Here is a 288,358-nt window from a genome sequence, read left to right as displayed (position 1 = left end):
AGGATGTTTCTATTTTTGTGCAAAGCTAACTAAACCGTGTGTTACATTAATGTAATAATAAAATAATGTTAATAGATGGGAACACAAACTTTATGTTAGTCTGAATTTTAATTCTAATGAATGAACTCAGCTTGAATCTGTTGAATGGACATTGTATAGGGTGACTTTGCCTCTAAAGAGGAGAATGTAGCAGCGAAGAGGTTAAAGCACATTCAGCAGGTGGAGGAACCTAGAAATCAGTTGTAGTGGCTCATTGTGAGGAAAGGAATTTCTATGGAGAGCTCCAGTAGAGTTTCTTAATGTACAGGCTGTGATCAGCTGATCTGGGCTACTGCTCTGAGGTTTACTGCTCTTTGTGGATTTACACACCTCAATTTAACAGATGTTTTATGAGTGGTCCTGGCAGATTTCCAGTACAGTATTTATACTCTTTATATTAGACAGTATAAAGTTGGTATGAAGGTGGAATTCAGTGAATGAATCTCAGCATCATCAGGTTAACTTCAAATTCAATTCCGCTATACTGGATATAACCTAACTCTGAGCATGAAACACAGCCACTGTGCACCAGTCACACACTGTTCTTTACTTTAAATCCATCACAGTACAGCAAACTAACCTGTTTATATCTTCACTAACCTGCAGAGGATCTTCATGCAACTTTTAAATAACAGTTAGTCTACCTCTGTTTCCTTTACAGCACATTTCACAATATGAAAAAACATAACGTCACATGTACTGACCCAATATTTGATTTAAAAACATGAGCTTTACATTTCCAGTATATCAAATCCCACTGAGCATCCTTACCTTTACATCTAACCTCTGTTCTTCCTCTCCTGTCCTGTCCTTCTTATCTTTCTCCATCTCTGAGTGAGCTCTTTCTTTTCTCTCCTTGTGAAATACAGCAGCTGGACCTTTAGCCAGCAACACACTGTGCTGTCAGTGTGTTGCTGGCCAAATACACAAACTGCTTGTGTGCAGTTTGTGTATTTGGTGATGTTTGTTAAGCCGATAGAAACGTTGCTTTTGAAATTATCTGCCACAACATGTTATTGTCTTTATGCTCTCTTGTGTTCCATAGCACTAGCTAGATGCTGAAGTACCGTAACGGCAACTTACGGGCACCTGCAGTCATTTTGGTGTTGTGCCAAAAAAAAAAAAAAAAAATGAAAACACACCCACTTTTTGCCACAAAGGTTTTTTTTTCATCTTTCATGTCTTTTTATACCACATCTCCTGGTGATTAATACAAAAACAGGACCGCCTTCATGTGTTACTGTTCAGGCTCAGACTGGTTTGATGTTTGAAGGCTCACACTGATGTGAAATAAGAACTCCCCTCAAATGTGTTAAATCAACGTTAAAGTAATGAGGATGTTTTAAAATACAAAGAGATAATCAGATCAAATCAGCCTCCTGACATTTCTCGTAGTTGTTATTTTGCCTCAGTGCTGACCCTTGTGCTTCCTCGTTTCCATTTATCTTTGGCTAGCTCAAGAGCAACACCTACCAGTCCCTATTCTGCTCGTAATGCCCTGGCCATCGTGCTCTCCTCCTATGGAAACCCCAGCTTTACCCTCCCCTTCCGGACAATCTACCTCCAGGGAGCAAGTAAGCAAATCACTAGCATGCCATTGTTAAACTCCCTGTATCTCCCTTGAAGGATTGGACTAACTTCTCTCTCTTCCTTCCTTGTTGAATGATGTCCCTGAAACCAGCTAACTGCTCTCCTCCCCTCTGGCTATCCCTTCCACAGTTCTCCTGTTAAATTAATAAAATCCACCACTTTCTCTGTCGTGTCTGCTTCAGAGTCCTAACCCGTGCCTCAGCCTTGTGTTGTGACAACCTAAGCATATTGTTTAACGTTTGGATCTGATGGATGTGTTGGGGACAACTCAGGATTGATTATCATTCCCAAGGAAACTCCGACACACCTGGAGTAGGTAGGGAATCAATTCACCAATCTTCGGATTGGCAGCCGACCAGAGCTGCCTCCTCAGTCATAGCTGGCTGTATGAATCCTGCCTGACGGGGTGAATGTTGATCATAGTAAAAAGTGCCTTAATCGCTCAACAAGAGTGGAAAACCACTGTATAAGTATTCTGTTATTTGTGGTTCAAAAATGTATGCATCCTGTGATGTTTATTGATTTCTCAGTTAATGTATTTAATCGATTTAATCGGATGTGGAGAAGAATGGTTAACTTCACTTGGACTTCAGCTCCTAATATCACAAAAGGGACCCTGTACAGGCAAGAATGAGTCTATGTTCTTCTCAGAAACATGTAACAGCAGCTTTATATTCAATTGCTTCAGTGTTTTTTATCCTAAGAAGTATTAAATTGGTTCAATTTATTCAAAGCCTTACCTGGTTAATCATTCAATACATGACCCCAAAACACATCCCAGTATACCTGGTATCTTTTAGTAAACTTTTGCAGGTGCAAACGCTAGGCTGCACAAAATACGCTTGCAATGATGTGTCATTTAGAGAGATTTTGAGGATTTAAGAAAACACCGGCTGCACCGCACATCCATCTTTTCTTACTTCACCTCTTGCTCTCGCTCTCGCTCTCTCTCCCAGGCAGAGGTGGATTAGCACAGTTCTGCTCCGTTTACCTCTGCCTGTCAACGCTGTGTGTGTGTGTGTGTGTGTCCTGTGCATTCAGCCATGAGAAGCTACCGCTAAGACCCTGCATCATAGGTTCTGTGTAGGTGACAGCTAAACAGTCCCACCCAGAACACACACACACTTAAAAATGACGCTTTTAAACGGTTAAGCCAAGTAAATGCTGTGGGGGTATCAAGTGCTATCAGTGGCAGTGCACTCAGAATATGAAAACTTGATGCCACTTTTAAGTTTCTGTTTCCACTTTCAGAAGCTGAGGGGAAAAGATGAGATGGAGGGAGAGAAAAACTGGCAGGTGAGGAGGAGGGAGGGAGGGAGGGAGAGAGTTTGTTGTCTTGTTGTGTGGTCCCGTGTGTCTGTGAGGGAGCTGCACCTCCACGCCTCAGTGCCATCCTCCTTCCTCCTCCCCGGCTCCCAGAGCCTGCTCTGGCCTGTTAGCAGGAAGTGTCCTCCCAGCTGACACATGCACACACACACACACACACACACAACTTTAAAATGTTGGCAAAATGCCCCCCACCCCGACAATACCCCCCAAAAATGCAAACATTTCACTCAGCGTGTGAATTAAAAGGAATCCCAGTGTGTCTGAATTCAATCTTGGAAGAGGGCCTAAATGAGCAACGCATGACATTTAAGCTACTGTGAGGACTTAACAAATTGAGTAATGTGAGTTTCGGCAGGTGGTGCTCTTTTGTCTCACGAGCCCGATCCTGCCAGCCTTCATTTTCCAAATTAGTGGCGAAGCAAGGATATGTAGGTGTTTGTTTGAGCCATATGTCGAACACAGAAAACATCATATGGGAAGTCTGTTGACTACAAGATGAAATCAGCTTCTGTACAGATGTGAGGGCGAAGATCGTCTTTAGCAGCAACAAAAGCTCCTCAGAGGTCACAAAGTAAGAACGAAGAGAAGGTGAGCCACGTCATCAACTTCTTTTCAGGCATGAAGTTTATATGAGACCTGCATTTACAATATGTATGCTGACTTTTTCAAGCAAAGTGAGAATTTGTTCCCAAGTTAAATTTTTTGGGTCTCATCTGACTCTTAACAACAAAAACTTTATAGCGGGTTATATAAAGATTTACTAAACTAAAGATTATACAGTGATATAGATTCAGCAGCCACTTTATTAGGTACACCAGCAAAAAGAAGAGATGAAAACTATCATCTCTTCAAATATTCAACTATTGTCAAATCAAATATTTAGTCAGCCAATCACAAGGCAACAAGTGAATGCATTTGGGGATGTAGTTGTGGTCAAGACGACCTGCTAAATTTCAAAGCTGGGGAAGATTATTTAAGTGACTGAGAATGGCAAAATGCCTTGTTGAGGTCAGAGGACAAAGGAGAATGGCGTGACAGCTTCCAGGAAAGCAACAGTAACTCTGAAAAAGAACTCGTTATAACCAAGGTATGCAGAAGAGCATCTGTGAATGTGGAACATGTCAAACCCTGAAGCAGAAGGCCACACCAGTTGCCACTCCAGTGAGCAGGGAACAGGAAACTGAGACTACAGTTCACACTGACTCACTAAAACTGGACTACAGAACATTGGAAAAACATTAGATGATCTCATGAGTCTTGATTTTTGCTGCAACAAATCGGATGGTAGGGTCACAAATTGACGTGAACAACTTGGACCGCTTGGTACAGACTAGGCATCATTTACACTCCACAGCCTGTGTGAGCAGGCCTGTACTCTAGGTGACCATGTGTCCCTCTTCTGAAGCTCAGATATCTCAAACTGGTTTCTCGAACATGACATTGAGTTCGCTGAACTCAAACGGCCTCCACCGTCACCAGCTCTCAATCTGCTAGAGCACCTTTGGGATATGGTGAAAAATGGAACCAAGACACCAACTGTTCAGAGCAAATATGTGATGTCAACACCTTGTTGAATCTGTGCCACAAATAATTAAGGGGTTTACAACCCAATATTTGCATGATAAAGTTGCTTTGAGTGTATTTCTTTATTTTTACTGGTTTTTTTTAATCCACAGAATGAGAAGGACGTTTTAACAGCACATATAATTCCTAGAAATCACTCTTATCTTCTGAGAATGAAAGAAAAGCTTGTTGAAAGTAGTGTTTTCATTACATCCACATCTTTGGTGATGATCACTGACTATGCCTCAAACTATAGATGACACTGACACAAAGAAAAATCTTCTGCAAAGTGTTTAGTGCACATACCTTTAAAAAATCCTATTAACTGGCTGCAATAAGTTCAAGCTGTGTCACTAAAAAGACAGAGCACATACTGTAGCAGTGACTTAGTTATTTATTCATTTTACTGTAACTTTTCCCCAGTGAATTCAGAGTGGCGGTGTGTCTATGTACCTGAAAAAGAGGGAGAGAGAGGCAGAAAGAGAGAGAGAGGGAGAGCGAAGAGAGAGAGAGAGAAGTAATTAGAATCCAGTGATTAATGTTCTAATGAGTTTATTCTCCAAGGGGATTAACATGAAGGCTAATAGCAGCTGTGCTAAAATCATCCCAAAAAACCCAAAACACAGGAGACAAAAAGACAGGCGCAGGATTTACTCGTCCACGGGAAGAAAAACATTAGTTTATTCATGCTGTGGTTGTTGATGTTTTCAGAGTTTACTCTGCTGGCTTCCCGTCACTTCAGGCAACCTTGGAACGACCTCAGCACAGCCATCGAAACCTACCATCAACTGTGTGTCAAAAGAATCAAACCAACCTATGTGTAAGACCCAGAATCTGTGATCAAAGTAAAAGGCGTTCACTTTCCTCTAACTGACAGTTTGACAGACTTATATGGAAAACACAAAAACAAATAGTTCTAACCCCAGATAGCCTGTTTGAAACTATTAAACTCTTCATTGTGATCATGCTAGGCTCAATCTCGAGTTTCTTTTTCCTTTTTTATAAATCTAATTTTACCAAGAAGTTGACTCAACTTTTTGAAGAAAAAACAGGGAAAGAGAAGTTGAGAGAGAGGTGAGAGGTTAGTGAAACAGATTCAGAACCAAGAAGAAGAGAAAATATATATATCCTTGTAACCAGTTGGTTTTTGGTGTGATAGGGAGAGTGACATTCGGGTTGGCTTAGCCCTTTTCTGAAGGAAAAGGAGAGATTAAGACAATCCGCAGCGAGCCACCTTCCCTACGCCAAGGTGCTTAGGGACCCAGGGAGCAAAGAGGATTGTGGGAGAGAGAGTGGGCTTCTGGGATGGCGTCGTAGGGATCTTAGAAGGCATTAGCGGTAACATACTCTACCTGAGACAGACACAGAGGGGACCACAGCACCAGCACCAGACCCTTTTGTTGACTGGCTTAGTGGTCCTGTCTGTCACAAACACACACGTACATACACACACACACACACACCTACACACACACACACACACACACACACACACACTCACAGGTGTGTGTTTCAAATGCAATAATTATGCTAATAAATACATCCCACGAACATACAACAACATATATTTATCCCTTTACAAATAAAAAAAAAAAGACAAATGAAGAAAAAACCACACTTACACATACTCAGTTTAAAATTTTTCAATGATTTGTGTCAACAGACACCATGATTTGCTTCAAATAAGACAAAAGACATTTAAAAAGAGGCTAATAATGGTGAAAGACCAATACAGCCCACATGACAACACTTTGCTTCCATTGATTTTCGTTTCCATAGTTTTACAATTTAAATAAAGGATTTTCAATTATCATTTACATTTGACAACATATGCACCTGTAAGCAGAAGCTAATCTGAACAGACACTGAATAACAATATCATTATGCACAGTTGTAAAAAATTAATATTACTAGTTATTTTTAATTGTTATTAATGAAAAATGTTGTAGACTGGATTACGCTGGACAGACGTTAAAACCATCCATGCCACGGTCATAATAGCATCACATCATAAATCTCTAATGTGACTATACTAGAAAGACTTCATCCACACAAGAACTGTAACAACTTGACCTAGATCTGTGGAACAACTTACCAACCAAATACTTCTGGAACTGGTCTGATAGATCGACAGGTGGAGATGTAGTACTTAAATGATCTTTGATGAGTTATGCAGTACTGTAGGAGTGATTGCATGTGGCTGCTGTATTCGTAAGTCAGTCAGACAAATCACAGTTTATTCATATATAAAAAGCAACACGCTGATCGAGCAAACACTACTTTGCTGAATGTGAAATTAGCCCCCAAAATGAGCACGGGTCAACCTTAAACGTCTTTGGAGGAGCATATGCACTGTACAAATATGTTATGCAACTGCCTTGTTGAGTACATACAGCTGACATATTGCAGTGTACTTTCAAACACCAGATAAACTGGTCTTAAAAAATCAATAAGCTGAAGAAAAGAGAGAATGACTGAAAAGCAAAAGAAGGTGTTGCAGAGTCCAGACCTCAACAAGACTGAAATGGAGAGGTGGCAACTTACTAGAGTTGTGCATAAGCAAAAGCCAAAAACAGTAAAAGAGCTTTAGCAGCTTTGAAGTTAAGAGAGGGTTAAAATTCCTCCACAATGACAACTGATAACTGATGATTGATAAATGATTACTGATAAAGTCATACAGTGAACAGTTGCTTCAAGTTATAAGGTGGTTCCACAAGCTCTTGGGTTGTACTTCGCCTTTCACAGGACTGCAAAGAGTCCAGATGCAGATGCCAAATGTGGTAGCTACAGAAAAGTTGCAAATGAATGGTCAAAATATTGAGATAAGATTTCTAAAAAACTTAATGCAGTTGATTCCATTTTTAAATCAATTAAATTTTATATATTCATACAGGCAAATCACAACAACAGTTACCTCAAGGTGCTTTATATTGTAAGGACCCTACTATAACACAGAGAAAGCAGAGAAAACCCCAGTTATCAAATGATCCCCTTGAGTGAATGCTTTGGCGACAGGGGGAAGGAAAAACTGACTTTCAACAGAAAAATCAGGCTCAGGGAGGGGCAGCCATCTGCTGCGAGTGGCTGTGGGTGATAGGAGGAAGACAGAAGTAAGACACACTGTGGAAGAGAGCATCACCACCAATCTGAATAGTGGAGCGCTTGGGGACTGGTAATTCTAAACTGAACATAGGTGTGACTGCGAGTGTCAACGGTTTTCTGTCTGTTTTAGCCCCACAAAAGATTGGCAACCTGTCTAAGGTCTCGCCCTATGGCATCCAGAATAGGCCTCTCCACCCCACCTCATGCAACTTTACACTGAATAAGTGGAAAACATGATTGGATGGATGGGTTTTATTAAGCTGGTCAAAGTAATAGCTGAAAGCTGAAACTAAAACACAAGGCCCTACATATACTGATACTATCGTATACTGATAGACTGGATACAAAATGACTCCTCTGTTATATAATTAAGTATTAAACAGGACTGTTTCAGTTAGTTGAATTAACATATTTAGATATAACAGGTGGTGTTGATGAAGGGGTACTTGAGTTAATCGTACAAGCCTGTGGGAGTAAATCAGATAAACAAGGTTGGGAACTACTAGCATAAAGAATGCAGTATTCATATTTGAAAATGAACTTCTGAATGAGCATAGACTACAATGCAGATGGGTCTCACTGTTAAACATCAGAGCAGCAAACTAGTGTAGATTTGTGCTTAAATCCAACAACTTATAGTACATCTGTGCACTCTGGTATTTTGTGTCGCAGGCAGAAAATATCACATTACCTTCTTACACTGTGTAATCGTGTTGGATTTACTCACAAATCTGATGCAAACGGTTGACTCAGTATTTTGATTTTAATTTTTTTTTTTTTTTTTGCAGCATGCTTGAATTTTTTTGCATCACTGCCACGTTGTACGAGCGCAGCCTAATCTAATCTGGGTTCTGCTGGCTTCTACGTTTTTCTGAGACATTGAAGAATTAAAGAGGAGATTAAGGTGCGTGGTTTAATCTATAAGGATGTGTTGATTTGTAAGGTGGAAACAGGGATAAGTATGACTTGTGAGCTTATGTACGTGTGTAAGAGTTTCGAGTGTGTGTGTGTGTGTGTGTGTGTGTGTGTGTGTGTGTGGATTTGAAGTTTACGTAAGTCTAAGTTTGACGTTGAAAAGTAAACTGTTTCTTTTGAGCCAAGTTTTGTTAACGACTGAGATTCAGACACAAATGCACACATCTACACAAACGCGTGCATATTAAGATGTACCCAGATGCTCCCTTGTATCGTGCCATTTATTCACACTGTGATCACTCTTGTCTGTTAAGATCAGCTGTCATTCCCTTTGTTAAGGAGGTGATTTATGTGGTAACTGTAAGGCCTGTTTGGCCTCTGTGCATATGCGTGTGTACACGCATGTGTTTGGGTGTGTGCGTAGCCTCGGGGTAGAGCAGCACGACAGCTGTTAGAGCAGTCAAATCGATCAATTTTATCCGGCTTTCCTACCAACGTGACTGAATAGTGGAGGGCTCTGTAAGTGTCTCTTGATGTTGTAGACATGAAATCAAGAAGATCCCTGGCTGGAGTGAAAACAGATATATAACACAATTTTATATACCTGAAAAAGGCAGACCTCCACCTCACCATATTTCTGAAAGTTGTCTGTAACCATTAAAACTTTTCTTGCTACATTTGCAGTCCAAAGTGCTGACTCCATTTTATGATAAATTTTGGGTACTCTGTGTATTTTCCATTTTTATTTTGTAAATTTACACCTCAGTCATAGCGATGGACATGGTGGCAAACGCCTCACAGCCACCTGTCACTATGAAAGAAATCAGTATTCCCTGACTAGTTGTGAGAGGTTGCTGTACAATAGACTGCTAAGCCCCAATCACATAAACCTAAAGATCTAGTGACCCGATGGTAACCACCGGTCACTAGAGAAAAACACATGTTAGTGAGTAGTTGCGGGACTTGCAGCAGTAGGTGAAACTGATGGCAAAGACATTGCACTGAAAACCTCCTTATGATTGCTTTGTTGGTGTTAAGCTAGCACGTGTTTGCAGGGATGTGGTGTCTTCCATTCAAACTATGGTTGGCCGCTACAATCGGATAGGGATCAAAGAAATCTTAAGCGGGTTTATGATACAGCACCCTCTTTGTGACTGATTTTGCCCAGCAACAGTCAGCAACATCCAGTAACCAATTTCAACCAATTAGGGGATACACATTTACTTAGGTTGTCAACCAGTCTCAAGGCCTGTGTGTCTGTGGGCTTTACAAGACAAAAAATCAAGTAAAAACTGACCATTACTGACTGACTGAAGATGTAGTTAAACTAGTAACATATTCACTCCACCTTTGTCTTAATATCCAGCCTAGCCAGAACTGGCAGATGCACGCAGACCGGAGCTGGCTCGCATTCGATTTTCTGATTTGTCACACACAGCTGAGTGTTGCAACACGCAGTGTTACACATCATTGGGCTAGCCTGTCAAACTCCACCAAACATTTTGGTTTCTTTAATTTTCATCTCTTCTTAACTAATTTCTGTCCAGGTTTACACTCCTTCCTTCCTCTCATACTAAATCTGTCTCCAGCTTTCATTCTCTTTGTCCAGCGGTTCGTCTGTTCCCCTCGCTGTTGCCTCTTCCAGCTCTAGCTTCCTCCATCACTCTCTCCACGGGTGTCACCTTATCAGTAGTGTCTTGGTCAATGCCTTTGTTGTGGCATCCAAATCCACCATTACATTAACTTCCTAAAAAAAAAAAGCAGACACTTTAAACTGGAGCTTCTACAGCATCCAATACGCCTCCCTTGCCAACACTTGTGCCAGTGCTCAGTGGCATTCTCTTTATATAGCAAGGTGGGACATTTTTCATAGGTGGGGTTCAGACTTGCTCTAATTGCATTTAAGTACACTGTAGTCATGCCCAGATAGTGTAGGACAATTCATGACAAGGGGTTGGCAGTGAACATTTAAAAGCAGTGATGTACTGACCATGGAGCATTCAGGGATAAATCCTGGCTAGCAGCTGCTCTGTCTGTCTCTTTACCATAGTTGCTTTACTGCAGGACTACAATAGAATTGTTTCTCCAGTCCTTATACAGTTGCACAGGAATCTGACACACTTAGTTTAATGTGATATTGTTCTCCAGCACCACAAGTGGTTAAATGCACCAAGGGGGACACCTTGTAACTGAGGCAGAATATAAAATGAAACGGCAACTCTAACAGGTGGGCATGAAAGGGGGTCCCCACAGGGCGAAATGGAGAGTAAGAGAGAAAGAGAGAGAGAGATGGCAGTATGATGGATTGATAGAGGGCACGGTTGATGCCAGCCTCTCTTTGACCAGGAGAGGCAGCTGAAACAGACTGTCTCCTCCCCTTCATTTGTGTGTCTGTGTGTGTGTGTGTGTGTTGTTACACTGCTTTGGCAGGGGTGGCACAACCATCTGCCCGGTCCGGGTGTTGCATGTGTGTGTGTCTGGGGGTGAGACAAGCTGAGATAAACGGGTGATTGAGTGTTTGAGGCTCCCTGGTGTAAGTGAATGGACAATTGGCACTCGCAGCAGCAGCAGCACACACACACACACACACACACACACACACACACACACACACACACACACACACACACACACACACACTAACAGGTTCAGCTGTATGTGTCGGACATTAAGCTATGGTTGACCTTCTTGCAGACAGACTGATTATCAGGTTTGTTCACCACTCGTTCAACCTGAAATTTATGTATTCCTAGTGTATATGAACATTTTACAAGTAACTTGGAAGGTTTGAAAAAGTATCTTAGATGTTTCCCTACAGATATACTGTATATGTGTTTGTGTGTCTGCACAGTGTGGGGGACTCTCCATCTCTGTCTCTTTAAAGGCCTTGTGTGGTGAATAAATATTCCCTCTATGAAGGAGACAGAGCTGCTGTAACATCTGTTGTTGCTGCACCAAAACTGTGTTTCAGCAACTGACACACAGCCAGAAATGGTAATTCAGAGACTGTACATTTGTACTGTTTGGGTATGTGTGCCTGTGTATTTCTCTATTGCTCAATTATACAAGAAGTTAAAAAAAAAACACGGAGAAGTGGTTTGGTATAATTCAGACCGAGGAGATCTTGACTTTGGCTTTTCCTAATTTGTCTGGTTAAAGGATGATGTTAGAAAAAGAACCAGACTTCCACCAAAACTCTTTCATGGACTGAGGGGAAATAATCTGATGAATTTGTAAGTTTGTTTGTGTCCAAAGAAATCAAGAGTCTCTAATTTTAATGGCAGTTTCATTTTAATGGAGGGAGACAGAATATCAACCAAAAATTCAAAGTAAAAAATTAATTTGTGAGATGAAACAATTATTACTTATGTCTGCAATGATAGGCTTGTTCCATTTACTATTGTTTTGCTGCCTGTTTCACAAAAATGATGCTGCTCATGAGCTACATTCTATTTCATTTCACTTTTATTCATATAGCACCAAATCACAAAACTAGTCACCTCAAGGCACTTCATATTTTAAGGTAAAGACCCTATAATGACACATAAAAGCCCAACAATCAAACAACTCCTTATGAGCAAGCACTTGGTGACAGTGGGAAGGAAAAACACTCTTCTAACAGGACAAAACCTCCAGCAGAGCCAGGCTTAATGAACAATATCTTTTGAAATCTCTAGCTATAATGAATGAAAGTACAACTAGCATGATATTACAGGAATTATCATTCAGTTACCTGTAATCCACCTTAAAAGTTTTCTTTGAAGATCAGCATACTGCATTTTTCGCAAGAATGATTATGTGTCTTAATATTTGCATACAAAAGAACTTCCAAACACCAGATAAATAAAGTGTCTCCACTGTCATAAAGCAATTTTGATGTTTGAATTTGTACTGTAAGTTCACAACTCACTTAACAGACACACTGAGATAGCAGAGCACGAACAGCGAGTGGTTGTTCTGTCATTTCATCTCCCTTTCTCTCCTTGCCTTAATTTACCCCCCACCCCCCACCCCCTCCCTGATTGAGACAGAGTGAGAGAGAGAAACCACTGAGCAGTGAGAGGAACAGTATCTGGTGTAATCACACTTGTCTGTCTGCAGGCTATTGACTCCCTGGCTAACACAGAGACCCACTGTGCGTGTGTGTGTGTGTGTGTGTGTGTGTGTGTGTGTGTGTGTGTGTGTGTGTGTGTGTGTCTGTAGGCGTGCATGCATCTACTGTAATAAAATGAGCTACTTTCATTTCATTCTGAATATTCACATCACTGGTCTGTGTTGCTGCTGCACCCTCGCTAAAACTCTATTTTTCAAAAGGCTTTGCAGTTAACACACTGGCGACCACATAGCTGTAATTTGATTCCTAATTTCGGTTTACTTTAAACTGCTTTCTGCATTTCATACTTTGCATTTTCTTTGATGTTTCCATCACACAAATGTCCTTAATTTCTTCAGTTTCTCCACTTTTTTTATTAAAAAATTCCTACTGAAGTAAAAAAGTACTTAAACACATGATTCACCTGCGTGGCCAAATTCTCCACATTCTCATCTTTGTCTCCTCTGCTCTAGACTCATTTCGCTTAACCATCTATCTGTCCCCCTCCCTCCTCCTCCTCCCCTTTTCTCTTCTTTGTCCAACCTCTCTCACTTATCTCCAACCTCACTCCTTCCTTCTCTCTCCCCTCTTCCTACCTGCCAGCTGCTGCTCAGGGCCTCCTGGCTCATACAGTCTTCCCTCACACAAAGGAAAGGATGGAAAACAAGTGCAACAGCTACGATCTCTCTCTTTCTGCCACTCTCTCTCTATCTGTGTCTCGTCCCTGAGGGAGTCTTCATGGTCTCTGATGTCTCAGTCTTGTCCAACGGTCACTCACACTTAAACTATGGTGCCTCTCTAACACAAGACCAAACACAGAGCCAGCACCAGCTACAGCTTCAGTCTTGTGACGATCACTGGCTGGCCAGAGCCAGGCCCACTTCAGATAAATCATCCTCATTTGTTATATTACAGCATTGCACCAGTCATTGTTGTGTCTTCAAATTGAAACATTTGTGTAAGTGAACAAGCAAAGAATTTTGTACTTGATGTAACCTTTCCCATTATTTCAAACCTGATGACTAGAAAGTCGTTTGACTCGCCGACGCACAAAAATACAGATTTTTATGTCATAGCCTTTGTGTTGATTGTTGGTTTCTGATGTCCTAAGTTCTGTCCTGCTCTTGCGTTCCTTAGTGTGTCCCTTTCTCCTCTGACTGCTCTTGTTATTATGTCCACCAGTAAATTCACTGGTATCTTACTTTTCCTCTCCCTAGTTTGTAGGGTTTTTGACAGGTTGTTGTGTCTCCTCCCTTCAGCTCTTGCTTTGACCCTTGAGCTCCCCGCTGGTGTTCTCTTTGGACGTTCTCAGTTTTACATTTTTGGTTTCTGGACTTGCTTCCTCTTATCTGAAGAGCCCATTGCTCACGGCAAGTGAGTTTTCAAAATAAAAGTGTTTAATCTTAGTAATTTTTCTGTCTCCTATGGAGACTGCAACATGACTTTAAAGTGTAACAGAAATATTGGTCCATGTGTCTAAGTATGATGAATAAAAATAAGAATAGTGTTAAAGACTGCAGAGGAAAACACTGCTTTCCAAAAAAGTCAGTGCAGCCGTTTTTTCCAAGTTTGCGAAAGATGAACCAGATATTTCACAACATTTTTGTGCACTGATAAGACAAACGACTTGTCTTCCACCTCAACAATCGTAACGGCCATTTGTTCTCACCACCTGAAACAATGTAAGCATTCCTGAAATGACAAATAGGTGTTGTACTCATTTTAAAGAGTGATAAGTTCAACTTTGCGAAGCATGTGGGGTGGCGATAGCACAATCACAGCCAAACCTAGACCAGACTGGACTTTATCTCTGTCTGTGATCATTTTTAAGTTAAGCTATTGTTTACTCTTCTTTACTTTCATTTTAAATTTCTTGTTTGATTACATAAAACAACCAAAAACTACTATAGCTTGAAACACCAAGCTCCTAACCAATCTCAAGCTGACAGCAGCAGTGTCAGTTCGCCTGACCTACACATGCAACCACTGAACGGCTTTCTGCAAGTCTTTGAAACTTACTATTTTAAGTTTTCTGTATTTATTTTCCAAAAAGATGACTAACTTGTTGTTGCAGACCATTTCTATAGTTTGTTTACCAAATGTTAGACACAGTTTGTCGTCTACGTCTTTCTCCTGCCTCTGCACCAGTCTGCATCCTCTGGGGCTGCGATATCGCACTCCGTCTGATTCACACGGCTTATCAGCAATTATCTCCTGTTTTCGAAGGCACAGAGAACCTGAGGACTTTAATAATTCATCACAGCCTTCATCTCGATGTAATCAGATTAATGTAATCCCATTACATGTAATCCATTCCTCTCTTTGTCTGATAAGCTGTATGTATGAACTATGAGGGAGTTTTTGGAAAAATTATAGAAACCAGTGGATCGGTTTGACATTTATCTGTCTTTATGAATGTGCTTGTGTCTGAGTATTTTGTTAACCTTCTACTTCATTCCCAGTTTATTTAACACTATCTATCTATCTATCTATCTATCTATCTATCTATCTATCTATCTATCTATCTATCTATCTATCTATCTATCTATCTATCTATCTATCTATTTCCTCTTATTAACCTCTTGCCCTCGTGCAAATGAATAATACAAGAGGAACTAATTTTGAATTTGACACCAAGGATTACTGGCCTTTAGCTTTACAAAATACCTCCTCCATCAATTATTAAGGGAGCAAATCCAATATGGGAGGCCAGGCTGCACTATCTGGCTGATACAGAGACAGCATGAAAGACAGCTGATGTGAAAACAGACTGATTTACAGAGGCAGACAAGCAGCGAGTTGAAAACAACATAGTCAGGGTACGTTTGGACGATTGTAAATCTTCATGCTTCATTCATAAAAAGTGGAGAGGAATTGTTTGCTTTCGCTAACAAAGACAGTGGAGAGGAATACATATGAAGACAGAATTATTAGCCTATAAAACTCTCCTTCTTTTCTCAAATATTTCCCAAGTACTGTTAAACCGAGCGAGGGATTTTTTAACACAGCTTTTCAGAACATCCTGCTTTTATTTTGGATACTTACATTATTTTCATTTGCACAGAGAAACAAAGTTATTTCATAAAAAATAAAAACTATCAGGGTCAAAATTATGATATCATTACTAATAGTCATATGTAAAGTCGTTTTGCTGAATAACAGCCTGTTACTATTTGTCGTCTCACACGTCACGTCCTTAGCACATCTCTCAAGCTCCTCCAGATTTGATGGGCGTTTGGCATGGACCTTGGTCTTTATGTAACCTGACAGATGCTCAGTGGGATTCACGTCACAGCTTTGTTAAGGCCAGTCTGTCACTTTCACTTTGGTCTTCTGGAGGTAGTTCTTCACCAGGAGCATGTTTTGGGTCACTGTCGTGTTGGAAGACAAAGACCCAGTTTTGCTGCTCACTGCTTTTCTTTCAGAAATCTTCACATATCCTTCACGATTCCCTCAAACTTGATGAGATTCTCAGTTTCTCAAGCACTAAAGCATCCCCACAGAATAATACTCCCACCACCATGTTCTTTGGGTTGTACAGGTCTCCGTTCTTTCTCCAAACATTAGCAGTATCTGGTTTGAAGGTGTCTGTTTTGCAGAAGTGGTCTTTAGAAACAACTCTCACTAATTTTCTTGACAGAGTCTTTGAAATCTTTCACTTCCTACCTCTGCCAGGCTTGTTCTGTGCCCAGTGGCTCTCTTTGAATATCTCGATGATGCTTCTCACTCTTGACACTTGGAAATGTTGTTATAACTTTGTATATCCATCTCCTGCTTTGTGAGCATTAATATTTTTTTCCTTAAGTCTAAACTGATTTCTATTGTTTTTAGCATCCTTTCTCAAATGACAAATGAAACCCTTGCTGAAGTTTTTATACCGTGTCTAAATTGGATATTAACCCTGAAGGGGTGGGGGACAGACAGACAGACAGATGATGGATGCAATCTTATGATTTTTATATTGTTTTATTATGTTGGTTTTTTGTGTGTTTTTTTCAAAGCTTGTTCGTAGCCACAGCTGAGGGGTTGAAGAGCTGAATACATCTTGTGAACCTTTCTTACACATTAGTGTATAGAGAGTGGACGGGAAAGCATGGAGAGAGTCAGGGAGCATATAGTCTGGAGCAACCTTTAACCCAGGCATATCATTCACCTGCTCCACCAGGTGAGCTGTAACAGTGCCCAATATGGGATTTGTTTTCTTTCTTTCTTTTTAAAATCCAGAGAGTTTATGCTGCAGTTAATAAGAATTTGAGATGAAAATGAGAATTTGTCAGGTCTCTCTGAGTGGAGGCTCACTTGAAGACCTCCACATAGTGGGTTAAAGCAGTCTCAGCTAACCTGTTATAAGGTGTGTTTGCAGTAATTATAAAAAAAACAAATAATAGTGGATATGATATGTAAAATCGGATGAGGCATCAAATACCCCCACATTTAGGGGGATTTCCTGTCAAGAAGCTAATGACTTCCAAACACAGAGCGCAAACGCATCCTACTACTTGAATAGATGACCTTTGCTTGCAGTGGAGTAGTTATTTATTTATTTATTGACTCATTTACATTTCACCTTTTCTCCTTTCTAAATACTTGAAAGTTGAATGTCAAACATGACTGGAAAGGGGTGGGTTGTTTAACCTGCTCTCTGCATGAAGTATTTTCCCAACCCTAACCCCCCCCCACACCCCCACACCCCCACTAAAACAACTTGTTGTGAAACACTTTGAAGCAGAGCATAGGACAAGCTAAATGTGATCTGCATGGGACTGGTGCGTGAGTATGATGTGGTGCGAGGATTACTGGCGCTAATACCAGGTGTTAGAGAGCAATCACCCTACCCATACACACAAACACACACACACGTCACAGCCCGTCTCCAAGCACCTCAGCTCTCCATCAGCACACAGATAAGACAAACACTGCACCCACGCACAAAATGTGTGACTCACCACGCGCGCGCATGCACGCACACACATTCAGGTATGCACGAACACGCACACCTGTGGACTCGCACAAACATATTCAGATAGAAAAGCGTGCAGACATCATCGTAAGCGTGCACACACAAGCACACACAAGCGCGCACGCATACGCACATATCGCAGTGCATTTACAGAGCTGGCTGGCTGCCTAAGCTGCTAATTACAGCTGTGTGTGTGAACTCTCACTCTCAGTGACTGAACAACCCAATATTAAATGAGACCGAGAGAGAGAGAGGGGGGAGGGAGAGGGGGGGGAGAGAGAACCTCAGGGTAGTTCCTCCATAATCCATATTTAATGGCTTATTATGGTACAGCTTGTGGTTGTGTTCTGCTTGTGTTTTCATTACGCCGATTAAAGGGATATTTACAGAAATCTTCTGTTCTGTAAATAGTTTTGTATGTACGTTATGATCGTCCTCTCACTGCACAGCCTTTGACCTTCAGGCCCTTTTTTCTGCGATATAGAGTCAGGAAGAGAATTGTACCGCTAAAAGCACTTAAGCCACAAAGTAGACTGAAACTAGCAGCTAAGATGAAACGCTCCATTCAGAGGATTACAGAGACCGTACAAATAATTGAACTTTACCTCATAATCTCCGTCAGAGATTGCTGAGATGTTAAAATCACTTACAGAGTCAAAAACCAGAGTAGGGTCACAAGTTCAATTCAATGTAATACAATTCCTGAAATTTTACTTAAATAGCACCAAATCACAACAACAGTCGGTTCAGTTTTGTAAGGTAAAGACCCTACAATTATACAGAAAACCCCAATAATCAGATGATTACTCAATCAGCAAGAATTTGGTGACAGTGGGAAGGAAAAACTCCCCTTAAACAGGAAGAAACCTCCATAAGAACCAGGTTCAGGGAGGGGGAGCTGTGATTGGCTGGAGGTGAGGGGAGGAAGACAGGACTAAGACATGCTGTGGAAGAGAGCCGGAGATTAATAACAACTGACTAAATGCAGAGAGGTGTGTAAACACATGGAGCGTGAAGAAGAAGGTGCATCATGGGAAGTCCCCAGCAGCATAGGCCTATTGGAACATGTAGGTCTAGGCTCCTAAATCCAAACTGGGAGCTGGTTCCACAGAGGAGATACCCGAGGAACCACAAGTAAACCAGCAGTCTGACATCAAAGTGCTCTTTTCAGGTGGTCTTTAAGAGAAGATGGACAACTAATTCATTTATGTATCATTACTCCTCCTTATCTGTATTTATAAATGGCATACTATGTTTATGCATGGTGTAATTATGTTTAGACATCACTGCTAGTAATAATCATAATAATAATCTTAGTCATAATAGTATATCTGTGTTTATAAATGGCATACTAAGTGATGGTGAGTAATATTATATAAATGATGGATTAAGCACTTGTTAATACCTTACTAATACCATAATAGTGTGACATTATTATAAAGTGCAAAAGGATTTTAAATTTGATAGATGGATTTAACAGCGAGCCAGTGAAGAGAAGTCAGTGTAAAAGAGATACGCTCTATCTTTCTAGTCCCTGTCGGCACTCACACTGCAGCATTTTGAATCAACCTCATGGTTTTTCAAGTTTTTAGGACAATCTGATGATAATGAATAGTCCTGGTGACATTTTTTTCTGGTTTTTCATACAGAAACACCTCAACGGACTTACATACAGTCTCGCCAACAAATCTCTTTGAACTGAATAACTGAATACCTCCCAAATCGCAGCTGATTTGTACAAAAACAGTTCTGTTTGCTCTGTTGTCTTATACCAAATACAAAGTTTTAATGTATTTTTCCATTCTTTTATTGAGGATGACGTGGAGAAAACACAAATATTTCTAAACATTAACCAAATGTCCTTCACTATTTACCCTTTCTCCACCCAACCTCTGCGACTTTTATTTTGAGTACAATATTCTGATACTTTTGTGAGATGAGCAATAAAAATTATACGTTGATGTTGAAAGCATAGAGAGAAAGAATGAAAAGTGACTGAAGTAATTAAATGTAGAGCAGAAGAGAGGTTTATCCCTGAGGTCAGAACACAGTAGCTGTTTGTGCCTATTCTGACATCAAACTGCCTGACAGACACGCTGTGACCCCTATGACACGTGCACGGTTTGGTTTAGATGACTTCAGTTTTATCTGGCCTGATCTGTGATTAGTTCAGCCCTTCAGAAAGGTCTTGAATGGACATTTTCCATGTTAGAGGGAAAACTGAAAACCAGTGGGAACGATTGCCTTTCTCCTACATAACTATCAGACCACCCAGCAGCATTTATGACAAAGACTAATGAAAAAAAAGATTACAAGTTGAGTCACATTAAACAGTAAGCATCAAATGGTGACTAATCTGAGAAATGTTAGCTAGTCTTTGTAAATACCACAGCAAGGGGAGTATTAGGCAACATACTTGCTATCCAAGCTACTCCTTGCAGAGCAACACTAAATACATTTCATTAAGCCACCAGACCAGATCACATTAATGATGTATTACTCTTGAATGCACTGAAAAATCACCCAATAACATTTGACGTTGCACTTCATGTCCCATGTGCTAAGTATTCCACAAGTTCTGACCATTAAATACTGCATAGAGATATTGATGAAATGTTATACCCACTGACGGTGAGGGTAGCATCGTGGTTTAGGCCTGCGTATCCAGGCTACAGTTGCTTGTTACGTGTTCCAAAGTAACTTGTTTCTGTGTCACATACACTCTTAAAAAGCTTCACAACAGACAGATGAGGGTGGGTCATTAAGCGTGACATCAAGAGTGACTTCAGTTCCTGTTGAGAAAAACAGTAGAGAGACAACTTTAGAGTGGTGACAAGAATGTGACAGCCAGGTCAGAAACACCTATCCCCACAACAACAACTCTTTCCAAGTGCGTGCAAAGCTGGCAGCGAAGCAGACCCAAAATGACGTTAAAGCTCAGTGTATGCTGACCCCACCCAACGCAGTGATGAGCAGTCAGCCTTGCAGCATTTCTACCTGCACATGTTTGTACAGTACAATTGCTGCAGTCACAGCATTTTTCTGTGGGTTGCTCATTCGGCTGATTTTAACTTAGTTGCTGGATTTGCATTAAAACTAAAGAGTCCTTTACACACCGGACATGCAAACATTGTGTGAATATTTCTTGTGTTAAAAATATTTCTCTGACTCATCCATTCTTAATGCAGTTCTTTGCAGCCAACCATGTAATAATTCTGGGCAATCAGATCGCTGCATTTGTCAACAAGTGCACTCGTAGCTCAAAGAAAGAACTGGTGCTGAATATGCGTGGAAATAATAAAATAATTATTAAACAACTCAAACTGCCATTCTGAAATATGCACAAAGTGGCTGTGACAAAGCTTCAATTTGGAATACTTAATTTAAAGGTGTAAAGGCCTTAAGACTGTACTCTGTAATTTATCGTGTTACACTGAGAGTCCATCTCAGGCCGTAACAGAAATATAAGGAGTATAAGATAATAAAGAAGAAAAAGAATCAGTCAAGTATTCTGGAGTGATAACTCAAAATCCTGATCTTAATCCAATAAAAAGCCACAAGCTGGGATTTCATGTGAGGAAAACCGCCAGCATCCCAGAATTAAAGCCACTCTGTACAAAGCATTGAATTCCTCCGTGGCCATGTGCAGGACTGATCACAAGTGTTTATTTGCAGTTACTGCTGCACAAGGGCGTCACACCAAATACTTTAAACAAAGGTTCACGTGCTTTTGCAATTCACAGGTTTGTAATATTGGCTAGATAAATAAATCAAATGTCTCATGTTTAATTGGGTTCTCTTTAACTACTTTGGCCCTGGCTTCACACACTTTGTCCACTATGAGTGAAAACTTGCAGTTGTTCACTCTTTCCAGTATTTCCTAATTACTTTGTCAACACTCAAACTATCTGCATGCATGCCTTGGTGTGTTAATGTGTGTGGGCTTTTTGTGTGTTTGTGTGTGTGTGCGTGTGCATGTGTTGCTGTGCCCTGGTTAGCCAACTAACCCTCCAGGTTGCTTCACACCTGTGGAATTTTCCAACTTTTCTTCCACCATGCCTAATGTTGTCTGTTTTCAATACATTTTTTTATCATTTCTAAGAGAAGCATATTTGATTTTCGAAGCCCTCATGCTGTCTAAAGGCTGTGCAATGTTATTCACTGCAGTAAGGAATGAATAAAAGCGGAAAATAATTGTCTGCTCGTGGCCAGAGATTGTTTCAATAATTTCATCACAGTTCATGACAATACTATTTTTAAAAAATGCAGTTTGAAAATAAGGAATTTTTTTCCTACAACCCACCAATGCTAACAAGCTCAGCTCTGCAGAGATTTGTTAACATCTTTTATCTTATTGTTTAGTTTTAATTCCTACAACTTACTCTAAATTGTCAAAGCTTCTATAATTTAGAGAATTAAAGTATCCTGCTTGAATATGGAGGCAAAGTTTGCATATTTGGGGTAATTAACAGCTAAGGTTCCATATAACTCTTAAGCAGGAAGCAGAAACAGGACTTTAGATAGTTAGAAATATTTCTAAAGATTATAATGTCTCTATTAGCCAAAGTTTGCAAACATGTTCACCGCATTCTTCAATAGCATCTTTTTTGTCCTGTCGCCCTCCCCTTACTGTCATCTGAACGCGGCAGATGGCTGCCTCTCCCTGAGCCTGGTTCTGCTGGAGGTTTCTTCCTGTTAAAAGGGAGTTTTTCCTTCCCATTATTGCCAAGTTTTTGCTCAAAGAGGGGTCACCTGATTTTGGGGGTTTTAAAGCACATTGAGGCAACTGTTGTTTTCATTTGGAGCTATATAAATAGAAATGAAATGAAACTGAATTAAATATAAGCTTCATTAGTATTTACTTCTTTCACTGGATAAGTCAGCCATACGGAAGAATATTCAGTACTGAATACTAACCTGGACTGTATGGAAGAGGCAGAAAATGAGAGAAACAATAGTAGCTATGGTTGGTTTTCAGAACTTGGTCATCAGACCTGCAAATCTGTTTAACTACAGTTGGACCTAGGCAGACTCTTCATACTTATACAGGAATAGAGGAAGTTCAGGTAACTTTTATAAGTTTTGTGTGCTGTAGCAGAAAAAAGAAACGACCACAAACTTTATTTATTTAGATTTGATAAACTGTAAACTGGAATCTTGCATAGCATACTCTATATTGACAAAAGTATTCACTCGTCTGCCTTCACACACATATGAACTTGAATAACATCTCATTCTTAATCCACAGGGTTTAATATGATGTTGACCCACCCTTTGCAGCTATAACAGCTTCAGCTCTTCTGGGAAGGCTTTCCACAAGGTGTAGGAGTGTGTTTGTGGAAATTCTTGACCATTTTTCTGGAGGCACATTTGTTTGGTCAGACACTGATGTTGGACGTGAATGCCTGACTCTCAGTCTCCAATCTAATTAATCCCAAAGGTGTTTTAGTGTGTAGTCATGTTGCAACAGGAAGGAGACCTCACCAAACTGTTCCAACAAAGTTGGGAGTCCAAAATTTATGTCCAAAATTGGTATGCTGAAGCTTTAAGAATTCTTGTCAGTGGAATTAAGGGGCCGATCCCAACTCCTGGGAAACAACCCCACACGATAATGCCTCCTGGCCACGGAATTGACTGAACACCTGAATTCACTGATCTGGATGGATGAGTGAATATTTCTGGCAAAATAGTGTATACCATCTAATTTATTTTAAAGGGATTTCTTGAGTACTTGTTGGCTTGATACATGGCATGTTGCTGAAATTTTGTTTTTTCTGGGAAATGTCCTGAAAACCAAAAAGAAAACTTTTTGCTAATAAAAGGCTGCATGACAATATTGTACTAAGCAATTAAGTGGAGGCTAAAATGGTAAATGGTGTAAATTCTGCATTTGTATAGTGCTTTACTTAGTCCCTCAGGACCCCAAAGCGCTTTACACTACATTCAGTCATTCACCCATTGGTGATGGTAAGCTACATTGCAGCCACAGCCGCACTGGGCCCTCTGACCACCACCAGTAGGCAAACATCTTGCCCAAGAAAATTTGGCATGCAGCCTGGAGCAGCCTGGAATCGAAGCACCGACCTTCTGGTTAGTGGCTGACCAGCTCTGCCACCTGAGCTACAGCCACCCCTGATTGGTATTGATTGGTCTGCAGTACTATGGTGAATTTACAGTCATGCACTATGTTGGATTGGTACAGAGCAGATATGATGCTCATGGTCAGTGTTAGGTTACATCAGGGGTAGCAGACTGCAAATTAAACTGATGATGCTGATTAGATTCACTACACTATTTAGAGTTAGCAGTTAGTTATGTCTTGTTGAATTCAGTTAGCTAAATCCACAAAGAGCAGCAGCAGCACAGGTCAGCTGCTCACAGCCTCTTCACAAAGAAAATCTCCAGGAATTCACAACTTATTATTCTTAGAATTATTCATTCTTTTCCCCAAGGTACACCACTTTCATTTTAACCCATGACTCTACTCATTTTCTGTTTCAATGTAGAGGCAAAACTTCTTTACTCAAGTATCTGTACTTCTACTTAAATCATGTATGAACTTTTGCCAACACTGCTTTTCCTTTTATCTAGTTTACACTTAATGCTTTGGTTTAATCACTTAACATCCCCATGTTGCCAGCGACCTGTATAGGTTTCAGGGTTTTGGGTTTAGGTACATATCAACCTTTTACATGGACTTTTCACCTGTATGGTCAACCCTAATGGCAGTCTTACTCTAAATCCACGTTTGTTTGTTTTTAAACCAACTTTTATTTGAAGAGTAACATCTTTTAGTGTCTGAAATCTTTTTTGGTAAGTGGCTACCTTAACCTAACCCAAACCCCTAAGTGTTTCACAGGTCACCTGGTGGAGGTTGGAAATTGCATCTGGATTTTTAAATTGTGCATTATGAATGCACAAAGTCCATACCTATAGTAAAAGTAGAAAAAGGAAAATAAGAACTACACAGTGTGAGTGTGTTTATGTACGGTGCAAACGCGGATGAGCCGTTCCTTCCCCTGATGCGCCAGCCTATGTGTGTTTGCAAGCATGCATGTCCCTCCATTATGCTTACTGTGTCTGTTTTGGAGTATCCTGTCTGCATTTACGCATGTGTGTGAGACCAGAATAAGTCAGGGTGAGGTGCTGACAGATAAGGAAGGTAAAATCTGAAGGGTTTTCCAGATGACTGCATTCACTGATGGCTCACACTGATATAATAGTATAATGACCAGACTAAGCAGGTCAGACAACAGGCAACATTGTACACATTTATGAAGAATGCTACAGAACGCCCCCACGTCGGGCTTGGGTGTTAAATAATCCAGACTAAAATCTGCGGAAATATGTGGCACAGCTTAAAGCTGCAGCTTTAATTTTTACATTCTGGCATTTTAGGCACCTATCAGATGAAAACCATGATAATAGCGTTTCCCTCGCTATTCTGGGTCAGCACTAGCAGGTGAGTCCATAACTCTCAGTTCATGCTGCTCCGTGTTTTGCTGTGCCTCGATTTCGTAGTCTTATAACACTGGCAATGTTTATGAAACTACTTAAATCTTTGTTAGCTTTTCACCATTTTTAAAAGAAAAAGAAAAAAAAATGCCTGCAAACAAAATCTCAGCTAAAGCTGTTTTACTTGTATTGTGTTTTCAGGCATATGAGTCACGAGTACATTGAGGAATCTCTGAAACCACAGAGCAACATCAGTGTGAGACACTGCATCTAGGATACACAGCTGCTCCGATATGAAACTGCTCCTTACTTTACTTTATCAAAGTTTTCGAATTTTTTTAATCTGCACATGTTGGATTCACTGCGACCGCTGCACAGATTGACAGCTTCAGCAGAAAGCAGTTCATTCTCTAGTTCAAATCCAGTGTCACAGGAATTTTCCAACTTCAGAAAAGTGTAAACTGGCAATTAAGGATTGAACCTTTTGTGTCAAGTCTGGGCCAGCTGCTGTGAGTGTGCATAAGTGTGTGTCTGTGCATGAGGAAGTGCTGGGGATGAGGCTCTGTCAGCAGGCAGGATTAGACCCAGAGCAGCTTCAACAAGAAGAACCTTTTCAGTCCTTCTCTTCAAAGAACCTCAACTGAGGCGTGTACGCTCACACAGCCAACCTTCCTGCACTGTTTGACACTCTGTACGAGCAAATCAGTGTTCACACTGGGCACAGCACACCTGTTGGCGTGTGTGTGTGTGTGTGTGTGTGTGTCTGTGTGTGTGTAAGCCCTCCTCCAGCAGCAGGGTTTTAGAGAGTACTTTTAGAGATCAGAGGTTTCTCAGGGCGATAATACTGCAAACTCCACTCCTTCCCTCCCAACCAAACCAAACCAAATACACCTGAAAACACTTGCACAGGTGTGTGTGTGTGTGTGTGCGTGTGTGTGTGTGTGTGTGTATGTGGCAGGGGGAGGGTGGGGGGGCAGGTAAGGAGGAGGGGAAAGGGGTGTGGAGGGGAGGGGAAAGTGAACACAATCATTTGCTCTTATATGAAAACAAACACACGCAACCTCGTTCTCATATCTCATATTCTCTCTCTCTTTCTCTCTCTCTCTCTCTCTCTCTCTCTCTCTCTCTCACACACACACACACACACACACACATAATACAAGCACACACATTGATCCAGGGCTGGCAGGCAAAGGATTACAGCTCTGTGGTGCAGCTTAGCTTCGATGTGAAATGTTAGGAGGCCTTGGACTGAACTTCAAGACTAATTCAATAATTACAGCTGTTATGAGCAAGAAGACCAGGCAGGCTTTCTGCCAGCCTCCTGACCTGTCTGTTTGAGGAACATGTCTAACAGCTGGTCTGTCTCTCTTTTCCTTTCTGATCTACACTTTGAACTGCATGTCTGTCTCTCCCTGTACCTCTCCTACATACTTATTAACGTTTGCACTTTACAAAATGTTACCTTCTTATTCATATACAACCCCACTTCCAAAAAAGTTGGGAAGCTGTGCAACATAGAAATAAATGCAATGACTTGAAAATCTCATGAACACAGAAAACATATCAAATGCTTTAACTGAGTAAATGCACCATTTTCAATAAAAATATGAGCTCATTTTAAATTTGATGACAGCACCATACCTTAAAAAAGGCTAAAAAAGTAAATGTTACTAAAAAGAAACATTTTACAGCTAATTAGCTTAATTGGCAACAGGTCAGTAACATGAGTGCCTATAAAAACAGCATCATCATTCTCATCCTGTCTCAGAATAATGCATAATAACCATAATGCATAAAACTGAGGTTGAATATCTCATACTAATAGTAATACCATATTCTACAATTCTGGAGAAATCTCTATGCACGAGGGACGAGGCTGAAAATCAGTACTGGATACTTGTGATCTTTTGCCAATCATTTCAAACATGCACGGTTCTGTCACGGAAATCACTGAACCAGTCAGACCCACCTACTTTTCTCAGGCGCTGTAACCATCTGACTTCCTTTCCACCTGTAAACCTGCCCTTTTTTGACCTTTCGATCAACCAGTCTGTCCAGACTGTCTGCCTGTCTAGGGAAATGCCTGTCTGCTTTTTTTTTTTTTTTTTTAACCCTATCTGCCTTTTCAGTCTATCTATTTTCCTCAGAATATTGTCATACCAGCTTACAAATTAATAAATGCTGGCTATGCACAGAGCTAAAGTGGCTAGTGAGCTAGTGGAAGAGTGTTACCTGCCAGTCTTATGAAAGCGCAGTTAGCAGTACTGCATGCTTGCCATGGCCAACTCTCTTTCCCATGCATGTGTGTGCTTGTGTAAGCATATATATATGTGTGTGCTCTGGCTGTTATCAGGTCGCACAGGGTTTAGTGCTTGGCTGCGAGAAACCCGCTTGCGCTGTAGTTGCTGTGGCAACATAATATGTAGAACATGCTGACGGTTTTTGAGCTCCACCCCCACCACAGGCCTCACCTGGTCCAATACTTTGACAAAGTTTGAACGCAATCTGGAGCTGACCACGCTCAAATAGCATTTATTTATAGGTCTAATGATCTCATCCAGTTTACCACATACAATACACTCCCACAAGATGATGACAATCAAGGGAAGCCTTCTGAAAATGACTAATGGCTTGCCTAACCTTAAGTGAAAGGTCACCCACTGTGTCATCAGTCTCACGTTTGTTAACTAAAGCATGAAACTCTTTTGTAATCCCAAATTGCAGGCATTTTTGTCACTGCTGTAGGTCTGCTGCCACAAATGAAACAGCAAAATGTCAAGAAACACTACGTTTCACTCAGTAATGATATAAATGATTATAGTGTAACATTACATGAGGTTTCACACAGTACATAAAAGGAAAGGATATGAATGTAAACAAGTAATCAATACAGTGGTTTCAGGTGTGCAACAGCATTTATAATGACATGCCTTGCAGACCTTTCAGCAAAGACTGTTAACAGAGAGGTTTCCAAACCAAAGTTAACTCTGATGCTAATATTCTGTCAGGTTCTCAGAGGTGGGCCGTAGTATTCAAAGGACAGTTAGTTTCTTTCTAAAGTCTTAGGACGTAAAGCTGTAAAAATATATATTCTTGGTTTTCTGAAGGATCCAGTCAATCACATAAAGCATTATGACCGCCTGCCTAATGTTATGTTAGTCTCCCTTTTGCTGCCAAACCAGCTCTGACCCATAGATGTATGGACTCCACTAGACTTCTAAAGGAGTGCTGTGGTATCTGATTGGTATGCCTTGTTTTTCTTGTGTGTTTTCATTAATTCTAAAATTTGATGTGACCTTGCTATAATCTGCCTTGATTGCACTTTATATGTTTGGTGTATTGATGTTCATTAACATGTGTTAAATAAATAACATTCATATTTTATATAAATAAAGCAAACGTTTTAAATTGGATAGTTAATTTACACACCTGGAACTTCTAATAACTAACAGTAAAGCAAAGGTGTGTGACAGTTTGGATTAGACAAAATTATAATTTCTTTTGTAAGCTTTTCCATAGTACAACAAGCCAAATTTAGTATAAAAGTTTATTTTTTTAAATATGTAGTCTAATTAATGTCAGTGTCCATAATTATAGACTAAAGTGTGTTTGTTGCAGGGATAATAAACACAAAAGACTTTATAGTGCAGTACAAAAAAATCACACACACACAAGTCTCTGACACTATGTGATTGGGTCCCAGTTTGTCTGCATGAAAAATGCTTCAAGGACAAACAAAATACACTGGCAGCGGTCTGGGAAAAAAAGAGGAAGTGCCACAGTGATGGAAGAAAGTGTGAGTGTAAACCACACAAACTATCTTCAGCTATAGAGATCAGCTAGTCCACATCAATTTCTGCAACACTGCCTGTGCACAGTGTTCTACTGTGCTCCAAAACAATTGCTAGCAGAACCCGAACTGAGGTCATGGAAAACCTGGTACATAAACAACAGCAAAAGTATAATTCAGCTGACACTGTTTGTGTTATTACAGCAGCTTTGTGGTCTGTGCATGTGTGTTTATGTAAGTGAGTTCCTGCAAGTGTGGCTTTGTGTGTGTACATCCATCGCCTGGGTCTGTGTTCAGGGCAGTGCGTGTGGATGCTATGTATATGCATATATATATGGATGTGCGTGTATGTGTGTGTGTGGGTGTGCAGTTTGTGTGTGTATGAAATCAGATGAGCTCATTGTAGCACTATGAATGGTAATCATACAGCCTCCTCTCAGCAGCCGTGTGTAACCTACTGAAACCCAAACAAGAGATGAAGTGTGATAGTACACACGGACCTCACACACACATACACACACACACAGTAGCTATCATAGGAGATGCAGAGCTATTGTGGAACTTGAACCCTCATGTCTCACTGCCAGGTGAGCTCATGTTTTGGCCCAAATAAGAGAGAGAGGGAGGAAAAGAGAGAGAGAGGGAGGGAGAGAGAGAGAGAGAGACAGAGAGAGAGAGGAGCAGGTTGAGGGGATGAAACAAGGACAGTAATAAATACAGGAGCAGTGATACTGTAATCTTATATCAGTTCCTGCACTTTTCTGTCTTCACAAGACTCAGTTACCATGTGTGCCACTGCACAAATAGTAAATACAAGGATAGGTGCACAGACCACCAATGAAAATAAGTCATTTCCACTGGTGTATACAACACCTATTGAAGGTAACCAATGCAGGAACCAATGCAGGGATTGCTGCACCACTCTTCTCTGTATCTAAGCAGACTTTCCCATTGGTTTGTTTTTAGCTTGTCAGGCCGAAGGACAGATGAGCTCAAGCCTTGGCCAGGCATCCATTCTCTGTCTGCCTGTCCTGTTCCTTGAGTTGGAGCAATGCCTCTCCCACAGTATTGTTTAGATTTGAAACTGGCACACAATGATCACCGACAGGGCCATTACCCAAACTGTGCTCAAGGTTGGGGTCAAGGTCACATGGATGTTTTACGGGCACTTTTTGTACGTTCACTTCTTTTCATTCTTTTTATGGACATGTAGCCATAATAAACTTAAAGACTTACACACTTCTCCTGGCAGATTATTGCTTTGAAGTTACCACATTACTCACGGATAATCCAAAACCTCCCAGAATGTATTATTGTTATATTATCACATGACATGAAAACAGCCATTGCTGGAATATTTCTTCTTTGGCAGGGATGGCGTTAAAGACTTTCCACTTTACTTTGGTGGTGAACAAGTTATTCCTGGGTGCGACTGTTTGCACCCATTTTTCTTATCTGTGGTTCTTAATTCTCATTGGTAAAATCTTATTTTGCTGTTGCAGCAGATAGTAAATTCCTTCAGGATTGGTCATTTGTATGATGGTGTAAATCAAATAGACTTGCATATTAATGAGTACTAAATAACCTGTATGTACAGTTACTAATAGGACCATAGAGAACAGAGACTGAGACGAACTGATGGATGCCAGTTAGCTCACTGGTTGAGCAGGCAATCATGTGCGCATAGCTGATATCCAGTAGTTGGGGTTCAAGTTTTACCCGTGGCCATTTGCTGTGTGTCTTTCCCCACTTTTCTGTCTAACCTTTACTGCTCCACTATCCAATAAAAATGAAAATGCCCCCCAAAAATTCTTAAAAATCTGTGACAAAATGATTTCAGCTCAGCACAGAAGTAGAATAAATGTTCCAAATTTTGTATTCAGAGTCTGAACTAAGAACATATGTCCTACCACAACTGCTTTTACCTACATTTAATTTAATACCTGGTCATATTTAATTTGAATACGATGCAAACCAACATATATGACTGAAAATAAGAAAAATCATTACAGGTTCTGTTTAAATTGGATATACCTGCTGATGTTAGACTTCTGACTTCTACTGCGAATACTTCCTGGTTCACAACAAGGACCAACCTTTCATTTCTTAACATGCCTGTTTGTTTGTAGTTCTAATTAGGAACCAGAATTAAACTGGTTCTGCATACGTGAGTACGCTTTGTGCGTAAGTATTGTTCAGCCTTATTACCGGATGTAATTTTAAAACCTCAAGGAGGAGCTGCACAGTGGCTACGCACTCATTCAAAGTCTGAGAAGGCGCTCCTCATAATCACAGAGGTGGTAAAACCCCACAGGTGTTCTTATTTGTGTTGCTTGGTTAGACCACTTCTTAGGCCCATGTGTTCCGCGTCGCCATCACTCTCCTGTTACTCCTATTACTCCTGTTAAAGCAGGAAATCTTACACCTTAATCATTTGTACTGGCACAGTCGGTCGGCTAAAACACGGCTTAGCACTGAAAACTTAAACCCGAGCAAAGGACTAATGAGGCAGACTTACTGAGGACACCTGTGTGGCTGCACAGGGATATGTGAAGGCAAGGAAAAGCAGGTTGCTTTAGAGACTATTTAGATGTAAAAGTGACCTTTAATAATAATTAATTTTTTATTTTTATAAACGTCTGCCTGACAACTACACACACACACACACACATACACACACTAAAACACAGACACACACACTCAGTAGCATGCACCATGACCCCTTTGAGACCCTCAAACCCCTAACATTCCCAGTTAACCCTTGCTCTCTAACCTTGTGCTGTAAACAGGTGGAAGCTGGGGATGTAGCTTCAGGAGGAGGAGCTATGTAGTCATTCTAAATGTGGTCATGTGGAAAAATGCCACAGTTCATCTTTGTGCTTTGATCATTACATGTGCATACTGACAGCTCGAGAATGCATTCCTGTTTAGCTTCCAGGTGTAATTGCTGTTAATTTGTGAAAAGCAGAGGTTTGAATTCACTGTTGAACCCATGTAAAGAAGAGGAAAAGCAATAAGGGGACTGGATGTAAAAGAACTGCATTTGCTGCAGCTACTCTGTCTAATTTAAATCTTTACTTTCTGAGCAAAATAGCCCAAACTGCACAGAAGCCTGCAGCATAAGCCTCACTGTGAGTGTAGCTAAGCATGCAAGGGACTCAGACTGTTGAAGTAAATAGGGTAAAAACAGGTTTTTAGCTCGTCACTGACAAATAAGTGGTTTTAAGTGGTCAGAGTGTTATTCATACTTGGACAATATTGTAATTTGTGGCTACACCGCTCCTTTAAGGGACGAGAGAGGAACTGGGGTGAGAGAAATGACCGAGGGAAGACTGGAGTTAAAAAAAAAAAGAAAGAAAAAAAGAAGCGATGGAGGGCAGTCACCTGCGGTGTGGGAATGGACCAGTGCTCTCCACAGGGGTTGGTGGTCTCCTGCCCCCCACTCCCTACCCTACCTCACACCCACCCAACCCCACTCCACTTACCTCATTGCCCCCTCCACCCCTCATCCTACTTTTTGGATGCAGCTGCAGGATGGGAGGAAGACAAGGAGAGGTGGATGGGTGCAAAGTGAAGGAAAACAGGAACTTAAAAATTGTAACAAACACAAATTATGTAATATTGGAAGGGTGTGTTTGGTCATCTTATTTAGACAGGTACAATGTTTCAAGTGCGAAGAACACAACTTCTATATGATCCTCATGTTTTGTGGCTAAATATGTTTTCTGTCACTGACAATTTGCTCCAAATGTGTTGGAAGAAATCTGGGTGACAACACACAAAACCACACATGATGCCCTCATTCCCCTGGGCAGCTGCTTCCAGATGACCCCCAGCAGCTAGCTGTCACTGGACATCTGCATCACACATAGACACACATGCATGCATTTGTGGGCCTGTGCATGTACGTACAAGTGCGGTGGGCTTTTTTCTGCTTGGTTAGGATTCTGTGACAAGTATTTGAAGCATCTCTGAGCAACGCACACACTCACAACCATTCACACTAACCACAGGGGATGGACAGACAGATGTACAGTATGTCTGTGTGTGTCTGTGTAGATGATGTTAATGATGAGAGAAAGAGTTGTGTTGCTGCAGTGCCGCCGAAATCACGGCCCATGACCCTCCACTAACAAACACGTGCACAGAAAAAACGCACTACAAAGCACATCACAGTTTACTTTAAGAGATATTGTATAAAATTATATATAAAGTTCAGTATTAAATTATAATTAATTATATCAAATGATGTAAAAGATATAAATGATAGAAAATAAATTAAGAGCTGGATGTTCTAGTGTTCTTCATAAGACCACCAACCACCAAATTCTTTAAAAGGAAGGAAATATTGCAAAAAGGCAAAAGTGTGTGTGTGTGTGTAAATTTCCAGAGTTAAGTTTACTTAGTATAGAGCTGTCATGAGCACATAAGTCACACATAGTGAAGAGAATGTGACTTGTGAAACTAGTCAAAGATTCTCAGCACTCAGCAAACAGATCATTCATCCTACACCACTTTTATTTGTCCATCGTAGCTTGCATTTTACTCTTTCAGGAGAATTGCCGGGAAAAATGTGGCTTTACATTTGAATACATAATGCTGAAAAGAATTTGATGGCATCTCTTATCCTTGACGTGCATGCCAGGACTGGTGCAACATGTGTTTTGTGTGTCATCTGCAACTGAAACTTGCTGATGAATTTGATCATGAGACAACTTCTGGCTGGAAAACACAAATGTCCCTCAATTCCTCCCTTAGTTATTCGTACACAAGCTGCATGTCTGACAAAGTTTCCTAGCAATCTACTTTAATCTGTGGAAACAACGTGCTGAGGTGTATGTGCGTGTATGTGTGTGTGTGTGTGTAGTACAAGGTAGGATAGGGTCCCCAACCACCGTGATTGGGGTCAAAGGTCATCTGGGAACCAGGGAGCTGTCATGCTCCATTAGACTGTGCTCTGGGACAGAACTAAAACCAGATTGAGGCACACTGAAAAGTTTTTTTATGCTACTTAACAGCTTTTTCTTTTTTTTGCACTCATCTGGATGCTTACAGGTTATCAGTGAGCACACACACTTACAAGCACATGCATACACTGTATTCAGAGGGTTGGTTAAGTTACAGATGAGAGACAGAATAGGCCACATTTGTGCTCACAACCAAAAACATGCAGCCATTCAGACACTTTCACACCGTTGTACTCAACCACTCAAAAGTTTGAGGTCGCTTAGAAGTGGCCTTGTTTTTGAAAGAAAAGCACATTCGCTTTCATCTAACCACATCCACCACAGGAAATTTTTGCAAATGATCCTCGTTTTGGACAGCCATCAGTCTTGTGTTCTAGTGGCACATTAGTGTTGCCTAATGCAGGTTTATCACGCTCCATGAATGACTGAATAATTGAAACAGTTTTTTAAAAAGAAGGGGGCTTCCAATACTAAAAAAATTATTCCACAAAAAACCACTAAAAATACTCGTGGCCACCAGTGCTACCCCTCGGCCTACTAATAGATGCATCTATGGTGTAAATTTGCAAATCCTACGTCACCTCATTCTTGAGTTATCACATTCACAAAGTTAGGTGGTCAGATGAGCACAAAAACAAAGTCATATGCAACATCTTCACCGAAATCTGTCACATATTTGTTTGCACTGCAGGACTAGGCCACACTGAAGATGAAAGCATATTCTACACATTGAGAATTTCTCACTTCTCACGCCGTCTTCAGCCTTACCTAGCATGTGGAAAATGACGACAGAAGAATGTTGATTTTTTTTTTCTTAAAAAGGCTGAACTGCATTTGTCCTTTCTATGCTAAAGCAACTTTCCAGTTTCTACATACTAGACTCTTTCCCTGACAGAAGGTGATCTCACCTGTCCGCAGCCTATTCATCACTGCAACGGACTGGTTGACTTAATGTCTGCGAGCTCAACAGAGAGATGCACGTGATGATGGAAAACATGGCTGGCCTGGCAAGCAGGTGTGTGTGTGTGTTTGTGTGAGTGTGTTTGTGTGTGTGTGTGTGTGTGTGTAAGCAGAAACATAGAGAAGTAGCCTTTTATCTTTCATCCTGTCTGGCCAACCCAAGATATGATCAACTGGTTGAGTCACTGTATGTACTACAACTAGTAAAAAAGTGGTAGGTTTTTCACTTAAGGGCTCATTTAAGTGCTCATGATGCCCCAAAACTGCTTCTTGGAGTTTACCTGGGCATACTAATGAGCTCCTCCTCCTAGACTTTGGAAATTAGGGCCTAAATTTAGGGTCTTATTTGATATATACTGCATTCTGATTAATTATTTTGCTGTTTCTATAAGATTGGTAGAAGCTGGTTTCGACCTGTGTTTATTTAGAACACTGGCTAACCCGATAGCATAAAGACTGAAAAACAGTGGAAAAACAGTAAGCTTAGCTCAGCCCAACAGTAACAAACTCTTTCAACCAGCATCCCAAAAGATGGCTTGATCGAACAACGCATATCTCGTTTGCCATATGGGGCTATCTGTGTTATGTGACTCTTTCTTGGCTCTTTGCAGTCAACAGACAAACAGTCTGCTGCTCACACTGGCTCGCAATTGGTCGACGTAGACCCCAAGCACTCGAGACTCTGCTCAGAATCCCAAAAGACTTTGATACAATCAGAGCAGCTTATATTTGTCACCTAAAAGCCTTGAATTTTAATTTCTGCTAATTTAATGAATCTCTGTGAATAACTGCAGCCAAAACAGGTCTCATTCCTGAATTCTAATCTTCTGAACTAACACTTTCAACATTACCCTGTTGAGCAACTTTTGCTTTCCGATAAGGAGGCACAAAGGTAACCCTGCAAGAGGGTTTTCCAGCAGCCCCATGTGAACTGGGTGGTGATGGAGCAAGCTGCCTCTGAGCAAGCAACTCATGTTTAGTCGCAGTCTAGTGGAAAAAAACTTGCCTAACCTGTCCCATACTCCTTCTGATATGGCAGTGTATATGTGTGTGTGTGTGTGGGCTACTTACCTCACTTCGTGCTCCAGGAAAAACATCCGAACATTCATCAAAACAGCAAAACACAGATGAAGATAAGACCGTTCTGTTTTGGAGCATGTGTTCCCCTCAAACGGGAATGTGAGATGTGTGTGTGTGTGTGTGAGAGAGGCAAAGACACAAGACAGGACATAAAGACAAAAAGCAGGCTACAACTAGTTTTAAAGCAATACGCTGCCACCAAGTCAAATATCTGTCTTTGACTGGAGCGCTCCTGAAGGCCAGATAAGAAAAGCATCACCAGTGTTGTGTGTGTGGGTTTCAAGCTGCAGCTTTCAAGCCATCTCATTTTTCCCTGAAGTCTGATAACACATTAAAGGCTGAGCCGCGTAGGTGGGCAAAATGCCCTGGCAACAAAACAACAAAAATAAGGCAACAAGTCTTTAAAACAAAATTCTTTTTTTTAATCAACTGATAGTATCATTTTTTCGTTCTAACGAGTCGATACTGTTTGCTTAATTTCTAGCAGCTGAAATCGCTTTATTGACTTTAGGCTAAAGATGACAATGATGACAGGAAATATGTGACCTCCATGGGTCAAAGTCACATGATTTTATACTCATATAAAAAATGAAAAATGGAAAAATTACATCTCACTAAATTCAAGGTCACAACGTGTCGCTCGTCATACTAAATGAATGATGTGTTGTGTGTTTTGCTCTGAGTGAAAACACATTTGAAATGAGGAAGCTGTTGTTCCGTACAAAGGTGAAGGGAATTTAATGCTTTTGTTATAATACACCAAATGATCAAAGAAGTACATTTATGTTTTCTCAGTTCAAACTCACCAGGGAATAGTGAGACGAGGCTGTCATTCCCAGTGTGACACATGTGGATGCCTGTAACAGATCCTTGCCTCATCTTCAGGTTGAGCTAAGGGTCCTGTTACTGTTGTAAAGAAGCTCATTTAAACCTAACTAAACAGTCTTTTGTTCTTAAACCAAGCAATAAGTGAAAGTGAAACTAATCTGCAGGTGAATACAAAGCTCCCTACTTGGATTTCAACTACAGTCTTGAATTGAATTTTATTTAGATAGCGCTTAATCACAACAGCAGTAACCTCAAGGTGCTTCACATGTAAGGTCACGACCCTACAAAAATAGAAAACCCAACAATCAGACAACTCCCTATGAGGAAACACTTGGTGACAGCGGGGAGGAAAAACTCCCTTTTTAACTGCCACGATCAGTTGGAGGTGAGGATAGGAAGTCATTACAAAATACACCTAGTCTTCTGGCAAAGAAGTTCACTGACTTGCTAACTACCCACTTCCTCCACTGCCAACCCTTAAACCATGCATTTTGACGTTCTTTGAACAACGGCTGTCGCTTGGACACTTAGGACAACTTGTGTGGATCACAATGGCAAACATGGCAATATTAACAGTATGAAGGAATCTGCCGGGCTGTTTACGCCCTGAATCTTTCACTCTAAATTTTGCCATGTGCTTCACAAAGGCAAACCTAAATCATTATTAACAAAAAATAGCCAATTACCAAACTGTGCACACCTTTGTTCCTAAACACTTTGATTTCAAGCCAACTGAGCTTAAAACTAGCGGGCACCCATGTGATTAACACTCCTTAACACTATCTCATTGGTCCCCAACCCCCGGTCCATGGCCCTGGTACCGGGACGCGAGAGTTGTAAGGCTCGGGTGTGAAATTCAAGGTTTTCAGGGTTTTTATCGGTTTTTATCGTTATTTCTTAATCGTTTTTATTGTTAACTTGGTTTCCCTGGGTCTTTTCCCGTGTGTTACGACTAAATCCTCTTTTTTTTGGTACTGGTTTTATTTTGTTGTATTTATCTGCGACACCTTAAAGGCCGGTCCGTGACAATATTGTTGGACATAAACCGGTCGGTGGCGCAAAAAAGGTTGGCGACCGCTTCTCTATCTGACAGGAAACCTCGAACAGACCTCATTGCTGCAATTATTTCACAGTAATCTGTTCGCAAAATAACCCATTCATGAACCCACATGACCCCTGTTATATGCCAGGCTTGTTACAAATATGTACCTTTCTGACTTACTGGAACCCACCTCAAGCGTGCAGCAAATTGAATAAAACTCCGAATTAATGTGGACCCAAACGCCAAAATATTCCCAGGCAGGTCACAGCCTTAGCACTAATTTAAGCGTGGCTCAACAATCACAAGCAAATCTAAACAAATCTTTCACATGTTGGAAAAATGTTCCCAGCTAAGGAATAGCACTTGAAGTGCAAGTAGGATTTTATATATCCCCATGAAGCCGTCTGTTCTTTTCTTTTAAGAAAGCTGAACTTATAAGTGAGTGTTAAAATGTTTGATGAGGGACGTGCCCGAGACTTAAAGTGTTTAAGTCTTTCATCTCTCCCTTCCAGAGACATTTTAACATGTTACACATTAAGAGTACCGATGTTGTCAGAGGCGACAGACCAACGCGCACGTGGCAGAGGCGTGTAATTGTGCCGTCGTTCGACTCGGCGATTTGTTTTCCAAGCTGGGAGATGATTGCGGCTGATAAGACAAACCTCTAAATATAAAGTTTAGGAATCATTAAAACCATGTAAATATTTCCCTCCAATCCCTTTACGCTAATCCTCACCATGGCCAATGAAACCATTCATTAGAAAATCATCAGCTTTGCAACATTCCAGGATTTTTGACTTTAGGCACGCATGTTTGCATTTGCATGTAAGCACAGAGAGAGAGAGCCTGAGCCTGTGAGTGTGTGTGCGAGTTTGCTTGCATTGGCTGGTTTGCTTATTTATGCAAATCACTGTGCCAGTTTTATTTAGGTATAACTGACAACATTAAGTCTAATCCTAAATAGAAATTACCAGTCATTGTTCCTGCTCCTTTCAACAGATTGGTAATCTATGAACAAGAATTTGACCTGGCAGAGTTTCGGTTGCCACTTTTATTCTTCTGGCCTAGATTCAAGGTCAAAAAACTATTACATTTTCAAACACCTGCAACTATATTATTTCAATATCTGAAATAACTGAAAACATAAATACTTCCGGTACTGCAGTGTCTTTACAAAGCACATATTTACCTTTCAAACAAGCTATGTGGGTCGTAGGTTTAGATTTATTGGAGAGGCAATGCCATCCAGTGCCATGTTTTGTCCAACCATGTCAGGATCTGTGTTGTGGAGGCGAGGAAAGGATGACCCAAACGCTGGACTCACTGGTAGGTTGGTGAAGGTTGATGTTTATTGTCAGCGGAGTGAACAAACAGACCAGAAGTAGGATAGGGCTGGCTGGCTGGACGACTGACTGAATGAAGGAATGAATGGACTGACTGACTGAAAGGCTAGCTGACTGAACGCAGGCGGAAACGACAACATAACATTAACATCACAGGAACATCAATGACACGACACTGGACTGGTTGAACTGAGGAACATAAATACACAGGCTGAATGATGAGTGATTAGAAACCGGTGAGTACACAGCTGAACATAATCTGGCTAATGACACGAGACGAGCTGACACAGGAAAAGCAGGAAGTGAGAACATGGAAGTGGCAAAATAAACTGAACATGAACAAAACTGAAAGCACTGGGTCAACGACCCAGGAACCCTGACAGTACCCCCCCTTCAAAGGCCGGCACCCGACGGCCAAAAGAAAGAAAAACCAGAACAGGGTGGGCGGAGGGGCCCAGGACGGAGGGACGGAGTCCACAACAAAAACAGGTCAGGTGGGCGGCCACACGGCCAGTGGCTGAGCCCGGACAGTTCAGGTGGGCGGCCACGCGGCCAGTGGCTGAGCCCGGACAGTTCAGGTGGGCGGCCGCGAGGAAGGCGGCGACGGCCACTGAGAAGGTGATCCGGCGGGCGGCCGCGAGGAAGGCGGCGACGGCCACTGAGAAGGTGATCCGGCGGGCGGCCGCGAGGAAGGCGGCGACGGCCACTGAGAAGGTGATCCGGCGGGCGGCCGCGAGGAAGGCGGCGACGGCCACTGAGGAGGTGATCCGGTGGGCGGCCGCGAGGAAGGCGGCGGCGGCCACTGAGGAGGTGATCCGGTGGGCGGCCGCGAGGAAGGCGGCGGCGGCCACTGAGGAGGTGATCCGGTGGGCGGCCGCGAGGAAGGCGGCGGCGGCCACTGAGGAGGAGGTCCGGTGGGCGGCCGCGAGGAAGACGGCGGCGGCCACTGAGGAGGTCCGGTGGTCGACCACGCTGGCGATGTCGTCCAGCTGTTGGCCTGGAAAGTGGCCAGTGATTCCGAGGTGCAGGCTCGGGCGGCGGCGTGGCAGCCGCAGAACCAGGCGAAGCTGAGTCTGGACCAGGCGGAGCGGAAGCCGAGGCCAAGGCTGTGCCAGGCGACTGCATGGGAGCCGGCAGTGATGGAGCAGATGAAGCTGAGGCCGAGGCCGGGCCAGGCGAGGGTGAAGCTGAGGCCGAGGCCGGGCCAGGCGAGGGTGAAGCTGAGGCCGAGGCCGGGCCAGGCGAGGGTGAAGCTGAGGCCGAGGCCGGGCCAGGCGAGGGTGAAGCTGAGGCCTCTGGCTGGAGACAGGCTGGGCCAGGAGGCGCGGAGGCCTCTGGCTGGAGACAGGCAGGGCCAGGAGGCGCGGAAACCCCTGGCTGAGGAGCGGCCGGGCCAGCGGGTGCGGAAACCCCTGGCTGAGGTGCGGCCGGGCCAGCGGGTGCGGAAACCCCTGGCTGAGGTGCGGCCGGGCCAGCGGGTGCGGAAACCCCTGGCTGAGGTGCGGCCGGGCCAGCGGGTGCGGAAACCCCTGGCTGAGGTGCGGCCGGGCCAGCGGGTGCGGAAACCCCTGGCTGAGGTGCGGCCGGGCCAGCGGGTGCGGAAACCCCTGGCTGAGGTGCGGGAGAGCTCACAGCTGGCTCTGGATGCTGTGGCTGCTGGTCTGGGGACTGAACAGGAGAGTGGACTACAGACGGTGAGAGAACGGATGACTGAATAACAGGATGCTGGATGACAGACTGTACTGACTGGACAGGCTGGAGGACAGGTGACTGGGTGACAGCATGCAACCGGGGAGCAGGGCACTGAGCTACGGGGGGCGACTGGACTGACTGGACAGGAGGCGACTGGAGAACGGGGGACTGGAGGACAGGAGGAGACTGAACTACAGGAGAGGACTGGACTACCGACTGGGCTGGAGAGGACTGGACTACCGACTGGGCTGGAGAGGACTGGACTACAGACTGGGCTGGAGAGGACTGGACTACAGACTGGGCTGGAGAGGACTGGACTACAGACTGGGCTGGAGGCGGTTGGACAGACTGAGCTACAGGGGCTGACTGGACAGGGGCTGACTGGACAGGGGCTGACTGGAGTGGAGCAGGCTGTACTACTGACTGGAGTGGAGCAGGCTGTACTACTGACTGGAGTGGAGCAGGCTGTACTACTGACTGGAGTGGAGCAGGCTGTACTACTGACTGGAGTGGAGCAGGCGACTGAGCTACAGGAGACTGGACGAGAGCAGGTGACTGGGCTACAGGTGACTGGACGAGAGCAGGTGACTGGGCTACAGGTGACTGGACGAGAGCAGGTGACTGGGCTACAGGTGACTGGACGAGAGCAGGTGACTGAACTACAGGGGAGTGAACTGGCTGGACCGGGAGATGAACAGCAGGAGAGTGAACTGGCAGGGCTGGAGGCTGAACAGCAGGTGAGTGGACTGACTGGGCTAGAAGCTGAACAGCAGGTGAGTGGACTGACTGGGCTGGAAGCTGAACAGCCGGTGAGTGAACTGACTGGAGTGGGGATGCTAAGGGATGAATAGAGGTGGGTGAGGCTGACGACGGAGCTGTGGTTGGTGTGGCTGGTGGCTGAGCTATAGACTGTGCTAGTGAGGGAGATAAAGCTATAGCCTGGGCTAGTAACGCTGGTGCCTGAGCAGGAGAAACCTCAGCTAGCTTAACCAGTGATAATGCGAGGGCGTGAAAGGCTGGATCAGGAGGTGGATGAGGAGGTGAAGTAGCAGACGGAGAGGCTAGCTCTTCCGAGACTCTAGGGAGGTCAGGCTGGGTTCTAGCTGCCTTCAGCCTAGGCGCTGGGACAGGCACGGGAGGTGGCTGGACACCAGTCACCCCCACCCGAGAAACAGGAGCGGGTGCGGAGGTAGACTGGGTCGCAGCTGCCCTCCTCCTGGGAGCTGGCACAGGTGTGGGTGTAGGCTGGCTGATAGGAGTGGAAATACTGACGGGGTGAGTGATATTGACATGTCTATCGGGATTAAGTCTGGTCCTTCCGCCACCACTATTTACAGTCTTTAACTGAGCTGTCTTTGGGGAAGCAGAGCAGAAAAAGTCTTCCCAGTCCACATCATCGTCTAAAAGGGAAGTTCCCCATGGATCGGAGATGAGTCTATTATTTACTTTATGTGACGGATCAAATGAGGAAAGTGGCAAACAGTCACTGGGACTCACCGCCGGGAGTTGCTGGGAATAGTCCGTTTTATGACGGCGTGAACGCCGCTTTCTCTGGGAAGAGGAAGCGGGTGGGGTAAACAGATGAGCCCCTGGCGCGGTAGCCTCTGTTGAGCCGAGGTGGGAGGCGTAGCAGCTGTGCCGTGGCGAAGTGGAAGCTCCGGTGAATGAGGCGGATGGCGTGTGAGCGAGGAGCGGACCCGCGAGAGAGGGAACGGCCGCAGCGCGGCGTGAAACGTCCGCTCTCCGCGGCGAATGCTCCGGTGTAGGTGAGGCAGCAGGTGGGGGAACGCGGCGTCTCCGAGGCCCGCCCAGAGCCAGGCGAGTTCCCTCGAAGAGGTGCTCTTGCTCCGCGAAGAGCCGCTGTTTCCCCTTGAGCTTCTCCGTCCAGATGGAGAGCGCTGCCTCCTGCCGCTCAAAAAGGACCGAGTCCGCTGGGTCAAAAGCGGGTCGTGTCATTCTGTCAGGATCTGTGTTGTGGAGGCGAGGAAAGGATGACCCAAACGCTGGACTCACTGGTAGGTTGGTGAAGGTTGATGTTTATTGTCAGCGGAGTGAACAAACAGACCAGAAGTAGGATAGGGCTGGCTGGCTGGACGACTGACTGAATGAAGGAATGAATGGACTGACTGACTGAAAGGCTAGCTGACTGAACGCAGGCGGAAACGACAACATAACATTAACATCACAGGAACATCAATGACACGACACTGGACTGGTTGAACTGAGGAACATAAATACACAGGCTGAATGATGAGTGATTAGAAACCGGTGAGTACACAGCTGAACATAATCTGGCTAATGACACGAGACGAGCTGACACAGGAAAAGCAGGAAGTGAGAACATGGAAGTGGCAAAATAAACTGAACATGAACAAAACTGAAAGCACTGGGTCAACGACCCAGGAACCCTGACAAACCACCAATGCAGGACCCTTACATCCTTAATTTACTAACATAATGTCATGAAAATCTGCATACTTGAGAATCTCGAATTCATCAAATATTTGATATTTTTTGCTAAAAGAAAAAAATGCATCTAAATTTCCACCTGCCAGACATTCTTTGTCATGCCATGGACTCATCTGTAGAGACACTACACATATACAGAGTTATTAGTTATTCATGCTGACTGTGGTGCCTGGGTCCATATACACAGCCATTACCAAGTATAATCACCACCTTCATAGTTCCAGGGTGTTTTATTTTGAAATTGTCCAGATTCCTGTGACATACTTCTGTTCTCTATTAGCATACCAACTGGAATTATGATGACCTTTAACAGCACAATTAAGAAAAATATAAATTACAATGTATGCAGGATATTGAGTGTTTCAAGTGAACCTATAGTGGTTGTTTTTATAATTAACGAGAATGAGAAACTTTCAAAAGTGCGACACAAACTAGACGTCATTTGGCTTGAAAGTAAAAGCAGCACCTTTGCTGCTGGCCACAGTACTGACACACATCTTTTATTTTGAAGGCTAATGTTCTATGTTTCAGGTTTACAACACTTTTATAAGCTTTATAAACTCAGCTAGTAGTTAACAAGTCGGCTCTAGCTGCAAATTAACAAACTACAGGCAACCATAGAGATTTGCTAGCAGCCAAAGCAATCACAATGAGGTTCATGGTACAACACCCTCTTTTCAACCTATTTCACCTTTTGGGCACTGGTTGCAAAGCCAGCAACCTTTGGGAACCACTCACCAGGTAATTGCTAGCCAGTCGCTATACTAGGCTGTAATGTAGGCCTTCTGATTTCTTTCTTCTGATTTGTTGCCACTTATGAAACAAAAGGTTACAGCAATACTTGTACATACACTGGCCTCTTTATTTAACACTTTGACTGTGTTTGATGTTTGCACTGACTAAAATCCACTTAAGCTACATTCACACGTACACGGGTATTTTTGAAAATGGAGATTTTCCGTTTTCTTTTGTTTTTAAAATCCTGTCCACATGTGCAGTTTTGAAAAAATATCTCCGTCCATCTCCGTCCTCGCTAAAAACGAAATGTTGGCCAATCAGAAGTCTAGAAGCCTGGGAGGGAAAGACTAAACAGGGATTTGTGCCCTCACAAAACCCTGAGTACTTGCGAAAAGTTTTTCTGGAAAGGCGACTAATTTTGTGTTACTTTTCATCAAATGTTAATAAGTAAAGACAGTACTTTAGTTGGTGTAGACTCACAACTTTGGAATGAACAAAATGCATACAGCATACATAAATTTATTTTTTTTAAAAAAGGTAAATTTATTCAAAATCGATGTCAGGATTTGGGTTGTGAGAGCGTTTGTGTTGAACGTAGAAGCCACGTCCGAAGTTCACTCTGACGCCTTTGTCTTTCTAAATGGAGGGACAGTAACTATGTGTGTATATGTAAGCGTGGAAAAACTGCAGATAGTCAGATTAACAGCAACATTAGTTTGTCTATATGTGCCATTGTAGAAATTTATCTCATGTAAACAATAACGTGGCACAAAACGTGACGTCAAAAACGGCGCACACCTTTGACGTTGCGTGAGTAAATCTCCGTTTTACTCGTCCACACCTGAACGCAAAAACTGAGTTTTCGAAAATCTCCACCTTGCCAGGAGTTTTCAGTGACCCAAAACGGCGTTTACATGTGGACGAAAGGCCCAAACGCAATACCCGTGTACGTGTGGACGTAGCCTTAGTGTTCGTCTTAGTATTCGATTATGTTGTGATCACATGCTGAGTTCAATTTACTAGTTAAAGCTTATGTGATGCACCTGTATATGAGGCCACTTACATGTGAGAGGAACAAATCTGTATTATCAAAAATGGAAAGCTGATCGACTTAGACGATCAGCTTTCGTCTAAGTCGAAAGCTGACTTAGAATCAGAGCTGTCTCTGATTCAAAATCAGAGACAGCTCGACCTCAGTTTTGTGCATTTGATGATGACAAAAAGCAACACACACAAGCTACCTGCCATGAAGATGGAGGAGAGGGTCTCCATTTCAGGCCAAGCGGTGGGTATCGGTGAACCTTCCCCCAGGTGTGTGCGAGTGAATGAGCAGGAGAGAGAGCGGAGGCACCCTCCTTGGCATGGAAAGATTATCTTGACAAATCGGATAAACATCTCGTGTGTGACAGGATGCTGATGGAGGGTCCGCCTGCCCACACACACACAAACACATGGTGTGACACACAGTCACACACACCTGGGGTAGTTGGTTTGTTTAGCCACAGACCGTGTGTGTATTTGCGTGTATGTGTGTGTGAACCCAGCCTAAAGGCAGGTAACAACAGGTCTCCCTCCTCAAACAGAGCATGCAGGTTCTCAGGTGTGTCTGCCTGCTCTGCTTCAACTGCTCGGCCGCTTCGCTCTGTTCAAGTCTGTCTGTGTGTGTGTGTGTGTGTGGGGGGGGGGGGGGTGCGCATACGCAAGAGAGAGTTTAAAGTGATCTCATTGGTGTTTTCATCTTACATAATTTAGATGCACTTTTCTCATGCCATATCAATAGTCAGTTGTTTGCTGTAATAACTTATTAAAGCCGTCCAAAAACTGAATGTTTTCTCCGTCGACTTCGAATGATGATGATAAGATAGTATAATATTCCTCTTTTATAGTCTCTTTAGATGTACTCATTAATTTGATGGCTAAATGATTTGATGATAGCGTTACAGCAATTTTAGACATAAAGCTACGAGGGGGAAAAAGCCTGGTAATTACATCGAAATAATCTTGTTGTGGGATTGAAGATGCCCATTTTCCTGATAGTATTTTTGTTTTGTTTTCTCTCTCTTTTTAAAATGTAATCTGTAGGTGAAGGGAAAGACAGAGGTGCAGCGTATGATGATAAAGTATGGAGTCTGTACGGGTATTTATTGTTTATTGTAACATTTATAAGAACTTCACCTGATTTGTTGTTTTCTTGGAGCCTCTGGGAGATGCAACCACACATAAGACAAAAAAATAAGATAAACCCAGTGAATAAATGAAGAGTTCGAAGCAGTGACATATTTCCATCTTTACCAAATCACTATCCACTATGAATAGGCAGCTGCATTATACTCCTACTGATTTGAGTTGACTTCTGAGGGGTCATCTGTGGACTGTTGCCCCTCTTTTACCCACATCTATGCAAATCTGATGGACTTATCTCTGTAACATTTTTACAGCAACATGGGCCGCAGGTTCTAACTTGTGACTCATGCAGTGAATGACGGAAGGTTTTTGATTCACCTTTTCACGCAGACATAGGAGCGCTGCTGCTCCTCTGTATGGGCGCATCATAGCAGCTGCGCCATCAGTTGCAAAGTCAACAAAGTGAGAGCGTAGCATTTCTTTGCAAGATACCCTGCACATCAAAGCCTTCTAGCAGAATTTCACAGATAGCAGCCTTACTGCATGACTGCAATTCAACAAGTTGAAATAAAAGTGTGAAGATCTTACCTTCATAGGGTATTCTGATGTAAAAGATCAGGCATGTTTTTGATGATCTGCAGTAATATTTTTAGCATTTGGCGGTCCTTATGGTGGACAATCTGCTGATCTAAATCCTTTTCATTTTCCTTTCACTGAGTTAAAAGTTTGAAGGAGAGGACAAGATTGGGTATGTAGACAAGTGTGTGTGAGGGAGGGGAATCCCTATAGTGATGCTTACTAATATAGCTGCCTAAGTTGGCTTCATGTTTTCAGGTTTAATTTGGTTTAATAATCAAATCATATGCCAATCAAGGGCTTGTAACTTGTAGACATGAAATGTGCAGGCATCACATTTGGTAGCCGAACTTCATTTAATTTAATGGACGCATTCACAGTTTGAGCCTTGTTTTTGATCACCTGTTTTACATGCTGCCCTTCAATATAACTAATTGATTATTTATTACATTGGAAAGGGTAATAAGTAGATAATTTGTACATAGCCTATATGTTCGAGTCATGTCATGGAGAGTTGATATAGCCACTTGCACCTTCTTATTTTGAGGGGTCCATGTCTTTTTTAATCCAGGATTGGTGATTAATGTACCTATCTTTCTGTTCTCCTGTTTCCTCTCCGCTCTACAGGGGGTTTAGCGCTCTCACATTTGGAGGATTCTCAAGGCCACGTTAGTTAAACCAACAGCAAGCCTCACCCTAAAAACAGAGACATGACTGTGACGCAAAGAGGAACATTTCTGTGTGTTTCGAAGAACGTGTGTGGGTGGCACAGACAGGTCACTGGGTTTGCTGTTATTGCTTAATTCTTTTATATTCACACTTTCCAATTTTGGCATACACCAAAGTCTCTTAACCAAAGACACATGAAAGGGACGTAAAATAAGCAGATCTCCCCATCGTGGCTAATGGCAGAATATTAAATGTCACAAAGAACAGCTTGTCTACCAAAACCAGCTGGGCGGTCATTGTAAATGAGGTACGCTGTGAAGTAATAATCTACAACATTCTATAATCTGCATCATTTTCTTAAAACATATTTCCTTGTCATGAAATCTTTTAAACGCCTATTTTGGAATTACCAACTTAAACAAGTTTTACTGCCTTGTGACACAGCAGTATTTGGCAGCAGGAGAAATCACAATCAAGTATAAAGGGACTTATTAGCAATTATACATCCTTCAGCAAAAAAAAATATTGGTCAACAGAACAAATGGAACTTACATCACCAGTAATTAAAACCAGGTGTTTCGTGTGACAACCACTGGCAGCTTGGAGATTCTCTTCCGCTCATTCTTCAAAGAAATACTTCTCATACTTTTTCCATTTGGTGGAAGCTGCTTTTTAGGTGTAGAATAATGACAAACATTACATTTCCATAGGAAGTAATGCACTAATTAGGCCAAGTCCAATTGCGTGAAGCTAGCATTGGCTTTTTCATGCTTTTTCATACTTGGTCCTATGGGCCCACTATAGCCACAGTTGCCGCCCACACAAATGGCACAGCATGCCAAAAGTGATGTCACATCCACTGGAACGTGCCACACTTTAGTGTTGTTTTGGTTGTTGGTGCACCTCTCAAACCTGTTGTAACCTTGCATGGGTGGTGCAGCCGGCAGGACGGGTTGAAGGCGTAACTAGTGCAACTGTGTTAGTTTTTACCACCATGTCAATAATATATCAGCCCAGAAGCTCTAAGATTTCCAGATTATATAGTAGGAAATGCTTCAGTAGCTTGAAAAGATTAGACTTTCCAGTGAAAGCACTGGGGAAAAAAAGATTCCTTTCCTTCCAATTTCGACTTCCTACACCCAATCAGTGCTAATGTGGAGGTTTGCTGGACGTTTATTGCACCTGAAATGGTTACATGGCTGTGGTGATGTCACATACGCTGAGCATTAGAGGCCCTCTACCCAGAGCCTACAGATCGCTTGCCAACATTGTCACCTGGAGGCACACAACTGGTCTGCTCCTGCTTATGTGATCGCTGATCGTTCAGAAGAGTGAAGGTATACCATACAAAGAGCTGAAGAAAGAGCCAAACTAAGCATCACTGCCTGAGCGTTTTATGCTGTTTTTGATTATCATTGATATTTCTCATGCTTCTCCCATTTGTTGTGAACTCTGTTACTTGCTTCATTGTTTGACGTTTCAAGAGATCGCCATTTGACCTATGCATGTTGAGCAACGTGCTGTTGGTTTTTTTTTTTTTTTTGAGGATTGAACACAAGCACATTTGCATAGGCCATCTGCGAAGTAGAGGAGATATATAGGCAAATGCCTACGCAAACACACAAACTTGGCACCACACAATAAGCTTAACTTGTTAAGCACAAAATAAATAACAACTGGTACGCTGCATTCTATTTGCCTCAAAGGTCAGACAAGGAAACAAGGAACAACAGAATTTGTTTTGCTTTTGATGCTCATGCATCACAAGCATATATTATATATTTTGTTGCAGCTGCAGCACGTTCATGGCTAGAGCCTGTTCAGCGCTCTGCTTTTACAATGTAAATGGAAACCACTACCTTTCACACCATTCAAGTCGTTGCGGGCAGCGACCTGACTTGTAGCTGCGTATCTCAGGAGGTTAAGTAAGGTTAAAAGGAATTTCTGGTTATGACATAAGTTACGACATAGATTTCCCGCTGAAGAATAGTTAATGCGTTATTACTAATCTTTCATTATTTTACTAATGTTTATGTTCACTGTGCCCATCTGGGATTGTTAAGTTGGGGTTGGTAGGGTTGCTTCAACTTTCCAAGTTGGAAGTTTAACTTGAGAAGTTTAACTTACAACTGCAACTGGAACACACTATGAAGCATCTCTTAACAGGAAAGATGCACCTTTCCAGCATTTTGGTGAATAACTTCTGGACCACAGTGTTTTTGCAATGTCTATAATTTGACTTTAAGGATGACGTGCATAAAGTTCACAGTTAGCAAACATACTGGAAGATGTGATTGCATGGATTCGATTACAATTAGCTGTGAGTCTGACAAGAAATTCCAGAAGACAAATCTTCCCATGTTCAGCTACACTGCAGATTGAGTTCTGCCTCCATTATTAGCAGTCATCAACAACTGATGAACCACTGTCGCTGCTTATGAGCAGAATAGAAGAAATGTATGCCATGTTTCTCAAACGTCCAGGAGTAAAATGATATTTTTTAGAATATGCATTGCTCTGTGGCATATTTAGATGAAGTGGATTTGTTTGTTTCACACTGGGTTGTGTGTTAATGTCAGTGGAGGTTACAGAGTGGTGGTGATAGTCACTAACAGACCACAGAAAGGTCTTCGCTGAAATACAGTGCTCACTATTCGGGTTTTGTCAAACAGTTGTGACTGTGAACTCTCAACACACACATTTACAATACTACACACACACACATACACACACGGAATAGTGGATACTTGGTGACACTTACTTACACACAGTCTAAATAATACCACTGTTTTCTAAACCTATTCAGCACAATGCTGCCAGTCTGTGCTATATTAAAAGTACTCAAAGCAAACAACCTACTCTGTCTAGTCTGTCTGTACCAGTGTTTTCTACAGTCACTGGTCTGTACGCAAGTCATACAGGCCACTAATCAACCAACAAAGAGCTGTTAGAAAACACGAGAGGAAAAAAGCGTGAGAGTGACTAGAAGAGATAAATCCCAAAGAAAATGCTACATTGAAAGGGCGAAGGGAGACTGAAGATAAATGAGTAGATAAGAGTGGGGAACTGAAGAGAGCAGAGTCATGACGAGGCAGAATAAATGTCACTGGAAGCGAAACCCAACTTCTGAATATCTGCACTGTAGGAAGCACAACTTTGGAGCTCTAATTGATTAAGCATATGATGCCAAATCATTTTAACACCTGACCAAAATGCATTATTGTGTTGTTCTCTGACGCTGAGGCATCTATAGCAGCAACAGAGACAGTATACTTACATTTGAATTTCTGGTTTAGGCTTGGCTTTTTAATTTCAAGTGGACTAGTTTAAGCTGCGACGTGACTATCAAATGGTAACTGTAGCTCAGAACGGAAAATTGACTAGCACCAATGTGAAAATGAGAGACAATGGCGTGCAGACTTTAAGTGATGTTAAGTGTAATAACTGTTTGCAGTGTGAAGCTGGTGTGCTCAGAGTACAAGTGATCTAAAGTTTAATTAATCTTGACTCAAGCAACCAACGCTATGACCAACTGGAGCAAATTATGTCATGATAGACATATCACAGCTAGCAAGCTAACCTCAAATGTTTGCTTTTGTTTGCCTTTAAAACTGAACAGGTTTATGTGTAACTTGATTTTATAGCTTTCAAATAACACAAATAAATGAATACATGTTTATATCTGTGTTAGATGTATCTGTCATTCTCTTGTTGTGGTTGTTTATAAACAACCAAGTTTCGGTATTCTGAATATACATTGTATAATGAAGATATTAGCAATAAAAAGATGTCTGTACATGTCTGTGTCATACATAAGCAAAAACTAGCAAAACTACCCATAGGGCAGTTTATATGCAATCTTTAAACATGTATTAGCTTTAGCCAGCTACCAACTTGTGTAGTGTGTCTCTGAAGAGTATGTCTTTGTTTTGCTGATAGTTCATGTACAAAGCCATGGCGTAAGGAATTATAGCAGACGAACGGAAACATTTTTAGCTTGTGCAAGTGAGCCAGTGTCCACTTTTATTCTTTCTTTTAACACTGCAAGATATGGCCTCGCATTTGAGGTGACCATCTAATTCTGTAAGTTTAGTCCAGCAGGACTATGGTACTTGATATGTTTTTCCCCTGTGGCACTGCAGGACTAATTTACATCTTACACACAGGAAATGATCTTAATCCCCTGAGCTTCCCTTAATCTGCGAACTCTTTTTGTTCTTCATGCTCCAAATGATTGGGCAACACACATATCCTCATACACAGTCCTGAGCTGCTCAGTGGTCAATGGCAGAGGAGATCTTGTTCAAGGTGATTAAGTGTTCTCTTCAAGGCAACAAAGGATATAATCCAGAACAGTGAGTGAAGAGGTCGTCCTCTAACAATATAACTACAGAAAATCATGCTTAGTTTTAGGCGGCATCCCCACGCTCTTAAAGATAACTGTCACCTGATGAGTCCGTGCAGGGTTCATTTTTCAGATGTGTGCCGTTTCTCCTTGGTATTGACATGAAGGATGCGGTTAGGGGCAGAAAAAACACTTAGCTCTGAGTGCTGCCAAGGTACACAGCGTCCTCCTGTGAAATGCCATTTCTAAGTGGTTGATGCAGTTTCTGTTGCCAAGGCAACACAGCACCCACCAAAATGATATTTTCAACTTTTGGCATTAACTATCATTTGTTTTGACAAAATAAAGCGTAAATACACACGCAAATATTTGCAGTGAAGCAGTTTGAGTTTTTTCACAAGGAGCGTCCCCAGGTGAGACATGACAACGCAAACACGCCTTCCTGCTACGGATAGCCATGAAATAGCAGCAGTCATCTCAGGTATGTTGCCTATTACACCATTTTCACACCTCAGCTAATATTTATAATGGACAGATGTGCTTTTAAATTACAATAAATTTCTCTCAGCTGGCACAAATTCAAGACAAATGTGTAAAAATACCTCTTTTTTGTATGTAATACCACTCAAGCATTTGGCTGTGCTCCCAGTGTGGGCAGTCCTGGGTTGGATGCTCAAAAGGTGGCACTCTGCCATATAATCATTTTGTTGCCTTCCCTCGTTTTTTTTCCTCATCTCTACTGCTTTGTTATGATTTTACCAAGAGAGAAGTCCAAAATGATTGCATTTCTTGGCCTAACCGTTTTGAATTTGGTGGTTTGATCCAAAATCTTTAACCTATTCCGCTTATTACACTTACTGCACACCTTCCTCTTGATAAATTCATTGCACAGCTTTCCGTTTAAAGAGATTTAAATGACAAATGAACAGATTTTCTAAAAAAGCAGGATATACTGCTCTTTAGAAAAGGTGGTTCTCTACTGCCCAAAAGGTATTGCATGTTTTTTGCTGGAAAGTGTTAGTGATTGTTACAGCTTTCAGCGCTATCTGCCTCTAAAGTCTGATGTTTTTAGCCATTTCTGGGTCTTCTTAGATTCTCAAATAAACACGGCCATAAAAGTTTAACATCCAGGCATCCATGAAAAAAAAAAATCAAGTTTAATGGCATTAGCAGGAAGCTAGCTTTGTTCGAAGGATAATATACCATGTTCTCATTGAGGGATTTCTGGAAAACTGGTTTTGTCATCATTTTAGATATAAATGAAGACAGAAAGCTAAACAGGAACAATCTTTGTTGTGTTATTGAAGTTGAGCTAGCTGATATATAGTGGGGTTGTCACCAGGTGCCTAGCTACAGAGCTATGGCTAGGATAATATAAACACATTAGCAAAGTGAAGATGGAGAATGAGCGTTCTCTTTATTCCCCTCAATAAAAGTCAGTGTGAAGGTGAAGACAAATCAATCGCATAGCAGGGAAAAGATGCTGAAAATGGACCAAACTTCAGTCAAGAGAAGGCCTGAGATGATCCAGCCACAGCATGAGTTAGTCATTAATATGCTGTTGTATGGTTTGGGTGACTGGCTATGAAAAAATCCTAAGTCCTAAGCTTCATGTCTACACTGAAACCTCAGCGTGATCCTTTTCTGAAGTGTTCAGATACTTGGTGTCTGGCAAACTGTGAGCCCATGGGCTGTTGTTACATCGTAAAACTGAGCTTAAAAATTTGCTGGATATGAAGAGTGCCAATAAAAACAAAGAAGGACCACTTATTATTTTTAGGGGTTTATTTATATTTAAAAATGTTATAATTGGGCTGGTTCTGAAAACACAACAAGGCAGAATGGGCCAAAAGAGGTATTTAACATTGGGATGGGTATTTGGATGGGACAATGGAAGGAGAAGTACAGAAAGACAGACATGTGATGGGGAGAAAAAAGTCTTGTCTGTCGTGTCTCTCACACTGAGACTGTATTGTGTTTTGTGTTTGTGGCAGTCATTGCCATCAACTCCAGTCACTGCCTGCACTTCATTAGAGCTCTGTTCAGTCGTTCATTCAGCAAGAAGTAAAGAGGCGCACAGTGTAAATGTCATGACACGATGTGGAATCACATTAGTTTACGCCTATTATGAGAACATGAGAGAAGAAGCTTCACGGGGTTAAGAGATGAAGCAATGAGTGTAGTGGAAGAAAGGAGTGAAATAAGGTGAGGAGAGAGGGGACAGCATGACACCAAATACACGAGCAATATTTCAAGTACACAATATTTTTTTGTGCTCATTTCTTGTCATTTCTTTTTTTAATGAGTTGAATATTTATTTCTCACATGTAATCCTACTCTTTAGTTTCTCGTTTAGCTTATTTGTACCCAGAAGTGTGACATAACACTGAAAATCAACAAACAATAAATATACAGCACCTCTGCATAACAAACCAATCCACAAGAACCTAAACGCTGCAGTGATCATTACAAAGCATGTTGCACAGCTCAGCTCATTTAGGTAATAAACTCAATCTTAAATTGTATTGGAGATTATGTATCGGAATTTCAGGAGCAGGACCAAGCCTCCAAACACTCTCCTTCCGGCTCTCATCTACATAGGTTCTCCCAGTTCTGCAAGCTGTCGCTCTTGTTTACATGAGCCTCCCTACTTCCCCTTTTCAATTCCTTAACTTCTTCACTTCTATTCAGTACATGGGGATTTGCCAGGCCCGGGAGCTGCTGCCAGTCCCCTTCGAGGGCTTCCCCAAACCGCTGTTCAATTCATGTCCAAGCATTCACCTTTACCTACTAAAAGGCTGTCAAACATAAAATGAGGACGTGGGCCCAGCTAGTGAACTGAATTCAGTTGTTAAATTTTAAGGAAGGGCGCATAATTTGATGGGCTATACTTCTGATTAATTTTAATCAGATGCTACACAGACTCTCATTCTACTTTCTCTGGTATTTAAAAGTAGAATGGGAGGCGGAGCTTTCAGGGAAAAACCTTTCTGCCAGGGTTTTTTCTGGTTAAAAGGGAATTTTTCTTCCCCACTGTTGCCAAGTGCTTGCTCACAAGGGGTCATTGGATTGTTGGTGTTTTCTTTGTATTATTGCAGTCTAGTCTTACAATATAAAGCACCTTCAGGTGACTATTGTTGTGATTTGGTGCTATATAAATAAAAGTGAATTGAACTGAATTAAATTGAACTGAATATTGTATACAGTCTAAGGCAACATATAAGAAAGCATGTCTTTGTGTTATGCTGCTGGAGACACTGTCCTCATTTTTGTTTCCCCAATGGAGAGAGCTGCAAATTAATACATTCTTCTATATGATCAGTGTTATAATGAAGCATCTCTACTATAAGGTAGTGGTAGTGGTCTTTTCTGGGTACCAGTACCCCCATCAATACATGGGGTTCAAGGTTTGAAGAGGATGAAAATTGTGTCACTCATTATGTGACTCATATTGCTCTGGCAATCACAGTTACCAGATCTCATCCCAAATTAATCATCATGTTAAACAAGTCTCACCACCACCAAACCACCGAATGAGGAAATATCTTGTGGAATGGCGCTCCATACTCAGGTAGAGGTCTGAAGATGTGAAGAGAAGATGGATTGAAGCTGTTTTGGTGATACCCTGGCGTATCTGTTAATTTGTCATCTGTCTATCATTTCAAATGAAAGACATATTATCTATAATACATTAGTGTTTGTTTTTCTTCTTCTTCTTCTTCTTTTTTTTCACATCATTGTAACCTGTCTATGTCCCTGCCTGCCTTCTTCCTCCAAACAGATAATTACCTGAGGTCTCCTTCAAAGGGTGAAATCAATTTTATAATCTTGTGCCAGACAGACAGAGAGGTGAAGCACTGGTAAGACGGATGTCTTCTTACTGAATATATCTGAACTCCAATAGTGTTAAACCAGTTTGCTCTGTTTCGTTCTACTGTGTGTGTATGTGTGTGTGTGTGTGTGTGTGTGTGTGTGTGTGTGTGTGTGTGTGTGTGTGTGTGTGTGTGTGAGAGAGAGAGGTGGAGGGGGATGAGATGAAGAGTATATTCCAGAGAGCTTAAGGGCATTTCACAATGTTAAAGAGGTAGGATTTCAATTACAGAATATGTGTGTATGTGTGTGTGTTCACATGACATATCTCTGAGCCAGCTAGCTCTGAGCCAACCCACTGTAATACAACTCTTTGACACCATAATTGACAGGATAAAATACCTTATGTTTGTTTTTCTTCTTAGTGTGATCTGACAGGCCCTAGACATTAGCGTGCTTACAGTAAATGCATGTCAACTACTCTGCATTATACTTTCTCTGTCACTAGATTGGGAAGTTGATGATTCACAGACAACTTCCTTGAAACAAAAAATGGCAACACTTCATTATGAAAGTCTCTAAAAACATATCATATTTCTATTCCTCTGATATGCAGAGGTTGGAATTTATAATGGTGCAAAACCTTTGCTGAAAAACGTATTTCACTTAAAGCACACAAAATGTTTGACATGGGACGCTGCAGTTCGCATCTTGTTTCCTAGCAACGTACAACACAAGTTCTTTTCTTTTGTAAACACACACAGTCATGACTGTGTTTTCAGACCAAACCCAAATTAACTGTCAGTTGAATCGCTTTTGAAAGAATCGTATTTCACAATTTTCATATCATCACGCAATTACACCTCAAATGAGAGAGCTATGTACACTGCTCAAAAAAATTAAAGGGACACTTTGAAAATTTGTCAGCTCTCAGCAGGAAAAAAATAATGCTGGATATCCATACTCTGACGGACTGTGTAATGTGCACATTAACACATTAACAAAACAATCCTTGCAGCAACTCATATTGGTACTCAGCAGTTTGATTGTCCCCCACATGCTTGTATTCATGCCTGACAACATCCGGCATGCTCTTAATGAGACAAAGGAGGGTGTCATAGGAGATCTCTCTTGCCAGATCTCAATCAGGACATCACTGAAGTCCTGGACAGTCTGAGGTGCATGATGTTCCAGAGGTGTGTGTGGGGACGATCGGTGCCCACACACCAGTAACTCTCAGTGCTGTGGCAGTGGTATTACCAGCAGGACCTAGTGCATTAGGTGGCTGTGGCTACAATGTAGCTTGCCATCACCAGTGTGTGTGTGAATGGGTGGATGACTGGATGTGTAAAGCGCTTTGGGGTCCTTAGGGACTAGTAATGTGCTATACAAATACATTTACCATTAGCTTTGGATCTGGCAATGGGTTCAAAGATTTCATCCTGATACCTAATGGCAATCAGGGTGCCGTTGCGTAGCCTGTAGAGCGCTGTGCGTCCCCCTGTGGAGATGCCTTACAGGCAGCATAACATTCTCCATGGCATCAACACACCCTTTTATGTCTGTCACATTATCAGGGTGAACCTGCTTTCATGTGTGAAAAGCACAGTGCACCAGAGGTGGACCTGCCCAGTCTGGTATTCTATGGTGCCCTGGAGGACATTGGGTCTTCAGACTACCCTCATGAAGTCTTTGTTTGTTTATAGCTCTCTCACACCAGCCTCTTGCAGGAGGTCATGTTGTAGCTCTGGCAGTTCACATCCTGTTGCTCCTTGCGCTAAGGAGTAGATACTTGTACCGCTATTGAGTAAAGGACCTTCTACGGCCCTGTCCAGCTCTCCCAGAGTAACTTGTGTCCTGGAATCTCCTCCATGCTCTTGTGACAGTGCTGAGAGACACATTAAACCTTGTGGCAATGGCCTGCATTAATGTGTCTTCCTGGAACAGGAACTACCTGTTCCAGGACTACCTGTTCAACCTCCAAGTATCGCCTTATGCTACCAGTAGTGAAGCCGACCCGAGCCAAATGCAAAACCAGTGAAAAAAAACACTCCTGTTTTTGGAGTTGTCTCGTTGTTGGCCCTCTTGTGCACCTGTTCATCAACAGCAAAGCAGCTGAAACTGACTAACAACCCCCTTTGCTACTTAGTTGATCAGATCAATATTGCAGAAGTTTAATTGACTTGATGCTCTACTTTGATTAGAAATGTTTATTTAATTTTTTTAGCAGTGTGGTTTCCTTTCTGATTAGGTTAGCTTTGTGCCACAAAAAGAGTTCTTTCACAATAAAAACACAAGAAATAGAAGAATAACATATTTACAACATAATAGGGTATAACATACAATACTAAGTTATTTAGCAACAATTTGGATGAAAAATGTCTTCACTTGCTGTTTGAATGAGTCAGTGGAATCTGTACAGTGGAAAGACAGCGAAAGAGAAATCCTCAATCTTGGTGGCACTGTCTGAAAAGCCCGATCCCCGACTGCGGTATCCTTAATATGATCATCTCAGGCACAGCAGCTTCACCCACCTGTGGTTCAAACTTTCTGTTTATAAGGAGCAGACGAGAAATCGTGTAAACCTTGACTTTAGTTGAGTCCAAAATTAAAAGTATGCTGGTGGAAATTAACTTTAGAGACTACACTTGAAACTGCAGAAAGTCACTCAAAGCCAGGAGCTTACTTACATATATGCAGGGGTGGAGGGAAGACAGGACAAAAGGTGACATATCAGTTGAAATTAAGTCACTCATTTTGTGTTTTGATTCAATCGGTGGTAATATGATTGGTTGACTGACTGACTGATTGATTGATTGAATCATCCCGTCATTGATTTTTTTATCTCGGATCCGCCACATGTAGTCGTACTGAACCAAATTCATTCGAAGGTCACCCATCAGGACAAATGGCTGCTGAAGAATTTAGCTTGGGGAAATTGTTTCAGAAGCACTAACCTTCAGCATCTTTGTTCACAAGTCCAAAAAACTCACAGAGTCACATTCCACAGCTGTGGCATCTGCTCCTGACAGTTTACCAGACACCTTGTGCAGCATCAAAGAAAAACATAAGGGCAACAAAGTTGTTGTGTTGTATGTGGGATGCAGGTAAAATTTTTCACTTCAAGTTTTGATTGTAAAGGAGAAATGTTTTCTATGTTATGTTAGGTTATCTAATCTGTTCCACATACAGCAAGTGGCTCAAGGGAAAGAATGACAGGTCAAAGAAAAGGTAGAAAAACGTAAAGACCGCTAAATGAAGACATTGCTTTTCGAGTTCTGCCTTTTTCGCCACAGCAGGCTCTGCATGTTTTAATCGGCAGTTTCATGCCAAATGCCCTCCTGATGCAATCCCCACCCCAACCCCCTCAATCTGCTAAATGGGAACGTAAATTTGGAGGGGTGCAGTTCCAGGCCTCTGTATTAATAGCTAGCTGTACTGGATAAGATGTTTCTCATCTTCAGACCTGATACAATGCTGCTGTTAAGACCTTTCAAAACATTTTTTAAAAAGATGTAGAAATAATTGCTCTATAAAGTTTTACTCAACAGATATGTCTGCATTGCCGTTTATATTGTGAGACTTTATGGATTTGTAGTCTGAGGCCTCAAATTCTTTGTTTAGATTTTTTTTCAGAATATACCAAAAATGAAGTGATCAAGCGTTGGAATGTAGCCTCTCTGTCTGGATTTCACACTTGATTTTTGAACGTTTAAATGTAACGCAAGGCCATCATGGCTGAAACTGCCACTTTTTTCTTTGTGTCTCAAGTAAAATACTTTTAAAGTGTCATTCTGGACCTATGACGATATTGGAGAGACAAGAGAGAGCGGTTACACTCACAAAGAAATACCACCATCCATGTATTTCTTGATAAACAAGCCTTTTGGACAGATATGTGACTAAGAAATGGAGACAGTGTTCACAAGTTATGTGAAGTTACTAAGTTAGTTAGTGTTGCTGCTGCAATTGCACCTGACTGTTGCAGAGCAAGTCAGAGATGTTGAATTTCACTGTCATGTACTGCTGTAAATGCTCTATTTTCATGACATTATCAGGCTTCAGCAATCATGTCACTCTTCAGTAACAAGAGAGAAGAGCGCAGGAGTTGCAGGGAGCTGAAATCAAGGATGAAAGCAAATACGGGCTCATCGACTTTTTTTTTATCAAATGAGAATGACAAAAAACATAAATATATACTCATTGAAATGGAAAAAGTGAGAAAGTGTTTTACGGGACAAACTTGGAGAACTCTTGGGAAAGCTCAAAATATGTAACTACAGTCGCATTAAAGGCTGAAGATCGAAAAAACACAACAACACTAAAAACAAACAATGCTGCATGTGGATGATAAAGCGCACCCTTCATTCATTGTTCAGCATCACTGAGCATAGAGTTAATCACAGAGTTGGTGGTTCAATCCTAGACAGCTTCTTTCTCCATGCCAAAGTATTCTTGGGTGTGTTCATTGGAATGTGAATGACAGATAGAAAGCACTTAGATGTAGAAAAAAAAAGTGCTTGTATGAATGGGCGAATGAGGCATGGTGTAAAGTACATTGAGTACTCAAGTAAAAAAACACTATGTAACAACCAGTCCTTTTCCTGTCCATTTAGACAGTATTCGTCCAATAGGAGAGCCTGATGCAGGCTAAAGTTGAATGAGAAAATGACTTAGATATAAACAAATATCATTTATAATTTTTATTTAAGGTTTTATCAAAGTCACCCACCCAAAGCAGGTGAAAGCCACAGTAAGCTAGTTTCTACTGGTGCATTTGTAGGTTTTTTCCATCAGGAACAATGATTTTTGCTTGTGTTTGAGCTTGATCTTTACCTCTGACAAAACTCACATGCACACACACACACACACACACACACACACACACACACACACACACACACACTCACACACACACAGGGGATGGTTCCTGAATGGGGCCGGAGGTCAGCAGCCGTTTGCACGTGACAAGTCAGAGTTAATTCCAGCATCACAAAGGATGCTCTGGACACCAGCAAACACACTCTCCAACAAACACTCACACACACCAGATTATCCCATCAGGCCAGCGACAAAGGTCAAAAGCAAATGTTCAACTTTTGGTCCTTTAGCTCTTCTATTGTTAACACTTAGACGCTTACTTTATGCAAAATCATGTACTTTGCTGTAGTAACCTCAATTTCTTTCACCAGGATGAAGATTTTGCCAACTGAAGTGCAGGAAAACTGAGCGCAAGTTTTCAGCTTATGGCAGGGTTAATTCATTTCCCCTCCTCCTCCCTCAGCTGCTCTCAACAGTTGGGCCAGCACCTTTTTGCTCACGAGCATCAGTGCATAAATATGGGAATAAGGGGGTTAATGAATACCAGTAAACACCAAGGTTATTGTAGTTAACTAAAACTAAATTTAGATGTGAAAAACAAAAAAAGCCAAACATTTCAGTTACAACTTAAATAAGAATAAAAGCTAGATTTAAAAAAAAAAAACATGTAACTAATTGAAACAATTTTGGGAACTTGCAAAAATAATTCAAATAAAGTAAAAATACAGTTTTTTGGTTTGATAAAAGTTTAATTAAAATAGCTAGACAAGTTTATTGACACTTTAGATGACTGCGAGTCAACTGCAGTTTATTGTAATACCTGTACTAATTTTCCTGAATCTTTTTCTCCATACAATAATAATTAATTAAGACCTATTATTGTAGAGTTTGTACCTTACAAGAAAACCGCCTTGAGGTGACTGTTGTTGTGATTTAGAGCTATATAAATAAAATTGAACTGAATTAAAACCAAGACTGAAACTAAACTGAATTAAAAGCAAAAACAGTGCAATTAAAAATGAAAACTCATCAGAAATGATTGTTTCTAGTCCCCTAATGAAGGTATTGCCCATAAAATGTTTAACAGAGATATTTTTAATGAACTTTTATTTTGCTTAATATGAATAATTTGCATTAGAAATTCAAAACTGAATTGAAATTAGAATTTTGATTGATAGTTGGAGTAAGAGTTTCTATTTGTCTTAATTTGCTCCTTTATTCTGAGAAGGCTGCAAGTATAAATCATAGCATGCTCCACACACAAAACAGTGGAAATGTCGTTGTTACACTGACGTTGTTACACTGACATTGTTACACTGATGTAGTTACACTGATGTAGTTACACTGACGTTGTTACATTGACGTTGTTCATGTCCACGAGTGCAGTGTAAGGCTAAAATTGGGTCTTTTATGACCAAAATCAACTCGACTTCGGCTGTTATTTATCGAATAGCTACTTTCATACAATCAGTCTGCTTTGCTCTCACTTCACTGGTCATCGGGTTTCCATGTCCTCCAACTATATAAACATTAAAACAGAAGTTTACAGTAGTCTCTGAGACCAACTGGATCATTGGCTGCTTTTCCTCAATGTGTATTTACATATTTCTGATATTTTGCTACTTCCTTTTGATTCTTGTGCACCAGTGAACTTTATAAATATTACTGCCTCGTCATGTAAGAAAACACATTGTTAATCAAAGGGTTTAATGAAACTAAAGCCATTGTCACTATGTTTGTATGGTTGTGTGTGTGTGTGTGTGTGTGTGTGTGTGTGTGTGTGTGTGTGTCCCAGTGCTCTTCAGGTCACTGTGTTTACTGATTAGTCTGCCATCCATCACTATCAACTCCTCTCCGCCCCGTAAACAGAGGCATCAGTGATGGATCGTCCTGATTTGTATCAATGGGCAAAACCTTATCAATAAGGTTAAACACACTAATGTGGGTCTAAAGTGAGAACAAATACGTGTGTGTGTGTGCGTGTGTGCGTGTGTGTGGACCAGGCAGGATGATAGGTGGGGGTAGGAGTCGTTTGTTCTGATGTAACAGAGTCAGTTTCATCACCCGAGGCATCGAGGATGAGGAGGAAAGAGAGAATGCACAGAAGGGAAAGGAAGTGACACGATGAGTCTAAAATGACTGTCTCTCTGTATCACACACACACACACACACACACACACACACTGGGTGTCAGCTTCCATCAGCAGCATGTATGACTGTGACTTATAACCACAGCTATGCGATCATTTACACTCAGTGCAGCAGATAGCCAGAAGCTACTGTCCCTCAGTACTAGTGTGTAGTGATTCAGTGTCTGAATTCACAACACTTGCTTGGATGTATTAGTGTGTATGTTTTTACATGCCATATACATATACATATAAATGAAACACTAATACATTATTGGTCTTTCACAATGTTTTTTTTTTATTTTATCTTTTAAACAGTGGAGCACAAGAACAAGAAGGTACAATAAAAAAGAAGAGTTTGTGATTAAACCCACATGTAAACCACGTCAAAATCAGCTGCTCGGGTCTTATGATGAGGTAACTTATGACTGACACGATCACACTGAACACATACTTATTTTTTTTTCTTGTCATGTTTCAGTTAAACTCAAAATGTAAAGGTCACTGAATCTGGAGTTGCTTAGAGAGCAGATTATCCTAGCACTCTTTAATTGATGCAAGTGTGAAGCTCAGATGGAAAACAATAATTTGCCATCATTACAAAATATTAAGCAAGACTAATTTTGTGCGGTTGTGGTTAAAAAGAAAGACAAATGATGTGAAACAAAATGGCACCAGCTAGCTTAAAAAAGCCTGTAGATTTATTTTTAAAAATCTAATTCTGTGTCTAATATTTAATTCCACAATAATGAACAGACTGAAATGTTGCAGTTTTCTAATGTACACTTTTGATGGATATGGCACAAGCTCAAATACGAAAACAGATAGGATACAAATGCTGAGAGTCCGGAGACGTACAGTTTAATAAATGTCATCGAATGTAATGTAAATATGAAAATGAAAAAAAGAAAAAGGGGAATGCAGAACAGGAAATCTAGCGAGGCCACCTCGAGAAACCACACTGTGCCATCTGCATTATTTCCAAATTATTTGTCATCTAATTTTTTTCCCCTCAGCACCTTCAGAGGGCTGTCCAGCTGAAGCCTTCTTTTCAGCTCAGGTCATTTCAGTTCAGCCTGATTCACTTTAATTCAGTTTTCTACACTTGGGAATGACTCACACTCCTGACAGAAGACTCCCATTTACTCTCTGCCTGTATGTGTGTGTCCGTGTGTGTTTGTGTGGGTTTTTTTGGGAAACGTCAGCATCTTCTCCATCTCTCGTACTCGCCTGATGTTATACCGTCAGCATCACCTACAAGGAGACAGAGAAACAGGATTGTTGTCAGCAACAAATCGGACTCAGGTCTGTGTAAAAATAATGCCTTGTTCTTCCTCGCTCGCTCTCTCGTCTAGCATCATCAGTGTGATGTAACATGAAGACCTCACAGCTCTGGAAAGTCTGCTTTTGAGGAATTATGGAGATACGCTCGTGTTTTTTTTTCTGTTAAACAATAAACATGACGTGTATTTGTAAAAAATAATAATAAAATTTTTCTCATACTTAATGAATTCAAAAACCATTAGACACTGGTGGAGGTGCAGCAGAGGGGTGAGGCGTCTTAGTCGAGTCAAGCCAGTGTTCTCGCTCTCACACACACAGACACACACGCACAAACACACACAAAATTCAATCATGTTTCTGCTGCTGCCTGGGGGATCTCACTGTGGAAACCTCACTATAGTGGAAAATCACCTTTTCCATGTTATTTTACACAGCAGCACCTACGCCACACACTCGCAGACACACACCTACACAGTCTGTCTGCATTTACACGAGGAATCCAAAAGATCTGATTTTTTTTAACTCTTTGTGGCGCTGATCTCACACCGTCATGCCTGTCTCAGCCAGAAGTCAGCGAGGAATGAGATTTTTATTCAGCCATGAAGAAAAAAACGTGCTTCAGAGAGTTAATGTCATCCTGTGACAATACAGGGTTTGTTGCTGTAAGCGTGCTTAGCTAAGGTTGCATCAACCTGATACGTGACCTTATCATGAGTGGCCATATTGAATCACAGAATCCTGAATATACTTATATACAGACACTTTTCTCTATAAAGTTGTTTGGCAATGAATAAGGAATAAAGAGCAGGGGGCAGTTAATTTTGTAGACTATCCACAATATCAAAAAATCAGTCTTTTATTAACTACTGTGGCCAAATAATCAATGCTTTATTTTACATATAAATATATATTTATTATTAGTAGTAGTGCTGGTATATACACCTGTAGTGCTGATGCTGATACTGACACAGGAACATTATTTAGCTCAGAGAATAGAACAACAAGAACAACAGTGCAGTAACCAAAATTCCATCTAAGGCCTGAGTTACACAGGTGTAGGGACCAGTCAGAGACACATGTGAAAAAACCTCTCAGCTGGCGAGAGGTTGTTGGCTGGCTCTGGGTGAAACTGGCCACAAAGACTTCTTGTGATTGATTTGGTTGCTAGCAGATTGCCACAGTTGCCCGTGGTTTACATGGAAGATGCCAGCTTGTCTGCAAACACTTGCCAACTCCTCCTTAAGGGGCAGTAATACTAAAAAATGCAACAGAATTTGGAAACAGAGAGCCTTCATAGTAAAAGTTGTGCCTTATTGCTGTAACCAGCACGTTTTTACTTTTTTGCATTTCAAGTTTGTGGCACACTCGTCGTAGTGTTGCGAGTAGTTGACGAATGCCTGTATACCTAGTAATTTCCTATACTGATTTTTCTCTCCATAACATTCTAACAGTAATTTAGTAAGTAAGTATTTTAAAGTTTTTATGTTTTTGAGTGGCATGATTCCTTCCTAGCAATTTGTGTGCACCCTCATGTCATGGATATCGGTTAGCGATCAAACTGAGGGCCAAGAGCAAGAGCGTTGTGCTTGTTGCATGGATTCTAGATGGTCTGTCAAAGCTTGTCATGTTGACTGCTCATGGCGTGCCAAAATATCCTCGGGCCACTGGGAAATATCCCTGTGCTCCTGTTGGACAGCCTGACAATGAATTGGCATCATATGAGGGTCTATGATACAGTATTTATATATAATATTTATATATAATTAAACTTCACCTGAGCAACATTTGTTCATAAGCCATTGACACACACATACACACACAGTTTGTGCTACAAGGAACCCTCTCATCAACCAACCACATTACAAGCAGATGGTGAATATTATATGTGAGGTAGAAACATAATAACACCTTACATGAAAGAACTTTACTACAGAGTTGCTTCTGACTTAAAGGATAAGTCCTGTCATGTTCTGTTCTGCCGTTGCTTTCAACAAATCCCATGTGTCAGTGTAATCCAGTAATTATTACGTGTTAGCTATAGCTTTTTTAGATGTCATAGTGGTCCATTATTGTCCATTAACGGTTAAACAAATATCACCGGATCTCAAAATTTCATAACAAAATTAAAGTGCCACAGACAAAGTAGAGCAACTGTTGAGAGTAGTAAATATTGTTTGCTGTGGTCACTTTACGAGAGGAACAGAAATTATGGGTGTATCAGTAGGCATATTTGTCCTGAAGCCTGAAGAACGCAATGTTAAGTTTGGTATGAAATGTCCTCAGAGCAGTACGCCCTGGGAACTAAACTGCCACGGATCTATTTATGGTCACATACTCGCACTCCCCAAATGCTCCACCCTGAAATTTTGGCAGTTCACCAGTAGCTGTCCATCAGGTACAGTGTGCTAGTAAAGTTAGCTTAAGGTTTTTACTATCATTTAAAGCTAACTCCCCATTTTCATGTAGCACCTAAGCTAAATAAGCTAATGATGATGTCATTTTAGAGTCCATTGCCATTAGAAACTGAAGGGCTGCCCTGAACAAAACTGGGGTTTGTCAAGTTGTTTTAGAAACTTTTTTAAAAGAAGAGTTAGCTAAAAAAGAAATCTTTGTAGCATTAATGTTGCTAGCCTAATGCTAAATTCGAATTAATTAGCAGTAAACCTTTCAGAAGTTCTGTCAGCTTGCAAAATACTTGTCATATTGTCATAGTCGTAGTCTGTTGTTAAATATTTTACTGTTGCTGAGGAAATAAATTCACAATGAGTAGTCTGCAGACAATGAAGTCTATTGTCTGTAACAAGATATACAAAAAAGACAAATAAGTGATCTGCACTTCTTAAAAGAAAGTTTTCTATTTTGTTAAACAGCTCAGGCTTTTCTTATTGTCAACATAAAAAAAATTGTCTGTATTAACTGTTACAATAAGAGCAATTACACATTTTGCGATTTTTTTAAACAATGGGGAAAGGGCCATTTTCGCTTTAGTTTTTCCCTGCTTTGCTGAAAATATACTGAAACCTGAATCCAGCACGAAGTTTTTGTATATGTTACAGCACCATATTGGTCATATTGGGAAATTTACATAAAAATATAAATAAATATTTGGTAAATATTTGTTTTTGAGTACCCATCCACTTTTAGAACTAAAGTTTAAAGTAAACTGGTTACTGAATCTGAATTATGGCACTTTTGAATGTAATTAACTTCTATCTGTTCTTTCCCAATGTTTATGTTGTTTTTCGTGGTTTCTTCTTTTCACTCTTTTTTAATCACCTTATGCCAGATGGCTGCCCCTCCCTGAACCTGGCTCAGGGAAGAAGTTCCAGTTCAAAGGAACTTCTTCCTCCTCACTGTTGCCAAGTGCTTGCTCACAAAAGACCGTCTGAATGTTCTTGCTCTAAAATTGTGTTTGTAATATGAAGTAGTCTGTTGTAAACGACTGCTTTTGAAACACAAAAACTGTATAAAGTATCTGGGCACTGCTACTGTTTACCCGAACATACCGTATGGAGGTCTTCGCTGGACAAATGTCATATGAAACTGGAAAACACTCGACTGAGAAGATGTGAACAAGCTTTGTGTGTGTGTGTGTGTGTCTGTCTGTGTGGATTTGCAGTGCTCTGCCAATGCTACAGACATTTCAGAGCCCTGTGGCGTAATTCAGTGTGTCAGATACAAGAGGAAATAATGTGGTGAGCATCTCGTCGAATCGCTCCGGCTTAAACGGCCTCTCTCCAGAGTGTGTTTAGGAAATTAAAGGCCGGGGATTTTTTTCATAATTGTCTAGTTTATCATTTTATTACAGCTAGCTTTCCTCTGATGGGCTCCCTTTATGATTTATCAAATACAATTACTGCATGACTTATTTTAGGAACCTCTCCATTGCTGAGGACCATTAATGTGTGCACGTGTGTGTGTGTGTTTCAGCTCTGGTGTATTTAAATAGCATTAAGTAATTGGAAAAACAGGACGAGAAGCTGGAAAATCTAAATTGTCTTTGTGGATTTATACCCCCCATTCACACACACACACACACACACACACTCACTCACACTCTCCTTTTCCTTTGCTCTCTGTTGCTTCTGAGTAAATATCCAAAAAGCTTCTATTTTAAACGTAAAATAAGAGAAAATTGTGTTTTAACTGATAGAAGCTAATCTGAAATAGTTTCATTCTTGTGCTGTGACAATATTTCACAATATTTCTCAAGGAATGAGGAAAATGGGGATATAGAGAAATAGAGAAAGGAAAGAAACAGTCACAGAGAGAAAGAGGTTAATTCCATACCTTCGCCTTCCAGCTAATGAAGTGTAGGTGGCGTCCCGGTCACTTCAGCTAATTGAACAGTGGAGATTACAGCAGCCGCTGCTCCCCTCTGTGAAAAGAGGGCCGTGTTCATTAGTCGTTGCCATATAATATTCATTCTCTGTAGAAATATGTAGATAGTAATCTATGTAAAGAGCTGCTGGTATGATTATAAAGCTCTCAGCATGTTCTCTGGTAGCAATAACTCAAACAACCATGATTTAAAATACTGCATGTGTCTATGTTTAACTCTATTGCTTCGCAATGAATTTATGGGACATTATCAATTAGACGTATACTCAGAAGAATCTATTAATATTTATGTAGGGCAATGTATTAATTTTGATATTTAACAAACCAGTAAAAACAGTAAACCTAAAGTATATCAGTATCTGAGTGTATTTTGAATTATTTGAATGGCTTTAGAGAGCAATAACTCCTGTGCTGCTAGTAATAATGGGCACAGTTGATAGTATTGGTAACACTGTGACAGACTTCACTGAGGCATGTCAGTGCAACTCTAGGCTGCCCTAAGTAAAACAAAGTCTATGGACGTAGAGTCATTGAATTGAAATTCCCCAGCTGGAATTTGTGTCAATTTAAGAGCAAGACGAGATGGCAAAGCTGAGCTAGGCTCAGTTTAATTCAGCTTTATTTATATAGAGACAAATCACAGCAGCAGTCACCTCAAGGCGCTTTGTATTGTAGGGTAAAAAGTCTACAATAATAAAGGAGACCCCAATAATCAGACAGGTAAGGTAGCAAGAAACTCAGGAGCAGCACTGAGTTTGAGATAACAGGTAGCACTATGCGGCGTCCTGTTGTTTTCAAATTGATGGTGTATAAACTGGAGTTGTGGGCATCAGAGAGTTGTCCTGATTTTAAAACAGGCAACCTTGAGTCACCAAAACTTGAAACCAATTGTCAATGGACTTGTCTCACATTATAATCTTGGCCTTTTCTTTGATGCACTTCTCCAAAAGCCTTTCCACCACATTTGTAATAATTAAATGTTTATTTGTCATTACCAGCATTCTTCTTCTTTCAGTCATTCTGGAATAGAAATTACAGCCATTGTCATCCAACCTATTCTGTGCATGAGAAAATTGAAGCTGATAATTACAAGGTATGTCTTTGTACCCATGTACAAAGATTAAGGGAATTTGTGTACAAAGCAATGTTACATAATTAAAAGCTGCAGCAATGACACTCGTGTAACCGTGAGGTTGATTAATGTCTCTGGCTTGTTGTGTTATGTTCATGAATTTCATTTTCGTCTTCACGCCATGTAACGCTCATGTGACAGGTTGTTAGGCTTTGAGTTTGTGGTGCGGTCCTGTGATAAACGAGCAACATGCTATAAGCTTTTCTTACATGTACAGTAAGTTGTGTGACTAAAACGACCGTGTCGGTCATTTGTTTCTACTGTCTGAAAAGGCCCACGTGAGTAAGCCTTCCTAAAATGACATACAGTGCTGTTTCCACTCCAAAGGACCCAGAGAGTCCACATCAGGAGGCAGGTGGGGTTGTGGTTTCACAAACACACCTGGCTCCAGTCTCGCAGCTTTCTACCATTTTTGAGTTTCACTTTTACTCCCTTGGGTGGTGGTTAACACCAACACCTCAGAGCAAGGAGGTCCTGGGTTTGAATCCACCAGCAGCTGGGGCCTTACTGTGTGGAGCTCGCATGTTCTCCCCACGTCTGTGTGGCTTCTCTCTAAAAAATATGGTTTCCTCGCATTGACATATATGGTGTGAGGTTAACTGGTGATTCTAAACTGGATATAGGTGTGAATATGAGTGTGAATGGGGTCCTGGCTCTAGACATTAGCCCAACGACAGACTGGTGATCTGTCCAGGGTGTACCCTGCCTATCACCCTATGGCAGCTGCGATAGGCTCCAGCACCCCCAAAACACCCTGATGAGGGCAAACAGAAGAAAATGAATGGACTTTTACTCCCCAGTAACTTTTACTGTCATTCAGCATTTGGTTAGGTTTAGGTAGCAGCACTTCTTGGTTAATGTAAGGAAAAGACTTTGGTTTGAAGTAAACATACAATAAAATACATAAATAAATAAAATACAGTGGTACAATTTACCATTTACAGAAACCTCCATTAAAAAAATTTACAAGGACATTTTCCATGTTTTTATGCATATTTTTTGCAATGTAGGATTTAATAACATCAAGCATAAATGACAGAGTGAGCCTTTTTCTGAGGGGAAGTCTCCATTAATAATGGTGGAAAGTGTAATGAAAATTGCTACTAAAGCAGAATTACTGTTACATAACTGAAATGTTACTCAACTAAAAACACACTACAATCAAATAGAAAAAGTACTTAACATAAAAGCATAAAATAACCTTCTCAAAACATACTAGGGATGTTTAATGTCTCGTAGTGGACAGGTGTCCTGTGGGTGTAACAGTTTAGAAAATGTATGGATGAATGTTTAAATAAAGTTAACTGAAGTATATCACAAAAGGGTTTGTGAGTTAGTTACGGAGGCAGTTGTGAATAAATGAATGAAAAAATAATAATCAAGAACGTCCAGTGAGAGCAGAGTTTATTACACTCACAGCCATTACTGTGAATTTATGACAAACACACCAATTACTTATCTTAACTAGTTTATGGAGTTATACAGACTGCAGGTGTGCGCGGTGCAGCCTCTGTGTGCGTGTATTGACAGACAAAGAGAAAGAGGAGGCAGTGGGTACGACCTGCAGAGGTGGGAGTGGGCCCGCGTAGGAGTGAAAGTAGGCAGACAAAAGATTTTAGAGTTAAGCAGGAAAGTTTGGATTGTCTAACGTGACAGTTTTCGTCTAACTTTCTTCTGGGAAGGACAGAAGCAGGAATGTGTTGCAAGTTAGTAAAAGGAGAGAAAGAAGCACTAGCACGACCCACCTCACAGTCACAGTGAGTAATAAGATTACTCAAATATATGTTAGCGTGCAGTCTTAAAGGAATTATATTTAGCATCTACTAACACACAACTTTTGAACTTGTCTTGGTGTTTTTTTTATCTGATAGCTTTAAAACTCAAATTGTTGCCCCCATTTAGCATTTAAAGCAGTAAAATAGATTTTTTAGTGTAAATCACGCTTTTGTAAGTTGTGTAAATTGCAACTTGGGAAAAGAGCACAAGTACTGGCCAGAAACGATTTAATTGGAGTGGAGAAAATATTGAGGAATGCGGATTATTTCTTCCTGTGAACTGCACTAATCAGCCTTCCCCACCCGTGCGTTAATATTTGCTAACTCACTATCGCACGATTCATGTTTTTTAAGTCACCTGATGCCGAAGTCACTAAACAGAACTCAGCAGAAATTCGTCATGTCTTTATCAGGACAAAAACAAAACTCCTCTCTGCTTCTGTCACTTTTCTAACCCCACTGAACCCCCTCCTCCCTGCCTCCTGTTGCCTATCCAGCACAGTGGGACCATGTCTCTCTCTCTTCTCCCCTCTCTCTCTACCTCTCTCGCCCCCTCCCTCGGGGCAGAAGTAAACCACGCCTTGAGGCCCTGCTCCCATTGTGTTTTCTCTGCTACTTCTGTTTGGGGCCTTTGTGTGCCGCTAATCAGCCGTGGGGCCATGCTCAGCCTCGAGTGTGTGTCTGCGAGTGTGCGTGCGTGTGTGTGTGCGTGTCCCTTGCCCTCATTACGTAGCCACACTGGGAGGCCAGCATGGGAAGTTTCTGCTGCCCTCCATCACCCCCTCCACCACCACCACCTCACTCCCCTCTAGCTGTCCATCACTCACTTCCTCCCCCTATCCTCATCTCACCAACCCTTGGACCGGCCACAATTTTAAAATAAAACTGCACCTGCTTCAGCGGCTACATCAGAAAGTGATGCAGCAGTGGAGCAGAAAAACAACAGCGCTTTGTTCTAAAGTCCTCACGGTCACAGATATTTGCTGCGATGATTAGCGTCATTATTTTCGGAGCTGGAATGAAGCGATTTTGCGACAGGAATGGATTCTCTGTGCAAATCACAAAGTCTTTTCAACTGAATTTAGCGACAACAAAAGCGGGACTCCTCCACCCTAACACAAGGCTGAAAAAGTAAAAGTTTTAAGTGAAACTTCTCACTGCTTTTCAGGTCTTTTTTTTCTTCTTTTTTCAAACACGAGCACTTATTCCTACTACCAACAATGATCTGTTTTGAGTGCCCTGACAATACAGTAGGCATTATTTTATTTTATCTGCTGATGAAGTTAAAAAATTTCTAAGGTGGATCTTGTAAGACAATCTTTTTTTCCAAACCAGGCTATAGTTGTTATGCTTTAACAGTTTAACTATCACGACTTGTTTAATAGCTGGTGAACATTCTGTGAACAAATATTGCCGTAATGTCACTGTCATCTGGGGGCACAGTCATCTATACTGTCATAGTCCTGGCTGTATCATTTCAGCAGGATATTAAGTAGCGTATTGTAATAGTAAAGAAAAAAAACCTGGGGGTTGGAATAGTGTGCAGACCGATAATTAGTCATTTTATTTGTGAATGATTTAAGACGTCCTCTTCAGAGTTTGAGCTTTTCTTCACAACATCAACAACGAGACCTTTTGTCTCACGTTCACGTGTTTAGCATGAGTCACCTGATGCTGACTCCTCTATTTAAAAAAAGACAAAACTGGATTGCAAATTGTTCTTTGTGACAATCAGTTTGTTTGTTTCTCTTTTTTTTGGTCTTTCTTTTCATAATTTATGTCTTTGTGTGTTTCACTTGCCTCGAGACAAATTTTCTCTTTTGGACATCGAGTTAAGTTAAGAGGAAAATGTTGCCCTCGCTGACAAGTAGCCTACTGGGTTCAGTATCAGTGCAAAGTCCAAGAAAACAATCTCAGTTTACACAGCCCTGTTTGTTTGGCGGGTTGTCTTTACAGAGATTAATGAAAGTTCAGTGCAGTAACGCAAAGTAAAGAAAAACTGAAGAGTTATTTTTTTAGATTATCTTTCACTTTCAGTGTTACTTAAACACATCAGTAAGCTGGACTGAGTGAACTGTCCGCTGCCCTTTAGTGCTCCTCCCCTGTCACCTGCTGGATGCCTCTCTACCCTTATGTTCCCATCCCGCTGCTTCACCTCCTTCCTGTCTACTTTCTCCCTCCTTCAAGTCTTCACTGTTCATGAAATGTCACCTGTTCACATGAAGTGTGTCTCTCTGTCTTGATGCCTGATGAAGCTTAAGCCGCTGCACCTCTTTGCCTTGAGGACAAGCATAGCCTGTTCATTGCTCATGTACACACACACACACACACACACACACACACACACACACACACACAGACTCTGTCTCTGTTCAGTCAAGAGCTACACGGCTGTCTTAAATTTCATTGTGGGGCAGAGAATATCCTCTCTATATATGTCACTCTCTCTTCCTTTAGCTCATTTCTTGCTTCACCTGACTTATCACACACCCCTGGGCCGTCCTCAGTCCTCCTCTGCTGTCCGACAGTTTAGCTCTAGGTCATCAGCTTCGTCTACTTACTGACCTAAATTCATGTTACGCCACATAATTAGGCTGTGTGCTTGTTTCCGTTCCCACTTTCAAAGACAGGTCTAAAGAGCTTGAGAAACGTCGTGAGAGGAGAGACTTCTGTCCTGTGTCCACTGGCACTCAACAAGTTCTCCAACTAAATGGAGCATAGGAGCGTACTGGCAGCAGGAAACAGGCAACAATAAACTGTTAGAATTTCTGTTAGGTTAGAGGAAAAACCCTTGCTTAAATCATCGTTAGATGTCCAAGAGTTTGAGTGTTACAGTGTTTCCTTCTCACTGTTGCCAAGTGAACAAAATCCAGTTCCTGGGTATGTGGCCGTCTGATTTTTATGGTTTTCACTCTATTATTGTATGGTCTATAAATTTTCCATGAAATAAAAAGTATGTTTATACCAAACATACTTTCATTAGTGATTAATTATTGGAATTAAAATAAAACTTTCATTTTCTATATTCCAGTTGCATTTAACTCAGAACTATTGGTTGACGTCTATGAGGCTGATGAAACCCTCCGTCCACCTTAACTTCCTCTGCAGTGGTTCTGAAACGACAGTAGACTTCCTTTGCAGCCGAAGAGCCTTTGAGAGAAGCACTGAATACTCATCTAATCCAAGTGAAGCAAATCAAACAATTTTCAAGTATAGACACAAAAGTACACGTCTTTGACATACCGCCTGGAGCTGAACAGCAGTATATTACTAGGTTTGGACACAACCCACATTTTGTGAACACAGATTAATATATAAATTTAGTAACATTTCCCACAAGAGTCCAATAAAAACTGCCTCAGTCGGGGGACAAAACTGACATTTTCACCTCGTGCCATAATTTTTTCAGAAAACTAATCTCAGAGCTAAAGGTGCTTACTGTTACCTCAATGACATTGCACATGTTTCAACAGAGAATCAACAGTATGAAAGTCTTGTTCTCACCTGGAAAAATTTCGATTTGTTTCCTTGCTGGCTCAAAGCAGCAATCTCAGCTCAAGAGGACACACAGAGGAAATGTTGTGAGACCCCCAACACCACGGGTGGCTCTGCTGGAACAGCGGACCAACAACTTAGCTGTAAAGAAAAACACGGGCAATGTTTAGTACAGGAAAATAAGTGCTCTTCCATAAACACCGTAGAAGCCAAAACATTGAGATTAACAAAAATTGCAGAGCAGCAATAATTTACATTCCTCAAAACAAAAAGCAAGTTCAGGCTAATCTTGTTTTTTTTTTTTTTTAACATGACGAAATGTCATGTAAACCCAGCAAAGAGTAAAGGGAAACCAGAATCATAAAATAACAACACGCCTCATAAACTACCGCACTACCGCTATAAAGGTTTAACTAAAGCCTTAAAATAGCAATTACATCAACTGAGTTTCGTTTACAGAAAAAAATCAGGGACACAGCCAGCAGTGTGTGTGTGTATACATATATATATATATATATATGTGTGTGTGTGTGTGTGTGGGTGAGAGAGTAATGAGTAAGAGCAAGAAATAGATTGTAATTAGTTGTGACTCAAGGTTTCCCTGACCATAATCCTCTAAACGATCTACACTCATACAGGTGTTCACTAAATCCAATTACCAACAGAAGAGGCAGCTGAGAGGAGAGGGCTAAATTAATGTTAGCATTAAATAATACTGAAACTTTTTTGGGGGGTTGCCAAATAATAAAGTTGTATGTTGCACCTTGCATCTCCTTGAAAATGCATTTTCCAGTCACTCGGGGAGATGGATATGCAAATGAAAATATTAGCAGTGCATCTACACTTAAGTCAGATTTGAGTTTGTAGTTTTGCTTTTTCATAACTGACTTTGTGTTTATAGATTTCTGTCTTTTAAATAAGGTCAATAGCACTACCAACATGGAGCTTATGCATAACAATAGCTGATAATATAGTGGACTCATATGACTGCCCCTATGTTTACAGAGCCCAACAAAGACGAGGCATTATATTTCAAAAGCTGCCTATTTATGCCAGGAGAGCTCATGCTCTTAAAAATGGTAATTGAGCTTTGGTTCAGCGCATGCATAATTACCTCTTTAAGACTGTCTCTGCTATGTCTTTTGTATTCCCGTGTATCGGTTTTAATATGTAAGTCCAGATATTGTGTACAGTAGATCCAGTATGTGTCACTGTGGTATTGTGCAGACCTCATCCTCTGATCCCCTGTATGGTTAAGCAGACCACAGAGCTCTGAGCAGGCTTTTGCAGCTTATTCAAATCAGAGCACTACTCCATCAAAGCTTCTGTTAGTTTAGCTTAATTGTAACTGAAATGAGATGAGATTAGAAACAAAGGCAGTTGTTCTGTTACACAGTAAGCGTGGGCAAGACTCTTCTAAACAGCACAAACTAGTCAGCATAAAACTGTTAATGATTTTATGTCGAAAATTGCTTTCACACTATTTGTACAATCAATTTCTTACCAAACTAAGACATGACCTGACCTTTTGTCCAGATTGAAAAAATAATAAAGAGTTATTCTTTAAATAAACATGCAAATTATTAAACTTCTTCAACTGAACATCCCCTAATAATAATAGTAGCTATTATAATGAACATATACCTGCCATGCTCATCCTAAACTATGGAGGACCTGCAGTGTGGAAAAAAGTTAAAGTGACATGCTGTTCATCAAATAAATGCACCAAAATAATGTAAATAATGCAAATGAATTCAATTTATTTCATTTATATTAAATCAAATTACAACATTACACCTCATAGTGCTTTACTTTGTAAGGTAAAGGTCTGACAATAATAGAGAGAAAACCCCAATATTTAAAATGACCGTCTATGAACAAGCACTTGGTGACAGTTGGCAGGAAAAACTCCCTTTTTACAGGAATAAACCGCTGGGTGTGAAGACAGTCAAGAGTAATAATAATAAATGATTTAATGCAGAGTGGTGTATGAACATATAGAGAGTGAATAGAGGTGAGTGAAGAAGAAACAAACAGTGCATCATGGGAAGGGAAAATTAAAACAGAATTCATTGTATGTCAGATTTATAAATTACCTGCATTATTTTACCAATATTCTGGATATGTTTGTTGACATATTTATTTAGTAACGTATGCGGCATTGCTTGCTGGGCTTTTAACCTTGTTAAAGTACCATTAAATTTTTGGCATCTTTATTTCGGCACTGTCAGAATGTGAGAAAACCCCCAAATGAAATTGTAAACTCAAATAAAAACTTGGGAGTTCTGATCTTAATTACTTTTCTACTGCATTGTAATATTGTTGTGACTAACTGCCTGTCTATGGTAGTGAGCCTGTTTGTGCTCTTTGCCTGTAACTGGCGCTACAGGGAATGCTTGCCATGCTACATGTGATCAACGTGTAGTCAGAGAAGATGATTTTGGCTTCTTGTATTTTTTTTTTCTCAAATAAATATCCAGAAAATAAACTGTATCTTGTTTAAATGCTAGCACATCACTGGTATACTTCAAGGACACTTACATAACATGCAAGTGAAGAAGAGCTTTGCGAGTGAAGATGAAGGTGGTTTACTGAAGTGAGCAGAAAGGGGAAAGAAGAAGAAGATTCTTGCTCCATTCCCTCCAAACTTGTAATGGAGGTTTGATTAGCAAGCATGTAATGTACTTTACCCTGAGGCTAAAGGCGGGGGGGGGTGTTAGAGGAGGCAGTGAAAAAAAAATGGAGGGAGCGTTATGGCAGGAAGAAGGTGGAGCGCATATAAGCTGCCCTCTCAGCAGGTCTCCTCATCCAACCTCTTCCCGCCACCCTGTCCACCTCCTCCACTCCTTAAGACCAGGACACAAGTTTCCCCCCTACTTCAAAACCTTATGTCTAATGCCACCTCCCCATCCACCGCCACCTTCACCCCCTCCCATGCTGTGTAAGCGGTGGAGGTGGGTGGAGTAGGATGGGGTTGGAGGTCAGAAGCAGGAAGAGCTTTTTTTTTTTTAACAAGCTGCACATGCAGGAAGTTGTTTGTGCACAGACACAATGCAAGTTTATTTGAATCCAGCAGGGAACAGTGAGCAGTGTTGTCACTCAGCTGGTTTTAAGGTCAAAGGTTAAAGAAAATGTTGAGGTAGCACCCACCAGTGTGTTGCCTTCACTGGCAAAAAGAAAAATGAAACTAAAAGTCAGGGGAAAAAAAGCGTTTCTTTACACGCAGCGGCAGAAATATTCATATCTGTATGCACAACTCTTCAGCACATGCCCCTGGGAGTCAGGTTAACTTCAATCTTTATCAACTTAAACTAAAAGATTCACTTTATAAATGATGGTGTAGTTTTAATAGTAACAATTCAAGACACTGATACTTTTAAAGTGACCCAGAAATTGTTTCTGTTACTATGAATGAGCTGCCAGCCTTCAATAGTCATTTTCTCCTTTACATAACTGATTATCTGCTAAAGTCACTTCCTAAATGTCAGGAAAGTTCCACCCAATCATGGAAATTATGAAAATAAAACTTCTTTTTAAAAAAATTAAAAAAAGATCTAACAATCCAATCCAAACAATACAATCTGTCCCTTTCTCTCCATCCTTCTGTCCCATCCACCGCACCGGATCAGCGTTTCTCTCCACCCCTCCTCTGCCTCGCTGTGCTGTCAGCTCAGGGTGTGAGCAGAACAACGTTAATGTGTGGAGACACCTGACAAGCCTGCTGGCCTTTAGGGCTCAGCCTAATCACTCTAGACCCGAACCCATCGGGAATTAAACCTGCAAAACCAAACAGTCACTGTGGGAGCTGGCTGGGAGCTGCCTGGCATCTGCTGGGGCCACTCCATCGGCTGCTGAGGGGAAAGGAACGTTGCAAATGGCGCGTCAGTGAGAACTGTGCTGTTTTAATGGACTAAAATCCACGACCTGGGTAGATTTATTGCCAAACCTGTCGTGCCATTAAGTAGCCAGGAGACCAAAGTAAAAAAACAACAACAACAAAAAAACAATAATAATACAGATGTTTCAAAGTTTTACTAAACTAAACTACCTCCTTTAATTCCTGTGAGTTATTCTATTCAGGGCTTTGATTTTTCACTGTAAATCCGACAAGACGGAGGTGTCAGGGTTGAATGCACACACACACATGCAGGAACACTTTCACGACCATTATATTAAAAAACGTCTAGAAAATTTAATACTGCACGACCACGGAGAGACCGACAAACGCTGATGTATGACAACATAAAGGAGGTTAAGACAGCGAGAGGCCAAGAGTCAGTCTGAAAATGTCACCGTAATGTGCTTGAAGTAACATTAAAGCTCTTCTCCACCATTCACGGTACAGTGCTGTGTTAACTTTAAAATTAATGGGGATTTTCCAGTGTTTAAAGTACAGTAGCTTGTTAACTCCAGTATCTGTTAAGCCACACTGGGCCCCTTCTCCACTCTCTCTCTCTCCAGATGCCCTCATTAATTTTAGATTGGCTCTAAATGAGTCTCCTTCATCGCAGCCAAGGTTTTGTAAATTAGATTCATTTATATTTAAATTGTGAAACAGGCGTGGTTAATGAGAGAGTCGTTATTTTGGGGGGTTATTTCAGATTGGGCCGATAGCCGGGGCAGCTCAGTGCTGTGCTGGACTAAACCCATCAGAGTAGAGGCACACGTGATGTTGGGCTTAGCGTTTTCTCTAACATAAAAAAAAATTAAGCATGTTTAAATTAGATATATATTTTGAGGCACGTTGTTAATGAAAACGGTAGAAAAAACAAGCATCTTGGCATCACCGTTTATTCTTTAAGTTTAGAACATCTCTTGGATCTAAGCTTTTTAAATGTTTTCTGTATGAAAATGTGAACAAAATTAGGGAGGAAAAACAACCGGCGTGTGTTTGTGTCCTTTGTTAACACCTAATTTAACACTCTTAAAACTAATGTGTCACTCTCAACACATCTGTGTGGTTTTCAGCGCCGCATGTGCCAAAAACAAGCCGGTGAACGTGTTGACTTAACAGGTGCCTCTATCAACACATGATGCCCTGGCAAAGCAGCGGGACGCCTCTCAACCTAAACTGCTAAAGCTGGAGTGTTGAAAGTGTCACATCTAAAGGGAGGGGGGGGAAAAGAACACGAGGTGAGACGACAGAGATGTCCCCCACCCTAAACCCATCCCTCTCATAAAAACCCCAAATCACACAGTGCTTTACAGCTGTACGTCTCCTTGCAAGGCTTCTTACAGCTCTCGGCGTCCTATAGCAACCCCCAGCTTCTCCCTGCTAGGAATTTGACTGTTAGGAATCTAAGTGCCAGGCGTTTAAAACCTGAGGAATGCTATTGTTCTGGTCACAGCTGCACTAGCACTGGCCTGGCTACTGCTGCCACTGTGTGCGTGGGGAGGGAAGAGGGGGTTGGTGGGGGTGATGGAGGAGGAGGAGGAGGAGGAAGAGGGCGGGAGTCGAAGGTGTGAAAAAGGCAACTTTACGTGTTTCCAGTGCTCTGCGGTCTCATGACAAAGCAGCATGTAGTTGACAGTAAGTTGACACATTCCTCCAGCCCGGACGTTTGCAGGCCTCCTCTCTGACTAACTGCCCTACTGCTCTTCTAATCTTCTTACAGCGTAAGATGCTTCACTGTATGTAGGCTATATCTGTAGCTTTAAAAAATATATATATATATCAGATAAATGTGCACAGTACACATGCTTGGAACTGATAAACACACAGTGGTATGAATGCAGCGATGAAGTGAAAGATTAAAACTGATAATAGTATAGTTGGTCTTAGGTAAGCCCATACAGGAAATGTATAGTAGTTGAGGACAGGGCTTTTTAAAGCTTCTTTTAAAAACAAAACACATTGTCTTTTATACAGCTTGGCTCCAAGATGGGTTTTGCTCTCACAAAGCTAATTTCCCACTTTGTGACATCTGACATGTTGATTCTTTATACTGCCGCTGTTTAATTTGGATAAATGCAATAGTAGAGGTCTGGCAGCTCTGAGTAACAGGCATGTGTTGTTTCACTAGTAGAACTGTTCAGTTTCTCTGCTTAACCGTATTTCTTTATGGCTAGTCAAAATTAGCAAGCTAACCAAGCTAGTGCTACCATTAGCTAGCCTTTCCCCAGATCTCCCCGCACCCCCAAAAGCTGGAGGCTTTCAAAAGGTACTCCACAAATCATTAAGGGCCAGGCTTTAGTGTTAAACACAAAGTACCATTGGTACTGACAAAGAAACTGCAGTGACAAGACTGTGTGTAAGAGTTGGGAACTCAGAGATGTTGCATATATATTTCTGGAAGTTCCTGGAAGTACTTCTGGAAGTAATTTACTAACACTGACACGCAGTTTACTGCTAACTGTGCCAATATTTAATGCTAGGAAAACACCATGTCTTATTTTTTATGCTTGATTTGAAAAAGAACTAACTGCATCTTTGTTTAGAAAACAGTAAAACCTTTGTAAATCACTCGTAAAACTAACCACTCCTGTAAGAGTTATTTAGGACACTATTTTAATGCCATTTAATAAATCTGGACACACAAAAAAAGAATGTGCTGTTGCTCTGAGTACCGATACATGTGTATATTCTCAGATTATTTGAGTAGCTTTTAGCCACTCCTCGCGCAGATGGAGTAGCTCACTTTTTATAGAGATATTGGCATACCACATTATAACGTTTGCTACTAAAATTATGTGCTGCCTGAAACAAGTAAAAGCTATTTGAGGGATCTTGGGTTCATTTTCTTTTCACTTCAAATGAGCAGTTGGGTGGGGAGGTGGGGGCTTTCTGCCCACTATATTGAATGCAATTTTTATCATGAACACTATTTTCATGTGACTGATTTTAGGTTGCTAATAAATAAAAATCAGTGCCCGGCAATGTACTCTCAAGCGTGTTTGTGTGCAACTTTTACTATATAAATCTGTCAACAGCAGTGAGGATGCAAAGCTTCTCTCTCGCTCACACTCACTCTCTCCTTCTCTAGTAATTACCATCCAGCTGCTTGCAGGAACAATGCTTGGCTCTCTTCCAGACGGCTGACTTCATACACTCTGTGCCACGCTCAATTTGGAGCGCAGCGGAAGCTGGGCATGACTGGCACCCTCCAAGGCATTGCTGTCTTTTTCTATGGGACTCTGTGTGTGTTTGTGTGCATGAGTGCGTGTACGTGTTTGAGAGTGTGTATTTAGGTGTGTTCCCTAAACTTACCATTTGTCATTTTGCCATCCCGTTTCCCATTGTCCCGCTCTCTCACTCGCGTCTTCACTCTCTCGTTACATCACTAGAAGAAGGGGGGGGGGGGGAGAATGGAGTGTTGTTTTTAAGGGAAATCAGCGTGTATTCTGCCTTGTTTACAGTATTCAATTGGAGATCTGTTTAGGAGCAGACCCAGAAGGAAGATTGCCACGTACAGATGCTCAGATATATTTAATGGGTGATCAGCAGAGTACAGAAGCATGATAAAATCATTCATTCTGTGTGTTTAGCAGAGCAGATGTGGGTGAATTCATAGAAGGGAGATTTATAAAAACACTCTGGCTTGGTGAAAAGCTGCTGAGACTATAAGGTCAGAGTTCACAGTGAATCCTTGTACACCCACAATAGTTCCCAGTGTTTCCTGATGCAAGGCTGTGTTACCAGGCAACGAGTAGTGTTCGGGGGCTAGTAACTTGCTGACTTTTTTTTTTTTCCCCTCTGTGCACTTCAATAAAGTTTAGATTCAGAAAGTTAAAGGTGACTTTGGTTAAAACGACTGCAAACTTTGCCTAAAACTAACGTCACAGCAGATCCACTGCCAGCTGTCTGAATATGAGGAACTCCCTCATTATGCGGGTCAGAGGAAACTATTGTTATCACTCCACTACAACACACACTCACAGACAGACAGCGTGAGGAGGAGGCGGGATGAGGGCACAGCTCAGACAGAAATCGCTCAACACATATCTTTATATGGCTCCCTGCAGTCGCTCTATACAACTGTACACACGCACACACAAGCACACCCGTGCAAACAAAAAGCACGTACATAAACACGTACATAGTGCTCCCCTTTCAGCCCCTGTGTTGGCTGAATAGGGGGCAGTACGAGCGGGCTCTTCCTCGCAGCATAATGAAGAACTGTTTGGGTCCAGTACGCCGAGTTACGCCGATTTCACTGCCCAAAATAAGCCTCAAACATGCGCACACACGAACACGCACACATACTACCAGGCCCAGTCTGGCTCTTACTGTTTGGGACAGAGGGGCATTTAGAGAGGCGAGATAAACAGCAACAGTTGCTAATTGTTGCGTAACAGCTCGACAAGGACAGAGCAACACGAAAACAGAAAGTCTTACAGTTTCATTTTGATTCGGGATTCAAGGCTGTCTCTTGACATGGTGTGTATGACCACGTTTTTAAGGCGATACATTTGCGAATATACATGGAGATTTTCTGCTTTTTTTTCTCATGAAGAAGACAGAAGCCTTTTAATCCAGGCATCGATCATATGGAATTAAAATGTGATTGAGATGTTTAGTTTTACAACAATATTGAGCCACCACCTAAACAGATATCATTGAACAATTAAAATAACAATAATAATAATAAATCAAAACTCTACTAAGACGGGATATGTGATGCACAGACCAAAAAACTAATTAAAAAAATTTCCAAGTGCATAAAAATGTGCTGTGGATAAATGGTAATCTGTGTGTAATCCCCTCTTTAAGTGCTCTCACTAAGTGCTCTCATGCACTCGTATGACTGGACAGGTAGAGCAATGGAAAATGAAAGAGGACAGGCTGGAAAACCGTAAGATTTACTTTGCTGCTAGCTAAACAAAATAGCTTTAGCTTGAATTTAAGCTGTCAATAATTTATAGCTGTTTGCAGCATCTCTTAGTCTTTCATCAGTCACACATTTTGCTGTCTAAACTTGTTATTGCATCATTATTAACACCTGCATCGGTACAGTGACAGAACATTAATGTAAATGACACCACAAAAACAGTAATGTCATTCCCCATTTGCAAGGCATATGACTGAGGCTGGCACAGCGTGGCACAGGGCCAGGCCAAAGCAAACAGAGGTGTGTTTCTGATTTGACTGCTCGCTCACTGCCGTTACAGAGTTAATACAGACGCTCACATAATGCAGTGTGGCTACCGCCAATCAGCGGTGGTATTTTTGGAAAGTGAAATAAAGAATTCTTGGACCCCTCGATATTCCTTCCCACTGTCGCCAAGTGCTTGCTCATTGCGGGTCGTTTGATTGTTGTTGTTATATAGATAAAACTGAATTGAATTTTATCACAAAGATGGTGTAAGTTGTAATTTCCTAAAAAGTCAAAAGTGGAACTTCCTTCAAGGGAGTTACAGGAGCACGCTATAAAAGAAGGTGTGCAGTTGGTTTTAGTTTAATCACGTTTAAATTGGTGAAAATTAGCATTAAAAATTATGACTACCAGTATTTGCAGTGTATTTCTACCATCATAGGCCCCGTCCCTGTAAGATTACTTCTACTAATATACACTGAGTGGACAGTTTGTCACGTATGCAGGTATGTATGCATCTACTGACCTGTGAGCACAAATGCATACGTGTTCAATTCTGGGTATCTGTGTTTGGACGCACGTGCGTCTAAGTGTGTGTGTGTAATGGCAGTGGGCCCCCAGGGCTGGGCCCCCCACAGTTTCCAGCGGGATTGTGGGTAGTTGGGAGAGGGTTTGGATTCTGGCTTTGTCTGTCTCTGTGTGCTGACATCACTGTGCTGATGGCACCAAATCCCTGTTCTACTGCACGCAGCACTTTCTATACAAAACACAAATACAAACACACATTCTCACACATGCAGACACATGGTACAAGTAATGCCAACTTAGCCAAAAAAAAAGAAAAAAATGCGCTCTCTCTTTTTGACACACATTCAGGCATCCATGATGCACAAGGCTCACAGGGATGCAGTTATGCCATCATACTGTGAGCTTTTTAGCAGATATTTGACGCTGTCGTCGACCTGTAGATTTTTATAAAGCAATGACAGCTTGTTTTTGAACTAATGATCACCAAACTGATATTCAGTCACCGGTTAAAGAAAATTTTCAATAATTCCTTAAAGTTTTCCACACTGACTTTTTCAGATCCATCCAAGACAACATTAAAACATGCACGCACAAGTATATTATGATATTCATGGTATTTACATGTTTTCCTACATACTGAGTATTTCACTGTCTCCTTTCAGCTGCAGTATTTCCATCTATGTCAGCCATTAGGCTGCTGTGCCACACACGAGTCTATTTACTTCTAAGCTCAACTATCTGACTGCGTCTTTACATAGCCTGGTTAAATATTAACTGAGAGCCTTTCTCTTCCCTCTAGTGATGTCTTTGGTATGTATGCAGCTCGCAGGAGGGCGGGAGGCGTCGGGTAATGAGGGTGACAGCACTTCCCCCTCAGCCTAGAGGAAATTGGTACTCCATTTTTTTTTTTTAATTTATTGCTAAATTGTTTATTGGTTGGTTTTATTTGTTCCATAAAGAGAAACGAGGTCAGCGTTAACGTGCCAGAAAAAAGTGTTTACCAGGGGAAAAAAAGTTTTCAAGGTGATAAATGAGGATACCAAACAGGATGCCTTAAGATTGAGAGTCTGAAGCTGCTGCAGCATGAGTTCTTCTCAAATGGGAAGAAATGTTACATTTTAATGCATTCAATGTGTTGATATGAACATATTTAAGAAAAAAAAGAGAACTGGAGCTATGATTCCTAACCATCCCATAGTGAAATTTTTTTCCATTTCATTCTTGGATAGGGATACAGTGACTTGCTCAAGGGACACTTCAGGGTAGCAGCTGCCTGCTGACGCAGTTTCACCCTACATCCTCTGTTTGAATAGCAGTCTCTAAAAACCACTCATCCTGCTTGATGCCCTCGTATGGTTTTGTACTTTGCAGGTCATACAAGGGCTTAATATCTACACACAGAAATACCACGAGAAAAAAAAGGACAGCAAACAGGCATGAACATCAAGCACACACACACAACACACACACACACACACACACACACACACACACACAGGAACCCACTGCTCCTAAGGACCCCAGAAAGCGGTTGGGATGGACCCAGCACTCAGAGCCACTCAAAGCCAATCAAAGCTGATGATAGCACAGACGTTTATATCCATCAATCCACTGCCTCACTCTCTCTCTCTCTCTCTCACACACACACACAGACACGCAAACATTTTTGAAAACTGCCTTCTTCAAGTGATCTCCATCCACATATCACTCAGGAGGTAAAGGGTTATCGAGGTAACGGAGAAAATGTGAGCACAATGATGCCGATGGTGCATTTGTACTACAGGAGAAGTGAAAGACTAACTCATAAAAGATTTATCAAACATTCATTTGGCAGGGTGAGCTTTCTGCGGAGACGCTGGCATGCAGGTGAAACACAATGTCCTGAAGTGTTTCGGTGAATCCTGAATATATCAGAGGAAGGCTCTGCGCTCTGTCCTCTGATGAACAGTGGGTGAAATGTATTTGTAAAAGAAACTCAAAGTGAGTAGATAGGTTGAAACCTGGGTTGCCGTTCTCTACATGTGATGCACGGGGAATCTGATTAGCACTGAAGTCTTAGTTTTACTGAGTTTTACTGTGCTGCTGTTCATATGGCACTGTGGAAAAGAAAAAGTGAAGAGGACTCAAACTATCAAGGCAACATGATTCAGTTCCTTTTAGTGTTGTTGACTTTACTTCGATTTTAGACAACACTTCTGGCAACCTGAATGTCCTCGCTCACCTAATTACTCTCTTGAGGTTAATAATAAAATTCTTGCTCAGTGGCATGTATTTCTATGTTCCCTCAGCCTGGGTTTGTGTTTCCTTCAGGAAAACTGGTGATCTTTAATTTGTTGGGTAAATGTGATAAGCACTACACCGACACACTGCTACAAGACACTCTTCTTTTATAAATAAATGATATTATGTCTCATTGCACACATTGCATGGTTCTGAACAGATAAACTTCTTCCTGCCTGGTGTTGATTACAGTAACATATGTGTGTTATATGATATAGCTGCAGTCTACAGATTGCAGTTACAACTGAGCTTTAGCTGCTTTATGACATATTTTCCAATAAAATTAAAAATCGCTGCATTTCTGCAAACAACTAGTCTTTGAAGTAAGCTGATGAGATTTTTGGTTGCTGCTGTCACATCTTTAATCTTTAAAGATAATCAAATGATAGCTGTCGTTTTCTTTGTTCTTTATGAGCATAAAACTTACATACAGATGATTAATATACTGGCAGGTTTGTTTTGTTGAATGTCCACATATGTTTACTTTATTCTTTTAAACGTTTTAAGTCAACTTCTCTATCTATATCTATATTTCTATCTTTGACAGACTCACTTGATTTGACTCATATAATGCTGCACTTTACATTTCTCACTCACAAAGAAGCAGTTTACTCTGGGTTTATTTAAACTGGTGGAAAAACAGTCTTATTAATGAACTAAATCTTATTAATCGCACTCATTTCAAATAACCTTGAATGATGAATTGGCTGTTTTATTTCATGCAAAAAAGTTTAATTTTTAGTTGTCCCTTTCCAAAAATTGTTTAGTCTCATGATTCAAGGTTTTCTACATGAGGGTTAAAAAAGTCTAGTTCATTCTTTTATATTTTGTAAAATCTGATAAACAAAATCGTAGTTTTTTTTATGGTTTTGGAAAAAAAAAGAATCCTATTAAATTATCTACTTTACACCTAAAAAACATGTCATAATTTTAAAGCTGACAGTTTTTGAAGATTTTACAGGTTAAGGAGTTTAAAATGTCCCAAATTTGAATATGATCAAATATTAGTTGGTAAAAATTTACTGAAGGCACTTTTCCTTCATAGATATTAGTTAGTTATCTATCTATCTGTTAGTCTGTCGGATTTTTCAAAAATGCACATATAGAGAATTCACTTTCAAGTTAACCTGTTTTTCTTCAAAATCTTTCAGAAAAGCTGTATTAATCACATCAGAATGATTAAAGGGTAACATTTTGTTTCAATAAAAAAAGGATGGATGGATGTGAGAAACAGATAATCTAACAAACAGCAGACACTCATGCAGTGCGCACATCTGCCTTCATCTGCCTTAAACCAAATTTCACAACATGTGAAAACCTTCTAATAAACTTTTAATGACCACTCCGAGCACACAGCCCGTCCTTTGAGTGCTGCTTCTCTTTCTCTCACCCACGCACACACACAGAAGGTCCTGTCAGGGCTAACTAAGCGCAGTGGCGGGCAGGGCAGCATTTGGATTGGCTGGACAGGGGTTACCGGGGGTTACGGTGGATTTGGTGGACCACCTGCTGAGCCTCAGCCGCCAACTGACTAAAAACATTTACATCAGAAACCACCCAGGATAGGGAAAGAGAAAGAGAGGGGAAAGAAAAAAAAGAAAGTAAAACTAAGAGACGGAGGAAGTTGAGACAAGAAAGAAGCACTATTCACGGAAACTTTACTCGTCATCTGCTCAGTTAACCTGACTCATCTCTTGTTTTTACAGATGACTGTTGTACCAAAAGAGAATAAATCAGTTTATCGCGCACAGCGCAGGTTCCAGTAGCGGTTATTCAACTAATACCGATTCAGCTTTACAACCTGTTCACTCGCTTGTGTTTTACAATAGTTTATGATGAGGAGTCTGAACCTGCAGCGGCAGTGTGGAAGCAGTCGAGGGCTTCTGCGCCTGCTCCGAGTGCAAGCATTTGTCTGAGACTGATAGGCTGAAACTCCTGCCCAATAGCCAGATTGTTTAAGGTGTGAGTGTACACACTGCCGGAGCTGTTAGTGTGCACAGGGAGACTTTGGCTTACAGTCAACGGGACAACAAAGTTTCATTGACAACAGCACAAGGCTTTGGTGACCGTTGAGCCTCGCTGGGCCAGAATTAATGATTTTGTTTTTTGGGGATGGTGTCTGTATGCTGCTAGTACTGTACCAGCTCCTCTGATACGTGGACGGGGAAGACATGGGCTTTAACAGCTTTAGATGCACTTTTATTTTTCCTGTCAGTACAATGGTGGTACTTTTCAACAAGTTAGGACATCAAAATCCGCTGTCGGGTAAAATTTCCTTCATAAAAAAGAGAAGGATAAGAGATGAAAGCAGACACTTTCTTTATGTTTACTCCCTTCGATTTCTTCCACTTTTCAGACGTAAAAGCTTTGAAACACCCATTAGCATAAATCAGCACCCATCGAGGTGTGGGTTTGCTGATCATCATACTAAAGGACTGAAAGTGATTGAAGTCAGTGAGCTGCAGAAAATCCCAGTACAACAATGTCCGATATCACTCATAATCAGCTTAATTTCGATCCGAGAAATCTCTAAAAGTTCTGACACCACAACTGTTTTAGTAGCAGAGCTTTGCAGTGGCCCTTGCCCCTCCAAATACATCAATTCCCCCTCCGGATCCCCTCATGTATAAGGGCCCAGGCCCAAACGGGGGTCCCCTCAACACCCCTACTCTGTCTTTGGCTCTGTGTGTGTCGGTGTGTGTGTGGTTGGGGAGGGGGGTTTAGTCTGACCCGCAAACTGACCTCCTCAAACTTCAAACTGAATACTTCTGGCAGTTACCACGACGACAGAGCTCTCCAAGCCTTATCCTACTTACCGAGACGAGACGAGGAGCGAGGAAGAGGTGGGAGGAAGGAGAGCAGGAGCGAGGGAGGTAAAGAAAGAGAAGAGCGACAGAGAGAGAGAGAGAGAGAGGTGTGGACAGAGAGAAAGATACTGGTAGAGAGGGGGTGTGGGGGGAGGCAGAGAGGGAGGGAGGGCAGCCAGGCAGAAAGCGAGAGTTGCTGCTGTTGCATCTCTGTGTTTTTCATGAGTAGACAGTTTACTGGGAGATTATTCACAGTCTGGTATTTAGCCTTATTAGGCCACTGCTCCCAATGCAGACTTCCCTCCCATCATCCACTGCCACATTGGAGCTTTTTTTATATATTTATTTGCTTGTTTCACATTTCCTTCACCTTTGTGTACATTCAACTTTTAGTAAATGCACATTTTGCACTTTTTTCCCTTCTTTAAATGGAAGAAATAATTTGCGGTGGGTTGTGCAGGGATCTGGAAGGAAAAGTCCTGTTGGTTTCCATTGGACGGCGTTAGGCAGTTGAAGCGCTCCCAAAGCTTCGGGGAGAAAAAAAAGACTGATTGAATTGTCAGAACAAAAGATGAGCAGGTTTGTCAAAGGCACAAATTTGTGTAAACAAAACCTGGAAGAGTAACTTTCATGAAGCATTGCGCTGAGATAAATCCAATCACAGAGCCTGATAGGCTACAGCAAAAGGTTTTTTGGATCACATTTGTTAAATGATTGCTTAATTAGAGGCAGTAACCTTTGTAATCAAGGTTAAAACACCTAATACAGTTGGGGAGAGGTTTTGGTTTTAAAACAAATGTATCAGGATAAAAAGTGGGCAGGTTTCTCTCTACCGGTCGACAATTTGACACTTTCCTAGTCCAGTCCACAGTTACAGTTACAGCTGTTCCAACGTCTATCCCAGCTAACGGGGAAAAGCGACCAAAAACAAAAGCTCTTTCCTCTTCTTCTTCGAGCCCATATAAAGCGAGGCTTGTGACTAATTTCAGTGCAGATAATGCACTTAATCTATAGCCACTACATCGTGTAATCAACATTTCTTTTAATTTACTACCCATCCACGCAACAACCATGACCTCCTTCATCTGAGGATTGTGACTGTAAATGGACTGGCACTTACATGCTGCCTTTCTACTCAGTTGAGTGCTCAAGGTGCTTTCTTCTGCAGGTCTCATTCACTCGTGCGATCACCCAATCGCTCACACATTCACACAGTTGCATCAGGAACAACTCAGGTTTCCCGAAGACACTTTGGTACACGGGCTGAAGGAGATTATGAGGAGTCAGGCATCGATCCACCGACCTTGCCATTCGTAGAAAACCCGCTCTCCCACCTGAGCCACACTGTTTGTTTTTTTAAAGGAAAGCGTCTATGCCAGTTTTTGTTGATGATCCAGAAGTTAGAAATAAGCAAGTACATTAAAAATAATAATGATAATAATAATGCAGTATGTTAAATTTTCCACAGCTCTAATTTGTGCCTCTGAATGGCTTCTTCTCCATAGCAACCACATCCAAGGCTAATAGATATTGTAGTATTTCAAGCAATCGGGCATACCAAAGTAAATGGAAGAAAGTTGAAATAGTAGCCTTTATATGAATCCATAATACTTTTAACTATTCGAGAGTCTTCCACGCTTCTTTGTTTGGGAGCACTGAAGATTGGACTGGTGAAAAATATGTATGGATTAGCACCTCCTTCTGCTTTTTTACCGTTATTGGATAATTTGCCGTTACTTTGCAATTTCTTATACGCGCATTGATCGGCACGTTTGAACTTTTTCGGGCTACGCTTCTTCACACGCTGTAACCATCTTAGTAGGCAACAATTTATTGCTAATGGCTTCCTTAAAGTGACCTCCCTCCTACTGTTTAAATATCTTATAAGCTCATTAAGAAGTACAGCCAGAGGGATGTTCCTGCCCATGGAGTCTCACACAAAAGTCCTGGTAACTGGACTGTGTCTGATTTGGACAGTAATAGTGAAAGAATGACAGACAGAGGTAAAGCAATGAGGTCTGTCACGATTTTATGTGTGTGCAACTGTAAATGCTTGACGGCATGCGTATGCCTTGAGAAGAGCAATTCAAGAGAGATCAAAATCAATAGTCTGGGTGTTTGTGTCCCCGGGCTTGCTGTCACTCACGCGCCCTAATATTAAGGCGATTGATCCATCTTTGCCTTAATCTGTGCTCAACAGCTTCACCTGGCTCTTTCCCAGGGCTACATAGTCTACAGAGAGACTCAAAACTCTCAGTCATGGGACAGTCGGCCCTGGTCCTCCATCTTGCTGTCTGGTTTCTTCTCTCTTTGTTTGCAACCGTAGTTTTATCTTGCCCTGTCCACACCTTTCATAGCCATTCATGTCTCTTCTTGTATTCCCCTGATTTATTTTGCATCTTCTTATCCTATCACATTAAAGCCTGACCTGTCTTGTCTTTCCTCATCCTGCCAAGTCCATCCCAGTCTTGTCCCATCCTTTCCCTTGCCGTCTTAAATTCCAGCTATCCTCCTCCCTTCCTGTCATGCCTCTCATGCGTACAGTGATTGTGGAATCCTAAAATTCCTTTTGGTAGGAAACTGAGATTTTGACAGCAAGATAGCAGTAAGATAGCTTTTTGGTATTAACTGCAAAACAAACACAAACAGTTACTAAAACTTCTTTAAATCACTTTTTTATCACTACATTGCAATGCCACCGTGCCATCATGACTTAATCTGCACTTGTTTAGAAGTCACTGTAGTGATGATCTGAACATCGAAAATGAACAGCATAATCTTTTAAGTGCGTCCTGTGGGACACAGTGGGATAGAGGATGATGTTCGCATTAAAGCGGCGGCTGTGAACATAAACCGCAGGCTGTCCGGGCTAACAGTCCGAAAAGCTCCCTCGGGGAAGCGCTGTACGTTTGAGCTCCGTCAGTCTGTAAATCGGTAAATGATCCCGGCTGTCATTTAATCAATATGAACAGGGAGCAGCTGTCACACATCATCGACTCCCCTGGGGGCCGTTGTTGAGACGCAGCATTAAAAGAAAACGCGTGTGAATGCAGTGTGTGTGTGTGTCGGATCCATTTTTCACAGGTATTTATTGTGACAAGCAGTGTAGCTGCAGAGCATCCTCTGGTTTCTCAGGGTTGTATGGTCAGTGCAAAGAGGGTACTGGCTGTTTTGATTAATTTCGCCCTGAAGGAACAAATTTAGTCATTTGTTGATGGAAATCGACTGCCAGTCCTTTTGAAAATTAATTGTTAGTTCATCTTCTCAGGTTTTGTTTTATATCCCTATAAAGACAATATCTGGAGACGTTACTGGATTCAAAATATTGTAAATGTCTTGTGGTTGCCCTTCATTTTTTTTCTTCACATTTTAAAGACTGAACAAGATTTACAGTGTAAACAGTCTCTTTGACTTGTAGTGATTTTTTTGTGCCACGAGTTTAACAAAAATATGATTTCGAGCATTGTCTTCTTGCAGGGACTCTGAGAGACGACAAAGCTGGTAACAGGAAAGATTTCTGGATGTTATCTTTTTTTGGGGGGTGGGGGTGGGGGGGGCTCTCTCTTTCTCTCTCCTTTCCTTTCGCCGCCTCTCCTTTCCTCTTTCCTACTTTCCTTTTCTCTCCTCTTGCCTCCTCTCCTCTTCTAACGTGAGACAGTGAAATCTCATCCAGCCACTCTGCCTGCCCTTACAGCCAGCAGGGAGGGACATGTCATTTCACTTGTGTGCATGTGTGTGTGTGTGTGTGTGTCCCTTTACTGTGCAACACACAATGACGAGAGCACAGGGAGGAGGCAGGTTGTGTGTGTGTGTGTGTGTGTGTTGGGGGGGTGACAGGGCTCTGATCTCTCAGATAGGGAGATAGCCACCTGATTTAAATGGCTCGCTTGTTCCCGGCAGTCACTTGATCGGCGTGTGAACTGACTCCTCACTTATTTACAATCAAATGCTGCAGCACTGACCTGCCCAACCCAACCCAGGCCAGACATCTCTCTCTCCCTCTCTCTCTCTTTGCCCTATATTTGCCATGTCCCTCTCCCTCCCTCCCTCCCTCATGCACGCACACCCACACACATACAGGTGTACTTATAAACCTGTGATGGAAACTTCCAGCAATGAGCTGCACTGTAATGATCATGCAATCTTTTGAAATATGAGCTCGAGTAAAGGGGGTGGGTTGAGATTATTTTTTCATATTAATACATTTATCATACTTGTAAGATCACATATTAGTGATTAAGCCACTCAATCAAAGAGTTAATGCTTCAGTGTCCAAGAAGATTTTTTTGTTTTGATTTATTTTTTTCTAGAAAATATACGCCGGCACACACTGAGTGATGACTGTATAAATGTCATGTAATGTAATAAATGAACAACTGTAGTTAAAAAAATGCAGGTATTGCAGTCTAACAGTGCACAATGAACACTTTAAAGCTCAAATATATCTGCGTGCACAGTTACATTAAGGGACACATTTTCTTCAGCTACAGAACTATGGTTCCCTAGAGAGAAACGCTTTTCCTGATTGGATAAAAAGAAGAATAAGAGCATATAGTATGTTACACTAAAGCCTGGTTTCTAAGTCTATATCTTTATGGATGAAATAAGAATTGAGGCAAACATAATCAAAGGCAAGGTGACATCTTTTGACTTAGCAACAAATTTTCAGAAATAATCAGACTTTTCATATCATCATTTATTAGTAGAACTGATTTCTATATTTTTATAATTATTACAGTAATCTTACTTTCTTCCTGTTTAGTGTGTGTGCTCCAAGAAGCAGCAAGACTCTAATCTAATCCAGTCCAATCTGAGCTAATCTGCACCCACTTGAGAGATAAAACAAAAGATTTTGCTGCATATCTACTACAGATCTGCAGACGGCATTTCAGACCTTGCTGAGTGACTTTTAAAGGTAGAAGAATGAAAACAGCAAATTAAAACACCATCTGAAACATTTAACGTGTAGAAAATAATAACCCCGCCCCCCATTACAACCCCCAGTCTCAAATTCTTGTGAGTCTGGGAGAAACAACTTCAGTCTACTGCATCTGCTTGCCCATCCGTCCATCCGTCCGTCTGTCTGTAACTGTCCTGTCTGATTATCTCTCCCAGTTGGCCCCGAGGGGACACCCACACTGAAAGAGGCCACTCTTCCATTCAACAACAGCTTCTGTCAGAGAGACGAAGAGAGGGAGACCTCAGAGTCACCAGCTCCAGAATAGCCTGATAGTGACTGATGCAATCAATCGAAATCTACACTACAGTCCACACCATCGTCCAGCGAGCCAGATTTTACGCATAATAAAAGGAAATTGCTCTCGCTCGGAGCTGAGCAAATGCAGAAATTTTAAAAAGGGAAGGCTCCATGCCATGCCATGTTCAACTTCCTTTAAGACTGTATGTTTTCAATTCTTGAAAAAAAGGGGGAGAAAACACTAGTAGGATTTTGTTTTGGACCAAATAAAGAGTCATAAATTCCCTGAACTCTGAACTGTCTGACAAATTTCAGTCAGTTTGAACCAGCACATTTGTAGCTTCTCTAGTTTGGTGAAGACTACGCCTCTGATGCAAAATGCTTAAACTCGCTAAGGATGCAGAATTCAATGTAAGTAAAGAAGGTGAGGGCTATGAGTCAGATAAATAATTCAATACTGGAAGAGTTATGGCATTTCTACGTGGCAGAAAGTGTTCTGCGTGTCGACACGAGTTATCATAACCGCACAGTATCTCGGCAAATCAAAATGTGCCTGCTGCTGCTGAGGCCCAAACCATAAAAACATTTGGCAAATGACACACGGAGGATGTTTTCAGCCTTTATCTGATAGTTAGAGACCAGAGAAAATAAGGGGAAAGTGAGGGAAGACAGAAGCCCTATGTGTATGTATACGCTGCGCTTGTAGGAGAGCAAAGTGTTGTGCTGATATCTCAGCAGGCTTTCAGGAACTGCACCATTTCTGTGACATGTTGTAATATAAGTCATGAAGACCTTTTCTTCCTAGTATTCCTTAAAAACGAAAACCAGTGTTGACTGATGACATGTGTCACAATCTCCACAACAATGACAGCAGAATCCCTCTGAAATTACACTGCTTTAATTAAATATTAGTAGCACTGGGTGGTAAAAGTTGTGTATTTTGTTTAAAGTGTATAAAAATGTTGTTAAAACTGTAGATACACTAATAAAAGGTCGCCCAGTTTAGAAACATCCATTCAAACACTATAAACAGACATGATCAAGCCTGTTTCACTTGTTTGGGTTTGGAAAAAGTAATCACATTTCTCGTGTTTTTTCTGTCTGTACTGTTTGGACAGTGTCCAGGTTTGATGCATGATTCTTCTTGGGTTTGAAAAGACTGAAGCCCGCTTTAACATTTATCATTTAAGAATTTTTTATAATCCATAAATAAGCAAAAAAGAAATAGGTAAAAAGCTCAGTCTGAGAAAAACACAAAGGCTAGATTTTTTTTTCTTTTTTTAAGACTGTGCGTCTATGCTTTTATTTTGAAAAGCAACCTTTTTTAAGGCCAGATGAGCTAACTGCGTTGGACCAGTCTGCAAAATATCAGACTGTTTTTAATATATATTTTTATATCTGTTCTAGAACTATCTTCATGATTGGTGTATGCTCTTTAGTATCATTTGGTCGGCCTTCCTGCTGTACTAAAACACTAAAACTACACCTTTTCTCCCATTTAGCCCCACTTTTTTTTCTCAGCATGCATTTCTAGATGTGTCATATTCTAAAATAGGACAGCACCCGCCGCCCCCCTCCCGATTTAATGTGCGAGTGTAGTTGTTGGTCAACAGTTGGGTCGGGGGGCCAGGCAGAGGGACGGGGGGCCAGGGAACAATGGACTGTGCTGTTGTGCTGGACTTGGTGGAGAGAGAGGGAGAGAGTTGGGCTGATGACAGAGTGAAAGAGGTTAGTGTCTATGCTGGGAAATGAGACCAGAGGAGGGAGGGTGGTGGTGGTGGGGGTTCCTGTGTCTGTTGGCTTGTTAATGATGATTCAGTCCCATCAGCTCAACAGCCTTCTCTATCAAAGAGTCTCCGAATGCCTGCAAACCACCTCCAGCTATGGTGCCCGGACAGAAACAGACTCCTGACAGTAAACCTGTCAGCTACTCTCATTCTGACATGAAACAATATGTCGCTGCCACACTCATCGTTGGCTTCATGCGCGCAAATCTGGTGCAGAAATTCAAATCAATCAGAATTTGTCTGCCGTGTGTTTCCTGTGCAATCGGTATTTTATTGTTTGACTTTTAACAGTTTGGAAAATGAAGAGTACCGAAAAAAAAGAAAAAAGAAAGAAATCCTTTAAAAACATCGGTTCTTTCCATATGGAACAATTAATAAAGGGCTTGAGAGCTTCTGTGATGCTCTCGGCTGTGTAGATAACGAACACTAAATGTATCCAAAGACTGACTCTGGGAGCAGAGAAATCGAGACCTCGGTTTCAAATTCGCCCTGATTCGAAAAGTGACGCTGTCGCAAATCAAATGTGCGACACATGTGGATCGAAACTTTCACCGGGGGGTGGTGGTGGAGGTCGGTCGGGTGGGTGGGTGTGGTGGGTTATAATGAAAGAAAAAGCCAGTCACTGCAGCACAGATCGGCCCTTTCTGTGTCTCAGCAGAACACCCACCCGTCCACTTTCCCTCTCCTCCCCCCCTCCCCTCCGGGTCTCCTTGAGTTGCCTGAGCCGGCCTTGGGGTGGCAGTCAGCCTGGAAACCCGCTCACGTTGTTCCAGACAAACGACATGCTGTGGGAGTCGGGAAATTGTCGCTCTGTTTTATAAAGTGTACAGAAAAAAAATGCGGATTATTTTAATTTATTTTTTTTAATTGAGATTATTGACTGAGTTACTGCCCTTTTGCCTTTGAATCACTTCCTGCGATGTCCACTCTTTATTTCTAATCGGAAATTGGGTGGACTTTCTCGACAAACTAGTATATGTAGAGTTTAGTGCACGCTCACCCCGCCCTCGCCGGTCTCCTAATTTCCGGACAACAAAGGACCGACTTTCACTTGTAACTGCAGGAACGGACCCCACACCGGTCACCTGTTGCTCTAAAGAGACGAAAAAGCATAAATATGGGGGACACTGGTTTGATTCAGATACCTTTGCGCACCACCAGCAGCACTAGCAGTGCGTAATCTCTGGCTTTCCTCTGATCGCTCTGATTTTTTTCGTTTCTTTTCTTTCTTTTTTTTTTTTTTTTAGCGATCATATAGCTCTTGAGTGAAACTCCTGAATTGGAGCTGCATTGTCCTCTCCCCAACAGCAGCCAGCAGGCTCAGCAGCCAGCACAGCCAGCCAAGCGTTTGACGTTATTAAATAATAAAGAGATGCTGATCTGGTAGCATTGTTGTGAAGGGAAAAGGCCAATTAGCATGCCGTTATACTGTCATTATGGCTGTATTAACTCGAATTAGTTATAAGACAATGTGCATATCGACACTTGCATTTTGTATGTGTGTGTGTGTATGTTTTTTGTTTGTTTGTTTGTTTGTTTTTTAGATTTTTTTAATGAGTGTGTGACAGAAATGAAGACTGAAAGAAGAGCTACATTAAACCGGCATGCAAGGAAACAAAGATTAAAATAATTAAAGTTATCCTTAATTATTTAATTCGATTCGATTATATATATGTGTGTGTGTGTGTGTGTGTGTGTGTGTGTGTGTGGAGTTTAGAAACTCTTTTTGAAAAATATTCTAAGTGGCCCGTGAAGAGTAAAGATTTGTTTCCTCTAATGAGCTCTCTAATTTATCGACTCTACTCGTTTTTGTGGCAAAGCTCGGGTCCGTTTTAGCGCATCAAGAAAGGTTTCCTACCAGGCTACAGCAGCCTGCGCCGGGCCTTATGTTGTTTTAGCCAGAGGGGAAAAAAATATTCACATCCCGCTGTATCCATCCCTCTCCCAACCTTCTTTCTCCTGGCTTGAGTTTTTATACAAGAAGAATAATGAGGCGTATATGATCAGTTCCATGATCAGCTTTAATCAGTAAAATTCATTCGATCTGCAGCCCTTACATCCTGTTCCACTGAGGTTCAGGAAGCCCGAGAGGCCTTCAAGCGAGGCCTGCAGCGCTAATTTCTAAAAGGCCTTAAAAAAGTAACAAAGTAAGTAGAGCGGAGGAGTACGTCACGTTTTATGCAACCACGTGGGTGTGAAACACGAGTTTTACAAGTGTCATTCGGGAACACGGAACGCAGATTTCGTAATGACATGCAGTTAGTGATGGATACTTAAAAAGAGTTTAGGCACAATAGAAAGTAAAGCAAAAAAACCAAAAAAAACAACAACAACAACAATCAAGCAACTTTAATGTTACTGCAAACGGGAGTGAATTCTAAAGTTTTGTACGTGCGCGTTCACGACCGATGGAAGACACGAAAAAAAAAAACACGGACACCTGAGGAACCGCTCGGTGAAACAGAGACACTGGTGTTTTGGTTGTGGGGATTTTTGCTTTGCTTTTTCTTAAAGAGTCGTGATCCCCCTTCAAACTGTGCGTGTCCTTAATGACGGCGCTCTATAAAGCTGTCAGCATCAATGAGCGGAGATGATAAACGGGAGCTGGAGCTACGAGAGTGACGGGGGTGGGGGAGGAGGGGGAGAGGTGGTGGGAGAAGGAGTGAAGGAGAAGGGGTGGTGGGTGGGGCTGTCGCAGAGGCCTCGAGCCTCTGAGAATGCAGGCCGAGAGCAGCGCGAGGCTGATGGCATGCTGGTCTGTGTCAGTGTGTGGTCCTATTCAATGCAGTAGCGAGAGAGAGAGAGAGAGAGAGAGAGAGAGAACCCCTGCACCTGCGCTGGATCAGCAGGCTACTGGCTGCCATTCAGTCCCTCTGCGCTCCACACACACACACACACACACACACACACGGGCAGCTGAAACACACGACAGCTCTCTGCTCTGACAGTTTTGCTATTCAACCCTTCTCTGCGCTGTGATGAAGGCAGAGATGTCTGGCAGCCTTAAAAAAAAAAAAAAGACTTGAGGGATGCAGAATAACGACACGACACGAGAGGAACGACCTAAACAGGGCGTTTGGGATTATTTATAGAAGCGGTCCAATTTTTTTTCACGTACCCCGGACCCGGTCCGAGAACAAGGGGATGGCCGGGTTCCCCCTTATTTAGGGAACCGTGATCGTCATCACACTCTAAGTTTGCTGCTTACTTTGCAGACCGCTCTGGCCGGGCGACATTTAAACATGGCGTCAGTTACACAGACAGACAGAATGATAAAAATACACACAGATCCATGGCTGTTTATTTGTTTCGTCTCATCACAACTCATTTATTACTAAACATGTTTCCCTTTTAGTCTTGTGTCTGCCTTTTGTTAAAATAATAACAATAATTATTATTATTATTAATTATAAAATAATAATAACAGTTTGGTTTCAAAGCCAGCGAGTGTACACTTGGTAGTGTTTTTATGTTGTAAAAAACATGCAAGAAAAAAATCATACAGCGATTTTATGAAAAAGTCGGTATTGAGACGCTTCATGTCCCGGTGACGTCAGCCCCCCCAACCCCCCTTATCATCTGCGTGGTGGTGAAAAGGGAAAGTGGCTCTCGTGGGATTACAGGCCACTAAGCTCGTTGTGTTTGCGTGTGTGTGCACGCGCGTTTGGTAGGTGGGTCATTTGACCTAATTAAATAATAAATAATAATATAATCTGAACAACAAACACGGGATTTGGATTTTGTCCAGCATAAATGACACGTCTGACTCGAGCCATCGTTTCTTCATTTATTTACATTGAAATTCCAGCAGGCCTCGCTGAGCCAGTTTAATCTGAGCTCACTTCACAGCGTTTACACACGCCGGTTTCAAACTGCTCGGCTCCACTTTGATGTCCTGTTAGAAGCTGCGCTGCTTTTAGTTTTTATTTTTTACAGTCATTAATGTATATATTTTTAATTGCATTTAATAGAAACACCTTTGTAACGAAAAACGTCGCGATATGGGCACAGACGCACACCAGGTTATCACAGATAACATCTGAGAGCTTATTTCTTTTCTTTTCTTTCTTTTTTTTTTAACCCGAGGCATAAAAAAAAAAAAAGGAGGCGCGCGCTTACCACCTGTTGCAGGCCAAATATCCTCGAGCTGGGGCAGCCAGACTCTGCACGCGAGGAACAGAAGGATGGGTGGGTGGATGGATGGATGGATGGATGAACGGTCGGATGGGGGAGTAGATGGGTGAAGGAAAGGATGAAGGGGAACACCTCAACCGGGCCTCCCAGCTTCAACCTACACGGGCCAAACAAAACACACCTGACTGCGTAAAGTGCAGCAAACATACATCTGAACACTTTTACTGAGACTCGTTCAAAGCGTCCCCGTGGACTAATAACACCACATGTGGGGTGTAACTTTTTAGGCAGGCCACTTGATTCCCGCTATCAGCTGTGCTGTTTGAACAGGAACGCCGGGCTCGGAGCTCAGAGCCTCTCAGACCAGCTCAGATTTTGGAAAGCACGCGGGGTTAAATGCGGGGCTAATATTTTTCTACCGAGATAGTGCGATATCAGTGTTTTCCGAGTGAACATTCACAGTGTCCTAGTTTGTGACTGCCTCGCTCACACAGAGAGCAAACCATTTACAGAAGGGTTACAAACAAAAAAAGTGGCTGGGTAGGTGGGGCAGTAATAGAAAATAGGAGCATTAATATAATAATATAATAAAAGCTGCACACGGCCTCGGGTCAAGCATCCTGTGTCCATATGGAAGTCTTTACCAGTCAGCCACAGGTCTTATGACACGCCACGGAAAATATAAGTTGCTCATCGAGCATGTTTGGTGTTATTTGCCTTCATAAAGTTTTCTCCCCTCCATCACATCAAAGGTGCCACGCTCAGCCGGGAAAAAAAACGATCATTTTGCGGGGCCCTGTGGGCCTGCAGGGGCCCACGGCGCTCCTGGTAACATAACGGGAGATTTTTACGCGTCTGCTTTTTTTTTTTTTTTTTTTTTTAAAAAGCAGGAATAAATATATAAATAAAACAAATTGTTTATCACCAGCGCTCTCGGCTATTACAACCGACTCAACTGTTCACGTCAATAATTAATGGGACTCCCAACGATCCCCTGACCTGCCCAAGGTCCGATTAGGAGGAAGCGACAGAGGGAGGGAGGGAGATGGAGAAGTGGACGGATGAATACCGAGGGGCCTCTTCATCTGCCGCTCCCCCGGGACACAGCCTGCAAGACACAACAGCCCAATGCGCGAGCACACGCGCGCGCGCGCGCGCGCACACACACACACACACACACACACTCCCCCCACAGATTTAAAACCGTTAGTTAAATTCAGGGCGAGCTGTTAGCTCATCATAAGGATTATTATTATTATTATTATTATTATGATTGGGGGGAATCCGCCTGGTTGGCAGAAAGATGCATGGGTGGATTATTTTGGAGTCGGTTCTGTATGCGTTTGTTCTTTTGTTTTTTGTTTTTGTTTATTAAGGCGGAGGGTGGATGAGGGTGGATAAGGGTGGATGGTGGTGGTGGTGTGCAGCGAGTCACCGGAGAGCTTGAACCATGAGAAGCGGGGTTAACGGGAAACAGCAGGGCCCGTTTGATTAAACATTAAATTAAAATGGCCACACTCGAGTATCGGCGTGGAGCTATTACACGGCCGAGGAAAAAGCATCCCGGCCAGGCTCCCTTCAAGAGGGCTCCACCTTCAATTTCCAACTAATTGGCCATTTCAGCCTGATAAGCCAGCTCCGTGTTTTGAAAGGAGTGAGAGGAACACAGCTTCCAAAACTAACAGATATTATTGCTGTTATTATTATTATCATTAGTATTATCATTATTATTGGATAAACTCAATGAACGAGAGGAAATAAAGCCTGAACTCAAAGATTTAAGCTGCTGAAAATACTCCTTAACAAACACAAAAAACACTGCAACACGGTGTCAGCAGACAATAAAAATCCACGGATGACACACATTCTCTTCTCTAATCTAAAATAACCTGGAATCAGATCTGCGCCTGGCATTAGCGCTCCTGCATGATCAGTCATCTATCAGCCTTACAAAAGAAGGCCCAGTAATCCAAGAAGTACAAAAGAAAGAAAGGAAAAAACTGTGGTTTGTATATTCAATTTTAAAAAAGAGAAAGAAAAAATATCAAACTGTAAACCGGCTCTTAATAGCAATAATTATAAAAGAGGAGAAATGACAGTCTATACCTGGGGATGATGGGTATTTTGTGGATTTCCCCACTTTAGGAACAGCAACAAACTTTGGGCTTGATGTGGCCATCCGCAGGAACTAGAAAATAGAAACGTGGTTAACCACGACGCACAGTTATTTGTGGACTTTAAAGGAGGCATGTCGCCCCAAAGCTGTACTCTGTAAGCACTCAGTAGAATACTAAAGAATGACTGAATTTACAGTACACATTTAAAAGAAGACGAAGAAGACAGATGACAACTCAACATGTGATGACTGCCTGGCACACAACAACAACAACAACAACATAAAGAAAACCCAGTGAGAAATCAAATCAAAACTCAAACAATTTGAAGTATCCAAATTTCCAAAATTTATTCATTTCAAACTGCATATTGAAAAAAAAATATATACTCAGCTGAAATTGTAACTGTTATAAGGATGGTATTAGTTCCGGTATATATACATGGAGTGGTTGGCTGTTCTGCGTACAGGCCACAATTCTTAAAATACAACTACGGGAATGAAAAAAAAACCAAAACAATTTTTCTTCTTCTTGAAATAAAAACTTAAAATATCACAGGAAATATACAGAAATTGTACAAATCAATTAGAAAAAAAAAAAAAAAAGTACAAGCGTCATATACCTCTAACAGATGAAAAGTGGGAGACGGAAATATAAATTAAGAACCTATATTTTAAGCTGCATGAGAGGAAAAAAAAACAAAAAAGGCGTCGTTTTTTTTAATATATATATAATTTTTTTTCCAAGAAATAAAATGTTTAGTAATGCTGCCTTTAAAAATGAAAACAACAACAACAACAACAACAAAAAAGAGCAGTTTTACCTGCTTCGTTTCATGTCCCCTTTTTCTTTCCAGTGTTGTGAAGTGTTAAATGAGCTCCCATAAGAATTTCAGCTCTGCTATCTTTCACTTTTTTTGTTTTTTTTAATATTTTTATCTGCAGAACTGGCGTTGCTTTATATAAAACAGGAAAAAATGAAACAAATCGAAGAAAAAAAGAGAAATAGAAAAAGAAATATGCAACCTTTTGCAGTTTAACAAACAATTTTCGTCTGATTGTAATGTTTCTTTGATAAATACTGTACAAAAGGGTGATTGCAATAATAAAACATTTTTTTGATTGCGACTCCCACTTTCTATAGTCTTCCAAACTTCATCCGTCAGTGAAAGGGGGGTGGGGATGGTGGCTGTGGCGGTGGTGGGGGATCTCCTACCGTCCCTCTAGAGCTTCCTTAGAATAAAATGTGAGACAAAAAAAGACAAAATAAAAAGAGTCGTGTGTCCCTTTTTTCTTTTTCTTGGAGACTTCTATACAACTTTTCCCACCCCGAAATTTTTCTGTACAAAAATAGTCCAACGTTAAGTAGTCCACAGTTTCTCTTATAAAAGTTCTTTCTCTCTCTCTCCTTCTCTTTTTCGCTTTCATGTCTCTTACATGTGTGTTAACGGCAGCGTGCCGTTGATCGTCGTCCCGGGCACGGTGCTCTGGTAGTGCCCGGACATGTGTAGCCTGGTCTGGGCGGTCGGTTCGCTGACCTCCGCCCCGGGCAGGTACATGCTGATCATGTCTCTCAGATCGCCGCTTTGGCAGCCCGGGGCGGCCCGGTGGGATGACGAGGTGACGACGGGCGGGCTGGAGCTGCTCGACTCGGACTTCACCACCGAGGAGGGCCCCATGGAGCCCAGGGCGGTCATCCCCGGCGTGGTTTGCTGGGAGTAGGACATGGAGTATGTCGGGGAGCCGTTCATGTAGCTCTGGGAGCTAGTCATGGAGTTGTACTGCAGGGCGCTCATGTCGTAGCGGTGCATGGACTGCATCTGGCTCGGGTTGTGCGCGTTCAGCCCCGGGTGCTGGTAACCCAGCTGGTCCTGCATCATGCCGTAGCCCCGTTCGTCCAGCCGTTCATGTGCGCGGCGTAGCTGTCCATGCGCTGGTTCACTCCGCCGCCCAGCCCGGCCCCGACCCCGACACCGACCCCGGTCCCCATCCCGTTGCCTCCCGGAGCCAGCAGCCCACCGGGCAAGGTGTACTTGTCCTTCTTCATGAGGGTCTTGGTTTTCCGCCGGGGCCGGTATTTGTAATCCGGGTGCTCCTTCATGTGCAGGGCCCGCAGTCTCTTGGCTTCGTCGATGAAGGGTCTTTTCTCGCTCTCCGACAGGAGTTTCCACTCTGCGCCCAGCCTCTTGCTTATCTCCGAGTTGTGCATTTTGGGGTTTTCTTGCGCCATCTTCCTCCTCTGTCCCCGGGACCACACCATGAAGGCGTTCATGGGTCTCTTGACCCGCTCGGGGCTGTTTTTCTGGTTGTTGCCGGTGCCGGACGTGTTGGTGTTGCCCGTGCCCCCCGTGTTGGTCTGGGGAGCTGGGGGCTTCAGTTCAGTCTCCATCATGTTATACATCGGGAACAGATTTCAAAAAAGTTGAATCCCAGAAAAAAAAAATGTCAAAAAACAAAGAAGCCAAGAGAAAAACTCCAGCAGCCAGAGGAGCGGACAGTGAGGAGAGCGCAGGGCTGCAGCGAAAAGTTACCTGCCGGGATTTTTCTATGCAACTTTTCTCTGGACAAAAACAACAAGCATCAAGCCGCTTCTCTCCACACACACACACATACACACATATACACACACACACGCACACACACAGAGACACGCACACACAGGCTCACGCACACACACACAGACACTCGCTCTCTTTTCCTCTCTCTCCCTCTCAGCGCGCAGAGAGAGAGCCTTCTTCCAAAACAGCTCCCCGCTAATGTTGTGTCCACAAAACTTCTCCCGTCGCTTCTCCGAAAACGAGCGTCAACAAACCCGCACTTTTTCGCCTCTGTCCGCCCGAGCCGAGCCGTGACAACTCCGGATAGTTTGTGAAACAAGTTAATAGACAACCATTCATGCGACCGGGGGCTGTCAGCGTATAAATGGGTTCGACTTGGCCAATCAGAGCCGGCCTTTTTCCCAGCGACACGCCAATGGGAGACCTTAATTAGCATAAAGGGGCGGAGTCTGCCTGCCCCCGACACACACAGAGAGAGCCACACACACACACACATACACAGGGTGCCCATATGAGCCAATACCAAGTACATATTTACTATTTCCAGGCTGATGGGGATTTTTCTGTGGGAACATGTTAATGGGAGCACTTGATGATTATTTCCACACTTCATACTGAGAGAGAGCGTGATGCAGAAGCGAGAAAGTGGCTGCTTGCAAACTTTTAGACCCACACAGAAAGTTAAAGTTGGATAAAAAACTAAACAGAATAAGTGACAGTATAAACGTTCAGGAAATGATTTTTAGAGTCTGTAGACTTTGCTTCTAACAACAAATCCACAGCTGGGAGTCAAACGCACATGCGCAACGATCAAACCCATTCAGCATCATCTGTCCCTAAAGGTGGAGACAGCGTTTTGTTTCCGACACAAGCCACAGCCTGCGGGAGCTAACCCCTCGTCCCCAAAATCGAAAAGTCACTGATTCCCCTCCGCTTACAACAATCGCCCACCAACACCACCACCCACATCCATCAGAATAAAAGCACAATAACACTTAAATAAACTTTGTTAGTTAACTCAAAGCATTGAATGACTGTGTGTGTGACTGTGTGCGTGCGTGTGTGTTTGTGAGTGTGTGTGTGTGCGTATAAAGGAGGGAGGGCTGGGGGGGTTATGAGCTGGTTTTTAGCGTTGAAAAGAGGAAAGGTAATCCAAGATGTTTCCCCCCCTTTTTGTCCCTTTTAGTGAAGTTGAATGCCAACACACAGAAGGCAGACGGGCTCATCTCAGCACAAATAAGCGCTTTTTTGTTTGGGATGTTGTCGCTACATCTGTCCGGACAAAGACCCTACTCCACGTCACTTCCACTGCGAGTGCTGCTGTTGTTGTTAGGGCTTTGTAGTGTGTGTGTAAGAGAGAGCAAGAGAGAGAGAGAGAGAGGGCGAAGTAAGGCCTTACCGGGGGACGCGAGGAGGGGGAGAAATAAAGGTGAGGAATATTTTAAGATAAAGTGTGTTTGCACAAAAGGCGCAGCTCATTCAGTGAGCCCGAACGAGCGTGTCAGCCAAATAAAGTGAGTGTGTGTGTGTGTGTGTGCGTGTGAGTGTGTGAGAGAGAGACAGGGGGAGAGAGAGAGGAAAGAGCGGCCTCCACCTGCTTCACCTCAGGCCAGATCAAACCGAAGCAGGCCGAGATTACTGTGAAGGGAAACACACGCCGTAGAGTGCGAAACTATCAGGCTTTAGAGTCTCTAGGAGGAAAAAAGTTTTTGTTGTGGGGAGGGGTCTGTGCTGGAAGTGTTAGTTTCACTTGTTTTAGTTCTTTCTCCCCCCGCTCAAACTGCATTTGAGGTGCCCAAAGCCTCTGTGCTGCGTGACACCAGTGCCGCCTAGTGGAGAATACGGGAGCTACACGCGACTGCAAAACTTGAGGGGAGTAGAGGATGAGTTAGAAGTTCAGTTCAATGCCTAGGAAATGCTTAAAAAAGAAGAAGAGTCTAAAAACGTCAGTATTTTTTTTTATTACAAAATCCGCCCTTAGACAAAATAAATATATAATAAATATATTGTAATAAAAAAGCTCCGAAAAACCCGAGTCACCTGTCACACATCTCCTGGCCTGGATCTCTAAGCCAGAGAGTCACGATAATTAAAGACAGATTAAGTCCAGACACCTGAAAGAATTCCGTTTCAACCAGATGAAATCCTAACTGACAGAGAACCTATCGGGCCTTATTATGACGATTTTTCTGTTGTTTTTGTTTTTAATCATTTGATAATAAATAGAGGAGCGTATCCCCCACGCACCCACCCCTTCCCTCGTGCACTCATTATGCCGGCCCCCGGCAACCTTACATAAGATTCATCTTGTGCTTAATAGGCTGCGAGAGGCGACACATGCAGCTCGGTCCATTCTAATGTAAGGTTGAAATGGGCCGCTCGGCTGCTATCTGCATCTGAGTGTGTTCCCCCTACCTCTAATCTGCTTATGATAATAAAGGAACAGCGGGGCTCTGCGGCTCTCTGAAAGCAGGCCCCAGCCAGTCGGGAATGGCCCCATGCATCCGCAATCATCCTGAATTTGTTTAACAAAAAAAAAAAAAGAAAAAAAAAAAGGGGAGAAACCAGTGGGGCGGCTCCCTCGGACCACTTGTAAGCCCCCATGTTATATTCACCAGGTTTGGGGTGAAAAACGGCAAACGCGCAGCGAGCTGTGACGCTAAAAATACTGTTTATGTGGTTGCACCAATTTAGGTGATATGATCTCTGCAAGAGTATTTTTAAAAACAACAAGTATGAGTGGAAAATGATTCAACTATCTCCTGTCAGAATCCTTACAGAGGATCTCAGTGATCACATGAGTTTACCGGTGACAATTTTCAAATGCACCACATGGCAAAATCTATGAAGGGATTTACTCCCGTTACAGTGAAACAAAATAAAAACCACATTTTTTGTTTTAGGTGAAATAAACTTGTTTTTTTGTTTGTTTGTTTGTTTTTGCCATAAGGACTAAAGAAGCAAACAAGAAAAAATCTAAACGGAATCGAGCCCTTCACCATAATTAATAACACAATTAATACAAAATACAGGAAGAGATTGTTTTCTATATATAATCAAGCAGGTTAAATATTTAAACACGATTTGCTGTTGATTTTTTAAATGACAGAACTAAAAATGTCAAATTGAATTGAGTTTAAAGACACTGCAAAACTGAACTGATGCCATTAAACATAAAAGACATCGAGGAATTATGAAAAAAGAAAAAAAAATGTAAGAAAATGTGAAATGTAAGTAAAATGTAAACATGGATTTACTGTAAATTTATGGCGGTCCGAATAGAGTAAGCATAGAGGCGGGTAAATTAAGCCTGTAAGTAAGAATAAGCCGGGGCTGGTTTGGAACACAGCTCAAAGCAAATACTATGATACTCGTGAGTTTTTAAAATAAATATTAGAACATGGTTTTTTTTTTATCAAGCTAAATCAATGTAAAGAATTGTTAAATGTAAATGATTTTTGAGCTACACGAAAACCAAACCGACCAACATCAACACAGACAGTCAGTCAAGCTCATGATTCCAGGCAGTGTCATTCCTCGACACTGTTTTATACACACACACACTGACACACACACGCACACGCACACACCAACACGCACAGGGCTTCTCCACTCCGCCGCACTCCAACTTACTGCCAGTTTGGGAGTTGTCTTCCTCTCGTCTTGATTGGCAGAAATTAAACAAGTTGCCATGTCGCTCAGCCTCCTTCGTGTCTATCTCTCCCACCGCTGATGGAGCTTCAGCCTGTCCGGGGCAGAGCTCCAGTCGTCGGCACCCAGCCCGCACTTTCCGTTCGTATCCCCCCCGACCCCGAGCCACCAACCACCAACACCTGGTAGTCCGTGCGCTTTCGACCCGGCAGCCGGTGCGCGTTTGTCGGCGTGCAGATCCCGGCGTGCAGCCCCGTCGTCTGTCTGGAGCTCTCCGCTGTCTCCTCTCCGCTAGCCCTGCAACAAGAAAAAGCCGTTTATGGCGACACACAATGTGAAAAGGGGGCCGATTTAAAAAGGAGAAGAATGCAAGCAAGAACAACAAAAGTCAGTTATAGCAAAGTCTGTGCCTCTCCTCTCCTATCTTCCACCCCCTAGCTTAGCCCACATAATGAGCAGGAAAAAGCTTTATATTTTGTTCACTGGGTATTCACAGATAATTTGAAGCCATTGTTTCTGCCACAGATGGTTCTTTTTAATACAATAACGGTGCTCTTTGTGAATAGCGAGCCCACAATAAAAATCTAAAGCGTCCTCCTGAATAACCATTTTGTTCTCTCTTGTATAGGCCGAACAAAAGCGCCAGTGAGGTAATGGCCTGCCTTATTGAAAGCCTCAGAATGGGGATTTGATAAAGATTTTTTTTTCGCTCCTTTTTTTCCTTCTTCTTCTTCTTCTTTTTTTTTTCTTTTTGCAAAGTACACGGCAATGTCAAAGAGAAACTGACACGGGATAAAAAGGAGAGGAAAAAAGGCTGGAAAAAGTGCTTGCAGTTGCAGATTGCAAAGACTATTATTATTATTATTATTATTATTATTATTATTATTATTATTATTTTATTATTCTAGCTGGATTATAACTGGCAGAAGTCAGATGTGAGGGGTTGTGTTGCAGAGCTGCAGCAGAGCAGGTCAGGTGCAGGCATGTTGCTTTTTTTTTTTTTTTTTTTTAAATGGAGCTTAAATCCAGAATACATTAGCTTCCAGAGGTCTGCTGTGGATTTTGCACAGGGTGTGTCAACTTCTGGACTCCACATAATTAAGTGTCCGGGGTGCATACAATACACTCACTACACAATCACAGAGCAAAGATAAATAAATAATAATAATATTGCATGGCCTTAAAGTGCTTATAAGGGAAATGTCATAAATGCATGGGCATTAATGGGAGAAGGGGCGGGGGTGACTCATGTAACTTGGTAATGTTGAGATGCTTGTAGGCCTATAGGATGGATCCTGCAGAAGTGTGCAAGGCCCCCTGCACACACACACCCACACACACACACACACACACACACACACACACACACACACACACACACACACACACACAGAGTTTTGATGTAATTCGTAATTAACTCAAGGCTAATCAATAAAGCGTTTAACACAACACACAATGGACACACAGGGGATGATCCCCAAGCCAAACATATTGGATGTCACTGATCGTTACAAGGTGAGGACACCCTGTCTATCACACAGGGTTGGAGGGTGAGGGTGGGGGCAGCTGGAGAAGACTGCAAAGGAGAGGAGAGGGGGCATGAATGACAGGATGGAGAGAAGGGCAGAGAGGGGATGAGGGGGATAGAGGGCTGAAAAGGTGAGAAGGAGATGCAAGGAGAGAATCACATTTCAAACTCACCGAATCAGCCCCCCAACACACACACACACACACACACACACACACACACACTACCACCACCACCAGTACTTATCAATGACATCAGTGAATAATGGATTAAGAAGAAGGCCTCACTCACGCCTCCTGACAGAGTTCATTCATTCATCAGTTCATAAGATGAGAAAAATGCCATTAAGGTTAATCATAACAAACAAGATGAGAGCATTTGGAAAGTTTGGTGTCAGCACCGTCATCAGCTCAAGTTTTTCTCAGTCTGCTTTCACTGTGAAGCAGGACTGTTTTGCTACAAGCACCATCTTCTTCAAACGCCTCAATTTCAAAAGCAAAAGCTCAAACTTTTTCTTTTTTTTTTTTTAACATTTGTATGAACGAAATGAGTTTCTCTCCAAAGCAAAAACACAATGTGTGCACACAGTTAGTGTGCTTGTTGAATCTACAATCAGCTGTGACGGGAAGTGGGTGGGGGTGGGTGGGGGGGTTGTTTAACAACAGGTTCTGCATGAACTCATTTGTATTCTTATTTTAAAGAAATAAATGCCGAGTTAGTTTCATTTTGTGTGTCTTTTATTTGAAAACAATAACCCAGTAGCATTTTTATGCCCTCGTAAAATCACTTGCACACAGGCTAAGCGATCCTCTAGAATTTAGCTTGAAAAGACAGAAACTCAAGCATCAGAAAATCTGAAATGCACCTAGCGTGCATGTACCGCAACCACTGTCTGCCCGTCACTGAGCTCGTAACAGAATTACATCTACATTTAGGTATAAAAAGAAGCGGACGTTAACCTAAAGGTGTAAAAGAAAAACCAAAAACAAAGTGATGACCGATAGGAGCAAAGGCCTAAAAAGCATCCAGAAAGAGAGAAAAAAAAACAAGACAAAAGCACAAGAGCAAGATTTACAGGGGAAAACATGGCAGAGAGAAAGCGAGAGGGGATCAGCGCTCTCAGTGTGAATAAGCTTAGCTGTAACGAAGCACAACTCTCTGGCTTTATCTGATCAGTCTGTGCCATGTAGTCTAAATCACAGCCATACCACTCATATTAGAAAAGCCGGAGCACTTTTAATTATAAACCCATCCACAGGGGCCAGAGAATATGATAGCATGTTTGAAAAACTGGAGCCAGAGAGAGCGAGAGACAGAGAGAGCGGGAGAGTTCACTGGCACCATGAGAGCTTTTTAGAACGACCAGCATCATCACTGAATACTAATGCGTTTTACCTTGAGGCTGACCATTAACATACACAAAGCAAACGGCCACACACAGACACATATTTATGCTCTCAAAGACATTCAATCAGATGCATATTACACATACATGCCTGCATTTCAATATGCATGAGCGCGTATGTGGTGCTGTTTTGTTTGTGTGTGTTTTGTTGGGGTTTTTTTACAGCTCGGCCTAATGGGAGAACCACGGTGCTGCCCCCAACCCCCAGCCCCTCATGTGTCTGCATAACATGTGTGTGTTTGTGTCTGTGTGATGCAGACACACTGACACAGTAATCAGCGAAAAGGGAAGGCCCTGGATGAAGGAGACGTGGCCAACCAGCTGTCAATCACGCTACAAACACAAACATTACAGCACAAATACCCATTCATTAGCACCAATACACTCGTCCTTGAGAAGAAATAGTAACATCGCTGGAAGGCTTTTTTTTCCCCTTTTTTTTGACGATCATGGGTCACTGCACAATGTTTTCAGGACTACCTAAACTACGTTCAGTATTACGAGTTCAAGTCTTTTTTTTCTCAGTTTAAGCCATTCTCCTTCCTGCCTCTCATCATCGAGTATCATGCCATGATACTTATAATCTCAAAAGGTATCAGCAAGGCAATTTATGCCACATTCAAAGGCAAATCTAAGCATCCTTTGCTATAAATCTCTTTATATGATGATGCTATTTTAACACTTTCATGTTTACCTGAAATTGACTGAAAAAAAAAAGCACAAGAAGTTGAAAGTAGAATTTGACAGGGCTTCAGCAACTTCAGCAAAAGAGCTGTCGGCCATGGCGACATCACCAGACACAAAGAAGCATGCCAAAAATAGCAACATTCTCAATTTAACTAAACAAACAGTTAAAAACATTTAAATTGTTATGTTTTGTGAAATCAGCAAAAGAGACGAGTTAGAAAAAACGTCTCTCTCGTTACTAAAAAAGGCGCTCCCACACTTGTTTATTAACGATGTCACAAAGCCTCACGTTACAGTTGGGTCTCTTAAAAGAACCACACTCATCTATTGCACAGCATTTTGAGTGAGAAATCCACCTCTGTGGTGCCGGAGAACAGCAGGTGATTGAAGGTTTCTGCAGCAGACTCTGCAGAGTAACCGGCCTGTGGCTGTCCCGCTCCTCCGCATGATGTAATGCCCAGCTTTGATGTTGCTTTCAAGTTTGAGAGTGGACAGACAACTTTTCAAAAAGAAATAAATAAAAAAGAAGAAGAAGAAGAAGAGGTCTGAAAATGCTAGAGTGGACATAAATTTCCATATGCGGACAGCATTTTAAAAGTTATCTGCCACAATGTGGACATGGTCGGACTTTGAGAAGCGCAGGGCACGAAGCTGTGGAGTTTGAGGATTAAAGCTTTGAAGATACTAAAATGCTGACCGCCAGAAGAAGGGAGGTGGCTGGTCAGTCCTGCAGCTGTTTGTTCAGGAGGCAGGCAGGAACACATACGGACACAGCTGTCAGATATTTGCTGAGCAACACAATATACTGGCATCTCATTAATGAAGAATGCAACACAAACTGTTTAAACACAGAAGCACAGAGAGCGTCCTTTTGTAGGCCACCACGCTCTTTAGCTATAGTTCATGTTAGAGGACTGTGTCAGCATTAATGTAGTCTCAGTGGAAGCTTGTTTCCCCCACTGAAAGGAAAAAAAGGCTTCCATAACTCAAAATTTTGAGTTAATAAGTCAAAAATTTGAAAAAACAGCTTTTCAGGTAGTGGGTTGAAATTTTGAGCTAGGTAGCATCCAATCAGGAAGGTCTGTGAAGGACGTCGTTTCCTTGTTACCTGGATGGAGATGGTGTTAAAATGCCTTCTGTAGCTGCATAAAAGGTTTGGGGTCAGTGAGTTCATGTCAAACTGCTGGACAGCTAATATCTTCGAGGTAGCAAGAAATCACTTCTTAACTCTAAATCATACAATGTATTCTAGATATTTAGTAATTAACTGACTCTTCCTCTTAAACCACCATGAAAGAAAATTTGCACTCACTGTTTTGAATGAAATATCTTTCATCTAATTTTACTAAATTTAAATACACACAACTATATCTATTCTAAGAATAATAATAACTTTGGAGAGTCACAGACTTTTTTTAAAATCTAGAATTCTCCGCTGATTAACAAATACCTTCATTTTAGATTTTTTCTTTAACAGGGTGCATACAAGTAAATATTCTTACATAAATAAACACTTTGCAACAGATGTCAAACAAGATAACCAAAACACTAGTTAGATTCTTAAAGCCATGATCTACCAGTACAAACCAATGACTTTATGTTAAGTCTCTGGTTGTTTGGAGCTAATTAAAAATGCAACAAAGCTATTAGAATAAGTTACGCATTCTAACATATTAGCATACCAGTGTTAGCATTAACACTAATCACTGCTGTGCAGGCTGAGCTTAGCCTCAAGTTTGTACAGCTGTAAACTCACTTCTGAAACGTTGCTGTTTATTCATTCTGACCATGTTTTGTTTCTCTACAGTCACAGACTATCCTATATGATTATCACTGTTCTGAACAAAACCACTATGCTCATTTTTCACCTCCCACTGGCTCTTTCACTGATGTAGAAAAGGGTGGAAATGTTGTTCCAACTATGGCCAAGAAGCTAATCGAGAAAATGGAGGTGATAATGACAGAGTGCATGACATGACATGACAATGATTCTGCAATAACTATGCACTGAAAAACAATCGTCTATGCTATATTACAATACTTCAGTGAAGAAATTACAAACACCCCTAAGAAGGCAAAACATAGAAATGGTTTCAATATACGAGGGAAACACTCACAAAAACCTGAATTATAATACCTGTTGGAGAATTCTTACATAGCAAAAATGATATTCAAAAGTCAACTTTCAGTTAAAAAAGTTTCTTAAACCTTGTTTTGTACTTAAGTCACAATTTCTAAACTGTACAGATGGGTGAGTCCATACAGTTTCCATGCCCTAGTTACCGGCATTATTAGAGTTCATTTAGATGACACTTAACTACTCAATCCAGTCTTTAAGCCTGAAATCATTAAGTCAACATCCAAACTCCGCTTCTGGTCCCAGAGTCAAACAAACACTGCGGCATCACGGTGAGTTATAAACTGTCTAAAAATTTAATCTTTAATAAAATGATCAGTTTTAGTTTGAAGTTAGCAGGGAGTTAGCTTGCTACTTTCCATCTAAAGATGATATTCCATGTTCTGACTGAAGGATTTCTGAAAAATTAAAACATACAGCTCTGATATCATTTTCGACATGAATGCAGACAGAAAACTAAACAGCAGTGACGTTTGTAGGGTTGCTGAAGTTGGACTAGCTGGTATATAATGATGTGCTACGACGTTGCTAGCTCCACTGCTATGGTTAGCAGTGTTGCCAACTTAGCGACTTTGTCGCTATATTTAGCGAGTTTTCAAACCCCCTTAGCGACTTTTTTTCTAAAAAGCGACTAGCGACAAATCTGGCGACTTTTTCTGGTGTTATTGGAGACTTATTTATGACGACTTTTTGACGTGAAAGCGCGTATCGCTTTTACTCTCAACAAGCTGCGGGTGCTGCCGTGGGCACCTCGCCCGTTCCAAAGCGCTCACGGGTGGAGGATAGTCCTCCCCCAGCTGCTATCAGGCCAGGAGATGTTCGCACCTATGCGTCCAAACTGCAAATGAATCGCGCATGAGCGAAGCCGCTGCTCCTGCACTGACTGTAACGCAGTCAGTTCTTCTTTTACTCTTATGCTGTTTTGTGGATCACAAGGTTTAAAACTACTTATACACACACACACACACACACAAAGTAACTCCACTAGAGTGCCTATTTCGGGTCACTTTTGCCGGTCCAAGCCCGGGTGAAGGAGCAGGGTTGTAATTGTGACATTAAAAAAACAATAATTGCTAAAAGAAATTTAATTTGTAGTTCTAAATAAACTCTAAATGCATTTAGGACGTTTTTTACTCAATTTATGTCTCTTCCACGATGTTATTTCTCTCTCCAGCAACATAGGTTACAATTACATTAGCATGACCAATTATGCAAAGTAGGCGATGACGTCATTTAGCGACTTCTAGCAACTTTTAGGACAACCAATAGCGATTTTCCTTACTGAGGAGTTGGCAACACTGATGGTTAGCATAATGTAAACACATTAGCACAGTGAAGCTGGAGGATGAACACTAACTTTTTCCCACCCACATGTGGCTTCCCGATGGTTAGGGACAAATGCATTTGCATGGTAGGATGCTGTAAACGGACCGAATTTCAATCGGGAGAACAAGTGAGATAATCCTTCCACAATACGAGGTTAGTCATTAATATACTGCTGCATGGGCTGGGCTGTAGTTACACCGTAAGGTTTTAAAAACTGAGCTTTAAAACATGCTGTCTATGAATAGTGGTAATAAAAACCGAGAGAGGCCGACAGTGATCACTGACTTTTTGTTCAGATTAAATAGAACAAGATACAAAAGCATTAAAACATGTTAAAAACACAACCTTAATAAAAACAGTGTAATTTGGACCTGGAAGCAGGGTTCTTACATCATCACTTAACAACTGGATAACTGCTCAAATGAGCCCAGGATTTCCAAAGCTGGTGACAAAGTTGTGAGTTTTGCCTCTAAAAGGACTTTGGTGTGAGCTATCATTACTAATCCATTTTAATAATGTGTCGGTCCAGTTTTTTAGCTTTCTTCCCACTGTCCACCATTTCCCCTCTGTAAGTTTCTTTCTTGTTCTTCAACACGAGTTAAGGCTCAATCACACCAATGTTAAAATAAGACTGCCACCTTCTTGTAAAAAAAAAAAAGTGATTGCATTTAATTTAGTTGTTCCCTGACATTGATTGAAATAGTGGCCAACGAGTCTCCCAGGGGTTGAGGGTGTTGCATGCTCAACCTCTGGGTGACCACTTTTATTTGCAAGGAGATTGCACAGGTCGCCATGTAGTGAGGGAACCTGTCTCCAAACAATCGTGGTTAGACTTGGAGTGACGGCAATCACTCTCAGACAGAGTGACGAAGCTTTGCAAATATTTGCTGTCTAACTAAAAGCAGAGATTTTCATCACGTTGCAATCAGTCTGCACCAAGGAGCACAATATATAATGCACATATATATATATGTACATATATATGACTGACATGTTACTTGAGTTATACATAGCCTTTCAAAAAAAGTAACAGTGACAAAACAGCAAAATAAGACAAGAATAATCTAAGACTTCTTTGTGTTCTTTTTAATTGCCGTGGTTCATCTTTTCCTGAATTAAAGAAGCATCTGTGTGCAGGGGAAGGCCTGACCTGACAAAAACCAACACCACTCTGAATTTAGAACAAGCTATCTGTGGAGTACTTCTCTACATACTGAGATCAACATGACATAAAAACTCCAATTAAACCAGCAGTTAAATGTCACTGTGTAGGAATGACAAACCCAAACAGGGTTAGATTTCAGATTAAACATGACATTTGCCTGGCTGTACAAGTGAATGCTGTCACCACTACAAATTATCTGGATGATGATTAAAATGGCATTTTAGCTCATTTAGTGTTTTTGGATAGTTTTCATAATGTTTTTATTGCTAACTTGCACAACTTAAAGGCTTCATCATGTTAAACAAACCACAACAGCTGGTTACAAATGCTCAAACGTCATTTGAATTACAGGACTACATGACCGATATCATAAATTAGAAGCATCAAATTCAAATGCTTGAGAAAAAAGTGAAGTAAGATATTCACAGTTACTGGCATCATATTAAAATGATGATTTTATAATAACGAACTCGTTTGCTTGATTGACAGCTAATAATGATCAAACCCAACCAAAATTGGCGTTTGCAAAAATTGACGTGTGTCGGGAAATGCAACTGATCTGATATGTCAGGGCGTCTGGTGGGACTGCAGTTCACCATTAAGCTAAATGATAATCTAACCCAAACATCAGTCACGGATCAAGCCAGAGGAAGAACTCTTTACTTTGAAATAACTTATTCACTGAGCTGATTGACGATTATTAGTGATCAAGTCAGATTAGCAGGCCGAGTGAAAGGACAACTCCCATGGTTTGAGTTGCAGTTAAAAATGTACTTCAGCATGCTGAAAAGAGCTGAAAATAAAATCATAGGAATCTGTTTTAGAGCCTCATGGAGAGCCAGAGGATTGAAGTTAACAGAAAACCCAGTCACACTAAAGCAGGTACAATACATACTGATATAAGCTCTAATATCAGTAAATTCAGTGCATATATGTCAATGACACCACTCTTAAACAAACACTGAGATTATGTTTTGTGCATTATAAAACTCAACGAGGGGCTGTCGGGAAAAGAGATGAATCCTGGTCTGTCTCCATGTGTCAAAATGTCCATGACATCTTCATGCTAAAATGCTAAAGGTGTAGGTTGCACCAACCAGCCAAAAGTGGAGCCACATCTCAAATGACGATTGCAATCTGAAGTTTATTGGGCAGTAGGCAAAAAATACACACTGTGTGTTATTAGGCTCAGGCAAAGGAGGAAAGTAAGGCCGACAACAGCAGAGACCTCACATGGTGAGTGTGTGACAAATACAGCTAAGCACTCTGTTATACTGAGAAGTGTAAAAGGTGCTATAAGACCACTCACCATTATTGAAATTTCCCTATGCTCTTGGTTTAAATCTGATTTATGATTGCTTTTGGGAACAGACCGGAAATACCACCGACTTCCTGTGTATTGGCTTAACTTCAAACGTCTCATATCGACATTCCCTCACCTGTACAAATCAACATGAGTGCATGGCAAGAACACCAGTCAAGGCAACTGAGAAAATAAGCTCTCCACACTTTGCATGCACAATGGGCTCCAGTTCAAACTCCAACAATTTCTTGGCCTCTTTTGTACACTGAAATATTCACAGACACAAAATACAGATTCCTCTGTAATATCGCACACACACACAAACTGCAGCTATATTACAGATGTATACATATAAGATGCTTCACGCTCACTACATCATACACTCATCTCTCTCCTCTCTCCACTCTCATCTCACTCCCAGCCACCGCTGGTTTTGTTTACAGGCCAATTTGAATGAGAATGAATCTCTCTAATCCACGCCGGCTGCTGCGAGGCCCTGGCCCTTTGTTTGGGATTACTGCAGCTTAGCGCTAGCTAACAATGAGGAGATGAGCAGCTCACCTCATCTCTGCTAATGAAGTGTGGAGAGTCATTTAGCCGGTAGCTAGCTGCTACCGAGCCGGGATGATACCTTCACACGTGCCTGCACGCACACACACTCATGGAGATACATACACGTATTTGTATTTCTATACATGTGAGGACACTGACTGTTGACACTTCACTTTTGTTCCTCGGTCACACGCTGAGCCACTTGGTCTCAAGTGTTGACCTCAAATACTGTGAAGTATTTAGAAAGTACGACAAAGGACATGACTACAGCTTCTCTGACAATTTTCATGCATAGCCTCGATCATATGTATATGTTCAAGGCTATATGAAGCTTTCATTGTTCTAACCTAAGATTCTGTTTTTGCACTGTTGCTACACCAATTGTTTGCTGTTTAATTTTAATATTAGTTCAGTAAAATATGCTGAATCTCTTTAGAGATTTTGGGCCTGTTTTTTTTACCCTATTCTATGTTTGCAATATGAACCTTTCTATTTCTGTTTATGGGTCCTATTTATGGACTGACCCTTGTTTCAGGCTTTCACAATATATTTTCAAGATAAGTTTGAGAGTTTTAAAACCATATTAAATAAAATTTAACAGCAAAGAAATGTGCTTTCATTCAGCTCAAAATGAACAGTGAACATTGTTCAAACACTGTCCAAATGTGCTGATTTGAACAATATGCCATCACCCCAAGTTTGTGGCCACACGGCTTTAAATGCCAGGCATAATTATTATTTTAAAGGCCTTGCATCTTCCCCTTTCCATAGACTAACCTCCTGAAATATACTGGGCATGGCTGCATGGCAGAAAATCAGATGCAAGAATGGCATATCAATTTTCAAAATAAGAGACTCTAATCCACGCTTTAATTTAGAAACTCTCCCAGTGTGACTTGGAAGGATGCAACAAGGCACAAACACCCATAATACTTGCTGTATAGTTACTCTCCAATATCCCTATACCCCAGACAATAACTGCAAACTGCATGTCACAGCAACACAGACCTCAACAACTGGCAGTAATGGCTTGATTTTAATATGCAGTGTAAACTCAGTATATTGGTTAGCACAAGGATTACATCTCTGTAAAAACTGAATGTTTTAGGCTTTAATTGCACTTGGCATGCTCATTATTCTAATACAGTGGATAACATTTCGACAGTGCAGATAGATGCTACACGTGCACAAAAGTGGGCCACACTTTTAATCTTTGAGTTCAAGTGTTTTTATTCTCATCGTCATTGGTGTGTAACAATAAGCACCTGGCCATGCAGTTCACCGTTACAAGCATTTGTGAAAGAATGATTAGGAACCTGCTGACTGCATAACTGCACGATAGCCACAGAGCTCCAAACCTCCTCTGTCATAAACTTCAGCACAAAAAGTGTGTGCTGGGAGCTTCGGAGCACTGGTTTGTATGGCTGAAAGGATCCCGTAGGTTTAAAGTGTAGATGGAGCAGTCCATCTACTGCACGTTTTTCATATTTTCACAGCTCTGACATTACATGTGTACAGCCACTCTGAAGTCTTCTTTCCGTTCTATGTTTCATTCAAAGTAATTATTATTTAATATTTACTGCAGCACTACAGATGAAGCTTAATGAGCAGGCCAGCTAGCAACACCTTGTTTGTCATCCTCATCTTCAGGGTGATGAAAGATTTTAGGGGATGGTTTAAATTTATGGTGGAAACAAACTAAAGACATTGAATTTAAGACAGCTGAATACTTTCATGCCTTATATTCCTTTTTAACTGATGCTGTCTCTCGCTGTTGTCCGATAAGCTTTCTAATTCATGGACATATTACTTACTATAACTTGCTATCTTCAACTTATCTTATACCTTGTTTTCAGTCTGACTGCACATTGACACATTTGGAAATCTAACTGAAGCATTCCCTTAAAAAACAAACACACAGTAACTGCTGGATGCTGTAAAACGTGCAAAACACACACGTTTATGCTCACGCTTACTGACTGCTATTTGTGTGTGTGTGGTGGGGGGTAAGCCATGGTCACCAGGGTAGAGAGGCGTCAAGGCAACAGGAGAATCAGGAAGATTTAAGCCTGGCACAAACACACAGAGATAGCAGCGGTCCACACTGAGAGTATGTTGGCATGTCTTCTGACAAAGTGACTGAGCCTGGCATCTGATTAGCAGAGAGTGAGAGAGGTGAGGAGAGAGACAGAGACCGAGTGGAGAGGAGAGTTTTGATGTTTATCCAGGTTTGTGGATGAGCATGGCAGGATCAGAGCTCTGTGATTGACTTGGATGGTGAGCGAGGGAATGGACCGATGTTGGTCACATACCAGGACATTCCCCTGGCCTTTACTTACACACTGGTATATGTGACACGTATGGGTACACACTCAAACACACACACACACAAACACATGCAAGGTTAAACAAAGGTTAATAAGAGGAAGAGGAAGAACATGCGTGGTAATGTTTATTTAATTTGCTCTCTTCTGATGACATTTAGCACTCTTGAACACAATAATCACTTCGTTGTCATCTATAGTGCGCACTTGTAGCGGCAGCTACTGATCTTGCTCAAAAGTGTTTGCTCTTGGGTTTATTTTCTCGATTTATTCATTGATGGATTTGGCAGATTGTCCTCAAAAACAAAGAAACATCAGCAAATGACAATAAGAAGAAGTCCTAAATCCACCCGTGTTGAAAGGACATGAAAAGACAGCTAATTCTCTCTCTCGCTCTCGTTGTGTATTTTTGCACAAAATGATTTCTGTTCATCTACCAATCAGTTAATCAGCTTATCACTGCGGCTCTAATTTGCAAATGACAAAAACGGAAAACACAGAATAATCTGGTATTAAATATAGAAAAACAAAAGAAACAAAAACACAATGTGGTACTTCTTCGCCACCTATCAGGTGTGGGACACGGCAGTCAGTGCTCACAGGGAGGTGTCTTCTTTACGGCACGACGCAGCTTGACAAACTAATAGTCCCCTCACACACACACACACACACACACACACACACACCACACACACACACACACACACACACACACACACGTCAATATCGAAAGTTTGTTCTCTTCCAGATCTTTTCCTGTCTGTTTAGCAGCTGCTTATAAAAAGAATAAGGATTCTTCCATAGACTCACCACTGACTGTGCGGACAGACAGGTTCAGACTTCCCGTCTCCACCTGCACACCATTTTAAAACCGAGCCCACGATAAATTAGCCTGGTCTTTATTAAAGAAATGACATAAAGACCATGACACTAATACCAAGGCTGGAAACAACAGTCGAGGAACCATTTACTTACACTCAAAAAAGTGATCCTTTGTCCTCATGGAGACATAAAGTAACAAACACTAATGACATAAGAAACATAAAGCAATCAATCTGAAAAAAAATTGCAACTTAAAGATGTCAAATCAAAGGTTTTTTTAACCATTTATTTTAACCGTTAAGGAAAAAAAATCCATGTAATCTAAATGCATACCAATCAAGTAAATTACATTTGACCAGATTTCATTAAATTTACAGTTTACGTTGTACTTTTGTAACAAAATTAGATGGAAAATTTATATATAATCCAAATACTTAAAGTCAGCATTTTGGACATAAATATAGTATATAAAAAAAAGAACATTTCAGCACACAAAGTTACTGATTGAACAGGCGTGTTTGCTCTTTGTGTAACGCCTGTCCACAGACGCAGGCATTTCATCCTACAGTGTCTACGACAGGCCTACAGACAGTCTAAGTTTGAATCACAGAGTCAACAAGCTGTAAAGTGTAAAAGCCATAAACGCCCAGTGTTTAACTTCAGGCTGAGAAACCTCACACCTCACTGATAATGTGTGCGTTTCGGGAAAGACTCAAACACTGCGGTCTTAGCGAGTCGTGACTTAACGTGCCCTGAGCTCACACGCGTACACTTGGCTTGTCTCCGTCCTGTTTAAACAGGATCTGTTGAATTTCACAACCAGCTCATAAAGGACGCAAAAATGTGTTAAGATCCGCGGGAAAATAAATCAGGACTGTTTGCCTCGCTTCTTGTGTACATGCGTGTGTGTACATATATGAAAGAGTGTGTGAAAGGTAAAGATCTCTGATATGCCTAAGACCCCGTCAGGGTATGAACTATTGTTTCCGCTGACATCAGCACCTTTATTTAAATGACAAGTCAAACTCCGAACTCTAAATAAGGCCTTTTATGTATTAGCATCTATGAGTATATTGACATACTTCTTATGCAGTATTGGTATATTTTAGAAATCAACATTTTTATATCACTAACTAAATAGACTAACTAGATTATAACTACATAAAATATTCATATTTTGCCTTCAATTTCAATTACAGGTTAGTGGAGGGGGTTTGGACCTGTCTCTCACTAATATTCTTCTGGGCTTCCTTGATTTTGCTTCCTCGTCTTTGTCTCCATGGGGGACTTTCTCTACACGCATGCTTGATCTTATATCCAAGTGTTTCTATGATTATTGTGGCGTACATGAGCTCACTGGTTTCAGCGATATGATGAACAACCCTGTGTTCATGTCTGGAAGTATCTCCTCTGATAGGACCTTATCAGCAAGCTCGGAGAGTCATGCTCTGGGCTGGGTGGCTACCTTAGGTGTTCACCCACGATGTTCTTCCTCAGCTCAGTAATGCATCTGTCATTGCAGGTGGCTGGGCATCATCTACTTCAGTTCCACTAAACTCTTCAACCAGGGTTGGCTTATGGCCCTAATGCTCACTGGTGTTTTTATTTTGCTGACCTGGACCTTATTAAGCTGGGTGACGTCTGACTCGGTATGGTTTTTGCTTTGTGTCACTTCCAAGGTAGACTTTTTGCTCATGCAATATACAAGGTGTAAAAAAGAATCATCAGATTTTAGAGTTCTTTAATTCTGCAGCTGTTCACTAGTAACTAACAAAACATGTACTGTTAGAAAGCGCATATTCGTAAGTTTCATGTGGTTGATGGTAGGTTGCATAGCAACAGCAGTGGCTGCAGTAACTTCAGACATGATCACAAAAGCATGGGATGAGTATGGACCAATGATGTTGAACACTTAAAGTTTACAATCACTTTAAAAATATAGCCTTTTGAGATGATCATTCATTCTAATCTACCCTATAAATGTATATATCTACAGTCGGGTGGAAATAATTATTTCATCCCCTGCTGCTTTGTGTGTTTGCTCACTTACAAAGAACTGACCTCTCTAATTTTTATGGTAGTTTTATTTTGATGGAGAGAGACAGAATATTAACCAAAAATGTAAAAAATTTGACATTTTCCGCTAGTTGTAAAGTACTGCAATAGTATTGCAATTTGTGAGTGTTCCCTTGAGCTACTTTTCAGTTATTCTTTTTATATAAAAATGTTGTTTAGTTTTATCTTAAGTTTTATTTAAAAACCTTGGTACAAGTTGATTCAAGAGCAATATATAATCTGAAGTGAAAGCAGAGAAAGAGTGCATTAGGTTCTCCACAGAGATGCAGCATGTGTTCATTTGCATGTGTGGTCTAGGTAAACTGTCCTTGCACACGACCTACACCATCATAAATTCTGACCTACAGATGGCCTGCAGCTTGCACAAACCTGGCCACATGATTGTATTGTCTTCAATCTGATCCTCTCAGTTTTTGGAAAAAATACATTTAGTTGGGCTACATTATACTTCATATTTCTACTTTGTGACTTTGTGCCTACTTCAACAAATATATCAGTAGTTTTGTTTTTGGGAAATTGCAGTACTATCACTTTTAAAATTGTATTTTTCATTTCACAGCCATTTTCATTCAGGTAATTCAAGTCTCTGTTGCTGGAAACACCTGTGATGTTGACATCTGTCCTCCATGCATTTCTGTCTGTCTGTGAGTTCACCAGCTGACACGTTATTAGGGTAGAACATATTAATACTTCTAATCATGGCTTGTTTGTTTCCTGCTCATTATCATTGTACACGTAAGTTAAGTGTGTGCCTGTGTGTGTGTGTGTGTGTGTGTGTGTGTGTGTGTGTGTGTGTGTGCGTTCGCCATCCACCAAAGAGTTCCAAGCTGTCATGCTTTGGCCTCCTGCAGCTAACATCTGCTGCATTTAGTGCTGCCATGCTGCTCTGTGACACACACACTCTCTGATAGAATCAAATGATCACACACTGCCAAGGTTTATCATGTAACACCAACACACAGCCTCATTATTCTGTCAGCCAGTGTATCGCACACATGCTGCTTGTCCTTTTAAACACTGAAACCTGTTGCATAGCATCAAAGGATTTTTAACTCTTCCACATATTTTTAAGTGTTATTGCGTGTGAAATTAAATATTTTCAATAACAGCAAGCGTGAATATTGATGTCTTTATATAGTATTAGATATTGCTTTACGTTCTTTTTCTTTCAGTTCAAATTTGTTATGATGCTGGAGTTTTTCCAGGACGTTCATGTCAGTCAGGAGTCATTCTGAAAGACTTTTCTTTTTGCCCATTTAACGGGCTTTAGACTACAATCCTTACTTTATCACTTACCCCAAACCCCTCTCCTCTTCTTTCCCTGACAGACAACCAGCTACACACCTATTAGCTCTGATGTGGAAAACTGGATGACCACACTGATGGAGTCCCAATACCAAATATTTCTGGGTTCCCGAACCCAAACAATGCCAGCATCTGCTACCACACCAATTCTTTTATGGAAAACCCTCTCTCTCACTCTCTGTCAGTGTCCTTCACTCGCCCATCCAGGCACTAATGTAAATGAAAAGCAGTGGGACTGGGTGTGCTGCTAATGTCTGGACAGGGACAAAAAGCCGGGGTATTGTATTGGCCATGTGACACACATCCGAACCTCGAAACACACACACTCACCCCTTCCTCCATCCCTCCCCTCATTCTCCTCTATTGACGGCTCTTCAAAATCAATAAAAATGATCTTGGAGTCCATCCACCATTTGGCTGCATCATCTTGGAAGTGCCTTCTTTAGAATATAGCAGCCATACTGTACAATGGGCCAGCCGAGCGCATGTAATTTGCCATTGATTTCCCCCCTCCTCTCACTCCCTTACCGACTCCTTAGCCCCTAGTCAGTGCACACAACACAAAAAAACTAACTTCATCATACACCCCGTTAATGCACATGCACAATAACCCTCTTTTCTCCTGCCCTCTGGTAATTTCACTCTTTCATTATCTTTTTCACCTTCTCTCTCCTTCCTCCTTTATCTCCTTCGTCCACAGCACTCTGCGATCCGGCCCTACTCCTGAACTCTCTTCACAGGTCACTGTTCTTTGCCATAATGGACTTGTGCAAATGTGTGTGTTTGTGTATGTGTGTGTCTGTGTTTTCAATCTAATTTTTTTTTTAACTTTTATTTTCATCTCTTTACTTCTCTTCTTTTGTTGAAGTGAATGTCCCACATATTGATGTTGTCAACCGCTTCTGAGCACGTTTATATCTTGTAAGCAATATGTAGCCCATGAGCTTTTACCAAGCTTCGAAATATATCATTTTTCACATCTCTTTAAAGTCTGATCTTTCATTTCCATTCCTTATATCGCTGAAAAATTTTAAGCTAGTAATTTATGACTGTCTATAAGTTTGTAATGTAATAAAACCAAGCGGCAACGTCCAGGGATAAAAATTAGGCCAACACAAAATTTAATCTGAGCCCTTCAGATTAGCTCCAAGCATAGTTTCAGCTTCATGGACTCCCTTATTAAAAAACTCAACTCTAGCTATTTAGCTATGTAATAAAAATGTTTACAACCTAGCATAAAAACATTTTGGGTGTCTATAGCTAACCTCCTCTTCATAACAAGGCATAAAGATAGCTGTTAGCTGGTAACTGTCTGCTAGTCCTCACCTGGGCTAATTCAATGTGCTAATCTCCACCTCTCTGTCATGTTTGTGATGTTGATGTCTTTCTGAGCAGAATAGTGGAACCAGGCTTTGTCAGTGAAATTTTAGCATTTACGTGGACTGTTACTTCGAACTAATTAGCAGGTACGTGTGCCCAAATGTTTTGCCCAAACAGTTTATAGATCCAGCTAATGCTAGCCAGGCTTGCTAGCATTAGCTGAAAATACTCCAACCTCTTATGAAAACACAGCCACTTCAGCTCCAAAAAATAGACCATACCAAAAATGCTAACATTGAGACTTCACAATACCAGGGTTCAAAAGCCATTGGGTACCATCATGGTGGCCACATGCATCTGTTTATGTTGGACCACTACACAAAAGCAACTTTTGACAAGACAATGTGGAAATATGTGTTTTCCTTTTCCATAACCCTCTACATACCTTTTCCTTTAAACTTAAACCTTGAAATTATATGAAATTATATTTTTTTGCCCCTGTCTATTCAGTTGATGCAGTCAAACACTCTGCACCAAGCTTTTCTTTGCTTAAGCTGTTGGAAAAATGTACTTGACACATTGCTTTGAGTTTTCCACTAAGAACAAAGAAAAGTGATTAGGACAACAAAGTAGGGGGTAATCTCTTGGATTATTTGACCGTACTCAAGTGAGATATATTTAATGTCAAAATGAAAAAGAAGTGTGTCATAGGCAAAGTCACTCTTAGTGACTATTTGAATATTCAAGAATCTGTGATTAGATCATTATGTGACAAGTTTGGAGTGACACCTGTCTGTTTTGATTATTTCTTTGCCTTTCGATTTTTGTCATAGCTGATGATGTTTCCACTCATGGCAGCGACATCTCTGTGATGATGCTTCTGCTTGGATGACCTTTCAAAATCCGTCAATGACGCGCCTGGCCACATCGATGACATTCCATCACTTGGTTAGTTTCTAATGTAATCATCTGTTACTTGTGACAGCATTTGTTGCCCGGTGATGGCCTTTTCAGGTCAGGTGATGGTATTTTTAAACTCATTGAAGGCCGTTTTGAACAGAAGAGCTGATGTTCACAAAGGTCTTGATGTCATTTTAAAACCTGCTGTGTACTGGGACAAATGTACAAGAAGACACGCTCGTGTTAAAAACAGCTTGTTGCACACTGAATCACGTGAACTGTTCACGGGGAGACACGCACGTATCAAACACACAGAGACAGCTGTCAGTCAGTCTTTGAGATCAGTGTGTTGTTTGTTAAGTCTGACACTCTGCCTTAGCCGCTTTAAGCCTATTACTGTATTCTTTCTGCGCTGTTCACAACATACACACACATATGCCAGTGCTATCACTGAGACTTTATTCAATAAGTCTTGGATATCCTCCAGCCGTACCACACATCATTCTCCCTGCAAACACACACAAACACGCACACAGACACAAACGATATCGGAATCTTTTTTTTTTCCTGAGTGGTGTTGTCATTGCTGTTTGTTGAGAGTATCATTTACAGCCAAGGTGTTTGACGAACGACACCTCTCCCATGGCACAGTGTGTGTGTGTCTCTTTAGAGTGGGGCTTTGCTGCTCCTGACACCGTTATCAGCTCTAGTCGAATGTATTTCTTATCGAGGTGGAGGTGTGGAGGGAGGTGGAATGGAGGGGTGTGTGTGGGGGGAGAGAGACGACCGACAATACAAGCTTATCAAACGTCCTCAGCCACGATTCGGCCTGTCACTCAAGACCCGCGTGCACGCTCACACACACGCATGTGCGCACACACAAACACAAAAGCGCACACAGACAGCTGGGCCTTTTTTGATTGATAGATGGCTTTCCCCAACAAATAGAAAGCTGGGATCAACATCCATGTGCCCCCCCCCATTTTTTCTTTTTTTTCACCTTACACATGCTTGTGTGGTTTATAGTGTTACGTATGGATGTGTATGTGTGAGAGAGAACATTCCAGAGTAACAAAGGTGGGATTAGGGATGCATTAGTTGGCCGTGGAGCGAGAGGCCTGTCAATAACAGCAGTCAGAATAAACCCCGAAACCTCGATAAGAAGACAAAGGCCGAGCCAGATAGCAGCAAGCAGAGAGTGAGAGAGAGATGGAGAGGGAGTAAAGGAGGGATCGATAGAGGAAGAGAGAGAAGAGGGCAAGAAAGAGAAGGATGGATGAAGAGGAAAAGAGAGAGAGGATCAATATCAAGAGAGGCAGGAGGAGAAAGTTTGCACAAAGACCGAAGGAGGGGTGGGGTTGGGTGAGGACAGAGAGAGAGGATGCAGGAGAGGATGCTGAGAGGTGGAATGTAGGTAGGAAGCAGAGATTGACGGACGGGTCGATAAAGATAGCAGCAATGTTGTATTACATCCTGCTGCAGCGAAACATCTGAGGCTATTTTGAGTATTTTTACTGACGAGAGGCTGTCAATGCTCGATGTGAGCTTGTTAATTAGTCTTTATAAGCTTGGCTGCCTAAGAGTCTGTATTTCTACTGTCACTTCAATTCCACTGATAAAACGGAGAAATAACTCAAAGATGTTTTCACTTCTTTGTGAAATTGTGCCCTTGTATTCGTGTCTGTCAGGTTTTGAAAGAATCCTATAACCCTAATCCCTTAACAAGAACATTTCCAGAACACTGGGAACTGGTGCCTAAATAAAAGGAAAAGGCACATCATTTGGCCCAATCTATAGTGTGTGTAACCCAGCAGACGATCCAGGGTCCTAATTTAGTCCATCACCAGTTTGTTCCACTAAGACCAAGCAGTGGTGGTATCAGCAACATTACGTTGAACTCAAACAAGTACAGTTTTCAGATTTTTAGATTTCTCTATGTATTCCATGCAGGTCTGCTTGCCTGATATATTTCCTAATTATCCCAAACACCCACTGAAAGGTACAATAAAACAAGCAGAATATCTAGCAGATTGCAACGTTCCTGAAAAACTTTCCATCAACTCTCCAAAAACTAATTATGCCCAGTATGCTGACTTTAAGTAATTTGAATACATGTAAATTTTTCCATCTAATTTTGTTACATAAGCACAATGTAAATTGTTGCATTTTATGGAATCTCATCCAATTATTGATACATTCAATTTATACCAACATATTTTCCTTAATGATTTAATATTTGTATAAATCAACTTGATTTTACACATTGCAGTCGTATTTTACTAAAAGTTATTCATGATTGTGTTTTTTTGAGAACTTTTTAAATATTTCTCCACCACCAAAACAACTCAGTGTTCAAATTAAGGTCTTTTTGTCAGTCAGTCACATTATAGTCATTCTAAAATGTGAAATTTGAAATTGGTGAATTTACAGACTTTGTCAGTTTCACAAAAGATTTAACAGCAAGGTTTAACAGTAAAACTGGTGTAAAAAAAAAAAGAATATTTGTATTTGTTTCTTCGCTAAGAAAGCTGACTAAAAGGACCAACTCATCATTAATGACCAAAATATCTATGTGTGTCATTTTTACTGTTTACTTTTAGCTCTGTGTGTCTTTCTGTGCTGTAAAAATCACTTAAGTTTTGCAGACAAGTTTTGATCGGGCAATGCAACGCAGAGCAACGAAAGAAACCATTTTATCAAAATTAGTTTCTGAGCAGGTTGGCACACTGGTACAGACGGAGTAAGAAGGTCCTGGGTTTGACTGCACTGCAGAGCTGGAGTCTTTCTGTGTGGAGCCTGCATGTGTTCCTGTGCCTTCGTGGGTTCTCTGCACACTCCCACAGTCCAATGACATGTTAGCTTAATTTGTGATTCAAAGTTAGGTGTGAATGCTTGTCTGTCTCTATGAGTTAGCCTTGACCTATCCAGGATGTACCCCACTCCATACCCCACCCCCTGCCAAAAAAACAATGATTGCTAAAGTGCTAAAAATCAAAAAAGTTTGTGTATTTTTAGTGTTGTTCACGTTCATGGTCCACCAGTCCTCTGAACCAATGCTATTACTCTGATTTGCCCATTTTACAAATCTATTTTATTTCACATCTACTTTATTTGTAGCCAATAGGTCATGTAAACAACAGAAGTTGATCCAAAGTGCTTCAGAAACAGGCACATTTTCCTTCCAGGTCTCCAAAAAAAAACCAAAAAAACCCCCAGTTTCACAGAAAACTGAAAGGTGTGTTTTGTTGCATTAACTAATTATTGTGGACAGTAATAATCACTGTGACTTAGTGGTCATTAAAATCTGTTCAGAAAGAGCAAATCAACTCATGAGTCATGACACACTGCTCTACCCTACATACGCTGCCTTTATAGGTTGAAAGTATTGGTATTTATTTGGTATTGATACCAAAACCTGCAGTATGGCACACTACGAGTGGATGCACACCTGAGGCCTGATGAGCTGTGCTTTTGATGGAAAAGTACACAACTAGCCTCTATGCAACTTATCATCTTGCCAAACACATGCCAGCCTGAACTGGAGGTTAAAACGCAGGTTGCTCTTAGTCACAACAATCCTACAGAGGTTTGAACCAATGACAGCAGGGCGGCAGACAGTAGCGGGTGGGGAGGGGTGTGTAATTGTTTCAGGCGGCTCTCATTAATTAATTTCCCTCCTTCATTTAAACTGAAAACGCTACATAGGTCTGGGAGGTATAGGCGATGATACAGAAGGAGAGACATGAATACTGAGAGCGGGAAGAGACACGGAGAAAGACGAGAGGGAGAGAGAGGGAGTGCATCCCGCTCCCATCAGCATGGCAGCGAGCAGCTAGCTGTCACACAAAGACACAATGAGGCCCGGCAACAAACAGCCACTTAAAAAACAGCCTGGCAACAGAGAGCAAATTCAATTAGAGAAGTAATTAGTAGATACAGGGCCAGGCAGCGGGCTGCGGCGACGCCACAACACAGGAATTAATAGGCGCGGATAGGAGGAGGACGCTGTCATAATTAAGAGGCAATCACCTATGTCAATGAATACCTAAAAAAAAAAAAACACAGCCCCCCAACGCAAAACTATTAATTCAGTGATCAAAAATATTTCAGGAGATGATTAATACAGCAAATTCATTTTAAAAGACTAATTTCTGGAAAGATAGCAAGACAATTGCACATAATGTAGCCCGCCCGGCATTTATATTGCTAATTAAATTTTTTCTTTCTGATAATTTGTATTGGAAGGATTGCTCTTCTCTCTCCTTCCTCCCCTCCCACGTGTGTGTTTGCTTCTTCACGAGTTGTGAACCAACGGAGGCAGTGTTGCAGCAGTGAATAGACTGCAGAGGCTGCTGAACGGTGTGGCGTCTCAAAAACACGAATTGCTGCCATGCATGGGCGAAAAACACAAGAACATGAAATAAACTCCCCCCCCCAAAAAACAAACAAACAAACAAACAAAAAAACACTCACCGCTTCCATCTTTCTCTCCATCAACATCCTCTCCAGACTCCACAGATACAAAAAGACCAAGCACTTAAATTAGATGATAAGGATGTGAAATAGTTTATTGAATGATTTGCTTCCCTCTTGTTGCCGGGTACATTGGAGGGCGATGGCAGCTATCATTCCACGCCAATGGCTTCTCTGTCGCTAATTACTCTACTTTTTAAATCCCTCAGATGAGCCACCGAGGTTTCGTACAACAAACAGGAGAGCTTTGAAAAAGCAAAGGGACAAGGACAGATCTGAAGGCTGAAGGGAATCATCAGAGAGTGTAAAGAACAAGAGAAATGCTTCTGCTGGTTAGTCTCAGCGTCTAACATGCAACAAGCGACAGGATTTTATGGTGTTGGGCCTGATGTTGCTTTCATGCATGTCGGTGTGGAAATTCTTAGGATGTCTTAAAGTCACTAATCTAAGCAATACTGACATAGGAGCCCAGAGAAGCTGCAGGGCAATAGGTCTATAAATACAACAGGAATGAATGACGAGCAAAGCCACACAGCTAATGAGCATGTGCACACATAAACAACGTAGCTGACACAAAGTAAGCACAAAGAGAAATCTGGATGCTTGTATGATAAAGATCTTTCATGATCAGAGCACCAGTGGTACAAAAAAAAGGATTTATTGATTGCCACTTCACCTTACTTCCATTTGTTTGGCTGTTCTCAGGAAAACTCCAACTTCTAGGAAATGAAAAAGAAAACATGCAATACAAAAATACTTGAATGCAAAAAACAGAAACCGCCACTCAGTGGCAAAGAACAAAGAGAAGAGAAAAAGCATCACAGCATAATATTATAATGTAATGTAATACTGCTTAAAAACTGAAAAACGTGGTCTACACTTCCATCAGCAGGTCTAAAATTACCAAAGTGTTTTCATTCAAGGTCAAAATAAGCATTGGTGTATCTGTTGCTTTTACAAGGAAAGAAAGCACTGCTATAAGTTTCATTAATCCGTGATCAACCAAATCTTAATGAGCCTAATCATGAATTTCTCTGTAATTTCAAACCATCTGTTTCATACATCATTACACAATAAACCTTCTAAACTTAACTCAAAAAAATATAACAGCTTTCTCACCAAAGCTAAAAAAAAAAGGCTATAAACCAGCGTGAAAACGACAGTTACCAACATTAAACACCATGCTCTCAACAGTCACGCTATCATAAATGAAACTTTTTATGTGACACATTTTTTGGTGTGGTCTGGTGTTTATACTGGCTCACTAATTTTGTGCTCAGCTGCGTACAACAACCTGTTACCACCTCGAGGTTTCTCTTTATGATCTCGGAAACAGAATTCTTACCTTTATTTATGACATTGTAGTTTTCTGCACTAAAACTTTTATTGACTTAAAACATTTACACAGGCTTTTTTTCAAACTAAAGCCAAATGATTCCTTAAAAAGCCCAACATTTATTTCTAAAAAAACCAAAACAATGTTATTTTAACCAGTTAATGCTTTAATTTTGATTATTCACGTAATATACAGTCACTTTATTAAGAACACCTTGCTAGTCCTGCCCTGGACTGCCTGTTTGCTGTCAGAGCCGCCTTAATTTTCTGTGGATTCATATATAATTTGATCCATCTTGACATCATAGCATCACACACTTGCTGTAGATTTGGCTTCACATGCATGGCGTTTATGTCCAAAGGCGCTCTACTGGATAGAGTTCTGGTGACTGTGGAGGCCACTGGAGCACAGTGAACTCACTGTCTTACTCGAGAAACCAGTCTAAGATGTTTTGAACTGTGACATGGGGTATTATCATGCAGGAAGCAGCCATCAGAGGATACACAGAACTCAGTACTCAGGTAGGTTTGATTTTGAAATACATTCTCATTTGGTACTAAGGGGCCCAAAAGTGTGCCAAGAAAACTTACCGCACCATTACACCAACAGGAGCATGAACAATTGATACAAGAAAGGTCGGATCAATGCTTTCATGTTGTTTATGCCAAATTCTGAACCTACCAGTAAAATGCTGCAACACAAATAGAGTCTCATGAGACCAGCAACATTTTTCTGATTATCTGTTGTCCATCTTTAATGATCCTGTGGAAACTGTAGCCTCAGTTTCCTATTCTTCTTATCTGTCAGAAGCGCCACCCAGTATGGTCTTTTGCTACTGTAGCCTAACTGCTTCAAGATTCAACGTGTTGTGTGATCAAAGATGCTCTTCTGCATATCTTGGTTTTAATACCTGATGATTAATTTAAGTTATTGTTCCCATCCTTGGAACAGCTTGAAGCAGTCTGGCCATTCTCTTCTCACCTCTGCCATCAACAAGGTATTTTCCCTGCAGAGAACTGCCACTCACTGGTTATTTTCCCTTTTTCTGATCATTCTTTGTAAAGTCTAGAGGTGCTTGTGTTGGGAAATCCTAGTTTCTCAAATGCTCAGTCCAGCCCATATGACACAGACAATCGTGTCATGTTCAAAAGTACCAAACACTCTTCTGCAATGACCCGCTTCAGTTGATCTGACTGTAAACAATTAGTAGAGGTGTTAGACTTATGATGGGTTTTGTTTCTACACCAAACTTTACTAAACTTCTCAAAATCCATCACTTACTGTAACTGCTTCTATCAAGACCTGAGAATGGTTTCAAAATCAATCAAGAACCCAGCTGGATGCTGGAAGATTAGTGTCTCTTTATTTTATCCATGCATAGACATAAAAGCAAAGTAAGGACTCTATTAAATTCAACAAAACCGTACAATAACCAAGAAATGATTGACCTCTAAGCTTTGTATTAAATAAGTAAAATCAAGCAAGTGCAGATGACTTTAACCTGATTTTGAGAACACAAAATCAACAAAGAAAAAAAATGCAAATGAAAACTATTTACCGTTGGCTCGAAAAGTCCACACATTTTATCTTCTAAGTGGAAATGAAAGCGGGGCCTACACGTCGAAGAGGGGCCCAGACTGTGATGATGAGCTGAGTCCCACATCCACATCTTTTAAATACAGATTTAGTTTCTTAGGCTCTGTTAGAAAATGGAAGGAGATCTCCATACGCAGAATTTACATATTCATCTTTGACAGTTGGGGGTTATTTGGGGTCCCATTTGGGAGTGATGTGAGAAAGAAAATATCCACTTAGCCATATCACCTCCAGCGATCGGGACTCATAAGCCTGGCAATAGGCTGAGAGGGGAGGATAACACTAATGTGGCCTCAGATTTCTATGCAGGACTAGTTAATGCTATTTACTGAGGAAGGTAGATGATCGACTGGGGAGCAGAGAGGAGAAGGGAGGGAAGGAGATGGACATTAAGTGGCCTTCGGAGTCTGTGGCCGCTGCTTTAAGAGAGCCAATTACCAGGCTAATGGAGTTAATGCCAGAGATGAGATGAGCTTGGGAGATGAGAGGAGAGAAAGGATAGCGTGGTGGTGGTGGTGGAGGGGGGGGGATCCTGACAGTGAGACAAGCCGCAGCAGAGAGAACGATTAGTGTTTGTTAATCTGATGGGCAAATCATTAAGCATCAAACATTACCGCAGCACGTCGTGAGGAAAGAAACCGAAACGGGGATGCAGGGCCAAGGACACACGGACCAGATCTGTCCCGCGGTTTCATGATCCGTCATGTTAGGCTGAAGATTAAAAGTGTGATCTCCGGGCTTATAAACGGTTTAGCCAATTACCAACGTTATCTAAAAATGCTTTAATTTGCCATTCAGAGCTGCAACAGGGGCCCTCGGAGCCGTCAATGAGGGTGATTAGAGCCCCCGATTGCAGCTTCGAAAAGGTCCCAAACAGCTGCTGTCAGAGTGACTTGGAGATGTCAACGCAGGAAAAAACTCCACTTCAGGGGCTGGCATCTGATTAGAGAGGAGAGGAGAAGAGAGGAGAGGAGAGGAGAGGAGAAGAGGGGAGAGGAGAGGAAAGGAGAGAGTAGAAGGGGGCAAGAGAAGAAGAGATTGAGATTAGAAAAGAGAGCAAAGAAGAGGTGGAAAACCTGAGTTGGTCGGCTGCCAGCAAGCTCAGTGTGACAGGGAAGGCCCATCTGCACTCTCCGACACTCAAGATGGCAGATGTAGAAGCAGATTGATTTTCATTCAGCTGTCATGATACACAAGTGGAGGAAAAAAATACACACGCTGGCGAGCACACACACACAATCATGGTGTTTGAGAGCTCTGTCAAGTGCCTGGGCTGCTGTTGGCTGTCGGTCTGCCAAGCTGTTTCTCTCCTTCCTGTCATTTCCTCATTCTCTTTCCCTCCCTCTCTCACGCTCTCTTCCTCCCTCTGTCTCTCTCTCAACGAGCGCTAGAAGCATCTAAACACCACATCTGGCGCTCAAATTAAATCATTTACAGTCCATAGAGAGAAGCGGCGTTTAGTGACAATACAGCCGGTGGGGAATCAGCGTGTTTTCTCTAAGCTCTGACACCAATCGTCTCCTCTGGCATCTGATTAGATGTCATTGCGGAGCTGTTCAGATGCGCGAGACGTGTTTTCTTGCTCGCACGCTACAAAATCAGAGGGGTTGAAAATGTCATGGAGGGAGCTGATCATCTGCTGGCGTCGCCTCTGACACCTGCACTCCTTTCTCTCCGTGTCACGGCTTCCATCTGCGGGTCTGTTAACTTGAGCAGATTTTATTTTGGTTGCGCCATGTTTTCTCTTTCTACTTTCACAAACCTTTACAAGGTCACCTATGAGCTGGCTTCAGAATTCATAGGGTAATTAAAAAAAATGTTGTAATATAACACTGAATCACCGCAGTCTTTCAATGTCATCTTCCACCGACAAAACTACTAATAATAATAATAAAATAAACAAACTGCAGGTGGAGCTGCCGGCTCTATCGGTCAGCTCCCAGTTTACATAAGACTTAAAATACTATTAGAGCCGAGGATAATTAGAGCCAGTCAGACTGTATCAGCCCAAACAGATCTCAACAGAAAGAGTGCTGGCTACCAGTGAAGAGAAAAAAAGGAATAATATTTGTCGTTTTACCTGTTCACACTCTTTTTGTCATGTCAAAAAGCACATTTTTCCGTAATGACTATCATCTGCTAAAAGATAAATCAGGTATTAAACATACAGACACTTGCAGCACCCAGACTGAGCTATGTATAACTTTACCAAGGTCAGGTCAAATCTAACAACTGAGTGAATCCAAGAAGAGCTCTAAATTTAAAGTTTCATTCAGAGTTCTAAACATTGCATTCAAAGGCCATTATAGAAAACATCTGAACATCCAGCCGCTGTTACAATGGCTTCATCAAACACAGCAGAGGCACTGCTTTGAGCCTGGTTCTGCTGGAGGTTTCTTCCTGTTAAAAGGGACGTTTTTCCTTCCAAGGGATCATCTGATTTTATCTCTATTACTGTCGGGGGCTTTCTCTTACAATATAAAGCGCCTTGAGGCGACTGTTATTGTGATTTGCCGCCATATAAATAAAACTGAACTGAATTGAGCCTATTTAACCTTGATTTAAATTAAAGGCGCCACAGATTATACTTGTATAACCTGTGTATAACCTATATTTGTGTTTTAAGTCGAATCTCAGTGCAAGTCAAGCTTTAGGCACACAGACCTAGAGACCGGTTGGTGATTTCTATTCCCTGATCGGTTGGTGATTGGCTGTTGGGGGTTGGTGGTTTTTGCCAGGTGAAATCAGTCACAAAAAGGGTGCCGTACCTAGAAAAGTCCTTGGGGATTGCTGTGGTTATCAGAGGATTGCCATGGTCAACTGCAGTTTGCATGGAAGATTCCAGTTTCACCGCAAACACTCGCTTACTAACCACCGAGCAGTGGTGAAACTTAAAAAGGCCAACACAAAGTCAGTAACAGTGAGCGTTTTGGTCCAATACTGGGAGGTGCACTTGCTGAAATGTGTTAATGCAGCTCTAAGGCACAACCTTTACTCTGAGGGTGTTTGCAGACAAATCAGCATCTTCTATGCAACCTGCGAGCCACTCTGGCAATCTGCTAGCAGGCAAAGCAATTGCAAGGAGACTTTTGGCACAGTATACCTCAGTGTGACCACTTTCACTTAGTGACAACAAGTAACCTTTCACAACCACTCACCAACTAGTCAGGGAATAATTATTTTTCTCCTCATAAACTCATCAGCAAATTTTTTTCATGAGGTCATAATTCAAGGGAGCAGAAGGATTGTTTCCCCATAGATTTTTATACAAATGTAACTTTTTAAAGAAAGAAAGAAAAAAGAAAGACTTCCCCCTGCTGGTCATTAGGAAGAGAGCTCTTTTTTAAAATGCTTCACTATTTAGACCAGGGATGTCAAACTCATTTTATATCGTAGCAACACATTGTCCACTTTGATTTTAAATGGGAAGTTTAACTGCACATTTAATCCCTGTAATAGCTCAATATAAGAAAAAGAAGTGCATGTTCAACAGCACATGTCACTACTACAGCTTTACTACACGATAAAAAATGCTGCTGTATTAAACAAAAGAAATCTCTCAGCACGACTCTTTGGTCTTAAATTGTAAGAAATAAATGCGTAAAGTTCTGGTAGCTTTTTTCTGATTGTCCTGTAATTATAAAACAGAAGTTTCATCAATTCACAGAAAATGTCGTATTTTATTGTTTTTGTTTTTGTTTTTACTGTATACTCATTGTAATAAAAAAACAAAACAAAACTGAAATTTCAATAGCCAAAAAACAGAAATGTTTCTGTAATTTAGTAGTTTCTCTATTAATTACTTTTGTGTAGTATGAAGGGCTGTGGGGGACATCTTTATCATTAGAACAAGCTGTGAAATATATGGAAATGCAGTTAAAAGTCCAAAATGTGTGCCCTCCGTCACATTTTCCAAAGACATTCAGTGGGCCAGTCTGGTGTCTTTGCCAGGCCAATTCTGGCCCCCGGACCTTATGCTTGATACCCCTGATTCAGACCCAGAGGCTACATCTACTTTTAAGTACCTCCAGCACTACCAGTGTAGAATACTATGTGGGACGTATAGGTCAGGGTGGATGAGCATGAAGTGTGTGTGACTTTCATTCAGTAGAACAGAGTTTCCGTCTTACTACAGACATGTAATTAACCGGCATGCAATTAATCCTGTTTTTATTAACAACAATCCACAATTTTCTCTGACCGTAATCAAGTGGTTTAACCCTAATCATACCACATTCATAGCATATCTGGCACAACCACATTCTTTCCAAAACCTTTTGCAGCTGCTATTCAAAAATATTGTTGACATCCTTCAGTGTAATAAGGTTTTACACCATTGTCTGCTTCACTTTCTTTCTTTTTCACTAGGTTTGGTAAGACACCACTGCTCATGACAGACTGAATATGTCTTTGCACTGCTCTTCAGTTCAACATGAACCTTTTTTTGTGTAAGGAAAGGGTTATTTCATGTTCTCTGATAAAAGCAAATAACTGCTTCTGCAATAGCTATAGAGTGGAGCCACAATCAATTAATAGTGTAATTAAGTGTCCCTGAATGTCATCTACTGAACTAAGTTCATTCAATATAAATACTCTTTTGAATAGTTCTTAAAACCTGCAACAGATAAGAAAAGAACAAGCCAATCCCAGCTTTTTACTGGTATTCTGTGATGCATTTCATAATGGTTATCAACTGTTTCTTTGCTGTGGTACACTTTAAAAGGTCCATCTTGAAAGTTGTTAGTTCCAAAAGACTCGATATGTATTTATCAGCACAAGACACGCAAGAAGGCAATGAGGTCGGTCCATTAGCATCAAGAAGAATTCCATTTCATTTGTGAAAATGATTCAAATAAGATTGTTCAAATCAAAAGTGCAATAATGCCAATCCATTAGTAGCCTATCTTAGGAAAACAAGATCTCAGGACTCAATAAAAGACTAAATGACTTGTTAAGACAGAGATTTACTTCATAAAAGGTATCGTGGCAATTCAGTCCCACTAAAAGCACAAAAAACACACTCTCACATGACAACTGCTGTGCACAACATGTCCACACACTCCAAAGCGAACAATAATGACCACTGGGGCTCTGTCAATCAGCTGACAGTGACACTAATAAAACATTCCACTCACTGCTAATCACATTCAGCCGTCATTAACCACTGCTCTGTCAAAGACTAATTCAGGCCTAATAAAATCATGAAACATTTCTTCTTCTTCATCTTTTTTTTTTCCCAAAAGAATTCAGAAACATGGTTTTAGAGATTTTGGGAAGCATGATAGAAGACTATTGACTTGTAGCTTAGCCTGGGAATGTAGTGACTCCTGTGAAATCCCTATAAAATGTGAGACTGGTGGTCATCCATCATTATAGTCAGACAGCACAGGCCTTTGTTTGTCCAGCACCGGCCAGTGCTGGACTGGCCTGGCTAACAGAGAGACTGTAATGTGTGTGTATGAGAGAGTCTGAGAGAAAGACAGCTGAAACAGAAACAGTGTGAAACAGAAAGCAGTGTGAGAGTGCGAGAGAGGGAGGCAGTTGACCTGGTGTCAATTAGGAGCCCATATCGTTCCATTCCCTGGGGGCGAGGCCGACTCTGAAACATTAAATCATTTCATTCACTTCAAACCGATCCTGCTGCCCCCCACCCCCCCACGCACTGCCTGTGTGCCCGAAATCTCCCACTGCCTGCTGCTTTGGCGACATTTTCACTAAACTGTGGATTGGATGAAAGCAGCTTGGATCTCGGAGGCTATGATACTGCAGTGATGCCTCATTTAGAAGGCAACGAGGTAAAAGACCAAAAGAAAGGCTGTTTTAGTTATCACATATTGGGTGAACCTTCTTGTTTTGCTTACTTCCAGGAACAGCACGAATGCAATAAATCTTAAACCACACGTTTCGTTGACATATATATTTTTGAGTAGAAACTTACACTGGAAGTTATGACGGTGGTATAAATGACCTCTTAGGATCCTAATCAAGGAGACCTTTGCTTTATCTCAAGTGGAAATGGAAATGTGATGATTAAGATCAGGTTTGACCATATGGAGTAATAATTGTTCAGGTGGTGCAGAATAGTATCAAATTTAGCATTTAACGTTTCTTATGGAACATCACTTGATATCAGCAAGACAAAGTGAACACACGTTACAGCAGCCATGGTAATCCAATACTGAAGTTTTCAACTCCCATAAAGTTTCATATAGTCAACCTCATTACCACTATGGATGACTCTGCATAGTCAGCAAGCTGTGAGTCCTTTAGTTACATTCAGAAGAATATATATAACCTCACAGCTGGAACCTCTTCATTCAGTTTTATTTAGCGTATTGGAAAATGTTCAGCACACCAGGTGTCCTACTGTTGGTGTCCAGACAAGCTAATTTCTTTTTAAGCATAATATATGTGACTGTTAAATACAGTTAACAGCTTTTAATGCCACTGAAATGGGTGGTTAGGTCACAGTTCAAGGTGTGAGTAACTATTTTTGTATGTGGACCTTATTCTTGATTTAAACACAAGTACTTACAGGATATTCCTAAACTGAATTCAACATCTCCATGCTGACGCAGACTTTAATTCACAGAGACTGTATGGGCTGGAGATCATGTTTTCTACTATTCAAAATTGCTTTAATTTGCTTTTTTATAACAATAAGGACAAAACCTTAACAATATAAGTGAAACACTGAGTTGACTTTGCTTGATTTAAAATGAAACAGCCATATTACATCACATGTTTTGCTTGGGTGGGAAGTATCCAGCTCAGCAGCTTGTTTTTGTTGGCGCTTTCAGTCTGAGAAAACATTTCATGTATTTCCAACACTAACTGAAGACGTGTTAATTGAAAACTATCTTCACACAGCAGAAAATATTAACGAACAAAGATCACATTAAGAACACACTAATAGCTGTATGAAGTAGTTAGCACAGTATCCACAGTATCCACTAAATACCAACAAATGAAAACTATAATAACTCTTAAGTCACGTTTTACAGCTAAAATTGAATTTGGATAAGATTTGGATTGAGTTTGTGTGCACAGTTATGTTTGGAAATTATCGCCTAAGCGTTGTTAAACTTCATGCAAATTCTCAAAACTGATTTAGTAATAAATCCCATATTTCCGATCATTGTTTGTTGGTGGCAGACTCCAAATCAGCTTTTCCATAAAATCCTCTCTGACAAAATGTGACAAACTATTGTTGTTCTTTGTCTCCATATCGCTCTAATCCTCTTTCTCTTTTTCTGCCTCTCCATCCCTCCATCCGCTCTCCCCAACCACACAGAAAAGGCCTCAGTACTGACCGCCACATAAACACACACACAAACACACAGAACTATGGTCGGCTCTGTGGGTCTTAGTGGGGGGCTTAGCTGTGTGGTCACATTTTACATGTGTGTGTGTTAAATTGTGAGTTGGCCTGGGTGTCACTGGGTTTTGGCCGTGTGTGTGTGTGTGTGTGTGTTTATGGCTACAGATGATGAACTTGGCCAGACTTGGGAGCGGTCTAGCCGGATTTTGTCATTCACACTGTCTGTGTAACTTGTTGGCACTTATATTGAATTGGGCTGCAGTATGCATACATGTGCATGTCTGCATCTGTGTGTGTGTGTGTGTGTGTGTGTGTGTGTGTGTGTGTGTGTGTGTGTGTGTGCTTGGCAGTTGTCATAGGTATGCAGCAGATCAGTTTAAGCCTTATAAACCCATTGTTGTGAAATAAAACCATCCTTTCTGATTTGTCATAACCCCTTTGTTTGATATTCTATCCATGTTCCTGTTAATATGCAAACACACTTTGGACTAAAAGTATATAATATATCAGTCGGGACCAAGCAATGACATTTTGTCATGAAACATGGATCCACTATGCAGGACAGAAATGAGAAAATGGGAGAATGATGAAAACAGAGTTAGTCTGAAGAGGATTTTTTTCATTAAACTGATCACAAATATCCAAAAACACAGTCTAAATATCTTAAATGACAAAATTAAATTAAATTAAATTAAATTAACAAGACATTCACCAACTGACCGCCCAGGAGTCATTCCAGTGTTCTTGGCCCTTACTGGTGTCAGGCTTGTCAGCCCCCCATATGTCCAATTCTGAGCCCGTCTGTTTCATGCATGTGCAACACACACACACCGGAGCAGGCAAATAGTCACACACATACTCATAGCTACATTCACTAATTGAAAAAAAAAACGTTCACCAAAGTAAACTGCAGGGGGACCACCACCAAAATGTTTGCAGCAACAAACCTAATTGCACACTCACCCGGCTGAACATGGATATTTTAAAGACGCTAACAAAGGCAGAGTGGCTAAAGCTAAGTTATCAGGAGTTCAGAGCCAGTTACAAGCCAGCATGAGCCTCGGTATGAGCAATCAAGGAATAAAACGAGTTAAGAGGAAAATTATGGAGACAAGTGAAAAAGAGAAAAAAGAAATAAACATCCTGGAAAATCATTTTTATTCCTTTGTATCTCTTGCCAGTAGCAGAGCACTTTATTTTCAGTTGCTTCAGTGAGAAGAACAGAAAGAGAAGTACTTGTAACTTACTACAGTTTTGGGGGGGAATTGTAAACTTTAATGGTTTCCTTTATTATGAAAATGAAATTTTGTGCTGAAGTAAAGTTGATTTCTGTTTGTCTGTATTGTCAGTTCTTAGAAGGAAAATCCAAAGTGAATCGACAAAAATACTCTCAGGTCACACTTAAAAGAATCTGGAATCCAAATTGGCCAAGAACATTGCAATCACACCATCATGAAGATGCTGTTCATTTACTGGTTAATAATGTGCTTATACGCAAATGAATGATTATTATAAATCGTTAATTACACCCTGTGCTCCTAAAATGTGCATGTGGTGTGTGACGGCCTTTAAGACTTTGACTTTAGACATTTTGTTACCTTGAAAACCAAATCTTCCCTCAGTAACACAGGCTTCTCGAAAGCTTCAAGTTACCCATGGTACTCCCCCTTCAGGCCCTGGTATGACTTTTGTTAAATGGATTATGGGTGTTCCCCAAAGCCTTTTTTTCTTTCTTTGTTATGACATCACAATGTGCTTTTCTTTAACCCAACAATGATCAAATTAATGTGCATGTTCATAAGGTGCATAAGGTAGTAATTTCATACCAAAAAGTATCAAATCAAGTATGAACAGATTTATTTCAGTAATTTCCAGGATGCTTCAGGTTGGAATACGGCTTTACAGCACGTTGTTCCAAAGATCAATTATGATGTTTGACTTGCGTAGGTATTCTTCCAACAGGGAGCTTCAAGAACTGAATACAACACACTTGTCAATACAGGTCACAGATTCGACTGACATGTCATTTAAATTAAAGGTCAGTGTCAGTTCAAGTGCCACAAATGTGAGTGGGTAGACAATGAATTCAGGGTCCAAAGGTCAAAGAAACCAACCCGTTTATTTAATTCAGGAATGGCTCCCATGATTAAGTATACATATTAAGTATGTATAGTAATTCACGACTCATTCCTTTCAGCTAAACCATGTTAGGTTTAACACGAATGGTTAATAATTGTATGTGTCGATGGAAACGGATAGAAAGACAAAAATCAATTCCCTGAAACTTTCTGATTATTATAGAGATTCTTTTGATATAAAGTTTTGCTTTCTGACTATAGGTAGTGTGTAAAAAATTAAAAATAGACTGCTGGGGGTCTTGTAGTAAAAAAAAAAGGGGGGGGGAAATTTTAAAGTAATAGTGTGTGATATTTTCAGAAGAAGTCTGTAGATTGTAGACTTCAGTCAAATGAGTTCTCTTTTCTTCTCCTCCCAATTAATGTGCATAATCCTAGCTACCGTGGCTGCTGTAGGACAAACATTTTTAGTCAGCCAAGAGAGAGAAAACATTACATTTAGACTGCCAGCCAGCATGTTTCTACTACTGAATGTGTAGGAAACGCATCATATATCCTGTCTTCCTTCTCTCACCCGGCAGATGGCCCCGCCCCTCCCTGAGCCTGGTTCTGCTGGAGGTTTCTTCCTGTTAAAAGGGAGTTTTTCCTTTCCACTGTCGCCAAAGTGCTTGCTCATAGGGAGTCATATGATTATCGGGTTTCTGTCTGTATGTATTACTGTAGGGTCTACCATACAATATAAAGTGCCTTGAGGTGACTGTTGTTGTGATTTGGCGCTGTATAATTAAAATTGAATTGGATTGAATTGAACTATATTTTAACATATTTGAATCACATCAACACTTAATAATAATAAATTATAAATACATGTGGAATAAAAAACAGATCTGTGTCAACAAAATACTCTTTGCTATTTTATGTTTTTACCCCCAAATTACATCAAAATATCTGGCCACTGTTCCATCTGTGGTGAGTCTACTCAGATTGCAGATTGACTGTGGCCCGGATCCACCCGGGTCATTTGCTATCTGGGTAGGCTGTCAGTCCACTGTTTACCTCTGTAAACTGTCTGTAAACTGCTGTCGACATGGTGACTGTTGAGGAGCGTGCTTGTCTATTTACTCTGGAGTAAAAAAACGTTGCAAAAGGAATCAGTGAGTCACTGAAGTTCACTTTTGTCTAACGACAGTGATACTGAAGTGAACTTTTAGGATATAACAAACTTTTCCCTTGATAAATGTTGCTGTTAGCCTCTGTTAGCCTCTGTTAGCTGCTGTTAGTTGATGTAGTGAAAGTTTCTTTGAAGTGACACTTAGTGAATAAACTCATTCATTCAAATTGTTTATCATAGGGAAAATGTGATTTTTCAGACACTGGAGCCTAACAATAGCTTTCATAAAGCTAACTTATAACTACCTGTTGTTGCTTACCCACTTCATTGTCCAGAGACATGAGGGTCACATATCATCTGCTGACAGAAAATAACTGTTGCAATATCAGGAATAAATGAGCATGAAAGAAGGGCGACATTTTATTAAGATGCCGGTGGCGTTGCCTCTTTCCTTCGTGTTTTCACTTCTTTGTTGAAGGAAGTGAGATGATAGTAGATGATAAAACTTAGATATTATTCTTCATATTTCGAGTCTGAAGGTGCAGACGCAGATTAAAATGTCCCTCCACGGCACATTAATGCCTATAAATTCTCTTCTCCTATGTCTCCGGTGTCTTGCTACATATGTAAAACTAGTAAAACCAGTCTTAAGGGAGATGTCCTTTTCAGTCACTGTATTCAAATATGGCGGAGCAATAAAGCAGCTTCCACAGACCGGTGCCTATTCTTATGCATTTCTAACAGATTAAATACATGTGAATGCATCAGTTGTTGGATGACACAAACAATTACACACAATGTATGGTTATGAGTACAACATTCTTTCTTTCTATTAAATAAACTTTAAAAAACTGACCACACCAAACTGTTGATGGAGTTTCATATATGTTAGATAGCAGAAAAACTGCAGCAGCCCAATTCTGACTTAATCAATAGGCAATCACTTTGACTGATAGAACCCAAACAAAATAACTTCATCATGAAAGCCAAACTGCAAGGAAAAATATATGATTCACTTACTTACTGCTTGCCATCCTAGCCCTTGCATCCAGATTACAACCTTGATCATCAAAATGTGTCTTTAGTGCGACATTAGCTTAAAGTTTTGAGCACAAACAAGTGTCAACAAGCGTGCGTTTATTCCTCAGCTCCTCAGAAATGTTGCTGTGAAGTCTCCTTGTTGCTAAACCAACACAGCAGTGCCGATTAAAGTGGATTTCAAGCTCGTTGCATTTGATCAAAGTCCAGCTGATATCAGAATCACGGAGCAGCTAAGCTCCTAGAGCCAAATCCATAATAACACTCCTACACCACCCACAACAAAGAGACAGCCAACGCAAGTAAATAAATGCAGGCAGAAAATATCATTTGAGGACCCCTCCCATCTCAGTGAAATAATACTGCCGAACACAAACCTCCATAATTGGTTGAAGAATTAGGTTGATAAAAGATGGAACCTGGACACTAAATCCATTCATCTGTTTACTACCGACGCCTTTTGAACAAAACTTTTGTTCTGGTTTGATAGCGTGTCACAAAGATAAGTGTCACAAAGAGTTGTGTGTTTGTATTTATTTTGTATTTCTTGTTCATTGATCTCTTAACGGCAAGAAAAAAAGTAAAAAAAAGTGAAAAGCTTTATGTTTCTGACTCAAAAAAACCCCAATCACCAACGTCATACCAAGATATGTTTGATTATGTTGGTCTGTCAGTTAAGCTCCATCTTCAAAAGCTGTTTTTGGAAAAAAAAAAAAAGAAAGAAAAGAAAAACGTCGAGCAGCGCTTTCAGCTCTCTTACTGTGCTGCACTGTCAATATTTTCCTCCTCAGCATTAACCCTAAAAACACACATTAATGTCTTAATGTACAATAAAAGAGGGGCGACCTCTAAAAGAAGCGTACGCACGCACTTCTATCCCATCCATGTGCGTGCGCCTCTCCTCTGCTTCAGGGAACGGAAAAAAAGTTTTTCTCTGTCAGCCTCTTAAGAGGCTGGCCTTCAGCTATATTACTCTCGTTTCCTCCTCCCTCCCTCCTATCCCTCCATCTCATCTTAATGTGTTTGATAAAACATCAGGCGCAGAGGGAAGGGCACACGGCAGATGATGTGCTTTTTTTGGCCGAAAACAGGCATCGACTAAAGGACGAGAATAAAGGGCTGAGTCCGCTCTGTCTGTCTGCCCGAGTCTGTCCGTCCACTCGCTGCATTAAGAAGCCGCCCGGCTTCTTTTCAAAGCCAGCCACTCTCGTCGGGCCGCTGCATCTCAGGCCTTTTGTGCCCCCTCAATCTCTCCATCCAACCGCCACAACCACCCCCACCCCTCCTCAGCCCATTGCTGAGTGTCTGTAATGGCCCAGACGTGGAGTGGGGTGGGTGGGGGGCGCGGGAGAGAAACTAAGGAAGTGAGAGAAATGGAGGAAGAAAAAGAGACCGAGCAGGAGCAACTGGAGGGTGAAGGAGAGAAGGTACAAAAGGAGGAGAGAGGGAAGTGATGGGAAAAGTGGTGGCGGAGCAGAAAGAGGGGACACAGGAGCGAGATGGACAGAAGGGGGTGGTGGGTTGGGGGGAAGGAGGCCGAGTCTTTAGGAGGAAGCCAGGCGGCACTAAGCATCTCTGTTGCTGAGCAGTCAGGCCTGCCTGCCCCCCTGGCAATGAAAACCTTTCCCTCCCCACCTCCTTCCCCCGCACCACATCCCTCTCTGACCGCAGCCTCCTCCTCTCCTCCACTTCCTCCTCTCGTTCCACCTCACACACTCCCACTTTCATTCAGATTTGCTACTCTTATAAGGACTTTCCAGCTCCATGCTTTACCCCTATGAACCCGAGGCCATCTCTCATTCTGTTCAGACACTTACAACACGGTCACTACATGTCTCTGTGAGGTCAGAGTACCGTACATGCTCTAGGGTATTTTAATGACAAAGTATGTAAAAATAAAAATACTTTTCATATCCAAACTAGCATGTGAAGAACTGTAGAAGATTCTGTTTTTCTGTGGCGTGCACCCAGAGGGCAGACGGTTTAAAGGGCCCCATTTTAATTCCACCATAATGCAGCTGAAACATTAAAACAATTACCAAAGAAGATAAAGTCATAAAAAGAGCAGCAGTCTCTGCACTGCACATTTCTTTGGAGCAATTTCTTTGTATGAAGAAAGTGGGAAGAGGGTATGAAAGGCAATCTAAAAGGTGGAAAAGAGATTTTCAAAGATGGAAAAGTTTCAAAATCTTCCCGAAAAGTACACTGAGTCAAGTCGCAACACCTTCTTTCACAACCCAGTGGGTCATGCTAACTGTATCTTTTGACGTCCTGTGACAAAACACTCTGTGGCACTTTAGCAGCACATATTGTGAAGGTGGATCGGTTCATTGAGTACAAATGGAGCTCAAATTAAAAGTTGCTTAATTTCGCAGCAGCCAGAGACACAAAGAAGGTGACTAATAACTTGTAGCAGCATCTTTTAAAAGGGTCTCGGGAATGAATGCGGTCTTAATTTTGAGGAACACTGTCATCGGTGTGAGCCCAACAATCATCTTGCACCGATTTGTTTACACCAATTACGAGAAAAGGTAGGAATATTAACTTGCCGTTGGCACACATGTCTCCGACTCAAATGAAAAGAATCGCTATCTGGCCTGTCGTCAACTTCAGTGATCCTGCTCGGTCTTCAGGACACACACACACACACAGTCAGTGGCCTCAGGACTAATTGCTAGATTGGAGCAGATTTTCTAGTTCAGTTCAGGGCTGTAATTGTGAGGAGAGCTGGGAGGAATGACATGGCTTCAAGCTGAGAGGACAAATCACCAGAGGCCAGCGATTAGACTGCACCAATGTTCACATATCCGTGTGTCTCTGTGTGTGTGTGTGTGTGAGAGAGAGAGACTCTATGTATGTATTGGGGGTGAGGGGTTAAGCCAACCATCTCTCACTTCCAAGTTTCTGTGGCAGTGACCCCAAAGAGGCACACGTGCACACACACAGACACACAGGCACACCAAGTTGACCCCTGCAGACTCCACGGTGCCACACACCAGGCTGTTGAGAATAATTTGAGAGCCTACTTGCAATTTACTACAAAAGAGAAAACTACAGCTCTGCTGGATGCATTTATCTCTCTGAAAGGAAATGACAGAAAAATGAGAAAAATTGAACTTTTTTTACAGCTTCTCATATCTTCTTCATGCTTGTGTGCATTGTGCAATACATCTTAATGTGCACAGAAATGCAGGCTTCAAGTAAGAGGATAAAGACAAGAGCAGGAGAGACTTTTCACCTTTGAGCTTTGACCTTTGGTCAAATGTGAGCAGGAAAACTGCATATGGTCGCTGTTGCCTACAATCCACAATTTAAGAAGGTTTTGAGATTGCGGTGAGTTACTGTAAAAATTGACAGCTTTATGGTAACAGCATAACAAAGGTTAGTATACTAGAATACACATAATCTTAAAGTAGCTGCAAAAACACTAACAGAGCAGAAAAGAACTGGGACACAATCTTCTGCTCCTCTTCTGCAGTGCCCTTTAGCAAGGTATCTGCTCACGAGACATGTATGGAAGTCCTGGTCAGCTGCTTGAGAGAATGCCTGCAGGACTTCTGTACAGCTGCTGTGAGTATAAAAGGCAAAGTTGATAAAGATAATTCACTATAATGTTACTCTACCACAACTCTGAAATGAACTCACACAGCTCCACACAGAGCCAAAAAACAGAAAAAAATAACCATTTCCTGCAACCCACGTCTAGCTGTCTTCCTCTCCCCGCAGGAGGACCCTCAGACACAGCAGGACAGGAAGGATGCATGCCGAGAGAGATGACAACACACACAGAGACACACACAGCAGCGCCAGCGTTTTGCTACCAGATAAACCTGCATGAAAACACTAGCACAGCCAGGAAGGCCTGCTTTAGAGACACTTGTTCCTCACTCCCTCTACATCTGCACCCGCACCTGGGCTCTCTCGTGGCATAGCTAGCGTTTAATAAGAGTGAGAGAGAAAGAGGAAGAAGACAAAAAAAGAAGGAGAAAGGATATGAAGATATTCGCACAGCCAATCGTACAACTCCGCATCGCTCAGCCAGCCGGTAACGGGGAGTCAGGGAGTCAGTAAATCATCCAGCCCGATCTTTTCAGTCAGCTTACCTTGCCATGATGTCATGCTTGTCATTATGACAAGGGCCACGGTCCTCTCATCTGATTGGATGTAATCCAAACCAGCATTACATCCATGGCAGGGAAAGGAAAGGACACTCCACACTCACAAAACTCTAATACTGATTTTCTGGCTCTCCTTTTTTTTTCTTTTGGTCTTGTTGCAAGCGTCTTGTTTCTCTTTTTTCCCTCCATCCTCCAGCCTAGCCTCCTAACAGGCTTCACACTTCTGCAGATTAAATGTCCTCCTACACTATGACCTGCACTATTTCTGTGACAAGTCATTTATTTCTTCACTAACACTCCATCTTCCCTACCTGGTCACCTAATTCTACTAGCATTCAGTGCGGCCTGTTCTCAGTCACCACTGCCTTACCTTTTCTCACCTTAGCTGGGCTGCATCCCCTGCCCTCCCGCCTTCTCACTTTCTCCCCCGCCTCCCTCCACCCAACATCCCCTGGCTTGCCATCCCCTTATCCCCCCAGCCTTGGAGCTCGTACCCCGGCCTCAGCTCTCCCTCTCCCTGCCTCTCCTCCAGCTTGCCTTCCCCTCCACTCTGCCTCCCTGAGCCCCAGCCTTCTGCTCAGCGTTCAAGGGGAGAGCCAGCTAGGAATGCTGTGGCTCTAGACGTTTTGTCCAAGCCCTAGGTCTCTTTCACTGAGGCAAGATTAGTTCATACAAAAACTCAACAATACACCACTGAAAGCCATTGTTGATATTCAACATTTTTCACATAGCGGAGCAGAATAGACAATGCGGCAGCCGGGAAAGCCCGAAGCGGACTAGCAGGGCTGATGGCTGATGGTATCTCAGCTGAGCGAGGCCTTAATCCCTTTTATACACACACACACACTCACGCAAGTGTACACACTCTCAACAGCCTGGAGACAGCAAAATCAATACTGCTCGCTCTGTCTCTGTCTGAGTGTGGATCAGTGGGTGGATGAGTGTGATAGGAAGAAAAAAGAGAATACTGTTTGTGTGAGCGTGTGTGTGTCTGTGTGTGTGGGTGGTGTCGGACTGTCTTGAGCATTCTTAGATCTTTGTATAAGACGGATTTCTCAAGGTTTTCTTGCACAGGAACTAACTGAAGCAATGTGACGACAACTTTACTTCAAACGAATTAAAAACAGTAAAGATTGTTGTTTTTTAATGAAACTGACAGAAAACATTTAGAGGTCTGTTCAGCACCCACCTAATTTAAGCCAGAGTAACATTTCTAAAATACAGTCAACTCTCAGTGGAATTGTATGGTCACAATATAATCCGGCTGTTTAGGTGTTTCACAAAGGACCAAAATTAGTTAATTTCATCAATAAAATAAAACAATAGAGCACACCTCATGTTAAAAAACAGTATCTATCCACTCTGCAAATTCTGCAACCTTGGCCAAACTTTCAGCATTATAGTAAGAAACACCATTTTCATATGTGGATATAGCCCAGCCACCGCTCACGGTAATACCGGTGTAATTTTGGGCAACGATAGGAAAATGAAATATCGCGATAGAATGTGGGTAAAACGCGCATGCGCAGTGCCTATGTTTACATACGCACATGGCGGCGACGCAGAATGAGAAGAGCGAAAGTGGATCGTTGAATGAAACTGATGAACCAGAATTGGTTTGTAAAAATGCTGCAACTTCAGTGGTGTGGAACTGGTTTAGCTTTCGTCCGTCAGATACACAACAAAGCACTATTTTTGGTAGAGCATGCTAGCGGGCCGTCATTATTACCGTGTTGTTTGGAAAATACGGCACACTTAAAATCAATCCTTTGATTTTTCTGAAAATCGACAGTGCCCCTTATAATCCCGTGTGCCTTATGTATGAATTCTGGTTGTGTTTACTGACCTCGAAACAATTTCATGTGGTACACAGCGCTCGAAAATCTGTCAAATGTTTTAGTACGACTTTGCTAAGCTACGAAGCCGCACCGCTTGATGGATTGTCAGAGCATTACGGCTACCGTAGGCAGGCGCCTCGCGGAGTGATACGTACTGTGCTTCAACATAATATTACCGTATTGTGTGTGTATGACCTCTTTTTAAGTTTTGTGGATATTATACATGGTTATGCTGAGGATATCTCAGCCAGTTTCCACTGGAAATGCCTTTTGGTTAAACTGTCAGCGAGGAATTTGCACTGTTACATTTTTATATAACTTTAATGCACATAAAAAACAGCTGCTTGTTTAAGTGAAAATACATTGATGGGGTTTTTTGCACTAATAAAGTTGTGGAGTTGTAAAGTATTTTGTCTAGTGTCAATTATATCGTCAGTTATATCGTTATCGCAAATTTTCAAATGTATATCGTGATAAATATTTTTGGTCATATCGCCCTGCTCTATTCAAGAAATCCCTTTTTTTGGGGGGGGGGGTCATGTCTGACTTAAAAACAGGGCCACTACGTATTTTTTACATCTCTCTGTCATTTGCTACTTTCATATCTTATTTAACACAAAATTGTGTTCATGATTTATGGTTCACATTAAAATGAAAAGTAGGATCCAGCAGTATATGCTGTATGGCTGGCCTGCTGGACTTTGCTAACTAATGGGTCAAGATCAAAGAAATTATTTTTTTATCCTCAATAAAAATCAGCAATAATTTGGAGAAAAATGCAAATGAAATATATAAAATGAAAGGCTTATTCATTCAAATAATTCCTCATTAAAGAATCAGGTAAATGTCATTTGTGTAGAATCCGTTGAATTTAACATTTCGCATGTACTTAGATAACAAGATTACATAGAAAATTTACCTGTAATGAAATGACAGCAATTACTCTGGGCATAAAATTTGCTTTAGGTACATGTCCATTTTTTACATACAGTCTATGGCTACACAGTTGATGAATAAAAGGCTATTTCAGTGGTTTAAACCCACAAACATCAAAGAAACCAGACTTTTATTCTAGTGCAACTTACCATCCCTGATGATATCAAATAATCAATAGTTTTAAAGAAACCAGGTGGTGCTCCCAGCAACAAGTGACCTAAATCTGATGAGAGAGCAGCCCTTTAATAGACATAACACCCTTTTAAAAATCCACATGTGGGAGACGCACTCGAGCTAGAATCTCTGGGTCTGGAGTCCAACTAATCACAACATAACTGGGTTATAAATATCTTCCAACGGTGAAAGCCGGGCCGGCTTTAAATTTTTTTACCTTGACACAGTGGAACGCTGCAGAGAATGTTAACTGCATTCCTTAAAGATGAACAGCAAGGAGGTACTGAAGTGTGAGAATGAAAGAGTACATTTTTAAAAAAATAAAGCACTGCCCAATTTTCAGCCACAAGGACAGCTGCTGGATTCCAACTCTGAGCATGGAATCAGTCTGCACAAGCATTTATGATTACAGCTGGTTAATGTAATGAATGCCATGTCATGTAAAACTCATAAATCAAGTCACGCCGGCGGAAACATTTCATAAAACATGATTAAAAGTGTCATGTAACACTGGGAGCAACGGTGTCAGAGTGAGACATGTTAATTGTGCACTAATGATATGTAATGAATGTCATCAGCCCCGAGGCTCCGGCTAACGAGCTAAATGAACTGGCACTAATGGGCCCGTTAGCTTATCTTAGCGCTAACATTAGCTAGCATAATAAAGGGTTTGTCTTCTGCTGACAGCGGCTGACGACTGTGAGTGGCACTGCAAGTTTCTGGAGGTGTCACATTAGAATTAGACGCTTTAAAAAAGAAGGCTTCAGATGTCAACAACAACAGGAAAACAAAGACTCGGAGGACTTTTTGTCACGCAGACGACTAAATGCAAAGACCTGAAAACAGATTCGCAAATGTATTTTTTAAATGATTATTTTTCTCATGGCGCTGTCACAGGTCTTCCTCCTGCTTTCCACCTGGACTCCAAATCCAGATCCGGATCCAGCTGCCGGGCTTTCCCTGGACCCCCAAGTCCGCTAGGTAGCAGAGGAGAAGAAGGAGAAGAAGAGGAGGACAAGGAGGGAGGGGACAGGGGCCCTCTCTCTCTCTCTCTCTCTCGCTTTCTTTCTCTCTCTTTTCTTCCAATTGACCAATTGACAGGTGATTGATGGCTATCTCTTCAGCCTGACAAAGAGTAGCATTAGCATAACTAAAGCAATGTACAGTAGAGTGGGGCAAACAGTAAATTACATGTTACCCCCCACTCAGCTCTCACTCGCTTCTCTGTACCTCTCCCTCTCTCTCACTCTCTCACTCTCCCACTCCACTCACTCATTCAGCCCAACACTACGGCAGGCAAACAAAACAAAACAAAGTATGCTTTTTGTCCCTCGTGTGAGCCCTTAAACAGTGCAGCTTGACAGCTTCTTTAGAAGGAGGCACACAAAAGGCCTGACAGTGAGAGAGAGAGAGAGAGAGAGAGGCTGAAAGAGAGAGAAACAGCACAGCACAATGTGAATAAGACACTGACCTTGGTGAGGGTTTGTGTGTGCTGTTGTTTGGGATGGCTCTCACAATGTATGTCTAGTTGAGGAGTGTGAACTGTAAATTGATTGCCAGTATTCAGACCTCAGCCTTGTTCTAAGTGTTTAAGATATTCTTCATCTGAAATCTAATTCAAGCATCTGGTGCCCAAAATCTTGCACTTTTCTTCCATATTAGTGTTTTCTAAACTGATCTCCATGTCAGCCGCAGACACTATTCAGGTTTCTCGTATTAAGTATTCAGGATGTTGAAGATGGAGGAAGAAAAGAGGAAGGTTCATGGTTAAGGATGAAGGCTGGCGTGACAAAAGAGGATAGGGATAGGTTGAGATGGGGGCAGGTAATTTGCTGTGCTGACCCCTAAAGGTCAGAGCAGAAAAAGAAGAAGAAGAACAAAGACGACCAGCCAATTTCTCTCAGTGACAGTAAACAACTTCCTGCAACCACTCACCAACTGGTCAGGGAATAAACACCGGTGACTGGTGGTTGCCACTCAGTGAGTATGACTCGGTCTTTAGCAATCAATTTCCCAACGACTGCCAGCAACCTCTCACCAACCAGTTGGGGAATATATATTTTTTCCCTCCTGACTGGTGGTTTCTAGTTGGTCTCCAACTGGTCTCTACGTCTGTGTGACTGGGGCCTAATACATTTGACCCCACAGTGTTAGAATAATATTCAGTGATACTGAATAGAGTTTATTGGCTAGTTCTGTAATGTCTAAGATGTCTAAGGTTTTTCTAGATCTGTTTGGATTGTCATTGCATTCACTCAGAATTTGGTCAGAGCTGTCCAAAACTGCTCCGAGGTGTTTCCAAGATGGCTGCCAAATAGTTGAAGAATTAAAAACAATAAAATAAAAATTGCTAACTAGGTGTTAAAAACAAGCTTTACACATGGGTTGCTATCAAATTGACAGGAACTTAGGAGAATGTTCTTGGATTTCAAAAGCTAAAACTTAGTAATTTAAGCATTATCCTCCTGCTGATCTAACCACACAGGTGAGGAAGGTCTGCTAAGCCACATCTGCTTGTCAGAAATTCAATCATACCTGAGAGGCTTGATTTAAATCCTAGGCAGCCGAACAAGCCTCGCATATTCTGTTTCACATAAAAATATGTAGATGAGAGGAGATAAAGATGCTTGAAAATGTGAGTAAGTTTGAAACCTCTGCAGCGATATTCACATTACTATGATTCATGTCGTCCTGCCACCGTGACCCCTCAGACGCGTTTGCTCAACACTTTACACAAACAAGCTTCAAGCAAACTCGGGCTGAGGTTAGGAGAAGATCACAGTCAACACGAGATACAAACAGCAGTCTTCCTTTTCAGCATGCACACTTTGTTGATTCAACAACCACATGCACATTTTTCACGAGAACACCACTTTACCGATGAATAAGTGAATACAACCGTCTAATTCATTTTAATAAAAGCAGTGTTCTCAGGCAGAGAGCCTACAGCATGGAGTGCTTCGATAATTAAATCCACGTAAAAACCTGAATTTCATAATGCAATGGCCAGAGGGAAATGCATAGTTATTCTATCACTCAGGCCATGAGTGCCACATTTTCTACTTCTTCTGCGCTACGTATTATATATATTATTGTCTGCACCGTTTACACTTATCTACTCTGAGCAAGGATGATTGCTGGTCCTTGAGCTCAGACGTTCGGAGGGTGAGAAAATGAATGCTTGTGTCATATACTGTTGAAGTAACAAGACCTTTGCTGGATAGCAGGAAGGATGGATGGACAGACAACCAAAGGGGTGACCACATACTGGCCTGGTCTCCTCTCGCCGCCACTTGGGCCAGCAATCTGGTCTCTAATTGTTCATTCATGGTGTGAATCTTTAAATGGGGGGCCCTAGCCTGGCGCTAAGATAATGACTCGCTCTCTGTCTTTAGCTAGTGAGGCTAAATTACCACTGGGTGCAGAGTTACCATGGAAATAGGCCACAATGAGAGTGATTAGTCTTGTGTCTTTTACACACCGAGACACGGTGCAGTTCCTCCAGTTCAGCGGGAAACATGGAAAGCCTCTTTCGCTCCCTCTCTCTCCGTCAGCCTCACATCAAATAGTATTTTATTACAGTAGGAGTAACAGTACAAAGAGCATCCTCGGGTATAATTAACGGCGATTAGAACAAATTGCATTAAAAAAATAAACGGGACACATGCATTTATGTATCAAGGCTGTTTTCATTACTCTTTTTCTTATCTGAATGGACAGTGAACCCTTTCAGGTACAAGCCCGATAAGGAGATATTTATAGCTGTCAGTAAAGATATCAGTTTCATCTTTAGTTTACTTTTGTTTGCTATACCAACAGATGCTCGCAGATGCTTCTCTCTCACCACAAGTTTCTATGACAACCTTTTCAGTTACCAAGGCGCAGCACCTCATCTTTTGCTGATGCTTCTTCTTTCCTTCACTGAGCCAAAGAGTTCCACTAGATTCAGTGTCTTTGTGGAGATTTGCTGCAAGCTGATGCCAGTTAGTTTATATCTCTCTTTTTTTTGCTTATTTGGCTTTGTATCTTTTTTGTTGTGTTTACTTTCTTTACGTTATCCTTTTTTCTGCTTTTTTAAGTTCATTGCCCAGTTTCCCCCAAAATTGTGTTTGTTCTTTTCCTGCACTGCCTCCTCTACTCGTCTATGCTGTTGCGTATGTGTGTACTTCTGCGTATATCTGAGGATCCTATAGAGCTGAGTGGCATACAGCTGATACCGAACCAAGGCAGAGGAGAGGAGAGGAGATAATCTGTCTCAGTGTGATGCTGCCAGTGAACATCAGGAGTAGAGAAACTGAAATAGCCATCATTACCTGGTCCCGCTGTTGGCACCCGCCGAGAGGTCTGTGTATGCGTGCATGTCAGTCAAAGCAGTGGACCGCAGAAGACCAGTGATCATAATATTTCTTACTAGAGCAGGACGGATGCTAATCAGTGGAAGAACAATATGATTCATCCTGCAGACACATACAGCTTTCATTGTATGTTATAAAGTGTTTTTAAAAATGTATAAAAACAATTCAAGGTTGCACTGCTGCCCTGAGGGTACAGAGTTTCATCATCCCGATGAAATTAACATACCATTTACTGAAAGGCCACAGTCAAATAAAGGCTCACCTTTGATGGGAAAGTTGTCTACTTGAATGTGCCAATGTTTGTTTGATCGAAGACTATATAGTTATTGTGAAATTTTAAAGGACGATATCTGTGGTATACTGAGAGCATTGGATCCTTTATTCTACCTTTTAGCTTGATTTAGGCAACAAAAGCACTTGGGTTAAAGGGGGCCAATTATCCTCATTTCCAACTACATGTTTTTATTCTTGGACTCTATTAGAGTAGCTCTTCATGACTCACAGTTTGTAATGAGCCTTCTTTACCATACTGGGCCTCAGCTTGGCATCTAGTTCATGCACTGGCTGAAGTTACGATTTAAGCTCTGTTCACCCCTTACTTTCCTCAGATTGGCTGCCACAAACAAACTGAAGGTTGGAAGAACAGTGCTCACCAGCCAGAGTGGTGTATGTGTGATGACTCTTAGCATACGCCTTAGCCCCACCTTCAATATTTGAAGCTTTGGCCATGCCATTATAAGCATCTACGATTATAATATTTTAATACAATCCTTAATGCTTATGAGACCACCACCCAATTATAATGTTTGTCACTGTGCCACAAATAATAATAATAATAATAACACTTGGAATTCTTCAATGGAAGCTATTTGTGCCCAGTCTCTTTCTTATTGTTGCTTCATGAACTCTGACCAACTGCAGGCAAGTGAGGCCTGCAGGTCTGTAGGTGTTGTTCTTGGTTCTTTTGTGACCTCCTGGATGAGTCACTGATGCACTCTTAGAGTAACTTTGGTAGTCCGGCCACTCCTGGGAGGGTTCACCACTGTTCTGAGTCTTCTTCTTTTGTGGGTAATGGTTCTCATCTTGGTTCACTGGAGGCCCAAAGCCTTAGAAATGGCTTTGTAACGCTTTCCAGACTGATAGATGTCAGTGACTTTGTTTCTCATCTGTTCTGGACTTTATTTAGATCGTGGCAGGATGTGTTGCAATTTGAGATCTTTCAGCCTATTTTGTCAGACAGGTTTTATTTAAGTGATTTCTTGATTAAACAGGTCTGGCAATAATCAGACCTGCGTTTGGCTACTGGAAATGAACTCGGCTTTCCAAAGACTGTGGTTAGTCTCAGTTCATTTATGATTTAACAAAGGAGGCATTACTTTTTAACATAGGGTCGAGTAGGTTTGGATAGCTTTTTCCCTAAAGTAAAATCACCATTTAAAACTGCATTTACTGTTTACTCTGGTTGTCTTTCTCTAATATTGAAAATTGTTTGATAATCTGAAACATTTGCCAAATATGCAACAAAAAAATTAGAATTAGAAAGTGAACAAATACTTTTTCACACTATATGTGTTCAACTGAAGAGGAAGATATATCATGATTACAGTGTTATGATATTATGATGATTAGATGATGTTATTCACTCTGAATAATTACAGGATTATTTAACTGTACAGCTTTTGCAGTGCATGCAAACAAGCTAAAAACATCATTGTCAAAACTGATGAAATGCACATTTGAGTAACACATGTCCACATTATTAAAGAAAAACCACAGTCATCAAAATCTCTGTTAATAACCTCTGTTTCCGGGATTTTGGATAAGCTGATGAAGTCCACTTTCCTCCGCTGTTTCACTGATTAGGACCGTGACATTCACATACAACGCAGGCTCCACGTTTCATAAATTTTTCACCCTGGCAAACTTTCCTTGTCATACGTGAGTTGTATCCAGAAAACCTCAGGCTTCGCTTTGCTTGGTCTTGCCAACTCAATTAATGGCACTTCCTGGTTATTGTCTGCTACTTTCTAGCAATCTATTACCCCACCCAGGGCCAAGCTAATGCTCTTAACACAGATTACTAGCACAAATCTCCAAGCTAAACGCATTGTGTCTGGACAAGTGAGTGGGACTGCAGCAGTGACAGCAGGTGCTAAAGCTGCAGCTAACCCTGGTTAACGCCGCCTGAGCTCCTAAGACAGGAAATGCTGGGAGGGATACTTACCTACTTACTCACCCACACTGACTCACTCTCTCTCTCTCTCTCTCTCACACACACACACACACACACACACACACATATATGCACATGTGCACACAAAGGCCGGAGACTTAAAACAAAGACAGCGTGCTGAATGGGAGAGATGATCATTGGGGTGCATCTACATGACAGTGCAGCTCTGCAGGAAAACGACGGGGCTTCCTAAACCTTCTGTTTAAGGACTTCTGTTCGCCCCTCGGGACAATAACCCATGTGTGAGAGAGAGTGTGTGTGTGTGTGTGCGTGTGTGCGTTAGCTAAAGAATAACACATTTACAATTCTAATTATCCTAGCTGTTAAAATTAACAGCGCATAAATCAGTTACATTAACACCTGATGAAACTTTAACTGTTTAAAATGAATTGACTGCAGCTGTAAGGTCTCTAAAGAGATTCAAACACATGCAATGATGCTTTGTTTAGGATTCTGCTGTTATCTGACATGAATATAGTGAGAAATTTAACTAATAATGTTTATTATCTGCTAAATCATTCGGTGAAACTGTGTTCATGCAAATTCAAGGGTGAGAATGTCAATTTATAGCATCAATTAAACAATGCTGATTAAAAAAGTCAGTCAGCGCCTCACAGGCACAGCAATACTGAAATAAAAGCTGCTTGTTTAAAAATCCAGTTGTGCCAATTAAAGAACTCCTACTGTACTGATTGTTCTGTCACAAATGGTGCGAAAAGGGGAAATTATCAGAGTTTGGGACAAAAGGTCAGATGATAACCTGTCAGCGTGACGGGAAAATCCACATGACAAAAATATACGCAGACAGATGGAACTAAACACATGAGACAAGAAGAAACTTCATCACAGCTTGACAGAACAAAAAAAGAAAGAGGAAAAATTATACTGCAAGTCTAATATGATGTGATAAGAAAACAAGAGGGTAGTCAAAGATCATGTGTAATCGAATTGAAATTCTTACAACAACTTTTTTTTGCCTCTGAATCAGGCTTTCCACCGCCTGAGGGGACGTGCATCTGCATTTTCAGGATCAAACTACTTTTTATAAAGACTGCAATTGGACAAAGAGTATGAACAGTTGGATTGCCTAAGAAACAACTAACTGCTCTCAGTAGCAAGGTTACGTTCACATGCATCCACATATATACTCACGTAGATGTGGTTAGCCTGCTTCTTCCCAGGCAGCTGCTAGTGGCTTCAGCCACACAGAGAGGTTAGCAAAAACATGGCCATTATTGGAGAACCAAGAGCTGACACCAGTGTAAAAAGTGGATGCAGGAAACCACAGACCCGTGCTTAAGAATTTTAAGACAAGGCAGCTCATCACATTATTACCATTTAACTTTGTAAGCACCTTTAGTGGGTAATGCAAACACTTTCTATATTTAAGTTGTTTCATTGCTGATTTTCTAAAGTAACAACAAAGCTCAGCAGGAGTCTGAACACATGACAATGACAATAATATAAAATACCCTCATATTCACAGTGTGTGAATATACTGATCACACGCTGTGGAGACCCTTTGGGAAACAAGGAAGTACCTTAAAGTACCTTTCTGATTTCAGGTGATCTCTACCTGCACTAACTCTTTAATTCAATATTAAACTACAACATTAAAACCAGACTAACATTAATAAGATTGCTAGGAAACTTTGGGCTCCCGCATCTTCATCATTTTGTTGTTGTTATTGTGACTCGCACCACCCACGTAAACATTACAGCAGACAAAGCCTAGCCCTCATCCATAGCAACAGTTGTCTTACCAATAGGACATTATAAAAGATGAACATGGACACTGTCATATCACCCACTGGTTTTTGGGCCATATTTTATTTTGGTGAAATGGTGACACTCTAAGTTGTTAGCTAATGCTAGCTAAGTTGGTTAGCAAAATGCAGATATAAAGTGTGTGACACACACACACACACACACACACACACACAGATACACATGCATATATCTATTTGAACTAGTAACGGACTAAAAAAACAGAATTTTACTCATTGAAGCACAGACTTCTTGGATCCTCTGTGCCAAACAGCAAGCCATAATATTTGGCAGAAAATGCACTAAATTTAAGTATCCCCAAACGAAACAACACAAACAGAACAATTGAATTTAATGACCCAAATTAATGGAGCAGAGGCCCACCAGACAGGACACCAGCCAGTATCTATATTTAAAAGAGATACTTTAAATCACCCCACTCAGAGTTAAAAAAGAGAAAGCTGTCTTTACAGCCCAAAAATGTCCAATGTACTAGGCTATTAGCATGCTTTTTAATACAGTCACATTTTAACATGGACGTCTAAAGGGATGAAATCCCTTGTGGCCATTAGAGGAACAGTGGTTTTGACACATCACCTTCATTTTTTTCATCTCTGGGACACGCCACAAAAATTATTCAGGGGCAGTCAGAAGGACACAACAACCAGCCTGACCTCCAAACCCAATAGCTCCCAGTCCAGTGGAGAATTTGCAGGATGTGATGGAGCAAATCTGATAAATGACAACCCCGCTTAATAACACACAGAACCCAAAGAATATGCCGTCAATGTTCCAGTGCCAGACAATCATACTCAGTATTTCGCAGTAGGGACATCATAAAACTAGAAATTTAGTGGTTGGTATCAGTACTAGTTGAAATACTCGATATTCTATTTGACACCAAAACAAAACATTTATCCCATAAAAGCTCCTTTATTTAAAAAATGCTTTAAAAATCACTGGTAAGGTGGTAGCAGGCCATTTATTATAAAATAAAAATAAATTATATTTTGACACAAACACAGATTTTGTAAAACCAACAAAGCTGAAACAATAAGATATGAAAATGTCACATGTTGCCATGTCCCATCACAAAACAAACCATTTTCCCAGGGTTTCCACATCAAATCATCATTAGATGGAGTCCTGACTTCATTCAAAGAGATGCTACAGGATGATAGAAACCTTTTTTACTGTGCCCCTGATTCAGATTATGAAATGAATTAAAAGATGCTGCCGTGCCCTCTCTTTGTTGGAGGTCGAACAATTTCTTTGAAGAGAAAAGTATCAATCAACATATTGATTAGCACTAATTAGGATCAGTCCCACTGTGGTTAGCTCAGCGGGTGGAGTCTGCTATACGCATTTGTGCAGTCATGCATGCATGCGCCTCCATTTGTGAGTGTGTGTTTGTCCATATACATTCTTCTGTGTGTGTGTGTGTGTGTGTGTGTGTGTGTGTGTGTGTGTGTGTGTGTGTGTGTGTCTTTGTCTCGACTGTCACCCTGAAGGTTATCTCCGTGGTGGCAGCATCGTCAGGTGACAGTCGTATCCCATGATGCCAAGCGAGACGTCAAACTGTCTTTCCAACCAGGGTTCCCTTGACGACTAGAGAAACACACACACACACACACACACTATCACACAAAGACACATAGTGAATACACACTAAATACACCCTTTTCTAGTGGTAGGTGAAAGGTGTGCGCGCGTGTGTGTGTGTGTAGCTGAAGGGCTGCTCAGACTTTGATAAGCTATCACATGTCCCAGGTGATGGTCTCTAACAGCACATCAGTCCAAAGGCACTGCCTGACAACCAAATCAACTGCACCCAGACCAGACATCCTAGCAACCCAAATCAAACAAACCAAACCCGACAATATACATCATACATACATTTCCTTGAAACACACTAACAAAAAGGAGAGGCTTTTATTTGCGACTAGTTTCTCAAAAAGGGAAACAGGATCCCTGATAAGAAAGTATATTTTAGGAACCCGCAGGTGGTTCACCATGTTGGCCTAGAGAGCCACTGGAGGGCCTTGAAGCACAGTACGCCACTTTGAGACCGCGCTTTCAGCTCTGCGGTGTTACTACAGTGCAGTTTCTAAAGAACATTTCAAATCAGTCTTGCCAGACAGAGGGCGCAACAGTGGATGGATAAATAAGCAAACCTCTAAAATGATTTAGCATTTTATACATATCCTTAAATATCCTAAAAATCTTTCACTGCAGCAACTCATAGCTAATCTGCATTTGTATCGTGAATGTGCTTGTGTATTTTCTGTGCAGCAAATGTGGGCTACTCAATGTGCTTGTTGCTATTTTACTCTGACAGTACAGTGGGCGCTGTAGATGACTCTAGAGCAAGCTCACATGAAGGCTACTGTAGAAGAAGAAAGCAGACAAAGCCAAGGCTAGCAAAACTATGCTGTGGATATGTTTGTGCTGGCAGTGGTTTCTGCTCATTTTGTTGAAACTGTTCCTTTGGTTTCCATAAACATGGTGGTAAATGCATAACTGTTAGGCTATGTATGGTTATAGTACCATGAAGCTACTACAGAGATTGAGAGGCTTGAGTTTGTTTTTGTGGAAACTCCAGCAAAAATACTGGAAGTGCTTGTCAAGTGCTTCCACGTGTGAAAGGTTTCTAATGGAGCAGATGTGCAGATCTGGATTGTATTGATAAAGAAAACATGTCCTGTAGTTACAGGAACTAATAGCTTTTATTTGCTGATCTGGTATCTGGTGAAATAAAAAACATCCCGATCATTGCCCAAGCCCTATTAAACTACAGGAAACGTACCAACCACTAAATGCTTCCCCTTTTTTGAACATAAGACAGATAACAGATAGGCTCCACAACTGAAATTATTGGGTTTCAGTATCAGGATAAAGATTAACAATAGTATAGTCCAGAATAAATAAACAACAAGTGCCACAGACGTATAACGAAGGCCTTATACTGTGAGAAATTTTTACATTTACAGCAGTGATGAAAAAATAACAAAGAAAATACAAAATAAAAATGAAGTTAGTTAAAGAAGAGTACAGACTAAGACTGACACTGTGCAAAGTTGGTTGGCTGATGAAACTCAACTGACAGTTGTATTATATTGTAGTTTTATATTGTAGTTGTTGTAGTTGCATTAAAGTTGTATGAGTAAATGATTTTTTTTTCCTTATTAAACAACGAGGCTATAGGCGCGATAGTCCACTTTAAAAAATAACGCACCTTGGTGAGTATTTCTACCAATCAGGGCACTTTGCTGTGGATTATTTCCTATCAGATGAATCTACACTTGTCATAACAACATAGCATTGCATAGTAAAATGCAGAGTAATGCATGGATTTAAATTATCAGTTCAGTTCTCAAAGTAGAGCTAAAATTAAAATTAAAGAATTAAATTGATTTTCACAAGTTTTGTAATTGCCTCCCAATGTAGCTGGCGTCCACACACGGAAAAGCAAATGAACATTCAGTGTAATGCAGGGTCTCTCTCTCTCTCTCTCTCTCGCATACACACACACACACACACACACACACACACACACACACACAGAGAAAGAGCGTGCCATGTACAATTACAGAATTACAGCATCTTGGAAATGAGACATGACAGAGTAAGGATGCTAGTAATGTAGAGAGCTGTGTCTTCTTTCACTCAGCTCTCTCTCTCTCTGACACTCACACGCACACACGTACAGTGCCATCCCATAATGAAGTGTTTCCCGTGCGTGTGATGTCAGTGACACGGGTTCCATTACCTGACCTGTCACCACATTGCCGTGGTGACAGCCTGTCAGATACTGTTTGGTTGCTATGAGGAGAGGCACAGGAATCCACAAGATTCAATAATACAACACTGATTGGTTTAGCTTTTGGGAAATGATGCCTATTCCCGAGCACGGCAGTATTTGAACTTTTATTCTTGTTATATTTCAGGCTATGAGAGCTGGGTTTGAGTTTTTGATTACAAACTAACTTTAAAAGCACCGAGTATTTTATACAGCAGTTTACTGTTTTTTGGACCTTAATAGCGACTGAAAAACTAACAACTATTCTTCCTGGCGTTCATATGTAGTGTACTTACTGTATCGGTACCATTATGGCTGAATACTGTAAGGAGATAAAGGAGATGAATGCCTCTGCTCACAGAAAGACACTGCACAATTTTATGTTGTTTATACAGTTTTTTTTTCCATCAAGTACGACTGCTGAGCAGAATTATGTTGGTGCAGGTCTCACTACCTCATGCAGAACATAAGAAGTATGCATTACAACTACAGCAATATTACTACAATTATAATACTAAAAAAAATACAATCATAATAATGTGATCACAATATTGTCAATACAAAGTTATAATGACACTGTGCAAGTATATGCAAGTATTAAAAAAAATTCAATTCAGTATGATTCACTGATGTTACTTAAATTCTTTTGCACTTACAATTTGTTGATGTGAGTTTATGATTCACTTTCAATCATAAATGTAACATCCAAAAAGTTAGCAATGGAGAACCATGATTGTGGCTTGGCTTCTTTGGCTGATAAAGCACATTTCCATAACCATACAGCGGAAGGGTTAAAGGAATGATGACAAAGCTGATATATTGTTATAGATGAAGGAAAAACAGGAAATTAATTCAGCGTGCAAGGACAAGAGCATGAGAAACGTTGTTTTTTTCAGATAAAACTACAGTTTAAAAAACAGTTTGAGTAGAACATTTATTTCACAGTATAATTGCAACAACACAGCTGCCAGTATTGTTCTGTAAAGCACAGCTTACAATACTTTTACAGTAAGAAAAACAATTAAGATCAGAGTAGGTACACTGTTGAGCATGCTAGCAAATCTAGCTGACAGAACTTTACTGTCATTTAATGGAAAGAGTGTTTTTTTAGAATAATCTGATGTGATTCACAGGTGTACTCTGTCCTTATGAATTGCTGAGATTAATGTGATAAGTGAGTAAAATTCTGGTAACAGTAAAATTATTTGTTTCTCAGAGCTGTAATGCAAAAATAATTTACAGCAAATGAATTTCCGATTTCACTTGGCTAAAGGTCACAACATGAAACGTGTAGCCTCTGAAAAAAAAACATACACACGTGTATATATGTTAATATTTATGTTGCTCTGATAGGAAATGTGTAGTAAATACAGACACAACAAAGGGAACTGATCACACAGAGCTGCAGAGTATGAAGGGTAAATGAGCTTCAGATAAGTGAGGAGGAGGAGTTTTGGTTCCATTCAGTTGAGCTCTACAGTGGCTCTTGTGTGTTCTTCCCCACCGCAGGGAGAAAATAAGAATAATTGATTTCACTGTTTTCTTCTAGTGTCAGATCTGCTGCCGTTTATCATCATCAAATCTATCTCTCTGTCCTTCTCCCTCGCTCCAACCCCCTCTCTCTCTCCCTCTCCTTGTTTGTTCTGCTAATTAACTTTATTACCCTGATAGCTCCCCACTGCCTCTGACGAAAACAATTACCATCTCTTCCCCCTCCACCTCTTTCTCTCCTCTCCCTCATCATCCTTGCTCTTTCTCTTTTGGCAGAGAGCACTAATTAGTCCTGAGGCTTTGCTGCTGCTACACTTCCTATGTGTCTTCTACCTCTCTTAGAGGCTTTCAACATTACTATCTAACTATCAAGACTCTGTAAGATCTTCTGAGGTGAGAAAAAGTCAAGACCAAAGACAGTTTGTGGGATTAAAACAAAGAAACAAAGGCTTCCTGCAGTCATAGAGTCAGTCATAAAGGTGGCATTATTTCGATATATGTCAAAAAGGACTGTGCGCACCTATTTGGGAGACAACAGAAAGCAGCTTTTCAACAATACTGAAATTAAGGTTTGTTTTATAACGATAAGGCCAAGTTTTACAGCTTCCATTTACACCTGGCTGTGACCTTGTCACAATTCAAACCACAGTCTGAATGGTTCATGTCTTACATTATGGTGCTGTTATCTAAGACATACAGACACAAACTGTTAACAGGTCTCAAAAAGGCCTGGATGTCATTTCTACTACATCTTTTAACACCTATTTAATGTAATCTTTGTAATCTTTTAGCACCTATTTAGAATCCATGTAAAAAAGAAAAAAAACAACTTTTTGCATGTTGAAGACATTTACACATTTTTCTATTAGGCTGTCCATTAAGCTAAATCAGTGAATTTGCATGAAAATAATAATTTGCATGAAACTAAACTATGCTCTGCAGCTCTCACTGTCTCTCTCACGTCTGTGTCATGTCCTGGCAATCTTTCCCCCTCTCTCGTGCTCTCTCTCTCTCTCTAGTGCAGACAGGATAGCATTACATTGTCAGTGGTAATTTAACTCTCATCTGTCTTCACTAATTATTGTCACATTCATCAGATTCATCAAGGCAAGAGGGGCTCTCATGGGGATTGCACCATTTGCCGTTAATACAGCATCAGCTGCTATTAGGTCCGGGAAACTGAGAGGTGAGTGTGTGTGTGTGTGTCACTAGAGGGACAGCGTGTATTCATCTCTAATTAGACCAAGCTGTGTGATTAATTATACAGTCCGCCTTTTTTACTCCAAGGCCTGAGGATGGTGTTGTTGATGGGAGGAGAAATAAATATAGAAGACGAAAAAGGGGGGACAAAAATGGAGGGAGATCAGATGAGGAAAAGAGAGGGAAAAACAGATGGAGATGAAGAAGTGAGAGGTGGTGAGCAGAGGAAGGGATGCCAATATGAGGGGAGGGAAGAGAGGAAAGAAAGAGAGGAAAAGACAGTTAGCAAAATCCAGAGGGAGAGAGAAGAAGCGAGTGAACGGAGCAGAGAGGTGAAGTGTTTTGTCATGTGCTCTCAGCGTAATTCCCACCTGACAAAAAGGCCTTGAATCAGGGGGGAAATTGCAACTTGTCACCCAGCAAATAAACTGCCCTGATAACTGATTAATAACGCACACCTGGGACAGCTGCACACACACAGACACACACACACTCTCACACGCAGATGTAGGCACATGCTGAGACACACTTGTAAACAGAGAAAGAGCCAACACATCATCAATGCATATGCAAGTACGCGCACATGCTGATGATTGCACTTGCCCTCTGCATGCACACACACACAATTATATGCATTCAGATTGTGAATTTAGAGCCAAACTCCAAAAAACCCACAAATTTCAGAAATGCAAATACGATGTTATAAAAGCATTTGAAGTTTCATGAATCAGAACAAGAGAAACATTTTTATGCCTTTTAAAAAATGTTTACCCATGATGTGAACAGCACAGCTACACACCCCGGCATTGCTGCACTGGTTCTTTAGTTAAATTGTACTATTATGAATTTCATGTTATTTATGTCATACATGACAAACCGCATGTCAGAACTTATCATAACAGCTAAATTCCACATGAGGCCTCGGACTCCAACATCCTCCTTGCGTGCACCTTTCAGCTCTACTTGATGATGACTCTCATCACTGACTTTGGACAAAACTGTATAATAACACTGAATTTCTTTAAAGGTGCAGTCAGTTGTTTTTGAGTTCATTTAACAGAAATAGAGAACATTTTGCTCATTAACATATATTGACTCATGTGTAACTGTTGTCCAAACTTATGCTTACTTTGAATTAATCAATCGAAAATGCAGGGAAGCAGGTGCTAGTTTGTGGAAGCCACCATGTTGCCACGCCATTTTGAATACAGTGGCAGACAGACACACTTTTAATTTAAAGGATACAAATAGTTCTTTCAGTATATTTATCACGTTTCCACATTATCGTCTTCCTCCTCACCTCAAACCTCTCCTGAACTAAACCATGTTTATGAACAACTAAATGCTCACAAACATGGTTATTTATTCTCAAACGCACTTACTTACTGTCAGCAGATTAGATGTCAGCTGTTTGGACAACAAGCCAGTTAAATAACAACAATAGCTGGCTATAAGCTAACGTTATAACAGGTAATATTAGGTCTGTGTGTCCTGAAAATGCTCCAATAAACCTTGCTAACGTTCTCACATACTGTGGGCGAGTTTATTTGCCAAGTGTCCCAGTCCAGCAAACTTAGATTCACTTCAAAGAAAGTTTCACTGACAGGGTTGCTGGAGCCTATCCCAGCTGTCACAGGGTGAGAAGTGGGGTACCCACTGGGTAGGTCGCCAGACTCTCACTGGGCTAACACAGAAAGCCAACTAGCACAACAGAAACAGTCACATTCACAGCTGCGTCAAATTTGGTAGAATCATCGGTGACTCTAATGTTGAGCGTGTCAGGACACTAACTCCAGTTCTGTGGGCGAAAGTCTGTGTTTGAGTTTTTCCTTTGGGATTAATAAAGTGTTTCTGATTCAGATTTCATCCACTATTACCTCATCTTAATGTGGGCTATCCTCTCTGCACTTCTTCTTCTACTACTGGATAAGACACTACAGAATCACACAATGGCCAAAATTGTTATGTAGCAGGAATAAATCAAATTAACATCCACAGCTTAGATGGAAAAAATGGAGTGGTGTTAGCAAACCTGAGATCATCTATATCTATCTTTAAAGTGTCTGCGTGGAGCGCTGGAATTTAAAGGTCACTTGACCTTTGTACTAATGTTAAAAAGAAAAGGCCACAGATCATTTTATATGATGTGTCTGTAAGGGAAGGCATAGACGATGTAATATAGCACCACCTGAGCAAGAAAAAGAAAAATCTGACCACCCACTCCCCAGAGACAAAGACAACAACAATGGAAGAGAGAGAATTCAATTACAGACAGATAAAGGATCAGCTCTGTTCCTTCCTTTTCCTAAGATGACACACACACACACACACACACACACACACACACACACACACACACGCATGTGTCAGTCAATATTGGCACACATTGACCCACCCAGGAAAAGCCATTTAGAGTGACATCTACTCTCAGTGTCTATTCTACCCTAACACCTTTCTCTCTGTCCTCATAGCCCGGCTGTGTTTCTAAATGCTTGCAGGTTCCCGGCCTGTGATCTCCACTGTGATTGGACAACAACAGTGAGACCAAAACGAGGCCAGGCCAGGTCATGCTCAGTGCCCCCATACTCTCACACCCCCTCACACTCCCTTCAGCACGCACACACACTGCAAAGCCATCTCCTCCAAACAAAACCTCTTCATCTATAGCACAAAGGAGGCTCTCCCGAAAGCCTATCATTTTCACTGGCACTGGGTCGAACGGTGACGGAGCGAGGGAGGAGGAGGAGGGATGAAGGACGGGAGGAAGGGGACAGTGTCGGAAATTGGATCAGAGCCGAGTGTTGTCATTTGGAGTTTTATCTGCAGAGCCTGATGCCCAAAAGGTCATCTGACATAATGGCTGATGAATTTAAAGAGAAAAAAAAAACGTGCTGAGCAGGATTTTCATTTGCAATTTTCAATTTATCCAGACGGAGCCTCTCGCCCCCTCTCGCCCCCCTGATAACCGTCTCCAGCATGTCAGCGCTATCGCACTGGCTGTCACAAACATCAAGCAGCTGTAGCGACCAGAGAGCGACTTAGACAGAGATGGAGATAGAGAAAGGGAGACAGGCCAAAGGACAGACAAGTGGTGAGGAGACAGATACAGCTAATCCCAAATAAAGGAAGAAAAACAACAAATGGATTACTATTAAGTAGTAATATAAAAGAGAGAGAGAGTGGCAGGCATGGCACTCTCTCTCTTTCATCCTCTCATCAAGGAATCAGAAACATGAAGTCTGTTTCACTAACTGATCTGCAGCTGTCAAGCACTCATCAGCCCTATTTACCCTTATTTAAGCAGCGTCATTTTAAAAACGTATATCAATTTTTCACATTTAGTTTCACAGTGTCGATTTTCAGCGCCTGACTGGAGAGTCAGACTTTCATGATTGGCAAAGAACCACAAGGGTCACAAGGGTCAAGCGAAGGTTCAGACCTCATGGTTTGTTGGATTTGGCGCTCCAGCAACAAATGAAGGATTATGGGGTGAAAGTCAGTTACAAGTGTAACCACTTAAAGACAGCAGGGAGAAAGTCATCATAATGATACGTATAAAAAATGTTGGACTGTACACTAAGGCAGAGGAGTGCTGATGACACACATCTGAGCAGCTTTTGGAGTTTGTTTTTTTCTCATCGCCAACTGGTCACGGGCCTCACTGAGCATGGTTCTGCTGGAGGCGTCTTCCTGTTAAAAGGGAGTTTTCTTTCCCACCGTCGCCAAAGTGCTTTCTTAGAGGGGGTTGGCTGATTTGGGGGGGGGGGGGGTTCTCTGCGTTATTGTAGAGTATTTTCCTTTACAATATCAAGTACCTTGATGCATGCTGTTGTTGTGATTAGGTACAATGAAACATTACAGCACTGAGAAATTGGCAGCTGAGACAAAGTCAAGGCTAGCAACTTGTAGCTGGACTTCTTCTGCTTTAAAGCTGAAGTACCTATTGGTTTTGTCTATCAATGATTTGTCACATAAAAAATCTACGGAGTACTGACCATGATCAGCAAAGACTCTGTTACTCTCTTCATTCACGGCAAAACCATGGCTCATCAGTGGGGTTGCTGTGGAGAGAACCAGGGCCCAGAGCCAAGGTTTCCAGAGCAAACAGCCTCATATAGCTGCTCCCCATCACTGCCTATTCATCCCTCTGCATCCCACCTGACAGAGAGAGTGAGTGAGAGAGAGAGAGAAGCACAGACCAGGCACAGAGGCACAGAGAAGCACTTGGCAGTGAATCCAGGCCTTGCTGGGTTCGGTTGAACAGCTGTGTCTAATAAAGTGTCTCGCCTCAAAGAAAAACGGGGGGGAAAATGGAGTACTTCACAACAATCCAACGCTAAGAGAAAGGCAGCAGAGGAGGAAGAGGGGGATGGATGATGAAGAGATTTTGATAAAAGCTTAAATGACAGGGGGGCAATTTCTCCTAACAGGGAGGATAAGGTACAATGAGTCCACTGATTGGTGGATACTCAGGTTTAAAAGCAGACTGTTTGATTTGAAGAGGATCCGCCTGTGCCTGTTTAGATCGATAGCACGTTGAAAGTCCTTCCATCCTGCATCTGTCCCACATGCGTCGTGTACCGAGACTGCAGCATTTGTCGCAGAAGGCAGTAGGGAGGTGGATCATTTTAAGCCACAGATCACCGCAGTGAAGAGATCTACATGCTGTAAAAAAAGGTTCTTAATCTGCTGTGTGTAAAATGCACATCCAAACAAACATGTGCGTTTGTTTTCTGTATTTGCCTTTTAATGCAGAAGTATGCTGGTGGTGGTGGGTCATACTGACATGGATAAAGACAACAAAGGATGCCAGACGCAAAATTGTTATAATGAACATATTAATAACATTAAACATAAAAATATCTCAATGTAAAAAAGTAACCTATATATTGCCTAAAGCCAGTACTGGACTGGGAAAAGAGGCATTTAAATATACAAATCTTTCTGTGTGGAATAGCTGCAAAATCAACCCTCTCTCTTTGGAAACTGGAACCTGCTAAATAAATTCAAGGTAATTATTAATGGTTTGTATGCTAGGTCGTTCTATATACAAAACAAGTCCCTACCTGACCCCTTCAGAACAAGCCTATCTTTTTATGTATGATAAAATTTCTGTAATTAATGAAAGGATGGACAAAAAGCCTTATAGTTAGAAACTATGATTCTTACAAGTGTGGTTTGTATCATCAGCCTATAGGAAGTACTGTCTAAAGATATAAAATATGTTACATTTGACCTCTGACCTCTCCTTCAAGGTCAATCGATTGATCTGAAGGTATAATAAGGCTATATCTAGAGCTATTTGAAATGTTTCTTACACCCATTGTTTGTATTGTAACATATTGGCATATAGCGAATGTTATATAGAGATTCTAAACATCACATTACTTTGGATGTTCGACGTCTTCTTCAAGGTCAAAAAAGATCAAACTTTCGTGAAATGTCTTTTATCTTTAAAACTGCTTTAAACTGCTGCCTTTGCCTTTGTTTGTATTGGCCACATGTAGGACATGATGTTCGGGGATCCTAAATATCACATTGTAGTTTGCATATATGTCACATTTGACCTCTGACCTCACTTTCACACTTCGCATCTTGACCCCAAAAGCATTATATCGTTATAATGAGCTGCCTAATAAGTTACAAATATACTGGACTTTATAATATTATATAATAAGATCAGGATATTCATTACAAATCAATACCTTGTTATAGTCATTAAATTGGGTCATGGGTCACACTGATTTTTATGGGCTTGTTTTCCGTTCAGGATGCTGCGGGGTGAATTTACATGGATGGATGGGTCTGTCCTTCTTGTACAACATTGTAAATATCTTGTAAAAAGACGCACTTGATTCTTTTCTACTGAATCTAGATTATTTCTATTCATAAATAGAAATAAATAGGCTGAGTTATATATTTCAGTTAAAGACTCTGGATTTTATTATTCTTGACACAAGGACACACCATTGCTAGTATTTTTTTCCTTTAAGACCCTGTGCACTGCTGGCCCTGTCATAACATCCCATTCTGAAATCATTTAGGCTTTTAACAGCCCTTTCAGACCCTCCTGAAAGGCTAACCATACCTTTATATATTTCCCCACAAATCAGACTTGGCCCAAATTTATAAAAAAAAAAAACAAAATAAAAAAAACCCAACAACAATAACAACAACAGCAACTTTAAAACAAACTGGACGATTACTTGCTTGCTGTTCAACTCCTGGTCAAAGCATGCATTTTATATGTGTCCATTCCTGAAAAATCTCTACACAAAGCACATACTAAAATCAAGCACACCTTAGCAAACATGTTTTACCATTACAGGTGGAGAAACCCAGAACAAAGTGTGAAAAACACTCTTTCATTCTAAGGCAGACTGAGGGGTGGGGGGCATCTAGAGGAGAACAGCAGCACGATGGCCTTGAGAAAATGGATCCTCGCTTCCCAACACCTTTGTTTGTCTCAGAGTGCCACAAGAGAGCCCTGCATGTGTACATGTGTATGCGTGTGTGTGTGTGGCTGGGGGGAGAGTACGTGGGGAGTGGGGGGGATGCTGGGCTGTGTGACAGAGTCTCTCTCTGCATTAATTGCTTAAATTGAAGCGCTGCCACGTCTCTCTGAGAGACGCTTTGATATGATAATGGCAGCCTTCTCAGCACAGGAGAGGCCTGCTTTGTGTGTGCGTGTGTGTATGTGTGCGTGTTTGTGTGTACGTGTGCGGATGGTAATTTAGTGGCATGCACCTGCCAGCACGCCACTGTCTCCTGTCGCCATCAACACAGCCAAGGAGACAGGCAGAGTCAGACAAACAGATTCAGGGAGAGGGAAGGCACAGCCATGTTGATCGGGTTTGGGAAAAGATGGTGAGCGGGATGAAAACTGAGGGGTTGAAAATGACAGCGTGTCTCTGCGCTGCATGCTGCCTTCAGATGGTCGACAAACGAAAGGAAAACCTTTTAGAAGAACGATGCTCCCTCCATCCCTCTGGTAAAGTTCCAGAAACTTGTAGGATGTTTAAAGATGTCACTGATGCTCACTTATCCCCCATAACAACTACTACTTTCATCATTTTATTACTAATTTTATTATTAATCTTCAAATCTAACACTTCTTGATGTGTCTGGTTTTAAACACAAGACAAATTTTTGTTAATCTTATTTAGTTTAGTTAATCTTATTGGCTGCCACAGAAATAAATGTGATGTTTATGGTTGTAGGAAATCTTATTACTGAGATACATAGTGATACTAGCTTGTCTTGATCAAAGAAAACAATCAGCTACCAGTTGCAATGATCCTTGACCAGATTTCTAAGTAACAGACGATAAAGTCAGTTCTAATATTTTATGAATTAACACTTAAATTTTTTTTTTTAACAAGCAGTAAACTGTGTGTACTCTTTGTGTTTCTATCTGCTTTAATTTCCTGTAATTCCACTTCGATGTGTCATTCCCACAGTTAATGATCCAGTCCTACCCAAACTAGTTAAAGTCAACCTTGTTCATCATGTGTCACGGTCACTGGCGCGCCAATTAAATAACGGTTCCTCTGGTGATGTCACAGGTCAGAGGGGCTGCCATTAAAACACTGGCATTCCCATGGCAACACTGAATTCGCTGCCATGGTGGTGGTTGTGGTAGCTGTGAGAGATGGTTTACTGGAAAGGAAGTGAGTGTGTGTGTGTGTGTGTGTGTGTGTGTGTGTGTGTGTGTGTGTGTGTTTCTGTGTGGGCGCATGTGTGTGTGTGTTGAGTCAGGCTTTACCCAGAAACCCCTGCAGCTCCAGGAGGAGAAAGGAAGCACTGTGTTCCAAGCTCTAACACACACACACACACACACGCATCCTGGTTACTTGCTAAGCCAGCTGACCTTTACACAGGCCGCCCACAGATGACCAGTCCACCACCATGTGATGCAGTAGGTGGCCAAATCAACTAGACACATACAGAACCCCTGAGCTCACACATAATCATATCAAAGCTATTTTAGATGGCAAAGATATCTCAGGATCTTGTGAGCTATTTTAAAAACTCTGTAGTGCACTTAGAAATCGATGTAGAACTATTATTTAGAAGATGGACAAATCCACCGTGACTTCACCCAGACGCTCAGTATGTGAAGTCCCAATTTGAAGTGTTGGTTCAAGCATCATATCTTCCTTTATCATCTATTTTACTTTACATGGAACCATAATTCACTAAATGAACACCATGTTTTATCGAAGCAGATTTGAAACTAGCATTTAAGATCACAAATTCATCATTAGAGTGCTTATTGAAGTAATAAATTATGTGAGCAGTGGGATAATTTTTCCCTAGCCTTTTATACAAATAATTCTTATCGCAGCCTGGGCAGTTGTCCCTCTGCTGGACATTTAAAAGAATGCATGTTTATGGTGCTTCCGCAATGGCTTTACTTTTCTCACTGGGAGGTTTTGCCCATCTTTTATAGGGTTTTATTTCACATCGACTTCAATAGACCAGACCAGAGCAGAGAGCCCTTGATTACATACAATGATGTTTTTAAACTCTTGCTTTTGACAATATCTGGGTATGGTGGCTACATGTTGGAAAGGTTTGTAACCAGTGTTGGGTGCAACGTGTTACTAAGTAACGAGTTACTGTAATTAAATTACTTTTCCACTGAAAAAGTAGAGTAAAAATGAACTAATTACTGTTCATTTTTAAGTATTTTAATTACAGTTACTTACAATGTACTTGCGTTACATTGTAAAATAATTAAACTCGCTGAATATCATTATTTAATTTCATTGATTTATCTTCTAAATGTAGAAGTAAACTCTGCCGCTTTAACATCGCTGTAGTGCAGGTGTACGTCATTTCGCGCCAGTTTGCTGCATAGTCGTATTCTAAAGCGGCAGATGTCGGACTCGGCTGAAGCGAGTGGCTGTTTTATGACATGGACATATTCCCGTCTCTTCACTTTTCTGAAACAAGCAGACAAGAACATTACAGTAATGTGTAAGCTATGTCCTGGGGAGAAAAAACTATTGACTGCTGTTAATAGCACGAGTAATCTACTGAAGCGCCTGACACAGAGCATAGACGAACACTTCTGAGTGATTCTTGTTCATCATCCATGGATAACACCGCAGCAACTCCTGCTAAGCAGCAAAACGTGATTTTACTTCAGCAGCACAGAAAGCGTCTGAAGGTGAGCTTAAAAAATGACTGCAGGCTACGTAGCTGGACTGGCCATCGGACATACCGGGCATTTGCCGGTGATTTTTCGTTTTTTTCTTCTTTTTTTCCGTAACAGTATAAACACTGAAAGGTGGTGGATTGGCCTGATGAAGGGAGATGTGTAAAAATAACTCAATTGTTTGGTGGTGGCTATTGCGGAGCTTCTACAGATTCAGTAACATTAGCAAGTGGTGGAGGCCAGCAGATGCAACACGCTGGCAGGTGGATGACGGAAAGGCAGGAGGAGCAGAGACCCGAGGCGGTGAACTGAACTTCAGGTAAGAAGTTATGACCTGCAGTCTATCTGGGTCAGATATAAACCAAGTTTAGGTGAAGTTTATTTTCGTTGTGCTGACTTTTTACAGTCAGTTACAATAACTCGTACTGTGTACTAGCTAGCATGACGGAGTTTATATACAGCTGGGCGGGTGCTATGATATTACTGATGTTGAACTTGTTTTATCTTATTTATAAGGTTAGTTATTAGAGTTGCCAACCGTCCCGTAAAAAACGGAATCGTCTGGTATTCAGAGAAAATATTATGCGTTTCGTATTGAGGTGAAAAGGAACACAGTTTGTCCCGGACTTCAGCTACAATGAAAAAGACACAAAGCTGGAGTTATTCTGTGTTTACGCTGCACAGCTGTTTCTTCTTCTCTCATTCTCTCCCTCCCTCTCCTGTTTCTACTTCAATCATGAAACTGATCAGTGATCAACTGATCGGCTTTTCTCTCTTGTTTGTTTATCGCTCTGAATCTTACAACAAACGTTTTCATTTGATGTAAAATGTATAGAAATCCATCATAATTTCTTCAGAAGTAGCTAAGTACTGTTTATGATGCCAGCATTTCCCCACATTTTCTAGATACTGTACCAGTACTGTGTGTGAAATGCCATCAAAAAGTCAATTAAGTTTTTCTTTCTCACCTGTCTTTCTATCTCCTTTCACTTTTTAAAGGTTGCCATGTTAGAAAAAATATTTTGCCCTGCCATGCTGTTTATTGATGTGGCAAATGGTTTATGAAAATATATCTAAATCTGTCATCAGTAATCAGTAATGATCATGTCTCACCTCTAGTCTTCTCTGTCTTACTTTCAGGTTTTCACCACGTGTTGTAGATAGTTCAGGAGGTTAACTCGACCAAGCAGTCTACTTTCGGGTACTGTTTAGAATACCAGAGTAGGGAGGATGGTGTAGGTTTAAGTTTATTAGACTGATACATATATACCAACAAGACAGTGTACATCACTGTGACAACAGCGTTTGTTTTCATTCAAAGGATTTATGGTTTTTCCTATAATACCTGGTGGGCCGGTCTCTAGTCAAAATGCCCGGGCCGATTTTTTGTCCCAGTCCAGCCCTAGCAGGCTACATTGTGGCACAGATGCTACCGCTGCGTACTGTAGAGTGTCTGTCTTTAAAAAAATGTATTTATTATTTAAAGAGTTTAATTTCTATTGTTTGTCCACTCAAGGTTTATATGGATTTTAAGAAGTATTTAGTTAAATACTTATGTAGTAATTAAGTTACTTTTCTGACACAGTAATTAGATAAGTATTTTAAATACAATATTGACTAAGTAATTAGTAATTAATTACTTTTTTAAAGTAACTTACCCAACACTGTTTGTAACCATAACAAATAATTTATGCTAAATTTGAGCAAGTAATACCTGTGAGTCTGTGACATAATAAAGTGTAAACTTTATAGCTCATTATAGGTTGTTAAACGTTTTTCAAAGTTTGGCAGGATTTTGTTGTAGTGCTAAAACATGCAGAAAATGTATGGTTGTCTCCAAAACTAGAGCAAACTTAGCCCCATCTTTCTACTTTTTTACGTTTAAAAAGAAAGACAAAGAAAAACAATCTAAAGACTGCAATGAAAGAAAACAACACTTAACACTTAACAACACTTGGTAAAGTGCTTTCATAATGATGGAGGGGGCCAGAGCCTCAGTATCCCGTTCTTTCCTGGAGATGACATAAGTGGTACCAACTGTTGTCTCTTCTGCATACCTTGCTTGTAAGGTTGGCTGTAAGTTACTGGATTACTTGAACAACAGTGCTACAGAGTCGCTAAAATCACCTTTGTTTCCCATTGTGATGCTCAGTTTGAATTATAGCAGGTTGTCCCGACCATGTCCATGTGCAGATTTGCTGCCACATGACTGGCTCTTTAGGCAACTGGATTAACAACCATTTGAGCAGGTGTATCTGTGAATTACAACTACAAAAGCTTTCCTTAGAGTTTTGAACCTTATTTTATTATGAATAAGCTTTGGGCGTTAAAGTAAGGAGCTGAGATGAAAGGAGTGAGGCTTTGGTTTTTGCCGTTGTGATCTAGAGCTATTTACAGTTTCAGAGCAGTCTGTGGAGTCAGTCAGAACCAGTGTTTTCTACAAACACTGGTTCTGACTGAACTGTCACACACTATTAATAGACACTGGGCAGCGTCACAAAGAGTTGCTCCTCTTGTTCACACTGTATGTGTGTCTTTAGTGCATGTGTGTTCATCTTTCGCCTGATGCCAAAGGCCCCATTCCCATCCCTTGATCTGGAACAATGTGCTCCAGTCAGAGAGAGAGAGAGACAGAGCCGCCTTAGAAACTGGGTGCCCCGAACGCACACACAGACACACAGCGCACACACACACACTTCCCAGCCAGTTTCAACCCACTCCTAACCCACTACCACTCTTCCATTCAAACACAAAAAAAGCTAAATATGAATATATGATTCCAGTTAGTTATATAATAAATGCAGCCTCACAGACAGATTGTAACACCATGTTCCAACACTTGCTGACACATTTCTACAAACAGCACACGGTCCCATGAATAATAAGTGTCCAACTATGCCAGAGGTCACATCCACGCTCCACTCCCCACAGCTTTCCCAACCAATCTCCTCATTAGGGAAATGTTTGTCCCAGTTGGGAAGGTGGGAAGGGTGAGAAACAGCAAATGAAAAAAGACAGGGAGGGCACTGAAGAGTTAGAGACTTCAATGAGTAATTGCAGCTGCCTACTTTCTTGCCAAATTTTGTCACTTCAAGCTTCCACAAGAGGTTATAGACTTTTAAGCAGTGAGAAAGAAATCTCATGAAAATTCAAGTTCTCTCCCACACAAAGACTACAACTGTGGTTAACAAGTCTTATTTCTAAGGGGCACCATGTTTGTGCTCAGTCATATTCATCACAACCACGCAGACACACACACAAACAAACTGACAGTCAGCAGTTTGCAGTGTGCTCGCAAAATTGGGGCGAGCTTGGCGAAAAAGTGTTTACCTTTCAGAATACAGCAGAGGCAAATGCAGGAATGAAAACACTTTAAAAGCTTGTATGGATGCACGCATCATTTGCATTTCGCAATTTCAAAGTAAACGATTTAATGAAAGTGTTATTCATGAGCGTTCATCTTTAGGTGGATGGGAGCAGTTCGTGAGTTATAAAAGTCGTACAGAAATGCTGTTCTGCTGTCCTCACAGAGAAAGGAACAAACAAAGGAAGGATTTTGTCCACCCATTCTTGTGAATACATAGCTATTTAGATGACTTTATTGGGGGGGGGTCTTCTGGGTCAGTAAAATAAAGCCAGTGCAAAAGGGCGTTATATCTCTACAGCAGTCTATGGCAAAATGCCACTCTGTCTTGATTTTCCTGCTGAGTTCATGTGCTCAGTCTAGGGATGGGAATTAACAAGAATTTAGTGATACCGATTCCATTATTGATATCACTTATCGATTCAATTCCTTATCGATTCTCACTGGGTTCTCACTGGCTCCGCTTTCAGTGTCACCACCATCGCTAAGCAGCTTATCAAAGTATTACATTAGTGCAAACTGACTGCATGCTCTGTATTCCAAAGTTTGTGCATGTTGGAAGTATTTGCCCTCTTCGTTGTGAACAGTGTTGGGCTCGTTACTCTAAAGAAATTGTTATTGTTACACATATTACACAGAACAGCTTTCTTAAAAGTAAGTAAAAGTGGTTACTTAATTACTCCCAGGAAAATATACTACTTATACTACCTTACTTTCATATTGCTGTTACTTAAACCCATAGGCTACAGTCCTAAACAAATACAAATGCCTGTTCTAATGAGGACACACATATGATCTTACTCTTAGTATTACACAAAGCAACTCTGAGTAGAGCACAAGGCTAACAGCACAAAGCAAAGTTGAAAACCAGCACAAAGAGACTTCAAAGCAGTTACCACAGTCATGCTACTAAACACAGATAGAAACGAAGGCTACTGCCTGACTTCTCATCACTTTGTCACCTCTTTAAGTTCAGGGTCTGGCTGCTGGGCTGTGGCCGGCATTCACTCAACTTTAACATCACTCTGGGATCTTTCTGGGAGCTTTATATTTTAAGGTAAAGACCCTACAATAATACAAAGAAAACCCCAAAAATCAGATGGCCTCACGTTTCTCCTTTTAACAGGAAGAAACCTCCAGCAGAACCAGGCTCAGGGCGAGGCTGCCATTTGCCATGACCGGTTGAGGGTCAGGTGACTCACTAAACAAGGTTGAAGCAACTTGGGTTTTGAAAGATTTTTGAGTAGATAAGGCCAACCTCTCATCTATAGCTCATTTTCCTTCTGGCTCCAAATAAACACCATGGTGGCATCTAATATGTTAAAACTGAGGATTCAAAGGTAGGTGATGTCACAGTGACAATGGTCATCTTCTATACACAGTCTACGGTCTGAAGGCTAAATAAAGAATAAAAATATCTAGGTTGTGGAACATTGTTCAGCTCAATAAGCAACATGACAGATGAAGAATTAGCGAACAATTAGTCTACTAAGAACTTGATCAGTAAGGAAATAATAATTAATTGCAGCATTTTACTACAGGTGCTACAAGAATTCAGTGGCTAACAACTGACTGATATGAGAGATAAAGATGTACAAGAAGATAGCTTTATCTCCAGTGGACATATACACACACGGACACACTGAAGAAAAAAAAAACTTCTGTGCCAGTGGTTCCTGTTTCCACCGAATGAATGAAAGTCTTTGTTCTCGCTGGCTCACAGCCCTCTTCATGCCCCGCTGCTGACTGGCAGATTGGAAGTAACAAATTGCTGCGTTCCCAGAATGATAATTAGCAAAGCCATGAAGGCGGTTTTGTTTAAAGGGACGTAATGAAGCCAAACTTTCTGGTCACCTGACTGACTTCTGATACCCTTAAACTTCACAAATAAAACTTCACTTTGGACTGAAACTTTGGCTTCTGTTGTCAAGTACAAAATGCATACAGATCTCAAAGTTATCTCTCATGCCGCCCTTCAGTAAATCACCAACATCTACTGTGAACCACGGGCCAAAAAGGTGTAGGATTGTTTTAAGTCCCCTAAAACCTTCCATTGATGTATTTTAGTGAATTTCCCATCTCCACACACACACACACACACACACACACAACCCTGTTCAGCTATCTTAGTGAGGACCCTCATTGACATAATGGTTTCCTTAGCCCCTTACCCTAACCCTAACCATTAAAAATGGATGCCTAACCCTAACCCTTACCCTAAACCTAACCATAACCTAATTGTAACCCTGACACTAGAACCATGTTTTGAGCCTCAAAAATGGCTTTAAATGCCTTCAAAAATGTGAGGACCGGGTTGCGTGTCCTCACAAGTGACTGCTGGTTGTCACAAGTATAGTAGAATGCAGATTTCGGTCCTCACAAAGATAGCTAGACAAGAACACACACACACACACACACACGTATCGTCTTAGGTGTGATGAAAACAGAACTTGGTGGCTTTTTAATAATCAAGTCTCCACAGCGAACAGTCTCCTCCCCTCTCTCGGCTGCATTTAGCACAGCTTCAGCATCTCCATCAACAAGTCAATAGAGCCTCTGGCTCACCGAGACATTAGCTAGGAAGCTATGGAGGTGAGCAGGGCTTATTATAAGCCTCTTAGTGATTCTGCAGGAGGTGAAGAAATGGTCTCTGTAAGGGGAATCAATCCTCGGGTAATTACCTAGCCACACTGCAGACTGCAGAGGAGGAGCAGGACTGGGATGGGGCTGCGAAGGCTAGCGAGCTCCAGTTCAATAAGAGCCTTTAAGGAGAAGCCATTGTCTCAGACTTAAGAGAGGGGAGCAGACTGATAATGATAATGATGACGACCATGATGATGATGATAAATACACAGCCAGTAATCAAGTGGTGTTTGACGGACACAAGTGCACAGCAGGGCTCATCAGAGTTTAGTTGCACGCGGGCAGGCGATCTATAATCCATCCAGCTTCCATCCAGTTGGCCTCGCTGTCCCAGCACACACTGGACAGACCAGCAGGAAAACAGAGATGAAACACACATTATCAACCACTTCCAAAAAGTCACACTTCCGCAGTCCAAAATGTTAAGTTTCAGTGACACACTGGAGGTATTTTGAGGTAATGAACTGAAAATGAGAAAAAGATCCAGCTATTCATGTCAAACTTAAGATGTGATATCTCTTTTTCTGTTGTGTCGTTTTATTTCAAACTGTTTTTTAAAGCAAAGAATTAAGTAGAAGTTCAAAAAATCTAAAGCAGAGCATGGATGGATGAATTGTCTCAGTTCCTGAAAAGGCAATTCTATTTGTCAATGCAACACCACTGCATTAGATGCTCCAAAGAGCCTGTACTCACACAGAGTGCCCCCAAGAGGCAAGAGTTACCAAAGAACTGCATCCTTCCCCATAGTTTTAGCATTTCTTTTCACAGATTATCTCTGATGTATTTTGGGACCAAGAAGTGGTCTCTCTCTCTCTCGAGATTAAATAGTTTCATATATCTCACTGTGGTTGTTAGTCGCAGTCAGTAAAATAACATATTTCTCCCTCCATTTGAAGACTTTTCATTTATTCTCATTCATGGTTTTACTCAATGCTATCTGCTATTTTACCTGATTAAACAACTAATATAGTCATTTATTGAGAATAGCTATTAAGCACGCACCCAGGCGGAAAGACACTCAGGCAGACAGGTTGGTTAGCACAGATAGAAAAGAAAGTTAGACAGGCAGACAGAAGGACGGAAAGACAAACACATAGCTGAAGCCTTGCTACTCTGACACCCGGGAAGCTATTTGCAACAACATACGCAGAGAGGGGATTTGAAAAAAAAAAAAAAGCTAAAAGAGAGAAACTAGATAAAGTAACAGCACTCTTTCATTTGAAATCAAGAGTTTAGAGGGCAGAGTTCAGCCATAAGTGGCGCTGCTATAACGCGGCGCAGAGGGAAAAAAAATTAATTTCACAATCTTTAATTTTCAGAATAAAATGGCCAGCCATTTCAGGTCGAATAATTGTTTGAACCAATGATTTTATCATTAATCCAACAGCGGCCCCCGAGAGCTGGGGGTCACACCGGAGGTTGATTAGGTACGAGGCTGCACAAAGAGCCCTCCAGTCGATGCCATTGAAAAGGAGCAAGTCATTTAGATTGTGAATTGGTCCCGGGGCTGCGAGGCTCGCTCCATTACAGGCCATTTTCAATTTCAGCCTCACAATAAACATCAAGCCGGGCCAAGGAAATTACAGCATCTTGGAGATGTAGCCGAACAGATAGGTGGGGTATGGACAAGATGACACGACTGGAGGGAGGCGAGGGGAGGGTAATGGTAAGGGCTGGAGTGAGAGAAAGAGCAGAGATTAGCCAGTGTGGAAAATGGAAAGACTGAGAGAGAGAGGGAAGGAAATTCCAAGCTTAAAACACAGTGTGCGCATGTGCTCATGAAACTAAAGAAAGTGGAGCCAAGTCCAGAGAAACAGATGATCTTTGCTGAACTAAATAATTACCTCGAGATCAAAATTAGACCAATGTTGGACAAACACGGGGAAAAAAAGCTAATCAGTAGCTGTTCCACTTGGTTCGTTAACATTAACAGCTCGTACCTTTACTCTCCTGTGAAGTCCAATTAATGTTGGATCACAGAAAACAAAATGTAACGAGCGAATTATAAAAAAATCACAATTTATCATGCCAACCAACGACTTGGCATCATTTAACCACCATAGTTTACTTTAATGTCACACCTTTCAAAACCACAAACACAAAAAATGCAGGAAGAAGTAAAAAATAACTAATTTAATGGTGTCAAAGAAAAAATCAAATAATGCATAAGCTGGCTTTGAATATCTCCTCAGCTTCATAAATACAACCCCAAAACAAGGGTTTTGTACTAAGAATTCACAAGAACGAGTTTAATTAGTTTAATCTGTGCTCATGCCTCAGATCAATGAGCATAATTTCACTGCTTCTCTCCAACAATGCTCTTGTTTACTCATAGTACATAAAAATCCACATGAGACTGAACTTAATGACAAAATACATAATTTGACAAAAATTGCTTTGTCTGTCAACAGAAAAAAAACCCCCTCTGTGTACTTTTCTTCTCTTTTACCTTCTTTATCCACGCGGTGTGCAAGGTTTCGTATTAACAGAAGGACTGAAGAGGCTACACCTCTCTCACCCACCTAGTTATAAACTCATTGTGACACAGATAATTGCTTACTACATCAGAGTAAACCGATGACCTTTAAACAAAAATGGTTCTTCCACCCAGATACCAAAAAAGAAGAAGAAAAATATCCAGTTTGTACTATTAAGAAAACCCCTGTGCATGCAAACAGAGATAGAATAAACTAATGTGCAAAGTATCTAGAAAACTACTCATGCCTGATCACATGTTTCTTTGACAAAATGCTTTACGTTGTTCGTTTCTTTTATTAGCAAATAATAAATAAAATAATCAGTGATTTTTTTACAATTTGACGTTGGAGTGACGCCTTCCTCTGAAAGTAACACAGTCGACAAGGACACGCTTTCTCGATGTTCCACTAATGAGTCATGGGTCATCCTGGAAACCGGTGTTTGCAGAATACATAAATGAATTGCACGACTTCCTGCTCAAATGGAGGGATTAAAAAATAGCGACAAAAAAATACATGTGATGTGTGTGGACTGATAAAAACATTAACTTTTTCAGTCAATGCACAGAACTAACATTTCATCACGTCTTCTATGTGGTTTTCTACGACCTTATGTTTGACTGGCATTCTTAATTACATCTCATCGCAGCCTTTTCTCCAGTGATCGTCTTAATGGCCTCTGCCTGGAGAAACTCCACCACCAGCTGTTTTGCTCAAGACTCATAGGACAGAAATTCACAGGAGTTTCTGTGCAGAATTTCTTCATTTTGAAAATTTAGGTGGAACCGTGACTGAAGCTTGACCTTCCTCCTTGGTTTTACTCGCAGACATGAGAAGTAGGTCCACCCAGCCAACTGAGATCCTCACTCAAGACCGAAGCTCCTGTTTTATCTATAATGGAGACCACAGGATATCATAGAGTTTGCTAAACACCCCCCATTAGTTAGTTCTTAAACCAGTAAAGACACACAGTAATCATCCATTAATACTTTCAACTTAGGTATCCCTATGTGTGCCGCACGAGCCTGTTGTTGTAGTAATATACCAGATATGCCTTCACTATCATAACAATAGAATAATTAAGCTGCTGGCACGAAAGTGAATACAAACAGCAGACATCTGCTTCCGCTGCATGGGTTTACACTGAAGCCTCAAGACTAGGCAGGAGACAATCAGCTGGTTTGTCTCAAAGCAATTATCCACATCACCTAACTCCCCTGGGTCAATCATATGGAGTATGGAGATAACCTCAATATTTAAACTAGATGTGGTAGAGTGTGTGTGTGTGTGTGTGTGTGTGTGTGTGTGTGAGAGAATCTTACCTGGGGATTATAATATGTACATTTTTTAGAGTCTGTATCCACAGAAAGCTGTTTCATCATATGTCATAAGCTCCCTTCACTTTCACTTTATAATTATTCAAGCCGTTGGAACACAGCTGGACTCATCAACGGCACATCTCATCAACCAATCAAAATCATATACACTTACTGGACACTCTCAGGTACACCGTGACATTGTCCGGTTTGATCCCCTTTGCTTTCAGAGCTGCCTTAATTCTTTGTGCACACCCATACTGACATGACAGCATCACGCACTAGCTGCACATTCGTCAGCTGCACATCCATGATGCAAACCTCTCACTCATTTACCTGTAAAACGTGCTCTATTGGATTGAGAGCTGGTGACCATGGAGGCCATGTGAGTACAGTGAACTCATTGTCATGTTAAAGAAACCAGAGGATTTCAGCTCTGTGACTTGATACTTTAGCCTGGAAACAGCCACAATAAAATGGTAGGCTGTAGTATTTAAACAATGTTCAGCTGGCACTAAAAGGCCCAAAGTTTGCCAAGAAAATATCCCTCAAGCCATTACACCACCACCAACAGCCTGAACTGCTGACACAAGGCAGGATGGTTCTATGCATTCGTGTTGTTTATACCAATGGTGCAGCATCACACCAGGAAATGTTTGCCCAGTATTGGTGAGGCTATGTAAACTGTAGTCTCAGTTTCCTGTTGTTGTGTTGTGTTGTCCTGTAGCGGACAGGAGCAGCACCCGGGGTGGTCTTCTTCTGCTCTAGCCCATCCACTTCAAGGTTTAATGTGTTGATGCTCTTCATATCTTGGTTTAATGAGTGGCTACTTGAATTCCTGTTGTTTTTCTATCAGCTCAAAACAGTCTGCCCAATATGGATCGCCTTTCTTCCCCATTTTGATGCTCAGGCTGAACTTCAGCAGGTTGTTTTGGTCATGTCTACATGTCTAAATGCATTGAGTTGCTGCCATGTGATTGGCTGGTTGGATTTCTACATTAATGAGCAGTTAAACAGATGTACCTAGCAAAGTGAGAGTATTTCAACCATAGTGAAGGAAAGAACAATTCTTACCATCAGAAATAAGCCACTCATTTAAGATTTAATAAACAAGAATACAGATTTGTAACCTAGCAACAACAGAGAGCTCTAGGTAATCGATAATTAAGGGCAAAAACCTTAATAAAGCTTTATTATAATTATTATTATTTACTTGTAATGTGCCTCAACAGACTTTTTGGACGGTGTCCCAATCCTAGTTTATTGGAATGTTATTATCTAAAATGTTTTTCAAATGTGGTGATATGATGTCTTTGTATCAATATCAAATCCACTTTTCCCCACTTTTCTTACAGTGATGATGGAAACATTTTTAAAGCCAAAGAGGACACATTTGTCAAAGGCTGAAGGCTGTATAAACACCAGCCAGCAGCTTTTAGTAGTATCTGCTTTTCAATCCATAGTGATATAGAATATTTGAAATGGTTACAGTACCTCTTTTCCTTGGTATGAATATACCAATGCCAGCTTGCTATCTCTGAAAGCTGGCTCCATACCACACTAGCAAGATGGCCCCGCCCCCATCCAGTCACAGTGCGGTCTTTTACTTAAGGCTACAATAATGAGTTTCTGTGAAGCATGTCGGTATATATCCTATAAGAACAGTAATTACCCCAATTTAATTTTTTTCCACTCATTTATTGCTTGAAAATGATTAAGATTGCACAGCTTTTTATTTTTTTTAATTGCACTTGACTTTTATATTATAGATGTTAAGAGGCTTATAATGCTTTACTTGGGAATAGATATGTTGGAAACATTTGCTGTTTTGCTTGCACTTGAGTGCGTGACAAGAAGTCCATTAAACAAGAGCATTTTTTCAAGTACTTTTCTCTGTTTAAAAATGTAAGCTGTCAATATTGTGTACATTTTTTCCATAATGGTATCAAAATTGGTATTGAATCCAACTGCTACTGTAATTAGAGGTTGTAGTACTGTGATAGCACCCGAAAAAAAGCACAAAAGTTTATTTAAAATCACAGTTAATGAGGACAAGAACAATAGAAACAACCTCCAACACACTTAAATAACAAGTCCAATACTGGTAATCAAAACTAATTTGTTAAGTCAAACTTACAGATCAGAAATAAAGTCAAGTTCATCACAGCTTTGCTTGCTGAGCTCCTTTTTTATTTCCTTTCAGTTCAGCACACAATAATAAAATAACTCAGTGGGATAACTTTACAGTTGGAGAGCCCAAGTTGACCAAAACTCCAGTTAAAGCAGAAAAAAAGGTTTATTGCAATTATCATATATCTTCTAAGAAAGCACCCCTTTAAAAAGACATCAGACTTCATCTTAAAAACAATTACTGACACCAATCAACTGTGCATTTCCACCTTCTTTTTTATACGTGCGAAATGAGAGGAATAATTTAAGTGCAGTTCCATTCAAGGCCATAAAAATTCAAAAGAAGAGAAGCTAAACAAAAACCAAGGCAATAAAAAAAACCTTTCTCTGTGTCGGTATTAAGAACATTAAGCAGCAGCGTTTTCTCCCCATCTGTGGCAGAAAATCAATGGTCGCGGCCTGCGAGGACAGCCGAAGGCTAATTTTACCCTGCATTTTCTCTGGCGGCTAATCCCGCGGCCAGGAGCTAAACCAAGGAGAGCAAGACGAGGAAGAGGAACAGAGAAGAAAAGGAAGGAAGATCTCCCTCACTAAATGAATATTATCAGCATGAAAACAAAGTGACTACCTGAACAAAGTCTATTTTACAGAACCACTTCAATAGATTTCACCCCCCATCTCTCCCTCTCTCCTTCTCTTTCTCTTTCTGGGGTAACTGGGGGTATTTATGAGCTATATGACCACTTTAAATACCACCTACCCCCATCCAAAGAACATACACACACATACACACAATGCATAGGACATGGGACATATATGTGCAGGCACCTGGAAACACACGTGCAGACAGTTGTAATGGAATAAAGCTTAATCAAGGTCCTCAAGATGAAGAAAAAGCATTTGTAGAGTCTACCTTAGGACAGATTAAGGCAGTCAAAGAATAAGACTGAAATCTCTAATGGAAGAAGAAAGTGCAAAATGTGTAGCTGTGGGTGGCAGCAACACACCAAAGCCTGGATGAACTACCGATATTAAAACTAGAAGAGGCAAGAAGATTTATTGGAAAATGCTGCTACTATCAGCATTCATAGCATTTTCCTATTTAACATATTACATTTTCTTTCACACCCAAATATAATTTATATACATATTTTTTGTGATCAGCTGGAATTTTCATTCAGGTGGTTATGCAAATTTAAAACATGCGTAAAAACAAATGAATGGCAGCGCACTTCCATTTCCAGCCCTCTCAGACATGGAAGCATACACGCTCCTGGGCGCCCGGCGTGCATGTCACAGCTATGGCTTTCACACAAAGACAGGGAAAGAGGAGTGGCGCTGTTTTAGTCATTAACGAAATGAAGCGAGGGGTGAAATCTACTGAGGGAGATAGATTTCTTTGGAGTCATGGTACATGCACTATCACAGCACAATGCGCACACATGTGCGCACACACACTCACACTCACAGAACCAAATCAAATCTTTCTGCTCTGCTACTGATCCGCTCTGCACTGTTTGCATGGGAAGAACACTATAGTGGGATTCTGTGTGCTGCACTCACTGTTATGTTGATCAAAGTGTTTATGGATGTGTGTGAACAGCTCTATTTTAACCTCATAGTGTATAGTTGGAGACAAAATTATTATATCTCTTATTGCAAGTGTCTGAAAAAGAATGTCCTTAAAACTAAAAGAAAACAAAAATCAGTTTGCTTCCATCGTGAAATTTCCCGACATATGATGAAACATGGTCACATTTTGCTAAAGTTAGTGGCACCTGCAATACGACATGACGTGACAAAACAGTTTGTTAGGGTGTAGCGTCCAGGCTGCAAAGTGTTGACGATGAATGGGAAGCCTGCAGAAAAACAGCTTCTGGGCTGTGTGTTTAAGGCGACCACCCGGTTAAAAACCTCACAGTATATCTGCACATTTATGGGCGTCAACAATCGCTGAACCGCTTTACACACATATATATCCTCTTAATGGGAAGATGATATGAGGTGTGGGCAGGTGGGGGGAAAGACAGGGGCAACGGGCAAGGTAAATGGAATAAGAGAAATAGACAAAAAAAGGGGGGAATAGGGAGGGTTTAAAAAAGAATGAATTGAAAGGCAGCGATAGTAGGAGAGAGAAAAGCAGGGTAGACGCCTCTTCCACATCACTGCCTTCAATTTAACACAGGTGGTAAAGTTAGCAGATAACACTGATAGTTTCGCCAAGGCTGCGCATGAGGAATGATACACAACAGACACAGATGCACGCTAACACACAGAGAGATATTCCACCTCCTTGAGTGGGGTGGGGTAGGAGAGGAGACGGAGAGAGAGGGGAATGCGGGAAACCGAGGACAAAAAGAAAAAAGAGGGAAAGAAGAGAAGAAGAAAGAGAAAAAACCATCAGAGCCTGTCTGTTCCTGCGACTCTGTGTGTGTACCTGGGCGTCTGTGCTTGTCAATTACACAGTACTGAGATAGTTTATTAACCTCTCGGGCCCCGAGGTCAGCTCAGTACTACAGGTTAGGACCTGCAGGTAATTGATGAAGTACACTGGGTCACACAGACCACATCTCCACACCGCTTTTTTTCTCCTTTCTTTAAACTGTACCAGTCGTCGATTTAGAAGCCTTGCAGCTGCCTGCGAGGACCCACAGGTTAGCAACATCAAACCAACTTCAGCTCGGAAAATTGGGCCTGTTCTTCAGCAGCATTACACAAAATTATATTTTCAGGAAACTGATGAAATATTTACCTGCATTGTGTGTATTTCAGGTAGATCACTGACAGGCTACTTTGATACATGGACTTTCCGTGAAATCATTGTTTATAACATGGTAATAAATAGAGGTAATTACTTCGAACTCTAATTTCAGTAAGTGAGCCCACAAACTCATTAGGAACGTGTTCACAGAGGTTCACTTGACTGTTTTAGGATCAGAAGTCTTTTTGCAAACACAATCGACTCAAAGTCAATGTACACTTTAGTGCAGGGGTGGGCAATCTCAGTCCACGAGGGCCGGTGTCCCTGCAGGTTTTAGATCTCACCCTGGGTCAACACACCTGAATCACATGATTAGTTCATTACCAGGCCTCTGGAGAACTTCAAGACATGTTGAGGAGCTAATTTAGCCATTTAAATCAGCTGTGTTGGTTCGAAGACACATCTAAAACCTGCAGGGACACCGGCCCTCGTGGACTGAGATTGCCCACCCCTGCTTTAGTGTAATCACTATAGTAAACACAGTGTACAGTCTTCAGTTTAACCCTTGTATGGTGTTCGTATTTTTGTTACTCAGCCAGTGTTCATGGGTCTGGTGGACCCGCTAGAGTTTTGGCTTTCCAATTAACACTATCAAACAATTTTATGTTAAATTACTCAACAGATGTTTACTTCATCCCAATTACGCGCCATGTGAACAGCAAACATGGTTAATTTTTTCCCTTTACCTTTGTTCGATCACACTTATGAATTAATGTGCTTCTCGTTTTTTTTCAATAAAATGTTATAAAAAAAATAAAATCAGTTATAATCAAGTGTACATATCTTTATACCATATTTTGCAGGTTTTGATGGTATATACTGCCTAAAGGGGCAACAGCCTCTAAATGGCATGGGTCTCACAGACCCGAACACCATACAAGGGTTAAGGTGCTTCTGTACTGGTTTAATTTTACAAACCAGGAAGCTACATCCATGTTTTATACCATCTACACATGGACTGTGGATCATGGCCCAGGAAGTAGAGCAGGCCATCTGCTAATCAAAAGGTCAGTTAGATCTCTGGCTACTCCAGTGTGCATGCCAGAATATCCTTGGGCAAAATACTGAACCCTGAGTTGCTCCTCATGTGCTTATTGGTGTGTGAAAAAAGTGCTTGTGTGAATGAGACATGTTGTGTAACTGCTATATAAGAACCAATCGATTTACCACGGCAGAGAAAGTGGTCAGAACAACTTACAGGTATGTTTGTATGTTCATTTATTGTTTTTTGATCTGTAATCATCATCTTTCTGTGGTTTTAAAATCAGCATGGGAGCATTTTGATTAGAAGCACTTTGACCAATGGGCTAACTTCCTGTAGAGATATAAGTTGTCTGAAAATGATGTCATTGTCAGTTTGTCAGTTTCTCACACGTGACTCTCAATTTGGAGCTGAATTCATTTCCATCCTTATGAGAATATTCTGTGTAACAGAGGTGGTAGTGCTGCAGCGTTTTTTCACAACATGCTAATGTTAAAAAGAAAAAAAAGCAGGCGTGATGTGGCAGGTAAGGCCATCATCCTGCTGCACAATCAATGCTTCCCTCATCCTCATTAGCAATAAATCAAAGACTCCGAAGAGACAAAAGACAAAAACTATGACTGTCACAATATCCACCTTTTGTTTGAAGCCACTGCGTCGTTCGTTAAGGTGCGATCAAAGCAGCTTAATGATGAGCGGAGAAAGATAAATGAGGAACGGCACAAACCTTAATGAGTGATGGGAAATGGAGAATAACTACTCTCTTGTGGATATATTCGGTATATTCATACTCGGCGCTGTTGTGGGGCACAAAAGAGTGTGCGAGTGTGTGTGAGTGCGTTTGAGTGTGAATGGAGGTAATGGGCAGTGCAGCTGGCCGGCGCTCAGTTTAAATGGTGCCTGATTGTTTTAGCTCATCCTGGGTTTGATGATGGAGACGGTGTTGTTGTTCGAACAAACGTACAGCGCAGCAAGTGCACATCTGTGGGGCGCTAACAGGTGTGCAGGAGACAAGAGGAGAGCTAGTGTGAGAGAGCGAGAGAGAAAGTGAGTTTTGGAAAGCATCCCAGCATCAAGTAGAAGCCAAATTAAAGAGAAAATCAAAGCCTTTTTCCTGTCCACTTGAAGATAATAGCACTGTTTGTACAGTATACGAGAGAGCGAGGCATACTGTGAGTCTGCATTATATCAGCTGGGTTTAAATCAGCTAAATATGGGCAGCTTCAGTTTAGATAAGCGACAATATGATAATCACAGGAGTAAGAGCAGATGGTTGAATTTTGCTGTTGACGAGGTAAGCCACACATGAACAAATGCGTGTGAACAGCCTAACACTAAGCTTCTGTCTTTGTCGAATGTCTTATGCCAGGTCCACAGGTAGTAATATGGCGCTATAACAACCACTGTGTTTCCGGCAGATGTCGTAACCTGGCTGCAGGAATTTGCTTTCATTTGATCGCCAGTTCATTAGGCAAACACTTATGAGGCAAAGAGGACTGATGTACAGTTGTTATTCCAGTTTATTTGGAAGGTGATGGATGTCGTTGCTTCTGTAGGCCAGTTACATTTTTCCAAACAGACTTTACAAACAATATGGAAACTTTGTACAGCTAAATCTGAAAACTGAAAAAAAATAAAACTTGTGTTGTACAGCTGTTTCCACGCCCTGGTTTCGTGAATTTTTTTTCAGGGTCAGCTTGAACCTTTGGTGCTAATGAAGGTCAGTGTTAAACGCTTAGAAAACCTAGATACTCATGTCCCCCAGGGCCTAATATATTGTTGTGAAGTCTGAAGACGATCCATAAAAAATTGTGGGCAATATAAACTTTTTACTGATTTCTATATTTGGTGTGAAATTTTTCACCAAAATGAAATCAGCTCGAGGTATTATTGTTAATTACAATCACACAAAAATTGAAAATCATATCTTAAAAAGTGTGGATGCTAGACTGCTAACAACAAACAGACAGACAAACAAACTGAACCAATTACATATTCCCGCTCTTCGGGGGGAGAGCTAGCTATTTAGTTATGATAAGGAGTAAAAAAAATGGATGAAAAACAAATATGTTATGTCTCAATATAGTTATAAACTGACCTTCTGTGTGTGATTTAACATTGAATCTGTAGTGTTGCATCTTTTACAGTATTTTTTTGGCTAATTCCAAACAAAAACAATCAGCAACTGTTGGCTTGGGGAAAGCTCAGTGTAATCAAAGTTAGGAATGCTTACAGAGAGCAATCTCTCTGTGTATAGAGGCTCAGGATTCACTGGGCAGTACGAATTCAAATTTCAAGGGCTGTTTTCTGATTGCTTTTCTTGTTTGAATACAACCGTCTATCACCCATCTGCCAAATCAACCCAAGTTCTTCTAAGGAAGCATAGCTTGCCATGGTTGCAACCATCACACCATGCCACTTTTGTAGGACAAGAGTGGCTTTTAGTGCTGGAAAATTACTGGGCTCCAACATTACTGTACTGTCTAATGCTTGTTTACCAGAGGTGAAAATGCCTTCAAAACTCAATGTCAGACCAGAAGAAACATCTATCAGAGTTTTCTCATTTATAATCCAATTATTTTTATTGGCAATTTATAAGAAAAGCATGAAATTTAAAAAGTTAAAGTATTTTGATATAATAAATATACTGCGTATGCATTATACTAGACAAGATGGACAAAGCAACTAGTACCTGTAACACCAGTATTACAAAGTAAACAGAAATCATACTTTGCACAAGTCTGCACCAAAATGACCAACACAGTGAACAGAGAACTTGATAATCTCACAATAAGGTACAAAAGTTGAAGATCCAGTTACCTTGAAATATTGCTGCACCCCACATCTATTCAAATGTATAGAAATGACACTTAAACATGCTGACTGCCCATCCTACTGAAAACCGTATGTATGTGTGTGTTAGTGCTCAGTGACCACACAGTAGCCTTAAACCAGAGATGAAAGTTTAATATCACCCACAAACTCCTTGTTTTTCCCCCATCTTCTTCCTCTCCATGCCGCCATCCACGCCCAGCAGGCCTCCCTCCCAGCACAGAGCAGATTATTTGTGCGACTCTGAGCTGCCACAGCGGACGATGCGCAGGCTTCAGCCACAGCTGTTCAAAAACTAAGACGTTTTAATTTCTTACTTTTTATCATAGCCACGCAGACCACTTTCAAACTACTTCCCCTTCGCCCAGTTCCACTTCCAAGCCGCCCAAATCTGCGCCTCTCCCGCCCCAAAATCTTTACTGCCCACCAGTCCCCGAATGACCTCCCCTCCCTGAAATCTGGCTAGAGCTCCAATCTTGGCTTGATGGGGTGCGTGGAATTAAAAACCAGGCAATTACAGTGAAAAAATTGAAATCTTCTGTTTGTACTGGAGTGGTGTGCTGGGGAGGGGGAGGGGATTAGGCTAAAGCTGGACTGGCGGTTGAATGGTGAATGAACCGAAGGGTCCCTGAAAGACGCCACTTGTTATTAGAGTGTGTAAACACTGCCAAGCTGCTGGGAAGCTGGTAAAAACACATTGGACATAAAGACGCTGCCTGTGGACACGTCGTATTATCCCTCAGTACATTAACTGGCTGCTAAATACTTGGCTTGAGGATTCCAACTCTCCCCCTTTCTCCATCTCTCTCTCTCTCTGAAAGTATCTCCCCCTCTGTAATCTTTTGTAGACAATGAGCGAGAGAGGGAAGAGATATACAGCAAGCAAGAGACGGAGCTACAGAGATCTACAGTAGAAAGTCCATTAGGAGTATTGGGTTTATCTCTATCTAACACTGTGGGCTGGAGACTGATCTTAACCCACATGAGAAAAGAGTTTATTATTGGAAAGCAAATATAGCTTCAACAAGAAAAACCCATAAAGACAGTTTTCTGCATACAGATTATCACTGGAGTAGTATGTTGCCGAGTACGCCGCTTTGCTTGCTACCTCCGTAGCCAATCAAACATATTGGTGACCGTTAAGTTACCTACGGTCAACGTACATTGAACAGAAACACAAAGAAGAGAAACACAAATGGAGAATGTAACATCGTATGCTAAAACTGACTGTGTGTAACATTTTCACACATACAGCAATTCACGTTTTTGTTTGTTTTTCAAAAATATTGATTGTGAAGCATAAATTTGAATATTTTAAGTTTACATCATCCTCCTGTGAATGTGATACATTCTCCAGTTGTGTTTCTTTTCATTCTGTGTCTCTTCAAGGTTCAAAGTACATTGCCCGTACGTAACTTAATGGTCACCAAAATTTGGATCCGTAACTAAATTTTGTTTGAGTTATCACTAATTACAGAATGAAGAATAGGAAATATAGTCCTTAAATATCACAGACATATAGCTTTGTTGAAAAGCTGAAGACACTTTCAGTTACGTTGTTTTTTTTTTGGGGGGGGGGGGGGGGTTGGTTGTTTCGGCCCTTTAGTTCCAGTAAAATGAAGTCTTAATGCTTCAGCGTACCAAAACATCTTGGACAATTTCATGCTCCCAACTTTGTGGGAACAGTTTGGGTACTGGCCCCCTTCCTTCCAGCATGACTCACCAGGGCATAAAGACACGGATGAGCGAGTTTGGTGTGGAAGAGTTTGACTGGCCTGCACAGAGTCCTGTCCTCAACACAACAGAACACTTTTGGGATGAATTAGAGTGGAGACTGAAAGCTTTGGCTCTTTGTATAGCTTTGTTACATGTATATATTATTCTGTTAAGTATTTATAAACGAGCCAGTTTTTTGTCATCTCACAATATACTATAGTGGTGGTATATTGAAAATATTAAGAATAACACAATAAATTAATTATATTGTACCATATATGAGTAAAGCAAAAAAAGAGCTGCATGCCTGGCAAAAACATGGACATAGGGCTGATTTTTCTAGTTTTGATTAAAAAAAACTATGTAACAGTATAACAGCAGTAAAATACGTGGTGCAGAAGCTGCAGCCTGCTTCATTTCACTGACAATATAATGGTATTAGGGGAAAACAGGCACTGAATGCCAGATATTCAGCAGAATGTTCCTCTTACACCGTCTCACATTTCACTGCTGAACTACTCTGTTATTATTTTTATTTTCCAATTTTTCACGATACATTGTAATTTCACCTTTTTCAGAACACGCCATGTGTCATGGGGTGCTGTTACAAGAGCACAATGTAGACTAAGCTTACATTCAAATATATTGCAACCTATACTCTTTAAGTCAGTCCATTTCTCCCCCACTGCAGTGAATGAAACCATCTGCATAGTAAGATTACACCTGTAATTATAGAGCCAACAAGCACATGCATTGTCTCTATATGTCTTACACACACACACACACACACACACACACACACACACACACACACAGCAAGCAACTGCCCCTGCAAGGCCATTAGAGTAAACCACGTGAGCAGCTCCTATTCACAGCTCTCTATTGTTCACACCAAGGTAAGTAGGGGAGCCTTCAGACTGTAATCACCTGCACACACGTACACAGAAACACACACAAAAACACACACATTGATGTGGAAATGAGAGGAAGGAGAAAGTGAGAAAATAAATATTAGAATAAAAAATAAAAAACAGCTCCTTGTTTGAGTTCTCTGCACACGTGTGTGTAAGTGCCCGTGCATTTCTGTAAGAATTAGATGTGCCACCAAAAAACATGAAGTCTAACTCGTTTACCACTGTGATCCACAAATGGTTGAAATTACAGCCCCAGCCTCTGAAATGATGCATGAGCATAAGCGTGAGTGAGGCTTATATCCTTACATGTCCTTTATAAATGTAATATCTATTATTGTTTAATTATGCAGCTTATTGAGAAAATTAGGTTACATGGATAAGCGCAGAGACTGATGTAAGCATATATTTATGGCTGGTAAGACACAGGTTGAGAGGGTATTACAGTTTTTTCTGATGGCTTGAGCACATTTTTTGTAACTATTGGCTATTTTTGCAAAACTCTACAGACAAATAAGAAAACCCTTCACCCAATCAGCAAAACATTGTAATTTCCTTGTAAAAGCGAATAACCTTTGCTTAACTCTCCACACCTTTGTAAAAATTGTATTTTCATATCCAACAGTTAACACAAGCCATCACATTAATAAGCACACAATGCACCAACTACACACTGATGGTATGAATAAAAAACACACCTGGCTTTTGCTTTCTCTGTGCACAAGGTAGGCTATGTCAGTTTGAGGTCATACTTTTGTCATAGATCCGTAAGCATAGAGGGATCCAAACTTCAAGTACTGGTGTTTATTCACACACATCAAAACAAACACAAGTGTTTATTTCCAAGTATAGGATTATTTGCAATCACCATATTGACTATATGGGTTTCTTGGTCTGCAGTGAACATGGTTCCTCTGACCCCAGCATCTGGTCGTCTAGCAATTCTGTAAAGTAACAATTTCAGTATTTTTACATCTATGGTATTGTTGTGTTTCTCATTAGAATATGGCAGTGCTACAAATCTTAGTGCAGAGTGACTGTACTAACCGATTCTCATTTCAAAATGTCCTTATGATGCTTGCTACAGTGTAGCGGCTCAAGTTAGGCTGAACCCGTTGGCCTCCTCGGCCTCCTCTAATTCTCACTCTTCTCACTCTTCCTGCTCCCTCCATTGTACTCCACACGGACAGCTTACCTGTAGCTTATTTAAAGTGCTTAGGCTGATAGCAAAGTGAACTAATTCTCTAAAACAGTTTTCACATGTGACAGTGTGCCAGACAGTTGGCAAAATAGTGTAAATAATAGCCATAAATGTGTATAGTTTTGCTAGGAGTGTGTTGATCATTTGGAAATTGAGTGTAAAGCCGTGAGTTGTGGTTACAGTTCTGCAAAAACAGTGCTATGCAGTGGATTGTACCTACAGTTTTGCAAGGTGTGTGTTACAAAATGGCAAACTGAGTGCAAAGCAGTGTTTGTGCTTTTAGTTTGGCAAACTCAGTGAGTGGTTTTGCTATAAGTATTAATAGTTTTAGAAATTGTGCTATAAGAATCACAGTTAGGGTTTAAGCATTCAGAAAAAACTGTAATATTTTCGACAGCTGCTTCTGTTTTGCCTCTTTATATAATAGATTAAGGTGACCTTGTGTATAAGGTTATTAATAAAAGTGTTTCTGTTTAGCTCAATAAATCTCTTTGGTACCGTGTTTGGTAGAGGCTAAATATTTTTAGTCGCTGTTAGCTTATAGCTATACGAATAGTAAAACAGAAATATCAGTATCAACTCATGTTCCCTTAATAATTCTCTAATCATCTTTATTAGTGTTTTAATGAGGATTTCTGCCTCCCAAGCAGTGCAAATCTAAAGTAAAGTACCCAGGCAGGTTCCACAGTGAAAATGATTAGAAGGTGGAATATTTGTTCTTTACATCCTGTCAATTCTTTAATCACCAAATTAAAGGGATCCCTACTGAATTTGTTCATCTTTACCAAAACATTAACTTCTGTCAACATATTAGCAGAGTTTAATGTAATCGTTTACAACACATACTAAGTAAATAAGTATAAGAAATGGAGGTAGTTCACTTGTTATTTTTCTTGTGTGTCAGTGCACACCACACACGTTGACCTCCAAAAATGACCTTTCAATGCTACCTGAAACTGATGTGAAATGAAACTCCTATAATCGGTCTGCACAAAGCTAATAATTTTTAATGGTTAGAAAAGTAGATGGCAGATTTTCTTTCAAGGACATGTATTAACAAGGTTTTGTTGTTTTTTTCTCCAGAGGTTTAAAGTATCTGAACAGCACATGTAATCTGTGGATGCTGCTTGACTCTATATGAGAATAAATGAGGCTAGTTATAAAAGTATCTTGCATTCAGAAGAACCACCCAACCAAAACTAATGGGTCAATATTCACAGGGGAACGCCCTGAGCCATCTCAACTGTCAACACAGAGAAGTCAGATTTTTAATTTGTGGAGAGAGCAGTTTTATCAGAACAAATACAGAGAGCAGCGGACAAGGTAAACTCACAATGTTGGAACAGTGAGACGAGAGTCTGCTTTCCACGAAGCAAGTCTCTTTATCTGCGCCAGGCTGTTGTCAGGAAATCAAACATCAACACTGCAAAGCGTCATGTGATGGGAGGAACAAGATGTAGTTGAGAGACACAGGAGCCTTTGGTGGTTTTGGAAGATACCGAAATATAAAAATTTGTTAACAGACTTTTCTTTGTTTTTTGTGAAAGATGACAAACACAATTGTGCTTTCACTCTCGAGTTGGCATAAAAGCCTGTGAAGATGCTTGATAATGCCAAGCAAATGTACTACTTGTACAGATTTTTTCAGTTTCTAATGTGATTTTATTTTATCTTCACAGATCTAGGTAAATTTAAAAAAAAGAATTAAATAATCCCTAGAGAATTTTTATTGGTTCAAATGAAAATGGGTGTGGTTTCAACTGGAGCCTAACGGATATATGACTTTTAAAGACTGATGCCAATAACAATATTGATTTGATAATATAAAAATCTGATATATTGGCCAATATCTTTTTCTTTCAGACACACAAACCAGCAATAGACACTAACATTGATTATGTGTAGTAATTTATGAGTTCCTATGAAGATAAAATGACAATGCTGTTTAAAAATATTTTTGTTTTACTGACAAAAAAAGTTGTTGGATTACTTTTTTACAGTCCACCTGACTCAGATCAACTGGTTGTTGTGGTTGTGTTGGCATCAGGGAAGTTTCTCCTGTGTCTTCTTTACTTTTTTTATTTTCATTTTTCAGCCATTATAGATGCCAATGCGGATGCATCTTCAAATAGCCAATATTGAACTCTAGTGTCATCCAATGAGCAAAAGTTTAATTTTATGTATATTTCACAGCCCAGTCTTATAGGACATTTTAAGTCCTAAGTTACCCGGGCAAGTTATAATTGGGCAGTTAACCTAATCTAAGGGAAAAAAGACTGAACAGCCACAACGTTAAAACCACCTACTGTTTTTCTCATGCTGCCAAGGCCTGTCTGATCCTTGAGGAGTATAGGCATCTTTGGCAGTGTCTTTTGTTGTTGGCTGGCTCCAGCATTTTGATAGCTGGTTCTTTGGGTGATCTGGGTTATAGTGTGATGTCCTGGTAGATTCGACTTTTTCCAGTGCATTCCATGGATGTCTGATCAGTTTAGGATCTGGGGAATACTGGGTCAATGTTTCAGGCTCAATGGACAAATGTTGCTACCCCAACTGTTGACTACCATGTGTTGCCTGCTGCCACTGTGTCCTGACTCCAGATGGTTGATTGGACGATGACCTACAGCACCATTTACACCAAATACCAATACCAAATAGCAAGCATGTAATATTTCCAACTTACAGCAAGTAGGAGAACAAAATTAGTTCTGTAATCAATATGGCTCTATTGTTTTTTACATTGTTTTGACCTTATCCATGATCACAACCTTGAAAATATGAAAATACCTACACTACAATTTAACTGCCATAGCCATAACCTCATAATCTGTTTAAGACTAAAAATAATTGAATAAAAAAAAGAGAGAAAGAGAAAGAATGAAAAGAAAAAATAATTAAAACGTTTAAAAGTTCAGCACATCGTCAATGTGTTGGTCTGCAAGGTACTTTAAATTAAATAAGCAGGACAGCATAGGGAAATTGGCAAAGGTAGTAAATTAATAATGATGTGAAAAAATATTAAAATTAAAATATTAGCCCTTTCAATTTTAGCATCTGTTGTCTAATGTATTTAATCCTGCTACTCTTTGATCACGGTTGCCTGTGCTCAGTTCTTCATGTATCAATGAGTCACATTTAACCAAACAGCTATCACCTGTTTGAAACACAGCCACTTGTCTGCATTAATTCCACTTTCAGATATTTCCATCCACCCCTTTACTCCAAGCTCTTCTCTCCGCCTGACATGTTTTTATTAGTTCAGTGTGGTGTTCATTAGAAAAACATACAGGTAGCATAACCTCCCCGCCCTCTCTCCTCTCTCTGTGGCTGTGGAAGGCAACAGAGCGAGGTAGGCTGCTTTTTCTTCTTCTTCTTCTCCTCTCTCTTTTTTTTTATACAAGCAGAAAATTGTTTTGTGGTGTTTCACGGCTGACAGGTTATGGTAATCCAGGAGAAGCACCGGTCTGGAAACTAATGAACTCAGAAAGATGAGGTGGCAGTGTATCACAGTATTGGGAGCGGAGTTGTTCTTGTATCATTGATGCTTTATTTTACTCGTTCCCACACATGGAAAGAAGTCGCGTTGTGCTTAATTAAAGTGCATTCATCTCAGGGATGATGTGTTACTCAGTGATCGCTTGGCTGACTGACAGATCATGGGGGCTTGATGTGCAAAAAAAAGAAAAATGCAAAGAAAGGCGGTTCAGAAACAGGTACAGGCAGAAAACCATTTTAGCCACATATGCTACTCACATATTTTCATACCAGGAGCATCAAATTTAAACAAAGCATCTTTTCCACTTCGCCAGATTCTACTTACACTAAGTCAAATACTCAGATCTGAGGACAAGATAATCAACTCAATAAAATATTTTTTTTTGTAGTTCATTTTATGTATTTCTTTAAAATGCTAACCCTAACCCTAAAATGTTGATATCTCTTATACAGACAATTTTTTATTTATTTTTTTTTAAAGTATGGCCTGTATACAGTGTAGGTGTAACACATAAAGTGTGTTAGTCTGACAGAGTATTGCACTTAAACTCACCAGACACCAGAAACATGAATCCAAATGAACCATTTTTGTTAGATGTACAATTAACTATTAGCTAGGTGATGATATCTCGCTGCAGTTGTTCACAACTTCTATTACTTTTAAACAGACAGTCGCAAGCGATGCCACTGTGCACTAAGGTGAAAGTATATCAACAGAAAAAAATAACACTAATATTTAATTAAACTATTTTAACACAGATTTGATTGGCTGGACGTAACAATATTACCAGGTGAAGTTGCAAAGTGGGAGCGGTCATTGCATGCTTAGAAGGTCGTGTAGGTCTTGTGAGTATGATGTGTGGGTAGGCTGTGTGAAAAAGCTACAATCAAACTGCCCTTTTTTGGGGAAAAATTACGTTGTCTGAATCTGAAAATGTATTTCACTAATCTTTACTTCTTTTTCAGTATTTTCTTTAAATGATGTAACAGCCTGATAGGTTTGTGCTGTAGTTGTGTGGTTGTTACTCAAAAAAAGTAAAATATCACACATTACTTTTCATTCTTTAGTTGCCGTGATCAGGGGTTGATTATGCAACACCCTCATCCTCTGGGCAACCCCTTTCGATTGTGCCTTCATTTTCAGTTGCAAAGCAATTGCACTGATCGCCTAATGAAAGGCAACCTGTCTGTAAACTCTCAGAGAGATTGACAAAGGTTTGCAAATAACTGAAGTTTAATTTATAAACCCAAGCAGAGCGCCGAACATGTTGCAATTAATCTGAGTCAGTCTGTACCGATGAGAGCAACTCATCGGCAAAACATCTCTTTACAATAGAGGACTTGACTCAGCTCGTTGCCAAATGGTTGAGCATCTCATCAGTGTCATTCTGAAAATAAATCATTGCCCTGCAGCAACTGTGTCACTATTTGTGGAGGAATCTCACAATTTAACATCTATGAGCTCAAAATGGAAGTTAATGTGAATTTCCATGAATGTAAAAAGCACCAAAATCTGCAATTTTATGCTGATTTATCACAATTAATTGGCATAGTATCACAAAGAGCATGCAAGTGATGTCCAATTTTACCATATTTAATTAAAGCTTAACCCCATTCAAACACAAACTGACTCCGTCTTATTTGCCGTCGCGACGAACCAAAGTTGCCTTTGGATGCCAACTGAATGCGAGTGGTCAAAAACCTGGTCCCCATCATTGAAGCAACAATTTCAAAACAAGATTACAAGTTTAATGCACAGAGTCACAATATGTTTGGTTCTGTCACAATCTAAAACCACTCTTTCCCTTACTTAGACTGTAGCATTAAGCTAGTCTCAAACACTGACAGAAACCTTTATCCTATTGAGGCCTTTTATTTGACAAAGCTGAAAACTCAAGGAAAACATCACAGAAACTGTCAGAGTGATTCTGCTGCAGAAACAGGTATAAGGTAGAAATTATTGCTACAAGTCTGACTGTGCACCATTTCTGTGACCTGTTGAACATCAGGGACTTAGTTTAGCAATGCACTGTAGAAAAATATATTGACATGGTGGCTGATAAGAAGTGAAACAATGGAAACAGTGGGGGAAATGAATGAGTTTGTTGTTCAATGCGATACCACAGCGAACTTCAGATTTCTACACATTTTAACAGTTAGCAGCTCAGATTGACGTTTCATAATGAAACATACCTTGAGAGGCTTCCATGGAAACTTAAAGTACAACTGTACCTTCAACTGTTTATCAAAGAAGCAAGTGTTTCATAACACAGCTGACTATAAAGAAGAAATTCCATCATTCTAATGGACTGCCGAGGCTTAAGTTTCAAGTTTGAATGATTTATCCAGTTGACTGCTAAGAAACTGCATTAAAAATAGACTTCAAGGTGTTAACGTCATCAGTGGGAAGTCATAAGTAATGAGTTGGTACTTACAGAGCAGCTTTAGAGAAGGAGCACAAGTTAAAAGAAGGGAGAAACTGACAAACGACACGCAGGAATAGGCTTGACAGGAATAAATCACAAAACACAGAGTAATATGTTAAAGATAAAAGGTTGGAGGAAGTGATAGTTACATTCAAATGACAGAAGAGAAAATGACTCTTACTTGTGTATGCTGCGTTATTTTTTTTTTATGCTGCTGATATGTAATGAGCTACCCCCTCCTCTACCGCCAGTTTCATTCCTCCCCCAATCAGAGAAAACATATTTCCATTTTAAGGCCTTAAATATGATCAAAGAATCGGCTTAATATAATCAGTTCAAAACCCATTTATTACTGTCTCCCTCCCTTCCTCCCCCTTCCTCCCTCCCTCCACTGCTTACTTCCCCAGCCTGCCTTTTCATTCTACTTCCACCCTTTCCTCACCCCTTTCTTTCCCTTCCTTCGTGCCCTCCCTATCTCTGCAGCTTTTATTTTCTCCGCTCTGTCCATCCTTACCTCCCCCACTGCCTCTTCATTTCATAAGCCTGTGTGTGTGTGTGTGTGTGTGTGTCTGCTCCCAGCTCTATCTAGCCTGAAACAGGTGCTATATAATAGTAAATTAATTAGACAGAGAAGATGCGCTGTGTTCACCGCAAAGCCCCTTGTGGCCTGCCAGGGTCTCACACACTCACTTCTCGCTGACACGCTAACATACACACAAACACACACACACAGACAAATGCTGGAGCACACAGCCACCGGGAAAAAAGCCATCTGGGCAAGGCCAGATCCCACGGGAGTATGTGTAAATATGTCTGTGTAAAGAGAGAGATTTTGAGTGATTGGCCGTGAAGCTGACTGCAGTGATGGTTTTACATGACAATTAACCCTATTAGCCTTGCGTTCACTTGCTCAGTGTATGTGTGTGTTGACTTTCATTTAACATATACAGGGTGTATCAAAAAGAATCATTTGATTTTAAAAGGCTGGGTTTTTTCACTTGTGGTACATAAAAAGTGTTAAATACGAAACTTAAAATGTTCCCAAGTGCCCAATATTTCCCCCACTGGATGCACAGAATGCACAATCACCCCATACTTTGCAAGGATGTTTGGAGTCCCTGCAGCCAATGTCGTTGTAATGGTGTTACACCAGGAACCATGTGAAACTCACGAATGCGCTCTTTAGTATTAGCATCCTCACACAGCCAGACATTTCCATGTTTGCTTTAAGATATCGGTCTTGAAATGATCGCTAAAGATGTCAGACGTTTATATGATAGTCGTTACCATTTTCTAGTAAACAGCTGCATATTTTTTTAAGATTTATTTTTGGGATTCTTTTGACTTTATTCAACAGTGGAGAGTAAAATAGGGGAGAAATCAGTATATAGCTGTGGGTTTCTTCTTTGTGGGTAAAGACTGTTTGGATTAAAAGTTTTATGATGGATTTGATGGTAAAAACAGGTCGAAATTAACAAAAACCTGCATAGAAACTTTTTAAACAAAGCAATTATCTCTTTCCAAGTAAATCCCTCAACAGACACCTAAGAGAGAAGTCTTGGAGCTATCAGGTATACCAATAATAAAAATTGCTTGAAAATAATGAGGATATATGAATTAACAGAAAGGATTTATTCATGCAAATTGAATATTTTTCTTATTTTACTCTGAATCCATGGAAACCGCTGTGATCCAAGGTGAATGCACCAGCAACCAACAGGAAAATGTAACATTTTTGCAGGCACCATTGAACATTACATGTGCACAGGGTAGGTGACTGAAAAGATTTTAAGAGAGTAATGACAGGTGAAGGGACAGTGTGTTTGTCTAGTTGTGGCACGGGGGGCACATGTTGATGTCAGAATGAATAAAAGAGTTTTTCATTGTACAGCCTGCTTCAAATGATGTCTTTCTGAGTTAATTTATACATGACAGTGCCAAACCACAATGAGAGAAGTTTTGGGGAGCTTTTGTTAGTGTTAAAGTTTGCACCAACTCAGTAGCTGTCCAGGAAGAGAACAAGTCAGAACAGGAAACAAAATAGTTCTGCAGAAAACAGATACATGGTTTTCTGCACAATGGATTGCCTTGTCCACTCTATTTGGAAACCCTCATGTCCCTACCTGATTTAAATTAGGCAGGTTCTCTTGGATCTGACAGATTCCAAAGCAGCTGCTAGTTTTTGATTGTTCCTTTAAAGTCCAGTTATGTAGAGCGCATATTTACACCATGTTCTTCAAGCTTGCACAACAAGCACCAACTTCTGCTTGCAAACTGATCAGAATTTCATGTTCATGTGAGAACCTCGTCTCTAACTATGACCTATAAAAGTTTTCAGTCAAAGAGGACCCCACTCTTCAAGCCCAAAGGCAGCGTGGTGCATGTCCAAAGGGGCTCAGGGGACTAGAGCATCATGCATAACACAGTCCAGAGTCACATGACAACTCTTGAAAGTGACATCAGCCATATTTACAGCAGATCAGGTTTTTGATTTTTAAACGCCCATTCCTGGAACTTTTAGATCATTCATAACCATCACTGACCATGTCCCTAAGGAAAAGTCACAAAAAAATGAGATGTGCAACCAGCTGAGGCCACACCAACGCACACTGTGTGCTGGCAGCAATGACATCAACCTTTGCACACAGCAGCATCCAACGACGATGGCAGGTATTAATTGCTTCTCACAGCTCATAAAATATGGAGACGATGCAAACGCACGTATGTGCTCAAAGACAAAACATAGCTGAGTACATACAGAACGACACTGTGCTGTTCTGATAGACCAGCATGAGCTCAGCAGAGACAAAGACACAGACAGACAAACAGACAGGCAGAGATGTGAGAGACAAAGCACAGAAAGTGACAGCTGAGTGTTTGACTGACAGGAACGTCTTTTGACTTTGGTTGTAATTACTGAAGGGGGACTTGGGGGTGAGGGAATACAGGAATACAATAGAGCTCTCGGGGAGGAGGGGGAGGAATCAGGGGTTGAAAAGATGCGGGATTGTAAACGGTGATTCCGACTGCATTGGGTTAAAGCTGGAAAGACTCCAGCCTGAGTATTTACTCTCTTTGAATTAGACCATTTTGGAGATCATTAATATGTGGAAAAGCTCAAATGTCTAAACAAAAAAACCCAAAAGAAAGAGAAAATGTTTCCTTCTTTTTGTTAACAGGTGAAATTATGGAGCATCTTGCTGCCAAATGGATTTGACCATCAGTCCAAGTTTACAGGTCAAAATGAGAAGTTCTCTCCACACAGAGTTTCTGGAGATCAATGTTTCCAGTGCTGATCTTAAAAATCTATTTTCACTCATGGAAACTATTCAAATATGTCCAATATAAGGTCAGATAAAATATCTTGTGAAACTAAAATCCTTACAGAATACATGCCCAGTCAAGAGATGCATTATTACAGGCTCAACACACAAGAAGTAACCACCAACGACGTGACAATAAACTTAATGCAAGCTGTTAAAGCGACAACCGGTGGGAGGGACGGATATGGCTGCTATACGAACGGGTGGGAAATGTACCTACTCAACCAAAGCCTAGCGACCAAGTGTCAGCTACAGAGCGAAGGGCAGCGAGGGAATCGCTTTACATGTGGACGGCGCTTTAGAAACATTTCTTTGAAGTTTGAGCATCGCTGAACCTGAGGGTCACGAGGTGAACACGGGTGAGAGTGTTTCACCAAGATGTGAGATTATCACTGTCAAGTCCTCTAGTGCTACTGTTACCACGCAAACACAGTGCAACCGCTAACAGCTTGCTAAAGGGATTAGCTGTGCATTTAATTTTTTTTTTCAGACAGCACATACTTGCGCACACACACACACACACACAGACACACACAGTTTCCTGGCTGAGTCTCCAAGCCTCGTCCACATGTCACACAGATTTAGAGATTAATCAAACAGAAAAGCGACAGTGGGAGGGAGGGAGAAGAAAGGAGGAAGGGAGCCGGGGCCAAGTGCGAGGCCCTCCAGCCAGGCAGCCCGAGGGGCCTCGGGAGGACACCGACATCGGCTCTCAGGGGCCCTTGAAGAGCCCGCTGGATCATACGCTCAACAAATATTGGGATTGGAACTCTAACAAACCGAAATGCATGTGTGTTTGCTGTGTGTGTGTGTGTGTGTGTGTGTGTGTGTGTGTGTGTGTGTGTGTGTGTGTGTGTGCGTGCGTCTCTGTGTGTAAGCCCCTGAAGCAGATGGTCAGGGATGTTCGTTTAAGACAGACGATTGATTTCAGGAAACAGATATCCAGCCTTGTTAAGCAGAAAGCACCTCAGGGACCTAGTGAGGACGGGAGGGAGAGAGAGAGAGAGGGAGGAAGGAAGGGAGAGGGGGGTGGATGCAGGGAGAGCGAGGGAAAGAGAGACAGAGAGAGTGTGCTTGTCTAACCTCTGCCACTGCCAACTGTGGAGAGATGGAGGGAGAGAGTAAAAGAGGAAAGAATAAGCACATGAGAGGGAGGAAAAGTGCACCTATTGCACTTCATTACTGCTGCTGGAAAGAGGGAGGAGAGAGAAAGAGAGCGGGGGGGGGACAGAGGAGAAGATAATGGGGTTAATGCCGGCAGACAAGCAGCAGCGGTGCTGGGGTTAATAACACACACACACTCACTCTCTCTGGGGAGAGAAGGAGGTGGGAAGCCTGTATTTGATCTGTGAGTAATACATTAAATGTATGAGCACACACTCATGTTGTCTGCGAGTGTGCGTGAAGTGTGTGTGTTTACAGACGTGTATCGAGGCTGAGCAAGATGTTTTCTTACATAAGTAAATCACCAAGCAGGTGGAAATCAGAAATCATTTAATGCACTTCACCTAAATATTGTTGAGGCTAATCCAATTACCTAACCCTGACATAACATCATTATTTAATTACTCTCCTGTGTCCACCACAATAATAACCCACCTTTGCTACTTGTAAAAGATGAGGGCTATTTATTTATTATCATTATTAATATTATTGCTGAAAAATCCTATAAAAAGACAAAAACTAAAAATGTTTTCAGCTCCTTTTAACATCAGAGAAGGCCAAATGATTTCCTTAAACAGCTGGTACTATAACAAAGTTGGGTCACAACAGAGTAAATAATGAATTTCTGGGGGGACTACTTACTTCCTGAGGACTGATACACATTTTAAAATGTTTACAGCACAGGACCATATTTTTACGTTCATCTTAGCGAAGCATCGTGTCACTGGGTGCTGCACTGATGTGGAGCTCCTTGGCACAGTGGATTTAACTACTTGTATGTGAGCCAAAGACAATATTCAATATAGGATTAGTTACTTGTGGGTTTGGGGCTTTTCACAGGCAGACAATGAGAGAAATGTGGGATATCCTCGGTCTCGTCATATAAACCACTGAAAATGCTTCAAATTTTACATTCCGACATGAAACAAAAAGTGCAGACTACTTGAGAGTTAAAACAAGTAACGTTCACACTTTTTTTGAACATAAATTGTGATGTAAAAGCCAACCTTGAGACGGTGCTCGTGTGCCTCAGCAACAACAAATCTCAGACCTCTCGAGATGGAGGGAGCGACTGACGGATGAAGGGGAAAAAAATAAGCAAAGAAACGCCGAGATGGAGACAAGACGAGCTGAATGAGACAAGGCAGACAAGCGAGGGAGCTTATTATCCGAGGTCTGATGATGAAAACAAAGAGAATGAGAGATGGAGAAAGTGCAGGAATGGAGATTGATTGAAATGCTGTGAAATATTTCAAAATAAGAGCCAGACTGAAAGCTATCGAACTGCATCAGAGAGGAAGACTCACAAATAAAGAAAGGCTTTAAGCATTTTGTATAGGATCGTATCTGTCATGGTATGGTTGATGCAGATGCATTTAAGCCATTGTCTACCAGTATAGTGTCTTGGTGTTGATGGCTTTCTAACATGCAATTAAGTATTATTAATATACATCTAAAAATACATCGTTTAGTTTGAGTATAAATGGATGCTATATGTATACATTGGCTCACAGAGCTTATTAGCATATTACAGCAGGAAACTGCAAGCAATCCTAAGTAAAGCTTTTCAGCATTTAGAGTTGTTTTACTGTAAACTGTTTGACAAGAAAGGACCGGATCAGTTAGCAGTAGCCCATCTAAAGCACTTTTAGTTTTTCTTCTGTTAATGAATTAACAGAATTCTTGTTAATGAATCCTCCTAAAATATAAGCGGTTACAGTGTTTGTATTTTTCATGCCGCTTTGAACAAAAAGATTGTGACAAAGATACATAATGCTGACCTGGGTTTTGACATTTAGCTTTTAGTCTGATGTAAATGTGAAGAAAACACGGAGCAAATGTGTTATCAGATGGAAATATCTGCATTCGTGTCTCGTAGCCGAGGCCACGCGTTACCCTTGAGCGTGAGGCGTGATGTTAGCAGGACAGCACACGGCCCAGGTCTCCACGCTTCCCTCTAAACGGTGTCCTTCCTCTCATCTGCCATTAAATATCATTTCGGATTTTCCTGCGTGCTAATCACAGATGTGACATTGCTATGGAAGAAGAAGATTGGTCGATTTTTTTCCTTCATTCCCCTGTATGCAAAGGTGGGACCTGTTAGCGTAAAATTAAGCCTCTCTCTCTCCCTTACATCCCTTTAATTGGCTAAAATGACAGCCTTTCATCAATACTACCTTAAAAACGCTCGGCACGGCCGCTGTTTCTTACACTGCCTGTATTTTTCTTTCACCTCCCTCCTTTTCACCCTGTCTCCTTCTTCTTCTTCTTCTTCTTTTTTTTCCTCCCCTTTATTCAATCAAATCATGGTCAGTGTGGATCTCCTCTGAGGCCACACTGCAGCCAATTCTTTGTGTTCCAGCATTAAGAAATTAGGATGGAGACTTCAGCCCAGGGAGGCAGAAAGAGAGGTCTCATTAGTCCGCAGATCACAAAGAGGAAGATTATCAGCCTGCACACAACAGTTAGAGATTTAAATGACATTAAAGGACATTAAACGGGAGCGGCTGTCATTTTGAAATGATACCTCTATCTGAGGAAAATGACAAAATCCAGCTGAGGAGCTTTGACCTTTTAAATATTACAGTGTAATACCAACACCACAGAAGAAGCAGCTGCCATCAGTATTTAAAGGAAAATATAAAATAAGTCTTTTTTTTGTTAATCGCTGCAGTATTATTAGGCCAAATAATAAACATAACAGAGTCACATCTGCGCATCTGTATCTATAAATTCCACATTTTGTTTATCTCAAAAAAGAAGACAAAAGAAATTATTTTATTAAGCTCAATATTTTTTTATACGTACAAGAACATTTTAGTCTCTCACAAAGCAACCGACCTCAGAAGATAACTCAAACTCAGTGCTTCTGTACGTCGTGCACCAAAACACAAATTCGAATCACGACATCGAGCCAGCACTGAAAGCCAACGCGGCGCTCCTTGCTATCCACGTGTAATTTCTAATGAATACATTTTTTTCCTGTCCCTATCTATCTCTTTCTCTCTTTTTCTGTCGCTGCCTGTTTTAGGCCACAATCATTTGTCATTTCAGGAGCCCCCTCCCCTCCCTTTTTTTTATACATTTTGCTGTAGAAAAATGCACTATTATCCAAGCTGGCTATCTTTTCTCCTTTCTTAAGTGTCTGCACCAAACAGACCAGCAGGGGATTCCCACACACACACAAAAACACATTAAAGCCAAGCCGAAACACACACATATCTTCAGCTGAAAGCCACAACGGCAGATCGGTGGAGGGCTGCACACACCGGTGCCAAACTGACGCTTCTTCAGAAAATATGATTTCGCTTGAGCAGCGAGGTGCTGATGTTGATTTATTGCGCGAGGCCATGAATACCTGTGTTAATTCCTTATAAAACAGTGCATTGTGAGGACAAATGAGGGCGGGATAATAGAGTGCGATTAATCACATTACAGAGACATGGCCTCACACACACACACACACACACACACACACACACACAGGTTATAATCCGGAGTCATAACTGTCAACAGCAAAGTGATTCACACTGAGTTACAGGACTGACTGGCTTCAAAAGGCCAAACTGTAATAAAATAAAACCTGAATAAGCAAGGAAATGAAACATGGCAGGGGTTCTGTTTTCTGACATACCGCTTCACCAGTTTTATTTATTAAAACCCCATGAAATACATCAATTATCCATATTATATATATTCTTTAATGTATCCATTTTTTAGCTGAGGTGAAATAAAAATGGATTTAGCCATCACACATTTGGTACAAATACATGTTTATATTAAATATTTATGTTCTGAGATTACCACGTAATAGGATGCCTAAAAGCACAGCGCTGTTTTCTTTGTTTTTCCATGCTATAAATAAAAATCTAATACTAATCCAAGTGGGAAAACTACTCAGATATATTTAGCAAAGAAAGCAGAGAAATAAAAAATTTAAAAAATGAATAAAATAATTTATTGAGCTTTGTCTCAATTTTGGCTTATACTCTTAATTTTACTTTTTGTGTGTGATTTTATTTTATGTTTTCTTAATGTGGTCCACATCCCAGCAGGGCTCGCAGCTCACAAGCCGCATCCCACCACAGCACTGCACAGCAGAGCAGAGCAGAGAGATGGCTCAAGCCTAGTGCTGTGATGCCATCTATTGGAGCCCCAGCTGCCTCTTTAACAGGATTAGGCAGAGAGGAGAGACACTTAAAAGCTAAAACCACACTGCTAGAGACACACAGGGGGGAAAAAAGCTCCAAAGAATAAAGCTGCTGGGAAGAAAACGGAATTATGGACTTTTAATCGGTAAATTTAGGTAAGTAAATATAACTGATGGCATCTTTTGATGGATATTTTAAGTGATCGGGGCTGAGTATGTAAAATCTGTGGCTGGCAGTATTTGTACTATTATTCTGCGTACAGTTATAAAAAAATTTGTTGAATAAATATGTAAAGATGATGACAGTGGTGGGAGGATTTAGCTAAAAATTAGTGACAAATAGCAGAAATTTGCACATAATTTTTAGCATATTGTTCACATAGGAATCAAAAGAAATGCACAGCTAGATTCTGGATTACAAATAGCTACAACACCAAGAAAGAAAGCAGCTGCGCATCACAGTTGTCTGATAACAGAAAATGAAACACACTCCTTTAACTGTGTCAGAGATTTTAAATACGAACAATTCTGTCTATACCCGTTCGCACTTTATATCCCTGAATAGCCGGTACTGATTAAAAGACATCACGAGAGGCTAGGATTTACCCAAGGTTGAAGGTGTTGAATATTTTGTGCCAAAATGTTTCAAATTGAAAGTAGATTCTGCTCATGGTCTTGGTCTGTGGCAAATAATGAGAAATTAAACAATAAAGGGAAAGAAAGAAAAATAAAAAGATCTTAACTTTCAATTTTGCGGACACTTGCCGCCTTGAAATCTGATAATTTGGTGCCACTGACAGCCTTCAGACCTTCATGAGATCCAGTAACTGCCTACATATAACGGTAAGAGTGAGATTAAAAGCAGCTTTAAAAAAAAGCAGCTGAATTGATGGAGGGACAATTGAACGACATGAGGCCTTCAACACTAAACACTCCTACAAAAACAAAGAGAGGATGAAAGTGAATGCATTTTCACATACTGTTCCCTCTGTAGCTCCATTCCTTGTGGAGCCCTGAAATTAAAAAGGACATCATTGCCCAGTACACTCATGGAAGCTCATCTTTCAAAAAATAGGGGTGCAGATTTTAGGCACTGTGTATAATTCTGGCCGTTTTATTTACATTACCTGTTCAAATGAAACCTCAGGATGCATTTGATTTGTGCATTTTTGTGTGACTGCTGCAAATTTCCAGATACCTCTGCTCACAGGATCCCATTTTTGGCTATAAGACCTCTCGGTTGTATGAGTGTGATTAAGTTCCTCTGTGGGCTGGAGATAATGAAAACGATCCTCTTGTTCTCCCTCTCTCCATATCTTTCCTCCGCTGTGTCCCTCTTGTTCCCTCGTCTCTTTATTCCCTTTGGTTTTACTGCAGGGGGCACTGATAGCACACTGCTGATACACACACAAACAAACTATATCTGCTCACATTAAATCAGCCCCAAAGAACCAAGCTATAGATGCTAGCTGTATCACAGGAGTAAGCACAGGAATACGAAGAAGCGTCTCACAGATGTGGCCGTGAAAGCTCCACCTGTCTCCATCATCTCTCTATCTACACAGCGGCTGCTCCAGCGCCTCCTAATGCAAAACACCTCACAGAAAGACAACCGGTCTCTTAATAACTTTGTCTTAATTCATGAATCCTGAAAAGAATGTGCAGTTAACATTGAGAAATAAAAAACTGTTCTTTGAATCTGCTTCTTGTGATTAAAAAGCACAACATGAAAGAAGATCAGTGAAGGTGAAAGACGCGTAGAAGGTTTGATGTTGACTTTGCATAAAAAGAGCATTGATGCCATGAAAATGCTCAGAGAAACAAAGCTGCGCCACTGTCTTCCTGATCTCATCAGGCTTTATTTTAAATGGTGTTAACTTGACCTGCATTTCAAAATGAGCTGCTCATATGATATTGCCTTTTCAGTATTAGAGACTGCATATCTCTATGAAAGTATGCCAATATGAAGGGCACAGTGCTAGCATCCGCCCTCAGTAAAAAAAAAAAAAAAAAAATAGATTCACTGAAGGACCAAAAATATGATCTTCAGGTCACAAAACAGCTGTAATTTTATGTGTGCGTGTGTGTGTGTGTGTGTGCGTGCGTGTGAGTAATATCAAGTCTTGGAAAGACTTTCTTCAAAAAACTGGATAGAACAGGCGTGTGAACAAACGTCCTTGGCTCACCAAAACATAAAAATCACTACATAATGCAGCAAATACAAAGCCAATCATCAAGAAGAATTTCGTTTAGGTGCCAGACGATGATTTAAAACTAATTCAGTCTAATTCTAGTCACCTCCTCTCGCCGAAAGAAAATGAAAATTCCATCAACTTGCTTTATTAACAAAGAAAATTCCTGGAAGCGCCCAACAGCTGCAGAAAACGACACCATTCGTGGAGACATTTCTCACAGCAAAATCACAACTATATGAAAAATATACAAACCACGTTTTCTTCAAAGAAATTGGAATGTTTTTTTTCTTAGACAATCCAATTACTGCCTCTATATAAACTCATGGCTTTAAACTAACTTTGTTTGAGAAAGTGTTGAAGTGTTTGTGTTATCCTTGTGTGCCTGTGTGTGTGTGTGTGTGTGTGTGTGTGTGTGTGTGTGTGTGTAACAGCTTTCAGCACCACGGACAGAGACCGCCAATGTTTTCATATCACCTGCATTATCTCTGGATGAGTAACCCATTAAGGACTAGGACGCAATTTTCAAACTTTTGAAACCAATCTGGAAATCAGTGATGTTCTGGATCCACTCATGTGTAGCGACTTTCAGCTGGTCCCTTATTCACAAGGGGTGACCAACAGCAGATAGCTCGGCACATCTGCCCTTCCCAACACGACTCACGAGACTGAACCAGAGATCGTACACCAAATGATTGTTAGGTGACTGCGAACCACTGCACTGCACTGATTTCCATTATACACGAGCTTTTGAAATGCTACTAATTTCTGTTTTACTGAGCAGCCTACAAATCATTCATCCCATATCTGCTGCTGACTTGAACAAAATTCAGCTGCAGACATAAATTTGGGTGAGTTACGTAGCAGCGATGTGTGTTGAACGTGACATGAAAGATCATAATATTTATCTTTTTAAAAAAACATATAGATGTTGGTAATCACTGTATGTGTGACGATGTTCATGCAAAGTTTCAGTCAGACTGGTAGACACCCGTATATGCATACATATAGGATATACTACACAAAGAAATATACACAGAAATTTATGAACTTTAGCCGTTTCTTGAAATGTATGCCTCAGCAGCAGATCCACCACCAACTCAGCACATTTCAGACACAAGTACATGACTATGCTGCAGTGTTGTGTGGTCTGTGGTTTTAGTTAGTTGCTAGGCATTTGCTAGGAAACGTGATGACGTCATAATATAGGATACAAGGTTTTGTGCATATAAAGGATATGCTACCATCATAGAATAAAAATCATACGATGCTTAATCATAAGGTGCTGTAAGCGCATAAACACTACAAATGGGTGGTTTTATCCCATTCATAGGTGGCTGCTGATAATATGATGATGTTATAACATGTGATATAGATGTGAAACTTTTGACAGCTCAATTCTGTACTGTGCCTGAGGAGGTGACAAATAAACAAACAAACATCTGTTGCAAAGATCATGCGTAATATTTTGGGTCACACAGCACTCTTCAAATGTATTCTGTATGTTGTTTTTACCTTTGTAGATTTTTCTTTTTATCTATGTGTGCATCCGGTGGTTTCAAACTAAGAGTAAGTGATTCAGTATTCCAGCCTGTCCTGCTTGGTTTAAACTGAACACAACTACCATGTTCCCTAGTTGTGAAATTAAAGGGCTCGACAGTACATCTATTTATGTATCTGTTCCAGTGGGCAGTAATCATGTCAATCCGTGTGTGCACATTCGTTTTGTTTTATTTTGGAGGTTTTTTGTTGTTTTGGTTTGGTTCTTTTTTTGCAACACTTGCCTGTGGCATCCAGCTCAAGGCTAAGTACTGAATAGCACACATGAGGCTTCGTCGCCAAACCCCACAGCTAGCCAATGGAAACACAACTCTGCCGACCTTGTCTGCAAGGCTGCCGCGCTCTGTGAGGCCCCTTTAAAAACTTCCCCATTCCTGGTGAGTGTGCTTCACTAAAAGAACCTGCTACATGGGCAACATCATTTTCAAAGCTCATAAAAAGAGAAATATTGCTTTCTATGTTGTGGTGTGTTTATCAAATGAGTCTCACAGTGGTGGAAAAAAAAACACATCATGTTTCTGCAGAGATGTCGAACTGAAATTATTTTAAAACATACTGCTAATAGATGCCACAGAGAATGTTCCAAATGATTCAATTTGTTTTTTACACGATCAGTGACAGGTTGAGAATAAAAGGTGGTAATTTCTAAAAATCCACAACTAAAATGTGGTTTACCTCAAAACTTGCATTTTAAGAGAAGATCCAAACTCACATACTCACTGTTTTAAACTAACATGTCATCACTGAGCTACAGCACATTTCTAAGGAAGAATAATCACAAGTTACTGAATATATATATATATATATTATATATAAATTATATATGTGTACATATATATATATATATATATATATATATATATATATATATATATATATATATGTGTACATATATATATATATATATATATATAGATATATATGTACACATATATAATTTTGGCTGAATTGTAGTTAATTTGAATATTTGCCTCTCATGTAGCCAAACACACTGACAGCATTGTGATGCTAGATGCTGATATACAGTGCTGATGATGTTACAATGTGAAACTTTAAAGTGATGCAGTGCTGCTCATCGTCCAGTTGAATTCAATATTCAAGCTTCAGGACGTACAAGAGAAAGACTGACTGCAGCATCGTTACTGAAAACAGACAAATTGCAAACTTTGTGCTTGTGTGTTCCAGGTGAACATATTGATATTTATAAGCAGAGAAGCGCAGTAATGTGTTACATGTAACATGTTACTGTAATCCGATTACTTTTTACAAGTAACGAGTAATGTATGGGATTACTATTGCAAAAAAAGTAATTAGATAACTGTTACTTTCCTATAAGCATGCAGTGTTACTGCGTTACTAAACCGTCGTGATTTTGTGTAGATCAGCAATGGATAATATGGAGTTTGGGAGAGAGTACTAACATGCAGCACTTAAAGCGTGGAAGTGCTTACATTATTCCAAGTTTTATTCCATAAAAAGTGACAAAAACATGCTGTACACGCTGCGTGGGAAGAGAACTTGTTTTTACAGCTAAAAATTGAACTTCAAATCTGAGCAAGCACCTAGCAAGCCGCCACGGGAATGTGAAATTCACAGAGAAGACCCTGGATCTAAGTAAGTAACTAATTACTTAATCAGTAAAGTAATCAGTAAAGTAATGGGATTACTTTTTTGGAGATGTAATTGATAATCAGTAACTAATTACTTTTTTTAAAGTAACTTGACCAACACTGTTTATAAGCCAATGTCTGATTGTAGAGGATGATCTGATATCGTTGTGTTGGTGTTGTTCCCAGATCATCATGAAAATGTTGTTCCAGGTTCAACATTGCAAGTGACCAATCACATTGTTGTGACGTTATTCTTTTGCGCCCAAGCCATTTGTGCATTTATGAAATTCCAATGTTGCAAGGACAATATCAGTTCTGCTTACCGTTTATTAAAGGGTTAGGGTCAGGGTCCGTTGATCGGCGGACAGAGGCGGTTTCTTGCAGCTTAAGTGCAGTTTTTTGTTTTACGGCAGTTTTTCCCGAAGTCGCAAAAGTATGACGTCACAACATTCTGATTGGTCACTTGCAATGTTGCTCCTGGAACAACATTTAGTATGATGATCTGGGAACAACACCAACACAATGATATCAGATCGTGCGATTGTAGAAAGCTCTGGAAACAGGTGAGTATGTCACATTTAACCTACCAAAAGTTTGTTTTTAAATGCATTTCTTTATTTTTGGTTAATTGCTTACATCGCCACACTTTTCAGGTTTTCATGTAAATGAAACTAAAAGATTATGCAATATCTTCACTTAAACTGGACTGCTTCTCAAATTACCAGCTATCTTTGTTTTAACTTTTAGATGTTTTCTCTTGTGTATTTGAACATGTTTAGGTTATCAGTTTTATACTGTGCTTAATTTTAATGTTTTTAACAAACAAATATTTTAAATAATCTGTCAAAAACGTGTTTAAAACTGAAAAACTGCTGAACTCACTGAACTGAAATGTTTTTGGGTTGGCCTCTACCATTCGAGTTACGTATGCTGTTTCATTGCTCACTTGGGTTTACTTAGTATGTCAGTACCATAGAAATCTAAGAAACACCACAAAGCCTACAGTATAGTATGATACAGATCACAGCTGGAACTGATATTTTTAAGACCTCATTTTCGTTTCCAGTTGTCCGACTCTAGATCCCAAGCCAGTGTTTGAAACGCACTTGTGTACTGTATGAAGGTGACGGCTGTTGGACTGCAAGGCCACTGGGTCTATCTGATAATTGACTGTCAAATAAAGGGCTGTTCCTCTCTGGAGTCCTCTCTGACACCCACATCAATCTGTCTTCACTTAGAGAAGGCCTAGCCCAGCCCTTCACCACCCCCCGCGCTCCCTTCACACTACCCCATTCACCACTTCATCCCCTGCACCCCTCCTCTTTCCCTCTACACCCAATTATCTATCCATCTATCTATTGGCCCTGACCATTTATCCCTCAGCTTCTCTCCCTCCTTTGCTCTATCCCATCAACAGCACTTCTCTTGACATGCTAACAGCTGTTTGACAGTAATGGCTCTAAAAGCAGAGCAGGGTGCCAGTCGATGTGTGCGCGGCTCGGTCTGCCTTTGTGTGTGTGCATGACATAGTGAAGAGGCCTTGAGGCCTCAAGAGGCTTGTGCACACTGCCATCAACAGCAGCGATTGGCATATACGCACATGCAGAAACCTGTATGCTCACAAATACAGGTTCCAATCAATAATAGGTGTAGAGGTCTATTAAACCTCAGGGCTGACATTCCAAGTACTAGTTCATACCTGAAATGATGAAGTATATAATCTAATATCAAAGGTAGACAAAACTGCACCATCAACATGTTTTGCTGAAGTATCAGTGTAATCGCACACAGATGAAGAATTAAAGCTGTAAAGTAAAAGCAGCTTATGTTGAACACTTCATTGTGAATTAGTTTTTTTCTGTTTAATTGTGTTTGTATTACATTACACTCACATGTGTGTCGAACTTCTTGTGAGCGTGTGCATGTATGCTAACCTCCAGTCATTTGTCCTCCTGGGTTTCCCCCCTCCCCCTGGGTTTTTTATTGTGATGCTGTCAGCTTGCTGTTTGATGAATGGCAGGCAATTACACCAGGCCACATCTTCTGGCTCATAATCGGCACCATTAGTTATAGATCCACACCCAGACACAAACACCAGTGCACGCTGCTGCTTATCCACCGGGCATCTTTAAAGGCAGCACACACACAGAGCCATGTCTTTGTTGACACCTTCTATTTTTAGCATTCATTCTCACTCTGTGCATGATTTAGTTTGGTGACACCACTTTCCCTCCAAGATGAGAAAAGTATTAAGTACTTATTTTTCTGTTTCTATAGCTGGTGTCCATCAAATATTTGGTGCATTACTTAAAGTAGCCACACAGAGAAAAAATAGTTAAAAAAGAAAAATACATATATAAAGATCGACTTTTGCTCTTTGCACTACTTTAAATAATATTGAATAAAATCTATGCCTCCTCTGAGCTGTGTAAATTAGATGTGTACGTGTGTATCCATAAAAATTGAATTTTGTATTTCTGATAACATCCCTCTAAGACGATACAGGAAACAAGATTATGTTACGGAAAAAGAATCACTAACAATTGTTTAATACAAGGGAGACAAAACACCAGCATCAGCAAGCTCATATAATCTGAATTTATTCAAACACAGGAATGTGAAAACTGAAGCGTCCACTCACGGCAATTTCTCAAAACATTACATCCTGTTTTACAATTCCCTGCTAAAACTAATAATTAAGAAAACAGCTGCAAAATTTTAAATTAAAAAAAACTAGCCATAAGGACATGTATACATTATTTTTTACAAGAACATATATTTTTCACAGTGTCCACACATTTGGTAAAAAGAAGGAATATTCCTTCTTTCTTACTCTTGATTTCTGTTTGAGTGTTTATGATGTAACTTTGTGCAGTAGTAAAATATGATGCTTCACAGCTAACCATATTAACCAAAATATCCACTGTGTAGCATTAGTTAATCCATTTTTGCAAAAATTGAGCATAGTGAAATATTTATTATTTATTATTTATGTTTATTATTATTTATTTGTTGATGTTTTAGCCACAATTCAATTGTGTCACATTCAAGCAACAAAATTACTTAAAGAATTAGCCTATTTGTGTTTTTGTAAAATGTTATGAAATGCATAAGAAGAACAGTCTAACATAATATTTCTATTTAAACTTACCAGCTTCATTATATGAGAATTACTTGTAGAAATTGTTGGTGTAAAGTCAGTAACAGCTACTAAAGTTTTATTCTGTCCAATTTGGGGTTTTTTATGTCTAAGTCTGAGTTTCTCTTTTGTTTTTTCCAGTGTTTATATTTTAGATTTTTGTGCTACTGTATATTTTTTTTATTCCTGTTAACATTTTCTTTATTATTTCCGTATTATTTTAGCCTTTTTTACTTTGACAAACTCCCTTCATCATCTTTATCTTTATGTGATCACTTGTTGCTTGTACTTGCAATGACTGCCTGTAAACACTAAACAACTGGGTTAAAGAGGTGTTAAGAAAACACTCAACCTGAACTAAATTTATTTTTGGCAGCAGAAAAAAGGTTTGAAAAGACAAATGACACATGCTATACTTTTAAACTTGGCTGCATAAATAGTTATGGCGCAACTTTATTCTTTATTAGAAGACAGGTTTGCTGCCTTCTGATGGATATGAGCTTAGTGTTTACTTTAAGCTCTGATATGGTCACTATTGTGCTTACTGAATATGGCCTTTGCTAAACCAGTCTTATGAGCTGAATATATGGGATAAATACATTCCTATACATAAAGTTGGTCACACGTGGCTATATTTAGTCATATTAGTCTCAAATGTATTAGAGAAATACTGTGTCACAGCCTTACAAATTTAAGTGGCTATCATAAAAAAAATACTTGTCAAACGCTTTTGCTTCATTTCAGTGACTAACAGCAAACTATATATGAAAGCATGTTAAGTTGTTTGAAAAATATTTTTTTAAAACAATGCATACAAGCACGTGTAGAGACAGAAAACAGAAATTACATATGGAAAAGAAGAAATTTTGATCATAATATTCCTGCTTCTGAGCTCTAATTTTAACCTGTTCCTCTTCTGTCCTCTGCTCCTTATCAGCACAAGACAACACATGGGACTGAAACCTGCCCTACGGACTCTAACAAGGAGCTTTAACAGCTTGGCTCTCGTTTGTTCCTCTCCGTCCACTAATGCAGCTCTTAACACTCCCATCACCCTTCGCTATAAACCTCATTAGCTTATCAGGACAACACAAAAGGGAATATTAACACTGCCTACTGTACTCAAGGGCCAAGCTCAGGTGTCACATCTAGATAGCAGGTATTACTATGCAAGTCTCCCCATCCTGGTCCACTGATACAACTCTCTAAGCCTCTCATTGCCTTATCCTCTTAAGACAATACCCCCATGATTCCTTCTCTTCTACCAGACAGCCTGTATTTACTGAGATAGTCACTGGTCATCCATTACAAGTGGCACCTGAAACTGAAATATAACCACAAAACTTCACCTTAACCCCCCAGTATCCCTATTACCTTATCTTGGGAAGACAAAGAGGTAGCTTTAGTTAGCTCAAGGTCTGACTGCCTGACTTTGCTAGCTTTTGGATTAGCTATGCGACTAACGCGACTCCCGCAGGCCAAGGTGATGGCTGTCTTAATGCAGCAGCTTTGGGGCAGAAAGCTGCCTAATTTCTGCTTCTATCACCACTAGCAGGGCTCCAGGAAGCTCCCCGAGAGCCACACGAAGCAGCAGTTAAGACAAAGTAGCACAAGGTTAATCCCAGCGGTGGAGAAGTCAGAAGGTATTAGAGGATATTTAAATGAAGGGAACAGTACACACCTGTACAAAACTTTAGTGAGGGAGGATGTGATTTTTTTTCCCTGCAGCAGGTTTAAAAAGTACTATTATGCAAAGACATAAAATTCGGTAAAAGTGCAGCATATGCTTGAAAGTAATTAGGCTGTATTTACAGGAATGTGGCAGTGGAGATATGATGCTTTGTATAAAGACAGTCAAGAGAAACAAGCCTAGCAAAAGTTACAAGAAAATCACATTTCGATGATGGCTGTCTTCTCCAGTGTACTTTGGATCAGATTTTAACCCAACAGAGACACCGCATAGTGCATACAGCTACATTTACACAGGTTTTACACAGATTAAACTCTATACATCTACTCACACTCTTTGTTTGATTTTAAAAAGCAAGCCAAAAGTTTCTCACATTAGGGAACAAGTATAGTGACTCAAAAAGCAAGCTATAGAGTCTGAGTCTCAGGTCATCTTTTTACTTCTACCCCTTTTATAGAAACACTACACAATGGCAATAGCTGCAAAACGTAACAGTTTATAAGAGAGGATTCAAAACATCACGCCAACTCCATCATTAAAATCATTAAAAATCTAAAGGAATCAGTCCATTGTATTGCCTTTGATCTTGCCTGAATTCAGGTTTGGTACCTGAATTCAGGTAGAATTTTAAAAAACACGCTGAAACCACTAATGTTCACAGAATTTCTTTCAACCAAGAAACACGCCGCAGCGACTGGCACACAACCAAACACATGTACCCGCCATTAAATATGGCTCCTTTGATTGATTGTACAACATGCTCTGCACACAGCCCTCCACTGCAACCATACACACACACACACACACACACACACACACACACACACACACACACACTCCTCCCAAGAAAGGGAATCCGAGTTCATAGGTTAAGTATAGAAGCTGTCCAAATCAGCAGGTCAGCTGACAGACAGAGGAAATGACGGGCTTAATGACTAGCTGCTGCTGCTAATGACTCACAGCTAGCTGGGTGGAAAAGGAGTGTGACTGACAGACACGCATAGACACACATGCATGCAGGTGCAGTCTCACTCACACCCTCAACCTCTCCCGCTCGATGAGCTGTAATTGGCAGTGAGACCCGGCCATCCAGTTGTGAGCGGCGCAGGCCCCGCCCACTACTTTAACAGCCCATTAGCAGTTATTAGAGGGCCCTCAGGGAGCTGTACGGGTCACAACACACTGCCAACCTAAAGGAGATTAATAACCCATGAGATTTAATAGAGGCGATGCTTCTGCGGTCAAATTGAAAATAACAGACTGAAAGAGGTGAAAAGATAACAAGGAGCAACTGGATTTACAGATGAAACAGTTGTTTCATACGATTCATGTTTACAGGCACCATAAAACATTTATGGAGTTATAAAGATTCATAAAAGGTTATAAAAATGATGCTTGGGCTCAAAGACTGTAAACCCAGTGGACCTCTAAGATTTATAGGAAGAAGTCAGCTGGTAACGTAATCCAACAGCATGCTGTCAACGTCAAGCATCTTCATAACAGCATTTTATTGATGGCTGCAATCCACTTGGGGAACACACTGGCTCTCATCATTTACTATGACTTTTAAGGAACTCAGCTACTGTTTACAGATTGTGTTTCAGCTGTTTTGCCTGGCATGACTAGTCCAAATGCTACTACTGTTGTGCTGCTAACAGATAGATTTTCACCCCTGTAATTACCATTTCTATTGACTTTCTCTGTATTCCTTTTGATATAGGAATTACACACACACACACACACACATAGATATATATATACACATATATATTCATTGCCTCTTATGCAGGAGCATCAGAGAGGAGACTAATGCACAATGCCCAAAAACCTCTTGCATCTCGACACTAAATCCATCCAGCAAACTAATGTCTCTTTTAAACAACTTAATCCAGAGCTGTGCATCACAAGCAGTGTAGAGGAAATTGCTGTTTTACATCAGGTGCTCATATCAGTTGCAAGATGGATAAAAATGAAAATCATACAAAATGAAAAAGAAAAATTATCTTTTGAACCTTTTTTGTTGTTTTTCTTTACTGTTTTAGTAAAGTCAAATATTTTGTTTATTTGTATGAAATCTATAAAAACAGTTTGACTGCACGGCAAAAAGGTATGCTTATCTTCCCCTGCACTCACCCACCCCACCAACCCCTCGCCCCCGCATCCTCACACCTGTGCTGGGGAGCCAGGGGCTCAGAGATGTGTCGGTAACAATCAAAGCGCTGATGCATGCCATGTGACTAAGTGACTGTAACCCTCCAGGCAGTCTGGGACTCTGCCTGTTAGCATGTGGCAACACCAAGATAGGTCATTACCCATTCTGTTCCAATTGAATTTTAACCAGCGTATTTGTTCCAGTGCAAATTCTGACATTTCAATATGCCAACAGAGAAATCAGCTCATTTGAATGTGGCTCACTTGTTTATTGTTTCCTAAATAAAAAAACGAGGAGGAGGAGAAATAACAGCATGAAACTTCTGTAACAGGGTGACTGACTCATCTCAGGTAAATCAGCATTAACCAAATTAAATTTTAATTAAATTTTTACATTTTGTCTGCACTTACAAGCTTTATAAAGCCAAAGCAGTTTTGACAATTTCAAGCTTTTTTAGGCAAAAGCACAAAACAAAACTGCTCTTTGCAGTCTTGCAAACACAGATTTGATGTTTCACTCAGTTTTACATTACAGTTGATTGAATTTCGACTGGCAAAACAACATCTAAAATGCCCTTGCTTTTAAGACACTCAGGTGTTTCTTTACACTACTGCGCTCTCTAGACAGGTCAATGTATTGTTCAGCTGATACAGGAGTGTACAAACGAATGCTTGGGATATTTTAAAAAAGGTGTCAACACACAGATTGTCTGGCAAAGCAGCTGTAACATCAATCTTAACAATACCCTCTGCTCTCTGTGCATCAATACTTACAGTATCAATCAGTCCTGTAAGGTTACATATGTATGTATGGATGTATGCACATAGGTGTATACATAATGATACTATTGGCTGATCAGTCTATAATGGCCTCGGATACCCAATGTCAGTCGGTCTCACACTAAGTGGAGTCTGTGTTGGGCCTTTAAGTTTGCATATTTTCTCTGTGCCTATCCATCATCCAAAGACATGCATTTTTTATGTTAACTGCAGATGCTAAGGGTGGTGGTGTGGATCTGACACAGGTAAAGCGTTTCAAGTGCATTTAATCAAGCGCTTTTTGAATGTAAACCACTTTGCACAATCAGTAACAATGGTAAATGGCATTTATACATTTCAATCCACTTCCTCTAAAACAACGGGAGCACCTGTGAATAACAGTTTAATGGAATATCATTCTGTGCTCCAATGCAGATGTGGCAGGAAACTGCTTAATATAGTAATAAACTGCTTAACTGTTCAATGTATTGATAGACAATAACAAATGAAGTTGGTTCAAATATTTGATAAACATGAAAAATAACCTCCATCCTCCCACATGCACATTCCACCACTGCTGCTTCGTATATATGGTCGCTTCATTCTGCATTGCACGGCTTAGCTTTCATTTATAAATCTTATCCTACACTTAGATGAGTAACACACAAACACTTTGTACTCATGACACCAACTAAAGACAAATCCTGCTGCTGCTGCATATAAAAATAACTAAATAATATTGCAAAATCTCCTACAAAATAAGGGTGGTTGGGAGAAGTTTGCAGATCCTAAACGTTTCTTTATCTAACACGTGAATACACACACACTGGACTCACATGTGTGTTCAAACAGCTGGTCAGCTTCTATGAAATAACCAACCAATGGCTGTCAAGTAAAAGGTATATAAAAAAATGTCTCTGAACTACAGTTTAGTACATGTATGAAATAATATGAAAAAATAGCATTCGACTTCCAAATAAGGTCAATGTACCTAACACTGTAAATTAGGACGTGCAAAAATGTATAATTCTCACTCATGTTTTATTTGGGTGTGTCCCATTTTATGGTCAAAAGGTCAGCACCCGATGACATCATTCATTCTAGTCTTAATCTTCTAATATCCGACTTTGTGATTGTTTTGCCAATAATTTTATTCATTTATTTTCACTGTACTGTTCGTTTTTCTTCTATACAAGAGGAAGCAGGGGCAGAGAAAGGTTCTGAGGTAGTTTCACTGACAACAAAAATCAGCTTGTGTTTTCAGCAGTATAAACATGCAGTACTTTCTTGACACAAGGAGTGAGTCTGTAATCAAACACAATTTCTGCAATTAAAAATTACGTCATGTGATTTCTAACTTAGACAGGTGGCTCAGATTAGTTTTCCTTCACTTATCCCGATCTTCTCTGGCTTCACTGACAGTGTGAGAATTCTCGACTTCAATGCAAAACACAAAATGAGGAGTAAGAAGGTCCAACACGTTCAAAGCTATATCAGGATAACACTTTGGCAGTTACTTTAATGTGACACCTCTTCTATCTGAAAACTCTAAAGGCTTTTTAAGCTAATACACACACACACACAAACACACACAAACACAAAGGGAAGAATCTAATATAGTTCATATAAAATTCATTCATTATCTTCACTATAATTCAGGCACTTCAAATGTAAGAGAAGCAATGGCTGCTTTAGGCACACGCAGACAAACAGCTGATTAAAAGGTGAGAAGAGAGAGAGTGTGTGTGTGTGTGTGTGTGTGTGTGTAGGAAGCAGGAGAAACCCGTTATATATTTTGTCCTGACTCACCATGAGTTGCACTTCAGGTGGTGTCTTCAGGTATCAGTCCACTCACTGTCAACCAGGATGGAGTCTGTAGGCCACACAAACACCCATCACACATTTAAACGTAATCTTACAACAACTTCTTAGGACAAATGTAGTCATTACAACTTTTAGTAACGCTGTTAAGTATATAACGTGTAACAAGTTATTATTCCTCTGCAGACATCTGTCGTATCTACGCAGATGAATGGCTTCTAGGTATGTTTAATATAGTTAGTTTCCGTTTACTCTCATAACACGTTTGACTAATTTAGTTTTTGCACAAACATAAGTTAAATGTTGCAAATGATCTGACCTGTAATAATCCCTGGGAGCGATCTAACCAGGTGTCACTTAGGTAATAACGTAGCAGGTCCACGCAGGTAAAGGCTGACTGTCCCTTCAGCAGTCAGGTGCTGAGCTCCCGTGATGTGGAAGCAGAGGAACAGAAGGATGCAACATGATACCAGCGAGCTCAAATCCTCTGCCTGCCCCTCGTAATCCTTCAGCACAATGATCCCTGCAGGATGTTTTCTCTTCTCCTCCTCCTCCTCCTCCTCTTCCTCTTCTTCTTCTCCAGCTCCAGACTCCTCTGCGGAGGTGTTGCCACCTCTGTATGTAGGGCCGGCCAGATGCACCTGCGACAGGACACCAGGTAAGAGGAGATGAAGCACCACCCGTAGCCGCTGAAGTCATTCTTTCATTCCTCTTCTCTCCTCAGCATCGACAACTCTGCCTGTTCCTCAGAGTGTCTCTGCCAAGAGTAGCCGGGCACAGCAGTCCTGTTTTGCCGCTCTTTGCCAAACACACAAACACACACGCATGCACAGAGGAGAGTGTTGTATGGTTTCTTTTTTTTTCTTCCTTTTTTTTTTTTTTCAGCAGCCGAGCTAACCCTGAGCCGGGGCCTGGTCTGCCTTTGAGATGCTCTCTAGCCCACAAACACAAGACGGCTTTCATTATCTTGCCCGTCGCAGCGCAAGGCCTAGCTTCTAAAAGCTACTGATTTCTTTCTTCCCTTAGCCCCCTGCACAAAGGGAGGGCATTTTGTAAATTACTTGCTCGTTTCAGACCAACAAAAGGTACTTTCATTGAACCCTCCTCCCCCCTCCTCCCCCCACTGCTCTCCCTCTATCCTCCCGCCATTTGATTTTGCTCAAATTTGATTACAAGGCTTGAAAAAGGAGGCGAAGAAAAGAGAAGAGGAAATAAGAAAGCCCCACAGATGGCGTGTTCATTCAGTGCTGTGAATGGCTTTATATGGGCTGCCTTTATACATGTGGCAATCCAAAGACGCTTCAGCCGCTCTGCTAAAAAAAGAACTTGACAAAATTATTGGTTTGGTGGCTTTCTTACACGACTGACATGGGGGAACTCTTAGAAAGAAAAGTCTGCCTTCTCTTTCTCTTCCTTTCTTTTGCTCTTCTTGTCTCTGCGCATTACACTCTCTCTGGGTTGTACACCTTGATCAAAACAAACTAAATGGTGTCTGATTGTGGAAGTGTTTACTTATACAGACACACACACGCGCACACGCATATGTGTGTGTGTGTGTGTGTGTGTGTGTGTGTGTGTGCATGCTGTCATATTAATAACCACCTGCCCTGGGCCTGCATTCCAAGACAACAAGGTTTGCATATTCAGCAGAAAAAAACTAATGAGACACACTCACTATTTAAATCATTAACTAACACACACACACACACACACACACACACACTCGCACAGAACTCAAATCAAACCATTTACATTATACTTGAAAACACTGCACATTAACACAAAGCAGAGACTGTTCTGTTCTCCCTCACAGGCTATAATCCTGTTTCCACAATGGACCCCTCACTCTGCACTTGTTTTCCTCCAGCGGATAATCATAGCTCTCTAGACACACAAACACACAGACACACACACATGCAGCTCTGTAGCTGTTGGATTTTTTTCCCTAACACAAACATACACCTATGCAGCAGAGTGAACTATGACTTGTTTTCCCATCACCGGTCCACCCAGATGAAGAGACAGTCTGGGAGCTTGCATGGCCACTCCGGTCAGAAAGTCTAATGGAGAGAAGCCACTTAATTCTCAGATCCACTGACCAGACATCAATTTCCAGGTCGCAGGCTGCATCATTCCATCAGTGTGATAGAGTAGCAGCCATTACTGAGGTCAGACAGCCAAAAGTGGCATCTTTTAAGGGCATTATTTCAGTCTTTGTCCGTGGTTGTGTTGTATAGCAGAGCCTGGCTTTGTTTTTCCTTGTGTCTGATACAAAAGACCGGCTTCACACTGATCTACTCTACAGCTACTGAACCAATCCATCTCTCAGGAATGTACGACTGGAATAAGCCAACAGGTGAATGAACTGGTCTTACCATGGCTACAGCTGACTAGCATCAGGAATCATTCGTCTTTTACAAAAAAGTCTCTAGCAATGCTAAAAACTCAACAAACCTGTACTTGATGTGCTTTTTTTTCTCATGTTAGCACTTAAGCAGTGTGACGTTATGGTTTGCTACAGTCGTACAGCTTATTAACAGTAATTCAAGACCAATATGAAAGTAACTGTAGCCACAGCCCACAGAGTAAATGTCTCCATGCTATAAAAAACATTTTTTAAATCCAAATCTATTAAAATAAATCATATAAAAGAGGTTGCCAGACATTTTGTTCACTTCACCTGCCGCGTGTCACACACAAAAAGTTATACAACTTGAATACTTGCCCATTAATTATAAAGAGGCAACCTCCAGGGCTGGAACAACTTTAGAGCCAAAGGTTTCTAGTCTACTAAAAGAATTTCTCCCTTCATAACAATTGCAAGGGGTAAGGAATCACTTATTAAAGCTGTATTAAGAACTATAGTTACAGTTACTATAGGCATGCTGGCTTTGAACGACAGCTGGGTGCCAACTAGCTGTCAGGTGTTGTTAATTCAAGCCAATCACCTTTTCGGATTATGTTAAGGCTTAAAGTTGAGGAAGTGGCCAATGTGAGTGACATGTTGTAACACAAGTAGCCGTAGCCGGTCAATGTCACCTAAACAGAACCACTGAACTGGACCTCTCCAGTTAATGCTAACTTGTTTTCATGGAAATATCTGAAAATTAATGCTGTTATTTGTACCAAAGGCTATCCCATTAAGTCCACGTTTCAGCTTTGGTGAATGAAATTCAAGTATTTCATTCATGAATGAATGAAATTCAAGTATTTCATTCATAACTCACTTTGCACTAATTAGAAGGTATATGTGTCTCTGTGATGCATCCATGCAGTCAATGAATGCTAAACAAGCTTCATGCGGTTAACATCTCATTCAACCTCACATTCAAATACAGTCACTTAAGACAAGATGGACATAAAGCTAAACTGTCCCTTAAAAACATGCATCCTTACAAAGTGTGTTAAAAAAAAAACATGAAGTGCACAGCACTGTATAAAATCGGATTAGAATTTAAGTTCTATTCAATTTGAGGCTCAAGGTGCTTTATGCTGTAGGTTAAAGATCCTACAGCAATAGAGAGAAAACCCCAATAATCAGACAACCCTCTATGAGCAAGCACTTGGCAACAGTGGGAAGAAAAAACTCCCTTTTAACAGGAAGAAACTTCCAGCAGAACCAGGGTCAGGGAGGGGCGGCCATCTGCCTTGATGGGTTGGAGGCAAGAGCGTAGAGAAAGGATAGACTGTGCAAGAGAGACTTGGATCAGACCAGGCTTTACAAATTATTACCAAATACAACTTCTCAGATGGTTCACATGTTTTGAGCCTATATGTACGGATAGTTATCCAATTTTTTTCCAGCCAGGTGTACATACAAATAGATGCTCACCTACATCTAACAGCTACACATTTAACTGTAAGCTATCAGCTACATTCACACCAGGAAGGAAACAGAAAACAATCAAAAACACCCTTAAAAGCAAAGGAGCTAGTAGAAAATGAGATAATTTTCTTCCAGTAGAGAAAATGGTTTCAGTCCAGCAAAAACCCCACAGGCTGCACACACCAAGCTCAGCCCACACACTGAGCTTTGGCGAGCAGAGATATAAAGCTGTGAAACGCTGACAGGACAGAATAGCAGCTCTCACAGCTTCCATATCTACCACTTTAGAGATATTAGTAGTAGCAGCCAACATCACCAGCTGACCGACTACATTTTTCCTCAACCTGCCTGTCCGAGGATCACCACAGTGGAACCCCCCCCCCAACTCTACACACACACACACACACACACACACTTTTTTTTAATGAGGGCAATTTGATTTTGTTATTACTGATGAAGACAGAGATTCCCTTAGTGGGCAGAGAACATTCATAATCTGCAGTTAGGTCTCCATCCGCAAACCTGAAGTAATTATTGTCTCAAGATAAAAATGGAAGGCAGCGCTGATTTTTTTTTTTCTAAGAAAAAAAAAATAAACTTGATATAAAAATGACCTTAATATTATTTCTCTCTCTGGGCATTTCCAATAAAAATATTGCATCGGAAGGTTTGATAAAAGGATTATGTGGCCAGCTTTATGTGGCTGGAGTCAAATCTGGATATGGAAGGAGAGCTTTTTGATTGAATAATTCTTGTTTCCTTTCTGCCAAGCTAGCAGTCCTCTTTGGGGAAAGTAAAAATCAGCATTATGCCAGATTTATACATGTGCTCTGACTCTCTGTAGAAGTAAGTGTGCCAATATTGTATGTCTGACTACCTGCCTACTGTACATGCTTGAATGTTTCCATATGTGCTCGGGGATGTAGAGAGATGATGACTGTGTGGTCGACAACATTTCAAACACAATTTCTAGCATTAATGGTCAAAAATGTGGAAATAACAGACACTTCTTTTAAAAATGTATACTATTTCATTTAGTACCATCCAATGACTGTAGAAAGTGTTTTCTACAGTCTTTGGCACTGTCTAAGTCCCAGTTTCATTATTCTGTAGAACAACAACCATGTGTTGTGCATACGATAAAAGAACTGAACTAAAGTAACTCCTTACTAAGAACCTGCACTGGCACTGGTATAGAATTCAGATTATGTAATAAATCTCGCTAAGATTTTTTTTACTATGTCTCTGATATTTAATCTAATTATTTGATTTTACACAATGTTTAAAGACTATTTGGCCTTGTACAGAAAATGTGTAAACTCGCTGAATTTGGTAGATACAACTGACTGCTTTACAACCAGCCTGGATTCAAATAACTACTCTGGTGTAAAAAAAAAAAAAGAATTTTCTGTTAAAAAGTCTTTAACAAAGAGAAAGAAAAAATAAAAAGTTAAAAGGCAATAAAATGACCTTGGTTTGTCTTCTGATAAAAGAACATGGTGAGGTATTTTGCAGTTTTGTGGTCTGTCTGCAGAGTAACTGGCAACTATTAGACCAAAATTGTATGTTTTTGAAATGTTCTGCTGTCTAAAACCATACACAAAGTATTTTCTGTGAGCATTCAAAATTCTTCCACTGTAATATTTTCAAATTAAATGCATGATAAAATAAAATAACTTTCCAAAAAAAGCTTATATTTGGGTCAGTCAGGGTTACCGAGTTGGCATACTTGAAGCATGACAACTGAGCAAGAAGAAAATTCAATTTATGAATGAATCTTGATTTAATTCTGATTTAAACTGTTCAAATAACAGTGTATTATTCATCTGCTGTTATCGGGGCATCATCAGCAGTCACAGCGGGCTGCCGTTAAGGCGTTTGACCCCAGAGTTTAGTTATCATAACAGGGCTGTGACCTCCTGACCTGCAGTCATTACTGCTGTCTCCTCCAATCAGCCCTCCAAAGCTCTGAAGATGCCCTCTGGGAACAAATAGGCTGCTGGAATAGAGGTGACATTAGATTTATGTATGTGTGTTAGTAATGCTTGAGCACAGGCCCGTTGCTGTAAGTGTGTGTGTGTTGTGTGCGTCATTACTTATGAGGACCAGGGCGTTCTCACAATCATAGAAAAAAAGATTAAAAAAACACCAAAAGATGGTTTTTTCATGTTGTACACTTCTTGCAGAGCTTAGTTTAGTATTTTTGTTGACTGTTAAGATTAAGATTAGAACAGAGTTGGTAACAGATTTGAATGTGGGGTAGTTTTTAGAGGCTTGATGTTAGGTAAGTGCAAGAGGGTTAAGAAAAGTTTAGAACAGTACTATGCAAAAGTCTTGAGCTGCCCCTCATTTCTTTATATGCCAGGAAAACGGAAAATAGTTTTTATAAAATAAATTTTATTCAAATCTGCAAAGATACATGAAAGCACAGTATGCAAGTCAACATGCTTTAACTGTATTAGCACTGTATTTGATGCCTACTGATATATACTGATGCCTCTCAGCTCACAGCTGTACCTCCCTCCTGGTATGTATAGCATGGTAGATAATATTAACAATTAGAACCCAGAATTTCAAAATTGGATTTCACTGCTACATAAGAACTATTGCCAATGATTTTCAGTCCAGTTCTTGTGTAATTTAGTATATCCCGGTCATGTTTCCCTTCTTCCACCCTTCCGCTGAGATCATTTCTGATGAATCATCAGCAAACAGTAGCTGGATCAACTGAAGGGCCAGTTACACTGCTCGGGCCCTTTGTCAGGTCTCTACAGGATTTTTTCCTAATTTTTAAGGACATGACCTTCACATACTGTTTGCCTGCCACATTTGTATTTGTCTTTCACTTGTCCAGTTTGCTCAGAAGTTTCAGGAACACACTGCACACCATGCTGAGATATAGCAAGTTCTGGGCTAAGATCCAAGGACTGGACTGAAAACGAGTGAAAAAGCCAATGTTCAAAGAAAAACCAAGAAAGTCTGGCTCACTGGAAGTAAAATATAAAAAATAAGGGATGGCTTAAATTGCACAGTACCGTAAACTATAATTCAAGGCAATCAAATATGTTTTACTGTGCTTCCTGTGTTTCTTTTAAGTAGCAGGTTCATTGCACTGAGTTGATGATCAATGGAGTGAACACGACAGATCGGAACAAACAAATATTCAGAAAATATCCTGAATGCAGCACAAGTTACAACAGGGATGGACAGTATGGCCACACATCAGACAAATAACCTGAAACAAGACACACAGATAGCTGAATTATGTTAACCTCGATGAATTTGGTAGATACAACTGACAGCTTTACAAACAGCCTGGATCCAAAAACCTTCTGTTAAAAAATGTTGACTTTTCATTTTACCATAAAAATGACTATATCGTGCTAAGTGTCTGATATGCATACCTCAAACTGTATTAAATATAGGAGGCTGTTATATTCATCAGAATACAGTATTTACTATCTAACCACATGCCTGCATCAATAAATGAATATTAATAATAGTTAATATTCTGAGAGAGTATGCCCACATGGACCTTTGCATGTCTATTTAAAGGAGTGAAACTAAAGTGGGACAGTGTTTCTCAGGTTTGGTTTGATGCTATTCTAAGAAACAACACTTTCAAGCACTGCTGTTGAGTCAGAAACAAAAGACGTAACATCACGTCAGGTGAGGCGAAGCTTTTGTTCTGTACAGAAACAGGATTTTCTTTGAAATCTATCAGACTCACATTCAAACATGAGGTAATTCATCTCAAGAGGCACACCGTGAGTTCATCAGCTGGGACCAACATGTCACCAGTTAATTCCAGGCTAGCGCTCTGTCAGTATACAATCTGTGAGACACTGTTTGAACGAGGGAGGGCTTCTTTTATCATCAACACAGTAGCTGAATAAACATTTGTGAACGTGTTGGTGACTCACACTGTGTTCGTTCATTTTGTTTGTTATCGTTCCCAAAAAGACAAGAGTCATTAAACCTATTAATATTTAAAAGACTTCTTTTGTAGTTTTCTATACATTAATTTTTTTTTAAAAATCTAGTACATAAAGAATGTCTTTCCCCTGAAAGCTCATCTAGTTTGATTTCATTCTAAACTCCTCATACAAAAAAAGTATATGTGATGGGTACTTCCATGGTGTGACTACTTCTGAATTAAACTTGGCACAAAAGCAAAAAGTCACAACGTCTTTCTGGGGCATCCTGACTGGAAAAACAGATGAAGAAAAGCAGCTTTTTACACAAAAGATGAATATTCTCAAATTGCTTGATGCAAAAAGACATATTTCACCTTCATGGAGAACTTAAAGATTAGAGAATTTAAAACAGTGAGGAAGGACCAGCAACACAGAACGATGACATCATCAAGTCATTCGACTGGCCTAGAGAGCCTGTTGCATCTATTTTCCAGGCAGACTCACCGCCACGCTCACCACCACAAACTTAACTCACAGTTGTAATTAATACTGAATTGCTCAACTGTGTGTCGGCCATTAAAGCAACTGCCTTCTTTCTTTTTCACTGTGTAAACTGTTGCATGATTTTTATAGCTGAAAGGCTCTCCAGGGTGTTGCTCCTTGCACTCAGATATATTTCAGCTGAGGACAAGAAGCTTTTTTATCTCCGGCAACAAACCTTTAAAAATACTGCTTTTCATATCTCAGAATTGTGTGGCAATGTTTTCACATGAAAAACAACTAGTCATATTCTTTTTGTTTGTTTGCTTTTTAAACAAATTCCTCTAATGAATGTCAATATAAAGGTTTGAAACATTCCTCTGAGCGCCTTTCTATAGCGACGACAGTATCAATTTTCTAGTGGTTCAAAGATCACAGCAGCACTTCAAGTAATTTGCTTGTATGAAGACAGACTGCAGAACTTTACACATCAAGCATCAGGTTAAATCGAGGAAACACGTGGCTTTTTTAAAAAAGAAATAAAATTGTGTCAAAAAGTGTCCCATGTATGACCACATGATGCCAAAAAGCCAAAAGAAGAAGCACCACGCCTACTTACTGAAATGGTGTCGTTCTAATGAAGTCACTCCAGAAAATGATTGGACAGGAAAATAATCTGCTGACAGGTTATAACCTGGCTGAAACTAGCACCGGCTCAGCACAAATTGAACCAGCAGAACTACATGCAACTGTGCGATTCAGAGGAAAGCATCTGATCGTTTGCACAAACTTCTAATCAGCTAATGACAGAACTTTATCACGTTTCCGTAAGGAATAAAAACACGGCATTCCTATCAAAGCATGCAGGTCACCTTGTACACTGCAGCCTACTAAGTGCACAATGCATATGCCAAGTCCAACTGCAACTCACAAAACACAATCAAATGCAGCACAGCAGGGATACAAAACTTAATATCATCCTTCATCATCTCCTTCAGACAGCCTCACTGTCTACCTCCAGAGTGACAAAAAAACACTCTTTGTCCCTAAAGTATCTTATTGTCATCCTAATCATTCCTCACAATCACAAACAATCTCACAACTTTTTTTCCCATTCAGCCCTATCTACTTATGCAGTTCCCAGAAGGCATTGCCTTTTAGACTCTTCCTCTCTGGCAGCTAAGATGTCGGGAAAACAAATAACAGCGGAAAACAAAACAAAACAAAGTCTCCTGAAATACCTTGTGGATGCCCAGAGGAAGGCGCTGGACAGACAGATGAGCAGATAGGTTTCCTCTGTCCTCTTCTCTCAGGCTGCCTCTTCTCTCGGCGTGCTGTGGAGAGTGACTGCTCACAGCCCGCCTGGCATATCTAATTAGAGCCAGGCTGTTGCCACTATCGGGCAGAGGATCTACCTCTCCAATCTCTCCTGACTCAATCTTCCCCATCTCTGATTTTCTTTTATATTTATGCTGGAATATTTAATTGTAGACAAAAGGTTACTCTGGGCTCTATTCATCGCACACAGGCAGAATAATCTCCTTTAAAAGGCTTGACATTTCAGGCTTTTCAAAAGGGGCTGAAAAAATTATATCCCCGCTTTTGTTAATCAATGAAGTAGAACTCCCCCGAACAAAAGAATTAAATTGCTTGGTTGGGTTAATAAAACACACAGAAATAGCTGCTTCCTGTGGGCTTTTGTGCCTTCCACTGGCTCCCCCCATATGCAACCAGCACTGTAATTCCATATGATTTGGGGGGCAAAACTCTCATTTCTCCACACAGTTGGCTTTTTAAATCCTATTGAATGAGCAGTCTGTGAGGCTGGCTGATTGGGACCTCTTGCCTGAGCCTGGCTGCCTGGCTGCCTGGCTAGCAGAAAAGGCTCTCTCCATTTAAATATGACTTCCACTAAGGAAAGACAGCTAGTCCACTACAATTTACAATTTCTATACTGCCCCTGCTTTAGAAAAAAACATTGTAATTATGCAAATGATAGGGGCAATAATTAGGCCCTTCACTGTCCCATTGTGTTGACTGCCGTCATGTTTCAGCCCAATGGTGGGAGAAACGCAGCGGGGCATGTTCGGTTTTAAATTGCTCCTCGCAGACTCTCTGCAGATGTTCACAGCATCTTCTGTGCTAAAACTAGCCGTCACCCAAAGTCAGGGTGCCTCTATATACCACAGCATAGCATACAGCTGTAGCCTTTATTCTCCACTGTAGTCTACACAAAATGAGACTATTAGTTTTGTGTTATGTCTGCTCATGCTGTTAGTCTAGCTGTATTGTAACTGTCATAATAAGTTTTATCCAAGCAATGGCATCATTTTTGTAATTTATCCTCTGTACACCACCACTGTCAGTTTTAAATAGTCTTCAAGGTATGATTAAAACACAGATTTTCAGCTTTAATTTAAAGGGTTTAACAAAAGTATTGGATCAGATGTTTAGTAAATGACAGCCACTTTTATATATGGCCTCCGTTTTAAGAGGCTTGAAAAAAAATGCTGCTGCTTGTTTGTGGGTCTCTCTGTGATTGTCTTGTATCCCGTATTGTATTCAGGCTTGTAACTGAAAAGCACGCTTTGTTGGGATGAGATCAAGTGACTGATTGGGGCCATCGAAGAATATCCCATTTTTTTACCGTGAGAAACTCTTGGGCTGGTTTTGCAGTATGCTTTGGGTCATGATCCATTTGTGCTACCAACTGCTGTTTGATGGGTTTTGCAGCATTTGGCTGAATCTGAGCAGACAGTATAGGACTGTACACTTCACAGTTCATCCTGATACTTCTATCAGCAGTCACATCATCAATAAACACCAATGGTCTGGTACCACTGGCAGCCATACATGGTTATATCATAGGATTGCCTCCACCATGTTTGACAGATGATATTGTACACTTCAGATTATGAGCTGTTTCTCTCCTTCATCGTGTGCTTCTCTTTCCATCATTCTGGTACAAGCTCATCTTGGTTTCATCTGTCCAAAAACACTTTTTTACCAGAACCCTCCAGTTGTTCAAAGTCTTTCCTTTTTATCATTTTTTTCCACCTTGTTGCAAACTCGCTGTATTTCCATTCATGAGGACATGTCTTGACTTTGACAATGATACACCTGCCTCCTCAAGATTGTTCTTGACTTGGTTAGATGTCTGTTGTTGCTGAGCCAGCCATTGCTTTCCTTCTTTTCAACCCTTTAAAGCCTAGTGTTTAACATTTGATGAATGAGTTTTAGTGAGTTTTTCAGACTTCTTAATCACCAGTGTTTGTTAGGGCCCTGGTCATATTTTGAATCAGTGTCTGGATTTTCTTCCATATGTGTGTTCTGTGCAGTTAAGTGTCTCTGCAGGTTCTCTTTCTAATTGGAGAGCTGGCAGCTGCTGATTGGTTCCCATCATCAAGTGGCCGTTTTGAAAACCGTATCTCCAGGAAAAGTGCGGTGGGCCCTACACTGTCCAAGAGATATTGAGTGATGCTGATTATGTTTGTAGGTACCCCAGACCATAGGAAAAAACGTTGTGTGTGTCACGTTAACCTGATGAAGCCTTATTTCGTTCATGATACAGGTGTAAACTCCTCTTCATCCCTCGGTGCGCCATCGGCCGTGCCCGTAGTTGTGCCAGCATCCCCTGTGTCAGTACAATCCAGAAAGTGATGGCTTACTTTTTGTTTGTGCCAAGGGTTGCTCTCGACTCAGAAATATTAGACAATTTAAAATCCCACCCAAAACATTTGGATGACTCTGCCAAGAAGCATGTGTGCTGTCTGATTGAAAATCACCCTGTTTGCCAACACTCCGTCTCGCACCACTGTCCTGGAACATGACATAGATGAAGGTGGCCATCCTCTGATCAAACCACATGCTTATCGGGTGAACCCACACGCACTTTTTTGGCAAGAAGTTTTACTTGCTGGAAAACTCTAGCTGTTCCAAATTCCAGTGCATGGAGTTCACCATGTCTCCTTATGCCAAAGGTTGACAACACCCCACGTTTTTGTACAGATTTTGGAAAGTTAATAGCGTGACGAAACCCGAGTCCTATACCCTCCCCTGAATGGAAGACTTTGTTGATAGGGTTGCCTCTGCAAAGTTTGTCACCAAACTGGTTTTATTAAAGGGTTATTGGCAAGTTCCCCCAACTCCACTTGCATTAGAAATTTCCACTTTCGTCATCCCAATCACTTTCTTCAATACACCGTTATTCCTTTTGGCCTTCGAAATGCCCCTGCCACATTCCAACGCCTTATACACATTGTCTTAGGTGGTGTCAAAAACTGTAAAGCGTACCTAGATGACATTGTAGCCTATTCAGACACCTGGTCGGAAGACATTAAAATACTCAGGGAAATTTCTGAACAGTTAAAAGGGGTATAACTTACCTTGAATCTTGCCAAATGTGACTTTGCCAGAGCCACTGTGACTTATCTAGGGAAGCAGGTAGGTCAGGGTCAGGTGCTCCCCCTCTTGACCAAAATTCAGGCTATCCTAGATTTCCCTGTGCCTCGCACTAGATGTGAACTTTGCCGTTTCCTTTGGATAGCTGACTAGTATTGTGGCTTCTGCAAAATAAATTTTGCAGATGTGGTTTCACCTCTCACCAGTCAATCAAAACCGTTTGTGTGGTCACCTACCTGCCAGAATGCATTGCAGTCTGCTAAAGCTCTCCTCTGCAGCACTTCCACTTCCTTTCCACTCCTGATTTCACATTAAATTAGGGAGTTAGGGGTAACACTTGTCTTTTGTTTGGTTTTTGTTTCATGCGGGGTTTAGGCAGCACCTTTCTTTTTGGAATAGCTTTTTTTGTTTGTTATTTTGGCCTTTCTTCACCCCGGAGTTAATGCTTTCAGTTTTTGGTAGTAATAAAACTACCTTGAACAGTTTATTGTCTCTAGGGTAGGGCTTTGGGTGCGGTCACCTTTCTTTTAACCCTTTTGTTGCGCTCTTGTACCCCTAGACCGAGACATAACAGTGTTTCACTCACGCCCCAAAGCAAAAATAAATTACACAACACATTTTTAAGGAATAAGTTGCAAAAAAAGATGCTTGATATAGCAAATATGACACAAATTATAATTAAAATGCAAATTGATATTCAATATTTTTTTTTTACAAGTTTTGTCAGAAGGTTCAATAAACACTCCATTTTTTTTTAAATGACAATTTCAAGGTAATTATTTCATGGTTCAGGAGGAGGCATGCCATAACAGACTAAAGAAGGAATACCTGACCAAACTATAAAGTTGTATTTTTGTTTTTAAAGCTAATGATGGTCTCCCTCACCTGCACTGACTTTTCTTTGGATGTCAGCTAGCAAACCAGCTCAACACCTGGAGTCAACTCCAGCTCTTACGAGTTTAATTTGTCATAAAGCAATGAGGAGGCATGAAGCTGCTTGTAAGTCAATTATCCAATGGCTTTTGAGCCTCTGAAAATGGGGGATTATTTATGAACATATCTGTAATTAATGCAGTTAATGCATTAATCCGGTTAATGCAATACTTCTGTGACATATAAAATCCACTGTAGTGGTGTACAGAGACAAAAAAAATGTTGTGTTCCAAACAACTGTATAACCTCTAAGGATTGTGTTGATATTTACATTTACGTTTCTCTGTGTAACACTTGAAACATACACATTGTCATTAATGACACAGGTCTTTACCATCAGTCATTGCATTTGTTAGTGTGCACACACGACATAGGTAACAAGACTGTCCTGCAGCATTGTGGTGCACTATTTGTAGGCTACCATGTAACTTTTTCAATATACAGTCATGGACAAAAATTTCAACAGCAGCACAAATTTTGGTTCAAACTTCGTTTTTTGTCTTTAGAGAAAATCTAAAATACCTAAAGGATCTCCATCTCGCCCTATCCTCATCTTTCACACCAGCCCTCTGCATGTCCTCCTTCACTACATATATGAATCTTTGTGGTTTTCCTCTGTATCTCCTACCTGGCAGCACTGTCCTATGCACGTCCACAATTCCCTCTCTTGCTTTTACCAGATAAACCGTCTTGCTCATTTCATCTAGAAACCCAATTCTATTTTGTTGGATTTTATATTTCATCACCTGCCAAGCTAGTAATCAACAGTGTGAGAAGTTGCATCAGTAAACTGTACCCAGCACACTGGTTGTCCAAATGACCAATTCATGGTAACAAATGTTAACATAACTGTAATAGGTACTGCTTTTTAGTTATGAGAAGAGCTTTTAATTGAAATAGTGACCACTCCACTCTGTTAATATATATATTCTACAATTCATATACCGGTAACAGGTTACTTGCAAACAAAGTGACCTCTTTAGCAAAGGGTTAAATCGCTAATTAGCTAAACTACTATTTAGTTTAATGATTTTTTAGCCCTGGCCTCCCAGGGGTGCACTTTAAATGCTAACATTAGCTGTGTATCACACTTCAAGTGTTCTAGTCACTCCTGAGCTGCGGTGTATCACACTCACTAACTACCTATAATATGAGTATACATACCACAAACACATGTGACAAGCATTCAAAAAGCATTCAGTTTAAGCTAGTATTTATTTATGCCATCATCTACCTGCTGGACCAGTCTTATTCTCATCTGGACATTGTTGGGAGCACTGTGAGGGTCATGTTCTTTGACTTCTCCAGTGCTTTTAACACGATCAGACCATGACTGCTGGGGAATAAGCTCACGGAAATGCAGGTGGACGCCCCACTGGTAGCTTGGATTACGGACTATTTAACAAGTCGACCACAGCATGTCCGACTGAAGAGCTGCCGCTCAGAAAACATCCTGAGCAGCACAGGGGCGCCGCAGGGGACGGTCCTATCACCCTTCCTCTTCACTCTCTACACATCTGACTTCAGGTACAAGTCTCAGTCATGTCATCTGCAGAAATTCTCTGATGACTCTGCCATCGTGGGCTGTATCAGGGATGGACAGGAGGAGGAGTACAGGAGTGTGGTGGACAGCTTTGTCGAGTGGTGTGAGCTAAACCACCTACAACTTAACATCACAAAGACAAAAGAACTGATCGTGGACTTTAGGAAGCAGGCTCCTCCTCCTAACCCTGTCACCATCGGAGGGGCTGATGTGGAGATCGTTGAGGACTACCGGTACCTGGGGGTACACTTGGACTGTAAACTGGACTGGACCAAGAACACCAATGCTATCTTCAAAAAAGGGCAGAGTCGGCTTTTCCTACTGAGGCGACTCAGGTCCTTCAATGTTGGTAGGAAAATGCTGACCATGTTCTATCACTTGGTGTTGGAGAGCGTCGTGTTCTTTGCAGCTGTGTGCTGGGGAAGTGGGGTGAAGACAGCTGATGCCAACAGGCTGAACAAACTGATTAGAAAGGCCGGTTCTGTCCTGGGTGTCAGACTTGAGAACCTGGAGGAGGTGTCTGAGAGGAGAATGCTAAAAAAGCTTCTTTCTATCATGGACAACCCCTCCCACCCCATGCACGCCCCCATGATGGACCATCAGAGCAAACGCAGCAAAAGACTCATTGCCCCGAAATGCAGAACTGACCGCCACAGTAAATCCTTTGTGCCGGTGGCAATAAGACTGTATAACTCTTCCTCACTCTGTAGGTGATTCTCCTGAGACGATTACCAATGTTATTCTGTTCCCTCCCAGACCGTGGAATATTACCCAAGAGTACTTATTGAATATTTGTTTCCATCCCCCCATCATATGCTGCTACTCCCTTTATTCTATTGCACAATACTATGTCACTTTCTGGAATCGCCTGCACTGATAGTTAAGTTATTTATTCACCAGGATATAGTTATGTATATTACTTCGTTAGAGTTATTTGATACCATGTCTTGCACTATCCTACTACTGTATATTGCTGTACACTGTTCTTATTGTATATATTGTATATCTTATATCTTATTCATCTGTTCCTCTGTCTCCCCTGTTGCTTTGAGCATGTACAGGACAAAAGAATTTCCCTCGGGATAAATAAAGTTGTTCTTATTCTTATTCTTATTAACAGGTTGCTAACAACAGCATCTAGTTTGACCACACAGAGACCCACAATTTACAAATTAAAATGTGCTTTTAAAACTATTAAAATTGAACTCACTGCCAAAAAAGTTCATGTCAGGTTCCAACTTCCAACAGCATTCCTGAAAAGGACCAAGAGTAGCATGGGAGGGAAAAGGACACACAGCTAGGACCAAGATTAGAGGTAATATTCAAAGGGAAAAATGAAATCATCAGACTGAAGAGATTACAGAAATTACTTAGTCATAAAAGGTATGCATCTGTGATCTTTGAGGTTTTTTGTTGTTCTTGTTTTGTTTTCTTATGCATGTGTAGCTGAAAGTGTGATTAATACAGCAATCACAGTGGTTATTTATTTGCACTGTTCATTACAGTGTGATAGAAACTTTAATGTACATCTCAGGAGTAACCTTCCCATTACTACAGGGGATTCATAGCACCAGCATCATCAGGAGGGCCCAAAACGTCATTAACATCACCTACAGCATCATCTATTCACACTACAGAAGTCTGAAATTGAGGACTAAAAGACTCTCAAATACCTTCTACCCAAAGACCATTAGAGAACTAAATAAAATAATCAACACTTCTCTTCTACCACCTCATCACAGCTATTAACTATAATTGCACTATTACTATATTTCTTGCAGCATTATTAGAAGTATCTGTCACACTAACAAACTACCTTGCATAAGCATTAACACAAGTTTGCACATTCACTACTTGTACTTTACTGTCTCATCCTAGAATCCCAACAGCATATTTGTTTCACTGACATAAACTGGGTAAAGTATTATTTTCATTTTTTTTCCTTTAAAAAAAGTTTTTTCCTTAAAAATTTTAACCCGTATTTTTTCCTTATGATTTTATAAAGTCAAATAACTTTTACATTGTCCCGCAAATTTCTCTTTATTTATCCAGGAATAAACACAAACGTGAGAAACCAAGGAAACAGCTGTGAGTGGCGTTTACCCGGCGTTTACGACAGTTCTCTTTCATTTCCGGCATAAACACATGGACGCCTGAGCCACGAAAACATAAGAGGTCAAAAGTTATGGTCGTAATCTTTAGCATAAACGGAACATAACACAGAGACATGGTAAGTTGAAATCGTGATTTATCACATGAAATGTGAAAATGGTTGCATGCTCGAGAGTCTACGGAAATAGCGTTTGAAGGCGTTATTTTTAATAGCTAAGCTAGTGTTAGCTTTACTTAAACGTGCATATGACCCTACATGACCCAACACGACAGGACCAAGCTAAGCTAAAGTTTGGTGTTCTTCTTATTTTAACCAGCACGTCACTATTAGCCTGATAACTGGACCATTGATAGGTTTAAATCAAATGTAGACACGGCGCTTGGGTTTCGCAGCGTGCTCCAACGCGGTCACTGGTCTGCTGATTTGCTTTGTATCCCCAGAATGTCCTGAATCTTTCTGATTTCCACCTTTCTGTCTCCGCAGGCCAGCTCCATGGTGGCAGTGGGACTGGCTCTGGCAGCAGCTGGATTTGCAGGTCTGTGACTGGAAAATGTTGTTGTTAACTTTGTCAGACAGGGTTTTACGAGTGTACAGCACCATGGACATTGAACTTCAGTACAAAGCACTTGAAATGCAAGGAAACTATTAAACAAAAATGCATACGCATATATGGATGACATAAAAATAGCTCTACATAGTTCTATTTTTGTAAATTTACATATGTTTTTGACAGCTTTTTAATAGTGTTATTTGCATTTTGCACATTTATAGTGTCATTTTGCTTAATATACTATCCCGAGCAGGAATAAGAGGATTAAACTGTTTTACAAATAATGTAATGGAGAAAATATCACTGTGTGATTAGACCTCTTAACATTGGCAATCTAACTAAGTGGTCAGGTTAAGGTAGATATCAACTCAGTAATTCAACCCTGGATTTCCTGGTCTAGCAATGACAGCGCTCGCATAAAAGAGGTGGTTTTGGCAGCAAGTGACTGATCACAAACATATAGAGCAGAGCCGCATATCTAACAAAAGTAAAGCAAATTTTAATGTTTGACATAGAAAAAGGTTAAACACACGATGCAGACTAAATGCAACACATGTTGCAGGCAGAGCAGCAGCAGTGTGACTGCACAGAGCTTTCCCTGCATAGTATGTATAGTAAAAAGCATTGTTAGAAATGTTTGTAGACTGCGAGTAGAGAAGCACTTTGTAAATGCATTTAATCTAAAGGAAGGAAGGCTGGTGGAAATGCAGGCAGTGAATAGACTTGCAGTTATAATAGTTGGTGTTTTGCAGCACCATCATCACAAATGAGGCATATTTTGGAAGACTGTTGTTCAATCCGTCATGTATCATAACAGATTCTTTTTGACTCAAAAGCAAAACCACTGAATGATTTGTCGTGCCACATCATGGCTCTTTTATGGTTTATGTTGGTTTTCTGTTTGTCATCTATCAGTAGGTCAAGGGCAAGTCTTGTGTATGTTGACAGAAACTACATGAAACCTTGTGTTTAAGGTTTAATTTAACAGTTATGAAGAACAGTCACATTACAGAAAACTGAGAGTGCAAACCTCCGCCAAGGTCGTTTACTCTCTGGGCAGTATTTACTTTGATGGGAGTAGTATTATATAAAGTTTAGGAAGTTTGAAGTGCAGGAAAAAATCAGATAAGGGTGGCACGGCATGCTTACTTTGATTACACAAACATTATGCAGGAGTAGGTCATGGATTATAGCTATTAATTTGTAAATAGGTGGACATGAATAACTGGAGTTTATTGTATAATATTAATAAACTTGAAAGAAAGGCAGACGTGAAATGTAAAAGTGAGGGGAGAGGTGACATGATATTTGGAGGCAAACTATGATGTGACTTTTAGAATCCCCATATACCAGTATCATGTCCTAAACAAAGGTAGTAGAACTTGAAGTAGTTTTACAGATAAAAGATGAAAGTTTGACATTATTTGACTTTAAAGGAGAGGTCAGAGGTCAAATGTGATGATATTTTAAATCTTTACACAATGCTCTCTATATGTTTACGGTACACAACAGACTTGTAAGAATCATAGTTTTATAAGTTATATGGCTTTTTGTTGATTTTCAGCTAATAAATTATTAAGCAGAAACTGAAGACCTCAGTAGATGTAAGACAAATTTTAATAGATAGATCGTTAACATGACCAAAGTCTCCTGCCCTACAAATTTTACTCACAGCAGTTAATGTTGTTATGAAAGACCAGCCAGTAATTATGGATACTGTCATTAGACTCGTGCTGTGTTCATATGATTGATTTTGGCTCGCACAAAACATCTGCAGATATCTTACTCGTGTGACAGACCTTTTTACTGTTTTCTTACATTTTAAAAATATTTTAAAGCATTTTAAAAAATGGCCAAATTCACCTAAAGATGTGATTATGAAAGAATCTATATATTGCCCTACATGTAATTTTCAGCCAGGGCCTTTCTGTGTGGAGTTTGGGTGTCCTTGCTATGTCTGTGTGGGCTCTCTTCAGGGTCTGTGGCTTTTTTCCACAGTCCAGAGACATGTGGTTTGTGGGGTTAGGTTAATTAGTGATTTTATACTGCCCTTAGGTGAGAAAGTGAGCGTGAATGGTTCTCTGGCTCCCTGTGACAGACTGGTGACCTGTCCAGTGTGTACCCTGTCTCTGACCCTTTGGTAGTTCGGTTAAGCTCCACCCCCCCACAACCCTGAATTGGATAAGCGAATGAGAATGGATGGATGGATGGATGGATGGATGGGTGTAATTTTGCATACATTTCTCAATACATTGGAAGAATGCACTCATATCATAGCAATTAGACTTACCACTCTATTTTTATTAACCAGGCCATATTTTGAGTCTAACATGCGGGTGATTCTGCAAGTTTGAATCTTCAGATTCTTCCAAACACACACACTACTATGTAGTGGATAAATGCTTATTTTCAGCTTTTTGTTTTCCTGGTGATTTTTTGTTAATTTAATATATTCTTAGATTTTAATATATTACAGGTGGTCTTGTAGTGTTTAGTGTAGTGTAAGTACTGTATCTGTGTCGTTGTACTGTGATAGTAACATTAGTGTGGGAAAAGTATTAGTTGCTCCGACGCCCAACCGTAAACCGCATCAGTGTTAACGCTAAAACATTTATGGACAAATCCACAGATTGATTTGTCATCTGAGATGGAGTGGATTTACCCATCACTGTAAACTTCTCGTCTTTTTCATGTACCAGGTCGCTATGCCATGCAGGCCATGAAGCAGATGGAACCCCAGATGAAACAGGCCCTTCAGAGCTTCCCTAAAACTGTAAGAAGGAACCCGTGTTTGCTGTGATAACTCTGCCAGTTTGATGTGCAGAAAACACAGACACATATTGGTCTTTGCATTCAGTCTGCATTTAGTTTTCTCTTTCCTAACTCGTAACCTCAACTGCACACATTGTTACAGGCATTTGGAGGAGGTTACTATAGAGGTGGATTTGAACCAAAGATGACAAAGAGAGAAGCTGCTCTGGTTTTAGGTGTCAGGTATGTGGATGCTGATCAGCACTCAGCACTGATTCTTAGTCTATCTGTGATGTTACTATACTTCCAGGTCCAGACAGGTTTGGTCTTGTGCTGCACGGCTACCTTGTTGTGTTGTTTCTAGTCTCTCCACTACCACCAATAATTACTCATAATAACTCACTGTTACATACATTTACTGTTGCACCACTATTCTGTCCTCAGTCCCACAGCCAACAAGAATAAGATCAGAGAAGCTCATAGAAAACTGATGATCCTGAACCATCCAGATAGAGGTAAGAGAAAGCTTAGTGCGTACTCATAGACTGATTATTTTTCTGATAAGTTATCTAGTCTTAGTATAAACTGATTTTAAAAAAAAAATACTACTAAAATACTATGACCAAAGTTTAATATACTCAGAGTATCTTTCCATTATCTGGCTTCACATTTGCCTACAACGGTGATCAACTTTATAAGTCAAGCAGGGACTTCTCAGTGTAGCTGTGAGCAAATTTGGATAAAAATGGTTGCGTTGAAGCATCTGACCAATCAGACACATGTATACTGAAAGCAGAGCAACAGAATTTTTACAAAAATGGGGGGAAAGTAAGATGGTACAAAATATGAAGAGGTTAAGCACACAGTGGAGGCTGAAAGCAATCAAGTTAGCAGTGTCAGTGTCTGGAAATGTCAAGCACTCTGCAGTAGTTTAGTGTTAAAATGTAAGAATGCCTGTGTGCTTTAAGGACTTGGGTCAAGACTGGAAAAGACCAAATATATAAAAGAGATAAGTATCACAGCTCTATGATTAAGACACAAAATATGCTGACAGAATAAAAGTGAATGCTCCATTTGTGTAAGACAGTTTTAGCTTTATTATTTCAGCTGCAGCCAGTGGTCTGAGAGTAAAAAATAAGCGTAAAAAGTTCATTCAGACATAGTCCTACCAAATGTACAAATATGATAAAAGGTCCACAAAGTCCAGAGAGGTGTTCAGCTTTAGGATTATATATCAAGGCATGTAAAACAATAAAATAGTTTAAAACTTGATTGCTGTCAACAAAAAAATAAAATCAAGGAATAAAGTTCTTTTCAGACTTTAAAAGCTTTCAACCGTCCTGGTATTTGTGCACACAAGTCTGAGGCATCACTGCAGGAGCAACAAACACAGTTCTGTTCTGGAAAACACTGCACTGGCTCGAGAACCATCGTAAAAATCGGTGACCACGTTTCACAATTGCACTTTATTCACAATGAAAAGTTGATCATGCAAAAAAATCAAGCAGCTGGAGACTCACTTATTCAGACTGGCTTTTAACTAGTTTTAGGCTGTATGATGTCATATGTACGCTGTTTTATCTTTTTATCTTCTGTGTTTTATATGCCTGTTTTTATTGTAAATAACTTTATGGGTTTTGACCTGTGAAACTTGCTGTATAAATAAAGTTTACATAACGTTTAACTTCAGAATGTAGTCCTGAGCTTTTAAGCATGAGTGGCGAGTCTGTTAACAGGTCTTAGGTGTAATGTCAACATCCTACATAATAAAAGAAACTTTTGTTGTTCAATGTGAAGTGTGATTATGTGTGTGTGTGTGTGTGTGTGTGTGTGTGTTGCAGGTGGATCTCCCTACTTAGCAGCAAAGATAAACGAAGCGAAGGATCTGATGGACGGGCAGGCCAAGAAATAAAAGTGGAGATGCTGATCTTATTCATGCACTGACTGACTTGAAAGTCTGAGTTTTTCTAACTGATTGTTCTAAAAATAAAATCACACTGTACAAGTGCATACCAGAATCCTGTCATTATTACTGCTCAGTTTATATTGACTTTGTGAAATTCTATAAAGAGGTTTCCATTTGACAGAACTTCAAATTATGATGTTTTTTTGGGGGGGGGGGTTGTCATGTGTTTTATAATATGTTATATGTGATGTTCCAATGTGACGGGTTAATTCACTCAAAAGCAGATTTGTGGCATTTAAATCAACTTAAGCAGGTGAAAAATTTTGCATTTGCATATGGAAATTTTTTGAAGCTTCATTAGCCAGTGAAAAGAAGCCGGTTGTATGCTGAAAAGAAATTCTGTCTGATGGATACTGAAACATGAGTGGTGACCAAATCAACACCTTCAAAGTCTGTGAACTTAGCAACATGAAACTGCCTGTGACTCCACAGAAGCCAAGAGGGTATGATGGCAGGATCCCATCTGTGGTAAAAACACTTCAATACATTCAGCCAAAGACAGCTTTTCCTATTTCTTATTTCATAAGTTTTAAACTTGTAAAAGAGACACCACAGCTATCATATACAAATCATGGCTAGTAAAGGATGCCTACTTTGTATTCCTACATTTCATAATCTTTCTGGCTGCAGGATAATACAAAAACTAACAAGCCACTTTTCAATAAACTTGGTCAAGAGTTAGATGATGTGCAGATGTGGGTCATGTCTCAATTTTTGAAAAAGACAAACCTTGTTTAATACACTCAAACTGCACCAGTATACTTTACACATCAATAAACACAGGCTATTGTCACGTTTACTATCCAAATCAGAATCTTCACACAATGCAGCGACGCAGCATTCCTGAAAAATGTATGTACAGCTGATGGTCACAAGCAAGACACAGAGATGGCTTTTAGATCTACACGAAAGATCAAGTTTATTTAAGAACCACCTGCATACAAAACATATTGCACATCAACCAACCAGACGATCCTTAAAAAAACAACAAAAAAAACTTTACTGTAGTTGACCCAACAAAAACACTTGGGATGTCACAACTCTCAGTAGTCCAAATTTGTCCCAAAAGAAAACCTCTAAGCATCGCATGTTAGTGTCAAGAAAACAGAAGAGATTGTTTTTGTTTGTTTTTTTAAATACTGTACATTTTCTTAAAAATAAATAAACCAAATATATCTCCTTCCTTAGTGGAACAGTCATGACCAGTTTCCAGCCAGCCAGTGTGGAAGAACCATGAAAATGACATCGTCACCTGGGCAAGGTTTTCTGGAAACATCTCAACACCGCAGTGGTCGGTTCTTACAGGACTCTGTTTTCCCCAACAGTGGGCAGGTAAAAGTGGACAATACCCTAAAAGAAACTCAAGTGACTTTATTGAATTCCCAGTGAGGGGAAAATTAAATAAATCAGCATCAAGCATTACTCGTGATGTACGTAATGAAACAATGTTTAGGAATGAGATGTTTCCAGGTGACCGAGCACTGATGGTACATATCTGTCCAGCACTAAACGGTAACAAGCCAGTTTTCAGACTCAACTACAATCACGTTTTAAACAGAAGAAAGGTTATGTTTCAGTGCAAAGAAAACAACTCTTCTACGGTTTCTTTTCCAGACACGATGTAAAAGCATTTCTTCTGTGACCCAAGTGGTTGCATATTGGAAAAACAGGAAGCAGCTAATGTGAAATTCTTCAACAGATATATTTATATATATATTTATATATATAAAGGATAACTGGATTCATCCCCACCCTCCCCACAACGAGAACAGACACTCCTGACTTTAAAAAGATGCCCCGAATATCCTTTTGGGGTGTTTCAGTGGTTGCCTTCACCTCCCGCAGTACCATAAGAGAAGACGAGACGCCGTGTCTGGTTCCACTGTGGCAGATGAAGGCTAACACAGAAACAGGTGAAAGGATTTCAGATGGCGTGCAGAGCCAGGCAACGACATGTTGAATCTACTCTCAAGGCACGACAGCTAATCACGTGTATGTCAAACATACTTGGGGTTTCCAACAAGCCAATCTGCACTGTGCTACTGCCCATGCAGATCAGTTAATTTACATCCTGAAATAAGTTTATGGAAGCATTTTTCTGGATCCACCTAAGAAAAGGCTTTTTTTTTCTTTTTGTTAATGTTTTAAAACCCTGCTGTGATGTTTCTACCAATACAAAAAGGACTGCTGCATTCATACCACAGTATGGATTTGAGTGGAAACCCTGTCTGATTTTATAAACTCAGTGCAGCCTCTCCCAGAGCTCTCAGTGAAGACAGGACTGAAAAGTACAGTTCATGTACACATCTGTAAGTTTATGTGTGTTTGACTATCTTTGGCAAGCTCATACAGGAAGAACTATTGTAAAAAAAAAAAAAAAAAAAAAAAAGTAAAATGAATAGTTGGATAGAACAGGTGTAAAAAGGGAGGTTCAGGTTCTGACCTCTGAAATTTGCACAGCGGAACAGGTCTCAAATATTTGCAAAATCTAAAATAAAAAAGAGAGAGAGAGAGAGAACAGTGCTTTAAATGTTACGGTTCACTTCTGAGGCTGCTCCAGTCATGGAGATTCAATCAAGTGCAGCTCTAGAAGTTCAAATATTTGAAACCATTTTCCTTGCCCTGACTAGGAGAGTCCATTAACAACAGCTTGTGGGTTAGATTCCCCCTTGTAGGAGACTTTAGTGGACTTCTCAGTGGAAGACCTGGAAGCTCTTGCGCCATTGTTGTCGTCGCCATCGGCTGCACCGTTAGAACCATTAGTGGTTGCCACGGCAGAGTTTGGGCTGTGTTCAGCGATGACATCCACCTGACCCTAAACAGAAAGGTGGGACAAACAGTGCGTGGTGGGGAAGAGAGAATGACAAATGAATGGATTCACACTAAATCACCAGTGACTGCCAGGCTTTTAAAGCAGCGAGAAGTGAGGATATTGTAAACTAGGTACTGACCACATCCTTGTTTTTCTGGGAGTCCTTCCCGATCATCTGTCTGCTCTGAGACTCAGCCCTGGATATGTAGTCAGCCACAGTAACTGCACAAATACAACAACAGAGAAAATAAACCATTAAAGCACATGAAGACTGACTCCTTCATATCAGAGCAGAGGAATGCTGCACAAATCTGTTTCAGATATTCCAAACTTCATCAGGATTTTATCATCTTTAGCCGCAGTTCTTGTAGATTAGTGAAACACACACAGCAGCAGCATTTGCAGTGTGAAGTGAGTTACTATTAAACCTGTGTACACAGTTAAAGAAAAAGTGCCCTTTCTCACAGTCTGAGAATAACTTTTTACTAATTATGCATTTTAGATTCAAGATTACACCAAAATATGTTAGAACAGTTTACAATGACACACCACACAAACAAGACTATTAACTGCTGTTAATGTCAGCATGACAAAGCAAAAGCAAGTTGTGACCAAGTTATTAGTAAAAAAAAGGTTTTCTGCTAAGAAGAGATGCATACTTATATTTCTACGTACCAAACTGTTAAGGGATTTTGTGATTTTATGATGTTTCTTCCTTTTTGATACATCTTCCCTTTAATGTTTCATTTATTCAGTTCTCCTTATATTGCTCCATTTACTCATTTACTCATATGCTCCTGTTAAGAAAGGCTTGAAAAGCACACAGTGTTCACATATCTTTATGTTTTGTCTTTGCTTCTTCTCACACACATACACATGAGCCCTGCAGTAATCGCTGACTCCTGTGAAAGTCTCTTGCAGACACCCTTGGAAACAGGACCCAACTGGCTTCTGTTTTCCTCGAGATAGACAATACACTCACACACACACACACACACACACTGTGTCCCATACATGCCCAGATTGTCTGATTACATCGTAGCATTCCCTGAAAAACAGGGAATGCTACGATGTATAAATAAAGCTGACTACAAAGCCTCGGTGTGAGTATCACTCGATCACTCACCCGTGCGCACGTAGTTCTCTGAACAAAACTCTGACTGTTTCTGTATTCTTTCAATGTTTAAAAATGTCTTGCCACTGACATTTAATTGGTCCTTCGAGCCGGATAGTTTATTGATATTATTGTATCATCTAACTATTCACAGACGGAGCCACCAGATCCTGACGTCGTGAGTACCTGCACTGCAACCACCGTTTCTAGCGAAGCGAGGAAAAGCCCAGAGTCGTACATTCGCCTACTGGCCAGTGTCTTATACAGGTCCACGACGCCAGGTTCTCGGTGACGCCGGGAAAAAGAACACAGCGCAACATTGGAGGTGAATATAAAGCAGCCAGAAACACTTTGCGTTGAATAATCGATTTTAGTTTGACACTGCTCAAAGTAAGGAAAAGGACAGACGTGTCCTATGTAATATGCTCGCCCGTGTAAGACGAAACAACCTGCCCTGTGGGGGCCCGTTTCGCAACATAAGCAAGGGTTGGTAGCCAGTATATCTCACGCTCGCCTGCGTAAGACGGATTAACACGCCCTGGGAGGCTTAATCCGCAGCAAAACAAAAGGTTGGTAGCAACGCTCGCCTGTGTAAGACGGAGAGGCTTAATCCGCAGCATAAAAACAAAAGGTTGGTAGCCACGCTCGCCTGTGTAAGACGGATTACCATGCCCTGAGAGGCTCAATCCGCAACAAAAAAAAGGTTGGTAGCCAGAGAAGCGAGAGTGTCAAATAAAAATAGGATTTTCTCTAAGCGCGCTAACTGTTTGCTGAATGTTTGTTGAGGAGTAAGTGCTTCATTGAATAGGAGCTCTAGGCTCCTGCACTACTCCTATTGTTTTCCTGTGAGTACTGGATGGTGAGAAAGAGAAAAGGTTGCGCTTCAACGCGTAAAATTAAGTCCGCCCTGAATTTAGTTCAGGGTAGAAGGCTGACTTAATAACCTCCTCTGACTCTAGTACCAGAACGTCTCACAGTGTGTGCTGGCAGCATAAATAAAATATAAAATATAAGTATTGCATCGATTAAACAAACTTAGAAATGGGCAACAAATCCAAAAGTAAACTAAATGTCCCACATGGGAGGAAAAAAAAAAAATGTAGCCCCTCCACATTGACTAAATTAAAAGAAACCCTCCAAGCAGATATAAGTGAAAAAAGAGAGAGATGCATAAGGTATATTATGGCTGTGTCATTGTTCAGCCAAGGAAAGTGTGTCTCCGGCTTGGGTGGGGGTGAAACTGCAGATCACCCCCACCTTTGGTGGATACATAATAAAATATATATATGAAATATTATAATAGACGATTGTATATTTGTAGTATAGTAGTATATTGTAATATACTATTGTTAAAAGTAGTCTGAATCAAGCTTAAGGTTTGCTCAAACTCAGTATAATGATATATGAGATGAAGAAAATACCAAATCTAATCAAGTGTATAGAGACGCTTGACCTGCTTGAAAACCTGTCATCCTAGATGAGACATTGTTGAGATATAGAGCACACCTATACTAACAACTAAACACCCTTTATACAACAGCTAAGGCCACACAATTGTGAAGCTGAATTAAATATATGGTCACTGCTAAGCTGATGAGCAGGTTACACATTTTTTAGAGCAGGGGCTGCATAAGAACACATCAGAGGGAGGGAAACAGAGTTATTAAAGCTCAAACATGAAGCTGTCTGTGAGCTCAGTTTTTTCCTCATGCTTCTGATTTGTCTTTGGCAGCAGCCTTTTTGCATCCTGACTCGTGTGTAAAGCGTTCAAGCCATCAGTAACTTGGTTTTGTTTCGTTTTGTTTTGTTGGGTTGAAAAATGAATAAATCAGTTTCAGTTGTATCAGTTTGATGATGAGTCCAGAGCCAGCTGAGAGCTGGGGTGTCTGTTTTTTGTTTGAAATGTAATTTTGTTTCTCAGCAAGGAACAACTACAATTTCATTTTCTGTTTTTGAGAAAGGAGAATTTAAAATAATAGTAATAATAATAATAATAATAAAACAAAGAGTGATGTTTTGTTTAAGTGATGAAGACAGCTAATACTGCAAATCTTTAAATAAACTCCAATCATGGAGACCTGAAGTCACATGCTTAGGGCACACCCTCTCAGGTGAAGGCAGAAAGCTACTAAACAAAAGAAAAGAAGCCATACAAAATGCGCCACAGCCACAAAACTAAGCATTCACATTTTTTCTGACTCTTTGTGAGCCTGAGTTATGACCTTGGCTCCCTGTTTTTCTGCCTCCACCAAAGGTGGGGGTGACGCTCCCGTGGCATGTGCTCTGTTCTTTTTACTATCACAAAGGAAAAAAAAGAAAGAAAAGAGGGAGGCCCCTACTCTCTGAACACAATACTCTTTTCATAACTCAGCGTTATGAAATGTCATGAAACAGTGTAGCTGACTCACAGTAAATCAGCAGTATAGGATAATACAAACCTATCTAATAGATCTGGTGATTTTCACATTCTTTCAATTGGGAGGTGTGATGAAACCGAAACTAAATACTCTTTAAACAAGAAGTATGATGTGGCCTACAGCAGTATCATGATTCACTCATTTTGTTTACAGGTATAATGTAATGTAATCTCACAACTACTACAAGCACTTTTGCCTTTCTTAGCACACGCGAGTGAAGGGCAACTGTTAGAGACATGCCTTGTTTGAGGAAAAGTTAAAATTAACCTGCCTACAAACGCAATGAAAACACAGCTTACACTCATGAACACGTGAAGATTTTCCAGCAAGGTTAAAGCAGCAAGAATTAATATACACCTGTTGTTAAATGATGAAGTTTATCTATTACTAACAAATAAACCCTCTGGGTTGCAGGACAACAATTTAACTTCTTCAAAAAGAAAATAAAGAGACTGGTATGACCAACCAGTGATTAAACAACAATGGTTAAAAGTCAAATTGTGAGATGTTTTCTGCTGATTGAACGACACATGTGATTACTGACGGAAGGAAAATTCCTTTTTGTGCTTTTAAACATGATCTTAAGAATTTAAATATCTACCTGTGTTGTCCTGTCAACTTGGTGAGTTATCAGTTGATTACATCGTGAGAGAAAAGAAAAAAAGGGGGATGGCTGACACAGGGCCTGCCCGGTGTTTCTCCCCTCTCTTTGTATCACAGCCAGCACAACATAATTTTCCTGTTCATACACTTCTACTTGCTTTTGTTTTGTTTTGTTTTGTTTTGTGTTTTCTCTTTATGTTTAATTACAGGCTGCTTTGCCGGCCCTGGAAGCCGAGGCTGACCTGGACTCCTGCTCTCCCCTCTACCACCTTCGGCGTGACCCTGACCAAATGCTGCAGCAGCTGGACTTACAACAACAATTTCCTAAAAATGTCAACAGGGCTGCAGAAAAGCGATCTTATGCAGCGGAGACGGAGAGCGTTAAAACCTGAGGCCCGTTTCACTACACGGGGGAAAATTCCCAGACAGCTTCAGCTGACAGAGCTGTGACGAGACGCCTGCCAAGCCGAATGACAAGTAAGGCCGAGCAAAAGAATGCTGACCTTAACAATTCTGCATTAACACGGTGCAGGACAGTGATGGACCAACACGGCAGCAAAAAGGGCGTGCCAGAGACAGAAGGAGCAACTGAGGTCGAATGGACAAAACACAGAAGAAGATGCAGTTTTCACCTGCGGTGAGCATGGACACTGGAGAAAAGGACTGTCCCAATTGAGGTCAGAACCAGGACAAACTGAACTTTGAACAGCAGCAATGGTGGCAAGCGGACTGAAAAGGAGGAGGGCAGGACCCCAGGGCACGCTTCAGGCCGTGGTTTACCCAAGACACCAGAACAGGAAAGTGATGAGCACAAACACACACAAACACACACATCTACATACACTGATGAAAAGAAACACACACATGAACAGATGTGCACTCGTTGATTGAGTGAAAAATGACACACACATTGAAATGCTGATTCACTGAGAAGTGATCCACATACACATGCACACGCTTGTGCAATGAAGACTGATGCACACACACACGCTTATGCAATGAAGAATGCTTTGCTCGCAAATGCTTATGCTCATGCAAAATGCTGCACACAAACATCCCAATACATAATTTTTATGAGAAGCAATTGACTGCTTAAAATGTGTTTTATGTCACCCAGAGGATATCTGTGTAGATTTAAGGAACAAGGTCTAAAATTGTCCGGTTATGAAAACAATGTCTGTGCGTGAGGTCTGTTTATGGCTCAAGGTCTTGATTGAATTGTCTATTGTGCTACACACTTCGTAAATGAAGTAATATCAAAAGTCTCTGAAGCGCTGGGCTTCAGTATAAAACATCACCTCTCATATCTCATAGACAAATCCATAAGAGAAACAAAACTAGCAGAATGGATGACAAAACTGTTAGAAAACAAAGAAATAGTTTTGAACAATCAACTGCCAGATGATTCTCTTCCAGTCTCTTCCAGGTTGAAACCAGGAGATTGGATCCTGATAAAAGTGCTCCAGAGGAAAAAGTGGAGCTCCCCGAGGTGGGAAGGACCCTACCAAGTCCTCCTGGCCACACCAACAGCCTGCAAAATTGCTGAACGACCTTCCTGGATTCACCAGAGCCACTGTAAAAAAGTGAGTGACAGTCCACACTAAGACGCCAGCACCCCTGCCTGTCAGTGACCTGGGAGGTGGAGAGAGGGCTGTTTGGGTAAATCCCGCCCTTGTTCTTCTCGCCCCTAGTCTACTCACTCACAGGACCAGGTGTGTTCGGTCATCATGAAGACCCTACTCGTTCTGGTGGCCAGTGTCACAATTCTGTTGGGACTGCTGTCGCTGATTTCGCTGATTTCAGAAGAAGAAGGACACAATACATCCAGACGACATGACACAAGATCGCAACCACCCATGGATGAACAATGCCTGGTACCGTTATGTGTAAAACTCCACAAGAGACAGAAACTATTACATCTGTTCGCACATGCCTCTTAATGCAAAACACCTGATAATATGCATTCCACCAACTTGTCTGACACACTGAACACGCTACGTCAGCTCAGACGAGTACAGCAGCAAGATTACACACACAACACCGAGGACTGGCTCACATGGCTGCTTAGCGGGTCGTGGAAGTCATTACTTACAAAAGGACTAACATTCGTTGGAATGCTCCTTATGTTACTTTGCTTATTTTCCACATGTGTACTGCCTTGTATTCGGAGTATGATAAGCAAAATGTTTACTGTAAGATTGCAAGCTTATGTTGCATTATCTCAAAATGAACAAGCTCAAGAAGAGGTACAAGTTGAAGAAGATGATTTTTAAGCACTAAACTGTGTAAACCCACTAAAGTTGATCATGTACGTTTTCACAAAATGATACTCTAGTTGAAAATGCTTCTGCAAGTGACTAGTAGTTGAAGTACATAAATATATATGAACAACAGCAGGGAATGTTAAGGGATTTTGTGATTTTATGATGTTTCTTCCTTTTTGATACATCTTCCCTTTAATGTTTCATTTATTCAGTTCTCCTTATATTGCTCCATTTACTCATTTACTCATATGCTCCTGTTAAGAAAGGCTTGAAAAGCACACAGTGTTCACATATCTTTATGTTTTGTCTTTGCTTCTTCTCACACACATACACATGAGCCCTGCAGTAATCGCTGACTCCTGTGAAAGTCTCTTGCAGACACCCTTGGAAACAGGACCCAACTGGCTTCTGTTTTCCTCGAGATAGACAATACACTCACACACACACACACACACACACTGTGTCCCATACATGCCCAGATTGTCTGATTACATCGTAGCATTCCCTGAAAAACAGGGAATGCTACGATGTATAAATAAAGCTGACTACAAAGCCTCGGTGTGAGTATCACTCGATCACTCACCCGTGCGCACGTAGTTCTCTGAACAAAACTCTGACTGTTTCTGTATTCTTTCAATGTTTAAAAATGTCTTGCCACTGACAACTTGTTAGAAAATGCTATATTACAGTATTGAACAGCCATATTGAATCATCTAGCAAAAGCCAAGAACACGACTGCTCAGTTTTCCATAGTTTGTGTTTAGCATGTTGTTGGTGGAACACAAACAAACACAAGGTTTTTTTAGTCAAGTCATTCAGAGTGCTCACTGGAGGAGGGCACACTAGGTGATCCAGTTGCCTGGTTACCTGGCTGCCTCTCTTCAGGCAGACGGTTTCTGCGACGTCGGCTACGATTACGACGTTGAGGTTTAGCTTCCTGGTCATCTAAAGGTGTCAGGTCATCACAAACAGAGGGATTGGGGGAGGGGGGCTTACATTGCGATCTACAATTGTGATCTACTTTTGAGCTGCACTGACTCCCTTTATGTTTCAAAATAGAAATGATGCACTGCTGCACAGTCGTGACAGCTCAGAACAGCAGTCGGTATAACCTGAATACACTGTGTGAGACAACAACAACAAATATCTAGTAACGTTCATACCTGTTCCATTTTCACTCATAGAGGCGTTGTCTGACTCGCTCATGCCATCAATCAGAGTGGTGTCCTCGTCTGTTCTGCGTCGCCGAGATCTTCTGCGGCGGTTTGCGGGCAAGTTGGAGTCGCTAGCATCTGTATCAGCTGTCTGATCAGTCTCTGTGTTTACCTCCAAGGCTCCATAGTGATGGTTGTCCTCATGGTCTCGAGGCCCTGCTGCACATACAGGATCAGATTAATAGGCAAAAACTTTCAAACAGAACTTTAACAGAAGAAAATGATAACTTAGAGTGTCAATATGTCTGTGAAGGTTCTCAATCATCCAGGTCATCTTAGTCTAAGGAACTTGGAAAGAAAAGCTTCTGGCCTTCTTTAAGTTTCCTGGAAGATGTTTCAAGGAAACTTAAAAAAGCTTCAGTTCAGAACTGAAGAAGCTTCTTGGATGAAACGTCTTCAAAGAAACTTAAAGAAGTCCAGACGCTTTTCTTTCCAAGCTCCCTAGGCAAATTAGAGTGTCCCTACTGTCCTTAAATTATCAATTTTACCAGAGCTGTTGCTGTAACTTCCTCTTCCTCCTCGTCCCCTTCCTCTTCCTCGGCCGGGTCCTGGCCTTCTGCGGCCATCTCTCTGTGGCCGTGGGCCTCTCTCCCGCTCCCTGCAAGTCCATCAAAACAAATGAAATTGATCACACGGAACAGCAACCAGCAGTTTAGTCAAAAACTGGTGAGATAATGCAGTATATGGATCATACTAAGTTCACCTGTCATGATCCTCTCCAGCCAGAGACCAGTCACTCAGCTCATCTTTGCGCTCAGAATCTGTCTCAGAGGCGTTGGACTGCTCTGAGGTGTTGCCTGAGTATGACCAATCACGCATGAGAAGACAAAAAAGAAAAAGAAAAAGAAAGAAAAACCCATAAAAAGGATAGAACAAAGAGGGAGAAAGAAGGAGATAGTTATACACCTTGTTATAGGTGCAAACAATCCAAACATTTGACCTCCTGCATGATTTTACAGTATATGTGATTTTTTTGCACATATAGTGTTTGATTTTTAGAGATGCCTACCATATCCAGTGCTGTAGTTGTGGCCCCTGCGCCCACGTCCTCGGCTGTTGTAAGAGCGACTGCCATGCACGGACGTAGAGGAGGCATTGGCATTGTTTTCTGTATTATACCCGCCTCCTCTCTCCCCCCTCTCTCCCCTGTCCCTGTCAACTGGTCGGTGCCCCTGGGTAATCTGACGCAACTGTTCGTCAATCTGCATCCGTTCCAGACGAAGCTGCTCCACCTCCTAGAGCAAAGGAAGACGATAAATAACACAAAAAAGCAGTATGTTCTAAACTAAATAAATAAAAAATGTAAATCTGAGAGCTTTGTTTTAAAACAGCCATCACAGCACACACATGCATAATCACCATACACACATCTACATCACATCCAGTGCGCCTTGTGCTGTTTATTCTTAATTTTGCTAGGCTGCCTCCCTGTGTATAATCCACAATCTGCCTCAGCTCTTCCGCTAGCTGCTCGCCCTCTGCAAGTAGCTCCACCATGTCCTACACACAAACAGTGCAAAACAAAGCACACACGAAGCATCGACGCAGCACAAAACATGCAAACAGCACAGGACACACACATACAGATGGTGCAAAATGGATACACAGCAAAATACAGAGTGCAAAAGAGCAAATTTCACATATCTATGAATCCTGCACTACGTTTTTATAAAAGATTACTTGCTAAAGACTGAATTGGTGGTAAATTAAAATCCAGCTCATCAATATGGAAAGGAGGGCTTTATTGGAACTAAAGCAACGGCCTCCAATATGAAATATTTTGACAATATTGCATATTATTTCTATTTACTGCATACAAAAATATTTTCCATCCTTCTACACTTAATATTTAAATCAAATTAAGTAAAGGAAATTATAATAACACATCTAAGAACACTATCTGCAAAGCACATACAAAAAGCAATCCTGCTTGAGCAATGTTTATTGTGTGCCGTTTTCATGCTAAAAGCCAGCAGTGTCATTAGTCCTGTGCCAGAGTGGACATTAAAAGCAGCTTGAGATAGCTGGGAATTCACATTGCAGCATTTGAAAAAAGTTAGCAAACGCAGACACACGTGCACGCTCACACACAAAGGTGCTCGTACATTTAGGTAGGAGATGTGGTACTCCAACAAGACCTGAACGTTGCCAATGCTCTCCTTAGTGCCGACAAATGTGAATGGGACCATTCCCTGTGTCAACAAAACAAAAAAACACAACACAGATGTTAATATGGGACTGTCCAACTAAATGACACTGTTTTTACCCTCGGACTCCTTTAGACTTTTAAACATCTGTCATAGTGATCAGTGCTTTAACAGTTGGGGGTAAACACATTGCAGTAGCAGGCTTACTTCTTGTCTGGGCTGCTTGGTATCGTTGTCTCCTTCTATCCTGACACGCACCACACCGGACTTGTCCACTATCTCCTGGATGACCTTACCATTTTTACCAATCACTTTGCCTAAAGACAAAGAAAACAGAAAAAGATCAAAAGTTGGGAAGTCGCAGCTTAGGTCAAAAAGATGAGACACTAGTAAACTGAGGATATATAAGCACAGTATATGAACGTTTTTGTTTCAAAATTAGATTTATGTTGCTGAGAAGTTGAGCAAATAATGTACTGAATGAATGAATGACTTGTTACTAATTACTCATTGCTGGTACTAAATACCAACTTCTTTATACCCTTCTTAAAACAGTTGAATCTACTTACCAACAAGGTTTCTTGGCACCTGGACTGAATCCTCTACAAATTCCAAGAAGCCTCTGGCTTTCTTTACTGCCTCTGCTGTCTAAAGGAAGACACAGGGTCGAAAATTGATCATCACAAAATTTGGTCGAATTTGCGACCAAATTGGTTGCACTCTAGAGCCCTGAACAGTGATGTTTGTAGGTGGGAATATCATGGTGTGGGGCTGTTTTTCAGCATACAGCACTGGCACGCTTCATATTATTGAAGTAAGGATGAATGGGGAAAATGTGCCACGACATTCTTGATACAAATCGGCTGCCGTCCACCAGGATAATGAAGATGAAACGAGGGTGAATGTTTCAGCAAGACAATGATCAAAAACATACAGCCAAGTGAACTCTCAACTGGTTTCAGAGGACGACAAAGCTGCTAGAATGGCCCAGCCAATCACCTGACCTGAATCCTTTTTAAAATTTTTAGAGAAAGAACTAAAACTCAGAGTTCACAGAAGAGCCCTTCAGGATTTAAAGACTATTTATGTGGAAGAATCACATAAATCCCACATTACAACTTCTTTTCCATACAGGAGGCGCCTTGAAGCTCTCGTCACCAACAAAGGCTTTTGTACAAAGTATTAAATGAACTTCAGTAACGGTGTCATTTCTCATTATTACACATAATTTACGGCTTCTGTGGTTTGATTTCTTTGCATGTATGGATTGGCCGACATCTGGTGAGAATTTTATGTCAATAGCACCTTTAAAAAGTGACTTAGATCATTTGTGACATGTTTAATAGTTATTTTACCCGCTGTACAATCCAGTAACCCCTACTACCCCCTGTACCAACCTACCTCCCCATAAATCCTGAAATTGCCCGACTCCTCATCCAGCTCAATGGCAGTTACACCTGGAACCTTCCGGGCTTGCTGGATGTTGCTGCCATGGCTGCCAATGGCCAGGCCCATTAGATCCAGTCTCACTGTAAACTCCTCCTGGAAGGAAGACACCAAGTGCCTGGAGTTCTACAAAAACACAAGGACATAGTCACAATCAATGAACTCAGTCAGCTCTGCCTGAAGCTTTCATCCTGTACAAAAACTGAACAATAACAAATTTAAGCGTACTGTTAATTTAAACTCAAAAACTAAATGCTCAACCTTACAGAGGTTAAGATTATTGAAATATCTTTGGTAATATGGTTGTGTCCAAGGATGCTGAGCTCATGGACTGACAATGATCAGAGTAACTGCCAGTGGCTTGCCAATCAAGGCATTTTTTTGTCTTGTTTTTCCATGCATTACATTACACTTATCAGATTCATGAGTCATTAACTTTATCAGCTTCACTATATCTTCATTTCAGTATTTCTACATATTACTGACCCTTGTGACACAGGTGCAACTTCAAACTCTGTAAGGAACGGCTACACTGATCCATCATCACAAAACTAGAGGACAAAGAAGAAGAGGATTCCTGTCTATAGATGTGATTTTAAAGTATTTGGCAAGATGATACTTTGTCTTATTTCCTTAACTTCTTTAGATTGAATGATTAATATGTATGAGGGACACATGATGCAGGGCTGAGCGGAGACAGGTGAGTAACTTTAAAAAGAAAATAAAATTAAAAAACAAAACAATCAAAACAGACTGAACAAGTCTGAAATGTTATAACGTCATACAATTTTTGCTGTTCAGCTAGCATCTGCCTACTTACAGTCACCCAATGATAGGCTAAATCATCCATCACTGTATATCAGGGTGGGGAACTCCAGGCCTGAAGGGCCAGTGTCCTGCAGATTTTAGATATCACCCTGGGTCAGCACACACTGAATTAGATGATTAGTTAATTACCAGGCCTCTGGAGAACTTCAAGGCATGTTGAGAAGGTAATTTAGCCATTTAAATCAGCTGTGTTGGATCAAGGATACATCTAAAACCTACAGGACACCAGCCCTTGAGGCCTGGAGTTCCCCCACCCCTGCTGTATATGAAGGCCACACTGCTGGAATAGCACACGTTAGTTCTTTTTGAACTGGAAGTAGAAAATAAACTTACCAGTTACTTACCTACTTCTTTCTTTCTTTTTTTCTCTTATTTTTAAGTTTCAGCCTACAGCTTGCATTAGGTACACCGCACTATGTTAACCCCACTCTCCCACCTCAATTATTGTATTATATTGTATTATATATTGTATTATACAACAATCAGTCTCTGGAGATCATTGCCCTATACTAAATGGCACAATAAAAAGCGATAAGCAAAACGACAAGTGCTCAACTAAAAAGTATAATTTGGCTAATGTTTTTTAGCTTACTTTAAGCAGTAGGATTGTATTTTACCATTTACCATAATAAACGGCCTGAACTACCAAATGTGATTTTTCCAAGGCAACTACAGTGCATAGAGTAACCCCAGAACACCTCAGTAACAGGTTTTTTTCTTCCCATCACCCTACCTCAAGGTGTTTTGTGGCTTCCTGGTTGCGTGACATTAGAAGTAGCTTGGTCCTGAGGCTGCGCAGGTGCATGTCACTCAGCAAAGACACACGCTTCACTGTCGTCTCGTTGGTGGACTAAAAACACACACAGAGTAAATAAAAAGACTTATGCAAATATGCGGGGATACTCCTCTGCTCGTGATCACTAAAAGAAATGAATAGCTGAGTCATGTATTGCACAAACATGCAGGGCAGGATAAAAGTGTAGCACATCGTGCATTAGCCTTGGTGCTACTGTACATATCCACATGTCACCACAGAATCACAGAAAGCCAGTTACCACAATCACTAGTTGGCTGGTCTCAGGGCAGTATGAGATGTGAGAGGCTCCCACGGCTTTCTTGAAGTCTTTATGAGCATTCTCACTCTGGCACCTGTCCATAAAAAACAAAACCAAAAAACATATTACCTTCCAACCCTTAAACAGTTTTTCTACATCTGAAAAAATGAAAAAACAGCCCATATATAACAGGTACAATAAAGGCTCTACTGCATATACACACTCTCACTGCTAATGAACTAAACAAGCCTGTAAATTTAGTTAGACTCTGTCTGTCTCTAATTTAATTGCTGTAAAGGTGCTGTACATACGCTTCTTGTAGATCCTGAGGAACCGGGACAAAGCACTTGTGAAAGGAGTTCTTGGTGATGGCCTTGTTGGTGTTGACCGGACGCAGACGTTCAAAGGTCACTATTTCGTTGTAAGTCGCGTCACAGGCTGCATACTCAATCACATAGAACTGGAAATATGGAAAGATTCAACAAAAAAAAATGAATAAGTAGGGTACTCTTCAAAGTGCCTATAGTCACATGTACAACAAATGTTTTACTCACATCTCCCTTCATCATGCGGACTTTAGCCAACCACCAACCACACGGCTCAAGTTCAGTGGCTCTAGAAAAGATCTGCCAGGAGACGAAAACACAAGCAGGATAAGACACATATAGAAAGAAGCAGGTGAGGACAAGAGGAAAAGAAAAAAAAGAGAGAACTTATATCTGTGTCCTCACCTCCACCTCGTCACCCTCTCCAATCTCCTTCTTGACATCAGCGGGTGGGGGCATCCTGACATCACTGAAGGGCACTTGGCGTTCTGGCTGCCAACTGGCAAAAAAAAAGACCCCATTTTTTTAAATTTTACCTAAAACATGGTGGTTCTGCATCTATGATAAAATATTAAATTTACATGTTTTATGAAAACTGGTCAAATGCAGAAGAAGTAAAGACTCACTTGTTCTCAAAGGCAATGGTGAGAGAGTCATCGTGGATATCTTTGACAAAGCCCTGCAGGAGGGATAGAAACACAGATCAGCGGTTAAATATAGATCCTGCTTTAAAAGAAGAGTTTTTTAGAGAGAAAGGGACATTTTGGGTATGGGAACCCTTTTTTTTTTGTGCATGCACACAAAGTATATACGCATTGTTGTTGACAAGATGCACACTCCTGCTGATTGTTTGCCACTGTCTCATCTGTATACAACTGACAGTAACATGCTAAGATATGCACAGCACTACTAGCAAACAATTTTGAAGAAAAGTGCTAGAATGTATACAAGGATGTGCACAATAATGAATTTAAAATACTTAAAAACCCTGCATGAAAAGAAACAAATTGAACATGTTTGTTAAACACTAGGATACAGTGTGACAGCACAAAGAGTAAAACTGAATGTGAACATAACTACGTTTCCCACAGATTTAGATTCAATTTGTTGCAGGAGGTGGGCATGTGCACACAGATAAATGATCTTGAGCTTTTGTGTATAGAAGGCACACACTGGCTTTCTTAAAAGAACTATTACATAATGTGTTTATATTATCTGATTTTTAAATACTTTTCTCCCCTGCAAATAATTTAATAACCAAGTAGCCTAGCCTCCCACAGCTTCACTCCAACTTTCAGGATGTTGGATGTCAATTAGCAGCTGACTGATACTGATGACCGCCACAACACTCAATGAGTAATAGCAGCCAAACTTTCAAAATAAAACCAAGGTATTTATCTATTAGTAAACTGATCGTCAATGGCTGTAATTTTTCATATGGATGAAAAAATGTAATAACTATACTGTTGTTAAATCTCTGCAGCAGAGATCTTAAAACTGGACTAGTAAAATCTGAAAGCCATAAACAAAGACTTCTTTCAGCTGGTTCCTTCAGGGGTTCCCACAGCAGACCATCTGCTTCCATGTCACCCTATCCCTAGCATTCTTCTTTGTCACACCAACAGTCTGCATGTCCTCCATCATTACATCCATAAACCATCTGTGATGTCCTCATTTCTTCCTGCCTGGCAGCTCCATCTTCAACATCCTTTTTCCATTATGTCCCTCCTCTGCACATGTCCAAACCATCTCAGCCTTGCCTCTCTAACTTTGTCTCCAATATGCTCAACCTGAGCTGTTGCTCTGATGTACTAATTTCTAATCTTGTCCATTCATTACATTTTCTACTGAAAATCTAAACATCTTCACTTCTGCCACCTCCAGCTTGGCTTCCTCTCTTTGAATCAAAGCCAAACTTGCAGGCAGTGAAACCAGCAACTTTCAATACCCTCTTGAAAATCTTCCCTTTCACTTTTGGTGCTATTCTTCTGTCAAATTTCAGTACCAGAAAACAAACAAAAGAACAACAAAAACAAAGGACAGTGGCAATGAACTGAAGAAAAGTATTTTAGTGAGACACTGACAGCTTCATGAGCTTCTTCAGGTAATTTGGGAGTTAGATCAATTACTGTCAGAGAAATAGAGCTTTGTTGTCACTGTCTTAGTTTATGTTTTAACATATTTAACACTGCATTTATTAGCATATTATCTGCAGTAAACAATCATACTTTCTTACACTATGTGAGATAGCATGTCTGAAACCTTAATATGTAACCACAACCGATAATAGTCTAGCACTACTATTTAATACTGTGGTATGTTAACACTGCGACAGTGACATCAGCATCACTGATGGTAACAGATAGCGACCAACACAGATAGTTTAGTGTGTAAAATATCTAAATAAATAAATAAATAAATAACAAAATGATAGATTTGATAAGTATGGACTTGTTTTGCAAGAGAAAGTTTTGAACTGCTTTCCAGTATTTGCCAAAAATCTGTTTTATCTGTTGTAAAATTACTTGTTAGCCTATAATCTGTCAAACATATGGCAAATATATCTCTTATGAAAGGTATCAAGTCATTTTGATGCTACAAACAACATTCCTATCACAAGGTAGAAGCTGCAAAATTACTTTTATATATCCTTTATTTATCCAAAAAGTGTTATTGACATTACAAAAGTCTTTTTCAAGAGAGATCTGGCCAAGAGGGCAGTGGAAAACGCAACAAATATATCATCACAGTTCTTTCATACACAGGCACAATAACAGAGAGACGTAAAAACACTGTAAAACTAGTAACTTCTTTACTTAACGTATAACTCCTTCATAAATTCTAATGACTACAGTCTATTTAACAATATAAGTAAAGATATCATTAAAAAAAGCAACAACAAAAAGAAAACACACACACGCACACACAGAAACATCAGAAATCAGTTTTGACAGTGGATCATTTTTTGGCACCACACCTGTGCTAGTGTTAGACGTGAAAGGTACCCAACCCCACACACCACACTTGACAGTACTGAACCCCAGGTTCAATGCGTTCAGACACTTATTTAAGCCATGTGTCTCGCTTGCGTGAAGGACGGTGTTGATTACATTCAAAGAAAGCACACACACGTATGTTTAAAGAGTTTAAGACACAGCGGTGGCAGGGTAGACAGAATCGCCCAGGGAAAAGGGTTGGGTTAAATAAGGAAAAGCAATGAGCACAGTGTGAAAATGCAGTAGTACAAAAGAAGTCATGGGCTGTGAAGGTGAGACAAGAAAGAAAAACTTGGAAGTTTGGAGAAAAATGAGAAGAGAGAGGAGACATAGGGGGAGAAGAGGCGAGGGTGTTGCTGTGGGCAGCACGTCTAGAAATAGCTTTAGAGTCGATGGTATCAGTGACCCACTCGACACACATGCCAGCTGGTCGGGATTGACAAGGAACAGCTGGCTCACACATACCGAAAAAATAGCTTCGGCATGATGGAGTATCAAATAATAGACAGCGACAGTCAGTCGTGAAGTCTGTGCAGAGAGACTTCAAAATCTCTCACACCACCAACCACGGTGCCTTCACAACATGACACACTTTAATAAACTACGTGAAGGTATAATGGGCTGGTCCTCCGTGTTTCTGATATCAGCTCAATAGCCAATGATGACACATGCAGATACTACTTACTTCAGCAACATCTTTCGACGTCAACAGCTAGGCAACTATCAAGTTAGCTAACTTTCAGCTCGAGAAAGCTGCACAAGAAGTCAAGTAAAATTAATAACTGCTACCCTGTGTTGTGTATTCAAGTTATCGCATGCAAGACTGCGGTTCTTCCAAACTGGCTTTAAAGAAAGGTCCTCAAAAGCGTCAGCTGGCGAGGACATGGGAGTGACGCTAGCTTAGCTTGCTAATTATGGCTAGCACTGCTAGTACAAGCTAATATCGAACTCTCGGGTACGTACAGAGGAAGTCGGATCATGTTGCCACAATCCACGAGACTTAAACTAGAATACTGTACCGTATGAAAAACTTTTATGCTTGAAACTGTATTGATAAGCCGGTATTTACCTTGTAATAAGCCCCGTTGGAGCCACGGACCTCCACCGCCAGTTCTTCCATATTGGAAACGCAAAGGATGTTGGGACGACAGGTGCTCCTTCAAGCGTCAGGAGGACTTGACATCTTAGCACCAGTAAAATGTATAACAACGAAGTACATGTAAAATTTGCACATTCAAAACTGAATTAAAATGAAAATATATCTTGTTATCCTAATGTAGCTTACCTGACAAACCAAAAGTGAAACTACAAAAGATGAATGCCCTTTTATTTATGTTTTGTAGTTTCAGGCCCGTTTTATTGCTAATGTACATTGAGAGCTTGTTGCTGTAGTTACTGTTTGCTGTATCTACTCTTGCTGTTATAATGACAATTAGAAGACACCTACTAAATCACTTTCAGTACAAGTTATTCCATTCTTTGCAATAACACAGACAATCTATAGTTAGACTGAGTTAATCAAACCAAACTTACTTAGTCAAGATAGCTGACCCAGTTGCAATACTTTTAGTAAAAAGTAAATCCCCTTTTCAGTTTCTTGAGCAGTGTTTCCTTGCAGAACTACGGTGGAAGGATTATAACACAAAAAGTTTGGTCTGATTATGTGATATTTAGGAGAAATTTTTCTCTGAAAATGTAGTGGAGTACCAAACCCCCCCTCACAAACTTAAAGACAGTCAATTTCAGGAGGAATTCAATTAAGGTTCATTTTATTTACATACTGCCAAATCATAGCAAATGTTGCACTTCATCCTGCAAGGTAAGGAGCTTAAAGCATTAGAATGAAAAGCCCAACAATCAAACGTCCCCCTATGAGCAGGCACTGGGTGAAGGTGGAACAGAAAAACACCATCTTAACAGGAAGTACCCGCTTTAAGGAGGGGCAACTATCTGCTGCTACTTCAGCATTACTTTCCTGGACTCTACTGTCAACAGTTCTAAATTTATATGAAATTGTTAAAAAAAAAAAAAAGTCCACTATCAGAATATAAATGTAGGTCTCTTTTATTGGGACACTACGTAGGATACAGCTTGAAATGCTGCTCTAAAAGTAAACATCATCAATAATGAGAGTTGTAGAAAAAGGGTCAAATGGTTAGACTATGATAAAAAATGACATTTGCTGTGCATATCAATGTGGTGCGAGATTCAAACTTAAGAGATACATTCTCCATTTTTTAGTTTTTTAATTTCCAGTGTTTAAACCTTTTTTAAAAATCCAGCTTTACCTGCCTATGAAACTACATCTTCTCAGGTATGAGAAAATGTAGCAATGTACTGAGCAGCAGGGAAAAATTAAACAGTCTGATGAATAGCTCTGAAAAGGCAAACTTGTGTTGCCTTAGAAGAAGAAAAAAAGAAGAATACAGGGACCTCACCTCATTTTTGCGAAGAGTTCTGACTGCTCGCCTCTTTTTTTACAGGTGGGGATTTGGTCCAGTGAATCCCTTTTCAATCCCTGCATTGCCATTGTACGTACAAGTCACTTCAAAGTCATACAGAGTGATGACATTTGTCCTACAGTGAAGCATTCATGGTCCTGATGAAAGTTCATTCTTCCAGAATGATGACAGTAGTTACTAAAATGATTGGTGTGCTTGAAAAAAAAAGCCCCCAAATAGATATTCTAGCCACCAGGCGTACGCACAGGTTGGTAATGTTAATTATAATATTACCAAAATATTTTGGAAAACATAACAAATTTCTTTTTTTGCAAACTGTTCTAGAAACCTGTGGTGCAATGCCTTATTGACAGACTTATTTTCAGTGTTTCTGTTATCAGCCAACTGACATACATTCTGAGGAGTAATGCAGTATTCAATATTCTTTTCCGGATGCTATGGCCTATTTCCTTGAGTTCAAATTAGTAAGTTTGGCTCGTTTGTATAATGATTTATCACAGATAGCCAAGTTCACATTACCTTTTAAGAGATCTTCATTTCTCCTGCACAGAGAAAAGTGTATAAAAGCCATGTAATACAAAACAGCTGACCTCAAAATGTTCAAAATTGTCAAAATATCTCAGGTACTGAGAATACCTTCACATCCAGTGCAGGTGACATTTGCTTCCAGCAAATGGTGCTTGAATCCAATATTATTTTATCCCTGTTTTCACAGGAAAAATACGCCTAATTTGAGTGTATCTTTTAATCATTTATTTAGCTAGTATAATTTTCTAAAAGCTCCCTGACAGAGTTACTCTGTAGATTTGGTAGAGGAACGTGTAACACATAAGACTCTACACTGAATGTGGCAGACAGGCAAACAGAGAGCAGGTGCTGGCTCATCTTTTACAAACAGCCACTGTGACACCTAGTGGCGATTAGTTATTCTCTTGAGGTCTGCTATCACTGTGCAGCAGATACTATATTATTTCTGATCAGACCATCAGACTGCACCAGAGATAAACTATTTGTTAAAATCATCCTCAGCAATATAACATCAGTGTGTGCACAGTGTACACTGATATTTGCAAGCTAGTATTTTTATTCATCGATACATGTCAAGTTGGATGGAGAACAGATTCATCTAGTTTGGAAATGTCACTTGGACATTTGTTTAGTTATTAAAAAAACACCAAAAGGATCACTTGCAACAAATAGGTGGTCATATCTGTTTGTGTAGTTGCAAATAAAGAGGAAAGCCCCAACATCCAAATTCAACTAAAACTAGAAAAATTTGCATTTCCTGCGAAAATGCAGTGTGGATGCTGTAAAGCTGAAGCTGTCAGCTGAAACTAGCTGAAAAAGCTGAAAAGTTGCAGAAGTTGTAAAACCTTTGCAAAAAATTGTAATAACTTTGCAGAAGCATAAGAACTTAGCAAAAATGTAATTACTTAGCAGAACTGCAATATCTTAGAGGAAACATAATACTTGGCAGAAATACAATAGCATAGCAGAACTTAGCAGAAATATTGTAACTTACTAGAAACACGATAACTTCTCAAAAATACAAGAATTTAGGAGAAATAGTATAAGATAACAGAAAGAATATATTTAGCCAAACATTCTTAAACATTACAGAAATACTATGATTTAGAGAAACAGTACAACATAGCAGAAATGCTGTAATTTGACAGAAATACTATATTTAGCACAAATCTTATAAAATAGCAGAAATGCTGTATTTAGCACAAATACTGAAAAGCAGCAGAAATGCTATGACTTAGCACAATAGTAATAACTTAAATAGAAAAATTGGAAAAGCAAAATGGACAGCTGAAAAAATCCTGAGCATGCTAAGGGTCCCTCAAATGTAATTGTTAAATGAAAAGAAAATCAGCAAAAAAAAGTATAACAGTCACACAATCACAAATATGGACACATATTGAAACACACATGCACAGAGAGACACACACAGGACCAAATTCAGTCAACCAGTCTAAATATATTGAATTAAAATCATACAATAAGATGCTCCCATAAAAACTCTCTCTCGCCCTCCCTTTCTCTCTCTCTCTGTCTCACACACACACACACACACACACACACACACAGCAGCAGCAGCAGCAGAAAGTCAACAGGGGCTGTTAACAGCATGTTTCTAGGTCAGTCAAACAGCTGTGACCTTCTCAATTTGAATCCACCAATCAGAGAGGCTGTGTGCTTTTTCCCGCCAAAACTGGTGCACTAAGTGCAGGCTTTTACACATGCAGCACAGAGAGAGACAGGATTTTTGCAGTCTATTTCTCATAGTGAGAATTCCCCTCAAACAAACAGCCATAAATTTCTAACCGTAGGGGCTAAAACAGTCATTCTTAGACCATTTTATTCAGAAGACATAGGGGAATCTTGAAATGCTGACCATTTAAAATAAAAATATGAAATATTAGAGATATATGACATAGATGATTGGTGGGCTTAGAAGCCACGAAGGTCCCAATATGCAAATTTGAATGTGCCAGGACTCAGATATGATTGGCTGGCTGAGAAGCCATGAAGGTCCCAATATGCAAATTTGAATGTGCCAGGACTCAGATATGATTGGCTGGCTGGGAAGCCATGAAGGTCCCAATATGCAAATTTGAATGTGCCAGGACTCAGATATGATTGGCTGGCTGGGAAGCCATGAAGGTCCCAATATGCAAATTTGAATGTGCCAGGACTCAGATATGATTGGCTGGCTGGGAAGCCATGAATGCCCCAATATGCAAATTTAAATGTGCCAGGACTCAGATATGATTGGCTGGCTGGGAAGCCGTCCAGGTCCTGATATGTAAATTTGAATATTAGGACTGACTCCCTGGGGACCTGGCAGAAATATATAGAAATACAATGATTACCCAGAAATACTGCATTTAGTAGAAATACTATGTTTTAGCACAAATACTATAAAATGGCAGAAATACTATAATTAAGCAGAAATATTATATTAAGTACAAATCCTATAAAATAGCAGAAATAGTATGATTTAGCACAAATGCTGTATTTAGCACAAATCTTATAAAATAGCAGAAATAGTATGATTTAGCAGAAATGCTGTATTTAGCACAAATACTGAAAAGCAGCACAAATGCTATGACTTAGCACAATAGTAATAACTTAAATAGAAAAATTGGAAAAGCAAAATGGACAGCTGCAAAAAGTCCCACAAGCACAGAGAGACACACACAGGATCAAATTCAGTCAACCAGTCTAAATATATTGAATTTAAATCATACAATAAGATGCTCCCATAAAAACTCTCTCTCGCCCTCTCTCTCTCTCTCTGTCTCTCTCTCCCACACACACACACACACACACACACACACACACACACACACACAGGGAGAGAAAATCAAGTTTCTAGGTCAGTCAAGCAGCCTGGGAGCTGCTAAATTTGAATCCACCAATCAGAGAGGCTGTGTACTTTTTCCCGCCAAAACAGGTGCAGCCGTTTTTACACACACAGAGCACAGAGACAGGATTTCTGCAGTGAATTTCTCATAGTGAGGATTCCTCTCAAACAAATGGCCATAATTTCCTAACCGTAGGGGCTAGAATGGTCATTCTTACACCGTTTTGTTCAGAAGAGATGGGGGAATCTTAAAGTGTTGACAATTTATCATTAAAATATGAATTATTGAAGATATTTGACTTCTAATGCACCATAACTGAGTAGAGGCAAGTGAAATCTGCCTTGACTTGCCCTCAAACAACGCTTTCTAACTCTAAATCTATTTGGAGTATAGATATCATTCTTTCACCGTAAGAGACAGCAGGCTTTGGTGAACAATCATGGAAATTTTCAGGTCTCTGTGGAAATCCATTAAAAAGATATGACAAGAGAAAAAAGTGGTTCATTTCCAGAGTTTGAAATCTGAAGAAATCTGAGCAAAGGACGAATTTCCTACCCTCAAACAAGTCTAACTCATTTCAGAACGGTAATAGGTGAGAAAGAAATTCTTGAATTGTGAGCATCAGGAGTGTCTGAAGATATACGGGGACAAGCCTCATGTTTTAACTTCGCTTCGTTAAGGAGATATGACGATTCGAATATGCCTCTCATTAGAGAAATCAAGCGATGATTTTGAACAAGCTCTCCATTGACTTTCTATGGAGAGTTTTCTGACTTTGTGTTGGTCTGAGGTGATTTGCCAAAATTCTATAAATCTCACAACAATGATAGTAACATTTTCTGAAAGCCAGCAAAAATACCTACGTTTTGATGTATAATTTGTGTGGGTTAAGTGAAAATTGAGCGAGTAGCAAGAAGTTGTTCGGACATGAAGAGAAAATTGCCAAAGGTACAGTGGCTCACTTAGAACCAACTGCATAGCAACCATAACAACGCATGTATTTTGTGAAAAATCACAAAGATGAAACTCAAAACTTAGAGAGGGATACGATGAAAACGGTAACAGATATGAAAAAGCTGAATCATTCATGAATAGCCCAATAATTTGTGAACATTTTAAAATTTGAATGGTTGTTCTAGGCGAAAGTATGAGAACGTAGTTAAGTTTCAAAAAAGAGTAAGTTTTAGCAGAATTGCGGAAGTTTCCCATTCATTTCAATGGGACAAATTAAAGGAAAAAAACGTAATATTTTAAAAAGTATAAGAGTTAAAAATACCAAAAGTCATAGCAATCATTAGCAGAAATAGCAGAATAGTTTAAAATTTGAACGGTGAAAATCGGCTGAAAATTGTGGAAGTAGAAAAGTGCCAAAAAACGTACGGAAGCAACTGGAATAATAATAATAATAACTAGAAAGCGAAAATTTCAGAAGAAATTTTATGTGTGCCTATGCCGCTGCTAATCACTGTAGTTGCCATTCATATGGCTACAGACAGCAAAACTCAGAAGAGCAGCCATTCTCCACCATGAACTATGGTAAAAACAAACACCGCTCACGCTTCACAGATGACAGCTTACAGTTTTGTGTAAAGATGGAGTTACTTCGTACAGCGCCGATTTGCAGACGCTGTGCACACAGGTTCATGAGCAGAAGTCCCATTGTACCACGGCAGACCCGACAATGTTTGCATGAACACACTTTGAAGCATTACATTATAGACCACTTTTCACACATGCATTCACTTTTTGTTTTTTGTTATTTCTACACAGTGTTCTGAATTATGAACAATGGTCTACAGCCAATCTTGTGTATTATTATACAAACTTTGGTTGTGAGATTCAGATAACTATTTAATAAAAGCTAAATATTTTATATGAGAGTAAGAAAGAAAAGTATATCTTTATGTCCACCTTTCTCTGTTAATGCCCTACCTGGCCCCTGGCAAAAGCTTTGCTAGATCCGCCCCTGCACAGTTACCAGCTGTCAGCTACACAAAAAAAGGAGCTTGGTGTTTACAGGGAGTGCAGAATTATTAGGCAAATCAGTATTTTGTCCACATCATCCTCTTCATGCATGTTGTCTTACTCCAAGCTGTATAGGCTCGAAAGCCTACTACCAATTAAGCATATTAGGTGATGTGCATCTCTGTAATGAGAAGGGGTGTGGTCTAATGACATCAACACCCTATATCAGGTGTGCATAATTATTAGGCAACCTCCTTTCCTTTGGCAAAATGGGTCAAAAGAAGGACTTGACAGGCTCAGAAAAGTCAAAAATAGTGAGATATCTTGCAGAGGGATGCAGCAGTCTTAAAATTGCAAAGCTTCTGAAGCGTGATCATCGAACAATCAAGCGTTTCATTCAAAATAGTCAACAGGGTCGCAAGAAGCGTGTGGAAAAACCAAGGCGCAAAATAACTGCCCATGAACTGAGAAAAGTCAAGCGTGCAGCTGCCAAGATGCCACTTGCCACCAGTTTGGCCATATTTCAGAGCTGCAACATCACTGGAGTGCCCAAAAGCACAAGGTGTGCAATACTCAGAGACACGGCCAAGGTAAGAAAGGCTGAAAGACGACCACCACTGAACAAGACACACAAGCTGAAACGTCAAGACTGGGCCAAGAAATATCTCAAGACTGATTTTTCTAAGGTTTTATGGACTGATGAAATGAGAGTGAGTCTTGATGGGCCAGATGGATGGGCCCGTGGCTGGATTGGTAAAGGGCAGAGAGCTCCAGTCCGACTCAGACGCCAGCAAGGTGGAGGTGGAGTACTGGTTTGGGCTGGTATCATCAAAGATGAGCTTGTGGGGCCTTTTCGGGTTGAGGATGGAGTCAAGCTCAACTCCCAGTCCTACTACCAGTTTCTGGAAGACACCTTCTTCAAGCAGTGGTACAGGAAGAAGTCTGCATCCTTCAAGAAAAACATGATTTTCATGCAGGACAATGCTCCATCACACGCGTCCAAGTACTCCACAGCGTGGCTGGCAAGAAAGGGTATAAAAGAAGAAAAACTAATGACATGGCCTCCTTGTTTACCTGATCTGAACCCCATTGAGAACCTGTGGTCCATCATCAAATGTGAGATTTACAAGGAGGGAAAACAGTACACCTCTCTGAACAGTGTCTGGGAGGCTGTGGTTGCTGCTGCACGCAATGTTGATGGTGAACAGATCAAAACACTGACAGAATCCATGGATGGCAGGCTTTTGAGCGTCCTTGCAAAGAAAGGTGGCTATATTGGTCGCTGATTTGTTTTTGTTTTGTTTTTGAATGTCAGAAATGTATATTTGTGAATGTGGAGATGTTATATTGGTTTCACTGGTAAAAATAAATAATTGAAATGGGTATATATTTGTTTTTTGTTAAGTTGCCTAATAATTATGCACAGTAATAGTCACCTGCACACACACATATCCCCCTAAAATAGCTAAAACTATAAACTACTTCCAAAAACATTCAGCTTTGATATTAATGAGTTTTTTGGGTTCATTGAGAACATGGTTGTTGTTCAATAATAAAATTATTCCTCAAAAATACAACTTGCCTAATAATTCTGCACTCCCTGTATGAGAGTAAGAAAGAAAAGTATATCTTTGTGTCCACCTTTCTCTGTTAATGCCCTACCTGGCCCCCTGGCAAAAGCTTTGCTAGATCCGCCCCTGCACAGTTACCAGCTGTCAGCTAAACAAAAAAAGGAGCTTGGTGTTTGTCTCTCAGAAACAGTTCATAACTTCCCTTCAACTCATTCATGTCACCTAAGGGAAAACCTGTTTCTCCATCACCTGTTCAGCTCTGATGATTCAGTAAGGATATCTGGTTTGGAACAGCCGTTTTTACAGCTGTGGCTGCAGCAAACATCAGCTGATACTAGAAATTAAAAGCAAATGAATTCTAACAACAGCTGATCAAGCTTAAACGTGCTGCTGTTGTTTAGCGCGATAAACAAACAAGAGAGAAAAGCCGATCATTGATCAGTTTCATGACTGAAGTTTCAACAGGCGAGAGAATGACAGGGGAGGCTTCGTAACGACAGAATAAATCGTAATATTTTCTCTGAATGTGGCACGATTCCGTTTGTACGGCAACTCTACGAACTAACCATTATGAATAAAATAAAGTCCAACGTCAGTAACTTAGCGCGCACACAGCTGTATATAAACTCCCGTCGTGCTAGCTAGCACGCAGTACGATTGTAAAAAGTCAGCACAACGAAAATAAACTACACCTAAACTCTGTTTATATCTGACCCAAATAGAGTGCAGTTCATAACTTCTTACCTGAAATTCAGTTCACCTCACGCTCCTGCCTTCGCTTTCCCTGATCCATGATTGACCACCGCGTTAGCAATCGCCTGCCCGGCCTCATATGTCTCGTTGGCGGCATGTCCTTTCTGTCACACACCGGTGGGTAGCTGCCCTCTGTTGTAGCTCCACCACCAAACAACTCAGTTATTTTTTCCACATCCAGCTGTAACTCCGATTCTATGCGAGCATTTGCGAGAGACCAGGGAGGTGAAACGACAGAGAGAGTCCCCTCGCTATCCATTTGCAGCCAAGTGCGGCAGCTAGCTAGGTAGCCAGCTAGGTAGCCGGCTAGCTGTCAGGCAGGACCGACGTAGTCAGAGCACTGTCGCTAAATATGGGATGTCTTGATAAAACAAGCAGATATTTGAAGTTTACACACCTACATTCTCGCCTGAAAATATCTTAAAAGCTTATTTTGTGACCTAGAAACAAGAATAAAAGACATATAAAATGAAGTGGTGGCCGCCATTGTTCACTCTGTAGAGGCGTGCTATGAATTGTGGGATATTGAGTTTTCCACCAAGCATTACCGTAACTTTTGAATGATTTGCGCAACCTTAAAAATTCCAATGGCTCCTGAAAGCAGCGACGCTGTGCGCACCGTTGAAATTGTCATCATTACGGTAATCCAAACAAGGGTAGACAGGCTGTACCACTCCCGGCATACCACTAGAGAGAGCCAACACACCACAAATGAAGTCTGTTTATTTGGCGCCAAAAGATGAATTGGCCTAAATTTGCACTAAAATATTAATATTTAAAAAACTATAAAAGTCATGAACACCAAAGTCATGACATAATAGTCCAGCTCCAGCCGCACAAAATGATCTAACATATGTAACCCTAATGTCAAAACTGTTCGGCAGAGGAGCGCGGGAAAATTTTCACTAAAATATTAATATTTAAAAAACTATAAAATTCATAAAGACCAAAAGTCATAGCACACCATTCCAGATCCGGCCGCACAAAATGAGGTAACATATATGAAGCTTTTCTCAAAACTGCGGGGCGAGATTCGCTGCAAAATTTCAGGCGGAAAAAGGAAAATAATAATAAGAATAACTAGAAAGCGAAAATTTCAGAAGAAATTTTATGTGTGCCTATGCCGCTGCTAATCACTGTAGTTGCCATTCATACGGCTACAGAGAGCAAAACTCAGAAGAGCAGCCATTCTCCACCATGAACTATGGTAAAAACAAACACCGCTCACGCTTCACAGATGACAGCTTACAGTTTTGTGTAAAGATGAAGTTACTTCGTACAGTGCCGATTTGCAGACGCTGTGCACACAGGTTCATGAGCAGAAGTCCCATTGTACCACGGCAGACCCGACAATGTTTGCATGAACACGCTTTGAAGCATTACATTATGGACCACTTTTCACACATGCATTCACTTTTTGTTTTTTGTTATTTCTACACAGTGTTCTGAATGATGAACAATGGTCTACAGCCAATCTTGTGTATTATTATACAAACTTTGGTTGTAAGATTCAGATAACTATTTAATAAAAGCTAAATATTTTATATGAGAGTAAGAAAGAAAAGTATATCTTTATGTCCACCTTTCTCTGTTAATGCCCTACCTGGCCCCCTGGCAAAAGCTTTGCTAGATCCGCCCCTGCACAGTTACCAGCTGTCAGCTACACAAAAAACAGGAGCTTGGTGTTTACAGGGAGTGCAGAATTATTAGGCAAATGAGTATTTTGTCCACATCATCCTCTTCATGCATGTTGTCTTACTCCAAGCTGTATAGGCTCGAAAGCCTACTACCAATTAAGCATATTAGGTGATGTGCATCTCTGTAATGAGAAGGGGTGTGGTCTAATGACATCAACACCCTATATCAGGTGTGCATAATTATTAGGCAACCTCCTTTCCTTTGGCAAAATGGGTCAAAAGAAGGACTTGACAGGCTCAGAAAAGTCAAAAATAGTGAGATATCTTGCAGAGGGATGCAGCAGTCTTAAAATTGCAAAGCTTCTGAAGCGTGATCATCGAACAATCAAGCGTTTCATTCAAAATAGTCAACAGGGTCGCAAGAAGCGTGTGGAAAAACCAAGGCGCAAAATAACTGCCCATGAACTGAGAAAAGTCAAGCGTGCAGCTGCCAAGATGCCACTTGCCACCAGTTTGGCCATATTTCAGAGCTGCAACATCACTGGAGTGCCCAAAAGCACAAGGTGTGCAATACTCAGAGACACGGCCAAGGTAAGAAAGGCTGAAAGACGACCACCACTGAACAAGACACACAAGCTGAAACGTCAAGACTGGGCCAAGAAATATCTCAAGACTGATTTTTCTAAGGTTTTATGGACTGATGAAATGAGAGTGAGTCTTGATGGGCCAGATGGATGGGCCCGTGGCTGGATTGGTAAAGGGCAGAGAGCTCCAGTCCCACTCAGATGCCAGCAAGGTGGAGGTGGAGTACTGGTTTGGGCTGGTATCATCAAAGATGAGCTTGTGGGGCCTTTTCGGGTTGAGGATGGAGTCAAGCTCAACTCACAGTGCTACTGCCAGTTTCTGGAAGACACCTTCTTCAAGCAGTGGTACAGGAAGAAGTCTGCATCCTTCAAGAAAAACATGATTTTCATGCAGGACAATGCTCCATCACACGCGTCCAAGTACTCCACAGCGTGGCTGGCAAGAAAGGGTATAAAAGAAGAAAAACTAATGACATGGCCTCCTTGTTCACCTGATCTGAACCCATTGAGAACCTGTGGTCCATCATCAAATGTGAGATTTACAAGGAGGGAAAACAATACACCTCTCTGAACAGTGTCTGGGAGGCTGTGGTTGCTGCTGCACGCAATGTTGATGGTGAACAGATCAAAACACTGACAGAATCCATGGATGGCAGGCTTTTGAGTGTCCTTGCAAAGAAAGGTGGCTATATTGGTCGCTGATTTGCTTTGGTTTTGTTTTTGAATGTCAGAAATGTATATTTGTGAATGTGGAGATGTTATATTGGTTTCACTGGTAAAAATAAATAATTGAAATGGGTATATATTTGTTTTTTGTTAAGTTGCCTAATAATTATGCACAGTAATAGTCACCTGCACACACAGATATCCCCCTAAAATAGCTAAAACTAAAAACTACTTCCAAAAACTTTCAGCTTTGATATTAATGAGTTTTTTGGGTTCATTTAGAACATGGTTGTTGTTCAATAATAAAATTATTCCTCAAAAATACAACTTGCCTAATAATTCTGCACTCCCTGTATTTGTCTGTCAAAAATAGTTCATAACTTCCCTTCAACTTATTCATGTCACCTAAAGAGTAAACCTGTTTCTCCATCACCAGTTCAGCTCTGATGATTCAGTAAGGACATCTGCCGTTTTTACAGCTGTAGCTCCAGCAAACATCAGCTGATACCAGAAATTAAAAGCAAATGAATTCTAACAACAGCTGATCAAGCTTAAACGTGCTGCTGTTGTTTTGCGCGATAAACAAACAAGAGAGAAACGCCGATCATTGATCAGTTTCATGACTGAAGTTTCAACAGGCGAGAGAATGACAGGGGAGGCTGTCATAAAGTTCAACATGCGCACACAGCTGTATAGAAACTCCGTCGTGCTAGCTAGAACGCAGTACGAGTTATTGTAAGTGACTGAAAAAGTCAGCACAATGAAAATAAACTACACCTAAACTCGGTTTATATCTGACCGAAATAGAGTGCAGTTCATAACTTCTTACCTGAAATTCAGTTCACCTCACGCTCCTGCCTTCGCTTTCCCTGATCCATGATTGACCACCGCGTTAGCAATCGCCTGCCCGGCCTCGTATGTCTCGTTGGCGGCATGTCCTTTCTGTCACACACCGGTGGATAGCTGCCCTCTGTTGTAGCTCCACCACCAAACAACTCAGTTATTTTTTCCACATCGACCAGCATCATCGGCCCATATAAACGAAAAATAAGTCCAGCTAAGACACAGACCCTTGCCGAGCGATCGGGCGATTAAACAAATTTTAGCCACCTCACTATCAGCCAAGCCTGGGTGGTTTTTCACGAAGGGTCGCTAGCCGCGCTAGCTAGCTAAGCTAGCGGCGCTAGCTAGCTAGCCAGCCGGCTATCAGCAACACGTAAGAGAACTGTTGCTAAATAAACTACACCTAAACTCGGTTTATATCTGACCCAAATAGAGTGCAGGTCATAACTTCTTACCTGAAATTCAGTTCACCTCACGCTCCTGCCTTCGCTTTCCCTGATCCACGATTGACCTCCGCGTTAGCAAACACCGGTCGCCTGCCTCGTATGTCTCATTCGCGGCATATCCTTTCTGTCATACACCGGTGGATAGCTGCCCACTGTTGTAGCTCCGCGTTATAGCACCACCAAACAACTCAGTTATTTTTTCCACATCCAGCTGTAACTCCGATTCTATGCGAGCATTTGCGAGAGACCGGGGAGGTGAAACGACAGAGAGAGTCCCCTCGCTATCCATTTGCAGCCAAGTGCGGCAGCTAGCTAGGTAGCCGGCTAGCTGTCAGGCAGGACCGATGTAGTCAGAGCACTGTCGCTAAATATGGGATGTCTTGATAAAACAAGCAGATATTTGAAGTTTACACACCTACATTCTCGCCTGAAAATATCTTAAAAGCTTATTTTGTGACCTAGAAACACGAATAAAAGACATATAAAACGAAGTGGTGGCCGCCATTGTTCACTCTGTAGAGGCGTGCTATGAATTGTGGGATATGGAGTTTTCAACACAAGGATAAATCTTTTCGGCTGTACTACTCCCGGTATACCACTAGAGAGAGCCAAGACACCACAAATGAAGTCTGTTTATTTGGCGCCAAAAGATGAATTGGCCTAAATTTGCACTAAAATATTAATATTTAAAAAACTATAAAAGTTATAAACACCAAAAGTCATAACATAATAGTCCAGCTCCAGCCGCACAAAATGATCTAACATATGTAACCCTAATGTCAAAACTGTTTGGCAGAGGAGCGCGGGAAAATTTTCACTAAAATATTAATATTTAAAAAACTATAAAATTCATAAACACCAAAAGTCATAGCACACCATTCCAGATCCGGCCGCACAAAATGAGGTAACATATATGAAGCTTGTCTCAAAACTGCGAGGCGAGATTCGCTGCAAAATTTCAGGCGGAAACTGGAGAATAATAATAATAACTAGAAAGGGAAAATTTCAGAAGAAATTTTATGTGTGCCTATGCCGCTGGTAATCAGTGTAGTTTGCCATTCATACAGCTACAGAGAGCAAAACTCAGCAGAGCAGCCATTCTCCACCATGAATTATGATAAAAACAAACACCGCTCGCGCCTCACAGATGACAGCTTACAGTTTTGGGTAAAGATGAAGTGACTTTGTACGGCCCCGATTTGCAGACGCTGTGCACACAGGTTCATGAGCAGAAGTCCCATTGTACCACGGCAGACCCAACAATGTTTGCATGAACACGCTTTGAAGCATTATGTTATGGACCACTTTTCACACATGGTTGGTGTACCCACACAGGCAGCTGTAGCTTTTCAACTCATAGCCCAACACACACCCAAAAAACAGCCAAGACAGCACAGACTTTACACCCGTGGGTCCACCTCCCCTGCAGCGGCACTGCAGACCACGCCCCGACACACACATCAAACACCAAAATAAATATATATGCACTTTTGCATTCACTTTTTGTTTTTTGTTATTTTTACACAGTGTTCTGAATGATGAACAATGGTCTACAGCCAATCTTGTGTATTATTATACAAACTTTGGTTGTGAGATTCAGATAACTATTTAATAAAAGCTAAATATTTTATATGAGAGTAAGAAAGAAAAGTATATCTTTATGTCCACCTTTCTCTGTTAATGCCCTACCTGGCCCCCTGGCAAAAGCTTTGCTAGATCCGCCCCTGCACAGTTACCAGCTGTCAGCTACACAAAAAAAGGAGCTTGGTGTTTACAGGGAGTGCAGAATTATTAGGCAAATCAGTATTTTGTCCACATCATCCTCTTCATGCATGTTGTCTTACTCCAAGCTGTATAGGCTCGAAAGCCTACTACCAATTAAGCATATTAGGTGATGTGCATCTCTGTAATGAGAAGGGGTGTGGTCTAATGACATCAACACCCTATATCAGGTGTGCATAATTATTAGGCAACCTCCTTTCCTTTGGCAAAATGGGTCAAAAGAAGGACTTGACAGGCTCAGAAAAGTCAAAAATAGTGAGATATCTTGCAGAGGGATGCAGCAGTCTTAAAATTGCAAAGCTTCTGAAGCGTGATCATCGAACAATCAAGCGTTTCATTCAAAATAGTCAACAGGGTCGCAAGAAGCGTGTGGAAAAACCAAGGCGCAAAATAACTGCCCATGAACTGAGAAAAGTCAAGCGTGCAGCTGCCAAGATGCCACTTGCCACCAGTTTGGCCATATTTCAGAGCTGCAACATCACTGGAGTGCCCAAAAGCACAAGGTGTGCAATACTCAGAGACACGGCCAAGGTAAGAAAGGCTGAAAGACGACCACCACTGAACAAGACACACAAGCTGAAACGTCAAGACTGGGCCAAGAAATATCTCAAGACTGATTTTTCTAAGGTTTTATGGACTGATGAAATGAGAGTGAGTCTTGATGGGCCAGATGGATGGGCCCGTGGCTGGATTGGTAAAGGGCAGAGAGCTCCAGTCCGACTCAGACGCCAGCAAGGTGGAGGTGGAGTACTGGTTTGGGCTGGTATCATCAAAGATGAGCTTGTGGGGCCTTTTCGGGTTGAGGATGGAGTCAAGCTCAACTCCCAGTCCTACTGCCAGTTTCTGGAAGACACCTTCTTCAAGCAGTGGTACAGGAAGAAGTCTGCATCCTTCAAGAAAAACATGATTTTCATGCAGGACAATGCTCCATCACACGCGTCCAAGTACTCCACAGCGTGGCTGGCAAGAAAGGGTATAAAAGAAGAAAAACTAATGACATGGCCTCATTGTTCACCTGATCTGAACCCCATTGAGAACCTGTGGTCCATCATCAAATGTGAGATTTACAAGGAGGGAAAACAGTACACCTCTCTGAACAGTGTCTGGGAGGCTGTGGTTGCTGCTGCACGCAATGTTGATGGTGAACAGATCAAAACACTGACAGAATCCATGGATGGCAGGCTTTTGAGTGTCCTTGCAAAGAAAGGTGGCTATATTGGTCGCTGATTTGTTTTTGTTTTGTTTTTGAATGTCAGAAATGTATATTTGTGAATGTGGAGATGTTATATTGGTTTCACTGGTAAAAATAAATAATTGAAATGGGTATATATTTGTTTTTTGTT

At 40.8% G+C, this 288,358-nt stretch overlaps 4 protein-coding genes and 5 long non-coding RNA genes across 30 annotated transcripts in view; 5 read left to right on the top strand and 4 right to left on the bottom strand.

Annotated features, from left to right (window-relative positions):
* LOC112842631 (uncharacterized) overlaps positions 1-1,828 on the top strand; it is a 3,695-nt gene extending 1,867 nt beyond the window's left edge. The window contains exons 2-3 of the long non-coding RNA XR_003214496.1: positions 1,495-1,613; positions 1,721-1,828. This is a non-coding gene — a long non-coding RNA (uncharacterized LOC112842631). The remainder of the gene's footprint in view (positions 1-1,494; positions 1,614-1,720) is intronic.
* A 37,381-nt stretch (positions 1,829-39,209) lies between these two features.
* LOC109195031 (proline-rich protein 36-like) lies at positions 39,210-43,162 on the bottom strand. The gene is made up of 4 exons (XM_025899448.1): positions 41,570-43,162; positions 40,597-41,497; positions 39,446-40,358; positions 39,210-39,248 (listed from the first exon to the last, which is right to left on the bottom strand). The coding sequence occupies exons 1-4, from the start codon at positions 42,705-42,707 to the stop codon at positions 39,210-39,212; spliced, it is 2,991 nt and encodes a 996-aa protein (XP_025755233.1). The 5' UTR covers positions 42,708-43,162.
* Positions 43,163-52,094: 8,932 nt separating this feature from the next.
* LOC112842650 (uncharacterized) lies at positions 52,095-55,809 on the top strand. Its single transcript, XR_003214536.1, has 3 exons — positions 52,095-52,153; positions 55,454-55,532; positions 55,686-55,809. It is a non-coding gene; the product is annotated as an uncharacterized LOC112842650 (long non-coding RNA).
* A 6,897-nt stretch (positions 55,810-62,706) lies between these two features.
* Positions 62,707-238,832, bottom strand: LOC102077325 (uncharacterized). 9 transcript variants are annotated; one of them, XR_003214583.1, is made up of 8 exons: positions 238,695-238,832; positions 229,550-229,871; positions 229,219-229,282; positions 108,529-108,843; positions 81,667-81,739; positions 74,469-74,600; positions 68,007-68,094; positions 62,707-63,686 (listed from the first exon to the last, which is right to left on the bottom strand). It is a non-coding gene; the product is annotated as an uncharacterized LOC102077325 (long non-coding RNA). The 9 variants fall into 9 exon arrangements; XR_003214584.1 differs by lacking the exon at positions 229,550-229,871 and having other exon boundaries at positions 238,695-238,709; XR_003214581.1 differs by lacking the exons at positions 229,219-229,282; positions 229,550-229,871; positions 238,695-238,832 and adding exons at positions 100,210-100,381; positions 150,450-151,083.
* Positions 89,034-94,463, top strand: LOC102077267 (uncharacterized). The gene is made up of 2 exons (XR_267518.2): positions 89,034-89,172; positions 94,222-94,463. It is a non-coding gene; the product is annotated as an uncharacterized LOC102077267 (long non-coding RNA).
* sox2 (SRY-box transcription factor 2) lies at positions 102,667-105,879 on the bottom strand. Its single transcript, XM_003457353.4, is given in 2 exon segments — positions 102,667-104,225; positions 104,228-105,879. Coding segments are annotated over 2 exon segments (966 nt in total). The 5' UTR covers positions 104,739-105,879; the 3' UTR covers positions 102,667-103,770.
* LOC112842664 (uncharacterized) lies at positions 123,364-125,271 on the top strand. Its single transcript, XR_003214587.1, has 3 exons — positions 123,364-123,444; positions 124,431-124,515; positions 125,200-125,271. It is a non-coding gene; the product is annotated as an uncharacterized LOC112842664 (long non-coding RNA).
* Positions 238,833-246,400: 7,568 nt separating the features above from the next.
* Positions 246,401-251,754, top strand: dnajc19 (DnaJ (Hsp40) homolog, subfamily C, member 19). Its single transcript, XM_003457357.4, has 6 exons — positions 246,401-246,560; positions 246,927-246,978; positions 249,693-249,766; positions 249,908-249,987; positions 250,189-250,259; positions 251,586-251,754. The coding sequence occupies exons 1-6, from the start codon at positions 246,558-246,560 to the stop codon at positions 251,654-251,656; spliced, it is 351 nt and encodes a 116-aa protein (XP_003457405.1). The 5' UTR covers positions 246,401-246,557; the 3' UTR covers positions 251,657-251,754.
* Positions 251,755-252,599: 845 nt separating this feature from the next.
* fxr1 (FMR1 autosomal homolog 1) lies at positions 252,600-272,322 on the bottom strand. Of its 14 annotated transcripts, none has more exons than XM_025899550.1 (20): positions 272,218-272,322; positions 272,002-272,115; positions 268,563-268,615; positions 268,342-268,435; positions 268,165-268,236; positions 267,922-268,070; positions 267,611-267,704; positions 267,289-267,405; positions 265,683-265,853; positions 264,851-264,929; positions 264,489-264,598; positions 264,240-264,335; positions 263,494-263,634; positions 263,144-263,369; positions 262,838-262,931; positions 262,623-262,732; positions 262,084-262,293; positions 261,749-261,865; positions 254,662-254,744; positions 252,600-254,525 (listed from the first exon to the last, which is right to left on the bottom strand). In XM_025899550.1, exons 2-20 carry the CDS (start codon positions 272,050-272,052, stop codon positions 254,337-254,339), a joined length of 2,256 nt encoding a protein of 751 aa, XP_025755335.1. In that variant the 5' UTR covers positions 272,053-272,115; positions 272,218-272,322; the 3' UTR covers positions 252,600-254,336. The 14 variants fall into 14 exon arrangements, with proteins under 14 accessions (XP_025755335.1, XP_025755337.1, XP_025755339.1 ...); XM_025899552.1 differs by having other exon boundaries at positions 263,144-263,366; XM_025899554.1 differs by having other exon boundaries at positions 263,144-263,366; positions 263,503-263,634.
* Positions 272,323-288,358: the final 16,036 nt, after the last annotated feature.

This window comes from Oreochromis niloticus, linkage group LG17, assembly GCF_001858045.2.
Source record: "Oreochromis niloticus isolate F11D_XX linkage group LG17, O_niloticus_UMD_NMBU, whole genome shotgun sequence".
In the NCBI taxonomy this organism is placed as follows: Eukaryota; Metazoa; Chordata; class Actinopteri; order Cichliformes; family Cichlidae; genus Oreochromis; species Oreochromis niloticus.
The sequence above is the reverse complement of the archived record's forward strand: the minus strand, read 5'-3'. Positions and strand labels throughout refer to the sequence as shown.

Excerpts from the sequence above, each read along its gene's own strand:
- LOC109195031 (XM_025899448.1), bottom strand. The coding sequence starts at position 42,707 with ATGACACGACCCGCTTTTGACCCAGCGGACTCGGTCCTTTTTGAGCGG. Across the intron at positions 40,359-40,596 it reads CCCGCTGGCCCGGCCGCACC|CCAGAGGCCTCAGCTTCACC; the intron begins TCAGCCAGGGGT and ends GCCTGTCTCCAG. Across the intron at positions 39,249-39,445 it reads TGCCGGCCTTTGAAGGGGGG|TTCAACCAGTCCAGTGTCGT; the intron begins GTACTGTCAGGG and ends TATGTTCCTCAG.
- dnajc19 (XM_003457357.4), top strand. Across the intron at positions 246,979-249,692 it reads GGCAGCAGCTGGATTTGCAG|GTCGCTATGCCATGCAGGCC; the intron begins GTCTGTGACTGG and ends TTCATGTACCAG. Across the intron at positions 249,988-250,188 it reads GCTCTGGTTTTAGGTGTCAG|TCCCACAGCCAACAAGAATA; the intron begins GTATGTGGATGC and ends TTCTGTCCTCAG.
- fxr1 (XM_025899550.1), bottom strand. The coding sequence starts at position 272,052 with ATGGAAGAACTGGCGGTGGAGGTCCGTGGCTCCAACGGGGCTTATTAC. Across the intron at positions 267,705-267,921 it reads CCTCAGGATCTACAAGAAGC|GTGCCAGAGTGAGAATGCTC; the intron begins GTATGTACAGCA and ends TTTTATGGACAG. Across the intron at positions 262,932-263,143 it reads CAACTACAGCACTGGATATG|GCAACACCTCAGAGCAGTCC; the intron begins GTAGGCATCTCT and ends GGTCATACTCAG.